Genomic DNA, 245,707 nt, shown 5'->3' with positions numbered 1-245,707 from the left:
GCCCAATGCCTGTTAGCCAGTTTCCGAATGCGGAATTTATGCGCGAGAAACCTATCGAGGCTAATTTAATATTTTTTATGCAACTACGCGGATCCAGCAGTGATGCAGCTGGTCAATACATGCTGCTTCTGCAGTGCACAGGCTTGAAGCAGCCGCCGGTAGCTGCGGCAGCTGCGGTAGGCACGGGCAAGCGGAACCTGTTTTGCCTATGGACCTCCTTCACCCCGCGACGTCACGAAGATGCGGTGGCCCTGATGTTAGCAGCGACTTTCGCATGGTAGGCAAAACAGGTTCCGCTTGCCCGTGCCTACCGCAGCTGCCGCAGCTACCGGCGGCTGCTTCAAGCCTGTGCACTGCAGAAGCAGCATGTATTGACCAGCTGCGTCACTGCTGGATCCGCGTAGTAGCATAAAAAAAATATTAAATTAGCCTCGATAGGTTTCTCGCGCATAAATGTCGCATTCGGAAACTGGCTAACAGGCATTGGGCCACGGTAGTAAAGCGCGAAGTCTGGGAGTCGATAGGCACTGCCACTCAATGCACTTAATAGCATGCAAGTTACTGCGTTCATTCACCTGAACTTCAGGATAGTAGGCTGATAATTGCTCAAGGAAAAAAAAAGACATATGTAGCTGCACACGTACTTATCACCTTGAGCCGGAGTGCACGGGGCGCCGACAGTTCACTCGCCCCCAAGGAATGCGTTTTTTTTTTTTGTTAATAGCACACCATGGTTAAATGGCGCGTTTTGTGACATTTAATAGTTACTTGAAACTGTTTCTTGATATGACGACGTAATTATTTCATTCGAGTAGAAAGAAGTCTGGTAAGTTGTGTCAATCTAGCGCGGTCGCGTTGGTGTGCTTAGAATAGTGTACCTTAAGTGTGCTAAACGCCATATGCTTTTTCATTGCATCATGCATGTGTCATGTTTCATGAGGTAATACATGATCAGAAGCTTGTTTGGAAAGAAGCAGCCGCAGGCGTGCTACTAACAGACACGTGGCGAGATTGAGAGGGGACGCGGCATGAAAAGTGTTTTCGTTATTCATGCATGCGATATGTAACTAAACTTGGTGCAAATATGAAATTCCTACGCTAGTTTCAGTCATTAATTTTATTTATAGCTATACCTGGTGCAGTTCTGGGTAATTATAATTAACACCGTCGTCAAGTCCCCCCAAGCTAGGTCTCAAATAATTGAGTAGATAGTGCGCAGTTTTTTTATGCCAGCATGTGCATAAAGCCCTGTTCTGTATGATGACGCGATTAGTTCTTTTTCTATATGATCAGTACTTATGCATGCATAGCTACATGAAAACGTTTCTTACAAAAAATAACTAACACAATACTGTGATGTCCGAGCCCCGCGCGTTGCGGGCGAGCGCCAGAGAACGAACAGCCAACACAGAGTCCGGTGAACGACTGACTTTATTCATGTTCGTGCGCTCCGCGAACTGTGCAGTTAAGCACAGCAATGGGGCGGTGCCGCCATCTGTTGGACTCTTGGCCAAATACGACACCCCTCCCCACCCACACAAAGAAGGTAACGTGAACAGGCCTCACGGCGAATAGCGTACATTGGGCCGTCTTGCTCTTGAGCTTCTTCGCAACGGTGGTGTTTGCGGCTCACACTTGGGAAGCTCTGGATCAACCGGCACACCCAGTGCTGAATTATCCCTTGGTGGAGCCTCGTGCTGTACAGATCCGTCCTCGCTGCCAGCATTCAGGTGTGATTGCATGGCAGAGGTCTGTTGGTCATCTGCACTCACATCACGTGTACCGACTTGATGTTTTGCTGCAGCCGGCGGAGACACTTCGGTTGCGGAGAAATCGTGTCGCAGATGTTCTTGATGTCGCCTCCAGGACCGACCATCAGGCAATGTGACATCGGCGATGTGGTCGCCCGATGTAGCAGTCACCATTGCAGGAAACCAGGGTGGACCATCTCGAAAGTTTCGTGCATATACAGAATCCCCTGGCTGCACAAGCGGCGTCCGATGGGCATGCTGCTCGTGCGCAACTTTCTGCTTTAGCTGCCTTGTAAGAACTGTGGACCTCATGTCAGGCCGCAGTAGGGTCAAAGCTGTCTTCAGCTTGCGCCCCATCATCAACTCAGCCGGGGAGCACCCAGTAGTCTCGTGCGGCGTTGACCTGTAGTTCAGCAGGACGCGGGCTAGCTGACAGTCGAAGCTTCCACCCACTGCTTTCTTCAGCTTTGCCTTGATAGTTTGCACTGCACGCTCCGCAGCACCATTTGATGCCGGGTGATACGGTGGCGTCAGCACATGCTTTATGCCATTGCGCTGAAGGAATTCCCTGAACGAGGCACTCACGAATGCTGGCCCATTATCCGACACAATCACGTCTGGCAAACCATATGGGCAGCAAACATAGTCCGTAGGCATGGAATCGTGGCATCTGCTGATGGTGTGGTCACAGGAACAACTTCTATCCATTTTGAAAAAGCATCCGTCACGATCAGCAAGTAGCGATTCTTGAGAGGTCCAGCAAAGTCGATGTGAATTCGTGACCACGGCTTCTCGGGATACGGCCATGGCGTCATAGCTACTGGCCGCGCAGTTCTCTGGTTCTCCTGACACACACGGCATCCACGCACCGTATTCGTAATGTCTTCATCCAGGGTCGACCACCACACATGGCTTCGAGCAACTGCCTTCATTTTTGAAATTCCAGGGTGGCCTTCATGGAGTAGACGCAGCACTTGAGGTTGCAGTGTACTAGGAATAACCACTCGCGAACCCAGCAGGATGCAATTTTCTTGGACGCTCATTTGCGTTGTGCGATTGGCATATGGCTTTAGCACAGGATCCCGCAGCTCTGTTCCAGCCCACAGTGCCTCGCGAACCTTTGCTAACACAGGGTCTTTGGAAGTGGCTTCCGCCACAACAGACGCCACCAAAACCCTGGGGTAAACAGCCTCAAGCATGAATACTTCAGCTGGCCGCTCAACAGTGTGTTCCGAAGTAGGCAGCGGCAGCCGACTCAAGCAGTCAGCGCTGGCGATGCTGGCTCCGGGTCTGTACTTAAGCTTGTAGTTATAAGCGGCCAGCATCAGTGACCAGCGCAGCACTCGAGGAGAGCACGTCTCTGGCACGGGTTTGTCAGCGGAGAGCAGGCCTAGCAAAGGCTTGTGGTCGGTGACCGCCTCAAACTCTCTGCCCCAGACATATTGCCGAAACTTGGTCACTCCAAACACCAGGGCAAGTGCCTCTTTATCCAAGTGACTATAGTTGCGCTCAGCTGATGTGAGACTTCTTGATGCAAAAGCGATCGGACGCTCAGCGCCCGTGTCCTCACGGTGAGCCAGCACAGCCCCCACTCCATACGGTGATGCATCGCAAATCAGCACCAATGTTTTCCTAGGGTCGTAGTGTGCCAAAACCGCAGCAGACACCAGCAACTCCTTGCTTTCCCTAAACGCGCGTTCCTGGTCAGCACCCCACATCCACGGTGTCTTGGCTCCAAGTAATTGATTCAGTGGATGAAGAACAGCAGACAGATTTGGCAGGAATCGCCGGTAGAAATTTACCAGTCCCAAATAACTTTGCAGTGACTTCACATCGCTAGGCTTGGGGGCCTTCAGCACAGCCTCAGTCTTTTCAGGGTTAGGATGGAAACCAGCCGACGTGACAACGTGGCCCAGGTATTCCACTTTTGGACCCATGAAGGTGCACTTGTCAAGCTTCAGCTTCAGACCGGCTTCCTTCAAGCGATGCAGTACTCGGCACAAGTTCTGAAGGTGATCCTTATCATTGCGCCCAGTCACCAGGATGTCATCGAAGTACACGACCACGTGTGGTAGACCGCGCATCAAGTTGTCCATCTCCCTCTGGAAAATCGACGGTGCTGAGGTTACGCCGAAAGGCAGGCGTGTGTATTGGTACAGCCCCCTTGGCGTGTTGACGGTCAGCAGTTTCGAGGACGCCTCGTCCAGCTCCACTTGCAAGTAGGCATCCTTGAGGTCGAGCTTGGAGAACTTCTCACCCCCACTCAGTCTGGCGAATAGATCCTCAACACGCGGTATCGGATAGTTCTCCGGCACAGTCACAGGATTCACCGTGACCTTGAAGTCACCACAGATTCGAATCTGTCCGTTGCGCTTGAGAATAGGCACAATGCGTGCAGCCCATTCTGATGATCTTACCGGTTGCAGCACTCCAGCGCGTTCCATACGGAGCAGCTCCTCGTTAACACGATCGATCATCGCGAACGGTACAGATCGAGGCTTGAAAAACCTTGGCTTGGCATTGTCTTGAATGGTGATCTTGGCAGCCACGCCCTTGAGAGTTCCAAGTTTGCCATCAAAAACAGTGGAGTACGCAGCCAGTACATCCTCAAGCGACGACACAGCATTGAGCTCTCTCGCATTGCATAATTCCAAACCAAGACCCTTCATCCAACCGCGCCCCATGAGGGACGGGCAATCACCAGAAACAACGTACAACACCTCCTCGCACTTCCGGTTCCCCAGCTGAACAGTCACAGGCAAACTTCCTAGTACAGGAGACAGTTCACCTGAGTAGCTCTTCAACACAACAGTTGAAGGCTTCAGACGTGCCGACGGAAACTTTCGGTGAAATGTGTCCCCAGATACGACGGATACACTTGCTCCCGTGTCAACTTCCATTAGCAGCGAAGTTCCGTTCACCGCGACTTCCACGCGGTATGGCTGAGTAACTCCTGCAGTGCCTTGCAGACTCCACAATTCGTATACCTGAAGCGCATCCGGTCGCTCATTGGCTTCATCACACCTGGCATCGTTCACGACATGCACAGATTTGTTCACAGACGGCGGCGCCGCTTTCCTGGTATTTGCTACATCTTTCGCTCTCCTGGTGTTTGTCGCATTTTTTCTCCCCTTGCACACACGAGAGAGATGGCCCTTAATCCCACAGTTGTGGCAGACACTGTTTAGATGTCGGCACTGCGTCGCCAGATGCCCGCCACCACAGCGAAAGCACAAAATGGCCGTTTCTTCTCGCCTCGGCTTCGTAGAGTCACGTGACACAGCGTTGGTCGGCGCGACAAAGGGCGCGGGCGCCGTTGAAAGCACTTGCGAATCCTTGTTTGCCGCTTCCATCGCGATAACCGTTTTCTTCGCCATGTCAAGCGTCAAGTCCGGCAGCTCCAACAGTCGTCTCTGCATCGATTCATCGTTAATTCCCGCCACTATACGGTCGTGCAGCATTCTCTCACGAAAGGTGCCAAACCCGCATTCATCGGCCAGCTTGTTCAGGGCTGCGAAGTAGTCAGCAGCCGCTTCACCCGCCTGTCGTGTTCTGGAGTTGAACTTGAATGAGGCAACAACTTCCGACGGCTGTGGCGAGAAATGCCTCCCGAGGACATCAAAAATGGTAGTCAAACTTGCCTCGCACGGCTTCACGGGCGCCAGCAGATTCCGCAGCAAGGTGTATGTGGCCGGGCCACAACACGTGAGCAAGACAGCTCGTTTCTTGTCATCCGGCACATCGTTGGCAATAAAGTACTGAACAGCTCTCTCTCGGTACTCGTCCCAGTTCGTCTGCGTGTCGAACGGCTCTAGCTTGCCGACGCCTGGCATTTCCGAAGTACAGGAACGCTTCAAACAGTTCAACACGTGTTCCTCGTCGCCATTGTGATGTCCGAGCCCCGCGCGTTGCGGGCGAGCGCCAGAGAACGAACAGCCAACACAGAGTCCGGTGAACGACTGACTTTATTCATGTTCGCGCGCTCCGCGAACTGTGCAGTTAAGCACAGCAATGGGGCGGTGCCGCCATCTGTTGGACTCTTGGCCAAATACGACAAATACTGCACGTGTAGGGAAAAAAATCGAGAGATTTATTACGCTCCTCAACGTCTCAGGAATAGTTTGCGACAAATGGAATCATTTGATTTTCATCCGAATTACGAAGGTGCACTGTGATCCAGTCGCAGAAAATGTGAGAGGTCAGAAGAGAGAGAGAGAATGAAAAGGAAACGCAGGGAGGTTAAAAGAAAACGAACCTTAAAGTATATTCCCTCGTTTATGGCATCTTCGCTTTCGCTTTGGTCAAAATGCGGCACTGAAATCAAAGAAATTACCTCACAATTTTTGACGACCACACTTCTAAAAAGCGTAATTTATAAATTTGTACTCAATATTTTGCTATAATTTTTCGTCACGAAACTAGACTTCAGGGCTAGGAAAGAAAATAATTCTAGAAATCAAAAATTTTCACCAAATCGACCAGCTTAACAAGAGGACAAGTCAGCCTGGCTGGTGCGTGGTCATGCGGCTAAAAACAGCGCTAAGCGAGACAGGAGGTCGGGGACACGACGCTGTCCCCACTTTTCGCGCAGCGCGACACGTACGTATGTCAGCAGACGATAAGCGCATGTCTGCTCCGACGAAACAACGCCAGCACTTCCCCTCACTACTGTCCCGAAGTAAAATCATTCCGGCTAGTGCAGAGTGTCAAAACTTGTTTTATTCAATGCCTAGCGCATAAATAAACGGCAGGAACGCTTTCTACATGCTTACTACTAACCATATATACAATACACAGTGGCAAACTATTTCTCTTTATAGGCCGCACGTGGACAACCCGAGCTCGTGTACTTCGACAAATTACTAAGTTGGAAGCATCGACCATTGCTATGATTCGCAGAAACTGGAAACGCTCCTACAAGCCTTGAAAACCTGCGCACAACACCTATCCGCGACGCCACTCCCCGACCTTTTGCCTACCACGAGCTCGCTAGCGACTGCAGCGCCACCTCGTTTGTTTACAAACATGCAGGAGGTCCATACCATGCGAAAGTCGTTGCGAACATCAGCGCCACCGCATCTTCGTGACGTCGCGGGGTGAAGGAGGTCCATAGAAATAACATACTTCCTCAAGTTCACACGCTGAAGTATCTCGGAGTGATTTACGACCCTACTCTTTCCTGGCGGCAACACATTGAGCGAGTTTCTGCAAAAGGAGTTCGGGCCATTGGCATATTGCGCAGGCTATGTAGTGCTAGGTCGGCATGAGAAGGCATACGCTTCTGATGATTCATAAAATGTACGTCCGCCCAATTTTGGAGTTCGGCTGTGTTTCATTCTCAGGAGCTCCTGCAGGTCTATAAACTTCGCCCTCTTGTGCTCTTGGAGCGTGAGGCGTTGCGCCTCTGTCTGGGGCTTCCAAAATATGTCGCCAATGCTGTCCTGCACCTTGAGGCGCGAATCCCATCGTTATCAGCTAGGTTTCGCCTTTTAACAGTTCAAACATTTTTAAAATTGTGCGACTCACCTCTTCATGCCTCGAGTAAAATATTTCTAAGTCAACCTTCCGCCTTTTTTAGTGCTGCCTGGTCTCGTTTTCATACCCCGCAGATATGTTACGTGCAGTCCCTCCTTGATCGCATAAATATTCATTTCACAGATGTCCGCCAAATGTATAACAACTCCTCATCTGTCCAGATTGAATTCGATGACATCTTCCCATCGAATGCAAAGCTGCAGCCCTTCCCGCTTCTTCAAGGTTTGTTGCAGGATCACCTAAGCTCCTTTCCCTTTCATGTTGTTATTGCTACCGATGCCTTGCAGGATCGCGAAAAGGCAGGCGTGGGAATTTTTTTGCCTTCACTGGGTTGGTCTTTTTCTCTCCGTCTTCCTGACTTCACTCCAATTTATCTGACTGAATTATTAGCCATAATCTTAGCCTTACGAAAATTAGAAACTACCGTTTCCCAGGTCGTGGTTATGATGGACTCTCTATCCATTTGCTCTTAATTATCCTCATCCACTGAGTCTCGGGCATTACGCTTCTTTAAGTTCCTGATTCCGCCCCATCTAATTTCGGTAAGGTTGCTTTGGGTACCAGGTCACATGGGCTTTCACTTAATGAGGTTGCAGATTCCTTAGCAAGGGCCTCTCTCTGCGGCCCAATTATTGCTGTCCTGCCAACCTGTGCATACACAGTGGCGGTGAGGTTTCGCAGCTACACAATATTTCAGGAACTTGATGCCTCGGCTCTTACATCATCTCCTGAATATCAGCATCTTCTTCATCCTTGGAGTAGCAAAGACTGGCACTCGTGCAGACTAGAGGTCTCTTTCATGCGTTTGCGTTGCCGAATTCCCCTTCTAAATTTCTACCTTCACAGATCTGGCCTGGCTGTTTCCCCATTGTGCCCTTTTTGTGCCGAACCTGAGACAATAGATCACTTCCTGCTGCCCTGCCGCCGTTTCTCTCAATTGAGGAAGCGTCTTCTGCAAATTCAATTTCATCATCTGGGTTTGCCTGTGTCCTCCGCGGTTGTTCTTTCCATTGGCGCTTCTTTGCTTGGACAAAGCGACAGGAGTGTGTGCTCTACTGCGCAAAATTTCCTTCAAGAAACGCAGCGACTCCCATTCTAATTTCTGTTTCCCGCTCTCAGTCAGTACGACATTGAAACATTACAGGTATTGTATACTATTATGCACATTAAGCCATTGTCCCGTCTTCGACCTCCAAGTTAACAGGACCCCTGTCCTTGCGACTTCCAATCAATCAGTCTACATGCTATTGCCACTTCTTTTCCCGTCAAAACTTTCCTGTATCCAGCAATTAACCGCCTGTGTCGTGGCCACTCCCCCGCAGTGGGTATGTGTCAGCATTGTTTGAGGCCTACCTACCTACCTAGGTTACCTAGTCTAGTAATGTTGAGCCGCCCTGCCGACGTCATTGCCTCGGAGGGTGACGGGGAAAAGCCGCTGCGTTCTTCAGTTATAACCGACCGTAGGCTTTTATTGTGAGCAGGATTGCTTACAAAGCACCATATCTGAAATGGTAGAAAAGTGGGAACAAGTTGTATGTTCTATTACGCAAGGCATATAAAAGAACATTAAATTTGGTATCCCGGCCAGCGCGGGAACAGAAAGAATAGAAAACATGGGCCTTCACAACACGGTAGAGGATATTATTGAAGGCCATTCGATTTCGCACAGTATACAGCTGTCAAGAAGCAGGACGGGAAGGGACGTATGTTGGGTAGACTAGGCATCCCATGCATTCGGTCTATGGAGCACATTGACGGTGTGGGAGATATCAGTATAGAAGCAAGATGGAGGTGCGGTCCATTGCGAGAAATATGCACCCGAAATTTCATAAGGACAGAAGGAAGGCTAGGGCGAAGGCCACCAGGAGAACCTGGGGTGGGATGGCAGAGACAATCTACGTGCACGCGGCGGGACTGGTCAACGGGATATAGCCATAACATATATCCACGGATGCGGAAGGCAAATTAGTTCATTGAACATCAATTCGATGCCATACAATCGCCCAGGCGGAGGAGGAGGCGGTTGCTTTGGCGATATTGGGCGTTTTTAGCGTACCGGAGACGTATACCGGTTTACCGGAGGTCGGCTGCGCACGCGCAGTGGCTCCTCCTCGCCCCAACAATTGCCTCTGCGCATGCGCGAGAGGGGTCCGGTAAGCCGGTATACGTCTCCGGTACGCTAAAAACGTTCTCGTGAGTAATAATGGATTCCCAGACTCCATGTCGGAACTAAACCAGAGGGAGGATTGGTAAAAGTAGGTAAACTCTTTTATTGCGCCCAAAAACAGGGGACCAGTCAAAGGACCGGTTGCGCTGACTTAGAGGAGGTGGGCGGGGATCCTTTGGGATGCCGCGGCCTCCACCGCGCGCTGGATAAGCCAGCGTTGGTTTGCTGGCTTGGAAGTACACAGGAGAGACTCCCACGTCTCTGGGGTGTTTGCGTTGTCTGTGTTGTAATGTGTACAAGTCCACACCATGTGTATGAGTGTGGCCGGAGTTGAGCAGTGTTTACACATGGGGGCTATCTGTTCCGGAAAGATGATTGGTAAACACGCAGGAAGAATACTCCAAAGTAGAGGAAACAAAGACTTTGAGCCCATTGTGATACGGACCCCAGGACACTCTATATTGGAAACGAAGACGTTCACGCCCGAGTCCTGCCTCAGAATATATATTTATTCCGAGCCGTTATTAAAGAGCCACAGAAAAGGGTATTCGAGCTTGGCTTGAAAATCCTTGCATTATGTGAAGTACAGGCCACCTAGCATTCATGCCGCGTACGAGACCTCAAAAGCGAAGGGGAAATTTACAGTACATTTTATATGGTCTTGGGTGGTGTGCGTCGGATCCCGTCACTGCAGTGCGGGCATGCAGGGTCATATTCACCGTTTGTGATTAAACATAATCGGTAGGGGCTAAGAATGGCCTTTGTTTGTAGGCGTCTGAGTGTCGTGGCTTGCGCCCTGTCCAGGTCGGGGTGAGGGTCGGGATACGTGCATCTTAGCTTCCGATAAACGTTTGTAATTTCCGCATACGAGCGAGGCGCCTAGGCGGGGGCGTCCGTTCACGAGAGGCCTCCCGTCCCCCGGTTGGTTAAACCTCGGGCTATACGGTCGACCCCCTCGTTTCCGGAGTTACCCGCGTGAGCCGAAACCCATACGAGATTGATGTTGTGATCGAGAGTTCGGTCGCGCAGAATTCGCATTGTGAGCGCGCTTACCGAGCTTTTAACGAAATTATGGGAATGTGCAATACTCGCGGACAGCTTTTTGTGTCTATGCAGTGGAAGCTACGGGGGCGCGCCGAGTTATGAGAGAGCGCTTGTGAAAGCCTTGCGCCTCGCCCGCGTAGCTTCCACTGCATAGCCAGAAAAAGTCCGCGAGAGCAAACCCTCCTTCCTCCATGCTCTTGCCAGTTCCAGAAAAACAACGTAACTGGCCCTCACCGTGCAAGCTCAAGAGGTCGGCCCCGACTGGAGGTCACCCTGGACTCGCCCCAGCCCCAACTAATCCCTTCCATTTTGTGCCAATAAAGTTGTAACCACGACCACCACATGCAGTAGACTTTTAAAATTTTTCCGCTTTCGCATCTCGCAGCGACGTGCCGTCATGTCGTGCAAGTGACGTCAGCAGCCGGGGGCTGTCATTGGTTCGCCCCGCCAAATTCTTGCAGACGTTACTGCCATATCCGCGGCTAGAGACGGGTCGCTCAGGAGTGAGCCGGATCTTTTTAAAGAGCGAATGAGCCGTGGTTCAGTAAAAGTGAGCGGCGGTTCTTTTGGAGAGCCCGTTCTCTCTAGTTCCGTGAGCCGTGCCGAACCGTTCCGTCAGAGCCGGTCTTCAGCCGGGTTAGGGTGCCTCAATGCCAGGGCCAGCGCCGCTGACATTGAGGCAACCTAAGTCGCGTTAAAGCTCCTTGATCAAGGGGCTTTAAGCCGGGTGCGATTTGCGTGCCATCTATTAGCAGTGCGAGAAAGCAACCGCATTCCCGCTCTTCCTAGCAAGAGTCGCAGTCAGCAACTCGGTCCCTCGGCTGTCTACGGTACAATGTGGCCCCCCTTGTCCCCTGCAAACATTGACAAAGGCGAAGGAGTCACTGTCTGCTTGACAGCATGGTTGTGACGGCCGAAGGCTCCTAGCTTTGTTAAGCGCGCATATCCGCCAGCGCACCAAGAAAGCAAGCGTGGTGCACGCAATGAGCACGTGGCGCCGCTCGTTCCGGTGCTCTAGGGTTCTTCGATGCCCGCTCGCCTCCGCTTTCAGGGTGAGGACACTGCCCGCGACGGCAACATGTTGGGTAACACTCGCCGCTCGTTCCGGTGCTCTAGGGTTCCTCGATGCCCGCTCGCCTCCGCTTTCAGGGTGAGGACACTGCCCGCGACGGCAACATGTTGGGTAACACTCTCCCGTTCGGCTGCATAGAGCAAAATAAGGAGGCGGGCCGTTCGGAAGACAAAACTGCCACTACCGCGTGAAAATCCGCAAACCTGGTGTTTTAACAAGAAAGGGTGGTGCCAGAGACGTTTCAAACAGTGAATCGAAGTTAGTTAAGCTAAAATATGTCATGTTTCGCAGCTCATCTGCTGACAAATTCGGCGCCTTGCGAACATTCGTTACATTCTAACAGCGGTTGTAACATTTCCAGCACTATCTGTACACCCGGATACTCTACATCTCGATTGCTTTTCCAACAGTCAGAATTGCTTTTTTAGAGCTGGAGTTTCATAATCTCCAAACACTGCCACTTGGGCAGTTCTAATGAGAATATCAAGCTTTCCTGTCAACGACAGTTTCGAGGATGGGCATTAACTTGCTCTTCTGTTGCTACTGCGACAAAGCAATTGCAGTATATAAGAGATAAATATATGAAAGCATAACATCTGTCAGAAGATTTTGACATACACTGCTCACCTCCTGTTTGGCGTGTTGTTGAAACAGACCAGTGAACTGTGTAGGAGTCTCACTGTTTAATGGTAGCACAAAATTGACTCACATTTTTTATAATTTGTCTTGCTTTCAGGAAATGTGTGAAACGGTCACCTTTGTTGAATGTGCTACTGCGTGGTTTTCTTTCGTAGTCTACAAATAACTTGTGCGTGTGTATGATTCACTTTGCACAAGAGAGTGATAGCCATAACCACTGCTTATTCGCCGTGAAAATTTTGACTCCAGTTTTGGGAAGGTTCAAGGCAATGCCAGCTCGTAATGACCAGCCTGTCCACTTCAACAAAACCAAAAAGATATATTTTGTCTGTCGCTACTCCAAGCCTCCGCACTTTTCGCCACCGGAATACGGCGGACATCAAATGCACTGACCATAGGAGTCGGTGTTGCTGAGTGAAACACAGCACGTAAATATCAGAACAGCCAAGAAAACGGCGACCGACTACTCGCAAATAATTATCGCCCAATTTCCCTGACAAGTATAAGCTGTAAACTATTGGAACATATCATAAGTAAACATATACTAACTTTCCTCGAGGATAACGCGTTCTTTTATCAGCATCAGCACGGGTTCCGAAGAGGGCTATCTACCATAACACAGCTCATAGAAACGATACATGATTTTAGTTCAGCCATAGATGCCCAAGAACAAAAAGATGTCATTTGCGTAGATTTTGCAAAAGCATTTGACAAGGTTCCACACAGTAAATTACTTTTCAAGTTACACAAAGCAGGAATTAGCGAAACCATTCTTAAGTGGATTAAAGCCTATTTGAATAATCGCAGGCAGGTTGTGCATGTGGATGATTGTTTTTCTTCTACATTAGAAGTATTTTCTGGCATTCCTCAAGGGTCGGTTTTAGCTCCATTACTGTTCCTAATTTATATTAATGATGTTAACGAGGTTACCGAGTCTCCCGTAGAATTGAAGCTTTTTGCAGACGACTGTTTAATTTATTCTAGAATAACACAAGCTGCCGACCAAATTAGAATAAACCGTGTCCTTAATTCCTTGCATCTTTGGTGCGAAAAATGGGGCATGGAAATTAAATACACAAAATCAACTTTTACGCATATAACTAATAAGAAGACTTTGCAGTTATTTTCTTATAATGTTGGAAAAAATAATCTAAAAAATGTTGATACCTTCAAGTATTTAGGCATCACAATTGCACATAATCTGCAGTGGCATAAACATATTAATAATGTGTGCTCGACAGCTTCCCAAAAACTTTACTTTCTGAGGAAGAAATTGGAACATGCAACAAAAGATGTCAAACTGATAGCTTACAAAACATTCATCCGCCCATCCTTGGAGTACGCTTGTGTCGTCTGGAGCCCGCACCAAAAAGTTCTAAAAGATAAACTGGAACGAATCCAAAGAATGGCTGCTCGGTTTATATCGTCAAGATACAGAAGAAGGGACTCAGTGACGGAAATGCTGAACTCATGTGGGCTCGAGTCACTGGAAAATCGAAGGAAAAAATCAAGACTAAAACTTTTCTTTCAAATAATTCAAGGGCACTTCAGGATAAAATCAGATAGATATGTTCAGCCTCCGGGAAGACGGAGCGCGAGAACAAGCCACACTCGATCGATCAAGCCTTACGACTCACGTATTGATGTTTTTCGTTACTCTTTTTTTCCTGATGTCATCGAAATTTGGAATGCTTTGCCTGTTGAAGTTGTCGAACAATCGGAAGTGCACAAGTTCGAACGTTCTATCGATATTTTGTGTCGGGGGCACCCAACTTGATGTTATGAGACATGAATTTTTTCTGTTGTACATTGCATTGTATTCCCTCCCTGTAACGACCCTCAAGCGAGGGTCAACAGTATCAATAAATAAATAAAATAATCCATTTATTTACGATATACATGATATTGAATGTACACATTCCGCTCTGCGTTCTAAAACAAAAGCCAACTTGTATTCACTGAAGGCCTGCGCTTGCTACTGTTTTGCTTCCATAGGATCGATCAGGAAGTTCAGGTGTGTTCAGCCATCGTGCGAAAATACGAAGCCTAAGGGGCACACAACGGTCAACAAGTTTCTGGAAAATTTCTGAGTGCTGTGTGCACGAAACTTGTGGGAGGGCCACACTGCTGATAATCATTTGTCTTAGTGTCTTCATTGACTTTTTGACACGACTAATATCCCTTGTTTCAGAAAAAAAAATTAAATGTCCTTTCGCACTGCTCAACAATTTTCAGAACTTCTTGGCTTGTGTAAGTTATACCCCTGTCACACGGACACAGTAAAGGTACTTTGAACTAATGCTCCATTACTCTAAGGACGAACGCGCGCTGCCACACGGAGGCGCCAAAGGACACCTAGCTCAAAGGAGCTTCGAAACAAGGCAGCTCGAGTTCGTCCTTTGAGGCTTCAAGGGAGTACTCTCTCTCCCAGCGAGTTAACAGCATAAATAAATTGAGAAAAGAAACGTTCAATTTTAATTTTATAAATTCACTTCATAAGATTAGTGGTGTTTTAAAATATAAAATCATTTGTTTTGTGGCAGTCTCACCACGCCATACTCTCGTTCCAGATATACGAGCGTCACGGTAGAGTGTACTAGAATGTTTTGAGTGGCGCGGCCAGCCGCCGCGGAGAGGGCCGGTGAGCGTGGAAGTTGGCGGTGGCGCTGCAGTCAACCGCACTTGAATGCGTCTTCGCTGTCAGCCTGCCGTTTGCTGCCGCGCACGGAAGTCGCTGCGTAATGCCCGCGTGATGTTCAAATTAATGCATCGATCCTCTTTAGTAAAATTAATTATGCAAATGTTCTATGACCTCACGCACCCCATAAAAAACTCCAAAAAAATGCATAGCAGTAAGTGAAATTTACACAGGAGCTTCCTCCCCCGTGTACATCCACGATCTTGTTTAGTTTGCACGACAGTCCGACACGGAATTCCGTAAGAGCCCATAGCGGAATGCAGTGACTGCGATGTTGTTGCGTTAATGATATGGCACACACCCACGACGGGGAATAAGCCAGGGTTGGGCGAGGAGCGTGCCGCGGTTACATGAAACACTTTCGTTGTCGTCGTTTAAAGCACGTAGTTTTTTAGAAGGGCGAGCTAGTGGACTTACTCGCAGCATCAGTGCAAGTAGAGCCTTTGTAAAAAATTTAGAGCCGACGGAGTTCACTTCCGAGCCACACTGCATAGCTCGTAATTAATGCATTTCCAGCGTTCCATATCTCCGGAAGGTAAGATTTTTGTCCCGTTACCTCCAATGGGCTGAACGCCCAAATGTGCTACAGGAGCCCCACTATACACACCCTAGAAGCAAACCCCGTGAGCTCTGAGCTCTTGACAAAGGCTGTACCAAGTAAAAGTGCAGTTCAATTTCATGTATCTAAATCCAACTTTCCAGGAACTTGAAAGAAGCGCCAAAAATTGTTCCGGAACTCTTTGTGCACGGCGACCCAGTCTTACGGCAACAGTAGCCGCACCCCCCACTTAGAAAAAAAATACACGAATATGCATGACACAACTAATTTTATTTACATATACTGTGCCCCACTCAGTCCTCAACAAAATCTTCCATCTCAATTTGCTACACACGGTTAAACTTTATAAATGCTGCTGTGCTTTCCTTCGGGCGAAGTCACAAGACATGTTGAGACCTTTGACAAAAAAAATGTATTCTGGTTACAAGATAAAACCCAGTCACATTTGAGGCGAGCTCCTTGAAGTGCTGATCGCATTCAATACGGTTCATGCCCGTCGTGTTCAGAAGAGCAAGCACAATCATGATGCTGTCGTGATGCAGTTCTCCATAGCTAAAACAACCTGTGAAAACGTCCTCAAGCTGACTCATGAACTTGAACAGGCTCAGTGCGGGGTTGAGCAAGCCACCAAAATCGCATGCTTTTGTAAATGTGGCAGCATTCAAATTTTTGCCACCGGGAGCTGGTAAAAGAAGCTGATTCATGCACACACGACATTTTGTTTTCAAGATACACCTTCTTTCAACACACCCCGCAATGTAGTAAGTGAGCCTTGGGTCACTCCTCTGATTGTTATAAGAATTTTCTGTCATAGCTTCTTTGTTGTTAAGAGCTCTTTCTGCTTCATCAAGATTACCCGTGTGGGTCAGCATATCAAGAAGTTTCTGCTGCTTGTGAGAACCTGCCGCCGGGTCCTTGCATGATAGAAGCGAGCTAACCACGACCTCAGGAACATTTTACACAGCCAGGCTCTTTACCAGATTGTAATAATTGAGGAACTTGAAGTTATTAGGAATTGCTGTGGGCTTGGGTGGGCCAGTTCGAGCATATCCCGTCTTGCACCCTGGCGCGTAGCAGTGATTAAGCCGTCGCTTGGCAGGCATCACAGGCGAAGAGCAGGCCAGCAGAGATTTCAAGGTGAAAAACGTAGCGCAAAGAAGCGAGGACACAGAAAGACGGACAACACACGGCGCTTACACATAAAAGGGCCCGTTGTACTAGAAATATATTTCAGAAGGGTATATGCTTGGGCTTGTTGGTTCATAACTTCAAGGTGAAAAACGTAGCGCAAAGAAGCGAGGACACAGAAAGACGGACAACACACAAGCGCCGTGTGTTGTCCGTCTTTCTGTGTCCTCGCTTCTTTGCGCTACGTTTTTCACCTTGAAGTTATGAACCAAGCCCAAGCATATACCCTTCTGCAGCCGAGATTTCTCGATAGCAAGAACTTCCAGAAGAAAGCACGACGACCGTTCCCAGCAAGCAAGGCTCTTCAAGTGCGGGCGACGACAGCGCCGCCGCAACTTTGTACACAAGCGGGGCCGCGGCTAACAATAGAACCGGTCTCCGCTCCTTCCACTCAAAACATTCTAGTACACTCTAGTCACGGTAGCCACGGCTCAGTGTGGCCAGCACTGTGATGTTATGCTCTGTACTTGGAAAATCATGTCATTATTGCAGTTAAAATTGCGTTGCTTTAACATAATACGGTTATAAAACTAATTTACTAAAAAAAATGCGACATTTCTGTATTTACATGTACAGTGAGGTTTGCAATTTCAATAACGCTTTTCGCCGATGAGGGCGCTAAAAACTTCTTGCGAATAGGAACCTACATACATGCCGCCTGCCGCCTGGCTTAGGGTGGTGACATCTCTCCCAGTGTTGCCGAAAACGGCCGCTAAACATGACGGGCAGCCATGTTGTTCCCCTTGAAGAGAGCATCCCCGGCTTTCAGTGGCGTGGTCGCTGGGGCGATCTACAACATTAGTTTATATTCTAGTTTATCGGCGTTTCTTTCGAAGTTAGTACCAACAGATGGCGCCGTTCCGACGACATAGAGCAGTTCTCAGCGACGGTGCATTACACTCCGAACGGGTCTCTCCTCTGCGCGCGTCATCGCGCCAAAAGGCAGCGCTTATCAATTACGTAAAAAGGGTTCCTCCTCACGATGAGCACTAACCGAGCTTAGGTGTTGGGCGTTCAGAATTTAATGTTATGACGGTAATCAAAAGATTACGCAGGCCCACTTTTTAATGCTTATCAATTACTTGGTTCATGCGCGGCCTGTACAGAATGTGGCCGTAGTGGCTGTGTAGCTTATGTCGGGCATAATCGCCGCAAGTGTTCTATCGTTGGATAGCTTATGTCGAGTATAATTGCACCGGACTAATTGTAGGTCTCAATTAATTACCGGTAATTAGTTAATTGTAATGTAATTGAAATTTACGCTACATCACTAAGTCGCTGGATAGCTTATGTTGAGTACAATTGCACTGAACTAATCTTGTCTTACCGACCATTAATTAGATAACCGTGATTAAAAATCAATCGTTATGCTCCATCATCAAGCTATATATCGTTGGATAGCTTATGTCGAGTATAATTCCACCGGAGTAATCGCAGGTCTTAATTACCATTAATTATTTATTTGATTTAAAATTGAACCTAATGCTATAGCATCGTCATATATCGTTGAAAGGTCTCGATGAGTAGAATCGAAAATGTAACGGTAAACCGAGCTAACGCTGGTCTATGTAGGCTCAAAATAAAACCACGCAACAGAAGCAAAACAGTAGCACCTAATGCTTATGCATTCACAGCACGGGAAGAGACTTAAGTGCCCCAGTAGTTCTATTACCGACATCACATTGGCATTTGCGTGTGCAATGTACCATTAGTTTGTGCATTTTGCTCTTCTGTGAGCAATTACACATGCTCTACGCAATGAGCTATGCAACCCCATACTAGCACACTAGCTTCAGCAAAAGGTATAAACATACTTAAAAAAATTTAGGGAATCTTGAGGCTGATGTTAACAAATTAAGATCGAGTGTTGTAAGCGTCTTAGTTTTGTACAGATTGTCATTGAGTTAACATTAAAGCAGTGCTTCATTTCACATTGCCTACCATTTTTCCACGTGTGCTGAGAAACTAACTTACACAGGGTGTTCAGTAGGAGGCTCAAATGTTCAGAGTGTAACATGAGACTTGCTGGAATGGAATCAGAGAAAGAGGAGCAATACAAACAATGGGACAAGTGAGAAAACCTAAAATCAAGAAACCAAATGACATTTTCAGACGCCTTCGTGTAAACATTCAAGAAGCTTCTTTTATTGCCGACACACTTCTGGCAACTGTCAATTAAAGGGGAGGTGCTCATATTCTTTCTCAAGCAAACTGACAGAATATATAAGCATCCGCAGCCAGCTAAAGTGCATATGAAATTACATTCTTCCATTATCAGCATCTGTGAAACCAGTGAAATTTTTGTACACATATCAGTCACTCCTGTAAAACATACCTGGTGCGCACACTGATGGTGTAATTGCAAACAGGCTTATTATTTTTAAACACTGACCGAAGTAAAGCAGCTTCGTTGCTCAATGAACACTTCTACATAAAACAAAATATACTGATAGCCATGAACAAATTGCATGAGTGCAGTACAGAGGACACAATAAATGGGCTAAATTAGCAGGACTAGTAATGCAAACAACTCAAATGATAATGAGAAACACCACGGCAACTCTGTGGGAGCGCATGTTTTACAGCCCCTAAATAATGCAAGGCATGGTAGTGATGCTCCAGCCACAAAAATAAGACTGTTACGCACTTCACAAAAGACTTGAAACAGTGGTTTACACATTTGCATCTAGTTCCAACACTTGCTCCTAAAAACTTCACCTTTGATGAACACACTAGTGGCACGCACTGTAAATCAGTTTGCTATTTCCAAATGCTGACTGAAGCAAAGCAGCTTCATTGGTTAGTGCACACAATCTGCAAGCAACAGCTTGCTACAGAGAGGTGACATAAAAATATGCTGAAAGACGTGAACAATTTACAGGCGAGCAAAGTACACACGACATACACAGTGAAAGTGTCAGAGTGCTATATTCGGGTACAACCCAAGGAAGTAGTGGCAGATGCCCCCCGACCGTTTCCCTCCAGCCAATAGCGGTGACCGATTTTCATGACAACGCGGTCAATCCGATTAAGCCACGGTTAACTGCTGTTCATCTGCCACTCCCAGCGATGCAACTTCCCAGCATTAAACATGGTGTCATGAAAATCGGTTGGCGCCATTGGCTGGATAGAATTCTTTAAGGACATCTCCCCTATTTTCTTGAGTTGTGTCAAACTATAGAAAAACAACGAAAGCAAGGCCAAATCATTACCTAGCTGACTGCAAGCATCTAAGCATATGATGTTACCATCCTTCTCAGAGTTCAGACCAGGTTTGTTGCGGCACATGTTTTGCTAGACATTCCATCCACCCTCTGTGCATGCTGCTGTCGTAGATGGATCCTCAGTCTTGTCCTCACATATTTTGTCAGGAGGACCTTCCCTGCCTGAGCATGATGTGTTTCACAGCAACCTAAGTTCAACTTGACAGCCTTGCACAGGGCATTCAGAATGCTAGCAAATGGGGTTTTGAGCACCATGATTTCCTTCATATCTGCAAAAGTCTTAAACTGCTCCTCACATTCTATAAGGACATTAATCACTGCTTGCGTTGGATAAATGAGGTTCTCAGAATTTTTCACGTACTCTTTAAGCTTAATAAGATTGCTATACTGATTTGTAGCATCTCCAACAAGGGCATTTTTGCAGTCACTACAGTTACCAATGGACTTCATGACAGACTTGACCAGGAATCCTCCTAGATAAGCAAGAATGTCACATTCTGCTTCTGTGAGAGCACACACAAACAGGTTTTCTAGCTCTTCAGGCTCTTGGTTTTGTCCTTCATGTCTCTGGATAGTTGGGTCAAGGAGGTCAGCTAGATGCAAGCTGTCATCAACCTCGTAGCTAGAATTTGTAGGTGTGTGCATGAACTGTCCAACACAAATCAGCTTCAGTGCACACTTAACGTCGTATGCACTAGGGACCGGCTTCTTGAGTCTCAACACAGAGAATATGTTTTCGAGACAATCTTGTACGAGCCGGCCAAGAAGCACATACTTGTAGCTTTGGTTGTCCAAGAGGTCTTGCGACAGGCTGAGAGCAACAGTGGTCGATGCCAGAAGGCCAGCTTGTGAAGGCTTCCAATGTGCCGTTGCTCCCATTTTCATTTGACGGAAAGTGCTGCACGTCAGTTCCAAAAGCGCAGTGGCCTCTTTATGCTTTGAAGGATCTATATCGCTCAGAGCAACAACCGGATGTCTGGCCGACATAAGGGTGTACCACCTGCTCACAAGGTTAAAAAACCACGCTGTAGCCTCTGCTTCGGGGGGCAAAATTTTTTGTTGGATTAAATATCGGATAGCAGCAGGAGCCTCACGGAACAATTGCACAGCAATGTTCACTTTCATGGTAGTGAAATGTCCACTGCTGATGTGGATTTCCGACAGCCTATTTGCAATCTTCAGCTCACTTTGACAGTCGTACTTCAACACTGCTTCAACATGCTCCACCTTGACAGTGCCAGAAGGAAGACTTTGTTCCTTAACAGTTTCTTCACCCAGAGTGAATTCTCCCACTCGGAGTAGTTGGGCACGGATGTTCTTCAAGACGTGGGCGGGGTCAGCCATAAAGAATAGTTGCCTGCCACGGAGGTGCGGGTGCGGAATACAGCAGACAGTCTGTGAGTTTCTGTGGTTGGACAAGCCAAGCAGGCGCCAAACTGCACGGTTGGCAGCTCCCATGTCACTTGTGACAACAAGCACTCTAAGCGAGATTTGAAAACAAAGCTCAATCAAGTGGAACACAATGTCCTTCAAAATAGAGCCATCTATCGACCTTCCAGTGAAGTGATAGGCGATAACCTGTTTCCATCTCGTGTTCACGCCACCAACCATGAACACAAGAGCATGGTTGGCAACATCTGTAGCGGACTCCGGCAATGTAGTGCTCCCAAAAAAGCAATCAAGCGAGCGATCGTGGTCAAATCCTTGGGAGATTTCCATCTCATCCATGAAGAGCACACAGTCTTTTTCTATGTCTTGCATTGTGGCTATTTTGGATTTCAGGACATTAAAAACTTCATGAAGAACTCCAGGCAAAAATTTAATATTTTGAAGCCTTCGTATTAATGTCCTATTGCATGGCAGTGGATATGATAATGATCTTAATAATTCATAGCCTGCTGTTCCACATGCGTGCTTTATTTGAAGGGCCTCTCGAATAGTCTTCTCAGACCACTTAAGGCCCTTCGTAGTTTTCACCGTCAAAGCCCTTCTCTGGTCGTGTTTGAGGAACGGTAATTGTTCCAAGGTTATCATTTTTTCTTGTGGCGACTGTGACTTCTTTACAAGACTGCGCAGTTTTCTCTTTGTTTGCTCGTGAAGCCTCTGTAGGTTTCTGTACTTTTGGGCCAAGTCCTTATTTCTCTTTCTCAGCTCAGCATTCTGTCTTTGAAGAGACAAGTCAGTTGAAGCCGTACTTGAACCAAGTGTGAATGCAGCTTGAGGTATTTCTTTACTTGATCGCTCATTACTATGCTGTGACCTTTCAGCGCTTAAGGATTCGGCCTCCATGGGTGAAGCTGCGGGCAGAGGAAGTCGACTTGCATCAGTGGAATCTTCCCCACTGGCTTTATCTGTTCTCAGAAAGGAATGGGCAACGCTGTCTGCATAGATAACAGTGTCGACAGCTTTGGGCGGCAGCAAGGTGGTTGTTAAAGGTAGATCATACCCTGGTACCTGAGCACATTGTAGTGGACTGACAGTGTCCTGGGAACTCATGCTGTCACTCACAGCCGAGTCTTGTGTTTGTTCGGCTGTTGATGCGAAGACAGGCTCTAGAGCAGCACTACCACATGGTTCATTTCCGGTGGGGTCAAGTACTGGGCTTTGCGTTGGCGTGACCGGACGAAAGCAAGACCGCTTCTTCGGAGGCTTCCGGTGTTTCGGGATGGCTGAAATAAAAAATTCAGTCAATAGGGTAGCACTACACTCAAGAACTGCAGAAATTCTGCATTTACAGAAGAGCAACCTAGTACCTGCATAAAACTTCCAAATAAACTTCAGGAGTAGTAATATCAGTTGGGTTTTAAGATCCCAAAGCTGTACTGGGGGGGCTTTAGATTTCTTACCGCCAGTGCATATTTAACAGCGTCGGAAAGCATGCTACAACTGGCAATGATTCAGTCGTGCAAAATTGTGCTCAACAGCAGGTTGTGTTAGCAGCTGAGGTACCATTGATGCAACTAGAATTACTAATCGTCCTGAATTTTGCCATTTTAGCTTCTGTGCCAGGTGACATAGAACAAATGAGACAGCACAGTATGCAGTCTGCTTTAGGATATTTGTTTGATTCTAGACGCCCCCTTTCTCGCAGGCGTCGGGTGAATTATAAAGAAAAAACGATGCTATACAAAGTATAAACACACTATAGGTGGCCTTGTGCTCTTTGAATACAAGGCTATATCTGTGTGTTACGTTTTGGATCTTAGTATCATATATATGAGTGCATTCAATGTGTAGAGAAGATAAACAGTAGTCCCTTAGGGAAGCAGTGGGTGTTCAAGAAAAGCAAATATAGTAGGGGTAGGCAGAGAGTTAGGTGGCAAAAGTTTTGTTTAGTGCCATACTTTATACCTTTATGGCTTACACGGAAGATTTCAATTGTCATTCATTCATTTTTTTTTCAATCTACAGTGAAAAATGAGCCAGAGGTAATGCAGAAGCCGTTAAAACACGGCTTAAGGTGATTTTATGTTTGAAGGTGCTGTTCGAATGCATGATCCTACAATAACGTGCAATATACATATTTTTTTATGCCCGCGATTTAGTTTTACAAGAAATGAATTGCATGGATCCCAACAAATTTCTAGCTAGGGATCTAGATGCTGATGCAAACATGCACTGTAGGAATGCTTGGATATAAAAGCCATATCAATAGACCAAGAAGTTTGTGTGGATAATGTGGCCACAGATGGCACAGGAACCGGTTAAAGGGAAGTCAGTAGGATAGGCTTCGTCCTGCTATGGACCTTGAAATGCTGATGGTGATGAACCTTTCTTTGCAGCCTTCTAAAAGCAGATGAGCGCACATTTTTGAGCTTGCACAAAGCAACCACAGCACTACCGTATACGTGTAGACAAATTTCTTTGCAAACATTTCATATGAATGAGGCAGAGTTGTATTTAAGAGATGGATCAAAATTAGAAGCTTACCTCGATAAGTAAAAAGTGTGGGAACCGCATCTGGCCTTAGCTTCTTTAAGCCATCCTGTCTGTTTTGCTCGAAACTTGTTTCTTCAAAATGTGCCTGAAATGAATGGCAGCAAGTACTTCATAAGCATCAAGAAGTATATTCATACCTGCACATAACTGTGACAAATGCTGCAAACCGGAACATGACTAGCGTTACAACTACAGAGCTGTTTCTACCTGCTGTAATGTTTTCACATGCTGTCTTTTACCAGGCTATAGTGCCAAGCTAAAAAAACTGGATAAGGGCTTCCTAAAGGCTTCATATGCATGCCAGTAACCGGGCATATACAAAATGTGTTCTTTTAGTCTGATCTTGGGTTTCCAATCTTTTTCTACCGAATAGCGTCGTACAGCAGAACGGTGCCTAGATAACCAGACCTGACTGAAAATAAGTTCCTCCGACCACAGCGCTCACGAAACAGCGAACGCGTACAATGTCAGAGAGATGTAGAAATTTATTTTCACTACCTCAGTCATGTTCTCTGACATGAGTCTTGGCGCATGTATTACAGCGCAAACAAGGAAGCGGGCGCCAATATATCGTGAGTGCACTCGCGTGAGAATTACAGTCAGCGAGGGCGAATGCGAACCGTTGCTTCTCGCCCTTGGTGCTCGAGACACGCCGCCAGCGCATCTAAAAACTAACGAGAAGATTGCACCCACGCCCGCAATGCGTAGCCTGTTATCAAACCCACGCCGCGCACGCCGTTCGAGGCGGCCGTGGTTTAATTATCGTAAACGTGAAGCACAGTACACCAAACATAACAAGCGAGCAGGTAACAAAAGAGAAAAAGGTACGGTACTCACAGAACATATGCGAGAAGCAGCAGTGGGTTCCCAGCAGTCTCGCTTTACTTGTGCCAGCCAACGTTTTCTTCGGTTGGAGTCAGCCGGGAAACGAAACATCCGTGTGCCCTTCCTGCAGTCGTTCGAGCACTGCGGAACGCAACACCCGGGCATTGCTGCTGCGTAAGCTTCCTGGCGCACTTAGTGCAACAACCGACAACATATGACTGTCCCACTCAACGATGAACGGCGATGAAGACGCAACTGCTGCAGCAGCTAATGCGCGCCTATGCACGGCGGGGAACAAGATGGCGCGGCGTCTTCCCGTAACCATGACAACACACGCGCTGGCAACATGGGTCTTAGCGGGAGGCGGCATGTGCTGTGTCAAAGGAAGTCACCACCCTAAGCCGGGAGGGGGCGCGACATGTAGGCTCCCTACTTGCGAAGGTCGTTCCGCGACCGTGTAGCACGGACGAACTCCCTTGAAGTAGTGCTCCTTTGGGAGCGTAAAGGAGCATTAGTTCAAAGTGCCTTTAGCGTGCCCGTGTGACCGGGGTATTAAATTTTTTTCACCTTGTACAAACTCTTTCAGCTGAACGAGTTTGTGCTGTTCTCCGGGCTCTTCCGCGGTCAGCATGCGCATGCTGACCAAGCAATGTTCCACAGAAGGCGAAATTGGCCTAACTAAGAATCCTGCTAAATGAGAAAGTATGTCGCCCTCGATAGAAGACATTGGGTGCAGATCGACATCAATGACTTCCTCATTTTCGTCAGATTCGCACTGCCTCGCATGCTGTATTTCTGGAGAGAGAAAATAAACTAGATAATCACTGTCGTCAATTTCGTAGCCACATTTTTCTGGAACTTTTAGAAACTGGCTCACTGACACAATTTTAAGGGCATTTTTTAGATCATATGAGCTGGGCACAGGCGCCAGCATTCGGATTACGGAAAATAAATTCTCCAAGCAGTATTGGACAAGCCAGCCAGTCAGGACAAATTTGGACCCGCAGTCTTTCAGGAGGTAAAGGTGTAGCTTCAGCACATCTGTCGACATGACTACGCCTGACTGGCAGGGCTTCCAGATTTTTCGCACGCCAATGCTGAGTTCCGAGACAACTTCTGACGCAAGGTTCAAAACTGAAACTGCTCGCTCATACTTTTCTTTGTCAATCATGCTTAAGGCGACCAACGGATGGCGAGATGTCATTATCGTGTACCACTTGGATAAAAGTTCAAAAAACCAAGCAGTGGTTTCAGCTTCCGATGGTAACGCTCCTTGATCTACAAGGTACCTAATTCCTGCAGGGGCTTCTCTGAATAGCTGCACAGCGATTCTGACCTTCATTTTTGTGAAGTGACCATCTGAAAAGTGAATTTCACCGAGGTTTGAAGCAACCTTGAGCTGTTCGTCGTGCTGATGCTCAATCAAATTCTCAACATGCCCTATCAAAATTTCAGTGCTCGGCATATTAAATCTTGGCACAATCTTTTCACTAAGATGCATGACATCCTTCCTCACAAGATTTCCTCTAATATTCTTAAGTACATGAGCAGGGTCGGGCATAAAGTAAAGCTCTCTTGCATCACAAGGGTGGGGAACACTGCACACAGTCACCGAGTTACGTACGTGAGCTCGACAGACTTAAAGACCTCCACATGGCTCGGTTGGAGGCACCCATGTCACAGGTCACACAGAATACGTGAAGAGAGATCTCCGAGCAGAGTCGTATGAGATGAAACACAAAATCTCTTAACGTGTCACCAGAAACCTAAGCACCTGTAAAATGATAAGCTATCACTTGCTTCCAACGGCTGTTCATGCCTCCAACCATGAACACAAGAGCATGATTAGCTGGTTGATCAGACTCCGGCTGAGTCGTCGTTCCAAGAAAAACATCAGAACTGCGATCTAGCTCTAGCCTTTTTCTGATCTCCATTTCGTCTAGGAACAATATGCAGTCTTTTTCAATATCGGCCACCATGGATACCTTGGTCTTCATTATTTCAAATATTTCAGTGAGCACGCCTGGTTGGAACGGAAGATGCTGTAGCCTTCTGCAGAGTGTTCTCCTTGACGGCAGCGGATTGCCTTGTTCAAGCAGAGCATCGTATCCTGTAGAGCCACAAGCAAACTTCAGCTCCAAAGCCTTCTTTACTGTCGCTGGGCTCCATGAACAGCCCTATCTGTTGTGCTTCTGCAGGGCGACTTTTTGATCTTCGTTCAGGAAGCTGAGATTTGAGGTCAAAGTAGACATCTCTTTCTGAAGGCGTTTTGTAGTTCTAATTTTTCATTTTTCTTTCCAGTTTTTTTTTTTGTCAGGGAGCATCATTCCCTCAAAATCGAGTTCTTATTCAGAAGGTCCTGTACTTGTTTCACGAGCTCAGTTGCCGACATAGAAAACACATCTGCTGTTCGTGCTCCACTCTCCCTTGCATCTTGATGCTCTTCAGCTCACATCACTGTCAGCGCTCTCAGAACAGCATTCTTCTGCGGCTGATATGAGCTCTGGTCACTATCACTGACAATGGTAGCTGGGAACGTTCGTTGACGAGGCGGCTTTCTGTATTTAGGTCGAGCTGAAAATGTTAAAAAAACAGAAACAAATTACATTGAGGACACGAAGCACTGAACTTGTCTTGAATTTCGCATATGCTTTTAAATGGTTCTCTTCATCGGATTTCGACCGACATGCATAAGCTAGCAAACACACACCCGTGATCAGGACCCGACATGCTTAATTCCGCCATCTGAACTGGAGGAACTATCGGGCAGATCAGCGAGAAAATGTCACTATTATTTATTCCGACTTTTTTATGCCATCAGCATTTCGTAATATAATCCTCTCGCAGTACATAAAGACACTGCTTGGAGAGTATTTAAATAGCATCGGCATAAGTAGAGGTTAGTGACCCGACGTTTCTGAGTCGAAATGCTCACTTTCGAGAAAGTATATATTTCCTTACGCCTGAATTCAAAAATCGTCGGCACAGCTGTTAATTTAAGCAGGGGCCGTCCATCCTGCCGATTGGCTTCATATTGGTCTTGGTCAAAATATAGCTGAAATAAAGCAATGCATGGTAATACGAGAAACTGGAGCCTTTCATCAGTCAGATGTAAGGCTCGTGGCGTCATCAGCTAGACAAAAAGGAGTGATACCCAGCAGCAGTTGTGATAAATATAAATAATCTTAGGGTATCGTGCCAAAACGCATGCAATAGTAAATTCATAAGCAGTTCGTTCACTATTACCCAGATATATTATGCACCACCTTGACATGCTCGCAATGTGTGTGTGTGTGTGCGCGCGCGCGCGCGCGCGCGCGCGTGTGTGTGTGTGTGTGTGTGTGTGTGTGTGTGTGTGTGTGTGTGTGTGTGTGTGTGTGTGAGAGAGAGAGAGAGAGAGAGACTCCATCCCCTGTTCTTTTGCTTCGTTCGCCAAGAAATGAAGACCGGCAAGTCGCCTTTGACGACTGCTTATTTCAGTAATTATGAAGGTGCAACTTATCAGTTGTGCATTATGCCTCGATCCGCCCCAGCAAGTATTGTTCTGAAATAAAAGCGTTTCGCATGCCTTACCTCGCATACTTTGGAGTTGTCTGTTGGCTTCAAGCCGTCTCGTTTGACCTGCGTTTCCCACTTTTTTCTGCGCGCACCGACTCGAGGAAAGCGAAATAGCCGCTGTCCTTTTCTAGTGCTGGCAGAACACCCGGGAACACAACAGCCCGTCATAGCTTGATATGCTGCTGCTTCATCACACACACAACACGAGCTCACTTCAAGCAGCCGAATCGGTAGTGCCACGAACAGAGTAAGACCCCATCCGCTGACTCTTAATAGACGTCTCCCGATTGTAAATTACGTGGCGCCAAAGGGGCGCGACATGACGCGCAAAATTTTTCACTACCGCGTTGGCTTAGCATGTTTCCAGCATTCCCCGCCGCCTTTATCCTCCCGATTAGAGACGCCTCGGTACAAAATGCACCTTCTATCCCACTTTTTCGGAACCCCCTCTCCCCCTCTCGTCCCATCTACTTGTTGGCGCCAGTTCACCCCGAATATCCCGGCGCCGAACCTACCTTAAGCGCGTCAGTAAGCAAGAGAGCATGCGTGACGAATTACACTGTCGTCAAGAAGAGGCGCCTTATTTTTGGTATCGCTTTTCAGTAAATGCCTACTGGGGAAAATATGCTACTTTGGTTGCCGTCACGTATATCCACGAGATAAGTAAAATTCGTCACGCGTGCTTCTGGGCAGACATGTCCTGGAGCTTTTTTTTTTCTCTTTCTTGACGACAGCAGCGGGGATGAGAGCTTGCCTGCCGCGCGTCTTTCTGCTCAACATGAGTCAAATCCTCTCCTCCTGTCCCCTCACCTCTTTCATTTCATTTCCCCATTCTGTCTGCTGTCCTTTATTTCCGCTGCCCCAGCTCAGGTGCTTCCGTATCGATGGCAGATGCCGGGGCTAGCAGAAATGTTTTCCTACCTTTTTTATCATTTTAATAAAACCACTTACTACCCGGACCAGTACCTAATGAGAGGTATACTGCCTTGGCCAGCGACTTTTGGCAACTGAAGCGAGAAAGGCGGCCTGTATTGCTCCGACTCCCCTTAGTTGAGTTTGGCGTGAATAGCGGCATTGAAATGAAGCCGTAATCTAGAGTTGAATTTTTCAGGTTTCTTTGTGAATCGGTCGCTTTTATTGTTTTTCCTTCATGCTTTGAACAGAAGGAAAAACTAACGTTTTTGTATACTTAGCAACTGAAATTTGTTGTTGCTATGTTGCGTTATTCAATTACAAATTTCACTGAACCGTTTATTTTTAATTCTTTCCAAGAAAAACCAATAAAAGGACAGATGTCTTGCTGAATAATCAGCAAGGTGTCGCATCGTACTATCAATCAACGTCTATTCAACACTATTCAGAGCAAAAACTAACCATGTGCATAATTTTTTTTTTTTTTGCGGAACAAGCCTTCAGCAAACGAGAAAATATGAACGTATTGTTTCAGACATGTCCTCAGTTGTCCGCCTAAGAAAAGTGTGGCGACGGATCGTTTGGAAAAGAAATTTCCTATTATTGCTTGGAATACTTTACATATGGCAGAGTAATAATATAGAGTCATCCCAGTTAATGTTGGACAAGCGGGTGTTAACCACGCAAAAAAAATAGTTATGTTCGGCAGATCATCCTCCGCGCTGCTGGCATGCATGAGAAACTTGGGATCTAGTGAACAGTTTTTACGTTATAACGAAAAATGTAGCATAATCCAACAGCATTGGGCGACCCATATACTGTAAATCATGACTACGAAGGAGGCGCCAATAACCGCAGGCTCTTTTTCAGTGTAGCCAGTGAGTGGGGAATGCAGCGGCCAGTCATAACTTTTCGATCGGCGTGCATTCGCAGCGACTGCATCATGTAAAAAACATTCAAAACTGGCAGAAAATTGCTGCCACGAGCGAAACAACCACGTAGCGTCAATCTCCAGTTTATTTGCATCATTGCAGTCGCCACGCAACCGCACAAAAGCGACGCCACATGCATAGCGCGCAGACCGGCGCGTGTGACCCAACATGCCGCTGCGAGGGGGAAACGGCGGCGCGGGGTGCTACATAGGTTGTCCTCACCCTGGAAGCGGAGGCGAGGCGAGCGGGCATCGAGGCACCCTACGTTGCTCCATTCCCACGCAGCGGATCTCGAGGCACCCTACGTTGCTCCATTCCCACGCAGCGGATCTCGAGGCACCCTGCGTTGCTCCATTCCCACGCAGCGGATCTCGGTGCCGCTTCTGCGGAAATATGCGAGCTGCCACGTGTTCCGCGAAGGGCCCTTTCATTTGCTGGCATCTTGACACCGCGCAAAAAAATACAAGGGACGAGGAAGAAACCAACTGGACAGAGCGCGTCCCTTGTCTTTTTTTGCGCGGTTTCAAGATGCACTCTATACTAACAGTCACCAACTAGCCCGTCTCTCTCTATTATCCTTGATGGCGCCGAAGCGTCGTGGGCCTCCGCCATCTGACATTTCCACGACGAGCCAGTGGGTTAGTGGCCCTGCCAGTTAGCTGAAAAAATCTCGTCATCCTTGGAGAGGTGACGCGCACGAGCGGCGGGGAAGGAAAAGAGCATCACGCGATAGGGGCCTCCGTAAGGAGAGGGCTTTCGGAATGTTTTCGTTATGTGTTTGGTGTAGGAACAGCGCTAAGAACAGGACAGAAGTCAAACATGGAAGCACAGGGACGGGCGCTGACTATCAACTGAATCTTTATTTCGGAGCACAAACATATATAAGGTGGCAGCAAGGGGGCACAATCAGGAATGCGCGGTCACATGGAAACAGTGAATAGTCACGTCAAATAATGAATTTAGACACCCGAGGCTGAGAAGGACGGAAGGGAAGAGGCGATATAACAGACTAAAACCGATAAAAAACTGCACGGTGTAGAGGGCCGTCACGTGAACTAAGAAAAAATGGATGAAGGATTAAACAGGAAGGGGGAGTATGGCGAAAAAAATGGGTTCATAAAAGTTTAAAGGCAGCTGGGCATACCTTTTGAGAGGTGACTTAACTCAGGGTATTTGTGTTCTACAAGACATTTTCCCCCCCTCTCTCTTGTTCTTTGGGGTTCATGGTGCTTTAGTTTTTGGCGTTTTTCGTTGACTGCCTTCAAAAAACTTTTTAGTCTTTTTAACTTTTGGCCCCTGTTAAACTTGAGAAATGTTGAACGCCCTCTTTACATGTGTTTAGCCGAACACAGCAATTTTTAATGTTTTTAATGTTTTTATTCTTTCACTATCGTTTCCACGAGTTTTAAACTTTTATAAACCCATTTCTTTCGCCATACTTCCCCATCCTGTTTAATCCTTCATCTATTTTTTTCTTAGTTCGTGTGACGGCCCTCTACACTGTGCAGTTTTTTATCGGTTTTAGTCTGTTATATCGCCTCTTCCCTTCCGTCCTTCTCAGCCTCAGTGTCCAAATTCATTATTTGACGTGACTATTCACTGTTTCCATGTGACCGCGCATTCCTGATTGTACCCCCTTGCTGCCACCTTATATATGTTTGGGCTCCGAAATAAAGATTCAGTTGATAGTCAGCGCCCGTCCCTGTGCTTCTATGTTTGACTTCTGTCCTGTTCTTAGCGCTGTTCCTACACCATGCAATACCAACTAGCCCGTCAACTCGCTCTCCTAAACCTTATGTGTTTGTTTTTCCTTTAGCCATGCCCTGGACTCGAGGTTGTGGCAAACTTCAGGGGCTGCGGCTACCTTCATTGGTTATGGAAGCTTAGGGTGGGCCTCGAAATATGACCGCCCTAACTTCTTTGTTTTTACAACTTACAAAAACGCAAGCTAATGCATTAGAAGTCACAAGTCAGTCTTGTCTAGTTTAGCTAGAGGCTGCTTGCAGTGGCTTGTAATTCTACAAGTACCTGGGCTTTAACCCGTGGATCGACAAGTAAGGTCTTGTAGAGTGTGTTCTCTGTATGAGAATTTCCTTTTTTTGTTAGTTAGTTCGACCGTCTGTGTGGCTCTGCTTCTGTAACTCGGCTCGCCCTTGTACATTTATGTAAATATAATTCCTCTCTATCGTGATCTACATTCTTCAATCGTCCCCATCTTCAACCACTGCCTGGAGAGGTCCTGTGCCCCTCCTAAGAAAAGGAAAATATACTATGCCTAAATTTACTACATGGCTATTTTACTAATGCATATATATCGTTTTATTTCAAAGCCAAATAACTAGACAGCATAGCACAGGTTACACTGTAACCTCTGTTATGCAGTCTAGTTTTTTGGCTTTGAAAAAAAACGATATATATGCATTAGTAGAAAAACCGTGTTATAGAGTATTGTTACTAATACCTTCGAAGCGTTGCACCAGCTCACAATGCACGATCGGTGGAAGTCGTGAGACATCGCTCGAACAGCGGCTGTTAACGAACGGCGCCATCCTTTGCCAATGATTTGCCAGGAGACACGTTCTGAGCGAAACAGCGCTCGCAGACAACGGACGAGAACAAGGAAGACACAACAGCACAGGACAATCCAAAGCGAGGACAGCACATACAGCATTCTGCGAGCGCTGTTTTGCTCAGAATGTATTTCAACCAACTCGCCCAGCAATGCGCACTTTGCCAGAAGACCCGGCTCTGACTGAACGGTTCGGCACGGCTCACTGAACGAGAGAGAACCGGCTCTCCAAAAGAGCTGGCTCTCAACCCACTCGCCCAGCAATGCGCTCTTTGCCGGAAGACCCGGCTCTGACTGAACGATTCGGCACGGCTCACTGAACGAGAGAGAACCGGCTCTCCAAAAGAGCTGGCTATCAACCAACTCGCCCAGCAATAAGAACTTTGCCGGAAGACCCGGCTCTGACTGAACGGTTCGGCACGGCTCACTGAACGAGAGAGAATCGGCTCTCCAAAAGAGCTGGCTATCAACCAACTCGCCCAGCAATAAGCACTTTGCCGGAAGACCCGGCTCTGACTGAACGGTTCGGCACGGCTCACTGAACGAGAGAGAATAGGCTCTCCAAAAGAGCTGGCTATCAACCAACTCGCCCAGCAATAAGCACTTTGCCGGAAGACCCGGCTCTGACTGAACGGTTCGGCACGGCTCACTGAACGAGAGAGAATCGGCTCTCCAAAAGAACTGGCTATCAACCAACTCGCCCAGCAATAAGCACTTTGCCGGAAGACCCGGCTCTGACTGAACGGTTCGGCATGGCTCACTGAACGAGAGAGAATCGGCTCTCCAAAAGAGCTTGTTGTGTGCCAAAAGCAGCGGCGTACCATGTGTGTGTTGGCAACTGTGGACACAAGCTGCATGGTGTGTATTGACGCTGTGTGTGTGTGTGGTGCCGGCGGCATGGCTTCAATGTTGTGTGTCAGTATTGTACCATGTTCTTAGTTGTGCAATAAATGAAGTGCAGACACAACAAATGGCGACGAGGACGGGATCAAGAACGCTCCAAGAACGGCCTGAAGATCACCACATCAAGCGACAGTAACTGGCAGCCGCAAGAAGAGCATTGACAAACACGAAGTGTCAGGCCTAACTCTGCGAGCCCTACGTTGGGCGGGAGAACAATGGCGGCTCAAGCAGCGCTAATCGGTAAGCTCGACAGTTTCGATGACACTGTTGAAGACTGGTCGTCGTATATAGAAAGGGCGGACGAATACTTCGCGCTCAACAGCTTACCGGAAGAGAAGAAGGTAGCGGCTATAATTACAAGCATGGGAGCGAAAACTTACGCTATCCTTCGCAAGCTGACCACGCCGAACAAACCCTCAGAGAAAACGTACGCAGACATTAAAAAGTACCTGGGAGACTACTTTTCACCTGTGCCTCTTGAAATGTCTGAGCGACATCGGTTCTACAAGAGACTTCAGAGAGAAGGTGAGTCTGCTAACGAATATATGGCAGAACTGCGGCGGCTTTCACAGAACTGAAACTTTGGGTCATTTTTGGACCAGGCACTGCGGGATAAATTTGTGTGCGGTCTTCGCTACGTGCAAGTCCAGCAGAGATTGCTAACCGCAAAAAAGGTTACGCTAGAGCACGCCCTTGACGAAGCAGTAGCACATGAACTTGCCGTGAAGGACATCGCCGAATTCAAAAGCAGGGAAGAAGTGCCGGCTTCCGTGGCTCATGTCGAGAAGGAAGCACGACGATGTTACAGGTGTGACCGCAAGGGGCATCCACCGTCGAAATGCAAGTTTCTCACAAGTGTTTGCCACAAGTGCAATAAAGTTGGCCACATTAGTACCGCGTGTAAAAGCAAGTCAAGCGACGCCAATAGAGCACCACGCCGGTCAAGCCTTACTTACAAGAATAGGCAGGCTTCAAAAAGTCAAGTGCATGCCATTGAACAAGACAGTGATGCATTTGAACTTCTGGCACATGTCGACGATGGGAACAAAAGCAGTCCGATCTGGCTGAAGCCACAGATCGAAGGGCACACATTGGAAATGGAGATGGACACTGGATCCAAGTATTCTCTTGTGCCAAGAACCACGTACGAAGCGCATCTCTCTCATCTGCCTCTGGAGGGAACTTCAGTACGGTTCAAGACGCTGACTGGTCAAGCCTTCAGACCTAACGGTGTGGCAACAGCCAATGTCACGTTTGGGAAGTCAACGCAACGCGTGCAGTTCTTTGTAGTCGACACTCCAGGACCTCCGCTCTTTGGAAGAGACTGGATTAATCGTTTCAACCTTCTCGAGCTGAGCAGTGTATTGAGGATCGACAACCAACTGGGGCCACGTGCAGATCAACTGAACAAGATCCTCGCAGAACACAGGGACGTCTTCGATGATAGCATTGGAAAACTCAAGCACATCAAACTGAAACTGCGTCTTCAAAGTGGTGCGCAACCGAAGTTCTGCAGGCCACGACAGGTGCCTTATGCCTTGAAGGAGAAAGTGAACACTGAGCTTGAACGGTTGGAAACAGTCGGCATCCTGACAAAAGTGAATCACAGTGATTGGGCCACGCCCATAGTGCCTGTAGTGAAAGCAAATGGAACTGTCCGCATATGTGGAGACTTCAAAACCACAATCAACCCTCACTTGGTGGTGGACCAGTATCCCTTACCCCGCATTGAGGACATCTTTGCAAAGTTAGCAGGAGGACAGAAGTTTTCAAAGATAGATCTGAGACAAGCCTACCTACAAATGGAAGTAGACGATGAGTCCAAGCCGCTCTTGACCATCAACACAGAAAAAGGGCTGTATCAGTACAACAGAATGATTTTTGGCATCTCTTCTGCGCCAGCTGTGTGGCAGAGAACAATAGATCAAATCCTGCAGGGAATCCCAATGTGCCATGCTACTCAAGATGACATTCTTGTCACTGGTGAGTCAGAAGATTCTCATCTCAAGAACCTAGAGCTAGTGCTCAGAAGACTGCAAGAGTATGGGCTCAGAGCTAACCTCCAGAAATGTTCGTTCTTTGAAGACTCCGTAACATACTGTGGTTACAAGCTCGATGGAACCGGGTTACACAAGACAGAGGACAAGATCAAGGCAGTGATACGTGCCCCTACACCCAAGTCCACGTCTGAGTTGAGGTCATTCCTTGGCCTTGTGAACTATTACGGGAAGTTTATTCCAGACAGTGCTAATCTTCTCAGACCACTGCATGCACTTCTGGAGAAATCATCACCATGGAAGTGGACAAAAGAATGTGAGGTGGCATTTCAGCAAGCAAAGAAGATTATAGCCTCAGAAACTGTCCTTGTGTACTACAACCCGAACCTGGAAGTACGTCTAGCATGTGATGCTGGCCCCCACGGACTCGGAGCAGTCCTTTCGCACAAAATGCCTAATGGGAGTGAAAGACCCATCGCATTTGCATCTCGAACCTTGAAGGCTTCGGAAAAGCAGTACTCTCAGATAGATAAAGAAGCACTAGCCATTGTCTGGGGTGTACAAAAGTTCTATGCATACCTGTATGGAAGACACTTCAAGCTGATCACAGATCATCAGCCTCTGACACATATCTTTGGCCCAACCATCAGTGTTCCTGCGATGCAAGCTGCACGCATTCAACGTTATGCCTTGTTTCTAGCTGGGCTCGACTACGAGATACAGTACCGCAAGTCATCGGATAATGCCAATGCAGATACATTGTCACGCCTTCCTCTTCCAGACAGTCCTGAAGATAAACCAGATGAAGCTGAACTTTTCTACCTGAACCAAATGGAGCAACTACCTGTAACAGCTCATCAAGTCAGACAAGCCACAGAGCGTGACCGTCTGCTATCGAGAGTCCGCTACCATGTTTTGAACGGGTGGGACTCGTGCAAGCGAGACAACGAAATCCTTCCATTCTACAGGCGTAGAGATGAACTCTCTTTACACCACGGCATCATTGTTTGGGGCATAAGAACTGTCATTCCAGCTGTATTGCGAGAAACAGTCCTCAACGACCTGCACTCTGGACATCAAGGCACTGTGAAAATGAAAGCGCTTGCACGTTCGTTTGTGTGGTGGCCATCTGTTGACACCGATATCGAAGCCATCACTAAGAAATGTGCAGGGTGCTCCAGCGAGAGCAACATGCCACCAAAGGTCTCTCTGCACCCGTGGGAAGTGCCGAGTGGACCATGGCGCCGAGTTCATTTAGACTTTGCAGGGCCATTCCTGGGCAAAATGTTTCTTATCGCTGTTGACTCATTCTCAAAATGGCCTGAAATACATGTGATGAGTTCAACTACGGCAGAGTGCACCGTGGATGCACTGCGCGTTATGTTTGCATCTCACGGCATTCCAGAACGCATTGTCACGGACAATGGTCCTCAATTCACATCGGAAGAGCTTCGGACCTTTCTCATGCAGAATGGTGTGCGACACACATTTAGCGCGCCATATCACCCGGCGACGAACGGTCTCGCAGAAAGGTTCGTGCAGTCCTTCAAGCACAGTATGAAGGCCATGAAAGGAGAGGGATCCATCATCAAGAAGTTGACAAACTTCCTTTTGGCATACCGTACGACACCCCACTGTGCTACTGGTGAGACACCAGCAAACCTTTATCTCGGGCGCGAGCTACGCACTCGACTGGCACTATTACGCCCACAACCCGGTGGACGTACGTATGAGAAACAAGGGTCATCTCAACCAAGTAAGCCTCAGCGCTCCTTTTCTGAGGGGGAAGAAGTTTCTGTGCGCTCCTATAGGGGTACAAGTAAATGGGTGCCCGGAACAATCGCAACCAGAACAGGGCCTCTATCATATGAAGTGGAAGTTGGGGGAACAACCTGGAAACGTCACACTGATCAACTGCGCAAGGGTCACACCGACGACAAATGCCATCTGGATCCGGAACCTGAATTCTTACCCAGTATGCAAACCTCCCCGGACAACGAGACATCACCTGCTTGTGTTCCAGATGAAAACAAATCTGCATCACCTCGACGTGATCCATGTGTGAGTGCACCAGAAGACAAACTTAATACTCCTCGGGTAGCAGTTCCCGTGAGCCTCCCTGATCCTATCACAGGTCGCCCAGTGAGGGTACGTCGACCACCATCGAAACTGGACTTGTAAAAAAAATTACAAGGGAGGAAGTGTTGTGTGCCAAAAGCAGCGGCGTACCATGTGTGTGTTGGCAACTGTGGACACAAGCTGCATGGTGTATATTGACGCTGTGTGTGTGTGTGGTGCCGGCGGCATGGCTTCAATGTTGTGTGTCAGTATTGTACCATGTTCTTAGTTGTGCAATAAATGAAGTGCAGACACAACAGAGCTGGCTATCAACCAACTCGCCCAGCAATAAGCACTTTGCCGGAAGACCCGGCTCTGACCGAACGGTTCGGCACGGCTCACTGAACGGGAGAGAATCGGCTCTCCAAAAGAGCTGGCTATCAACCAACTCGCCCAGCAATAAGCACTTTGCCGGAAGACCCGGCTCTGACTGAACGGTTCGGCACGGCTCACTGAACGAGAGAGAATCGGCTCTCTAAAAGAGCTGGCTATCAACCAACTCGCCCAGCAATAAGCACTTTGCCGGAAGACCCGGCTCTGACTGAACGGTTCGGCACGGCTCACTGAACGGGAGAGAATCGGCTCTCCAAAAGAGCTGGCTATCAACCAACTCGCCCAGCAATAAGCACTTTGCCGGAAGACCCGGCTCTGACTGAACGGTTCGGCACGGCTCACTGAACGAGAGGGAATCGGCTCTCCAAAAGAGCTGGCTATCAACCAACTCGCCCAGCAATAAGCACTTTGCCGGAAGACCCGGCTCTGACTGAACGGTTCGGCACGGCTCACTGAACGAGAGAGAATCGGCTCTCCAAAAGAGCTGGCTATCAACCAACTCGCCCAGCAATAAGCACTTTGCCGGAAGACCCGGCTCTGACTGAACGGTTCGGCACGGCTCACTGAACGAGAGAGAATCGGCTCTCCAAAAGAGCTGGCTATCAACCAACTCGCCCAGCAATAAGCACTTTGCCGGAAGACCCGGCTCTGACTGAACGGTTCGGCACGGCTCACTGAACGAGAGAGAATCGGCTCTCCAAAGGAGCTGGCTATCAACCAACTCGCCCAGCAATAAGCACTTTGCCGGAAGACCCGGCTCTGACTGAACGGTTCGGCACGGCTCACTGAACGAGAGAGAACCGGCTCTCCAAAAGAGCTGGCTATCAACCAACTCGCCCAGCAATAAGCACTTTGCCGGAAGACCCGGCTCTGACTGAACGGTTCGGCACGGCTCACTGAACGAGAGAGAATCGGCTCTCCAAAAGAGCTGGCTATCAACCAACTCGCCCAGCAATAAGCACTTTGCCGGAAGACCCGGCTCTGACTGAACGGTTCGGAACGGCTCACTGAACGAGAGAGAATCGGCTCTCCAAAAGAGCTGGCTATCAACCAACTCGCCCAGCAATAAGCACTTTGCCGGAAGACCCGGCTCTGACTGAACGGTTCGGCACGGCTCACTGAACGAGAGAGAACCGGCTCTCCAAAAGAGCTGGCTATCAACCAACTCGCCCAGCAATAAGCACTTTGCCGGAAGACCCGGCTCTGACTGAACGGTTCGGCACGGCTCACAGAACGAGAGAGAATCGGCTCTCCAAAAGAGCTGGCTATCAACCAACTCGCCCAGCAATAAGCACTTTGCCGGAAGACCCGGCTCAGACTGAACGGTTCGGCACGGCTCACTGAACGAGAGAGAATCGGCTCTCCAAAAGAGCTGGCTATCAACCAACTCGCCCAGCAATAAGCACTTTGCCGGAAGACCCGGCTCTGACTGAACGGTTCGGCACGGCTCACTGAACGAGAGAGAATCGGCTCTCCAAAAGAGCTGGCTATCAACCAACTCGCCCAGCAATAAGCACTTTGCCGGAAGACCCGGCTCTGACTGAACGGTTCGGCACGGCTCACTGAACGAGAGAGAATCGGCTCTCCAAAAGAGCTGGCTATCAACCAACTCGCCCAGCAATAAGCACTTTGCCGGAAGACCCGGCTCTGACTGAACGGTTCGGCACGGCTCACTGAACGAGAGAGAATCGGCTCTCCAAAAGAGCTGGCTATCAAAAAACTCGCCCAGCAATAAGCACTTTGCCGGAAGACCCGGCTCTGACTGAACGGTTCGGCACGGCTCACTGAACGAGAGAGAACCGGCTCTCCAAAAGAGTCGACTCTCGACCAACTCGCCAAGCAATAAGCACTTTGCCGGAAGACCCGGCTCTGACTGAACGATTCGGCACGGCTCACTGAACGAGAGAGAACCGGCTCTCAACCAACTCGCCCAGCAATGCGCACTTTGCCGGAAGACCCGGCTCTGACTGAACGGTTCGGCACGGCTCACTGGGCGAGAGAGAACCGGCTTTCAAAAAGAACCGGCTCTCAAAAAGAACCGCCGCACACTTTTAGTCGAGTGGGTGGGGCCGGTGGAGAAGCGCCGACGTTTTGGCGTGCGAAAAGTGACGAGAGGGGAGGCGCCAAGACGCGGAAGTTCAAATCTTGACTGCATATAATTCCTCAAAATTCCACGTCCACCGGGGTGTAGATATCTCGGGCGAGACTGTTAGCAGCCTCATTGCCTGGAATCCCATCGGCCTCGTGAGCGGGGACCCATATGATGGAGCTCTCTCTATCCAGTACCTATTGTCCGAATATCTTAACCGCTTCTTTCGAAGCGATCCCCTTATTAATACTGCGATCTTGCTGTCGCAAAGTATGAATTTGGCATCGGTGCTCCTACAGGCTAACGCCAGAGCGGCCTCTTCCGCTATGAGCGAGTCTCTAGGGTTGAGGGATCCGGTGACCACCGTTTCGTAGTCCCCACTGATTACTGCTATTACCGCCGCCTCTTCTAGGTCGCAGTACGCAATTTCACTAGAGTCTACCCCTCGTAGTCTTTCTCTTATAACTTTGGCTCTATTCGCTCCTTGTTGTGTGTCGGGTGCATATCCTTCGGAATTGGAGCCATCTTCAGTCTCTTTTCAACCTGAAGACCCATTTCCGCTGCCACGTATGGCCGCTCCTTCTGGTTCTCCCCTATGCTGGCCAGGATCTGTCTCCCTGCTCGCGTGGAGTTGAGTCTCCAGGGTTGCGCCTCCCTCACCGCTGTAGCGATTTCACGCCACGTAATATGTACCCCAGCTTTCAACAGCTTCTCAGTTGAGACGCTGGTAGGAATGCCTAGTCGGGGACACGAAGGACCTGCTCATCACGTACGCGGAAATCACAGCTGAATACAGGGATGACAGACTACACCTCCAGATCAGTACCTCACACCTAGGATTGCAGAGACTGGAGAAGATTGCAAACCAACCGATTATTTCCCCCTTATCTATACGGGGAGGGAGGGGAACCCCCAAAGTTCTGCACCCAATGCGGGATAACAGCTAATCATGATCATCTCATCTGGAAATGCTCCGGTTCTCCCGGGCATATTGATGAGTCACAGAGGAAGAAAGCTGGGATGCTCTCCTCCGGAGCCGGGCTTCGGATCAAGAAGCTCGAGCAATCCGTCTGGCACGGGATGCATTGCGAAAGGCGTACCCCTGCGAGGCTCCCTCTCCCTTAGAGGCTCCCTAGGGTCTCATTGAGGGATCGGAGGGAGTTATCTTGAACTTCCTCAAATAGCCTTCAAAAAATTCTTGCGGGAGGATATTTGTACTGCAACTTTATTGGGAGCTCCTTTCTGAAGCCTTTTAAAGGAGCCATGACAGCCTATTTTCACGCATATCCTGCTTATCGCATTTAATTCTCGACACCTTAACTTAAAATTCCCCCAAGTTTCACTTGATTCTTGGCGGTAAATATTTTTAAAACGAATTTATTCTGTTTCTTCTTGCTGGTCTAGCAACCTCTGATCGCTGACGTCACAAGGGCATACCCGTCCCGCGTCGTCTGCTTTGCGCTGTTGAAGTGCTTGCATGCACACCGTAGACGGCGGTCGCTCGAAAAGTTTTCTTTTTTAGCTTATCGAAATAAAATGCATTTTCAGTGTTTTCTGCATATCCTTTTAAACGAACACTCGCCAAAGTCATAAAGGAAAAAAATAACCGTAAGAGAATTGACGTTTCGGCACCACTACGGGTGCCTTGTTCACAATGGGATGAAAAACGAGACGGGCTGCTGCTTATGTAGGGAAAACGTTGCGTATCGTGCGGATGTATATCTCGGGTAGATTGCCCTGCGTCCTTTTAATCGCTTGGCTTGTCATTTGTATGTGAAGGGATTTCTTGAGCAGACGAGTAGATAATGATTTTTCTTTCTCAAGTATGCGCGTGGAATCCCAGTCAATCAAGTGGCCCGTGTTTTGCTGGTGTTCGGCGAGAGCGTTAGAAGTCACTTTTTTGTTTTTGACGTCACGCTGGTGTTCTTTGAATCGTCTCCTGAAGTCCCCAGTTTCGCCTATATAGGCTGCACCGCATTCTTTGCAAGGAATTTTGTAAACTACCCCAGGGTAGCTGGTCTTTTCAAGCGGGTCCTTTGCTCGTACCAAATGGTTTCTGAGCTTGCTGGATGGGACATGGGCAACTTGGATGTCGTAGTCAGCAAGTATCCGGCATAACGTCTCGCCTTCAGCTTAGTACGCGAGCTGAGTGATCGAAGCCCACTCGGCTCCTTCATCAGGGGTGACGAGGGCACTAGCTAGCGTCGTTTAAGTATGGAAGGGGGGGGGGGGGGGTGAAAAGAACGACAGCTGTGTCGCGAAAGGCGTGGGGGAGGGGGTTTAGGCTGTTAGTCACGCTGGCGCAGTGCAGGGAGATGCTGAATGGCGACTTTCTTTTTTTCGTTGAGTTGAAGAGCGAAGTCCCTGGGCATATACTGGGGGCAGGTTTCCTTTTGTGCGGTTGATATTGTCCGGGGTGGTTTGGATATGCCAGGATTCCAGAAGGAGCCTTTTGTGGTAATTTCTTCGGTTCCGAGGATGCGGGTTTCTTCGATTTGATTCTATGGTCGGAGTCCTCGGAATGTTCGGCTACTGGATTGCGCTCTCTTGCAAATTTGCGGACGTCGTTTTTATGTTGCCGAATTCTTTCTTTGAAATTTTTGGTTTAGCCGATGTTGCTTGCGTCGCAGTCGGCGCGTGGAATTTGGTAGACAATGGCTTGGGCTCTTTCTCTCGGCGGCCGGTCTTTGAGAACAGGTAGGCAAGGCGCAACAGCGCAACAGGTAGGCCAAGCACAAACACTGTTGCGCTTTGCCTACTTGCCTATCCCTCCTCTACGGCACCTCTTTTTTCCTTTTTTCTTTCACTCCCTCCTGCGCCATTTCCTTTCCCCCAAAACCAATTTTTTTGCAGGACTGGCATCTATCCTGCGGAAAATGTTCTGCCGCTCGTGGGCACTCAAAACACTCAGCGCAGTGCTGAGGAAGATGTGCACCACTTAGGGATTTCAGTGAGCGCATGTGCTCACCTGCCCTTTCATTGATGCACCACCCTGTTTGGCCCACATAGACCTTCCCGCATGACAGCGGTATCTGGTAAACCACACCGATGCTGCAATTCGTGAACTTCTTTGCATGTCTGACGCGGCAACCACTCAATAGGCGTGTAGCAGGAAAGACTTCTGAAGAAAACAAAGCAAGATGCCTACTGGATGGAGCGATGCGTTAACAAGATCTACGCGCAACAGTGGTAGAAGGGCTAACAAGCATTCCATGACGAAAGTAGTGTCCTACTTCAGGGAAAACAACCTCCAGCTTCTCTAAGCCTACAAGGAGGGCGGATTTGTAGTGTTCACCGATGAAGAGTTTGGTTTTAGAGCTGGTGAAGCTATTGCCAAGAACTTTATTCTTGTGAAAGCCAGTGCCACGAGAGTGAAAGGCAAGGCAGCCCAGATGTGCAAGGACTTGAAATTGGAAAGACTAGCGAGCAGCATCACGAACAGTAAAAAGAATGCGCTTACAGTGTTTTTTTACTGCGAAAATGCATAAACCGTCAGTGCCTTTTAGATCTATGGTTAGCGAGACGGACACTTGGCAGCTTAATCTAAGCAGGTACCTCCAAAAGCACCTCAGTCATCTTCCTGTATTTGATCCTTTTCATACTAAGAGCTCGAAAGATGTTATTAGTTTCCTTGAAGGAAATGCTTCCATTGGTTGTGTTTTCTGTCGATGTAGAAGGTTTATTTTATTCTGTGCCCCACAGTGAGTTGTTTTCAGCTGTAAGAGTTGCTATATATAGAAGAGAGCGGTGCTGTTCAATTTCAGAACTCCTCGGGGGTTTCAATAGATAACTTTATGAGGATACTTGAACTTCACCTCAGTGTGACGTTTGTCTCTTACGGCAACAAATTTTATCGCCAAAGACAAGGGATCTGTACTGGATCCTGCGTAGCGCCTGTACTTACTAACATTTTTCTAACATCTATGGGCCGCGCCCTTGAACAAAGATAAAGGGGAACGGGTTCTGAAAGTTTTAGGTATGTTGACAATTTCCTGGTAGTTTTTAAAAACAATGAGTTGACGTACACAGATGCTGTGAGCACTGTGTTAAATATCTTTAAAGATATGGGAGGGGGACTGAGGTTCACGCATGAACTGCCTGTGTGGGATTCTTTACAGTTTTTAGACATAAACATCACTGTGGGTGAGTGTCTTGCATGTTGGTAATATGCACCGCGAGCACAGAAGGAGCTACTACTGTATGCTTCGGCTCAGTCGAAAACTGTGAAACGCTCCATTGCCAAGCTTTGCCTTGAATCGGCTCTCATGAAATCGTGCTGTCATACTATGCAAGGGAGCTATGACAAGCAGGTTGACAGATTACTTTCGGCAGGGTTCTCAGGCACAGTCATCACAGCGGTTGCTGAAGCCCTCTTACAGAAGATGAAAACCATCAAGTTGCAGCAGCCATGTATCAGCAGAGAAACGGCTGTCAAACCGGAGGTAGTGCCGTATGTGCACAAGGTAGCCCACCACTTGAAAAAAGTGGCCAAAAAATATGGCGTGCCGGTTGCTTTCTCGGCCCCGCGCAAGCTGGCACAGCTCTGCGCGCGCATTGCAAGCAGAGACAAGCGTTGTTGCCGCGTCAGACATGCAAAAAAGTTCACGAATGGCTGCATCGGGGTGGTTTACCAGATACCGCTGTCATGCGGGAAGGTCTATGGGGGCCAAACAGGGCGGTGCATCAATGAAAGGGCAGGTGAGCACGCACGCTCACGGAAAGACCTATGTAGTGCACATCTTCCTCAGGACTGCGCTGAGTGCCCTCGAGCGGCAGAACATTTGCCGCAGGCTAGATGCCAGTCCTGCAAAAAGTGCCAACCACGGTTTCATGAGATAAACATTTTAGGTAAAAGCAAAAATACTAGGGCAAGGGAACTACTGGAGGCATTTCATATAAGGAAGAGAGGTGTATATTGTATTAGCGATACGTCTGTGAATCTATACAAATCGGAGATGGTACGTCTTGAACGGTTCTGTTGATAGTGGTGTGTGTGAACTGGTATGTGCACGTGCTCTAGTTCTTTCCCCGTATATTTGCTGCGCTGCCAGTGAATAAAGTTATATGAAGTTTAGCGCTAGTGCTGTGTGCCCTTTCTTGTGTTCTTCTTGGTTGCGCTACAGTTCTTTGTAGTGGAGGGCTCCGGAATAATTCCAACCCCCTGGGGATCTTTAACGTGCACTGACATAGCACACCTTTTGCGCTTCGCCTCTATCGAAACGCGGCCGCTGGGGTCGGGTTCGAACCCGGGTACTTGACATTCGGTCAAGTTCGAATTTCGTGCAATGCCGCAGGCGCCAAATGCCTCGCGCGACAGCGCACGCCGGATCGCGTTTTCACCACTTGCACAACAGCCAACATGGCGGCCCTCGCTGCCTCTTCTGTTGCGGCTGAAGCCGCATCGGCCGTCGAGCTGATTTCTCTACCAAGGAGCTGTCCCTAGTATGTACCCGTGCTGGTCCTTTTCGAAGCGAACGCCGGCATGCCCGACCTTTTCACTGACGCAGACCCGCGGTGTGGTTCGGGCGGCGGAGCGAGGCAGAAAACGTTGCTAGCAGCAGCCCGTACCGCTTTACTTCCTGGCGCCCGCGCGCTTGCTGCGTTGTGTGTGAGCGGCTTTTTCTTTCTCTTCTCTTAGCCCGGGGTTTCCTCTGGCGTGGGTGGTCGAAACCAGCGGTCCGAACAGCGCGTCAAGTGCAGCGTGCTTGCGGAGAAAGCCACCCATTGTTGTTGAGAGCGCGACGCGCGAACGCTGCAAAAGTCGCCTAGTCGCGACGACGCGAGCGATGTGCGGTTTCTGCTCCGCACTCCGAACGGCGGCCGCCGCTTTTGTGTGTGTTTGTTCTGAATCCGGTCTGTCAAAAGGCCTCTTCTTGCGTATCCCCGATTTTTGCGACTCCCCGTCTACGTTTCGATTGTTCGCGTTTTATTCGTTTTTTTTTTTACTCGCCTGGCCCCGTGGCAGGGTTACTGCGGCACTGCGATGCGAAATTTTTGAATGAACCAATTCCGAGCGCTCCGTCGCGTTCACGCCGGCCGTTTGGTTCACTCGCTTGCCTCCGCGACGTTGTATTGCGCCCTCCGCGTTTCGTTGACGGAACGCTGCCGACCGTGCCTTCTCCGGCGCGAGACGAACGAGCAGGGAAGGCGTGAGTGCGCAAGCGCCGCTGAGCGCTTCCTTTTGTTTTGGGCTGCTGCACTACGGGACTACGGTGCGGCCGCGCGGCTGTTTTGCGCGGAGCGATCTGTGGACAGCGCCGGCGGACTGGCGCGCCCCTACGAGTCGTTTCGGAGAGCTGACAGGCCCGCTGGCCGGTTCGATTTGCAATGTGCCGCCAGGAGCATGGTTTAAGCCAGTGAGCCCCAGCAAAGGGTTGTCCAGTCCGGAGCACGTTGCACGCCGCGTCCGTTGCTGGCCGCGTGTTGGCGTCTGCCTCGTTTTGAAGAAGGCAAGGTTCCATCTTCGGGCTGCCGTTTGAGGTTGTGCGTTTGGTAGGGAGGCCGTTTTGCATTTCATTTGGTGTTCGGACGGTTAGTTTTTCTTTGTGCCGTCCGTGGTAATTACACCTGCTGTGAATGCAATTCTGATAGGGTTGAATGTTCTGCGAAGAGCACAGTGAGGGCATGTGCGCTGCCGCCAAAAAGGTGTTTCAGCTAACACCTTCATTCACTTTGCATATTGAACACAGTGACAGAGGAAACCACAGTAGTAGTGCCATATTTGCACAAAACCAGCAAAACGCTTTGTGCCAGACGTGTATGCTGTGGGTCTGGTTTGAAGCATCATTCTTGGTGCATTCACAACTAGAGTTGGAAAGATCCTCACTGTGTGTTTTACTGGCAAAGACTGCATGAGATGATAACCTGCACCAACAGCTACTGCATTGTTGGGGTGAAGCAGCACCATGTCAGCAGTTGCAGGATAAACCAGGAAGCATTATCTGTGTAGGAGAGCAGTTTAACTGGCACTTATATTTTTGTTGCTTTGCATTTGTGTGTGATATTTTTTCTTTATGTGGTGACGTCAGGTGTTGAGCGAAAACTGTCTTGTTCGAGACGTTTGTTATAAACAGTATAAGAAATAAATGCTAACCATGAAAGATATTTCAGTCGTTTTCATTGGGAGCGAGACTTTGATATGAGGTTGGAATATAAAACCTTATTTTGTGGTCGGTGTTTGTTCTTTTAGCTTGTGCCAAATTTTGTTTTCGTATTTGTGTTTGTCTAGCCTTAGCTGAACAGTTAACAAGTACACCAAGCATGTTTGTCACTTATTGCAGGGCTAACTTTTATTTGCACTGTATATTTTAACCTTGTTTTTGATTGTATCTTTACTGATGCCTAAACTTCCTCCTGGGAAGAAAGTGGGAGGATTTTTTCGGGTAGGAATCAGCAACAGTAGCTGAAAAGGCAAACAACGGCTATCTTTGTGCAGAGTTGGGTTCTTCCCCTTTGTTCTTTTTGTCGCTTGTTGCTTAGGTCGCAGGAAGAAAACTGCGGGCCTTCCCAACAGGCACTGCTGAGGGAGGACAAAAATCTCTGTTTTCGTTTCCCACACTTTGACAAGGGCTATCAAGCACTGACTTGACGGTGGAATAAGTTATTGAATTAGTATGCCGGTTTGGTGTTAGTTTTTTTTTTTTGGTATTGTAAAAGGCACCATAGAATGATGCATCGCAAATTGCTGTCAGCAGTTCTGCACCAGTGTAGTGTGGAAGAATGAAAGCCACAATTGAACCCTTTGTAAGGCACAAGCTGTGTGCATGTCTCGTGTGCATGCAGATGGTATAATTGCATGCAGAATGACTCTAGGAATCGAATGACGGCTTTCAAGCCTTTTCGACTGCTGTTTTTGTAGAAAAAAGGGACACAGACTTAAACCAATGACTTCGTAAAAAGGTCTCAAATGTGATGCGTATCCTTAGCTCAGTCTTTTGAATGTATTGGACAACTTGTATTTGCATTGACAATTGCCTAAATTTTTTTTTTCTTTTTGAAGTTTACACATGTGCTTGTAAAAACATACAGAACACCAGCGAAACATTAAAATACATTGAACGGCTTGTGTGATAGTTTGGTAGCATTCCGCATGAAAAAAAAAAAAATGTACATAGGTACATAATTTTCCATTTGCTAGCACTTGAAGCAATTGGGACACATGTCCAGCTAATTCACAAAGCTGTTAACATTTGTAGGTTGCAAAGTAATCCAGTGCATCATTTCTATTTATATGCTTTTAGGACTTGGTTGTAAAAGTGAAAGTGGGCACCTTGTGTAGGCAAGCATTGTTAGGTGGAAGTAGTTGTGAGCTACAAGGAAGGAGGTTTGGTTTGGTTTATGGAGGTTTAACGTCCCAAAGCAACTCGGGCTATGAGGGACACCGTAGTGAAGGGCTCCGGAAATTTCGACCACCTGGGGTTCTTCAACATGCACTGACACCGCACATTGAAATTCGACCACCGTGGCCGGGATCGAACCTGCGTCTTTCGACAAGGAAGGAGGATTATTAGTGCTAACTTTGTTTGGAACAATAATGCATTCCACACATTGCTTGTGAGTACTTTCCTAGGGAACTCTTAGTCTTCTGTATTATCTTCGTTTAAGTATTATCTTCGTTTAAGGGGCCAGTGGAATTGGGCCTGTGCCTATAAGGCTGTGGCATCCTGATGACAGAGAGGCCATCTTCACTGTACATAGGGGTTTTATAAGTACCAAAACAAAAACTGTAATGCAGGTGTTGCCATCACTGGCTGGTTTAGCAAGTAAGTTGCGTGTGTTGCTGATCCCAGGGGTTGCACCATAGCGCCACTCACTGGAAGGCGGTGGCAATCAGTCCTTGGGTGTACACGTTGTAAGGTTCAATACTGGAGTGTTGGCAAAATGTCAAAATTCAATTTGTCAGTCATAGATGCGTCTTTAGTGCTGGACAAAACGTCGGCATACCCAGAAAGAGCCAGGTTATCAGTTTTTCCTGGGAATGACAGTACATGGTGTCCTTCATCGGTGTCCCTTTAAATGGCAACTCCCGGGATTTTTTTATTGAAGGTTCCCATATCTTGATAAAACTTATTAAGTGGGCCAGCAGTAAAGCTCCCAATCTCTAAAAAACCTGTTGTCTGTTTGTCTGAAGCTAGCTAGACCTGCAGAAATAAACCTGGGCTGCGCCGCACCTGGGTTTCAAACCAGCAGCAGTGCAAACTGGTCAGCTTTGCTGGCCACTGCACGTGAGCATTATGCTATTGCCAGAACCTGCCACCTCTCGTGTTTTACTGTCACTCTTTCGCGCTGTGCATTGCATATCATCGTCATCAACTTTCATCCATGTGCAATGGATTCAGAACACACTGCCATCGTTGGGCCCTCATAAGGTGCGTTAAGTGGTCCCAAAATTTTATAATGCGGTACCACAAAGGTCCCCAGCCACTTATATCACCGAGCTTTGCCTGAAGCCTGTCCTTGGAACCCTAGCCTTGAACCAAAAGCGAAATGAAACACGATGTGCTAGCGTACATACTTTGCATTTGGCCAAGTAAGCTAAATCACCGGTAATTTTTTCTGTAGGTGCTTTGTCCTGACAATTCTGCCAAATTAGGCAGGTGTGCAGTTTTCCTTGTTGCACAAATTAATTTTGAAGTTTGCTTTTCGGTTTCACTTCCTCAGTTCAGGCCATCTCTGCGGGGAACACTGTTCTTGATGTCATAGGTATTACTTGCGTGTTGATACTTGGCCCCTCACACTGAGCAAACAATTTCACGCTTGTATTTAGTGAGCAAACAATTTCACACTTGTGTTTAATCCCTTCAGACATTTCGTGAACACAGTCATCGCTTGCAGTTTCTATTTTAGATGTTCAATGTGCATTTGTGTGCTACAAAGCTTTTCTTGTAATGTTTGGTGTCATAGCAGCATCATGCAAATTACTTTGTTGTTTCAAAACTATTTGACTATGTGTTTTGGAGAATAGTTTGTACTGAAATGAGCATTCTCCTAGGAATACAATGTGCTATCATCAACCACAATAACGCTGAATAGGTCGGTGAACACCTAGCGTTTGGCCATCCTAGTGCACAGACTGCATAGCTGCACAAGCTATTGAAATTACTTATTAACCGCTATTGTTCTTCAGCAAAATGAGCCTATTTCTGAATGTTCTGAAACAACATGATATCCTGTGGTGCAGCCACCATCAGGAGTCTATGGAATGTGATTCTGGCAAAAAAAATTTAATTTATTTACGTTCAGATCATGTTTGGTGGATGATTGCCTTAGCTGCTTACGCACCATAAATCCCAACACACCATGCACATTCAGGGCACACTTCGCAAAGCTTATTGGGGCACTGTGTAATTCGCATACTCAGAATTCGGCTGCATCTTTCTGCTCTAGGCTGTGTGTAAAGATGGCGGACAGATTAACTTTCTTTATTGATGTCATGTTGATGCGATATAGTGAACTTATGACTGTGAGTGTACATGTAGCATGTAACCTTCGGATGCCAGAATTGTGCAGTGTTGCATTGTTTCACTGCAGGTGCTAGCTTTTGTAGAAGATATCTCTGAGCAGGGCGTTAGTTCCTGACAGTGTGCATTATTTTGTGCATTCCAGGCAGACTAAATGGCCATACTACTGTGTCTTATAGTAGGATCCTATCACACATAATTAGTGAAACATTACTCAAGGTGCGTTCAGTTTATGACATCTCTGGTACCTTTCTGCACAACAGAAATGGGGGTGATCTCGTAGACTGTTTTAAAAGATGTGGCCACCCACTTAGCACGCATGTCTGACTGAGGAGTGAAAATGAAGAGGAAAAAAAAAAAATCCTTGCTTTGTTCTGCGATATTGGGGCGATAATTTTACTCCTGTTACATTCCTTGATGTCAAGAGAAACTAATGGTATGTATCTTAGCAAATTTCCTCTAGTAAAATTTCTCTCAGAGGGGCAACAATCTCAGAGGGCCCGCACAGCATGGATTTTCTCTGTATAATTTGGTGATATGTTATTGATTTGTAACACAGTTGCCTTAACAAAGGCAACTGTGTAATTAAAGCAGTTTCTGTGCGCTTGGGTTAACTTGCTTTTAAGGCTTCATCTTCACCGTTGCTATTGCGGCTTTTGCAGGAACTGGGTGTTTTCATAGTTGTGCGCATTCGTCATTGCATGTTTTCCACGTACTGTGTGCAAGATCACTTTCCTTTAACCGTAATGTGTATAGCCAGTGCTAGTAAGGTATCTGCGACATAATTGTGTTCAGCAGGGCCAAATATTTGTATAGTTACGTCCTATGGAAAGGAGTTTTTTCCTTATGCATCGAGGCATGTGCAGTGACATTCTTTTACTGATGACTGCCTTATTTTTGGTTCATCGTGCCTTGTTTCAGGGGCTACCATTAGGCATATTTCTTGGCAGTCGGTAACTGGCTGACTAACTGAACCCACTGGCTTGCTGTGTAAAAGTAAACCTAGTCCTCTTTGCCATTGTTTGTTACATCTTCGTCTTGAAGCTCGAAGTTGAAGGGGGAGAATGTGTGAAAGGTCGGCCAATGTTGTTAGGGTACCATTTTTGTCCTTTGCAGCTTAGTTTTATGCTGTCTGTGACTTAATCACGTGTGCGTACTGACATTGCTAACAATAACATGTGCAGGAAGATTGTCTGACGCACTGAGTGTAGGTATTTTAGTGTGTTAGCACTAGATGGGTCACTAGCGATAAAGCTGTTACATCAGGATGAAGCCTCCACCTGCCAACCGTGGCAGGTGTTTAAGGTGATTTCCCCCTCTCTCCACCTGCCCTGTTAGAGAGAGGGAAATCGCCCTCTTCACTTGTAGTAAAGAGGACGGAGAGGCCAGATTAAGAATGACTCCGCAAAAATGAATATGGCTCGGAATGGCTCAGCAAGATAAATGGTGTCTGAAACAGGCAGCTGAAATTGCTGAAGAGAAGCAATGACTTGTGGCAGTAGGCAGTGAAGTGGATGCTATCGCATTTACTCTGCATAAGTCCAACTGATTGCCCCTAAACAAGGGCAAATGCGCCGGCACACCTAAGCCATGCTTAGCTTAACCAGTTAAGTTCAGGGCCAATTTTTCGGCAGACCTTCGCACCATGTGTGCTGTTAACGTTGCAAGGTTTGTGATTCTTACTGTCGTAATTAAAACTAAGAACGGCAGCATCTTCTGCACAACTGGGTGGCACAGTACGTTGCTTGCTTTGCTGGAATTAATTGGAGCACACCCACAGGCAAACAAAGTTGCGCGTGAGCAGGCGGGGCAAGCCCTCACTCAGTCTCCCGTGCAGGAAGGGCAGGCACGCCAGCTACAGGATGCCCAAGCGGGCGCGCGTCAAGACCAACAACAGTGAGCCACCACGCGCCTCTCCCCGGGTGGCCAAGCGCCTCCTGCTGAGCGAGCAGCCGGCTGACGGGAACCATGTGGTGGTGCGCAAGTGTGAGAAGGTCAGCTGCCAGGAGACGCGACCCAGCTGCTTTGCACGCACCTCCAAGAGGTCAGTCGCTTCGCTGCTTGTCGCCAGTTGCCACATCTTCACTCCACAGTGCATGTGCCCCACCGCGAGTGGCGGTTATGGTTCTTGGCTGCTGACCTGAAAGACGCTGGTTTAATCCTGGCCATGGCGGTGGAATTTTGATGGAGGCGAAGTGCTAGAAACCCGTGTACTGTGCGATGTCAGTGCGCATTAAACAGCACCACCTGGTTGAAATTATCAGGAGCCCACCAATATAACGTCTCTGATAGCCTGAGTCGCTTTGGGACATTAAACCCACTTAACCTTCCCTAGTGCATGTTTTTTTACCGCATGAAAATGGCTGCCATAGCTCTCAAGTAATTTTATTTTTGGCCACAAAGTGTGCGCTAATACTGTGTGCTCATTGCATTCTTGAAAGGAATTTCCCCCTCCCAAGGAGAGGAGCATATTTTCAGTACTACTTTTTTTCTAAGAAACACTGATGCCAATAAACCTGCCATGATGGCTCGTTGGCTTTGGTGCTCAGCTGCTGAGCACAAGGTTGTGGGATCAAACCCTGGCTGTGGTGGCTGCATTTCAGCGGAGGCTTAAGCTGTTGCTGTCACCGCTGTGCAGTCGGTACTCAGTGTTTAGAGCTGCCCAGTCTGGCGCCCATGTGTCCTCTGCTTGCCCTAATCCACTCAACTCTTGCAGTGCCTTGTCTTTCTTAAAGTGACACTGAGGAGATATTGAAGTTGGCTTGTATCAATATAATACCAGCACCTAAACACAAAAATACTGCTCTACAAACACCACTCTTACTGAAAACAAAGCTCCTGTAATGTAGAAAAGAGCAAGAACTAAATTACAGGTATTGCATCCCCAGGCCAGTCTCGCAAGTACAAGCTTGATGATGAAATAGGAGAAAAGACAACACAGATCCCTGGGGCTGACAAACGGGGATGAAGGCTACTTGTTTATCAGTATTGAAGTATATAAGTTTTGTGTTGAAACCAGCAGATCACTTTTATCACACGAGGAAGACAGGGAAAAGACAACCTGCATGTTGGAAGTCAAAGAAAACATTCAATTGGCGGCGCATCAGGTGGCTAGCTGAGTTTCAGTATGTTTTGGGGTGCCTCGCGGTTGTGTGTTTTGCATGCCCGCATGTTTTCGTTATGCACCTTGATTCACATGGGCAGAGCAGCAGAGGACCTCCAAGTGTCTCTCTAAGTGCTCCTCGGACAAAGTTCGTGCAACGACACACAGCTGCGACAAGGAAAAAGAGCTGTGTATAGCCAGTGTTCAATGCGCCTTCACGTGAGCAAACGCACCGCTTGGCGAGTTCGCTTCGTCAATGTACCAAGGTGCTGGGCTGCATAACCAGCCCTACGAGGACTATATTATTACAGAATTTAAATATGCCCGCACGTACCAGGCGCTACACATCAGTCGTGACTGTGGCTCAGCAATGACAGTGGTGCTGGGAATTTCTTGCCAGACCGAAGTGGTGTGGTGTGCAGAAAAGGCAGTGAAATCTAGCGGCCACCCATGGGGGGAGGATTTGAAGTGTAGTGTTCATATTTCAATCAATCATCTGTTGGTGCGGGTGCACATGAGTCATCTTTGGGGGTCCACGAGCTGTGGCCCAACACCCCCTTGTTTTGTCTACAGCCCACCACTTGCGTGCTGCGTGGTGAAAAGTGATGTGCCACCATGCACCATTTTTAGAGCGATAGCTGTACTCGATGCACCAACCTCCCTCAACTCCACATGACCTGTCAGCTGTCTGAAATTGACCTTCAGCCTAGACAAGGTCAAAATATGCCTAGACAGAAAAAGAGGCAGAAAAAGAAGTCAGTCTATGACTGTGAGTTGAACCTGTGGCAGCGCTGACAGACCAGGTTCACAGGCTGTCGCCACAGCCGAACACGCCTCGTGTTAAACTGCACCACGCTCTCGCGCTGTGCATTGTAGAGCATAGTTTTCATCGACTTCCACCTGCTCCATCCGGCGGCACTGCCCACTCATCGTCGTCTTCTACGTAGCACAAATCTATGCTTTCGCACTGATTGCCCCACCAAAATTAGACCCAACCCCCAAAATGTCACCTTGGCCGATTTGGACCAAAATCGATGTCCAGCCATAATTAACCGTGCCCGACACGATGGCGACCTCCAAGTTTTGCCCAGGCCATTGCCAAAATGCTATTGCTCGACCTTTGTGTATAACCGTGTTTAAACATTGCCTGACTTTTTTTTTTCCATGCCCAGTCACTGTGTTTAAAAAGAAAATTGATAGGTAACGTATAAAAAACTCAGCCAAGTTATTATAAATTATTATCCTATGGATAAAATTGCAAGCTCACCACCAGCAAACTGGTCTTGTGCGTTCGTGGAAGCTTACTGCAGGTGCCGGACAGTGCTCACCTTTACGGCACTTGTAATTCAACCGCATTAAGAAGCAGCAGCGAAATCGAACCCGGAGACGCAGTGGGAAAGCCGGCTGCCCTCCGGAAGCACCACTTTCCAGCCACCACCACTCAACCCACCTGGGGCCACCTTGACTCTCCGCTAAAAATGTTTCGCACGTGTGATGCCTCGGTTTGGAGTAAAAGCATCAAACTAATCATTGAGGGTAAATTGAACTGCTATCACAGCTTTCTTACATCAGGTTTCATGATCGTCTTGTCAGTTTTTTTTCTTTGGTCATTCTTGCCTGTGCCCTGACAACCACTCTGTGTGTGCAGGTGCTGTGGTGATGGCTACACGTCTCGCTGGTACCACCTGTCCTCTGGCGAACACTTCTGCAACGAGTGCTTCGACTACTACTATCGCAGGTGAGCACCGAGCTGTGCCTGTGTGCCCATGCTGTGCGGGCAGTTTTTTTTTTTTTTGTCACTTGCCCGCAGCACTGGCCCCACAGCTGTGTTGTTCAGATCCTACTCATAGCATGATGGGCCCTGCAAGAGCACACTTGTGCTCGGGTGTTGTCGCATGTTAGAGATTCCCAGGTGGCCAGAATAAACCACAGCTGTTTAATAGAGGGATTATTTGACAACAGGGGCCACATTTATTTGGTGGTTGTCATGCGGGCGCCTCAGAGGCCGCATCCGCTGACACCGGTAGCCTGATGGGTACTACAGAGCACGTGCGTGCCACCACCCTTTCTTCATCTCCGCGAGTCTCAGCGGTGGCACTACAGTTGCGTTGAGAGTTGAAATTTGCACTGAGGCGCAAAGGGACAAAGTGTTGCCTGCAGACTTTCCAAATTGACTCCTTGCAGTCAGGCATCACCAAAACAAACAAGTAAAGACGTTGTAAAATCGATGTAGCCGAAATTTGTAATATAAAATTTTATGAACAAGCGACGCATGAGAAGAGCAGTTTAGTCAGTAAAAGGGTGGCAGCTCAAGCTATCCTTCCTAGAGAATCTGGGATACCTTTCCTAAAGTTTTGGTGCCGTTTCAAGGCCACTTGGGGCGATTCCGAAGACCGCAAAAAAAAAAACAAGTGCCAGGTACAAGTTCCCAAGTGCCAGCTGGGGTGACTTTCCTGCATTACAGTCGTTTTGCATGGAAAATGGTATGCCAAAGCAAAAGCTAGGGCTGTTTTCACTACTTCTATGACAGCCAACATGAGAATGGGATGGTTAATGCAAGGCTACAACTGTCCATGCCACTGCTTCTAAGGCACTGTCAATGGGTGCAAGAGGCACGAACGCATGCTGGCCCCCTGACTGCCAACCCTCCATGGCGCTGATAAAGTGCAAACATTGGCGCAAATGCTTGACGCGCCTCCACCAGTCTCTTGTGCAGTGCGAAGGAGCCTGCCACCTGTTATCCAAGCTGGCACTGCTTGGTGCTGGCGAGTTCGATACGTCCGTTTTATGGCCAACAGCAGTGCAAATATAGGGTAAAAATTGTATGTGTTTGTTTAGCGAGTAGTTCTTAATATCTGTGTTCATTAAATCAAGATTCGACTTTGCTAATGTGAGCTAGATGTTGGCCCAATGGATGAGTTTAGCATGGGTGCCCTGGGGGAGAAAGTGTACCAGTGGCAAACTCATATGCCGCCACTGGACGATGGAAGCTGCACTGAAACCTCCAATTTCCAATGTATCGAACAGTAAGATGAGAACTCCGTGTAGAAACCAAGAAGAAATGGGCATGCACCAGGCATGTAATGCGAAGGCGAGATAGCTGACTGCTGTTGAGGGCAACAGCCTGGATTCCAGAGAGGCAAGCTTAGCAGGGGGTGTCAGAAAGTTAGGCGGATGGACAAGATTACGAAGTTTAATTGGAGAGGTATGTGAAAGGCCTTTGCCCTGCAGTAGGCATAGTAACGCTGATGATGAGACCGGAACTTGGTTACGTAAGTCCTTTTGTGTTTCTGAACATACTGGCCATTGTTTTTAGATTCTGGAATACCATGTCTGAACCAGTATGTATGCCAGTGCTTAACACCGTCAAGGTTTGGAATCGCGTGTCAGAAAAGCACGTGTGAGTTAAAGTGTGTGTTCCTTTTTAAGGGGGGACGCGGGTCTTTGCGATCAAAAAATGATGAAAAAATCGATTTTTCAGTTTTGTCACAGTTGGACGCACGGCATCATTTTCTATCTTATTGCCAAGTTTGGTGGCCCGCAACCGCATATTTTTCGCAAAATCGCTGATTAAAGATGAAATCTCGACAGAACTGCTTGCGAAAAAACATCGCAAAATGCCCATTTTGCGGCGCCTGTCGCATGAGAAGCACCCTTTGCAGCGCTGCAATCTTAGTCTTGTTTGAAAGAGTAACGCCTGAGCTTTCTTTTCTCGCCAAAACGAAAGACCGATCACGATTCGCAGGCAAGAACAAGACTGAAAACAAAGAAATTCAGCCATACTGTTGGCTATATGCAGTCACGTGGCAAAATCGACGTCTCCTATTGACCGGCACCATTTTCTTCGGACGCTCGGTGCTTGCATGGGTGACGCCATTTTGAAAATACCACCACGGAGATACCATACCGGAAATTCCACAGCATGCACAAATTCGGCAAGAAACGAAGAAAACGTCGCAGAAAGAATGCCGAAGCCGCGAGTTCGTCGCCAGCGATGCCGACCAGCCGCAGCGGTGAGCCAGAACATCAACCGGTGGATGAACCGACCTTTGGAACCGTTCCGCCGTTCGCCTCGGGTGCGGTGCTCGTCGTAGCGACATTGGAAAGCGGCGAAGAGCTGGATGATGGTCTCATCGCACAAGCAGCGATTTCAAGAAAAGAGAGTGACGTGCCGGAGCGCGAATCGACGGTAGTGACGGATGCTTTCACGCCGAGTGCGGCGTGTGCCTTTGACACGGAGCAACCCTCGGACTCGGGCGAGATCGGCAATCGGCGGCAGCGGGTTCGACTCGACACTACGTTTTTGACCCGTGCTGATCACGAGCAGTTACAGAAGGATTCCGATGATAAAATCGCGAGCCTAACAGCGATTTCTACTAGCCAGAGGAAGATGCGGACGCTTGGGACAGAATGCACAGCTGACGACCCGCCGGCGTCTGCAGCTACCTACACTATCGTTGATTTGGCGGCGATCAACAAACTGCTCCAATATACTGTGTGCCGTACTTGTGGTGGGGACGTTGCCATCACGAAAAACGGCACGGAGTATGGGATTGCTGTGAAATTGTGCACGGGGTGCCGCAATTGTGGAAGTATCGCCAGTGAATGGAGCTCTCGGTGGGCAGACGGCAATGCGAAGTGCAGGCCGTTTGAAGTGAATATTCTCGCAGCTCGTGTTATGCAGAGCACTGGTAACGGCCAGACTGCCCTCAATGACATTTTTGCAGCAATGGGTGTGTCCCATAGGGGTCTACACCGTAAAGAGTTATCAGGGCTTTTTGTAAAATAAGTTGAACCCAGCAGCAACAAGGGCTGCAGAAAAGATGCTTGCCAGCTGTGCCTTATCAGTGAAGGGCCTATACAAGGAGCTGTGCTTTGACAGCCCTGGAAATGTGGCCGTCTGTTTTGATGGCACGTGGCTGACCAGGGGTCACGCATCCCATATAGGTGTGGGCACAGTGATTGAACTCTTTTCTGGTTATGTTTTAGATTATGTGGTTCTGTCCAACATTTGTGCAGGCTGCACATGTGCACCACCAAAGGAAGACCCAGAGTATGAAATCTGGTTGTCTAATCATGAATGCCAGAAAAATACTGACAGTAAATTGGGTCACATGGAAGTCGAAGCTGCCGTCACTCTTTTTGAGCATTCGCTTTCACGTCATGGCCTGCGCTACACAGTCATGCTTTGTGACAGTGACAGCCGGTCATTCAGCGCTATTCAAAAAGCTAACGTATATAGATACATACCAGTCAGAAAAGAAGACTGTGTTAACCATGTTAAGAAGCGCATGGGGACTGCATTGCGCAACATCGTGAACAAGCACAAAGGCAGAGGTGAATCGCTTAGTGGAAGAGGCCGCCTGACAGGGGACCCCATTGAGAAGCTTTCAAAACATTATAGCTGGGCCCTAAAGTCCAATGTAGGTGATGTGGATAGCATGCAGCAGGCGGTAATGGCTACCTATTACCATGTTACTTCTACAGACATGCTGTCTGATCATAGTCTGTGTCCAAGTGGCCCCGACTCTTGGTGTAAGCACAACGCTGCTGCCGCCAGAGGAGAAACACTGCCTAGCCACACTTACAATCTCCCTGACAATGTAAAAAAGCACTGCGTCCGGTGTATGAGTGCCTATCTGATAAGGATCTGCTGAAACGCTGCCAAAGGGCAAAACTCAAAATGCGAATGAGTCCTTACGCTCTGTTATTTGGTCACTCATTCCTAAGGACACACATTCCTCATTGTTTGCCGTAGAGTCTGCAGTGGCTGAAGCAGTGATGCGCTTTAATTCTAGAATAAAGCAGGCATCTACACACATCCTTCAAGAATTGCACTTAGTGGAGAACTGCGCCAGCTCTAAGAGAGCAAAAGAGAAGGACTCTCGAAGATTGACAAGCGCCGAGAGAAAACGTGAAGCCTCGGACACATTTTTGCAGTCGGCAAAGTGACGTCAGTGACAAAAGCATGATGAAGATTACTCGCCAGGTGCCGTCTAGGCTATTTGTTTTCAAGAATAAAGCATGTTAATGTGTTTACTGTGCTTCAGTGTGTTGCAGTTAGTTTTTTGTTTTTTTTAGTCACCGTACCAACTTCTGACAAGGCTTTCTTGGCTTCCATTCAACCGATTTTGACCATGTTTGCGTGGTTTGGAAGCTGATTGTTTGCTGTTTGCAATAAAACCATCAAACATAAGCTTAGGTAGCTGTGAAGTTTTGGAAAACAGTTAGAATATAGCATTGTTTTCTAAGCTTTCCGTATGTGAAATTCAAAGAGCTGTAACTTCGGTTCTAAAAGAGATAAAACAGTAAAACTACTCTTATTGCAAACCTTTATGAGAGTAGAATCTACTGGAATAAAGCTTGGTTAGAAGGATGCAGCCAATTTTTTCCTAATGTTGTCAGAAAACTTTGATATTTTTTAATTACCAAATAATGGCAGTATTTACAAAAAATTTGAGACCATATTTAAAATCAGGACACTGAAATGCATCAGCCCTTAAGTTTTCGTTTGGCTAAGATTAATAAAAAAAAAATTTTTCAAAGACCCTCTTCCCCCCTTAAGTTGTAATTACGGTGAAGTGGCCTTTTGAGTACACAACAAACCAGCCACTGTTGAGGAGTACAAAAGTCGCCTTGTGGCACAACTGCTTGTGTACTTTAGGCCAACGGCCGTGCTAATGCACAGACTTGGAAAGCTAGGCATCCAGACTGTTCAGCTACATAATGTTTTATCTGACCTGGAAGCAACTTGTAACCAGTGCATACGGCATAGCTGATTGTTGTGACATATGAGCATGCTCCAGCAGGGATGTGATCATGTTTATTTTCATGGTTTGTTTAAGGTGCGATACAATCCTTTTCTTTACAAGATGAAAGTCATTTTGACCACTCGTGAGTGCTGCACTGCTCCTGTTCGCCGCAGTGTCGTTTCTGTGAGTGGGCAGTCATCTCATTGACTGCAGAGTGCATGCACACCAAATGTAGAGGCCATTTTTTTGTGGCCATGGTGAAGACTGTGGCAGTGTGGCACATTCTTGCACCGATATTTGTGATGTACGTATGCTAACTGCAACCAAGTCCTGCATCTAGCGTTTGTCGCATCTGTGGTTCAGTGCCATGGCCCTAAAAGTCCTCTGTGATGGCGATGTTGCCTTGCTAAAGAAAAGTGTTTGTTATGCTCAACTACATAATTGTAATCATGGCCGAGGTGCAGTTAGGATTGCAGGGTCTGCCTCGCTTGTACATTGGTGGTTGTCTTAAACCCTGTGCTGACTGCTCACTGGCTGTATTCATTCCACGTTTTGTGTGGTGTGACTTGCAGTGCCAAGCCGGGCTATGTGGAGTTTGGCAGGTGGCGGGAGCACTGGGCACGCAATGCCCGCTCGGAGGCCTCCCTGCGGCGCTTCATGGCCGACCAGGTGCTGCCCTTCTGGACGCAGTGCGGCCGCTGCCACAAGTGGCGCCGCCTGCCCAAGGGCGACGAGCTCACGCCAGACTTTGTTGACTCCTTCACCTGCAGCGACATCCCCTCCTACGACGACAGCACGGTGAGGGAATGGGCCATCCAGGCTAGTGTGCACCTCAAAGTGTGGTGGTGGCGTGCTTCATAACTGGATTGATGTGATTGCATGCAAGTGTGTCAAAACAGGCCTAAAACTGTCAATCACATTTCTTACAATGCATCTTGGCTTGCGAGCCTCATTGTTGTCGTAACCAGCAGAGCTATAGGCAAGAAGAGGATGAAGAGGTGGAGAAGGGGGCAGCGGTGGAAGAGAGAAGGCTGGGTGCAGTGGGGTAGGAGGGGTCACTCTCAGTTTGCACCAGCTGTTGCTTAATGACTCCCTAAGCGCATTTACAGTTAGCCGTCATGCTTGGAATGTGCACCACCACCGCGCCTGCGCAAAAGTGACTGTGCGTGATGCGGTAGCAGCTGCTAATAGAGTGTGAAAGTTATGCAGGCAACGCTTGCAGGGAGTGCCGATACCTGAGGAAAAACTAAAAACAGCGCCATAACGACAGACAAGAAGATGGGCGAGTGCTGTTTTTGGTTCTTCAATGATGCACCAGCTCACTCTGTTGTTGGTTTTTCTGCAGCTGACAAAAGAGCCGATGCCACGCACACAGTTTCTCTGTGGCTCTGTTTGATGCATGTAACGTCTCCTGGCCACATATTTTACCAGCTTGTAATGCGGCGCTTCATCAGTTGTGCTCAGGGAAAGCTATCAAATCTGATAGATTTCTCGAAATAAACTTTGCTCGTAATCATACACTGTCTATTGAGTACATTCTGTAGCTCTTCTGGGCTCAGTTCACGACAAAGTTCTGCTCGCGAAACATATTTTTCCTCAAATCGTGAATTTTGTTGCAGTGGGATTAGCTACAGCAGACTCCCTTTAATAAAAACTTGAAGGGACCATGAAAATGGGTTCGTTTTATCAGAAAACAAAAAAAAAGATACCGTAGGTGAGCATGCCAGGTGTGTCTAAATACAGTAGACTCTCATTAATTCAAACTTCAAGAAACCAGAGATTTTTGCCTGAATTATCAAGAAGTTTGAATTATCGGAAGTGCACCTTGATGTGATCCAAGACTGAATGCAATTTGCTGTATAAATATCTATATATACAAATATTATTTTGGATCTATTTCTGTATGCAATTGTAGCTAAATGGTTTAGCACAACATAAAACATGGGTGAAAGGCAGTGATAAGTTGGATTTGTCAAGCGTGGTCGAAAAAAGTTATTAATGTGCTCAGTTCGCAATCCTCAAGGGATGAAAAAACGTCGGAATCATTTGAAGGTTGATGAGTTGAATGTCTAAAAGAAACGTCGCTGAAACTGTTTCGCTCTGCAGTAAATTTAATTGATGAAAAAAATAGGTTGTGGTCATCTCCTTTCAAGTGAAAAACTGCGCAGCAGTGATGGTTTTTGGCCATTCCGTCATTTTTTAGTGCATGCCCACTGTCGGGAATATCAAAGCAGAACTACTGCAGTAAGGCTTTCCGAGGCCTTCTTCACATGTGCGACACAGTAGCAGTAAAGCCTCCTCGCACACAGCGGTGTTCACATAAGGAGGCTTCACCACACAACGAGCAGATCGTAATGAGCGCACATTATCGACGCACAGGGCCGCGCGAACAGACGCGAGGGGAATGCACATTTGCACCGGAACAACGAGATGACTTCTTCTAAAAGAGAAAAAAAAAACTTGGAGGACGCTGAAGCTTCGCCTTTAAGAGCAGAACGCGACAGCGTTTTCTGGCTGCTGCTGCTTATAGGGGCCCCAACCTTATAGGGGCGCGCAACGACAGCACCATGCTCCTCTTGGAGCGGCGGAATTCTGAGGCATTGATCGGGTGCGACGGCGCCGTGGCGCTCTGACTGGCCGTGTTCGCATGCTGCGCACGCTTTCTCTCTCCGCGAGCTGCTCGCTCCAGTGCGCTCGTCTCCTGGCGGGCGTGGCGGATGTGAGCACAGCCTGAAGACTGCACAGTGCGCCAATTATGCCCATCAGTGGGCAGTTTTTATGCGGTGATCGAAGTGGCACGCGGCACCGTGGTTGCCTAAAGGCGGGGAAGCGTCTTGCTTGACTTGCGGGCTTCCCTGGAATGATGCATTTGCTTACTGCCGTGTGTGCTGTCAACAGAAATTACCCAGGTGGCAGGGATCGTTCAATGCGAAGTACCGGTGCATTATCGAGCGCTGCAGTATTGATTAAAAAATAGTACTAATGACCCATGACCTGCGGCAACAGGAGAGAGCGCTGGCGGGCAGTTAATACATGTGCACTTACTCGGCCGAACCAATGTAAACTGGCAGCGCATACAACTGCAAAGGCGAAGATGGCAGACACCATTCGACATGTGAACTAACCTTGTGTCGGACACACGCAGTAGCAGTGTGGCTCTGCAGATTACAGACCACGGACTACTGACCTTATGCGGCCGCGCAATAGTGTTACGTGCCCCGTCAACGCGCGTCAGAACTGAGTCGTGCCAGTGGTTTGCGAGTTTAACATCCCAAGGCTGTACCTAGATTGTGCGCAAAGCCGTTTTTGAAGGGCTCCGGATTAACATATTCTTTTTGGCTATCAGTATCGTAAATATGCCATCTGCGATAACTACGACTATACGTCAGAAGCGCCCAGGCAAGCGCGACAACTGTAGGAATGGCAATGTGTTACCATATTCAAATCAAATCACGAAACACAGTACATGCCCACGAGATGAGGCAAAAGGAGGCTAATAGCATACTTCCTGATGAGGCCTAACACCGGATTACACATCAATGGCAGAAGGATGTACAAATCCATTTTTCTCAAAAAAGAAAAAATGAAATAACAAGATATATAAAAAACCAAATCAAATACCATCAATTTATGTTTTGACATGGTTAGATATTAAGACAGATGGCATTATAAACACAGAAAAATACAGCAGTAACGCTACAATTCATGACACAAAAGGAAAGATGATGGGGCTAGGGAAAACTGCATGTCATAAATATTTGCTGCATCAGGAACAAGTGAAATTAGCAACTTCATTTCTTTTTTAAATTGAGAAATAGCTTTGCTGGTTAAAGCGTCATGGATTATTGAAGGGTAGGCATTACATGCTGTAGTAATTGGGTTATCTGTGTGTTGGGTGCCGTAATTAGTCCGATCGCGAGTGGAGATAAGAGAAGTAACACGTCGATTGTAGTCTATATTTCTGCCCACTTATGTTTGTCTGAAAGATGTGATATCCTGCTTAATTATCAGAAAAATATGTACAGTACTCACGGATTGAAATAGGACATTCGGAGCGCTAGCCTTGCAGTGCCACGCAGGCATGTGGTAAACCACAGGCCGGCTGATTGGCTACTGGAAGGAACAATTCTGCTTTGTAGATCTTCTCCCTCTCACGCCATACCACAATGCACCACCTTGGTTCCATGAGCGTCTACGGGCGGCGCTCCATGAAGCGACGGCCACGCGCTCCGAATGTCCTATTTCAATCCGTGAGTACTGTACAACAGAATACTTACGACGCAGTGGGAATGGAGGAATATGGAAGGCCTGAAATAAGTGGTCACCCGCAGAAGGGTCTGGGGAACATAAGCGCAAAGCTCTTTTTTGTAAAGCAAATAATCTGAGTCAGATTTGATGCATGTACCCCAGATTAAATTGCAGTATACCAGTTTAGAATAAATTAGAGAAAAATACAACTGCCTTTTAGTCTGCATGGGCAACAGGTGCCTGATTCGATTGAGCACACCACTAGATCGAGCTACATACAAACGAACATAATTTACCTGGTCATATCAGCAGTACGCCCATGCTAGAAGTCTCCAACTTCAACAGAATGGGATTCATTAATACGCACCGAGATCGCAAAATGCGGTTTCATATTTCGCACAAATCTAAATGCGGCACGATTCGACCTGTGATACTGGGGTGAGCAGCCTAGCACCAAAGCCATTGAAACACCGCGGAAAGAGAAAAGGTAGCAGAAACGTGTGACCAGCACGCACGGCGCAAGCAAGCAGATAGAGCTGAGCAGCCACAATTTGAAGGTACAAAGATAAAAATTAACACGAAACGCATTCGTGCTGCAGTTTCGTTGGAATGTAGGCTTTAATTTGAGCTTTCACTTCGTACACCACGTGGTAATGCATTGTGGGTACAACACTAGGCGTGACGAAAACAGCGCCCTTTTGGCTGCTTGCTTGACGCCGCGCACATGAGCTGCTCCATCTCTAAAGCACGAGAGCGCGCGCAAAATTTTCGCAATACTGTAGCCGACAGGTAAATCGGACTCCATTAATTCGGACTTGTAGGATATTTCGGACCTCGATGAGGCACCGTCAGTCACCCCATAGAAGCGCATATATATTCGCGACGGATATTTCGGACTTCAGAAGTCCTAAAGTTTGATTTTTCAGACTAATTTCAGTCGCCTGCGGGCCAAAATCGGCCATCTTGTCGGCTTTTCGCCAGCGCAAAAGGCGCCATCTTGGATTGAGATGGATTTTCGCTGCAGTTGGATTGGCTTGACATACTTTCGGTACCTCATTGTTGCCAGTAAAGGTCCCTGCGATCTCCGACACTTCGAGGTGGCAGCCGGATTGTCATCGCCGTCAACTTGCTTTTGTCGCCGACGTTGTCACGGGCAGTTATCGCTTGTCCCATACGTTGAAAATTGGTTGTTGGGGGAAGGAAATTGTGCACGAGCTATCTCACATCTCGGCGGGAAGGGATAAAGGACAGACTGAGAAGACAGAGGTGCCGTAATGGAGGGCTCCGGAATAATTTCGACCGCCTGGGGATCTTTAATGTGCACTGACATCGCACAGCACATGAGCGCCTTTGCATTTCGCCTCCATCGAAACGCGGCCACCGCGGTCGGGTTCCAACGCGGGTACTCCGGATCAGTAGCTGAGCTCCCTAACTACTGAGCCACCGCGGTGGGTCCCATACGTTCGCCATTCGCCGTTTCGTCACTCGGGTTTATCTGACCGCATCGACCGAGTGGCGCTCAGTCTTCACGAAGTTGCATCTGTTCGCCGTTTTGTGATTACGTCCGCCGGTTCCGCCGCTTTGAAAGGAAAGTGCCTTATCTTTGCGTGTGTTTGACAAGCGGTGTGGTGTACACTCGGTTTGTGGACAACATGGCCCTGCCGGGTCCGTCAAAGAAGCGTGGGAAGTATTCCAACTAAATGTGGCGACCTTTCTGTCTAGCGTGTACAGTGAAAGCACATTTTTGGCGCAAATACAGGCGCAAATCATCACCAGCAAGAGAAATTTTCCGCAAGGTAAAATCAGTGACATTTTTAAGCCGATATCATCTGAATAAAGTGATTTTTTTTGTACTTCACGGATTTTTCGGACTGTTCAATTATTCGGACCATTTTTCGGGTCCCTTCGAGTCCGAAAAATCGGTCGGCGACTATTGTCAAAGTGCGAGGAACACCCCCGAGCGGGCGCGCTCTTTTCTCACAACAACGTCTATGCACGAGTGAAGAGAGCATAGCATGCCCGTAGCAAGCTCCTCTCACAACGGCGTTGAAGCACGAGCCAGAAAGAACGAGCGTGCATGCCAAACTTTAGCTTCCTTTGCATGCGAGCGACGCAGACGCACACAAGTCATTGGCGAAGCTCGCCGTCTTGCCTGATCAATTAGAGGAGTCGCTCGCAGACGGCGCTGTTCACTGGTGTCGGCAGCGCCCTCTGGCCCAGGTTGTATCCCCTATCAGCAGCCGCTATCAGCAGCCACGCGTGGACATAGGGGAGGGGGGGGTGCTGGTTCTGCACGTTGATGGTACAGCGACGAGCAGCTGCTCAATGTCAGTACGAAGAGCAATGTGGCGGAGCTGCGGCAGTGTCACGGATCTCTCCGGAGAACACTCGGACCGAAAGAATGGACTAGGCGACGGGTGTACCCACACAAACGCACATTTAATACACCCTACGTGGCACACACACTAGAATACAACTAACAAAACTGACACAAAACACAGACTATAAATACACACGACCCGGGCACACTGCTACTAGCATCTACTACTAGTGTTCTACTATTAGCGGACGGCGTTCGTGCTCACGGTTCGTTCGGTGTGGCTGCGGCGTTGTATGGATCCAGTAGGCGGCGTCGAGGCGGCGTTCGCCGTGCTTGGGCTGGCGTCGCTGGCGGTGCTCGACGTGCTCGGGCTGGCGTCGTTGGCTGCGTCGTACAAGCTCCAGGTGCAAGCGCCCGTGGAGGTGATGCCGGTGTTGTTGGCGTTGGGGGCACCACCCGGGTGGGTTGCAACAGCGCTGGAGACACCCCTGGCCGTAGCAGGTGGTAGCGTCCTCTGTTGACTCCCCAGAACGGGCTCAGGCACGGCAGGAAGTCCACGATGCGTAGTCGTAGAACGCGAGCTCACCGGAGCAGTAGCCAATGTCGCTCTCTTCCAGCCAAAGTGTCCCTGACCCGCCGGAGCCTCCGCTTCTCTGCTGTTCCCCCCCCGTGCCTCGCTCTCGCTCGCCATTTTATAGCCTCGGTGTTAGTCCACGTAAGCCTTGTCGTCGTCGTCTTCTCTTCTCCACCAATCATCTCTCTCCACGTCACCATATGCTTCTCCACCAATCATCTCTCTCCACCTCAACGAATGCTTCTTCTTCCTCTTCTTTATTCTTCGGTTAATTCACGTCGTCTTCTTCACACCTTTTTCCTTTAAAATTTAATTTAGGCTCCTTAATATATGTGACAGGCAGCCAGGCAGCAGAATGTGGCAATGCCGTCGACAACGACACTGGCTTTTCCGCCTCACAAGCTCCTTAACTCTCTCGCGTTAAAAAGACCAGCAACACACTAATTGGCGTTAGAAACAGCACGCAGTAAAGCGTGGGCATGGATCAGGCTATGCGTGAACTGCTGATATGAGATCTGGTGCACAGGTGGGCAGGCACTGTGGTTCCCTGCCTTATCTGCACCGGCAAGAAAGCTTTCCCCCTATAAGTCACATTCCTGGTAGCCAGCTTTCCGGCATGTTCCCGCAAAAGTGTGTGAAAGCTGTCTTGTGAGGGTGTACAGTCGAGCCCACGTATAACGGCCCCTCTTAAGACGAACTTTCGCTTATAACGAACGAGACCTGCGCGACCGTCAAAATATACATTTTTTCAATGGCACAAAATCACACGTATAACGAACGCCATTAAGCCCTGCTGATCGGTTACAGCAAATGGACGGCGTAAACCCGGCGCCGCGATGCGAGATAACCTGCTTCCGACCCCTTTGTGCGCCCGGCGCGCGTCATGTTTTGCCGAGCCTCATAGCATGCGAACTGCCCGCCCTGTTTCGTGCCGCTCTCGAGCGAGCTACCTTTTCCCCGCCGATGCGTCTTCCAAGATCGCCCTCCCGCCCCTCCTCGCAACTCCGCTCCCCTCTCCTCACTCTCTTGCAAATCCATGTGTGGCCTCCGCGATCAACCGCGGCACTGCTGGTGCCGATCGTGGAGGCCACGCTCCGTGAAGCAGGCCTTCCTTGGGAGCCAAGCGGTGGCTGCACTGACGCTCATGGACGCCCCTCATTGGTTTCTCCGCTGACGCTGTGCGTCTGTATCTTTAGCTTGATTGGCTTGATTGCCGCTTGTGCACGTTGCACGTCTACCCCATCATGCGCTTTTGTCACTCTTGTTGCGGTGCAGACATTTCGTTCACTTCGTTCAAATCTCGGGGGCCCTACGGGAACGCCGTGCCCATTTACATTGTATTCAGCGGTAGAGATGATTTAAGCGGCCTGGGTGGAGGTGACGGCCACTGGTGAGCGGAACTGCTTCCGCAAGGTCGGCTTCGTCGACGCAGTGTCTGATGCCGAGCCTGATGCTTTTGAAGACGATCAGTCCAGCGGCGATTTATGGCAGCGCGTCATCGACTCCGACATGGGGGTCATGACATTGGTTGGAATGATTTTATTTCTGTCGGTAACGACGCCGAGACCGCGGAACCGTGCATGGACGAGGGCATCGTTTCTGAAGTGCGGGACGAGAGTGACACGGAGGGATCGGATGATGATGCAACTTCGGAGCCAGCACCCATAAGCGCACCTGTAGCAATGAGCTACATAGAGAGCCTCAGACAACTTGTCTATGCCAAGGGCCTCGGCGATAGCACGCTTCTGCTTTAAATAAACCAGAGACCTCCCTCATTGGATCTGCGCTGTAAAAACAGACGTCCATCACGGACTTTTTCGCAAAGAAAAAATTTTGTGTTTTGACAAGCAACTGTCTTTAAAGCTGTAGTCCACTTACTACGAACTTTGGGATATAACGAACAGACGCCGCGTGATGCTCATGTTCGTTATTAGCGGGCCCGACTGTACTTTCATGCATAAAACCATATCGTAGCTTTTGTTCCCTTGACAGAGCCGTGCTGATGCCTTGTGAGCGCCATTGCACGGGGTTGCCGTGGTCTACATTTGCTGTGAAAGTTCATCTTAACGGAAGCACACGTGAAACAGCTAGCCTTAAGCTGATGTTTTTTACATTGACCCATAAGGGAAACTGACTAAATGATCTCACATTGTTCATTTTATGTGACAGTGTGTCTTTAACTGAGTTCGTCTTTACGGAAGTCTACTGTGTATAGTGTTAAACCTGGAGTCATTGTTCCTTTTGTGGGCCTTATGTCTTATGATTTATGGTCTGTAATGTCAATAATGAAAGAGTCCCCTTTGAACCTTTCACCTGAATAAAAGTATGGTCGGTGTGCCCCCTAGCAGTGGCAGGGACCTTCTTTTGTTCATTGCTTTCAGTATGGTCCGTATTCTGAGTTTGTGTCACAGTCAGAACCGTTGTAATTGGCCTCACCTGATTGGTCGAAACGCCGGAAGTGGATGTCAGTACGGTTGCACCTGTGAGCGGCAGCAGGATGTTTTGCATTGCGGTTGCCGCAGCAAAAAATCCAGCAGTGCTTTTGTCCTTTGCCAAGAAATGGAATGCGTCCAATGTGGCAGAAGAAAAATTCAGCCACAATTTTAGTTGCGCATTGGATTCCACTGTAAAGGGGTAATCAAAAGCTGCCTCATTTACCTAGTGGACTTCAATAAATAGAAGTACTAGTTCAGGTACCCTTTTCGGCACCGTAAAGACCGGACGTGTACTTAAAAAAGAAAATAATGTACGCAACTACGCATGGCTTTGCAGTGACAGAAGGTGGCTGCTGCAACCGCCAATCGCCGATGGGAAATAAAAGTCAGCTAGCTTGTTCGCATAACACGGCATTTTACATTTATCTTGAGGGGAAAAAGGAGCAGGAAATTCGTGGCATGCACTCACTCGCTGCATAATGCACGCTCGCTGCTGTGCTGAACCATCCAAATGCTGCGACGACTTTCCGTCTGCAACATCACTGAATAGAAGTTGGTGCTGTGATCGGACTGTTGTGCAGACGGTAATTTGTGTTTTTCATTCCTCTTGTGCAGGCACTGCAACAATCGCGAAGTGCCGCTGTTAGGTCGAGCTGTTAGAAAGGGATGAGCTAAAAAAAAAACAAAAACCTCTTGCTGTGTTTCTCATCATGAAAACTAACTTTCCAGGTAACTCGCGGGCTCAGTGCAAAGCCACACCACCACGGCTGTCGAGAACCACAATGGACACCAAAAAACCGCCTTTGGCATGTCAAACGTGTCGGTGTAGTGGCACGTCGCTGGCTACTGACCATCCATGCACATGATGAGCAGTTTCACGCTGCCAGACATAGCACATGATCATGATGCAGGAAGATTCAACAGCTAATAGAGAGTTCTAGAATAGCGAATGCACATTTGCGTGCAGTAAACACAAGCATTTTTCGGGACATTACGCTTTATATTAAATCATTCAGCGTGCGCAGATGAGACGATAACTTGGGTGATAGTGGTGCCATCCGGTTTATATAAAGTGAACAATTCAGATCGGTGCTCGTTAGGCCTAGGAGCTACTGAATCGTCCAACGAAATAGCATACAGGCCAGATATACCGTCCATGCAGTTTGTGTAGGCAAAATGAAACGAAGCGAAAGCGCCGTACCCAATTTATAGCCAGTTCACATGCTGAAAAACACAGTAACACAGACGAGTTCACTTCAGAGCGAGAGGCTCCACTTGAGAGCATGCTGCCATGTTGGCTGTTATCTCATTGGGGTCCTGAAACATCTGTTACAGAGCGTGCACTATTCGTGACGTCTCCATCCCGTTTCTTTGACCGTTTTCACTGCATCTGAAACACCGCATCCACTTCCGGCATTCCGACCAATCGGGCGCGACTGCTGTGGCCGATTGTGATGGTTTCAATTATGACAGAAGCTTGGAATACGGACCCAGTGACATTTAGGTTTTCGCACCCCTTTTGCCTTGTGCCTCTCTCGTCCTGACCACCTTCTCCCTGTCTTGCAGGAGGACACCAAAACGGACGAATGCTCTGTGCCAGAAGACCCGGTGAGTGGCAGGGCAGCATCAGTTCGCAGCCTGACATGCTGAAATTATCTGTGTGTTGCCTACTTTGCATTCATTTTGCTCTTTCCTTTTTCTGGCAGTTATTTGTATCCTTCGTTGCAGTGACCACCGAAGACGGGGCCGTCATGTAGGCTTAACATCTCCTCTTTTTTACTCCTCACCTTGCATTGTCTTGTTTGAGCCAGCCATTATGGATGGATTATTATGTGCTATACTCTATCTCAGTAGTTCCTTACAACACTACCAAAGCTGCAATGAGTGCGGAGGCGACAGCATGCCTAAATGTGTGGATGCGCCAAATGCTATTTCAAATCGAGCCTTAAAGTACGCTCATATAATGTAGGCTAGCTCTCGAGTCCAGTGTATGCAACTCTTGTGTAAGCTTAAACAGTGTTTCCAACAACCCGGCATGCTTCAAAGTGGATTAGTCTTTTCACTGGGCTTTTCAATGCGTTCACCAGTCATAAATAGGGCATCGGGCTTTTGTTCTGTCTCATCCCACCCACAGCAAAAACCACGTGCGATAAATCTGCTTTATTTTTTATTTTAAGTGACGGTTCTGTCACTTCTAGGTTTAAAAATGTGATGGTTTGTTGACAGAATGTTTTCGATTCTAAAAGCCAGATGGCACCACTAGGTTGAACTTATCGTTGTCTCCATTTGCATATATGGCATACAGTGGAACGCACTGCAAAATTCTTGCGTTTAGTGTACGTGAGCTTGCGTATGTTATTTTAAAACTGCCTAATGTTCCTTTGGTGTTAGGTACGTAGGCAGCATCTATTTGTACTCTTATACCTGCATACACCGTGAGCAGATGACAAGGAGCCGACACGAGGCAGAGGAACACGTTTCACACACTCACCTGATTGGCTTCCATAATGCTGCAAGGAACTTATGGAATCTTTCGTAACATGCAGGTTTTCATTACATGCAGTTTCTGCATGAAGACCTGAGTGAAAAATGCAGAATGGAAACCGAAAAGAAAAATACAGAAATGAAATCATGGGGAAACATTTGCTCTAAACCTCAGTTATTCAAAGTCGTAAACATGAAAAAACATTGCACTATTGTGTTAATAACGAGGCAGTGGCAGCAGCCACCACCATCTCCGCTGCAGCTCGCATGATGCTGCTATGCGTGGGGTAGGGAAGTGGGAGGCACCTGCCTTTTCCCACACGTCCCTTGCTTCAATCTTCCCGGCCGCCGTTGTCCTAGGAAATGTGCTCTTGTCTTTCCCTTGTGTTGCTGGCCCTCTCCACCATCTCCACTCCGCTGCTGTCAACACCGGAATCACGCAGCAACCGAGTGGCGGGGATCGGCATGCACTGCTCATCTGGTGCCTTCTTTGCTAGTACTGTTTCACGTTGCTTTTCAACTTAAACTGATGCAGCAGTGCTTGGTGTGATATCACAGAAGTGAAAGCTGCGGAGATTGCTGCGTTTGCCATGTAGAGGCACTGATAGCACTGGAGCACGACACATTGTGTCTTTGACATTGCTGTCGCGGCAGTTTGTGTTTTACCATTACATGTTGCGCTGCTGAGTTCTACTGCTGAAAGTGGTCTGTGTGGAGCTGGGTGGGTGTGAATTACAGTCTTGAGAAGGGTTTTTGGTGTGTATCTGCTGCATGGTCCGCAATCTGCCGCTTGCCTGCATGTGGCAGCAGCCCAAAAGGTGGAGCCGACTGGGCAGGCAATGCATAGCATTCAAACTTATCAAATCATTGCTGCTAGTTGATTCACAACCATGCGCAGTAGCTTTGCTTTTGGTGCTGCCCCTAATGTGCACTCACCATGCTTCTGCTTCCATCTGGGATGCTTTGCACAGCCAGTGAACATGCAGGTGGTGATTGACCTCGTAGACCATCAATGCGCACTTGTATGGAGGTTACTTACTGTTTCATTGCCACCTTTTTATTGCTTTTTGGGTCAACGTGCTCTTTTTGGGTCGGTGTCACAGGGGCTGAGGGATGCTGTTCAACCTCTGTGCTTGTTGGAAGGACGAGTTCTTCAACATTCTGTGGAGGGGGGGGGGGGTCAAGTTAATGGCATCTCCTCATTCGCTAAAACCAGGTGGTGCAGCCAGAGTTGCCATTGCCCTAATGCATATTTTGACGGCAGCACCGCACTCGTTGATGATAAATGAGTAGTCATTATATCTGTAGCCTTTATAAGCGGGCTTGACTGTACATTTCTTGCAAAGCAGGTGATGTGGCTCTGGCCACCGCATGGCCGCATAAGTGGTGCTGATTTGGGTGGCTGTGTGGTCTTTTCCCCGTGCAGAATGCAGCAGCAGCCTTGCAGCCAGAGTGGATCTGCACGCTCACACAAGCACCATTGCTGATAAGTTCACCGGCACAGCAGTTCCTGGGTGACTACTATGCGGATGGTGTTGGAATTAGTCCTTCATCAGAACACCCTGAAGGTAAGGCTTCTTTCACTGTTTAATTTAAAAGGCATTTTACTGTTGCTTTTCAGATGCCAAATTCAACCTTGCCACAGCTGTGCCTACTGTAGACTTTCCCAGCATTACCTAGGAGGGAAAGTGGCACCATGATCTGTGCGAGTTTCTTAAAGAAGCGCTTCATATACTGAGAAGGGCATACAGGGCATTGCTAGTATTGGGCAAAAACATGAATTCTACTGTACTGGAAACAGCGCAAAGAAACGCGGACCATGAAGAAACGACACACACGAGCGCTGGATTCTGCCACGAAATCGTGGCTGCAACACGATGATGTGGCTTCATCTACACTCAGCGACAGCTTTTCTTGGTAATGAAGGGTAAGCGACAGCGGTGGAACATCAGTAACTGTGTCAATCCGCCATACAGTTCAGCTGCACAACAGTGTGACTCGTTTCCTGGCATGTTGCTCTACCTGCAGTAACTTCAGTCTCTGGAAAAGCTGGTGCCATCTGTGGAACCCTCTTGTAACTAGATGTGCCTAGCAAATTTGTTGTAATCAAGAAGAATGTTTTTTTCTTGGCTTTCGATGTTGAAAATTGGCAGCTATGTTAGAAATAATGTTGTCAATATAGTACTATGTTTTAAGAGAAAACTACCTAATGTCTGCAAGTGGGGACTGTATTATGCTGCATAGGAAGAGAGGACGTGTTTTGGCTCTGTGGCTTTTGCTTCACTGCCAGAGAAGATGTCGCAGAGGATAGCCACTACAGCCGCGATGCTCTCCACAGCATGTAGAGTGAATGTTTGATATTTCGTTTGTGTGGAAATTAGTAAGGCATTCCTTTGGGGCTTGCCGCGAGAAAAGCTATACAGAAGAATCTCGGTGATACGAATCTCACAGGGTTGTGAAAAAATTCGTATCATCCCAACGAACAAAATTCTTATGCAGAAGCATGATAAATGCATATACACAGATGTGTTTACGGCTGAAGGGATTTATTCAGGGCTGTGCAGCCACAGCTTGCTACTTGCAGTGCGTACCACGCGATTGCAACCGCAACTTTGGTGATGTGCGAGCCGCGCACCGCCGCTCACTGCGAGTGATGCGTACCGCATGATTAGCGACTGCGACGTCGGCGATCTACGGGCCGTGCACCGCCGCTCACTGCGCGCGGTGAGCGCCGCGCTTAATGCTCGGTGGTGCGGTCGCGACTCGCATGTTCGTATCATCCATAGAGGCGAGGAAAAGAGTTCGGAACATTTGAAATTCTGCACATTGTACACAATGGACTCTGGCCGGGGAATTTCGCGAATTCGTATCATCGTGAAATTCGTATCAACCGGATTCGTATCACTGAGATTCTACTGTATTGTTACGACTGAATCCACGTTTTTGCCCAACACTAGCCAAGCCAAGTATGAAGCCTCGTCTTCTCAGCATGAAGTGCAGCGAAATGAGTCTCCCCTCAAGGGATGTGCAGGAAACTACAGTCAAATTTCGTTACTACGAACACCACATTAATGAATTTTTCAAATTAACGAATTTTTTAAAAATCCCCACCAAATTGCCAATGTTTTCAGTGTAAAGATATTTGAGAACTATGAATTTCTAGTTCATATTTTAGAATAACATACGTAAGTTATTCTCCCCAGTATAATCAAGGGACATCAGTATTACGAATTTGGCTAAAATTAACAGCGTCGCAAACACCGTTTGTGTGTGTAGGCTCCGAGGGCAGTAGCTATCATCATCATGGTGTCTAGCGCCAACTGCTGGCATTGTGGTTTAATGTTCAGTAGACTAGCAGGCCTAGCCGCCTTTTTCTCTTTTCTCTCTTTGTGTTGGGTGTTGATGGCCGTCCAGTCGTTGTTCGTCCAAGTGTTCTTCTCGTTGTGCTGACCTTACTGCGAAGTTCATGCGTGATTCAACGATGAATGCAGCTAGCGACGGCGCCAAGAAGAGCAGTTTTCAATGCAGTAAAAAGTGGATACACTGCAAGAAATCGATGCAGGGAAAAAGCAAATTGACCTCTGCAGACAGCGTGGCATTGCCCCATCGACAGTCGCGACCATTTTGAATGACCGAGACAAGATCCGCAAAGTTCACCGGGAGTAGCAACTTGCTCCTACGAGGAAATGGCTGCGACTGGGAAACTTTCAAAATGTGAATGAAGCTGTTCTCACATGGTTTAAAGATGCCAGACTGCAAAACATTCCCGTGCCTGGCTCAATGCTGCAAGAATAAGCGCATGAATTCGCTGATGCACTTGAAATAACTGGTTCTGACTCAAGTGTGAGTTGGCTTTTTCATTTCCGTCAAAGAAACGGAATAACCTGGCAGGTAGCCTCGGGCGAGGAAAAGGCTGCCGAGAGAGAAGGTGCGGATTCCTTGCGAAATGACCATTTTCGAGAGGTAGCTGAATCTTACTCTGAAGACGATATTTTCAGTGTGAACGAGACCTCATGTTTTTATCAGCTACTGCCAGATCGGACGATGCACTTCAGAGGAGAGCAGTGCAAAGGAGGGAAGAAGTCACATCTTCGCGTGACTGGCCTGGTCTGCTACATTGCAACAGGCACGAAAAAAATCAAGCCGCTCGTCATATGCGAGTACGCGAAGCCTCGCTGCATGACGAACGTGATGCCGGCAGCATGCGACTACCGTGTGAACATGCAGGTGTGCATGACAAGAGGCTGATGAAACTGGACAGCCAAATGAGGAAGGATTCTTTTGGTTGTTGACAACTGCTCAGCTCACATTGTTCGCTTGACGCATGGAGTTACTGCCCTCAAACAGCACGCCTTTGCTGCAACCAAGGCTGAATCATAGAGAGTGTGAAGGCAGAGTTTCACAAGCATCTTGTGCAGTGGTTGCTTATGAACCTCTGCCTAAAGCAGCTGACTGCAATAAGTATTCATCAGGCAGCGGAAGTGCCCACAGGAGCTTGGTGGAACTTGAAGGTGGCCACCATTAGCAACTGCTGGCAAAGTGCAGGGCTCCTCAAAGCGTCTGTGCAGCCTGAAAGCAACCTGGGAGGCCTGTGGGCCGAGGTTTCAAAACTGCTGCCCACCGTCTCTTCGTTCGACGACTACGTGGAGAGCGATAGCGCAGCACTAACCTCGGCTGACTTGACAACCGAGGAACTCAGTCACAGCGTTCGCGACATCTTCAGTGGCGATGACGACCCGAAGGAAGGCGACTGTGGGTCACCGAACACTGAGGAAGAGGAGGTCATATCAAACTCTGACGTTTTAGTGCACATGAACAAAGTCCGCACTTCCATAGCATGCTGCAATGATGTACCCGATGAGGTGCTGCGCAAAATGGAAGGTGTAGAGGCATTCCTAGTCGACCGTGTGTGCTGCATGTGCGAGAAGAAAATAACTGATTTCTTATAATAAGGCAGCTTTGAAGTGAGTGCAACATGTTAATTTGAGAGTTTGCTTGTCTGCTGTCAAGGTAGGTAATTTTCGTTCCTAGGTTTGACGACTGGCTTATAACTGCGTGTTTTATCACGATATTTCAAAATAACAAACGATTTTTGGTGGTCCCGCGTGATTCATCATATTGAGATTTGACTGTGGTGCCAACCACTTCTGCTGTGATTGCTGAGCGTGGGGATTGGTCTGAGGTGAACAGCTGGTGAGTGCCAGCAGTCCCAGGTGGAGGGCTCTCTAGAAATTGCCCCTGCCATCTAGCCAGGCACTGCTCTTTGTAGGGCAGGAGAAGTGTGGTGCAGCTGTCGCTTGATTTAGTTCATCTCAGAAGAGTGATCAGCACGGTGCACCTGGCAGAAAGGTGCCTGTTTGAGGCAGTGTGCTGGATGTGATTGTTTTAGGGTAAGAACGCATGGCTGCTATGGCCACCGAGGTGTTGAATGTCGCATGTAATGAACCCTTGCCCTCCTTGCAGTTCCCGAGAAGCCAGCACGGCAACAGAACGGCGTCACCAGTGACTGTTTCCTAGAGTCAGGTGAGACCCCATTCTTATCAGGAGCTATCATTTTGAAACGTTAATCGGCATCAGTTTTTGCAGGATTACTTTTCTGTTTCTCTTGTTTGTTTTGCTTAACCTGAGGTCTTTCATCTTACAAACAGCTTTGCTGGTGCCACTTCCCCATCACAAACACCACAGCACTGGCCTACTGGTCTGAGCCTCGCATGTGGGAGGTGCTGGGTGCTTAAAAGCAACAGCCACGCAGTAATACAATCACAGTTAAGAAGACCAGCACTCGGAGTTCCCAAAAATAGGTCGTCTGCGCATGTAGTTCGATTCCCCCTATTTTCTATGGCCATGTTTGCAAAAAGTTGACATAGCACCAATGAGCATGACAAAGCATCATTTAGCTAGCTAGTTCTTTTTCTCATTTCATAGCGTTGCTTATTAGAAAATATGTGATTTTGAAAATACCTACAGTGCAATCCACTTACAACGGTATTGAGAAAACAAGAGAAACCAATCGTTATAACCGATTATAACGATTTGATTTGATCGGATTGACTGGAGCCACCGCCACTGGTGCTCCAGTCAAGGGCGCACAGCGTGTTGGCGACCTTTTAAGTTTGTCAAGTTTGAGCCCCCCCCCCCCGCCTCCTTCGGTGCTTCCATCAAAAGATAAACATGCTGCAATATTATTGGAAAATTGCTTTTGAGGAAAGGAAATGATACAGTAACTGCCTCACATATCTAAGCGAAGGGAGGAAGGAGGGAGTGAAAGAAGAAAGGAAGAAAGAGTTGCCGTTGTGGAGGGCTCCCCAGAATAATTTCGACCACTTGGGGATCTTTAACCTGCACTGGCATCGCCCAGCACACGGGTGCCTTTTGCGTTTCTGAAATGCGGCCGCCGCGGTCGGGTTCGAACCCAGGTACTCGGCTCAGTAGACAAGCGCCTTAAGGGGGGATGAGGGTCTTGAAAACTTTTTTTTTATTTCTTAACATATCTTCCTGAAAATTGGCATGCAGATATATCTTTGAGTGCTAATCCCAAATATATATACAGATTTTATATATCTCATCTAGAAATGAAGATATGGCAAAATAATTTATGCCACTTAGGTCTTTTCTTACGGGCCATTATGGTGATTTCTTAATTAAAAAAACTAGTTTTAAAGTAATGCTGTCATTCTTAAGGGCCCATTGCACATCCTAAAGCTAAAGAAATTTTTAAAAAGTCATCACATAGGTCATGAATGAATAACAAAGTAGGAAAAAAAAAACAATGTGGGAGTAATTAGCTTACATCTGACCTAATTGCTAGTCTATTGGGTTTAATGAAAATTGGAAAGCTTTAGGATGTAGCTGAGGTGTTGCTGAAAAAAATGATACCTGCTTCAATAAAATCAGTCGATGCAAACATTATGAAAAGTTCCGTAAGGCAAAGGCATTTGATCGAAAAAGCAAAGCTGAGAAAATTGCATTCAAAGTTTTGCTCACTCTCCCATTTTTGTTTACTGATCATATGGAAAAATTTAATGCTTTAGCATGCCGCCCAGTCATTGCTGAACACAATAACACCAAATTTACAGAAATCTGTTCATGTAAAGATTATGAAAACCTCTGTATTGCATTGGCACCTGACAAAAAAAAAAGCTCAGAAATTCACTTGCTATTTTCTTTGAATCTGCCACACATTCACAAAAGTCCTGGGCAGTAGTCCTGGGTGCTGTCAGGCTTGTGCTTCTTGGCCATCCTCTTCTTCACCTTTTCAGCATTGGTGTGACCCTTATCAGACCTGCACAGCCTCTGTTTATCTTTTTCAAGGCTCCTACCAATGAGGCAGCTCCCAGGCCTGTAACCAAGCTGTGCTGCAACAGCTCTGCTGGTTGTTGCCATTCCCTGGTTGAAGCGAGAAACTGCTTCTTGCCAGGTTAAAAACAGGACAGTGAGGAGTGTCTAATGCGAATGTTCAAGCTTCAGCTTAGAGCGCACAACGTCTTGGCGCTCTGCCAAGTTCGCCGAGCCCCCCCCCCCCCCCCCCCCCCCCCCCAGGAGCTCTCCTCAAAATATATATAAAAAAACAAATGATGTTATCAGCGGCGGCAGCGGCTTGGCGCGCTGCCAAGGTCTGCGCTGCGCGTGCTTGTCGAACAGTTGAGCACGCGAGCTCGGTTCAGCCGCGTCCGTCTGCACGAAGCGGCGTGCGCAAACGCCGAAGTCGATGTTAGGCTTAGGTCAGCGGCTCGGCCGCTTCAGACGACACGGAATTCGAAGCGGCTTGCAGCGTATCAAAAGTCGATATTTTCCACGGCACATCCACCGGCACTGCAGAGACTTGCGGTAACACCGAAGTTGACGGCGATCGGCATTGTCCAGCCGCGTCCACCGGCGATGCTGGCGTCAACAGGGTTTGTTCAGCCGCGTCCACCGGCGAAGCTGTTGTTGGCGAGCTCAGTCCAGCCGCATCCACCGAGGGTACAGCAGCTTGCGGCATCACCGAAGCTGCAGTTCTCGACGATGCAGCGCTCTACTGATTCCATGCGCGTCTCTTTTTGCCGACTGCTTTTCGCGTGCTTAATTTCAAGCGCGCGTCTCGGGCCATCGTGACACACGGAACAAAGACACCAGGCAGGCAAATACACGCAACAGCACGAAATTCGAGGCTAAAAGAAGCGATTCAAGAGCCAAAATATCTACAATAACGATAAGGAAAACGGCAGAACGAAAACTACTAGGAAACAAAGAGGAGCACGAAAAATGACGGGCGTGCAGGCGAAAGCAGACGACGGGAAGGAGCCGTACAACGCGGCCGCGGGGGGCAAAGCATGCGTCACGGCCAATCAGAGGGCTGCGCCTCGAGGAGCGCCCGTTTTACCCAATCGGCGGCTGTCTCGCGACGCTTTCCCCCTTGCGAACGGGTGATGATAGCTCCGCTGTGCGAGGGTCTACAGCTTGCCGAGAGGCGCGAAATTGGAGAGCGGGAAACCAGCTTTCAAACGAGACCAAGATGGCGCCGATCGGTTAGCGTCGCGCGGAGCTACGGCAGCTTGAAAATGGGGCAAACCTTCGCGCTTGGCGTTCAATTTCAGCTCACCGACGTTTCTAAATTGCCGTTTTTTTCATACTTTGAGTTGGAATTCAGCTAAAATATTTTGTAGAGGCATAGTTGGGACATTAAAGACTTCAAAATCGCAATTTTTGAAAATTGCCATTTTTGACCATTTTTCGCGATTTCAAGACCCGCGTCCCCCCTTAACTATGGAGCCACCTTGGCAGGTTGCTATGGTATCTATGCTTAGCGTCTTGGCATGCTGCCAAGGTCTGCGCTGCGGACAGAGGGAGCGAAAGAGAGGAATGCGCAAGTAAAGTGAACGCTTTAAAAAAAAAAGTAAATTCTTAACCCTCTCGGGCGAAAACTATGTTTGTGTAAGACAGCGTTGCTGCGGTGGTTGTGGGGCTGCAGCCAAGCAGCTCTTCCCCCCAGCAATTGTGACAGTGATAGTTTCCAAGGCCGTAGGCAACGCTCCCTTACGGATTTCACCACGCCGGTCCAGTCGAGTTTTTACGTCATTCGCTTCAAAGTATTTTATTTTTCATCAAACTGTATGACAAATTTTGGTGGTAAACACTATCCGGGTGGCCAGAATCTCGTGTCCATTATTTCGCCGATAAATGTATCATTATACATCGCCTCCTTTTCCTTATGCACCGCGAAGAAACCTCAGCGTTTCTGCTCTTCGTATCGCGTCCCCGCAGAAGCGGCCGTCGCGGATGCTAGCGCGCCGTTCTTTTTTTCTTGGTGGTGGCGCTTCGCCTCATTGCATCGAGGCATTGCAGAGAAGCCACCACGTCGGTTGACTGTCGCAAAAAACATGCCGCGTGCCCTCTCGTTCGGCCTACTTGTGTGTTTGCACACGTGCGGTTGGTCAATAAGCGTATTATACGATCACAATTTGTCGAAATTTTAACCGTAGTAGGCTGGAAGTTGCGTTTTCCGGGAACATATTAACCAGGAAAAATATAGTGTAGTGTAACTCTATGGGATATTTTTAATGTGCACAATTTAGAGCGTACGAACCAGGAAATCGTATGAACCAGGAACGTAACAACGAGGTTTTACTGTATACGGTTTATTTTTACGTAGGGGCAATGGGAGAATTGACAACTCTATAGAATTTGATCGTTATAAGTGATATAGCGTTATATCTGGTATCGTTATAAGTGGATTACACTGTATTGTGCTGTGTGACATTTTTTTTGTGTGCCAGAAGTATTTGAAATATTCTCTCCTACATAATTTGTAGAAAGTTACTGTTCATGTAATTACTGTTCACTTCGAAACAAAACCCACTATATATGCACAAGCCAGTTTAATTGTTTTCTGCCAAGGAAACTCCATTCTCTGGTTGTTAGACTTGCTGGAGGTGCTATTTAATTTAAACAGTTGCAAAATTCCAGGGAGTACCTGGAGGCTGAGCACAATAGTAGGACATGTTTGAATTGTGCCTGCAGTGTGAACTATGCGAATGGCTGTCTGCGCCAGATGTGAAAAGAGCTGGTCCTCTTCTGGTGCAGGGCACCTCACACAACTGCTGCAGCCTTTCTACCGACCGGGGGAGCAGGGCAAGGCACTCTGCTTCCATCCGGACATCATGGAGACGTACGAGATGGACGCCTTCCCCGAGTATTCCCGCGAACAGGCAAGGCAACTCACGTGATCGTGCCACACAATAGGGGAGTGTACTTGCGCTGCTTGCGCGACCGCAAGCATAGAGGTAGATTTACCTGTCATGCTTGTTTCAGGGCTATCAGTTACAGACTGCTTGGTCATGGTTTTTTATTGCCCAGCTGTTGGGCGCCCGTTCCTGCGTTGAGCGTCTCCATCAGCCCCGGGGTAACCGAGGAAATGAGCCCATTGGAGGATGAAAGCGAGGGAATACAATGCGCAGCGGAGGATTAAAGGTGGCGATAGCAAAGAGAGAAGCGTAATCTTCGGCCAATTTTTTGTGTCTTGTGCCTTCCATGGCTCTCTTGTTATTGCTGCTTGGGACTTGCAGCATCTTGGCACTGAGCACAGTCATCACCCCAACCAGTTTAATCATGCAAAATGGGATGTGATGTGATTTCCAGGCGACATGTCACGATAAGTGATGTTGCATTTGGATGTAGGATGTTTGTGCGGGGCGAGAAAACTTGCTTGGACAAAGAGTGGTTGTGCCTTTAAATTTGTGAGGCTTCTCAGCTCGCTAGCATCTGTACAAAGTGAGTGATCGAAGTTTCGCTGGGGGCAGGGTATGCATGTGCTAGACAGATGTGTGCGTGCCATCTTTACAAACCCGAGCAGGTGATGTACCTGGGTGTGCGCAACGTGGTCCTGGCCCTGTGGGCCCTGCGGCCACAGGCGTGGCTGGACATGGCGTGGGTGTCGCGCCACCTTCTCTGCCGGGGCCTAGTGCGCATCCGCTGCCTTCTGGAGGCCCACCGGGTGCTGCGCTTCTTCACTGCCCGGGGCCTCATCAACCATGGGGCGCTACCCATCGACCGGCCATGCCCGCCGCTGCCACCCACCTGCCGACAGGTGGGTGGCACTTAGAGCTTTACAGTCAAACCCACTTATAGCGGAATTTGTTCAATATGTCAAATATTTCGATATACCTAAACTCACTTTTAACGAAGTTCAGTACAGTTAAACCTGGATATAAGGAAATAAAGAAAAGACCACGATTTTTCTTTTTTTCTTTACATCCAGGTTGTCTTCACATCCAGTTTTCGCCTGAAGACCCAGGAGGACAATGCAAAACATGGAGCTTGCAAGCACACATGCTTCAATTAAGGGCTTTGTTGGGGATCTGAGGAATTCGCTGCATGGAGGTTCATTACGTCTAACTGTAACGGTACAGCCCCTAAATAGTAAGGTCACTCGGACAAACAAAAATCTTTACTATATTGGAGTCTTTGTTATATCAGTTGTTGGTGATGGCATGGCTCTAAGGATGCGGCCTGGTAATTTAGTGACTGTTTACTGAACACACAGTGGTGGTTTAGGAAAGATACACTTAGGAATTACCTTCCATCCTACTCTAATCATCCCAGTATGTGCTAATGATCTAGTATATTTACTTGCATAATTAACCCACTTTTGAAATTTTGGGGGGAGGGTTCATTACAGAGGGGCGAAAAAAGTTGAGAGAAATTTTTGTTTTGCTACAGTTTAAATCCCGTATCATACGCCTGCCCATCTCTCCATACGTTCATCATCAACAAAAGCACGTGCTCAGCTGTGTTCGTGTTCCCGGTGTTCTGCATCATTTGCTTTGGAAGGTGTTTGCTTTGTCACTGTGTGACAGGTGCCCGCTTTTACACAAAGTTAAAAAACTAGCAGGGTGATTAGGAGTGTGTAATGTGTACGTTTAGGTGGGAAAACTGGTCTTAGAAAAAAAAAAAAAGTTTTATTCATGAAGTCACAGTACAGTAAAACCTCGATAATTCGAACTCGGTTAATTCGAAATCGCGGATAATTCGAAGGTTTTCTGCAGTCCCGTATCTTCCAATGTAAATTTGGCCGGATAATTCGAACAGGCGGCCTGTGCCAGCCCGGTTAATTCGAAAATTAGGCAATGCCTGATCCATGCTTCGCCGCAAACCCGGCTAATCGACGGCTCTACGGAGTCGCGAGGCAAAGCCACATAGCAATGGCGATGATTTATGGGTGAAGCGCCCCAGCCGGAGCACTCTCGGCACGAAAATTGGTCCACAGTGCGCCCGCGGACCGCCGAAACGCGCGCCTGCAGAGGAGAAGACGTGCTTTACTGCAACATGCAATCTCGCCCCCCCTCCATCCCATGGCGTGCTTCACCCTCTCTTCGCACAGCATCAGCGGGAGCACGTGTTCCGTACCGCAACCGTTCTTCCCTGGTGCCTCCGACACTTCAAGTACAGTATGCCGCCATCACCGCCACGCAGGTCTCGCCTGCGCCATTTCTTTGTGTTGCGCGCGGTGGTTAGGGGTCGGCTACTGTGCCGTTGTTTTTTTGGGGGGCCGTGCAGAAGTGGTAGCTTTACGACCGTACAAGCGAACGGCATGCCGAAGAACAAGACTTTAATGCTACAGCAGAAGTTCTGCTTGATCCAAGAAGCAGGCAAGAATGCTTGTTCCAAGACAGAGTTGGCTAAAAGGCACGGCGTGCCCCTCTAGACGTCCACAATACTGAGCAACAAGTCGAAAATACTAGAGGCTTAAGCTGAGACATATTCTTCGAAACGGTCACGAGTGCGGGCTCCCATGTATCAAGATGTGGAATCTGCTCTGCTTCGCTGGCTGCTGAAAGCAAACGCAGCCCACCTTCCCGTCAATGGAACACTACTGCGGGAGAAGGCCAACGACCTAGCTCTACAACTTGGGCACGAAGAATTCAGGTGCAGTAACAGATGGTTTTGCTGTTTTAAAGAACGCAATAATTTGACATTTCTCACCCTCTGTGGTGAGAGTGGCAGCACTAACGAGAGCGTTGTCGAGGATTGGAAGAAACAGACTTCGGCGCCGCTGCTTAGCGAGTATGGTGCAGACGACGTTTACAACCTTGACGAGGCTGCACTTTTTATAAGATGTTGCCAACAAAAACATTCGCAGTGAAGAACACCGTAATAAAGGGTAGAAAACAGGCCAAGGACAGGATTGCTGTGCTCTTCGGCGCGAATATTTGCGGTAAACACAAGCTGCCGCTACTGGTTGTCGGGAAGACGGGGAAGCCTCGCTGCTTCAAAAAGGCGCGGCTGCCGCCAAAGGATAAACTCGTCTACAGGCACAGTAAGAAAGCCTGGGTGACAGGTGCAATATTTGAGGACTACGTGTGGCAACTTGACTGCAAGTTCGCAGCCACAGGCAGGAATGTCCTATTTGTCGTAGACAACTGCCCGGCACGTGGCGACATCCCACATCTCCAGGTAATCAGGATGGTACTTTTACCTCCGAACACCACTTTGATCTCACAGCCGATGGACCAAGGCATCATTCACCACACAAGGAAGATTTATCGGCACCACCTGCTCAAGCGCGTGCTCCTTTGCTATGACAATGGCAAGGAGTACTCCATGGACCTCCTCGGAGCCATATGCCTTGTGTTGTACGCTTGGAAACAAGTGGAGCCCACATTGATCAGGCGATGTTTTGAACACGCTGGTTTTTCCAGTGAAAGCACTGTTGATGCCGATGCAGACTACCCATGTACGCTTGACGAAGAAGGAGCAGAGTATTGCGACTGCATCAATGCACTCTAAGCAGAGGAGGGTGAGTCTAACGCAGTCGGTTTCGCCGAGTATCTGAACTTTGAGAGTGATGAGCAGGCAGGACTCGGACTTGGAGAGTGAGATTACTGCTGTTGCGAACATGCGCGATGACAGCGACGATAGCGACGACGACACTGACGAGCCTCCCCGAGTACCTGCTCTCGGTGAAGTTATCGGATCGCTGAACATTATTCGCAGTTTTGTTGAGTGCCACGGTGGAAGTTCTGAAATGTTTCACCTAGTTGACCAACTCGAGAACACGACCTTCGGCGCCGCAAACTACCGGATGCGGCAAACCAGCATCTCTGATTACTTTCAGTAATTCAAAATATGCCGAATAAGGGTAGCGCGTTCCTGCAACGAATTTTTTTGCATGAGTCGTATTTCTTGGTGTGTTCGGTTAAGTCGAAAACCCGCTTAATTCGAAGATTTCTCGCGGTCCCGATGACTTCAAATTATCAAGGTTGTACTGTAATGAAATCATCAGGGAACATGTATTTTTGCATGCGGATTCCAAATATGTCATTTAATTTTATGTACAACAATCAGTTGTGCACTGCTGCAGGGAACTTGCTAGAACGTATGCCATTGGCTTTTCTTGGCATCAAGGTTTGCAATAAGGGTAAAATTATTATCCTGCATATCATAGAAGCTGAGTTACAGGGTTTTGAAGTTCCCACTTCACAAACTCGAAGAAAAATTTGTATCCCTGTTTCTGCCCCCAATTTTTATTTAAGATGTCTTTACTATTCAGCAAAACGTTGAGCTGGGCGAGTATGGATTCATAATAAAACAGCGCAAAAGACAACGGGCCAGAGAAAGGAGAACACAGGACAAGCGCTGACTCGCAACTAAAGGTTTTATTCTTGAAACCTTCATATATATAGGAATACACAAAAAGCATGAAACCAAAAAACAAAAAGAAAACAGAACCCCCCCCCTTCCCTTCAAGCACTATCGAAAAATGCAACCTCCTTGTCGCGCACAAAAACTGACCGGTTTGCTTATGCTGTTGCGAGTCAGCACTTATCCTGTGTTCTCCTTTCTCTGGTCCGTCGTCTTTTGCGCTGTTTTATTATGAGTTTTTACTATAAATGAAGAAATATATACAGTTCTTTATGGAAGGCAAAATGGAACCGCAGTCTGACTATCTATACTGCATGCGAGTTTACTATAGCGGGGTTCTACTCTCTTTCTCGCATGGATGTTCATAAACCACTTATGGAGAGAGGGCTTGCTCGAGTTTGTCATAGGCCGGCTTCCAGATGCACCGGCCGTCGGCATTCAGTTGTTCCTGCGCATTTTCTTGAATGGCCGCTTTGTATTTCAGCATCGTGCTCAACGTGGCAGAGAATGTCCACTTTGTCAGAAAGTGGCAGGGCTTGCTGCTGCTTCATTGTCACCTTCCACAGTGCACGCACAGCAGTGCTTATGTGACAGAGTGCGCCAAAAGCAGCAGGTATGGCAACATAGGAACGGTCGTTCGGAGTCGTGGTAGCACCAGCACAACACCAGTAGGCAACGTGAACAAAGAAAGTATGGAGAAAAAAAAAATGTAGGTGTGCAATTGGTGAAATGCGCCACTGACTTCCCCATATCCTTTACAAACCACGTTTCTGTCCTGTCGTGTCACTTGACACCAGTTCTGTTTGTTCCTCCTCGTTCCTAAGGCATGATCGTCCCGGAGCTGCGCACATGTAGCGTAATCACATTGCAATGCACCAGGATGAAGATAGAGTTCCAAGGGGCTGTTTCCTCTTCTTGCACATTTCTTGGAAGCTGTAAAGTTAACGACTGAGCAGAGCGGCGCCGTCCAGCCTGGCCGTCAGGAGGCACTTTGCTGGCGCACATGGACGTCGATTGAATGCATGCACTTGTAGTTTGATATGTGCGTTGTACAGCTCATTGCATTTCATTACATGAAAAATGCTAAAGCAGCTTTGAGTGTTTTATATTTATTTAGTTATGGTGCTCGGCTGCTAACCTGAAAGATGTGGGTACAATCCCTGCCGCGGTGGTCGCATTTTGATGGAGGCGAAATCATAGAAGCCCGTGTACTGTGCGATGTCAGTGCACATTAAATAACCAACCTCTCTGCCTTTCAAGTCAGTAAACCCTCTCTCCAAGGGATCGAAATTACGTGGAGCTCTTCTCTAGAACATCCGGCACAGCCTAAGTTGCTCTGGGACGTTAAAGCCCACAAACGAAACCAAGTCTATTCATTAGTTTTAAAGCCTAATTTGCTCTATTCTGGTTCGTCATGATCGGGTGGGATTATAGTGGGCCATGGAAATCCCCAGTTGTTGGAGGGTTTTGAAGCAATGGTAGAGAGTGTTTATCAGGCTAAGAGAATCCTTAATGAAGCCCATGTTTATGTATGTAATGTTCCTACTCGACTGCAGGACCGCAACCTGTGCAGCGATTGCTATGCCTGTCCTTTGTCTTCCAATTTTTTTGTGTGTTTGCACGTTCACTGATTCAACTGTGATTCGATTCCTGCGTTTACAGGCACGTGCTGCACATGTATCAGATGTGGACTTTAGCAGCTCCCAGCAACCATGGCTAAAGTTTAGAATAGGAGCGTGTCGACTCATCGAGTGTTCACAGGGCAACTGTTAAGTCTCACTGCACATTGTGTGTGTGTGTGTGCAGCGGCACGTGCTGGTGGTGGGCGCCGGTCCAGCGGGTCTCTCAGCTGCACGCCACCTGCAGCGGCTTGGCCTGCGGGTGACCGTGCTGGAGGCCTCGGACCGTTTCGGTGGCCGGGTGCGGGACGACAGCACGCTTGGCGTCTGCCTCGGCATGGGTGCCCACATTGTCACAGGGGTCACCAACAGGTGGGTGCCGCACACATGCCGCCCTGTCTGTCACGGAAATTTGATAGAAAGCATTGGAGTCCTCAAAATAAAAGTGCTTCCACTCTGGTGGTAGGATGACAACTGGAGGGGACATTTAAACTCTGCCTTAAAGGTATGGCGCGATAGCGTTAATGAGTAAATGGCCATATGTGTGGAATTGGCTGTTCTCTACGGTCATAGGTCGCGGGAGGTCCTCATACCACTCCTGGTGCAATGGTGCAGTGAAGCACCACTGCCCCTGCAGGTGGCTGTTTCTAGGACAGCCACTGATGGGGCTTTTGTGACCCAGGTTGCTCTCCCCTAGCAACCTATCACGGCCAGTCATTAACTCTTTCTTTACCGCGCCCATAGAACATCGTTAGCCCGCTAACGATGAATGCATGCGCCGATTTCGGACTGCTCCGCATTGTTGATGGGCACTTTGCGCCATCTGTCCTGTAGTCTAACAACTAGAGTTTCGTTTTCAATGAGCTTTCCTTTTTTACCACGAGGTGGCTATTTTTTGACGCTCCGAAAACGGGGGAGCGTCTGCGGCGAAAGCGAGAATGGACGCCTCTGCAAACACGTTGCGCGGTCCAAAACGCCGCAAATCTCGCGACTCTGCTTTGTCCGAGATTGATGTTACCAACGACACAAGTAGGAGTGAGCCTGAAGATGCTTCATTTTCATCAGAATTTAGTTCCGACAGCGACGACGATGCACACCGGCCTGGAACATCAGCTCCTTCACTCCGGTTAGCTTTGGTTTGTTTCATGTGGCCCGTTTTGCATGTCTGCATTTTCTCCGGGTGTTTTATTTCTGTTGTCGGTGCCACTTGTCTAATTCTCAGGGTGTCCACGTCATTTGGGCAAGATTCCTTGCCTCCTGCGCAGCAGAGTGACGTTCTGCCCAAGAGGAGAACCAGGCATTCATTTTGGCTTGACGCTCCGCAGCGGCCCTCGTCGACTGCTCCGGGCTATTGATGTCTTCCGCCTGTTTTTTACCGCGGAAGTGATTGGAAAGATATGCGAAAACACTAACAAATATGCCTGGTTGATGATCCTAGAGAAGCCAGCTACAGTGGAGCGGATGGGTCCTGGAAAGAGGTCACGCCAGCAGAGATGATGATGTTCATCAGTCTTCTCTTCTATGTGGAGATTGTTGAATTACCGCGGCTCCATCTTTATTGGAACACATCAAGAATTTTTGCTGGAATGGTTCCACCACAGGTCATGCCCCGAAAGCGTTTCTGGGCTTTGTTGGGAATGCTGCACGTGTCTGACCCTGATTTGGAAATCACATCAAAATTGGACAGAGTTTCGTGGCTGCTGCAGCACATCAATGAACATTCGGCCAGTTTTCTTCAACCGCACCACGAACTTTCTGTTGATGAAAGAATGGTTAAATCAAAAGGGCACTCCGGAATTCGGCAATACATTCGAGATAAGGTTGTCAAATGGGGATACAAATTGTGGGTTCTCGCAGACCCACGATAGGGATACACCATACAATTCATAGTTAACACAGGCAAGCAAGAAAAGCCAAGTGCCCATGGCTTAGCGTATGATGTTGTAACCCGCCTGTGCGATCAATATTTGGACCAGGGCTACTGTATATACAGTAAAACCTCGTTAATTCGAAATCGCTTAATTCGAACTTCCGGTTAATTCGAACTGACGACCGGGTCCCGGCAAAGCCCTGTGTATTTCAATGGGTCAAAACTCCCGATAATTAGAATATGCCGGTATCCACGTCGGTTAATTCGAACTAGGCGCCGATGGCTGGCATTGCTCCTCGCATATAGAAGTCACCTCGTAGCAAATACAATGCGCTGAAAATTAAAAAAAATGCAGAATGATGAGAACAAAAATAAGCCAGCACGCATGTCAGCACGCACGAGGTGAGACGTGAATTTCGTTGCCCGAACCAACCCTCCGGTGCATGCCGTAGCAGGTTTTCGCTGCCGGAGCGTCGAAGCATTGGCTTGTCTATTTTTGGCTGACGCGCGGTCACGCGGGTAGCCACCCTACCGCGGGCGCCGCCTATGCTCCGGCCACGGTGGCTCCGGCGCAAGCCGTTGCAGCAGGTCAACTAAAGGACTACCTTGCCGATTACTCGCTCAGCGATGTGTTCAATGCAGATGAAACCGCGCTTTATTTTAAGTTGCTGCCGAACAAGACTGTCAGTTACAAAGGCGACACGTGTTCAGGCGGGAAGAGAAGCAAGGAAAGAGTGACGGTGTTGGTGTGCGCAAACGCGACTGGCACGGAACGGTGCCGCTTGCTAGTTATAGGCAAAGCAGCGAAGCCTCACTGCTTTAAAGGGCTAAAAACTCTCCCTGTTGATTATACTTTCAACAGAAAGTCGTGGATGACGCGAGCAATTTTCACGGATTGGCTGCGCACACTCGACAGGAAGTTCGCGGCACAGAACAGGAATGTTCTGTTGTTCGTCGACAACTGTTCAGCCCATTGCGACATCAGCGGACTGAAGGCGATCCGTCTGGCATTTCTGCCGAAAAACACTACGGCTGTGCTGCAGCCTATGGACCTTGGGGTTATTAAAAACCTCAAAACACTGTACAGGCGCCACCTCCTAGAGCGGATTCTTGTGTGTATGGACAGCGGCAAATCGTACGACGTCAATCTCCTCGGAGCCTGCCACATGTTGGCAACATCGTGGAATGCTGTCAAGGCGGACACAGTCGCGAACTGTTATCGAAAGTGCGGCTTCATTGAAGGCCCGGAAGCCTGCAGCACGGCAGAGCTGGCTGCTCAGTGTGATGACTCCGTCGCGCTGCACCCTGCCTACGCTGCTTTATCGGAGGGTGTTGACTTCCAGAGCTTCGTAGACGTTGACAGCGGCGTGGAGACATCGGGGCCGTTAAGCGATGCCGAGATTATTGAAGCGGCCTGCGGTGACCAGATGCCGCACAACTCGGGCGCGGCGAGCACAGCTGACAGCGACGACGAGTCCGACGGAGGCGACGATCCATTGCCACCCCCGAGTGCATGTGAAACAGTTTCAGCACTCGATCTGGCTGCGCGCTACTTCTCCTCTGATGATAATTCGGACGCTGCGTTGGAGCTGTTGGGCAAGTTGCAGACGATGCTTGTCGAGTCACGGCAAAGAAAACGAAAACAAATGCGCATCACCGATTATTTTTCTCTTTGATATGCTTTGCCAATCTGCTGTTAATAAACATGTTTTTGAAGCATAGTGTCATATTTAATCATTAAGCTTGCTGCTTACGCGAATGCATTTTGATGTTAGCTCCAACCGCATAAACAAATTAACTTTATTTCCTTCGACATTCGGGCTCTATGATTTTAATTCGCGCAATCGCCCGCCGCAAATGTGTAGTAGCGCGTAGTAAGAGATAACGATCTCAGATATGCCTGTTTTAGCTTCGGCCCGTGCTGCCGGGTGTGATGGCCGCTTTTTTTAGCGCCCGCTCGTTAATTCAAACTCCGCTTAATTCGAACAATTTTCCGGTCCCCCTCGAGTTCGAATTAACGAGGTTTTACTGTATATGGATAATTTCTACACATCAACCAACCTATTTCAGAGCTTGCTTGAAAGGACGACACTGCCGCGAATTAAATATCTAAAAAGCGGCTGCCGCGGCTTGTTGGATATTTAATTCGAAGTACTTTCACGACGAATTAGGCGTTGATATTTACAGAAAAGGTAGTTTATGACACATACTGTCGGAATATGCACTTTTCCAAAAATTGACTTTTTCGCAATTTTTCGGTTTTCAACGGTCGCGTCCCCCTTTAAGGTACCGCAGTGTTGGTAAAAAATATGGTAAAAAATATACAGCCCATCATGCTAGCTTTCCATTCATGTAGTGTAGCCTGTTTTACATTCATCGTCATCATCATCATCAACAGACCGCAGCGGTGGCCAAGTGGTTGAGCATCCGCCTCGTATGCGGGAGGTGCGGGTTTCAATCCCCAGTGCCGCCGGGTACCCACCGGTGATACAATGGGTACAAGCTTTCCCCTGGTCTGGTGCTCGGCTTATTTAGGGTGAAGTGCTTGTGAAATGGGTCTCTGACCCCACCTTGAGAAAACGAAAAAATACCTTGTGACATGGCGCTCTTTGGCCATAGCTGCCCTTGCGCCATAAAAATCCATAATCATCATCATCATCATCAGCCTGACCGCACACACTGCAGGGCAACGGCCTTTCTACTATTTCTACAATTAACCCTGTCGATTGCCAGCTGCGGCCACCGTGTCCCTGCACTCACCACTCCGAAGCTCCACGGTGTGTTGTAAGAGCCCCCTCTACGTTGCTCAGATGCAAAACTTTAGGCTGTATGCCGTATTTACACGATTTTAAGTCGACGTATTTTTCAAAATTTGAAAATCCGAAGTGTGGGGGGGGGGGGGGTCGACTTACAATCGAAACCAAAGCATGACACCATAAATAAATGTGAGACAAACGAGGTATCAGGTATGCTACAGTGTGGTTGCATTTCTGCTGCCAGCTCCGTTGCATCACTCTTGGTGCTGGCCTTGAGCAGCTGCTGTGTCAACAAGCAAAACCGGCATCCCCTACCCGCGCACGGCCACCAATGGCGGCTGTCAATAAGTATCATACCTGCACCAGCCCGCTCCCCACACGTGGCTGCAGATTGTGGCTCCTGATAAGTGGCGGTGGCGGTCCGATAACGCATTCGTGTTCTATTCTTAATAGCCGTCCTCCAAGTTTTTTTTTTCTTTTTAAACTGCACACACTGGGCTCAACGGACCGTCGATAGTTGATGGAAGGGCCGCTGTTCCGCGGCGGCACCCCCATTCCAAACGGCAGCGGTGCCAGGGAGTGTCGAAAGCCGATGGAAGAGCCGATGCCGCTGACGCGTAGTTTCTCATTGGCTCTCACACATTTGACTACTGCCGGCCGCGTTTCACAAGTATTTAGTGTAGTGCTTCGTCATTTGTCATTCGTGCTCCAGGTCTGGTAAGCAATCTGCGCTTGTTCACGGCTACATTCAAGATGGTTATCATTCTTTACGCCGAAGAAATGAACAGCTGTGCACCAGGCCGCAAGTTCAACGTTCGCAACAGGTGACGCAGGTGTGGCAGCTGCAGCGAGGCAAAATTTTCAGCTGTTCCACGCGATGTCATGATGTGGCTGTTTGCGAAGTGCGAGATTTCGCTGCACGACGATATTAGAACGAAGAGCTGTGGGACCGCAGCAGCGATCACGACGGCAGCACTGGTGAGGACGATGGCGCAAGTGTGGATGAGTAGTCCAGTGATTAATACATTTTCGTTTTGAATGTGCCCACGAGCACGCTCGCGCGCGGCAGCTGATAGCGGCTGGCGATAAGCGGAGGCTACAGGATAATGGTATCGCATTCTATTATTAAAGGCCAAGCTTAAACGAGCTCGAAGTTTTTTTTGTTTTCTTTTTCCCGAATGTGATGTTGGGGGGGTCGACTTACTTACAATCGTGTAAATACGGTATTTTGGACAAAGGCAGTACTTTTGTTAACTACAAAATCTGTTTCAAAATGCTGATGCTGATTTCCACCACTGACATTGCTCAGGTCTCATACAGTTGAGTCTCATATAGCGCACAGATTAAAAAATCTTAAAATAGGTCGGTGTTGCCAAAATTTGTTAATAGTAGTTTTTGAGAACAGGAAAAGGCACAGTAACTGTTCCAGTTTTTGGTGGGCACTTCAGCGAGGGAAGGGAGGAATGTGGGAGTGAAAGAAGAATGAGGTGCCATTGTGGAGGGCTCTGGAATACTTTCGGCTGCCTGGGGATCTTTAATGTGTACTGACCCCTCAAAATGCAGCCGCTGCGGTCGGGTCCTTTCCACCTCGGTAGTCCCGCTTAGTAGCCGAGCGCCTTAACCACTGAGCCACCGCAGGAGGTTGTAATATAAAATTTCATCAAAAATGTGCGCGAGCAGTGCAAATTAGCCGTTAAAGGGATGGCCCACTTAAGCAATTCTTGCTAGAGAAACGGGGAGACCTTTTCTGAAGCTTCAGCGCCATTTTGAAGGCCCGCTCTAATTCCGAAAACTGCAAAAAAAAAAAAGCGTCAGTTAGGCTAGCTTCGTTCCCCCCCCCCCCCCCCCCCCCCCCCCACACACACACACACACACACACACACCATTCCCTGCTGTGCCATTCACCCCCACAGCACTGCCAGCACGCAACGGCGGTAGGTCAAGTGCCAGCAGCTGGTGCAGCTCCCTACTTGAGAGTTGTGTCACAGAGAAAATGATATATCATATAAACGTGAGTAAGGCCCGTACCCTTGTATGGGCCACATCGTTTTCCCGAAGGAAATATTAAAAAAAAAAAAGATCCGTGTAAGTGTCGCACTCAAACTTTCCTCGACCCATGTGGGAACAGCCTTAGAAATGTACATGCCGTGGCCTCCTCCATGATCAGCTCCGGAGCAACGGTGTGCTTTGATCACAGAGGCCACCCACGCGCCTAGCCGGTCTGGAGAGAAGTGCGCGCACAGCGTCGGCGCTGCTCCTCGAGCCTGGCCGTGCGCCTAGGTGGCTTGAGCCACCACCCGATTTGAAGGGTTCAGCCTTATTCATCCATCCATCCATCTATCCATCATCGTCATCGTGAACTTTATACTCTGCCATGAGCTCCTGCTATCCATATCGGCATCAGTGTCACCAGTTCCAGCCTTTTATTACTGTCAAAGGCATGGGAGTTGTGGTAGCATGTTATTTCACCGTAGTTTTGTCTTTCACGTGCTGCTGCCGAGCGTTGCAGTTTTACCACGATGGCCAAGCACCTTAATAGCTACCCAGCTGGGAGTTTGCTCTCGAATATGCAAATATGCGGCGGGCACGAAATTCGACGTGGCCGAGAAGTGCCTCTTGCGATGGTGCAACGGAAGGGATGCATTGAGGAACACAGGCTGCTAAAAGCATGCTTTCTGAGGCAAGCCATGCGAGTTTCCCGAAATTGAAGAAACCGCTACGCATTGACAACGGACATGCTGCGTGAGATATTGTGGGATGAGCATGCACCAGAGTCCAGCACCAATCTGAAGATTTTGCGAGTGACGATTGAACGTAGAATAAATGCCGCTCATTCCCCGATTGGTGTGTTTTTACTCTAAAAAAAATTTTTTACAAACGTTATGCGTATGGGCCGCACCCCTAAAATTGGCTGTCGAATATGGAAAAAAAAGTGCGGCCCTTACGCTCGTTTATACGGTATTGGAGCTACCATCATTTTAATCCTTTGAGGGTCGATTTTTTTTTAAAGAAACTTTCCCAGATGGTCAAATTACTTTATTGCCGATTTTGAATGTTCAAAATGTGTAAAGTCTGGAAGAAATGGCAAAAAAAAAAAAAATGGGAACAGTATTTCGGTGTCAGCATTACTCAGAACTGCAAAATGTTTTATAGTACTTCAAAGTGCTGTTCTCTTCTGAAGAAAAACTGTCTTCCGATTCGGACTCGGTGAAGGGAGCAAAATCAGAGTTGGAAGTGTCATTGTCGTCAGTGTCAAGAAAACTTGCAATCCATTTGGCCATGTCGCCACTTTGTGGTGCATCTGAAGAACTGGAAACTCTGTAAACAAGGAGAGCCAGGATACCTCCTGAGCATTGGTGATAAAAAGCTAAGAACAGCGCCAATAAAGATGGAAATCAACTTCCTGGGACCCTGCATGGGAGTGCCAGTAAAGATAAAAATCAAGTTTTGTTGGGCTCCATTGGGAACACTGGGGAGCCATTGGGACCACGTGGCAAAACTGAAACCAAGAAAGGGTGTTGCACAGATCACGCAGCAAAACTGAAACCATAAAGGGTGTTGCACAGACCACGCGACTCACTGCAGCTAGAAATCAGTTCTCTTTATCTCTGCAAGAAGGTAGCGCAATCAAATTTCAAACGCTTCTTGTACGTCCTAGGAGGTGGCAGCACCTTTCAGTGAGCATGCATCATCATTATGGCGCGAAATTTCAAACAGAGGGTTAAAACCGTTCCCATGCGGCTAAGACTTTAGGGGACGCAAAACCACCATCGTATATTTGCTCAAACGGTTAACCATTTCAGTGACAGCTGACGTGTTTGCAGGATGGTTACTGCGAGGTTACTGCAAGGCTTTGAAGGCGATATTGACAAGTGCGAGAGGCATGACTGCAAGCTTGACTACCATGCTGCAAACCTTGGCATGAATGCTTGCTGCACCACCATAACTCATGTGTGAAGTGCGGTGCGAAGTCTGCCGCCTGTCATCTGAGTGGGCAGCGCTTGGTGCTGGGGAGTTTGATACGTTCATTTTAGAGCCAACTGCATTTGGTATATGGAGTAAAAATTGCATGCATTTGTTAAAGATATTTAAGGAAAGTTTGACATGATCAGTATTTTTCAATACCCACATTCGTTATGTTGAGGTTTGACTGTGTAAAAGAACTGCCAATATTGTCACAAATAAATGTTACATTATCCACGGGAGTGAGATGGATGTGAGTTGTGGCATGCGTACCGTTTCTTTCTCTCTCTCTCTCTCTCTCTTTTCGAGCATTTCTTGAGACAGGGATAAAGCTGAAGTGCAATATGAGATCATGGGCATGCCAGGGCAACACGAAGGAAAAGAAAAGATTTTCTCCTGTGCCAAGGCAGAGGAAAAAGTGGGGGGTCTCTTTCAGTAGAGCAGTCCATTGCTTTGGGGTGCGCCTCTCGTAGAAAACGCGCTGGTGCAATTTTTTTTGCATTCTGTGCGGGGACTGGCCGCGAAAACTCAAGCGCTGCCCCATCCTCTTTTCCTGATTTCTCGATGCCAGCGCCGTCGACGGCGCACGCTACATCAAGGCTCCTTATACTCTATCACCCCGCTGCAGCAAGCAGTGTGTGTGCAGTTGCTCGACTGTGCGGTCAACCCCGAGGAACTCACCAGCCAGCTTTGCCTCGAGCAGTCCCAGATGATGGACATCCGACACTTCTTCAAGCGTCAGCGAATGTCTGGTGGAGTTTTACCCAGATGCCCGGCCGAAGATTCTAGTGCATCACTTGACAACGCTGCAGCATTTGACCAGACTGATGCAAACTTTCATCAGCGGACAGCAGCTGATGTCTTCGACAGCGAGCTCCAGTGACGTAGTAAGCCGTAATGATTCCCTTTCTCCTTGCTTGGGAATAAATTGCGGTGACAACAGCGAGAAAGCAACTAACCTGTCTCAAGAATGTGACTTGGGAGGGTTTCTAGGCAAAGCTAAACTCACTGGCATCCAGGACTGTTTGAAGTTGCGCCTTTATACTAACCCATGGTCTCCAAGTGTGACTTAAGACTTTAAGAAAGGTGTAACACCTGACAAGAGAACTTTTCGCTACCAGTGGCTGGCAGATTATGCTCCTTGGCTTACGTACTCAGCGAAAGGCGGCCTTTGTTGTTTTTGCTTTACTTTCCCTCCAAACGTTACCGGGATACTCAAGGCAGTTGCACGCTTTCAGTAACTACAAAAAAATGCACGAGGCATGCAGGTATCGCATAAAATCCAAATGGCACCAGGAGGCAATGGCTGCATCGCAGAACTTTATGGATGTGATGACTGGCAAGCAACTACCCTTTGTACAGCAGCTGAGCAGAGCACCACACGAGCAAGTTGAAAGGAACCGCGAGAAACTATTTCGTATAGTTTCCACCATTTTCTTTTGCTTAACGCATGACTTGCCAATTTTGCTGGAAGCAGTCTGACATTGAAGTCTTCAATGATCTCGTTGACTTTCGGTTAGAAGCTGGAGATACTAGACTTCGCTTCTTCTGCTGGCAGTACAAGTACACTTGCGTGCGCATTCAGAATGAGATCGTCACAATCTGTGGCAACATCCTGAGAGAGCAAATAGTAGCTGAAGCTAACACAGCGTTTGCTTTTTCCGTCCTTGCGGATGAAACTGCAGATATTGCAGGAACAGAGCAGGTGTCTATAGGCATTCACTTCATTAACAAGGCAGGAACTGAGGTTTGCTTTCATCGCTGCTGCGACCTTGAAGTTTTTAACTGATGCCAGGCTGACCCTTTCAAACCTCGTTGGACAGGGGTACGATAGGGGCTCTACAATGGCTGGAAAAGAAGCTGGAGGGAACAGAATAATACAGAAAGGGCTTCCAAAGGCACTGTTGTGCCACTGTGCAAGTCACAAACTGAATCTCATGATCAACGATTTCAGCGAGGTCTCTGAAATTCGAAACACAATAGGAATCATCAAACAAACCATAAGCTTCTTCCATGAGAGCATGCTCTGAAGGAAATTGGTGCCCAACATTTCGATGCTGTGTGAAGCGAGATGGTCTGTAAAACACAAGTCGATTGGGATCTTCTGTCAGCATTACGTGGCCGTAGTCGAATCACTCAAGGAGCTCGCGTCAATGGAATCGAGCTCGAATGCTGCAACTAAGCAATGAGCTCAGATCCTATATTATGCAGCAACAATTTCATCTTTCATCATTTGCTTGCACATTGTGGCGAAGTACAGCACACGACTGGAACCAGGTGTGCACGTTCTGCAAACTATATCCATTGTTTTTCTTTCTTTACTTGACCACATCACTGAGTTGCAAAATATTTTTCGTGGCCACCAGACTAATGCTGAAGAGCAGTTCTCTGACATCATGAGCACAGCAAGTGAAGCAGCCAATCGCTTAACGTGTTGATATCTGTACCAAGACAAGTCTCTTGTCAGGCCCACCGAGACAACTACGGGATTCATTCGCCGGAGGCATAATATTGCGTGGCAATGTACATGCCCTACTTGGGCTCTTTCACTGCCTCTTTGGCTAGCCGCTTTTCTGAAAGCAATGCGAAGAGCTTTAAACTTTCTCCAGCTGCAACCGAGATATCTGCAGCTGCTATTCAAGGAAGACGGACGGACTGCAGTTACATGCTGGTGAACATATTGTGTTGTGTGCTGGTCTCCAGTTCACATGAGTCGAGAACCCGTTTGCAGTGAGACTGACCATTCTTCTTCACGAAGTGATAGTAACTTTTCGCATTTATCTTATTAAGTTTAATTCTTTGTTCATTAATAAAATCCAATGGATGTTCTCTAAACCTAGTACTTATTTGCTGTTGTAATTTTTGTTTCATGTGTGTAGTTTAGACCGCAGATACTGCCTTTTTTGTGCTAACCTACTGCCTCCCCAATCCCCGTCCATCTGGTGCCCGTGCCCTGCAAAAAACTCTGCGGATGCTCTTGTACAAGATATGGCCACCAAACTAAGTCATGATAGGTGCCGCAGGGCTGCACATGTGAGCACCCCCTTTCTCAACTGCTGTTGTGCTGTATCTCTGTGTGCTCACTGCGCATTGGGGATAGACATGGCTGGGGGCTGCAAGGTGTGCTCCGATTCATGGTTGATGTGTCTCGTGCAGCCCGCTGACGACGCTGTGCCTGCAGACTGGCCACGGCATGCGGCTGATCCGCGACCACTGCGACCTCTACACGACCCAGGGACACATGGTGTCGTCAGAGCGCGACCACCGAGTGGAGTTCCACTTCAACGCCATGCTGGATGCCGTGGCTCAGTGGCGCGTTGGGCAGACTGAGGACCGATGCCTCTTCGGTGAGGATCTGCAGGCACACCAGCCAGTCTGTCTTAATGGCGCCGTTTCCCACTGTGGCAGGTGAAATGAATGTAAGATTGAGACATTCATGACTGTGGCATTTGCAGGAGTGAATGTACCAACTCGCCGCCAACCAAGAGCACTAGGCGATTGTGGTGGTCCCACTCAGTGCTCCCACCTCAAGGCTGATGTCTGTTGCGTGCAAAACATAAGAGGGGCTCTTTTCATGGGTCAGTTGCAGCTTGGAGGTGTGCAGACACGCAAATTTCAGCAGCTTGCTGTGGTCAGTGTCGATCTTTTCCCCATCTTATTTAACAGTTCTGTTAGGGTATGTGGAGGGTGCCCTTAAAATATGTTTTAGAATTTAAAGGGTGAAGCTTAGGAAAGGGATCAAACGTGTGAAATATTGCAGGTAAAGAATGCGATGGCTAGCACTTGAAATGGTGACATTATCGTCAAATGAGGCTGCATAGGCATTCACTCTTCTCCTGAGGGCACAGCTCTGGGCTGGGACAGCATTGACAACGTCATGTATGGTGGCTCTGCATTGCTGCATTTAGAGCGAAGAAATGGTTGCTTGAAGGAAGAAAACCAACTCCACCGAAGGCAAAGCCCACCAAGCTTTGTTTGGTGGCGGCAGAGGACGCACGGCAGCGTGTGGGCAAAGGCAGCGGAAACCTGAAATTTCAGCAACAATAACGTCATTACGAGTTCTCCACAGTTCTCTGACACAGTGAAGAGAACTTGAATATTGTTGCAGTTGTAATCGGCAATTACAGCACCATTTTTAATGCCAGCGCAAAACTACTTGACATGCATCACCTAGAAGAAGCTTCATGCATTCGGTTCCTTGAATCATCTCGAATTCTCAGAAAGCCATTTCAATTGTCCTTTAATTACAGAATTTTGAATATTAATGTAGAAGTGTGTGCATTTTTGCGATAATGTGGTGGTCACTATGGTCCATTACACAATTATTACAGAAAAAAAGATCCTTGTTGATTTCAGGTTAATAATAATTTTAAGTTTAATAAGTTTAATAATTTTGAGCCACCTTTGCTGAAACAGTTTGGTATTGGTACGAAACACGACGAGAACAGTTTAGTCTGAGAAAGGAGGAAGTTGTGCTTTGAGCACGAAATTCTTGGTCCCTGTCGCATCTTGCTGTCTTCTCATGGGGCTGTTTTTCTTTCTCTTGCAGACAAGCTGATGGAAATGCACGAGAACTTCCTGCAGGAGACGAAGATGGAGTTCAGTGAGGTAAGCTGTGAGGTGGTTCTTCTTTGCACACCAAGTTTCTCTTGTGTCATTGAGGAGAACTTTTCTCTCTTCCCACCCCAACCGCGCACGCGCACACACAAAGCTTGTTGCAGACACACCTGATGTAGGTTTATTGGTTTGAAGAGAGTAATAAAATCGGTGCATTATTTTTGTTATTATTGTTTTGTTAATTTGCGTGAAAATGTTGATACGTTGTGGAATGAATAATTGATTGGAAAGGGCTGTTGGGCATCACAATAAAAGCATTTGTTGGGTACATATCTTTTCTGAGACCCATGGTAATGCAGTATTCTTGAGGCAGTTCAGATTACTTCAGGATTTGTACAGCCGTCGAGCTCAGTTGAAATATTTGGAACCAGGAATTCTTGCTAAATGGCGTTAAAGTAGCTGGCTGCACGCTTGTGTCGGCAGCAGACAAGAGGGAAAAAATTACTGCCCCTGTATTCTTGCTTTGCGTTTGGAAGCACCCACTTGTTGCCCTGTTCGTCGTTGACAGCACAAAAGCCGACATTGTGGTGGTGGCTGCAGTTGGAGGTGGCACAGGCGGTGGAGAAAGTGCCTGCGCAGTGAGTGACAGCTGTGTGCACGCTACTGGTGCTGTGCGCAGGAGGAGTGCAATGTGCTGCAGTTCCACATTGGGAACCTGGAGTATGCATGTGGGGCCCCCCTGCGGGAGGTGTCGGCCCTGCAGTGGGACCAGAACGAACGCTTCCCCCAGTTCAGCGGACAGCATGCCCTGGTGCCCGATGGCTTTGGGTGCCTCCTGCAGGCCCTGGCCGAGGGACTGGACATCCGCTACGGACAGCACGTCAGTCCCCCTCCTCTCTCTCTTCTTTGGCATGCTTGGGTGCATCTCATGCTCACTGCTTCAGCAGCAAAGTGCGAAGGGTGTGCTGTGCAGTGTCAGCTCATGTAGGCTAAAAAATAGCCTGGCTACATAGTTTCGGTTTCCGAGCTTCGCTGCTCGCACTCAACAACTGCAGCTGTCGGCCCGCACATTCGCCAGTAGCCCAATCGTAGCTCCGCACCACTTTCGAATGCCAACTGGCATGTCATTGTCCCTTTTTTTTTTTTTCCTTCTTGCCATTCCAACAACGATGTGTTTTTCCCGGGCCTTTGCTTTCGTTCGCGTTGTTCTTCCAGCGCACCGGAACTGGACGCTCGTCACGGGCTTCCAGATGTCGCGTGACGTAGCTGTCTCATAAGGCTTTACCACATCATTCGCAGTTTTATTTTTTTCTGAGGCCCGCAGGGCATTGTATAAATCGACCTTTAGATGACATGGGCATTTCTTCCGGTTTCATGAACTCCGAATTAATGAGGTTTTACTTGCCATCATGTTAATTTTTGTTGTCAGCCTTGTCATTTCATGGATTTCATTTTGCATGATCACGTTGCTGATTGGATACTGTTGTGCTGTCTTATAAAGTAGTGTACATTTCTGTGTGCATCGTGTTTTTTTATGTAGTACTTAGGCAGTCTAGTTCTGTTTATTTCAGTTGCAAAGACCATACACTATTTAAAAAAAAAAAAAAATAAGGGCAACAACATTTGCTTGTTTATCTTTTCTGAATTTTGTTTTTGTACTCAACAGATATTCAATATTCGATTTGATATTCAAAGCCATTTTTTCTTCATATTCGTATCCAATTCGTATTAGAAAATTTTAATATTCGCACACCCCTACACATTTGCAATAGTGCAGGGATGATATCTCCGGTTCTAGGCGGGCTAGCTTCATAATTTTTTTTTTTTGGTTCGGTAGATAAACTGACAGAAAGTGCATTAAGCCTAAACAAGAGCAATTGCCATTTAGTACAATTTTAAAACAGTACTTTTTGTCTGAGCCGCCATATTGAATTTTTCCTGGTAAAGTGTAACGTGTTGTAACCTCTGTTCAAATTGGTCTGGAATATCCATTGTACAGGCGTGGGCAGAAGTAAACGGAGCGCGCCGCACAAAAAAAAACTGTCAGCGCCGCCTAGCTGAACCAGATGAAAGCTCGAAATCGCCACGCACGTGTGCAGGTCCCCTACCGGCTTGACACTCTCATTGCTCCTCTTGCCTCGCATTCGGCTGGCATTAGGGTCACGCTGTTGATGATTTTGGTCGGATGGTTGCGCCGTTTGTAGCGAGCGGGCATTACGAATGCACAGACCAATGCCGTAATGCCGGAAATCCCGCGTGGGCAACGCTACCATTATGCCGTTTCATCTGAGACAGCTGTAGGCGCGTTTCCATTGCAAATAGCGCGCGTCCTTCGAACTTTAATTGCCTCTGGGATTCATTTCCGTCTCGCTATCGACCAAATATACTCAAAACACTCGATCTACAGCCGCAGTTTCGGGTTCTTTTAATACAGTTATCGTTGATTTTCTGCTCGCTCCTACGAGGAGCCGATGCAGCGGCAAAGCATGCGCCCTGCGTGTCTGTCCTCCAGCACATTGCTCGTGCATTGGAACCTGGCCTAGGAGGTCAGCATAAAATAAGACGAAACCGCCGCTCTTGGTGCTTTTTGCAGCGCGATCCAGCGTCGCAAGGATATATTGAAAGCTTCCAAAGGTGCTGGATGCTGCTGCTGAGTTGCCACGCCTACATTGTCAAACAGTCCGATGTCTATGAAACCGGTAGCAATGAAGTAATACAGCTCGCACTGAAGAGTTCGGATCGCTGGACGGTGTCTGCCTTGGTTCCTTCTCTGATTGGTGGGCGCACACGGGTACTTATATGCCGAATTTCGCACGCGCGGCACGCAACAGTGATGCACCGCTGCCGGGGCATTCACGTGGGTGAGCCAGCGACTGCTTGCAGTCATCCTAAGATCCGAAGGTGGACGCAAGGTTATTACCTCTGCTCTGCTCAGCATGTGACAGCGCGATATGCAGCGCGCTGACTCGGTGGCGATAAGAACAGGTTCCAGTGTGGGGAGAGTGTGCTTCGCGAGAGACTGGCAGGGTGCATGCACTGGTGCTGCGTCGGCACTTAGCAGGGACAAGGCAAATCATCAGTGATAACTGTAGAAAATGAACCCAAAACCTTTCTGTTAATGGCAAACCGTTTAGGAAGTCGACGCCAGATCCCAACTTTGCTGTGTGCATGTTTTTACGCCTTCTGTACGACGTGTGCGCGAGCTGTTCAGGATACATAGGTTTGTTTCAAAGAAAGCTTTTGCTTGCGGGAGACGTAGAGCAAAACCCTGGGCCTCTGTCTGCTGAGCAGGAAAAGCAGATGTTCGATACTATCATGACAATACCTCTGATACAACAGCAACAGACCGAAATATTGGACGAACTACGTTCCATTCGGCTTGAGCAAAAGAATCTCGAAGAAAAACTAACAAAACTCGCAGAAAAAGTCAAGAGCGTTGAAGATAATGTGTCACTGGTGCTCCCGCTAAAGCCTTAAGTAGAAAGATTATCTCAAAGTTCCCAGAAACTTGCTGTCGCGTGCACGGCCCTCGAGTCATCGCATGATGACCTGGAGAACCAATCACGAAGAAACAACTTAATATTCTACGGCATCCATGACAAAGAAACCGAATCGTGGGAACAGTCTGAGACTAAAATTATCTCTTTTAGCGCTGAAAAGTTAAAATTTTCCGTTGACGCCGCTGCCATTGAAAGAGCGCACAGACTAGGAAGATATGCGCCCGACAAGCACAGACCCCTGATCGTTAAATTTTTGTCCTTTAAAGAAAAGAATCGTGTTCTTTCAAATGCTGCCAAACTAAAAGATACTGACTGGGCGATAAGCGAGGACTATTCGGCCAAAGTACGGCAGCAAAGAAAAAAGCTCATGCAGTTTGCTAAGGCACGCGGCGGAAAGTTGAAACTGCGGTTTAATAAGCTAAACCTGGACAACAAAACCTATATGTACAACATTGAAACAGACGATATCACTTGTGTAAACCAATAGCCATCACCGAGGCTTTTAGCTAGCCCACAAACTGCTATTAAAAATGAACTTGTCTGTATTGTTGTTAATTGCCGCAGTCTAAAAAACAAAACTGACCAATTCCTCTCACTCTTACAAATGACGAGCGCACATGTGGTAATTGGAACCGAGTCATGGCTGGACAGCAACATAAGTGATGGTGAAATATTTCCTCCATCCTATACCACGTATAGGAAGGATCGCAATGTACGCGGTGGTGGTGTGTTCATCCTCGTTCATAGCAGTTTGAGAAGCGTGTCTGTTAACTTAGACAACGATTCCTCTGAAGCTGTCTGGTGCAGGGTACGGCTGGGCGATGGTATTTCTTTGGCAATTGGCTCTTTTTATAGGACGCCCGGTTCAACCTGCGCACAGCCTTTTTTTGAACTTAGCAACACATTATTAGCCTTAGACGCAACACATATTATCCTTGCCGGTGATTTTAATATGCCCAGCGTAGAATGGTCTTGTTTTAAACTAGTAATTCGCACTGCATCCCTCTTGTATACCGCTTTCCGTGAAGTAATTGGTGCTCACTCATTATTTCAGTTTGTTCAAACCCCTACCAGACTCGGCCTTACCAGTGCTAATGTGCTAGACTTGTTTTTCTGCAATGACCCTAGCCTAGTCTCGTCTGTCATAACGCTGCCAGGCATAAGCGACCATGATGTAGTTTTAGCAAAAGTATCCTGTAATGCTATGAAGACCCACCACACCCAACCACGCAAAGTGTCTTTTTATGAAAAAGGGGATTATGCTTCGCTATCACAGGAACTCGACGCATTTTTTCCTGAGTTTCTTTCACATCAGCTATCCCTGAATATTGATTCCTTCTGGAACTTGTTTAAAACTAAAATTTTGTCACTGACGCAGACTTTCATCCCATCCCGCTTGATTTCAGCCAAGCGTCGTGACGATATGCATTGGATGAATAGACAGTTGCGGGCAATGATCAACCGGCGGAAACGGCTCTTTCGCAGATATTGTGATACGCCCGCACTAACTTTGTACTCCGAGATGGAAAAGCAAACTAAGAACTTATCGAAAGAAATCCGTAAAGCGAAAAGGGCATACTTTAGCACACTAGGCCAACAACTAAATACAAACCCAAAGGCAGTCTGGAAATATGTTAAAAATAAGAGAAACAGCAGGGTCTCTGCGCCTGATATACTAGACGCAACTGATTTTGGAAGGGATTCAAAAGGTAAAACGAGAAGTTTCAATCTTTATTTCCAATCGGTGTTTTCCGATCCCATTAATACACATACTGACTTTCAATCTTCCAGCACCCTGGCCAGAATGAATGACGTAGAAATTTCTGAACGGGGGATCATGCTTTTATTACAGAAAATTAAAGTTACATCAGCACCAGGGCCTGACAACATTTCCAATTACGTTTTGAAAAATTGTGCAGCTTCAGTTGCCCCGTATCTCGTTGCATTATTTCAGAAATCGTTAGAGAATTCTTCTTTGCCCCTTGACTGGAGAAGTGCCAATGTCGTTCCAATTCATAAGAGTGGTGATAAAACTAAAACATGTAACTATAGGCCCATATCGCTGACGAGCGTGTCGTGCAAAACTCTGGAACATGTCATTTATACTCAGTTAATTAGCCATCTACAAAACAGTAGTTTTTTCTGTTCGACACAACATGGATTTAGGTCCGGCTTCTCATGTGAAACACTGCTCGTGGAATTCACACATGACATTTCTGTTTCCTTAAACTCCGCTGGTCAGGTAGATTGTATATTTTTAGATTTTCGAAAAGCGTTCGATTTAGTTGCTCACAACCTATTGTTACAGAAGCTTTCAAAATTAAATATTCCTACCTCACTCTTATCCTGGATTGAGGCGTATCTTGCGGAAAGGAGGCAGTGCGTGGTTATCGACGGTGTCAGCTCGGAAAGTGTGGGTGTAACTTCAGGTGTTCCGCAGGGGTCGGTTTTGGGCCCTCTTCTATTTCTCATTTTTATAAATAACCTCACTAGTAACATTTCAAGTATAATCAGACTTTATGCTGATGACTGTTGTATCTACCGCAATATTTCTTTTGAAGCAGATGCAATTTCACTACAGCATGACCTCAACTCTGTATTCTCTTGGTGCAACAACTGGAATATGGCGCTAAACATCTCCAAATGTAATCGGGTCCGGTTTACAAAAAAGAAACAATTCCTCCAAACAGACTATTTCCTTGGTAGCACTGAATTATCCGCAGTTTCAACTTATAAGTACTTGGGAGTCTTTTTTTCTACTGACCTATCATGGAATACACACGTAAATTACATATCTGCTAAAGCCAGTCGCACATTAAACTTTCTCAGACGTAACTTTAAGGACGCTCCCCTTACGCTGAAGGAGACATTATACATGTCTACTGTACGTCCGATACTTGAGTATGCTTGCGCGGTTTGGGACCCGCATACAAAACTGAATATATTGAGGAGCTGGAGCGCGTCCAGAAACGGGCTGCTAGGTTTGTGTCCGCCGATTACAATTTCCAAAAAAGTTCTTCTGGTTTGCGCGAGAAGTTGGGATGGCCATTACTTGAAAACAGGCGCAAATATTTGAGACTCTCTTTCTTTTATAATGTGCTTAATAATAAAACTGGAATTCCAAAAGAGAAATACATTAGTGAACCCAGCTACATTTCCGCCCGCACTGACCACCCACTTAAGGTGCGCGAGTACAATTGCCGTATAAACATATTCAAATATAGTTTTTTCCCACGAACAGTGCATGATTGGAACTGTCTCCCTTCACGGGTCGCTACCGCTCCTCCTACATCGTTTCTGACCGATTTGCAAAGCCACCTGTCAATATAAGTGCAATAATTCTTGTCCGAGTGTATTATGTTTTAAGCAGTGCTGTATTTTAAAATGTATCTTTTTTTGTGTGTGTATGTGTGTGTTTAGGGTATGTTTGCCTTTCTACAATGGTTTTCATTTTGTTTGTTTGTTTGTTTTTGCTTCCGTGTGCATGGGTTTATTGTATTTTCTGTGTAGACCGCATCATTTGCCTAATTTATTATGTACTAGATGTTTGTTCTTATTTATGATGTTTCCCCCCCACAATAATGCCCCAAAGAGGGCGCTGTAGGTACTGTGTATAAATAAATAAATAAATAAATAAATAAATAAAAATAAATAGTGCATCGAGTGTTTTGAGCGCGTTTGGTTGTGAGCGAGGTGCAGAAGAGTCCCAGCGGCAGCAAAAGTTCAAAATGCGGGGGATTTGCGGCGTAAACGTGCCTCCAGCAGTCTCACATGAAGCGGCTTAATGATAGAGCCATCCCCGCTCAATCTGCCTTATCAAGGGAGCGGTCTGTGGTATTCCGAAATGCTCGCTAGCTACAAAGAGCGCGACCATCCGATCATGATCATCATCAGCATAACCCTGACGCCAGCCGAATGCGAGGCAAGCGGAGCAATGAGAGGGTCGCGCTGGTAGGGGGCCTGCACATGCGCGTGGCGATTTCGAGCTTTCGTCTATTTCGGCTGGGCGGCGCTGACACGCAGTTCCTTCTTGTGCGGCGCGCTCTGTTTACTTCTTACTTCTGTCTGCGCCTGTACCTTATTGCACTCCGGGGACATTCTAGGCCATGTCTGCATGCTAAACTTCACTATGGCCTTTACTGTAACAAAATTAAATTACCTGCTTGTTTCAAACAAATATTACATAATACTTTGAGAACAACTTTCACAAGAAAAGTAGATACATATTTGAAATCAGCATATTTAGGTGCATAAACAGGGTAAGTTTTAACAGGGGTGTCCCCCCTTAACGGGCTAATGGTGGTAATTGGGCGCACCACAGAAAGAGTTAAAGGGGCTAAGGGGCTCTCAATAATGCTGCGGTACGCCTGGGATGTTAAAGGGTGCCACTTTAGGAATGTTCTCCAGCAAGAATTTTTTAATGTGTCTGTGAGAAGCTAAATTATCTGTAGTGAAGTAATGAATTTCAGTGTCTTAGTGCCTTTCCCTCTGCTCTCGTCAGTTTCTGCACACTGACGCTCCTCCGCCGGCTCCACCCACTCGGCCGGAGCGGCACGGCTGACTTGCTGTGGCCATGGTAGCTGCGTCATGTCTGAAAGACTCTGCGAGCCATCTCTTAATTACCCCTCCAGTATTTTCTCACACTGAACATGAGCTGTATTCTTGCTTATGTATTTTCTCCCATGACTTTGCACTGCTAGCTAAGTGAGTGCAATCAAGAGGAGTCAAGCGGATGACTTGCATCACAAATCAGAACATGCCCCTCATGGTTAAGACAGCCCGAATGGTTCTGCAGGCGGTGTCAGGCCGCTAAGATACAAATAGCCGTGAGAGAAATGTGTGGCAACAGATCAAGTACAGTGAGCATGGCCTTGGCCATCTTAGCTTGGTTTTTGAAGCAGGTGGACAGTGAGTAAAATAGCTATAAAGGACCCATTAAACAGAACTTGGTTTATAATAAATTTTACTGACACAAAGGAACAAAGTCTCTTCCTGTGGTCATTCCTTTGCGCCATTCAAATCCACCATAAAACAGTCTTGAAAGAGTCTGTAAAATGCGTGCATTGTGTAAAGGCTATTGAGTGAGTGCTCGTGCTAGGAAAACAGCCATGAGTTAATGGTAATGAATGCTTCAGGATATTTCACAGCCACTTTCCTCACCCAGCGTCCACACTTCCTCGGCTGCTGCAGGTGACAGCGATCGAGTACGGTTTGGAGGCGGGAGACGTGCGGGTCTTTGCGGAGCGAGCGACCGGCATCAACAAGAAGAAGGGCGAGGAGGACGAAGAAGAGAGCAAATTCTCGGCCGACTACGTGCTGGTGACGGTGCCGCTGTCCCTGCTGCAGCGGGAGGAGATCCGCTTCTCGCCACCTCTGCCCAGCAGCAAGCTGAATGCCCTCCGGCAGTTGGGGGCAGGTGTCATCGAGAAGGTAGGCCTCCCACCGAGTCCTTGTGTGACACACCATGCCAGCTGTTTCACCTAAGATGTTCTGCAGTTTTTAAAAATAGGCTTTGTGAAATAGAAGAGTACTTTTTTGGCATAGCATTGTCAGCATTGTTGCGCTGTTAGATTTATTCATGCATCGTACTCGTATAACATCAGCGTTTCATCTCTAAAAACAGAATCAGGTTTATCAACGCTTTTGTGTCGACGTCGCATTTCCAGCCTTTCACTGTACCACAAGCTCTTTTTCTCATCCCTTAATCAAGCGCCATACATCACAACAGCAGCACGCATATTTTATCGAACCAGCCATCCACTTCAAGTTGCGCGCCCACGCGCTCTGACTACCACCTTCACTGCCTCATTTTTCTTCCGAACCGCCACCGACTGGAACGGCCTTCCCCACGAAATCGTTGCTACTACCTGCCCATCTTCGTTTTTGCAACTTTTGTACGACCATTTTTGTCAATAATTATTTATCGTGTATTACTATATGTATAAAACCCACCCCTTATGTAATGCCCCACCGGGGGACTTTTAAGGTAATAAACTGAACTGAACTGAGCAGTGTAGGGCATCAAGGTGCAATTAGGTGCTAGTTAGTAGGCTGGTTAACTAATAATGACTAAACTTTTTAACTACCGTGTAAACGTGTGTAAGGGCCGCACTTTTCCAGATTTGAAGGGCAACTTTCAGGGTGCGGCCCGTACACGTGATGTGCGGAAAAAAAAATTTAAAGTAAGAACTTACCAATCAGGGAGTGAGCGGCATTTATTTTACGTTCAATCGTCACTCGCAGACTCTTCCGACTGGTGCTGGGCTTTGGTGCATGCTCATCACACAAGAATTCGCGCAGCATGTCCGCTGTCAATGCGTAACCGTTTCTTCCATTTCGGGAAACTTGCATGGCTTGCCTCAGAGAGCACGCTTTTAGCAGCTTCTGTTCCTCAATGCCTCCTTTTGTTTGCACCATCGTCGGACGCACTTCTCGGCCCTGTCGAATTTCATATCCGCCAAACGCTTGCCCTGTTCGAGAGCTAACTCCCAGCCATGTAGCTATTAACCCTTTCGCTGTCGGGCCTTTCTGGCCGTGACGCACCCCCAGTGTCGGCTTGGTTTCAGGGAACGAGCATAAAAGGGAATGAGCATAGCAATTTATTTTTGATTATTATTGGTATACAAATAAAATAGTCAATGGAATATGCACATTTCAGTGTTCTGCAGCTGTTGGTAAACATCATCATCATCATCAGCCTGACTATAAATGAGATAAATGGGGATAAAAAAAAACACTGCTCAATACTTCTTGAGAGTGTGGTAGATCTTGAAGCATGGGTCCAGGCACAAGCCTTTGTCGCACTCAGCGCACATCACACGGGTGTCTTTCCTTTTCTTTTGCCCTCGAACAGTGTTCGCACACACGTGACACCTCCGTTGGGTGCGGCTCCCTTTGGCTTCGCTCGGAGGAACCATCTGGGGAAAGTGTCGTGCCGTGAGCCTCGTCGGGTCATCACCGCTCCGTTTTCCACCTCTCCTCCTAGCAGTGTGGAACTCTTGTATTAATTGGTACACGACATTCAAACGAAATTCGCCGAATGTTTTTCGCCCACCATTTTCACGCCACAAGGTGAAGGCATTCAGAAGGCACATGTCCATAATATGAAAAAAAAACTTTTTGTACCACTTGAGGCTCTTCCTAATGCTTTCAGCGAAACTCATCATCATGTCCGTCTTGTCCACTAATCCCATCTTCATATTGTATTCGAGAACACATGCGGGCTTTTGCCTGTTCTCGCCTGTTACCCTATCCATCTTCCCTGTGTCTTCCAGACGTGCATTATGCATCGACGTTAGTACATGTACATCTCTCTTGTCATGCCATTTGAGCGCAAGAAGAGTCTCGGTATGATATGACTCCACTTCCCCTTTTTTCATCTTTTTTGAGAAATTTGGAAGCCCCTTCCTGTTCGTCCGAACAGTTCCACATGTGTTGGTTTTTTTATATTGAAGGCAGTTGAATAATGCTGGGCTAGTGTACCAATTATCTACAAATAGCGAATGTCCTTTGCCGAGGTAGTCTTCAAGTAGCTCTAGAACGATGGAGCCAGAAAATCCCAAATCCTTGACCATGGCCATGTTTGTCGTCGCTCCAGTGTACACAACAAATTTCAAAATGTAGCCGGTTTTGACATCACAAAGAACTTGACACCAAAGCGGTGCCTCTTCGAAGGAATGTATTGCCGAAATGACAGCCGCCCTTTCCATGGCATCATAGACTCGTCTATGCACAGGTCTTGGTGAGGAATTAGCAGGCTACTCATCTTGCTCTGAATTGCTTCCATAAATGGCCGCACTGTTCTCAGCCGATCTGCGATATCAGTGGAGTCGCTCAGATGGAGAAGCCGCAGGAGGAGCAGGAAGCGGTTCAACGAAAAAATGGTTGCAAAAAATGGTGTGTTCAACATAGGGTTCGTGCTCCAGTAGTCTTGCAAGGCATTCTTTCTTATCAGGCCCATCAGCAGAACGACCGCAAGGAAACAGTACATTTCTGCTACATCTGTCTCCACCCAAGCTCTCAGCCGCGACTTGCGCGCAACTCCTTGCGCGCTTGTCTTCACTCGCGCGAACCGATTTGTTTCACTCACGATGTGTGAAACGATTGGCTCATCAAAAAAAAGCTTGAAATAGTCACCTTCTTGCGCATCCAGTTGAAGAGTTGCACTCGCGGACGGTCCTGAACGTGACGCGTCGAAAGGAAACAACGTTGGTGAGAAATCGCCTTTCTTCCACATAGTTTCCGTTTGCCGCGCACGCTTCCGGGATGATGGTCCCACCGTTTCAACATCAGAATCTGACGATGCGGAACTCACCTCTTCCTCGGATGAGACGCTGTCGGAGTCCAAATCCGAGCTCGGCTCGTATTCAGAATCGGAAGAGCCACCGCTCCAATGAGCAGACGAAGGTCCCGCACACTCAGCCATCCGAAAGTAACCACGCGCAGGGAGGATGCGCTTTCAATCGCCCGCACAACGGAGAGAAATGGGACGTTGTGTGATCAAGAGGTAGATGGAAAAAGGCTAAAACAAAGTTTGAGGGGCTTTACGTCTACTGCTGGAAGCCGGAAGCGAGGGTACGGCGAGAGAGCGAAAGCAGCAATCGAGTCATGTGTCGGTCTCTTTTTGGAGAGGCAACGGCGCGTGCCCCTGAACTTGACGCGCCGTAGCAGACACGCCAACAGAAGAAAAATAAAAACCTTCAAACCAGCGGAGATGGCAGAACAACCCTTGAACCCATAAACACAAGTTGCGCCGCGCATGATCTAGCGAACGCGGAGCGACCGCGCCACTCAGCAAAGAGAGAGGGGGGAGTGGCAATCGCACCGTACTCTTCAATACATGCACCAACACAGTGCGGGGCGAAAATATGAACTTGTAGAAAGATTCAACAGATGGCGTGGCCAGTCCAGGAGCGCCAGCTTTGCGCTCAGGCGCGAAATTTTAAACGCACGATAGAGAACGTACCGGTACGTCGGTGACACTGTGGGGGGGGGGGGAGCGCGAAGACGTACCGGTACGTCCGCGACAGCGAAAAAGGGTTAAGGTGCTTGCCCATCGTTCTAATACTGCAATGCTCGGCGGCAGCGCACTAAAGCCACAACTACAGTGAACTACCACGCTACCGCAACTCCCGTGCCTTTGACAGCCACAAAAGGCTGGAGCTGATGATACTAATGCTGATTTGGATAGTGGGAGCTCGTGGCGGAGGAAAAAGTTGACGGTGATAATGATGAGCCACGGCCTTGGGCGCCATTCGTGGGTGGCACCTGGAAGCACCTGTGCGCATGCGTCACCTCTGCGATCAAGTGCACCGTTTTTCTTGTACCTGGAGCTCATCGCGGAGGCCGCGGCTCGTGCATTTAGAAGACTGTTCCTGTGTGGGTTGTGGAAAGTTTGGATGCGGCCCTGACACGGATATTATTTTTTAAAATACAGTAAAATCTCGTTACTACGAACATCAGATTAATGAAATTTTCAGATTTACGAATTTTTTTTAAATCCCCGCCAAAATGCCTATACTTTCAATGTAAAAAACTTTCAGTACTACGAATTTCAAATTACCGAATATTTCAGAATAACATATGTAATTTAATCTCGCATTCGTCGCAAGACGCTTCGTTATTACGAAGTTCCGTCGAAGTTCCTTACCAAATCCCTGAAGCTGACACCTGTCATCATAATCCAAAGCATCAGCTCTGCCCTGGGGAACTCGTTGCAACGGATACAGCCCCAGCGGTATCGCCATCACGCGAGTGTCGCGTTGAATGAATATAGGCTAGGCGGTGCAAGCTGCCGCCCGATACAAAGGGTAAGGCCATTATCATCCATCCAGCGTGTGGTCACATACTGCGCAGTAGTCTTAAGCCTATTCAGCGCAGTGTCACCACGTCGACACCGAACGTTAGGATCTGCAAAGTTATCGGCGCTGTGATTTTGTTGTGCATTAGCTTTGCTGACAATGAGTTCTCCTGGCCCCCGCGTTAAAAAGAAGCGACGCCGGTTTTTCGCTTAAGGAAAAAGCGGACATTCTGTCGCAGCTGCTGGAAAAAAGCAAGCGGACTTGTGCAGGGAGCTTGACATTACACCGTCAACAATGGCAACGATGCTCAAAGATCGGGACAAGATCATAAAACTACATCGAGAGTCGCAGCTGGCTCCCTCAACAAAACGTCTGCGGCTGGGCAACTACCGTGGACAGCGACTTATGTGGACAGCGACTTTCGAATTATGTGGATAGCGACAGCGCGGCGGCTACATGCGCGGCGGCTACTGTGAACGTTATCGTATTTGCATCTGCCTATGCCCTCTAAATCTGAAAGCTGGGCGGCATCCGCTATTGCGTACTGCTCTGTTACACAATGCCACACACTCAGTTCAACCACTTGCGCCTGCGACGCACTTTTTCCTCGGGTTTGTTTTTAGCCATAAATAAAATTTTATTACATTAAAACTGTGGCAAACTCAACTTCGTTATACACGCAAAGTTATGAAAACTGAAATGCTTCATTATATCGAGGATTTCGTTACATTGAAGTTCTTTACGTCAAGATTTAACTGTACATGTGATTTTGAGAAGCTTGCAGGTAAAGCAACCGCTTCAGTGCACGTAGCTTGACGAAATAGCCAAAATTTGTTGGCCCACAGTGCCGACGGTAACTGCTGTGCAAAATTGTGAAAACTGATATGGATATTACTTACGGTGGGCTACATTCTTCTCAATAATATAAGAAGACTAATGATAACAGTTAGAAAGTTAATTACTCAGTATTAGTTAACCAGCCGACTAGTTAGCATGTCTTGGCTGTATTCTGAAGCGCTACATCTCTAAAGTGCTATGCTGAAAAAAGCACTCTTCTAACTCAAAAAGTTCATTTGTAAAAATTGCAGAACATTCTAAGCGAAACACCCGGTGCAATGGAGAATAGAGATGTTTAGGAGAATGCCTTAGCACTGTCGAGTCCCGCTACAGTGACATTTGTGGGAGTAGTGAAAAATTTCGCTGAAGTGAAATTAGACTAGAACCTGGTAATACCGGATAACTCATGCACAGTATTTATTTCCAAAATTTAGTTAGCTTTGGTCTTTCGTCGTTTCAAAATCAGTGCCCTTTTGCGATTATTGGGGCACCCCGAAAATTTTGATTGACGGACACATTTGCCTCATAAACGCACTGTCTACACTGGCCACCGAAATGCATGTTTGTTTTTTTCCGCACGCGTTATAAAAACGCCCATTTTCAACCCGAGAGAATTCATACGGAGACCTCGCTGCCTGTACGTATTTCGAGGTCGAGGAGGAGGGCGTGCGCTCACGTCACGTGCACACCAATATCAATGCTTTGTACACCGGTTTTTGGACACCAGTGCTTTTGGCGCTGACGACTTTGAGCAGCCAGCTCGTAATCTGCAAACACATGCCGACCACCGGCATGCAGGGTGACAGCAGATTGGTTGCTTCTCTGGCGCAGTGCCCCAGCTTGGGTCACAAATGCCTTCTTGGATGAGGAGATCGTGTACACCCTTCTATTTCCGCCCTCTCCAGGTGGCACTGAAGTTTTCCCGGCCCTTCTGGGCCAACCGGGTGACGTCTGCGGACTTCTTCGGGCACGTGCCGGCATCACCAGAGCAGCGTGGTCTTTTCAGCGTCTTCTTCGACCTGAGTCCTCGCACGCAACCAAAGAAGGTGTGTGGGCTGTTCCTGCAGTGCACTACGTGTCGATGCAGCCTGAACGCTGATGGGACCCCGGAGTAATATCCCTGGAGCAGCACCCCAAAGGTGCTTGGAGTGCAATGGAAAGGTTAAATCCATGGGTTAAATTCAGTGACACATTAGGCCACGGCTCTTCAACCACACCTTTAAACACAGTGCGAAGAAAAAAAAAATGCAAATGCACAACACACATTCAAGTACTGTCTCGCAGCTGACAGTTTTACAAACAAAAGTGAAAAGAGCAAAATTGAAACAAGATCAAAAAGCAGGACCATGTGTGGTGCTCAAAACCAGTATATGTACGTTGCACTCACACGGAAGTGCAGTAGCAGAAGCAACCGCTAATTGCAGGAGATCTAATTTTCCTATGAACATGACCGATGCATTGCTAACTACACTCCCATTTTTTGCACCCTCCGTGGTAAGCTTGCCCTTATGCCTAAACGCCACATCTGTTCCTCGGACATTCCCCAGGTGCATTTGCAGGTGCTACAGTTCGAGTCAGTGTGCAACTGCAGTTTGATACAATCCTGGTAGTCGGAGAAGGCCGTTGTAGCTTGGTTTGTATTTGAAAAGACATGCCACAGTTCCTGGACTTAGGCCCTCATTTTGAAGCCAATCACGTTAGGCGGCTGTATTTTGTGAGCTCAGGCCAGCAACTTTTGAATTGCATTGCCAAAACCTTGTTCCGAAGTAACTGGAGAAAGTTGTCCGAACCAGGTACTTGTACTGAAACGGCAGGCTGTCCAGACCATCTCATGAAGGTGCGTTAGAGGCAGATTAAGCGAGTCAAGTTACTGGCCACGCCCACAGTGACAGGAAGAAACAGTTGATCAGAATGCACAAAAAGTAGTGTGTGATAGATACCCTATTCATTCCGTTTTCCGCTTTGCCTATAAACTGTGGGCGGACAGTTTGGTTAAGAAGTCGTGTTTTCTGCTCCCGGAAGACTGAAGGATGTCTGTCTCTAGTCCAGAAAGAACTACAGTAAAAGCTCGTTAATTCGGTAATTCGAACTGCCAGCTTGGTCCCAACGAACGCCCATGTAAGTACGTATGTGGCGTAACACGCTTGCTAATTTGAACACTGCGAGTCACGTAATTTGAATACGCTCCTGAAGGGAGGCTGCGCCCAGGTATGACTGGCGCAGCAAGAGGCCAACAAAATTGTGCTGCAGAGTTGCGCGCGCCTCTGACAATGGCAGCTGCAGTGATGAATGGACGGCCTCATCTCCGGGAACAGTCCAACCGCTTAGTTTTGGTTTAGCTTTTCTGACCTTCGTGTCAGCCTGTGGCAACAGCAGCTCAACCACCCAGCATCAGCCAGCCAACAGATATTTTCGCACGCTGGCATTTTGTTTCCCCTCCCCTTAGTGTGCTAGCACTCAACACCGCATTCATGGGCTTCGCCTTTGTCATACTGGTTCTGTCAGGTGGCCCATCGGGTTATGAGTAACCTGCCCAAATGTTTATATATACAGTTAAATCTGAATATAACGAAATCAAGAAAAGCCCACAATTTTTCATTATATGCAGATTTTTGTTGCTTCCAGTTTTGCGCTCTGCAGAAAGGGCTCTGCAGAGAGGTAGTCAAAATGAAATATAAATGTAGACAAAATGGCCTAGAACTGCTGACAGTTTACTCGAAGTGATAAACATAGAGAGTTGTTTTTAGGTTTCATTGATAACACAAGTGCGGCAGCAGCCACCACCGTTTCAGCCGTGGCTCGTACGACGAAGGCACCCCGCCACTATGCGTGGGGCAGGGATGATGGGGAAGAAGGTGGGAGCCGGAAGCACCCACCTCTTTCCGCATGCTTGGTACAGTTGAACCCCGCAATAACGAAATTGCCGTGGGCGAGATAATTTTTTGTTCTTTCGAGAGTTTTGTTATTGCGAAAACGGGACTGTACAGATGAATAAGTACGAACCTGAGCCAGCGGAAGCAAAATTTTATTTGAAAAAATTTGTGATCGTCGTTTGCCTTTTCTTGCTTTGCATCAGCGTCAAAATCCTGCTCTCGCAACTTAGCAGGCTTTCCATTGCAACATCATCGTCGTGAGCGCCGATGAACGAACGTATGGTGTCGAGAGCATCGAACACATCCCGCGGACATGCCTCCTTTTTCTCGAGCTGATGGTCGCCGCCTTCGTCATCGCTCTCCTTGGTCATGCCACACACATTCTTGACGATGGCGTCATCTGTCAATTCCTCATGGACAATTACATCTTCATCCACAAAGAGGAAGTCATCCAATGCCTCCGGCACAGTCTCGTCAACACTGCGCAGCTCCTGCCATGCGCTGACCAGTGCGGCCTCTTCTGGCAGCTGCGACCCTGGTGATGCGGCGAGCTGCTCCCAGCACGCGAACTGGCGTTACCGCGTGCTGGGACAAGTTCCGAATAATGGTTGCTCTTGTTGCTATCTACACCACGGCCACCATTTCCAGGGCCATAAACAAATCCACTTCTAACGGGCGCTTCATCTCGATGTTCAATAGCAGCCGTTGAAGAAGCCTCCCTCGGTATGTACACTTCACACTACGTATCACACCTTGGTCTAAAGGCTGAATCACAGAGGTACAGTTCGGGGGGAAAAATATCAGGCGGACGTTTGTCAGAGTCATGTCATCAACGTGATGCGCACTGCAGTTATCTAAGAACAGGCACACAAACCTTCCTGCTTTTCGCATGTCACCATCGAATGCGTCCAGCCAACTCCCAAAGATGGCACGGGTCATCCATGACTTATGGTTGGCTGTGTAATGCACTGGCAGCCTGCGATTGCCCTTAAAGCAACGAGGCTTTTTGCTTCGGCCGATGACGAGGAGCAGACGCTTATCAGAGCCATCCATGTTGGAGCACAGCAAAATCGTAATGCGTTTCTTGCTGTGCTTCCTGCCATGGCATTGTTGCCCTTTCATTTCCAGTGTCTTTGATGGCAGCATCTGGTAGAACAAGCCAGTTTCGTCGATGTTGTGAATGTCGCAGGGCTTGTATGCGGTTTCGATGTCTTCGTACGTTTTTCACATCCAAGTTGATGCTGATTCTCTGTCGACGCTTGCCGATTCACCCGAGAGTACTTTGGCAACAATGTTATGCCGTGCCTTGAAACGGCTCAGCCATCCGGCACTCGCCTTAAAAGTGTCGTGCCCTAGTTAGCACTCGAAACCGAGGGCTTTTTGCTGCACTAAGATTCTGGACAGTGGCACCTTGTTAGGTCTCTGTTCCAAGAACCAGGCATACAAAGCCTTGTCGACATCTTCAGAAGTTGGCGTTGTCACCGTCTTGTGCTGCGCACGTGCTCCATTCTCCAGAGCAGCCAAGATGCTGCCTCTGCACTTCAATATCGTCGACAGTGAACTGCACGGAATTTCAAACTCTAGCGCAATATTCATTTTCTTCCTTCCTTTAGCAGCTTGAGCGATGAGTTCCGCCTTTTCCTGAAGCATCAAAAACTTCCGCTTTTTGGTCGGAGGAGGAATCTCCTTAGCACGTCGACACGCCAGACAAAAAGAAAAATTTGGATGTGTGGCCTGCTGCAACCAACACAAACATCCGCGATGACGGTGCGGCTGGGCCCTTTTGAACCGATCCGCAACAAATCAGAGCCCACCAATAATGGCTTTTTTTTTTTTTTTTTTCAAACGACAGGTGCACAGTCATTATCATCAGCAACTTGTAAACAAACATGGCCGCGTCCGTAAATGTGCTTGTTGGTAGCGTGGAAGCGCCGCAAATGTTTAAAGCGGTGTACTAAAACGCGTTCCAGCGCTTTATTTTCATGTTATGGCTTACGACTGAAGAAAACGTGTGGACTGCTACTTCAGAAACCTTCGTTGTTGTGAGATGGAAGTCGGAAAGCGTTTCGTTGTTGAGAGAAATGAAATTCATTGAATCTTATGAACGCCGGCTGGGGCCACGAAAATATTTCGTTCGGTCGAAAAATTCGTACTTGCGGTTTTCGTTATTGCGGGGTTCAACTGTACTGGTAAAAAAAAATGGAAGAGAGTGAGAGATTCTTGGTCTGTTTGCCCACCTTTGCCTTCTAAAACTGACTCTTCACCTCGCATTGCTGGCGCTCTCCACTGTTCCCGCTCGTGCCGCACGTCAGCTGTGAATGGTGCAAGCAAACGAGCGCAGTAGTGATGGGCACGCACTGCTCATTCCATGCATTCTTTGCAACATCCAGTTTTTTTCGTGCTGCTTTTGGACATGCAGTTCAACCCCACTATAGGAAACTCGGAAATAGTAAAAGTGAAACTGCAGTCCCCTTTTGCCTTCCATAGACTGTACTTTTTTTTTTTTGGTTATAGTAAGGACACACTTCCCGTGGAACGATGACAGTGTGCCACGTGCAAGGCCATCGTCCGGAGACAAATGGATACCAAAGATCATAAATTGTGCTCTCTGAGATAGCTTCACAATCAAGCTCGAAAGCTCTGAGGAAAAACCAACCTCTGCAAGGCCTTAAGGCAAAGCGTGCAGTGTGCACGGGGGGAAAAAAAATAAAGTTGGCTGTGAATGCAGAAAGAAGGTGGCACGGGTCGCTGTGAAAGGAAACACTGTAAAAATGCAGTGAAGAGTAGGGCAGGGAAGGAAAGGGTGAACATTATTAGCATGGCAGCCAAAGTACAGGGAAGCAGCAGCAAGAAATGTAGGCGCATGTGTGGTACCACCGCACATTTCATGTGTCATGCGTGTTTCCTAACTGTCGCCTCTTAAACGATATTAAGGCTGTGAAAAATGACACCATATTCATGCAAAACTTTGGTTTTTCACTTGAAATCAGACTCGCGTTATATTCATAGCCACATTGCATTTGTGGAAACGCGGCACTTCCACAAGACGTACACAAAATTGAAAACGTGATAGCATGAAATGCGATATCTAAAAATGAATAATTATCACATAGTGGGACAATAAGAGCGGGATTGAAAGTGTTTCTTTTATAAACAAGCACGGTGTGTAGTAAGTAGCCAATTAATTACCAGAGAGCATCCTCAGAGCCTTGCCATCACCAACAACTGGTGTAGTAAAGGAAGGTTTTTGCTGGTCCGAGTCACTTTACTATAGAGGTGTTCTACTGTAGCTGTTGTAGTGCCACTTTGTGTGACGCTGCAAAAGCAAAAGCATCGCAGACTGCTGCTCTTTCCGCGCAAATCACGCTGGAGCGTGGCGCATTGCGTCAGCTGCGTTCGCTCATTGCGGGAGACGTTCCTGTCATGGCAGTTCATGTTCTATCTCCTGAGACTTTCGCCGGTGTCCGTACTTGTCATGGAAAAGCAGTTGGCTAACCTGCCCATCATGGCAGGTAGCAATGAAATTAATTCAAGTGTATCAGCTGTGTATCAGCTGATACACTTGGCACTGTGTATCAGCTCAGTGGTCACAAGAAAGATAGACAGCGTCCTGAACGACTATCTGTGCAAACATTAGCCTTATGGGAGTTTGGGACTCACAAGCCCCACCACTGGCAGTGTTTCAGTGGCACATACCTTAACTGCTACTCCACTGTGCTGGTAGTCGTATGGAGAAAGAATACTTTGTCGAGAGGGATGTCTGATGCTATTGCATCCTACTCTTGGGGATAGGTTAAACTTCATAATTTTTCTTTTTTTTAATGCAACACCGCTATGATGTGTAGAAGCCATCCTGGCACATATTTGACCTGCCGTTGCCATGTGCCGGCAGTGCCGTGCCGGGAAACCAACCTAACTGCCGTTTGACACTGTATTTTTTTTTAAATTGTACTTGCCTCCACCCTTTAACTGCCAAATTAATTCCAGAAAGACATACCAGAATCACCAGTTTATTTGATTTTGACAAAAATGACTATTGTCAGGCTTAAAACACATGCTGAAGGCTCAAAATGCATTTCACAGGCTACTGCCCTCTGGTGTTGATAATTGCAGTTAGTGCGAAATTGGTGACCATCACTCATCTTTGATGGTAGGAACAGTGCAGCGTCAGGCTGGACGAGTTTGACTGGTCATTGGCGATATTGGTACAATGTCCCATGACAAGTACAGCTCGGGTGGTTAAAGGGCTAAGCTGCTGAAACGCTGTGTGCTGCTGTGAGCATTGTCCTGAATTGTGCCCCTCCGCCTTGGTGCACATATGCAGAACCCAACTTACGTGCTGATGACCTACGTGAGTGGTGATGCCATTGACCTGATTACTGACAAGACAGATGACGAGGTGGTGGCCATGTGCATGGAAGTGCTGCGCGGGATCTTCTGTGAACAGGTGGGTGGCCCACAGGCTCATCCCCCTGACAAGCAGGTGTGGAGAGGGAACACCTGCTTCTTGCATGACATCACACCCTTTGAATACCTGTGGCGTACAAAAAAGGTTGAACATCACATAAGGGATTTAAAGATCATGTATTTTTCCGAATATACAAGGCCATTAAATAAAAAAAACAACGGGAGAATGCATTAAAGCTTTGTCACACACATTGAAGCTGTGTCAACTTTCTTCAAAAATGGCCATCGGAAATTGGGGGAGCCACTTTGCTGATGCCAACTGCCGTTTCTAATGTGAATTGCATGGTTGCGCAGCTGCTGCTTTTAAGGCTGCTCCATGCCACCGGCATTGGAAAGGGGCACCCATCTTCATGCATCTCGTGCTAGCTCCCCTTCGTCGATTGAGCTGCACTTGAGGAAGAGCGGCTGCAGTCAGCTCGGACTCATTCTGCGGATGTCAGGGAGCTGTGATTTAGAGAGACTAGGCATAGCACGATCCGCTTCTGCGAGAAGCCGTCGTGCATGTGCACATCACTCGAGGACGCCACAAGGCTTCCAGCTGTATGCACACCTGCCTCGCCGGGACCAATCAGCACACACCCACTGGTGGCGCGCGGAAGTGGATCGCACTATGCTTAATTTCTCTATTAATGCACGCCGCCTTGTTGGTTACGACGCATATGCATCGTGGGTAGCACAGCCGCAGACACCTGGCAGGTACAGATCTGGGCGTCACGCTTCTCCCTGTTTGTTTGTTTATTTATTTAAATACCCTAAAGGCCCTCCGGGGAGGGTATTACATAGGGTGGACACACGAAGCACTTTGACAACACTTTGCTCGAAACAGAAAAGAGAGGAAAAAAACACATCATTTTTCAGTACAGTAATAAACAATAACAACAACGCTCTAGCGCAAATAGAAAGGGACTAAGCTTACCACAATACCTAGCCGTTAGCAGGGCAAGGTCAAATGGATTAACAGATTGAAGTGGGAAAATTAATGGTGTTAGTCCATTGCGTTTAGGGGAATCCCCTAAGGTGTAGAATATTTGACAAATCTGGTGGGGGGACACTTAAGGTGCGATAGCGTTAATGGGTCAATGCCCATATATGCAGAATTGGTCATTCTCTGCTTTACAGTCATAGATCACTGAGACTCATCTTGCCACTTCTGGTGCAGTGGTTAAGCGAAGCGCCACTGCTCTGCTACGGCCGGAGCTGCCGCCAGTAGGGCTTGTGACACCGAGCTTGCTCTTCCCGAGCAACCAATCATTAATTTAACTGCCAGCTGCCACGATGGGAAGTTCGCTCGCAATCCGGTGGGCAGGCTGTGATGGCGTCACAAGGTCATGTGACCTGGGTGGCCAACCTGCCACTAGGAGCAGGGCGGCCTGCCTCAGCCCATTTTTCGCTCAGAACGCCGCTGGATTTTATGCAGAATGGGAGCATTAATGCTGTCGCATTAATAAGGGAGTAATTATTCGTTAGCATCCACCCGGACACACCCAATTGATTGGTGCAATGTTTGGCGCTCTTGTGGCACAAGCTCGACACTGGCTGGGTTGGCGTTGCGTGTGGTGCTTTGTGTGAATGAGTGGCTGTGTGTAATGCAGGAGGTTCCTGATCCAAAGGGCTACTCGGTCACCCACTGGCGGGACAGCCCGTACTCACGCATGGTGTACAGCTACGTGCGGTGCGGGGGCACAGGCGACGCATACACTGCCCTTGCCGAGCCCATCGCTGACCGCGTCTTCTTTGCTGGCGAGGTGGGTGCTTACCTATATGCTCTGCAAGGGGCCCCAAGTTTCAAAAATACCCAGCTAGGCACCTTCAGAATGCTTGGAGCCTCGAAAATCAAGTCGGGAACAAAAAAACAAACAAAACTGGACCAATGCAGTTTATAAGTAGGATAAAGTGACTGTTCAATTCACTTCATGCATAGTGCCATACATGTTTCATTTGCAATTATCCTCTAGCTGCAGGGTCATTTTATTCGCAGTTTTCATATAATGCATATTTGGACATGCATAATATGCTCACATAGTATCTGTTTTGGGGACACTTGTGTTAACGTCAACTTCTGATAGGACAGATAGATTTTCTGGTCCCTTCAAGTTCGTCTTAAAGGGAGTGTACTGTAGTTGGCCAAGCACGTCACACAATCCTGGACAAGCTTATCACCGTACTTACTCGTTGTTTTTTTTTCTACTCAATTAGAAGTGAAAAGTCGCCCCTTGTGTTGTAATTCCATATTATGCAGATACAAAGGCACACTTATTGTATGCACTTGCATGTTGCTTGATGCGTTGCGTAGGTTAGCCCCCATATTTGGGGAAATGGGAGGAAGTAACAAAAGAAGAACTTGGGATGTGGGATTGGTCAACCAGCACGGTGCATCACGTATCAGAGCAGTGGCGATGCGCTTATAAACTAGTCATTGGAGACGATGCACTTGATTGCTGAGTGCTCAAGTGCACCCCTCTCCCCTTAAATCTGCCCCTGGCAGTGAGCACCTTGCAGCATTGAATGCAGTCCTGCCATAGTCTAGTTTAGCATTAGCGAGGATGTAAATGCAAGTTTTTATTAATGCGACACATTAAATGGCTCATCGCCACGAAAACACGGCATCGCCCAAAAAGTGGCGGCATCATGAAGGTGGGAAAATACAAAATGTTAGCCACTAATAGTCAGTACTAGTGCTTGCAACTGGGTGAAATACAAAGGAATGGAATAGAATTAGAGTGGAATTGGGATCAAATTGGAATGGAATTGAATTAGAATGGAATTGGATTAGAACTAGATCAAAATTGGAATAGAATTGCAGTCGTTTCTCATTAACGCGCCATAAGTTCCTTAAGTGCCCCCGATAATTTTTTTCTTTTGCGAAAGGTTTCCCTCAACCACTCTGTCCAATTTTCCTCGTCACCAGGGCACCAGCCGGATGTTCCCTCAGACCGTGAGTGGCGCCTACATGAGTGGGCTGCGGGAGGCCTGGAACATCCTGCGCCGCCTGCCGCTGGGAAACGAGCCCGACCTGCTGCTGGAAATCTGAGCCGGCTGCCGAGCCGACTTGCAAGCCGACTAAGCGCGGTTGTCGAGGCACCTTTCTCAAGTCTGCATCCAAGCCTGTCAGTTTTGCGCCGACTGGCGGCAAGACGCCTGCAGAATCCAAAGGCCACAGAGCAAATTTTGAAACGCAGCGTCTCGTGTGCTGCCAATCCTTTTTTTTTTTCCTCTCTTCTCCATTTTTCAACGATTTTTCTGAGAGCTTGCTGGACAACAATAGCGAACTGGCTGGTGCAAGATTGGCATGAGAACAGATGGAATGTTGACCCCTGGACAAGTTTGGAGGAAAGTGCAGTTGACAAGCAGAATATGCAAGAGCTAGATGAAATGGCTGAACTTCCTTGGACATTTTGAGCTCCCCAAATTTTTGCTTGTCTTCACATTAGCATGTGTACAAAGCCCACGCTTCCAGTGCCCTTTGGCTTGGCATCATTGGCTCCTTCATTTGTGTCACTTTTTGTGAAGTCAGTGAATTGTGGAGTGTGGTGCGTCACAGACATTGTGACCCACAGCAGTGAACACATCGAGTGGCTTCATACTTAGGAAGTGCTGTTTATCCTATGGCGGAGCCCAGCGAAATCACAGCATTGCAAGGTGGGATGACAGCACTGGCTGAAAGGGAGTTGACGCTTATGGTTTTAGTCTACCCCCCCCCCGAAAAAAATACGAATGAAATGGCAGCTGACATTGCATGTGTCATTTTGTCATCTGTCACCTTGTACCTCGTGCTCCACGTTATTTCATCATGACTTGGGCTCCCTGTTCTGGCAACCCCTTTTGCATTGTGTTCTGTACATTCACTGCCATCACTTTTTTTTTATTGTTTTACGTGTTAGGTCCGTATGCCAGCTCGAGTGGGACGCACGGCAATATCTTGCGGCAGAGCTGTCTGGTTGGAATACCACCAGTGATGCTAGTGGTAACAGAATCGTAATGTTGAAATTTTTGCTACGAAAGATTTAGTGTTGACTTGTGCATGGTGATGAAATTTTTGCTATGAAAGATTTAATGTTGACTTGTGTTATTAAAAGGGGAACAATCAGAGTGATTGAGTAGCTAAAAAGCACCTTTCATAGGCAGTTCCACTTGGCACTGATCTGTGACAGTTGTGCTGGTCATGACTTCACATGAGGCTGGCGACATCAATTATTGGAGCATGGGAAGTCACCAATGCCTCACACCCTTGCTGTGCCATGCTTTGGCATAACGCTTCGTTGCACTGAATTTAAAAATCTGCATGCTGCTTTCCTTCATTCCTTGCTTTTCTTTTTTAAGTGAGGCCAGGTTTGATTACAAGTGCATCTCTGGCGTGGTGGTGCATGTATTTGGGTCGTTTAAAGAAAAGTCAGCATGTCACTTCTATTGTATGACCTGTAGTCAGGCATTCATTTCATGTTGTGCCCAGCTGCCTTTTTTTTTCTTCTTTTCTTTTCACACGACAACTGTTCTGCGCATAGCTGGGGTAAAAGAACTGGAGCTTCCATTGGTTGGGCCAAGTGCTGAGTGTGAGCAGACGACTGATGAGCGGCTGCCTGCCGTCTTTAGCTGTACTTCTCGAAAGGCTGTGCTGTGCAGTATCTGCCAGTTCACCAGACATTGGGGCCGATGATGAGACACATCAGAGACTGCACATGGGTTGCTGTATGTTTCACAACTGAAGAGTTGCAGTTGCTGCCTTGGTAAACAGTTGTCATCGCAATTCAGTTTAACGCGATTGTTTTTTTTTTTTTGTTTTTTAGCGATAGCTACACAATGCCACCTCTTCGACCCTTCAGCGTGGCATCACTTGAGCTCCGTGACGGCGCCGTTGGTCACATGGGTTGATCACATGGTGCGGCCGTTGGTCACATGGTTGGTCACGTGATGTGGAGCAGCTGCTGCTGCCGGCGGCGCGCCGCAAACCGAGCTGCAACAGCTGTGCGCGTGCACAGTGTCAAGTGGGACGAAGATGAAGAAGGAACGCCCAGCGAAACGGAGCGGCGAAAGACTGACTTTGCAATTCGACTGAGCTAGTTCAACTTGGCCAATCGTGTCGCTCCAGGTTTAACCAGAGCTAAACCACAGCAATTTTTTTTCAGCAACTTCTTTTGTCACGATTGTGTTGCTAAAAGGTCTCTTGCCTGCTGTTGAAAATTGCATTCTTTGCTGATGATTTTTGTGAATTCGGCTTGTTGCATCTTCCGCAAGTGTCTAGTTAACCCATTGATGTGACTATTCTTGTCTTACACAGGCGTCCCAGCCTTGTCGGCATGCATCACAGGGGTCAGTATGAGCAGCCATCGGTGCTGCATAGGGAGAGGGGGCTTGGCACAACTCCAAAGAAAGTATAAAATTCCTTCTTAGCAAAGATGGAGGGAAGGCTGGCCTCTGAAAAGAAAGGGCCGTCTTGATGGCTTTGGTCTTGCTTTTCCCCATAAGATCATACCGCGTTGGCTCAGCTGCTGTCCTCTGTTTGCCAGTTTTGCTCCATTCCAGATCTCTCCCTCCGTGTGGTCGTTTGTACAGGTGAGGGATGTTGTGCTTCCTCGTGTCTTTTCTTCTTTCTTTCTTCTTTTTCGTCTGTCATACTTGCTGCTTCACTGGGTTGTGCGAAAGCTGCCCTGGAGCTCTGAAGGCAGGTGACCTCACCCACCTGTCTGCTGCCATCTGTCCAGCTCATGTTGCATCCCGTGTTGCACAGAACCTTCAACTGTGAGTGGTTGCATGTGGATTGCCTGTCATTGTGTGCTTGTCGAAGCGCTCCTTCATTCCATCAGAGTGTTTTATGAATGGCAAAGGATTATAATACTCTCATGTAGATTCCGTGTGGCCAGCCAGCTATGTACATAAGGCCCGCATTGCAGAAGCATTTTCGCGACCAGTGGAAGACATAAAGCCATGAGCAGTATGGTAGCATCCTCCAGTGTGTGTGTGTGTGTCTGATCATGCAAACACTCGGTACAGAGAATTTCTGGCCCCAGAATCTGCTGCTGGTGGACCAACTCGGAGCACCTCTCCTGCATGTTGCCATTCCACGCAGCCTTCGTTCACAAGTTGGAAAACTTGCAGCTGGGTTCTGTCTGTGACCAGGTGAGATGACGGTTTTGTACACATGGGTAAACTTGGGCTGCCCAAGCTCTTGACAAATGGCTAGCAGCCTGAAAAAAAAAAAAACACCCTCAAGGTAGATGTTTTACAGTTCGCTCTTCTGTAGAGCATTCCCGCATCTTCATTAGAGAATAATTGCATTGTGGCCCGAATGTGCTTCTCAATTAGCGGCTGTAAGTCTGGCAAACAGCAGCATATAGAGTTTCATTACACTCTTGAGGGTTTCAAGACTTGGCATGCTGTAAAAAAAAACGTCCGAAGACTGTTGAAAGAGAACAGAAGAACTGCTCCCCAGAGAAGTTGTTCCTGCTTCTGAGGTTTCTTGCGATTGGCTTGCATTGTGTCAAGCCTTTTCCTGGTTTGATTCACTCTCTCGCAGGCAGCATGGTTTTGTTGAGCATGCACACCATGCACCAACCAACGGTGCTGCGTGCAGTGGTAGCTTAATCTAGCGCTATTTCCGTCACCATGCAGCTGCTGTGAAGGAGGGTTGCGCTCAAGCCATCGCACTCTGATTCCCTCTATTTGTTATTGTTCACTACACATGGTTCGTCCTGATTGTGCTGTCAGCAGTGGTAAGGACTGGCATTAAACTTGGCTGAGCTTGTCACTGGAGTATTAGCAGCAACAGCAATTCATGGACGTGGTGCATCTTGTATCCTTCATGCAGCCTTGAATGCCCTCCTGGCGCATGTGAAAGAAAGCAGTGATAGTAATGTTGTGAAAACAGGGAACTTGATCTGGAGTAACAGGGGACGCACTGCGGCCTTGGAGGTTGAACTACTACAGATCACTCTTTGCAGAAAGCCCATTGCTGTCACAATCGAGGGATGGATCCTAGAGATTATAGTTTGCTACGTGCATGAAGAGGAGGATGCTTACTGAATGTGCCACTGGCTGTTTTACGTGTTTGTTTCTTGGCAGCTTTCATGTGAATTGTGATTCTCCTTCCAAAACCTTGAGTACCGCTGTGTGCTCTGCATCCAACAAAGCAAACTGCGCCAGCTCTTGTAGCTATCATTTCCTAGTTATAAGAATGGTTATGAAAACAAGAATGTGCAAGTTGTGTGCACCTCTAGGCGTAATTTTTATTATTTTTTTTTATCAGAAGGTTACTGTTGGCTTTTTTATGTGGGCATCATAAGTCTGAAGTGCAGACATTGATCGTTTTCTTTTGATGTAGCCATTTTGGATTTCTCTGTCTCCTCAGTTTCGATTCTTTTTTTTTTTTTTTGTCATGAGTTGCGTACAAAGAATGACGTCATAGTTTCATTGTAAATAAACCCTTGCTGAATTACTCTGCCTCTTCTGTTTCTTACTGCAGTTTTCCCAGGGGTTTACAGCATCTGTGTAGTGGAAAAGTCTCGGTTGATCAGAAAACAAAGTGATGTCATGATCAACTTCCGATCAGTTAGTGTGTGTCACCTGTGATCGCATGATGCAGGTACATGGCCTGAGCCCTTTTGGGAAAGGCTGAGGGAGAAGCGACTGTCATTGTCATTCTATCACCGAGCTCATAAAGAAAGACTGGAGAAACTCCCACTCGAAATAAAGCCTGTCCACCTTTTGGGGTGAAATGTCTAATTTACTAAAAGGCCCCGAACATCGCCCACCCCTTGAAATTCTTTTGCTTCAATGCCTTCGAAAGGCCGGGATGGTGATCCCTCCGCGAAAATGTCCAATGGGCCCAGACAACCTGTCTGCAAGCACTGCCGGTGACTCATTTTGAACAAGAGAGTTGATACCATCACCTTTGCTACTAGTCCGATTTCAATGGTAAGATGGGGCAGTTGGTTTCTTTTTTAAAAATGGGAGGAAAGTTTACTGGGCAATAACTGTCTCGGCATACAGTTACTAAGGAAAGTCTGGATAAAGGAGGAGGATTAGTCGGCAGGGAGATAAGAGGAAAATAAGGACAGACATGGCATCCAGGTCCCATAAAAATATTGAGAAAGATGTAAATGACTTGCAAACAACCATTTCTCTACCTTCCACACAACTGTTCATCCTTTCCAGTGTCGACCATGAGAAGTGACCACACTTTTCAGAGAAAGGTGGAAGTTGTTCAGTAGCACATGAGGAATGGAGATGTCGGCAATACATTCCCAGTTAGACTGGAAACATGTTTGCGAATGGAACAACTACCAGTTCCTCCTGCAACAGCTCCATGGCAAAAACAAATTCAAGGGAGCCACGAACAATGGACGGCTGGTCTTCAGCAGAGTTTCACAAAGCGCTCATGGACTTCAGGCCACATTTTTGTAGTTTTTGGCACTTGACCAGAAAGTTCGCCCAGCACATATTTTTTTCCTCCGTATCTATGTAGGTTGGGCGGGCTTTACCTCGGAACCTTAAGACATACGTTTATGCACTGAAGGTAAATCTGAGGCATGTGTATACTATATTCACGAAATTGAGAGAGCTGTTACTGTTGGCATCACTAAGGTGCAAGAGGAGTGTGATTGAAATTTGATGCAGGGGGTGGCAAAGGCAGGTTGTTTATGGCACTGTCATCTGCCGCCAACCTCTGCACCTACATGCTTCAGATGCTGGTGGATGCCTTTACCCTCATGTGCCTTTGTTTTCTCTGCATGTGTTCTGGGAGGAAATATTGTGGCATTGCATTGGACAATAGCTTCGTGCTGCAGAAACTGCATGTAGTCTTTCTTGAACGCACTCTATTTCAAAACCTCTATGGCGCCCAAGACTCCTGTGTTTTTTTCATGGAGTTTGCAAGCACCAATACTTGACTTTGACTCCAGATAAACTTGGGGGCCATGCAAGGCTGAATATGGACAAACGCAATGCAATTTCAAAGGGCCACAGAAAGGGGTGTTTGAGCTTGGCTTTAAAATGCTTTCACTACGTAGAGTACAGGCCACCGAGCGTCCATGCCACGTACGAGACCTCGAAAGCGAGTGGGGAATTTACAATACATTTTAAAAAATTCCCGCTTTCGCACCTCGCGGTGACATGCGGTGCCAGCCTTTCGTGCGAAAACCTGGCATACAACGTCACGTCGGGCAAATGACGTCAGCAGCCGGGGGTTATCATTGGGTCACAGCGCCAAATTCTTTCGGATGTCACGTGCTACCGCGGCCACTCCGCACGTGCCACAGCCGGCGGAGGTAGGGAGTGGCCGGCGGAGGAGAACGGACGTTTTTGCGTACGAGAGGAGAGAGAAAGGCGCAAAGACGCAGAAGTTCAAATTTTGTCTGCATATAACTCAGCTTCCACAAAACGCATTAAAATAATTCTTGTTGGAGGCTAATTATGAAGCACTGTCTTTTAACATCCCAGACATATCGCAACTTTATTGAAAGCCCCTTTCTGGATCCCTTTAAATGTAATTTGTCAGCCGAAATAGAGGATGTTCACCTCCTGTGAGCTTTTTCAACAGCTATGTGAAAAAAATTCGTGTGACTGAGTAGTTGACTCAGTTTTAGTCATGCGAAGGCCTTTAATCAGCTTCACTGGTAGTCTTATTGCTGAAAGCAGGCCTAGCATGAAATGTCTTTGCTGCAGTATTAAACTGCACTGAACTGCTCTGCAAGAGTCAACCCTTTCGTAGGGCAGTGAGACGTGTGCCCCACTTGCAAGTTCCAGCAAACAGAAAATGGTGCCTCTACATAGCACGTTTTTTTTCCTCCTGAATACTATTGAACTATCAAACAAACCAGTATGTTTTTACCTTTCTCTAATAGACCTCCTTGGTGTTGTGTGTTTTTACAAGTGTGGGTGTACATACAGTTTGACGAAGCCCAGTTTGGTGGGGAAAAAAATTGTGAAGAAATTCTGCTTCTGAGCTTTTCTATCAGTGAACTGCCTCATTATACTTCTTGAAGAAGTTTTCAATTCTAAAGGAGGAGGAAAACTTTATTGCAGGAAAAAGAAGGGATTGGGTGAGTAACGAGCAGTTTGGTTAGTCCCCCCGTCCAGTGCTCCGTGGGGCTGTTTCATCAGACTTCACAGGCATGTGAAAGACTGAGGCACGAATACGTACCACATTTGAGGTCCTTTTACGAAGTCTGTACAAATATGGCCCCCTTATTCTGCAAAACCTGTGGTCGAAACAGCTTACAAGTGATGTAATTCAAATTTTAGAGTCACTATAAGTGCAATTTTACCATTTGTATGCATCTGAGACATGCGCACAGCCTGCATCTTATGAATGGTTAAAAGATCGAGCAGAATAGCAATGGCGAGAGTGTAATTTCGGATTGGGCCTCGAAGGCCCCAGATATCGGGTATTACATGACGTATAATGTTAATACATCACTACACGATTTTCTTCTATAGTAGTCGAAATTTTAGGGGTTGGAGTGGACTACGGCTTCGGTGGAAAGACCATTCACAGTCTGGATGATAAACGAGGTGTGCAGTTGCTTGGGCATGCGGCACATGAACATTTGATGCAGCTTAAACACTGCAAAGGCTAGTGCAACACAAAGGATAATGGGGTTGAATAGCTGTGAATGATAAAATTTATGAAGGCAAACTTACACCAAAGAACGAGAACAGGCAGGTAAGCTGGAGACTTCAGGTTAGATACGCTAGCGTAGTTTCTGTAGTTGGAGTAAATAAACCTAGCTGTGCAATTCTGTGCTCATTCAAGTGTTAGAAAAGAATGACTAATGCAGGTCCCAAATCGTGCATATGTATTCCAGTTTTGGTTGAACAAGAGTTAAATAGGCAGTCAGTTTAACAGGTGAAGCTAGTTTTAAGTGACGGGGCAAAGAATGCCAAGGTATCAATTGGTGTCATTAGCAGCTGAAGATATGTGATCTAACCAAGAATGGTTGCAGGTCATGTTAATGTCAAGATATTTGCGAGAGATAACAGACGTGATAACATAGCCAAAAATGGTGCAATTGGGTGGCTGGCAAGAGTGTATTCAGTGGAAAGGTACTTGTGTTTTGATAGTGCTGATAGTCTTGAGCAGCTTATCGCACCAGTATTCAGCATGATGTAAATGATTCTGAAAATGCAGCAGTGCAAGTAATGCTATTGATACGGTGATAGAGTATGCAGTGATCCGTGAGCAAATGAATGTTAGAAGATAAGTTATGCGACAGATCATTATTGCAAAATAGGAAAAGTAAGGGTTTGAAAACAATGCCTTCAGGCACTCTGCATACGATAGGGGGCATTTGGGATGAACACTTGTCGGCATAGACGAATTGTTGTCGGTCGCAGAGACAGGAATGTTCCTAAGCAAAAACTGAAGGGTTAATAATTGAGTACGAAAGTTTCGAAACAAGATGACGGTGAAATACTTTATCAAATGCCTTTTCGAAGTCAACGAAGACTGCTTCTACAGATTTGTTAATGTCAAGGAAGAAACTTCGTCTCTTAATAATCATCATCATCAGCCTTACTACACCCACTGCAGGGCAAAGGCCTCTCCCATGTCTCTCCAATTAACCCTCTCCTTTGCCAGCTGCATCCACCCTTTGCCTGCAAACTTCTTAGTCTCTTAATAATTTGTTATTTGGGTTTAACAACATAGTCCTCTTAGAAAACCATGCCAACTAAGATGAAACTGAAAGAAACTGAGTGACGACTAGAATTTAATTACGTTTCAAGTAGCAGAAGGCGGCATAAAGTTAGGTGGGCGGATGAGATTAAGCACTCTGCAAGGATATGGTGTGGCTGCAGCTGGCAAAGGACAGGGTTAATTGGAGAGACGTGGGTGGGGCCTTTGCCCTGCAATAGGCATACTCAGGCTGATGACGATATTACGTTTTCCATAAACTTGACAGATAGAGATGCGACAGTAACTGTTGTGAAGGTTATGTACTTTTTTAGGAAATAAAGAGTATACACTTTCCAATATGCCAGCGCCACTCCAGTTGACAGAGACTGCTGAAATGTGCAAAACAAAATGACATTTGTAGCATATTTTGTATTTTTTAGTATTTCAGAATTAATGCGAGGCAATGATGTGGGCTTCAGCGATTCAGTTAGCATCATAATATTGTGAGGCTCAAATGTAATGTCCGGTATAGTGGATTTGTTAAGGTAGCCAATAGCAGGTACAATGTCACCCTGTTCTTTTGAGAATGCTGCTAAGAAAGAGTTTAACGCACATTTTTGCGACACAAAATAGATTTCTTTTTTGAAGTCAAGCATAAAAGTCATAAAAGGACTTCTGTGAGGCACTAAAGTGAGCTTAGCATGTTATTCTGACCATTTCTCAATGGAAGTGAAATGAAAAAAGCACCCGTGTACAGTGATGTCAGCACTTGCTCAAAGATTCCAAAGTGGTCAAAACTATTCTGAAGCTCCACACTAGGGTGCCTCTTTCTCTCCTGTCACTCCTTCTATCCCTTCCCTGACTGGTGCAGGTGAGCTGTACAGGGAGAAGAGAGAGAGTTAATGTGCCATTTCCTTTCGTCAAAGCCAACTGTAAAGTGTGTTAGCTTATGTAAATTATGTTCAATACATGTAGCAGGTAGTAAAAAATTATCGGCTAAACTAGGCTAGCGCTTAGAAAAGATTTGGCAAGAGCTGGTTGCAAGCGGCGCATGGAGGCGGCAGCTGCTTATCGCCAATTATCGCCAATGCTTTCTACATTCTCACTGCTGCATAGCCTTCCTAGCACGAACCTAGGCCATGATGGCAGTTCAAGGTCTGTCCACTTAGCTTTGTCGCTGGCGACACTCTCACTGCTGCAAGACCTTTATTGCTTGTGGTTTCTCGGAGGCGGTCGCCACAAGTCTTCCTTATTTCTTGCTTTGTTTACATTCCACACAGCTTCAGATTCAACTTTTTGCTGCATCAACAGTAGTCATACTTCGACGCTGTGTGTGTGTGTGTGTGTGTGTGTGTGTGTGTGTGTGTGTGTGTGTGTGTGTGTGTGTGTGTGTGTGTGTGTGTGTGAGTGAGAGAGAGAGAGAGAGAGAGAGTAGCCTCCGCACAATGCCCCCAGTGAATGGAAGGTCTGGAGCTACCTTTGGAAGCACATCATCTGCCCATTGTTATGAACGGGATCCACAACAGCGGTTAAAGCAAAGATTCAGCGACCGGGATGACCACGTGGAAGCTGCAATTTCGACAGATCGTTGACCCACGAGGACCCCCGCGAAAAAAGATGCCTCCCGGGGAAGCAGCCACGGGAATCTTTCCCACGCACACGAAGAGGGGGAGATGACCTTCCCTTTGTCTGCAGTTCCTCGCAAGACACGACCGACGGTGTGATTGACAGCTTCGGACGAAGTAGCACCGGACCTCCGAATCCTCCTCGCCCATTCCCACGGGGCTCTGCGGGCTTTGTGCGGTGACTCTTCCGACCTGTGTCTCGTGTGGTGAAAGAGGCAGAGCCTCAGTGTATTTAACAGCATCCCGAGTACGAACGATCACTCTGGGCCTTAGCGAGAAGGCTCATCCAGTGGCTGTGGGCCTCGGCGACAAGACTCATCCAGTCGCTCGACGCAATGAACTTTTTATTCTTGACAGTTTGCTCTTTCTGTTTCCTTCTAAATTATGCAATCAAGTTTCTTGAAAAGTGCCAGTAAACCCGTTTGTTTTTCGTTTTCCCAAGCTTCAAGTTCCATATTTCTTCAACCCGAAGGCTCGGACATGTTACCCAATAGAGCCTGGGTTCGAGTGAACCCCTGCACCTCGACAACATGAGCTGTTTAAGTAAGTGCCATATTCTACAAACCTCAGTTACGCAGACGCTCAAGGTAGCTCCGAATAACGGCTCATGCTCTGAAAGGCGGACCCCCTGGTGAAGACTTTGCTCACAACTTATGCAAGCTGGTCTGTACCAAATGGTTTGGGAAGGTTCAGGAACTCGCTTCCAAAGATGCAATTGATCTGGACCACACCTGTGCAACCCACGGAACCCTGCGGCACCACCCAGCAATACCTTCGTGCCAAAACGACAAGTGCACAAAGCGCCATTTGCACTAGCATTTGTAGTAACAATGGATAATTCTTAGCATAAGTTACAAGTTTCGCTTCAGGTTGCACCTTCAGCGTCTCAATACGTGATCCATGAATGTTTTTCTGTTTTTATCTTATTTATCTCGCAAGGTTCCAGCCACACAGTTCCATAGATGTGACCAGTACTTCCAAAAATTGTTGTGAACTATCCAGTAGGTACTGGGTTAAAAAAAAGGCAAAAATGAGACAGGTGCTGTTTGGAGAAGAGAGACTTCCAGGGGTGTGGTGCGCCATTTGATGTGTTGAATGCTCCTTTGAATGCGAGCTCATATATTGTGAGCAATAGTTCTATACCTTTGCATGGGATTTTAAAGGGGATGTTCTAACTGTTCGATATAAACAATATGAACTCGACTTGTACAACTGTATGAACTTGACTTGTGACCATTTCATTTTGTTTCTTGTGGACTTTTCAATCATCTCCCCTTCTGTTCAGCATGCAGAGCTGTTGTTTAGAGAAAAGAACTCCAACAAATGAACTTGGGTGGAGGCTAGCTGCTCAGACACCTGTCATTCAGTTCTTGTGCTTGTGTGAATTACACACAAGGCAGAACAACATACACACTCCTCTAAAATAACCACAAGACACAAACCATCTTTTCTTAATACACACTAAATGATGCTTTTTTCAGAAACGATCTATGAGGCACAGCCAATGAAGGTGCTTGTCACAAATGTCATATTTTGCTTTCACTCACAAGAAGAAAAGTATGCACAAACAGAGTTTCCCATCTCTTCCTGAGAGCACAGTTCATCACGAAAGAAAATGTATCTACTAGAGAAGGCTTCCACATGGCAATGGCACAGCATCTGAGGTAGTTTATATGTGTGTGCCCGGCTGAAAAAATAAAAATGTAATGCACGAACTCAGTGTAGCTGCAGCACTGGCCAATATGCCCAACGCCACAGGCTTCATGCAGGGGGTCATGGGATGTCTTCAGCCTTGGAGAGTGCGAAGTTCAGTAGAGACTTGGCGGAAGACGATCAGTGTGGACCCAAGAGATGCACTAAACAGACACTAAAAATATGCTTTTGGGCTTGTTGGTGCACGTGAGCAATATAAAATTTAACAGGGCAAACCAAACAGAACACACAACGGCCACCCTGTCTACTGTGCATGTTTGGTTCTCGCTGTAGCAAATTTTACATAACTTGAGAGAGAGCTGCCGCACTGGCTTCCGATAGTCCATGCTTTTCCTTCTCCACAGTGTGGCGGCTACTGGTCACTTTTCTGAGCGGGGGGCTGCAGCTTCTCGCGGATGCGGCGGTAGTGGTCGATGATCTCACGCTCCTTGTCCTCGAAGGCCTGGTCCATCCTGGCAACCTTGTCCTGGACGTCCTGCTCAAACTGGTTCCATTCACAACGACGTCGCTCACGCCTCTCCGACAGGTCATCCGCCTGTGGCAAGATACGGGCAAGTTAAAGTGCAAGTTCGGTGCGCACATGCAGTGAAAATTAGCCAACAGAAATACAATGAAATAAGGGAGAGGGACCTTCTGCGAAATTGAAGGATGCAAATTAGAGCTACCTGCAACTTACACATGGAGAGCCAAGTGCGTGGAGTTTACGCAACCACCCGTCTTTTTATCTCGCTACATTAAGCCTCACAACATACAGCAATGTGCATACGTATAGAAGAGATTAGTTTTATGTGATATCAATACATTAAAATGACGAGGGCACAGAACATCACAAGACAAGCGCATTGTTGGAACAACGCTTGTCTTGTAGTCTTATTCTGTGTGCCTGTACTTTTTTTGCTCTGATATCAATTAAAGGGGCTCTAAAAGGGGCTCTCAATAAAGGTGCAGTATGCCTGTGATGTTGATTCTTCATAGGCTGTGCGCTAAAAAGATACAGGAAAAAAGGAAACACCTTTAAACTTCAAAAATATCCTCCAGCAAGAAATTTTTAAATGCATCTTGTAGAAGCTGAGTTATTTGTTGTCAAAATTTGAATTTCAGCATTTTTACGCCTTTCTCTCTCCTCTAGTCAGTTTTTGCACGCAGAAAGCTCCTCCACTGGTTCATGTAGAAGTGTATTATTTAGCTCAGGCATTCATGACGACACACTATAGTGATTTAGTGATTTTATTTACTCTCCTCAGAAGGTGTTTCAGAGCCCCTTTAAAATAAATACTTTTGTAGAACTAGCCAAACTTTCCATTCATTTGTACAGAAGTGACTTCTTTAGGACAGCTGCAGTTTAAGCTCAACTTGCCCCTCAGTTATACATTTTTACAATGTGCACTCAAATCTGGTTAGAATACTTATACTCATGGGTCCTGGCAAGAAGGCTCACCATACTGGGAGCATACAGAACAGTGACTAAGACTGATGGACTTAGCCAAGAGACAGTCTTCAGAAATGAAAGTCACCATAAACAGTTTCTCGTTGTTTTGGAAAACAAGGCTATGAAGTACTGTTGGGCTGTGCGTTGGACAAAGCTGCAACTGTGCGCCAATGCATTCCAAATGGCTAAATGATTTCAATGAAGTGAATCTGCGGTCCTCTAGCTCCCAGACAGAAGCTTCCTCAGGATGATGTTTCACAGCAAGCTCGTCACTTTCCACAGTCTTAGAGTCGGACCAAGGCACTGAATGGCCCCTCACCAAAGCCTGAATCTGCCCATCAGTAATTTTCACCTCATGTTTCACAAATCATAAAGGCTGCCACTCCTAACACTTCTCTGAAAAAGAGTTCACTGCGGTAATGACCTCAAGTTCCTCAGCGATGGCGATCTCATTTCTTTGTTCCTGCTGTCTTTCTTGATATTGCACTGGTTGGTAGCATTTACACAGGTATACGAAACAAAAGTGATGAAAGTGAAACTCAGTGGCATGGCTTGTTAGAGGTCTGCCCAGGGAATAATTACTTATTAGCATCCACCTGAGTGCAGGCACACAGCAACAAGTAAAGTCATGAGATAACAATTTCTCTCAGAAATGAAATATGACTGAATCCACCAACTAAAGCTGCACGAAAATCCACTTACAAGAGACTTATTATACACTGTGTTCACATAAGACTTTCTGAAATTTCTAAAAATAGGCTTTTTGAATTAGAAGAGCGGTTTTTTGGCACAGCATTGTCAGAGGTATAGTACATCAGAATACAGCTAATACATGTTAACTAGCAGGCTGGTTAACTAATAATGAATAGTTAACTGTTGAGCTATTACTGTTAGGATCCTTAATTACTGAGAAGTGTGTAGTCCACCGTAAGTAATATCCATATCAGTTTTTAGAATTTCGAAAACGCAGTTACCCCTTGCGCTGTGGTTAAACAAATTTTGCCCATGTCGCGCCAAACTACACGGGCTTTCGAGCAGCTTGCAGGCAACGCACCCTCTCCAATGCATGTAACTCGTCAAAACTGCCAAAATTTGTTGGGCCACAGCACCGAGCTCTAGGTAACTACATTTTCGAGATTATAAAAACTGCTACATATGTAACATACGGTGGGCTACATGCCTCTCAATAATGAACGAGCTTAGCAGCAATAGCTAAAAAGTTAACCATTCAATATTAGCTAACCAGCCTGCTAGTTAGTACATCAGAGCTGTACTGTGATGTATTACACTGTTTACAATGCTATGCCAAAAAAGCGCTTTTCTAACTCAAAAAGCCAGAAAGTCTTAGATGAAACACCTGTATAGTTTTTTTCCTGTTTTAGTCAACCTTTCATTGTAACAGGTCGGCTCAAGACAAATTTTTCTTAGGTATTAAGGGCTGGCCTAACAGCATTGAACATGTTAGTCAGCCTCAAAAGTCTGTTGCACTGGACCCACTTTGCCAGGTGAAGACGGGATGGGCGTATGTAAGGAATGAGCAAAATCATCAAATGCCCATGATGGAAAATGTGAAAGTTGCAGCACTTTAAAATGATGACTCGCAGATGGCAGCAACATGGCATGGAAGCTATTCAGATCCACTCTGCAGCTGTTCAAAAAGCAAACAAATAGAAATGTGGGTGCATGTAGATGTGCAACTTGAACAGGATATGGCCACTGCGGCGAGACATGCTTTCGAAAAATAAGTGAGACATATCTATGCTCCAGCTGAGTTATGAAGTACATTCTAGTGGAAGGCCCATTTATTGCTATTGTATACCTGGGCATTTCACAGCTGCTGAAGTCTAGGTACAAAAGTGTTTCACCCCCATCAATATGCAGCCGGAAAATGAACTTCCGAACTCATCCTGGGCAGCAGAACACCTAATCCATTAGGACACTATGAAAGCTCTACAAAATGCACATTGGAAGGGGGCTATAACTAGGATGTTTCATTGCAGAGCTACTCCTTTTGAAACCCAGAGGGCAAAACTCGCGGTTCATTTTTTGAGTTCAAAGATGGGTTACTCCAGAAATTGCTCTAATACTTGTGTTCTTTAGATTGTTTTTATGAATAGAAACAATCAGCACAAGAGCACAGTTTTTAACATTGTTTGCTATTTAATGGTAATCAGTAAAAAAATTGATGGCCAATTTGCACAATTAGGCCAAATGCGAATTAAAATAACACTTTGGTTTTCACTTCGGTTCCAGTGTTCAGATCCAGTGTTCACAGAAGGCAGATGTTCGGAGAGTGATAATGGGTTAACGCTCACATTTGCAGAATCAGTAATTCTCGACTTTACATTCATAGATCACTGGGAGTCCACGTACGATTCCTGGTGCAATGCTGCAGCAGTTGAGCAATGCACCACTGCCCTGCAATGGCAGGTTCTGCTATTGGTGGGGCTTGTGAGACCCAGATGTGCTCTTCTCAAGCATGCAACCTCTCATGACCAATCATTAATTGAACTGCCACGGTGGGCTGCCGGGCATCCTACCACAAAAAAGGCTTCAGACAAACAAGCATATATAGACAGACAAACACACAATGGCTATAGATGTGGGGGATGGCCACTAATAGCACTAAAAAGCCTTTTACATCTGTACTGCCACGCCCGCCCTTGCACAGAGTCAACAAAGACACCACAACTGTGATATGGAACAGCCCTACAGAGAAACACAGCCCTTGATGTGATTGCAATGAGAATGTCAGGTCAGTGCCTGCGTCTGAAGGCTTGCTTTAAGAGTTCCATTTAAAATTCGCCCAGTTTAAACCAAGCCTTGGAAGGCAGGAGTTGATGAGATTTATACTCCATCTCATAACTAACCTGCAGCACTACCAAACGCAGAGACCTCCTTAGCCAATCAGAGCGCGTTCGACATGTTCCTCTGCACCCAGCCATCTATGTGTCGTCTGCTCATATAGCAAACAGATATGGTTAGAAATGAGTATAAATCGACATTGTCTACGTACCATCTCCCGATGCATGCTTACGTACACTAAATGCAAGCATTTTGCATGATGTTTTGCCATTTGTCACATTCGCACCTTTAATTCAGCACATGCAAAGTAGACGGAACGCTAAGGTCAGCCTAGTGGTGCTATCTGGTGGCTAGAACGGGAAGCATTTTTGTCAACAAATCGATGCTTCCCTTTAGGACTAACAAGTGGCAGAATCGTCACTCTAATTAAAAAATAAAGCAAATTAATCACTCATACGCTTTATTACAGGCGAGATGAGATGAAGCGAAAGCCCGATGCCCCATTTATGGCCAGTGAACATACTAAAAACGGCAGTAAGAATGACAAATTCAGTCAGAGGCGAGGGGTCCTGCTTCGAAGGGAGCCTTGATTTTGGAAATGTTTTAGAGCATGCAGGAGTTGCGCGTGCTACACTCGCGGAACAACGCATGTAACGCGAACGAACGTTAAAACTCTTTTCAAAATAGCGTTTGGCGCACGTGCACTTTAAAGCATGCTATCGAATATGCCTGTATGCTTATTTTATTCTGGCACAACATTCTGCAGCGTCAGAACGTTGCCTGTGCACTCATTGCAGCTTTGGTAGGAACTAATGACGTGGGGCATATGTCGCATACCCAGGCAATGACGACTCGGGAATGACCTCTGTTCTGGTTGCTCTCAATCTATTATGCACCTGCCATTTAAGTGCACACACAAAACTACATGGTGACACCTCAACGCTGCTGATCGTATACTGCGTAAGCTCAACATTCCAACAGTCCCAGCATACTTCTTCTGACATGGCCTAGAGCCTGGCCAGCACAGCACTGCTGAAATATTCCAAACGCCACAGTTCACAAGCAACAACAACAAAATAACTGAGGAGGCCTGTCTTTAGTTCCCACGCGCTGTTTTCAGCTATGCACCTTTCCAAATTTACCCTCCTGGGGACAGCAATATACTGCCATTGGGCTGTGGCAGCAGCTCTCCAGTCGGCAGGTTTCACACAGGCACATGATGGAAAGAACATTACTGCATTGGAAACTGGCTCATGTTATTCCCATCTTTAAATCTGGAGATAAAAACTCACTTAACAATTACAGGCCCATCTCGCTCACTTGCGTTTCTTGTAAACTCCTTGAACATATTATATCACCCCAAATCATGCAGCACCAGGTGAATTCTGAGCTAATCTTTTCCAATCAACAAGGTTTTCAACATGGGCATTCATGTGAATCACGGCTGTTTGAGTTGATTACTGATTTTCACGAATCTGTTAATTAGTCTCAATGCATCGATGCCATCTTTATTGATTTCGCTAAAGAATTCGGCAGTGTTCCTCACAAATGATTAATCTATAAACTTAACTCCTGGAGTCGTCAACTGGATCAAGGATTTTTTAAATACTCATTTTCAATCGGCTGTCATTAAAAAAAATATGTCTCTGCTTCTGTCTCAGTGAAATCAGGAGTACCCCAGGGCTCCGTCTTAGGACCGATTCTTTTCCTAGCTCATGTACATAAATTACTTGCATTATAACATCACCTCTAGTATTCGTTAGTTCATAGATGACTATCATTTATCATCCCATCAAAGTCCCTCGTAATCACAGTATCTTGCAGCATGACTTGAAAGTGATTTCTGGTTGGTGCACTATGTGGCAAATGCAAACAAATACTGATAAAGTAAAAGCACATACTGATAAAGCAAAAGCACTGATGCTTACTAAAAAGTGACAAGTTGTACTTCATACCCACTTTATTAGAGACGATGCCACTGAACATGTATCATCAATCAAACATCTACGAGTACATTTATCTTCCGACCTTACTTGGAATATTCACACTGAGCACATTATTAACAAGGCCACTAAAACATTATCGGGTTCCTGAAGCGCACCCCAAATCAAGCCAATCAACAAATAAAAGTTTTGTCTATACATCTCTTGTGAGGTCTTAAATTGAATATGCATCCATCATCTGGCACCGTCATCAAGCTTACTTAGCAAGCTCCATTGAATCACTTCAGTGAAATGCAGCCAGGTTTATTGCCCAAAATTATTCCCACATAGCCAGCGTAAATAGCCTTAAACAACGGTTAAGCTTACTGCCCCTTCAAACCAGAAGGCGAAATGCCCGTCTATCTTTCATGCATAAATTATATCATGGTTCAGCTCACTTTTTAAACATGTTTCTTTGCCTTGCTCCCCATATATCTTCTCGTTTAGACCATCCATATAAAATTAGACCCATATTTGCATGCACAAATCTGTTTAAATATTTACCTCTGCTACTTGCTATCTCTCACTGGAACAATTTGCCTGCAGATGTCGCCTCTATACTTGACCACGCGTCCTTCCTCAAGGATTTGGACAGAACAAAATATTAAGCTGAGATGGTTGGTTGGTTGTTAATACTTTACAGAGTTTCTTTTATCCCACTTTATGTATATATGAATGTATTCCTTGATGCATTATGCACGCACATAGTTCAATTGTTAAGACAGTGCAACGCTGTTGAATGCCATATAACTATTGTATAAATAACGTAGCTTTCTGAAAATTTTTTACTTTGTTCTTGCATTTTTGCTGGCAAACCACTCTGTGTATTGGTGAAGTGCGATTTTTACTTACGTGCTTTTTATTTTATAATCAACACTGTTTAATTGACTCCCCCCCTCCCCTTACGTAGTGCCCAAAAGGGCCCTTAGGATACATAAAAGAAGACAGGACATGCACAGCCAACGCTATAAGTAGACCAACTTACTGCTTTGCTTCGCACAGGCAGCCTACTGTGCAAGCACAGCACAGCCCAGAACACAAGTGCACTCAGTGAAGTTGTCAAAGGTGTACATACACTGGCAAAGTACATTTTTAATGCAATAGCGCTAAGGACCCCGCTGTCCAAAAAATCTGGTGTCGGCAATGTCGACGTTGTAAGCGAAAAATCACAGACAATGGTCTGGAAGGTGATCCCTATCAAGCAACCTAGGAAGCAGGTGGGCCACCTAGGTCACATGGCCCTGCGGCGCCATCACAACCTGCCCACCGGATAGTAGGCAGACTGCCCACTGTGTCAGGCGGCAGTTAAATTAACGATTGGTTGCTCGGGAGGAGCAACGTGGGCTACACGAGGCCCACCACTGAAGCACCTGCCGTCGCAAGGCAGTGGCGCATTGCTTAACTACTGCACCACGGGGCGTATGAGGACTCCCGGGGATCTATGAGTGTAAAGTAGAGAATGACCACTTCCGCATGTATGGGAAGAAACCCATTACGCTATCGCGCCGTACTGTTAAGGCAGAGCTTAAGTGTCCCATCCAATTTTGAGAGACGTACCTGGATCACACAGTCACGCGTGGTATACTCTTGAGAGTGCCCACCCACCAGCTCACCTCGATAATAAGCTGACATTCACGCTGGCCGGCAGTGGACTTAGCTGTTTTCAGCTACAACATGCTATGCAAACGCCAACGCTGTTTACCCTACAGGCAATCCCACGTACAGCCACAGACGAGAGATGGGCAAATGCCCTCATTTTTGCTTTCCCTCCCTTACCCTCACTTTCGAATTGATGGCCCTCCCTCACCCTCGCCCTTATTTTGAAAAGTCATCCCGCCCTCCCTCACCCTCACTACGAAAAATTTGCTGGCCCTCCCTCACCCTCACTAACAGTTGTTTTAAAACTCGAGTTGTTTTCTGTAGTCGGCAACTTCTGGCAATATTACTGAGTATTAAACATATAAGACAAGCCTTCAAGGCACCATTGGACAGGTGCTAGATGCTTATATTGTTGCGTGTGTGCGTGTACGTGTGTGTGAGTTGTTTGAGCTAATACGTGAGACGAAACTGAGACAGTTACGAGTGGAGCCCCAAAATATCACTCTGCCTTTATTTCTGGCATGCAATGCATGCATACATGTTCCCTGCACTTATAAAATTTCAATGTTATCTAATCCACTGCTGAAAGGAGTCAGCGCGTTGTTGTGTCTTTGTACAAAAACTCATAGTACACCAAAAATGTCAAGAAAACAATGCAGTAGCATTTACCACGACAATTACAATAAGTCCTAAACTTCTGATGACACTTCCACACGCACGGATGGAAGATGACGAAGACTAGGCCTTCGAACTACAGCGTGAGAGACCGGCAGTTTAACATGCATGAAAGCGGGTGTGTGGCAAAGACGACGACACTGCAAGCACAGCTCGGGAGCCTGGCAGTTTGTACAGGCAGGATGTTAAAATTTCTCCCAACCGATTGTTCATCTGAGGAAAATGTATGAACCGACCGAATTTAAACCGGAGTCGCACTCCCTCTTGGTGATGTGCTCAGCCTTACCTCGTATCTAGTGCTCTGTTGCTCTTGTCTTTTTGCGATTTGTTTCGTGGTGTTTCTTAAAAGCTCTGTAAATAATTTAGTTCATATATATATTATAGTTTCAATGTAATAAATACCATGCTTAAAAAATGCTGTGGCGATGACGTAGCAGTCTGAAGCAGCGACCAGCGGAACTGATTTTTTAGCGCCGCCACGGGTTCGGATCTTGCTCGCCCAGCTATGAAGTCTTTTTTTCTTTTAGTATCTTCCCCTAGTGCGATGCTGGCTTTCTGCAGCAGTGAGGCTCTTATGCTGTCGCTTAAAATAAAATATTATTCAGGTCACTTGACAATCAAACGAATCGCTAAATGCAGCATTTGGGCTGAATAATGGGAAACACTAACTCACCGAGTCTGCTGCGAACGAGTCCCGGGGTTGCCATTTTAGTGCTTTAGCGCTCCACTCCGCCGAAAAGCGATTGTCTGTCAGAAGCCTGCTTCTAGCACGTTGGCCACCTTGGTCACGTGACGTCGTGATGTCATCACAAACTGCCCACCGTGGCAGTTCAATTAATGATTAGTCACGAGAGATGCCTCAAGAAAGACATGGGTCTCACAAGCCCCACCGATGGCAGCACCTGCCGTCACAATGCAGTGGCGCGTAGTTTAACCGCTGCACCTCCGCTCCAGGAGCGGAATCAGGACTACCAGGTATCTGTAGATGTAGAGAATGACCAATTCTACCGCAGTACGAGTCTAAAACGATGCAGTATCACAGAAACATTTATCATATGATATATCAACCAAAGTAAGTCAGTCCAGGTCAAGCAAAAGCATTGAAAATGAAGATAAACCATGCAAAACTAGGGCCAATGGTGCTAGCGCACGATAATTCGGGGTTAACCGCAAGCTAAACCGCCCGTGATTTTTTTACTTGCACATCTACGCATTATCCAAATGCTGAGTGTCAATTCCCTACCATGCCTGCAAGAAATTTGGTTCATAAAATCAGGCGCGCGATTACGTGGTCACACGTATCGCCAGGAACAGAAATAAACCAAGAGATGTTCGTGCTATTTGAAGAGCAGTACAACTTTGTCTTTTAGCGCCTCAGTACAATGGAAGGCGGAACGAGCGATGATTCGGACCAAGGTGGTTACGGTGCTGCTTTATTTCCATGGTAAGACTACAGTGCTTGACTTTAGCCACCGCATTGCGGCACCGCTTTCCTATACTGCAATTCCTGCGAAAATAGAAAATATGAAGATGATACGTCTGTACGGAACTACTTACAGTGTGAATGAAAAAATTTTATGCCAATGCCGCCAACAGGCTTTCATTTGACAGTGGAATTTTGTAGAGGCATTTTTTGTGCTGCTGCCAGTTCTGTGAAACCTCACTGAGCTGAAATCTGACTTCGTTCTGGGGAAACAAGGCTTAGAACTTGGGAATTAAACAGCCTTACTAAGCATAATTTCTACACGTTTTACTCTCCACTCTGATCATCTGACAGACTCGGGGCACATAATGAAAATGTTGACTGCGGTAGCATGGTTCCTGTTGGACCGGCAGCCAACAGCGCAGCCCGGCCAGTGCCCGCTTTTTTGAGCATAGCATTGTCAGTGGTGTCGAAGATAGCGGCAACAGAGAAGGCGTGCGGCTCCCCGCCTTTCACGTTCGCCTTGTGTACCTCTAGACTGCGGAAATTACGTCTTCCCGTGAACCTTCACCCTAAGAACCAGTGCTTTAAAACATGAATTCATTACGGTCTGCACAGACGAAATACGCTAGCCCGGAGCACTGTTCGATCGGGCCACAATCCTCACCCTTGACAGTGCAACTTGCCCTCCCTCACTGTCACCTCATCATATCTTCCCTCCCTCGCCCTCACCTCACCATGTCTTTCCTCCGTCGTCCTCGTCCTCACGAATTTTCATGCGCCCATCCTCCCTCACCCTCACCTCACTGAGTGAAATCCTCATGAAGTGAGGGTGAGGACGCCCTCATGAGGGCTCGCCCTTGTAAAGATGCCCATCTCTGCTACAGACATATCGTTCTACAAGGAACCACATACAGCTGGGAAGAGTGCAAAAGTGATGAAACGGTTGCACTGACCGAGTTCACCTTGTCCTCGGCCTCGAGGATGCGGTGGCACATGCTGAGTGCCACCTCGAGGTTGCCTGCCAGGCTGCAGAGCCCCTGGTCTGCGGCACGACATGCCCGATCAATCTGCGTTTCTCGGATTTCGGTCACATCCTCCAGAACTTCAAACAGCTGCTGCACCTCGCGGTCACCACGTTTCTCCTGTATGCACACAACGCAACGACTATGAACCCTGCTACAAAGATCACATCCACATTAATCGCACCAGGCACATGATACTCCACACAGAACGTTGGGCATTTCCTGCAACTAGTTCCTGAAGGCCGGCAGGTAAAAGTGCCGTCTATCTGTTGCGTACAGAAAGAAAGAGCATGCAGCATGCTTACTTAGCAAACTCCATTGAATCACTTCATAATAAATCAGCCAGGTTTATTGCCCGCAATCATTCCCACACAGCTAGCGTAAGTAGCCTTAAACAACGGTTTAGCTTACTGCCCCCTCAAACCAGAAGGCGAAATGCCCATCTTTCATGCATAAATTATTGAACTCCCGATCTTAAACCAATCAGAAAGGCAAATTTTGAAACATATTGTAATTTATGAATACTTCCACTGCACTCCACACAATGTGCAACCATTTTGCACTCATTCCATGTGACAACACAAAGCCATGGAACTGTGCATGCTGGTAAATAAATGGCAGCTGAATGGGTCGAAATCTGTATGTGGGTGAGCTTTTAAGTAACACTGCAAAGAAAAAAATGAAGGCGAATAGCAGACCACTTTATTAACCTTTCCTAGTTATCCCCAGCATGTTCCGCGCAAATTACGCTGGTGTCAACAGGGAAGTTTGCAAAGGTTGTAAGAAATTCGTCATTCCTTTCACGGTGCCGCTATATGCAGGGAATTCAGATCCAGGTGAGCCTCCTCCAACGATCGATATATCACGCAAGCATGCGCTCATGTGAGAAGCTCTCCAAGCGCATCAGCTTGCGCCTGAAGCATGCATGATTCACAAGCGCGAGTGAATTTGGCCGTGCTGCAAGCGCGGCGCAGCATCCGAACTGCTGCCTCGCGCGCGCTGCATGCCCATTCCAGTTTCGCTTTCACCGGAGTTCCCGGGCTCGAACCCGACCGCGGCGGCTGCGTTTTTATGGAGGAAAAACGCTAAGGCGCCCGTGTGCTGTGCGATGTCAGCGCACGTTAAAGATCCCCAGGTGGTCGAAATTAATCCGGAGCCCTCCACTACGGCAACTCTCTTCCTTTCTTCTTTCACTCCCTCCCTTATCCCTTCCCTTACGGCGCGGTTCAGGTGTCCAACGATATATGAGACAGATACTGCGCCATTTCCTTTCCCCCAAAATCAATTATTATTATTATTAAGTGCGCCGCTGTCTCCGGCTGCAGCCTGGAGTTTTTACAGCCGGCGTCTAGCTAATGTACGATGCTAGGGTACGAATGTGTGCAGTAACTCGCAGGTGACGGCGTTAACTCAACTGCAGCTTCGCCCGAAACCATCATTCGATCGATATTGCTGCAGTAGTACACAGCTAGTCGGCATCACAAAGCAAGAGCTCAAAAGGATGAGCGTTTGCTCACCTCAAACTCCTTTACGAAGAACTTCATTTCCCCTTGCAGGAACGGCTTGTGATCGAAAAGGCGCGAATATATCTCGGCCACATCTGCGAGTAATCAAAAACATCGACACAAAACTGCAGCTTTCGGTCCCCGCCGCAGAGTTACGTCAAAACGAACGCGGAGCTTAGCGTCCGCGCCTTGCCTTCAGCCGATGACAGATTGAAAGAAAAGAAAACTCAGAGTTTCGTGAACAGTTAAGGAACAGAAGGGACAAGAAAGCAATTAAATTCATGATTATTTTACCTTTAACAACGTTTGCGGTCAGAGCAGCCGACGGGGAAACTTCCGCCATGTTTACCGTAGACGGCGCTGACGGCGCTACCTGACATTCGTCGAGGTAGAGTGAACTAGAAGGTAGTCGGGGTATGGGTAAACGAAGGGCAGATGTACACGGAAAAGCACGAACATCCTAAGCAGTCCTAAGTGCACTGACATCGCACAGCACACGGGCGCCTTAGCGTTTTTCCTCCATAAAAACGTAGCCGCCGCGGTCGGGCCGGGAACTCGACTACTGATCCGGAGTTCCCGGGTTCGAACCCGACCGCGGCGAGCTGCGTTTTTATGGAGGAAAAACGCTAAGGCGCCCGTGTGCTGTGCGATGTCAGTGCACGTTAAAGATCCCCAGGTGGTCGAAATTATTCCGGAGCCCTCCACTACGGCACCTCCTTCTTCCCTTCTTCTTTCACTCCCTCCCTTGTCCCTTCCCTTACGGCGCGGTTCTGGTGTCCAACGATATATGAGACAGATACTGCGCCATTTCCTTTCCCCAAAAACCAATTATTATTATTATTATTACTCTCATAGCAAAATGGCGAAGAGATGCCGTAATAATGAAACATGTGGGGGTACAACAGGTATGAAGTACTCAGAAGTATTTGGAAAGGAATAATGGTGCCGGGGCTTACTTTCGGAAATGCGGTTATATGCTTAAGAGCTGAAGTTCAGTCGCGATTGGAAGTAAATCAGAACTGTTGGAAGATTAGCACTAGGTGCCCACGGGAAAACCACAAACGAGGCAGTACAGGGGATATGGGCTGGGCAACGTTCAAAGCACGGAAGCTCAGAGCTAGTAAAGTACTATACGAAGAACGCCTGATGAAATCGGACGATAACAGGTGGGCAGCTAAGGTATTTAAATACCTATATACAGAAAGAGCGTTGACTCACAGTGGCGCAAACGAACTAGAAAGCTGACCAGTAAGTTTGCCAGACCCGAGGAAGGAGAAAGAAAGAGCATTACACGACAGGTTAAAAACGTCTAAGGTAAAAGTTGGATAGATTCAATGGAAAAGAAGCATAGTGTGGACGTGGAAGGAAACGTTGTATGATAACTCAAGAGGCAGTGCCCTCCTCCTTGAAGCTAGGTCAGGGTGTCTTAGAAAGCGCACCTACAAAAAGAAATTTGACGAAGAAAATGACACATGTGCTGTGTGGTAAATCTGTAGAAACAATAGAACACCTCATTCTAAAATGTGACGGTATCCATCCCGATGTCGATGCAGGCACAGTCACTCTTCCTGAGGCCCTAGAGATAACAATTTAGCCAGAGTTTAGATATAACAATAGCCATGTAAATAAATCTGAGGTGGAAATTAAGAAAAAGCGATTGGAGGATTGGTGGCTCAAAAGCAGAGAGGTGACATAAGTGTAAAAGTGTAGGATGACGTTTTTTAAAGAAAATGCGAATTTTATTAACAACTTACAGCAGAGTTAAACAAAAATAAAGTAAAAAAGCTGAGCATAGTGGCAACTACCCCCGCCCGTTTCAAAGGGGGACGCTCCTACCTTCCATCCATCCATCCGACGCGCGATCTGCAGTACTGCTGTGTTTCTGTGCCTGGGAAAAGGAGAGGCGAACAATGGGAGCCGGCCGTCGGGGCTAGTACGGCCTTTCGCCGCCACGCGCCGCCACCGGAGTAGGACGCCCGTCGCATCACCGTCGCTCATAAAAACGCAGACCGTTCGCAGCTGTTCTGTCGTTGACCTTTCGACTGCGTTCATGTTGTTTCAAGTATGTACAATCAAACCCTTTTAAAAGGGAGCTCGGAAGCTCTTGTCGCTAAGGGTAACCGGCCCATTTCAATCGTGTCGCTTGCGGCTATTGCTGTGCAATGCGCTAACGCGTCGTCTGCTGCGCTGATGTGACGGCGCACGCCTGGTTGAATCCAATTCGTGAAAAATTGTTCTGTTACCTTTAAGTTCGCTTGTCCGAGGGTCCTTATTTGAAAGCAGAATTTAGCAGCAGCTAATACTGAAAGCTTGGGCGCTGTCGCGTGCTGTTTACTCATGTAACAGACGACGCAAGCCGGAAGGGCATGCATGCGCTAAGTAGCACGTAAAGCCGTTAGACTGCTTCCAAAGCGATACCTGATCCCGCGTTTCCTTCGTGAAGTTTTTGAGAGTTACTATTGTCGCCACCGAAGCCACAGTTGGCGCCAGAAAATGCGGAGCTCTGCCATATGTGGTATCATTTGATCGGCCGCGCACTTCCTTGCAGCACCGTTTCTTGAGTCGCAGCGTTGACGCTCAACTTTTGAGTGGTACGCGCGAAAAATGCCCCCTGCTGTCAGTGAAATCAGTTATGTAACGTGGCGCTGCACCATCTGCCTGAAGATAGCACTGCGCGGACTACCTCAGCGCAACGAGTCTTCAATCCTTCTTTTAAATTTCTATCTCCCGCCTTCCTTCCCCTTTTTCAACTTATGCCTCATGGAACACTTTTCGAATAATAAAAAAAAAGATGTACGGGTTCATGTATTCAATAACGGTGCGTTGTGACTCAAAACTTACTCCAAATCCTAAAAAAAAAAACACATTTATTGTGGTGTCCAACTAGCTCCCGTATGGCAGGTTCGCGTACTTTCGCGAAAGGGGCTTTTCTGCTTGTCAGTAACATTGAATGCGTAGTTGCAGAGGAGCGCCCTCAGGAAACGAATCGGTTCATGAGTTTAATTAAGCCTGTGCTCGTTGCTGCCATCGCTGATCTTGCACTTAGCAACTCTGGGGTACAAAGAGCTGGGACAGCGTGCTCTACTAATGTGGTGAGAGGATTTTGCAAGGTCTGATCTACCTGCAGGGGGCGGTCAGCAAAAGCTCTTATTGTGTCGAGAACGAAGAGAAGTTGATCTGACGGGTAGAGCACCCCGGCCATCTAGGTCTTGGCTGCGGGTGAACTGAAGGAGTGGCTGGTTGCTAACCGTCTTCGAACACAAAATAAGGTTCTCGCATTTTATATGCTCGCCGACAACTCGTGCAATGTAACCGCCCACATAAGCGGTAGCCGAGTTCTGAAGCGATGGCAGATGCTGCAAAATTGTGGCAAAATGCTGTGGCAAAATTGTGATAGTAAGCCACTGAAGCATCTTTTTCTCAACAGCCTCGGCGCTGCTTGCACAGTCGACGTCAGGGTAGGCTTTGGAGCTGAAGTAGAAGTTGGTTGCGCAGAAGAGAGGCGATCAGCGGGTATGAACCTTGACATCGAAGCACGTTCTTTGTGGGCAATATTGGGTGCTGAATTAGACGCAGCGGTCATGGTCTTCAGTAGCTGTCCGAGACCTGACAGTGCAGCCCGAACATATCCAACATGTCGTTACACCCGGATGACATTCGCAAATTGCCAAACAGGGATTCAATTGGATCGCTGTTGAATTTTCGGGTGGGGACGAAAAAGAACTCTTCTGTCAGCAGATATTTGACACACGTACGCCACTGTAGAAAAGGTATAGTGAGCAGAATCGCCTGATAACGTCTCGTCTGTGAGAAACTCACGGGTATGCCCACATCTTTTTCTTTTTAGCGCTTCAAAATACATAGGGACCGATTGCATGCGGAAAACGAACTTGAAAAGGCCCCAGGAAAGCATTAATGCAATTAAACACGCATGCAAACGCGAAAGCAAGAATCGTACTGCGCGCGGCCGATCAGCGCCAGCCTAGCTTCTCGTATTCTCGAACAGAGCGGAGACACGCGACGCGCCAGACGCAGAGCCGTATATGAAGGGAATACACGGCTCTGGCCAGACGTTTTATTTAGTTTTATAAAGTTTTATTTAGTGACTCTAACCAGACGTATTCTACCGATGGATGGATGGATACGGCTGAACCCTTTAAATCGGACGGTGGCTCAAGCCACCTAGCCATGACTTATGAAATTTTACTTTTCTCTTGATTTTAGCCACAAATCAGATAACCTTCGCTTGGCTACTTCTACCTGCTTAAAATCTACTTTCCCTTCACTGTCTTTAAACCCCAATGCCTTGGATAAATCATAGAGTCACAAAGTTTTCCCAGTGACTCTAGATAAATCAGCTCACACAGCGCCGCCATGTGGCAGCCGCGAGCGGCGGCGGAGCCGGCGCCCGACGGCCTGAGGAGGAGGAGAGCGTTCGCCCAGACATCGAAAAGGCACTGGCTGTGTGCATGCGCAGTACAGAAGATCGCGCGCCGGTGCTTGGACTTCCGGACAGCGATCCCGTCGTGCTCCGCGGGTTTGCCAGCCTCTTTCCGGCCCATTCGCCAGCATGGGTAAGTGTCTCCTGCATTACTCGTGTGGAATCCTTTGTAATCTAGGCGATGAATGCGTTTAGCGACTTTATGTTTAGATTTTATTACGCTGGAATGTTCCTTTTATTAGTAATATAAAGTAGTTTTTGCCGTCTACGTTTGGAAATTTAGGATGCCCCATCAAGTACCGCGTCTCTTAGTGCCGATAACATGGACGGTCACCCGGCCACACGTGTGAGTCCTTCAGCGGATTACTTTTATTCGTTCTTAAGAACCTTGTATTGCCACTGAAAAATTCTTCTTATTGCGCGGGTCCTCAAGCATCGTGCGAACTAGACGTGCCTTGTCGCGCCAGATTACGTGCTCCATGGCGGCATCTGTGCCGGCATTGCTATCTTGTCGAAGGATGCTGTGAAGGCTTTCGTGTGATGAACGAACTAATACCATCTTTCGGCTGAATGCCCTGATGTGAAAACTGTTCCTGAGGCCTTCACGTGTCATTCGGGGAGCGGTGGCGGTTGAAGTGTATGCTCCGAGTGTGTTAGTTATGCAGTGTTGTGACTCGTGCCTTTGATGCAGGTATCTCCCGTGACCATTGGCACAAGCGTAGGAAGACAGGAGGCAAGCGCAAGCCCCTGCGAAAGAAGAGGAAGTTTGAGCTCGGCCGGCCCGCGGCGAACACTAAGGTGAGCAGTTCGTGGCTTCGCGGCTGTCCACGGCGTGCAGCGTTCTGCGTAGGCCTCTACATTCCGGAGTTGCCGGGCATGTCTCGCTTTGTGTGGTGAGGTAGCAGCTAGTGCTGTTCCGCGGTGCCTCTTCGTCTTGCCGCACGCTTGATCGTGCGCGACTCTGTGGCCTCTGCTCGGGCATGTTTGTCGCCATTTCTGTTCAGTGAGCTTCGGGGCTACCCGAGATGTTCTCGCGGTGCAGTCGCTCCCGTCGTATTCGTTTGCAAGTCGCGTCACCGTTACCTGTGCTTTTTTTTTTCGTTAGTAGGTAGCAGTGCATGTCGGAGCTCGGCAACACTGCTAGCGTAGCGCCATCAAGTGCATGACTTCTTTATTGGCTCTTAGCCTCAGTCCCCCGACGACAGTTAACCTAACCAATCTAGCACCTGGCGGTGGGCAGAACAGTACGCTGGCAACAGTTGGCATTATTTAACTCCTTGAGACAGAAAAGAATCGCTCTCTGCAGCAAACTATAATTCACTTCAAGGCAGCATGCACAGACGTGAGCAGGCTTGTTATCTAGGGCTGAATAGGTGCGCTGTAGAATAAGGGTATCTGAGCACATCTGTGCTGTTAGTGACCTGATGCTCGCGCCTTTGTCACTTTGCGTACCTGTGCTGCTGCACCAGAGTACTTTTAGCACTCGTGGAACCTGTTGCCTGCTTATAAATTCCATGTTTGCTCTGCAGAGAACCTCTCAAGCGCTCTAGACAAGTCTGCTCACAACTGTACTGATACAGGTCTGATTTGAAATTTTATTGCCCTTATTTATGGCTTACAAAATGGACACATGGCACTCTGCTTATTTTATGGTTGGAATGCTAGATGTTGTGCTCTTTACTAGCACAAGCTGGGAGAATGCATTTAATTTTTTTGGGGCACTGCTTGAAGTGTTCCGGTCTCAAATGGATACTTAATCATTTAGCTCTGCGGCGGTGGCTCAGTGGTTATGGTGTTCGGCTGCTAAACCGAAGGTGCAGTTTTGTCTAGGCGAAATCCTAGATGTGTGTACTGTGCAATGTTGGCACACGTTAAAGAACCCCAGGTGGTCGAAATTATCCACAGCGCTCTGCTACAGGGTCTCTTGTGGCCAGAATCGATTTGAGACTCAAGCCATATAAACCAGACTAAATTAAGTTGTGAGGCCTAGAGAGCAGCTACTAATTTTAAGTCCGTAGCCCCCATTCTCATAAGATGAGTGCAGTGCTCCACAGAGCGTGCAGCTTTTGAGCTGAGAATTTCGTGCCCACGTTGTTGTGTGGGATGCGCCACTTCCCCTGTGCTCTACGCTAGTCCTCTCTGACCAGGAGGCCTCGCCTTATAAGCAGGGAACAGTAAGAATGTCGGTTGGACCACTTGCTGGCCCGTGTGCCTTGTGGGGCTCGGGCTGCTGTGGATGAATCGCACACTACTTGTTAACCAGTGCATGCTATCGTAGCATAGACACATTGCCTGCAGAATATGCTCTAACAGTTTTTTACTGGTGTTTTAGGCTGCATTGTTGTCCAGTAGACTTGTCTGCAGTTAGGTGACTTGGAAAGGTTGCAGGTAGCCCTTGTTTCCTGGCACCGTTTCTGCTGTTCTCGAGGGTTTTCTTGCTCTGCTGAGCGGGGGTAATTTGTACTAGGGAGAGGTGAATTTTTGATTCTCACTGTGCAGTAACTGTCCTCTGCATTTTCCGTGGTACTGCATAGAGGATTGGGGGGGGGGGGTTACAGGCCGAAAATGTGTTGCTCAGGGCAGGGACCACAAGTAGAAAGGAAGACGGCTCAGCAGAGTTATTAGTTTTAGTATTGGGTCACCGAGCATAGGGTACCCTATCTGCACACACATAGCGTTAGCGGAATGAGTCTCCATTCACGGCATATAGAATAGGGTTGTAAGTGGTCGCGTAGCGTCGTTTGCATGCAGTGCCATGACGGCAAAAAAGAAAAGGTAGTAGAAGAATATATTTTATGCGAAAGTTTTTTCTTTACAAAACAGTAAAAATCATAGCAATAAAGTGTTTTTAAACTGCCTTTCTGGTGTTTTAAAGTCGATGTGAAATCTGCCATCCAAGTCATCTCTACTGGCGACCAAACAATGCGTAGTGGCCAAGCCTAACAGCTCTGTAAACATGGAAGCAATCCGAAAATCTGGCGCATTTCATCGCCAAAATTTTGTGGTGCAGCCATTTTCAGACAAAGCGAAAGCTTCTTGTGCCTTTCATTTGCCGTGACCTTAATACAGAGTAGCGGAGACAACGAATCGGTGAAGCGAGAGGCCCCGCTTTGACGGGTGCCGCCATGTTGCCTGAACGTAGAGCCGCGTTGGGGCACATGCCTGTTTGAACCTCTCGCGCTTTCTGACGTCAATCGACGCGTACTCGCTAAGCCTAGCAGCTCTGTATAAAGCAATCTGAAAATTTGACTTATTTTATCGCTAAGATTTTGTGATTCAGGGAAGTTCAGACAAAGCGAAAGCTTCGTGAACCTTTATTTGGCCGTGAACGTGAGATACAGCTTAGGCAACGACGAATCGGTGGTGAAGTGAGAGGCCCCGCTTCAACGGGCGCCGCCATGTTTCCTACACTATCCTGTGTTAGGGGGCCACGCTATTTCGCCGATTTAGCGGTAGCGTCTGCCGCTCACCCAAGGGCCGTTACGTTCTGCGCATTCGCAGTAGCGTCCCTACGACCCAAAGCGATAGGGTGACCCTAGACCAAAACTCTCTATTAAAGTCCCTGGAAGCATATTACTTATATGGAGCAGTGTTGTGCGAAAGTGTGCGAGGAGCAGCAAATCCTCATGTGAAACCAGTGGGAATTTACCTTTAAAAAGTGCACATGCCTTAGATTTGTTGCTGCCTGTGTGAATGAAGGATGTCTTTTTAACTGTGTTAGCTGGTGATCTGTGCTCACCACTTAAGCCTTTGTGTGGCAGCAGGTATTTGCAAAACTGATGCAAAAATTTGTTTTATTGCACGAGCAGATAGTGCATGAAACCGGTTCTCAGCAAATAAGCAATTTTAGTATGGATAGTCAGGTGGAAAAAAGTGGGACATTTTTGCCCCATTAGTCTACATGGGTTTCCTCACTCAGTTTTTTTCTAACCTCTTCATGAACTTGTTCACTACTTTTCCTGTCATGGAGCACTGCTGGAATCTGCGCCTTTGTTCAACTTTCAAAAGGTTGTGTTCTTTGCCGATTAGCCAAACTTCACCCAAGGAGCCAACTATTCAGTTATATTTTTACCCTCCATGTTCATTTGGAAGGGCTTCTTGCTGCTGGCGGTTCTGAATGTTTGGCTATTGATAATTTGGTGCCCAAGAACGCTACTTGGAATGTTTGTAAAATGACCACTCAGTATTCAGTCAATAAATGGCCGCATATTTTCAGCATGGTAAAACAAGTGCTTTCCTCATAAGCACCTGTTGTAATTGAGTTGTTCCTCTCTCTGCAGAAAAAGGAATCGCTCACTGGGCATTTTTATTGTTTTTTGCCACGTCTAATGTAGCTGAGAATGACAACTTTATTGTGCGTAAGCACAGGGGATTAAGCAAGTTGCCTAGCGTGCCTCACGCAGGCAGGCCGTGGAGACGTTTGTTTGGCCCATTCGACGGCCCTGGACTGAATGTGGGGGCCATCGCTGGACCTTAGCTTATCCCATGCTTCTTTGGAGTGGTCAGGCAAGAGTTCTGGGGCAGGCTTAAAAAATTCGCAACAAACCCGGAAAAAAAAAGGAAGTTTCAAGGTTAAATAATTTTTAATCATTGAAGCACAGCATAAGTGGGACTACTCTGTCCCACTGTCTTGTGAGCCCTTTAGTGCGGAGAACAAGGTGGGACATACGTGTCCCATTGTGCCACAAAGGGTTAAGTTGTGGTGGCTTACTGTAAATCTTGTGTTCCCTGCAGCTTGGCCCCAAGCGCATCCACACGGTACGGACGCGAGGAGGCAACAAGAAGTACCGTGCCCTCCGCCTTGATTGCGGAAACTTCTCCTGGGCGTCTGAGCGTGAGGATCTTTTTGTTCTCTCAACACGTGACTTCTCGTGCGCAGACGGACAGTTTCACAGATGTAGTGCTAGTGTGCGGGCCTAGAAAACTGGCCCAGCAAAATATGGTTTCAGGTTAAGGGGGGATGAGGGTCTTGAAAACTTTTTTTTTATTTCTTAACATATCTTCCTGAAAATTGGCATGCAGATATATCTTTGAATGCTAATCCCAAATATATATTCAGATTTTATATATCTCATCTAGAAATGAAGATATGGCAAAATAATTTATGCCACTTAGGTCTTTTCTTACGGGCCATTATGGTGATTTCTTAATTAAAAAAAAACTAGTTATAAAGTAATGCTGTCATTTTTAAGGGCCCATTGCACATCCTAAAGCTAATGAAATTTTTAAAAAGTCATCACATAGGTCATGAATGAATAACAAAGTAGGAAAAAAAAACACTGGGAGTAATTAGCTTACATCTGACCTAATTGCTAGTCTATTGGGTTTAATGAAAATTGGAAAGCTTTAGGGTGTAGCTGAGGTGTTGCTGAAAAAAATACCTACTTCAATAAAATCAGTCGATGCAAATATTATGAAAAGTTCCGTAACGCGAAGGCATTTGATCGAAAAAGCAAAGCTGAGAAAATTGCATTCAAAGTTTTGCTTACTCTGCCATTTTTGTTTACTGATCATATGGAAAAATTTAATGCTTTAGCATGCAGCCCAGTCATCGCTGAACACACCAAATTTACAGAAATCTGTTCATGTAAAGATTGTGAAAACCTCTGTATTGCATTGGCACTTGACAAAAAAAACTCAGAAAATCACTTGCTATTTTCTTTGAATCTGCCACACATTCACAAAAGTCCTGGGCAGTAGTCCTGGGTGCTGTCTGGCTTGTGCTTCTTGGCCATCCTCTTCCTCACCTTTTCAGCATTGGTGTGACCCTTATCAGACCTGCACAGCCTCTGTTTATCTTTATCAAGGCTCCTACCAATGAGGCAGCTCCCAGGCCTGTAACCAAGCTGTGCTGCAACAGCTCTGCTGGTTGCTGCCATTCCTTGGTTAAAGCGAGAAACTGCCTCTTGCGAGGTTAAAAACAGGACAGTGAGGAGTGTCTAATGGGAATGTTCAAGCTTCAGTTCAGAGCGCAGGCCTTGGCGCGAGCCCCCCCCCTGCAGGAGCTCTCCTCAAAATATATAAAAGAAACAAATGATGTTATCAGCGGCTTGGCGCGCTGCGCGTGCCTGTCGAAGCAGCTTTGAGCACGCGAGCCGAAGCAAGGAAGCGGTGTGCGCAAACGCCGAAGCAGACATTAGCCGCGTCCACCGGTGATGCTGGCGTCAACAGGGTTTGTTCAGCCGCGTCCACCGGCGAAGCTGTTGGCGAGCTCAGTCCAGCCACATGCAGCGAGGGTACAGCAGCTTGCGGCATCACCGAAGCTGCAGTTCTCGACGTTTGCAGCGCTCTACTTATTCCATGCGAGTCTCTTTTTGCCGACTGCTTTTCGCGTGCTTGCTTTCAAGCGCGCGTCTCGGGCCATCGTGACACACGGAACAAAGACACCAGGCAGGCAAATACACGCAAAAGCACGAAATTCGAGGCTAAAAGAAGCGATTCAATAGCCAAAATATCTACAATAACGATAAGGAAAAAGGCAGAACCAAAAATATAGGAAACAAAGAGGAGCGCGAAAAATGATGGGCGTGCAGGCGAAAGCAGACGGGAAGGAGCCGGACAACACGGCCGCAAGGGTTAAAGCATGCGTCACGGCCAATCAGAAGGCTGCGCCTCGAAGAGGCGCCCGTTTTACCCAATCGGCGGCTGTCTCGCGACGCTTTCTCTCCTTGCGAACGGTTGCTGATAGCTCCGCTGTGCGAGTGTCTACAGCTTGCCGAGAGGCGCCAAATTGGAGAGCGGGAAACCAGCTTTCAAATGAGACCAAGATGGCGCCGATCGGTTTGAGTCGCGCGGAGCTACGGCAGCTTGAAAATGGGGCAAACCTTCGCGCTTGGCGTTCAATTTCGGCTCACTGACGTTTCTAAATTGCCGTTTTTTTTCATACTTTGAGTTGGAATTCAGCTATAATATTTTGTAGAGGCATAGTTGGGACATTAAAGACTTCAAAATCTCAATTTTTGAAAATTGCTATTTTTCGCGATTTCAAGACCCGCGTCCCCCCTTAAGAACTGGACACCTGTTAGTGGGGTGCTTCTCTGATTCTGGGTTGGGTGCAGGCGTGCCCCTGCTGTGATGAACGTCATTTCACCATCTTTCGGCAGATGCCGAGAGCAGTGTTGACACTTCTTTTGTTCTGATGATGGGGCACACCGCATTACCTGCAATCCTTTGTGGCCAGGGGAATTCGAATAGTGTGGTTTTAAGAGCGTCAGCTCTTACTAGCATTTGTCAAGGACACGTCTGTCTTAACAGTAACCACGTGACCACACTATCACATAGTGGATGCGTACGCCTCAGTTGATATCTACTTTCGATCCGTTGTATACAGTAAAACCTCGTTGATACGTTCCCGGTTCGTAAGCTCAAAATCGCGGGCATTAAAAATGTCTCGTAAAGTTGCACTACATTTTTCCTGTTTAATATGTTCCTGGAAAACACGGTTTATAGGCTACTATGTTTAAAATTTTGACAAATTGTGGTCGTATAATACGTTTATTGACCAATCGCGCATGTGCAAACGTTACAAGTGGGCCGAACGAGAGGGCACGCGACATGTTTTTTGCGGCAGTCACCCGCCATGATGGCTTCTCTGCAGTGCCTTGATGCTACGAGGCGAAGCACCACCACCAAGAACAAAATAAAAACTGCGTGCATAGCATTTGCGATGGCCGTTTCTGAGGGGACGCGATATGAAGAACGCTGAGGTTTCGTCACGGTGCATACGGGTAAGGAGGCGAAGCTTCTACGAACTACAGCGATGCGCTTATATAGGAACGGCCGGCTTTGGGAAACTCGGCTTAAGGGGAGATGCGAGTCGAAAAATCACGTTTCTTTTTCCAAAATTTTTGATTTCGAATGTTTTGAAATGTTTGAACATTCTGCTTCCTTGTCTAGAAAAATCAAACTGAAATCTGAACGAGAAGTTAATAAAAAATGCTTCCAAATGAGTTGCGGTAGCTTGAGAGTCCGCAGAAATGTGCGAAAGTTGCCCATCTTTGAGCCTGGATATCTCGAGGATGCTTCACCGCACGCCATTGCAATTGCTTGTGGAGGTAAGCCTAGCCCCAAGCTCGCTCCTACGACAGCCGGCAGTTTCGTATCAGGGAGAGAAAATTAAAAAAAACGCGTTTTTCAAGCCCTTCCAAGCGTCTGCACTGTCACGTGGTACAATCGCGAGGCTGCCATTGGTCGCCGCGGTGCGGGGCTTGTGGTGGAGCCTGCTGACAGGTCAGCATCTCGCAGACCGCAAACCCGTCGCTCGCCGTTGCATCTGTGCCGCTCGTTCAGTATGACCAGTCCAAAGAAGCGCGATTTCCGCGGTCGGAAATACAGCACGAAAAACAAGTTCAAAGGTGGGCGCAAGGCGAAGCGGAGAACGACTTTTGCGGGAAGCGTCCCCGACCTGCTAGGCCTAACGACGACTGCCCCCCTGACCAGATCGACGCAGCGCTCAGCTTTGTCAGCGCTTCCGAAAAGATCGCATTCTTCGAAAAAGATGAAAGGCCAAGCTACCACGGCTCTGCAAACGTTGTGGTGTGCTACATTGGTGCGTTGACAGCACTAGTGAACGGTGCACCGTGCCCAACATGTGGGAAGTACCGACTCGCTGTCCGGGAACTGGTCAGCAAACGAAAGGGACTGGCATCCTTCCTTGAACTGCACTGCGAGAACGTCGCATGCCCTGCGACTGTTCTCCAACTTACACGTCGAAGCGAGCTACAAGAAGCGGCAAGGCTTTGACGGCGGGAGCTCGCGCGACGGTTTTGCCTCAAACGTGAAGGCAGTGGTAGCTGCTCACGCAATAGGAGTTGGGTATGAGCAGCTCGTACGTTTCTGCATGATTATGGGCCTCCCGAAGCCGATGCACCATAAGACATTTAATGCTATAACCAAGAAGGTCCATGCAGCTGCCATGAGTGCTGTTGTCAGAAATCTGGAGAAGGCCCGGGAGGTAACGAAAAAAGAAGTTGGTGGCAGGGATACAGCAGTCATATTTGACGGTACATGGCAGAAAAGAGACCATAAAAGCCACAATGGAGTGGGCACCGTAGTTTCTTTAGACACAGGACTCTGCCTTGATTTTGAGGTATTGGCAAACTATTGTCATGGATATAGTCGACACAAGGAGCTGCCCAGCGAGGAAGAAATCTGGCAGGCTTTCCATGGCCCTGTGTGTGAAAAGAACGTTGACTGTTCCTCACATGCTATGGAAGCAGAAGCGGCACGTAGGATTTGGCAACGAACTCTCTCCTATGAGACGCCCCTCCGCTTCACGAAGTTCCTCAGCGACGGAGACAGTAAAGCGTACATTGCCGTTTGCGATGCACGGGTGAATGGTCCTCTGAACATCGAAAAGGAGGACTGCACAAACCATGTTGCTAAACGTTTAGGAAGCGCTCTCCGCCAGTTCAAAACACCACTGCCACGTGGACAAAAGCTGTAAGAATCAGCTGTGACAAAGTTAGACTTACTACCAGATAGCTGTGACTAGCAATCGAGGCAGCATTCAAAAGATGTATTCTGCCATATGGGCAAGTTATTTCCACTCTTGCTCTAGTGATGGGGCTAGCAGCCACAAGTTTTGCCCCGAGGGACCAGAGTCTTGGTGCAAACACAGGCGAGCTGAAGCCCTCTGCCAGCCTGCACCCAACCACACGCCCCTCCTCACTAAAGCCCAAGGGAAGGCAGTCCTTCCTATATATAAGCGGCTGACAGACGAGAAGCTCTTGGCCCGCTGCATCCAAGGCAACACACAGAATGCGGCAGAATCTCTGAATAGTAGAATCTGGCTGCTTTGCCCAAAGACCAAGTTCGCGCCACGGACGGTCGTCGAGATGGCCACAGCACTTGCAGTGCTATGGTTCAATGAAGGGCATGCAAGCTTTAAACGGGTGTTAGAGGAGCTTGGTGTGCTCCCAGGTCACCAGCTGCTAATACTTACTGCCTCTCGAAATGAGAGGCGGATCAAAAGAATGTCTGCCTGCCAGACTGCTGAGGCAGGAGCCCACCGTCGCAGTATGGCAAAAAGGGCTCGTGTTGAAGACTCGAGTCCGGGAGGGTCTTACGTACAGTGCTGGCCAGTTTTAGTGATGGTGAATATTTGCAGGACAGCCAATTTCTCATTTTGGGAAAGTTTCATGCATACCCAATTGATTTTCAGTAAATACACGTCTTTCAAACTTTCAATTGCTGTTTTCTCCTTTCGCAATTTTTGGCAGTTTTCAAAGTTTGTGCACACATTTTTCCACACTTCTATCAGACTTATTTTAACGAAACTTGGCACACTTGTTCTTTAATATGTACAGCACACCGGTATCTATAATAACAATATACTTATGATATATGCTAATTGGAACTAACTTATTAGACGCATAGAGAATAGAAGCATTGCAAATTTGCAAATTTTTTTTCACTACTGGCTCCTCCCAAAAGAAAGTTGTGGCTAGTTTTCAGTGTTCTACAGTTATTATGGAATAGAATAAGCCGTTTTACCATGTTCCTTGTGAAAAATTAATATGTAAGAAAGTGTGCACAAAAGTCCCTTTGTTTTCCACTTTCGGAGAACATTGAACAAACTCTAGTGAAGCTACAGAACAACTAATTAGTGTTTTGGAAAGGGCAGAAAAAACTCCATAAGCACACAAAATTTCATTGCTCTATAGCACACAAAATTTCATTGCTGTATAGCACTTATTAAAAAAAAAGTGTCTTCGAGTAGCATCTCCCCTTAAAAAGCAGAAACACTGCAACAATCAGCTGCCGTGGTGGCTTTCCCACGGTGCTTGGGAGCAAAGGGACGAAGTGTCTGAAAATGACAAGGAAGAGATTTTGGTTACTTTCGTCACTGCCGTCGACGGGCCGGATGCGTTGCAAATTTCCTTCTGCGTTAAAGAAAGCGCGAACGCGGACTGAATTCAGCGAGCACTGGAATAGGATCTGTTCAGTTCTTGTGCCAAGAAATGCCAGTCGACATTTTTATAAACTGAAATTGCCAATAAATGTCTTTACCTCATTCAACAATCTCATTTCTTAAAATCGTACGTTTCCTTGGATTATGCGTTTTTTCCTGCAATTGAAAAAACTTATCAACGCGGTTTTACTAGCTGCATTCGATTCAGTTCTGGTTCACGGCACCAATTCTGAAAAAGTGCCACTGTTGCCAGCGCGGCACCAGTTTCATGGTGCAGTGAGTCAGCAGGGCCTCACCTCATTGGTGCGACAATTTTCACCCGAGTGCGTGCAGGCAGGTTTTGTCGCCTGCCCGCCGTGGAGTTGTCTCAACTCGCATGTATTTTTTGTGTGCGGTCGCCTCCGTGCCTAACGAGACATGAGTCTGCCATGGAAGTTACCCATGGTTGACAACGACATCGCGTACTGTATTTACTCGAATCTAACGCGCCCTCTATTGTAACACGCACCCGTTTTTCGTGACCCCCCCGCCCAGAAAAAAAGCTCCTTGATTGTAACGCGCACCCATTTTCCTTCGCAAAAAAAAAGTACCACGCACCTCACGCTTTCATACACTAATACAACTTTGTCTCGTTTGGAAAAACAAAGGTTTAATCTCGATGCGCTAAAGTTGCGATGATAAAACACACACACGAACAAAAGGAAACGGCTTATCTTGCCAAGATTGTTTTCACTCGTCCTCGCTGTCAGAGGACTCCTTATCACTGTCGACCGACCAAAGCATTTCATGCTCGGTGCCGTCCATGGCATTCGATATACATTTTTTAAAGGCCTTGGTGACCATGGCAGACGGTATCGTGCACCACGCATCTTTCGCCCATCCAGTGAAGTCATGCAGCGAGGGACGCTTAATTCTGTTGCTGGGAGTGAATTCATGGCAGCCATTCACAAGCCATTCAGTGTAGAGCGCCCGAATCCTGTCTTTAACCGGCTTGTTTAAACAAACATCGAGCGGCTGGAGCTGCGATGTCATGCCGCCGGGTATCACGACAAGGTCGGTGTTGCATGCAGCGAGCTTGTCCTTGATGCGTTCGTCGAGATGGCACCTGAACACGTCAAGCACAAGCATCGCACGCAGGCCCAAACTGCCGCCGGGTCTCATGCACCAGACGTGATCGATCCAGTCGGCGACCAAGTTTGTCGTCATCCAACCTTTTTCATTTGCGCGCACAATCACCCCACTCGGAAACAAGATTCCTTTCGGGAGCGTCTTGCGTCTTAATATAAGATACGGGGGCAGCTTGTGTCCATCCGCGGTGCAACAAAGCATTGCGGTGACGCGTGTTTTTTCGCCTCCTTCTTTTCAACAGTTGTGGTGGCAGGCATGTCGAAGTAGAGCGGTGTCTGATCGGCATTTCCAATCTGGCCGAGATGGTAGCCGTTCCTGCGGCGCAAATTCAAAACGTACCGCTGAAAACTGCACCGCTGAAAACTGCAGCTTTTCTTCATACTCCTCGGGCAACTTCTGGCATATCCCGTCCGCCTTCGAAGAGAAAACCCTTTTCTCTTCATAAAATTTGACAGCCAGCACCTGCTCGCTTTGAAGTCGCTCCGCGTGAGCCCCGTTTGTAGGGCTAACTGCATCGCCCGGACTTTGAGCAGATCAGTCGTCTTTGGCCGCTCGCTGCTCTTGCACGTATTCTGCGAGCCGCTCTTCTATTTTGGCGTAACGGCCCTGCTTCGGTCCACTGAAACCCTTTCGTGTAGCCTTGCTGGCGAAAATCTTTTCCTTCTGCTTGCACCAGTCCCGCACGCATGTTTCTGGAACTCCGAATGCGTGTGATGCGGCCCGATTTCCGTCCGTCTCTGCACGCATGATGACTTTCCTTTTAAATGCGGCATCATGATGAACTCGACGTATCTTCGCTGTCTGCACGTCCATGACGTGCGAGCCATGGTGGTCACAGATGCAGACCTAACTTAGGACTTCGAAGAGTTGCGGGGTCTGTTTTAGTTGGAATTCAGAGTCCGAGTTATTAGTCGTGAATGTCTTGATGTGATTGTTCCGCATTAAAGTTCTGAATTATCGAAGTCTAAAGAATTGGTTGGCTACTGTATGGTGTTGGAGGTGGGGTTCGAGTGCTGCCTGATGGATCCACAGTCAAGTCTGAGATACCTTCGTCGAGTAAAACGGAGGGCGCACTGAACCACATGCTTGTACCGAGGAGTAAAAGGTGTGCTGGCTACCTCCAGGGGAGACATGCTGTTGCTGTTCCCATTAACATAAAGCATTATCTCTGATAGCTGCCATCTTGCTAGATTAACTGGTTAGCTTCAAAGAAACTTGATTTGGCCATACAGCTGGCTTTTATAATACATGTGAACCTCGATAGAACGAAGTTCGCGATTGAACAAACTTTTTTTTGTTTCAGTTTCTTGCTTCCATTGAAATGCATGTGTTTTTTCCTCGATTTAACGAAGTGGTTTCACGCTGCAGTTTCGATGCAACGAAATTTTTAGGAGCACAGAATAACTATTTTGGAAAAACTCCGCCATTTTATGAAGTATATTCAAATTTTATTTTGTAAGAAACATGTTTGTAGAGGAAACTGTTACCCCACTACGGCGCCCCGGGCACACAGACGTGTAAATAGTGCCCTCTCCGACGTTTTGACGTCTAGAGCAACGTTGTCAATCCAATCCGATCCAAGCCTAGTGCGTCTCTCGTTCGTTGGCACAGGAAGGCATGCTGCCACAAGAAGTCATTTCTTTCTCTGATCGTGGTGCTCTTTTGTGCAACAATGAGTGGTGCGCCCCGGAAGAGAGAAGTGCTTTCTCTTGATCTGAAAGCGAAAATGATCAAAGAAGTAGCCGCCGGCGAGAAGAAGAAAGTGGCGGACAGGTACGAAATAACGCTGAGTACCCTTTCGACCATTTTAAAGGCGAAGGACAATATATTGTGCGCTGTCAGCGACAGCGGCCTGAGTGGGACAAGGAAGAGGGTGAAAGCGGCCACGTACGGCGACGTGGAGAAAGCCACATTCACGTGGTTCATGGAAATGCGCGCAAAGAACATGCCTCTGAGTGGCGCCATACTTCAGCAGAAAGCCCTGGACTTCGCAACTGTGCTTGGGTGTGACGAATTCAAGGCTAGCAGCGGGTGGCTACGTTTTAAAGAGCGCCACAATGTCATTGGCAAAGCAATCAGCGGTGAAAGCGCGGAGGCGAATGCCATTGGAGCTGCTGATTGGCTTCGTGACCGCGTTCCAGATATCCTCGCCCGCTATGACATCGCGGACATTTATAACTCCGATGAAACGGCATTATTCTATCGCCTTTTGCCAAAGAGGACCCTGGCTCTCTTGCCATGGCGGCAAGCAGAGCAAGCAACGTCTGTGTTGCTATGTGCGAACATGGATGGAACGGATAAATGCAAGCTGCTGGTCATCGGAGTTAGTGGAAGACCACGTTGTTTCATTGGAAGGTCGATGCCCGTCAAGTACGTCAGCAACGCAAGGCTTGGATGACACGAGCCTTGTTCAGCGACTGGCTTAAAGAGCTGGATGAGGAAATGGGGCAGCAGAAGAGAAAAATCTGCCTTCTCCTGGACAACAGTTCAGCGCACCACGTTGACGCGAAGCTGTCAAACGTCGAGCTGGAATTTCTTCCCGCAAGTTGCACATCCCTGATCCAGCCATTGGATCAAGGTGTAATCAACAGCGTGAAGTGTGCTTACAAGAAGCGCATGATCGAGAGAATTTTGCTCAACATGCGCCTTAAACGCGACACCAAGATTGACGTGTTTATGGGCATAGAAATGCTATCTGCGTCCTGGCAGTCTACGAGCAAGGAAACTATTGTAAACTGCTTTAGAAAGGCTGTCATAAAAGCTGTGTGCGACTCATTGGATGCGGCAGACAACGATGAAGCGAGCGAGGGAGAGGCGCCTGCACTGTCGGATTTCGCTGATGCGTGGCAGCAGCTGAGCGAGGAAGGCTGCGTTCCCGAGGATGTAAGCCTTACAGACTTCATCACCAGTGATGAGTATGCCGTCACAACAGAAGAATTGGACGACACCGCAATAATTGAAAGCGTTCAAGAGAAAACCATTGTAGAGGACGGTGACGACACCGAGGAGGCAACGCAGACGCCCACAGCAACAGAAGTGCTCAATTCCATTGACATTTTGCGGAGTTATGCCGGCGCGCAAGAACATGAACAAGCATTAGTAGCGGTAGCCACCTACGAACCCCTCATTACGCCGACGCTCATGAGCAAACGTCAGGCAAAAATAACTGACTTCATGACTGCATCAACTCGCACTGCATCATGAAGTGATTTGATGTGGTCACTTGCCTTTTGCAAACATTTGAGAATAAAGGTTCTTCGTTTTTGAAGTATGCTTAGTTATTGAACTCGCGTCAATCTCGCCCGGTCGCGGCGCTGGACTGCTGATCCAGACGAAGCGGCGGCTGCGTTTCGATGGAGGCGAAATGCAAGGCGCCCGTGTACTGCGTGACGTAGCGCCGGTTAAACCCCATGTGGTCGTAAATTTCGGAGACCTCCGCTACACCCTGTCCTGTGAAGTTTCAGTTGACAGTCAGTAAATCGCGCCCCGGCCCGCATGCGGTGCACAAAGCCAGCCTAACTATTTTGCGGGGCCTCCTATTTGCACGTCCCATTCCCATCAGCCCGTGAGCGCAAGTGACGGAGCGCAGTGTTGCTTGACGCCATTAATGGATTTCCGCGCTGCTTGGTTTCGTTTTCGGTGATGCCGCATGCTTCGTGGCACGTCTTCGCAGCTACACGGGAAGCTCGCTTTAATTTTTCACTTGCGGCATTATCTCCATTTCTTATTCAAGATTTTGAGATACCCGCAGTTCGCTGAGAAAATACTGTAAGGTAATGGGCAGCAAAATTCACGGCGCCGCGGGGAGCAGCTCGACTCTACAGAAAATTTCAACTAAAGCAATAATTTGAAATGTGCCATTCCGAGGTAACGAAGCTTGACTGAACTACTCTTGCAGCTCTATTTGCTTGTCGTTTCTTCTAAAATCGGTTGCAATATCGTCACGAACGCACGTGAGCGGAATAAAACAGAAAAACGAATGTTGTTTGAATGTACAATTTCATTAACGGCACTTGGAAGACAAAAACCTTGTTGCAACGAAGTTCGCGATATAACGAAGTTTTTCTCCGAAAAGTACTACTTCGTTATATCGAGGTTCAACTGTAGTTGCATTGTAAATTTCTTTATAGCAGTGGAAAAAATGAATCATTAAATTTTCATTAGTTGGAAATTAGGTTGCTAATGGTGTGTATACAGATGCCATGAAGCCCTGGCTATTGTAGCACGATGCTTGTATTGGCTGTTTGTGCACTTGCTTGCCAGTCGTTGGGTCCTGTTGAGATTGTGTTTTTTATCCTGGTGTGTTGCAGACTGCACGCGCAAGACCCGTATCATCGATGTGGTCTACAATGCCAGCAACAATGAGCTGGTCCGCACCAAGACTCTGGTGAAGAACGCCATTGTGCTCATCGATGCAACGCCCTTCCGGCAGTGGTACGAGGCCCACTATGCACTGCCCCTGGGGCGCAAGAAGGGCGCTAAGCTGGTGAGTTCTTCCCATGTATGGTGCACAATTGACGAAACTGTTTTCCCTCCACAGCACTTAGTTTTGAGAGGTGGCTTTCAATACCGGCCAAGGACTTTTGTAACGCAGTGGTATAAAACAGAATCTCGCGAGGTCGCAAACAAAATAGTTGTCTGAAATTTTGTTCCTCCCAAACAAACAAAATTCGTATGCAAAAGCATAGAAAATGCATTCACGCAGGTCTGTTTACGGCTGATGGGATTTATTCATGGCGCTACTTGCGGTGTGGACAGTGCACCACCGGTGACTGCTCACTATGCGTATTGCACGATTAGCGATCGCGGCGTTGGCGATGAGCAGGCAGCGCTTAGTGCTCTAAAGTGCGGTTGCGGCTTGTGCATTCGTATAATCTGTGGCGGCCCGGGAGATAGTTCGGAACATCCAGAATTCCGCGCTTTGTGCACAGTGCACTCCAGACGAGGAATTCTAAGAGCTCATGTTGTTGAAAAATTCATAACTGTGTTCATATCGGCGAGATTCTAATCTTCAACAGGTGGCATCACCTACATTTGTTCTCTGCCACTTGAAACTTGTTTGCTGAAAATGAGGCTCGCAGTTGAATGAGTTCAGGGGCCACATAGCTTTTAGGATAATTGTGTTCTTGGAGTGCTTTGCATTAGGTGCCAGGCTTTGAGGAGTCTCATTTGATGAACCAGTTTTTCTAGGCAAACGTGCACTTGTTTCTTGGGCAGAAATGGCAGATATTTGTCATGTTGATGTGCTGCTTAGGAAACTGGCAATAATGGGAGGCTTGTGTTTAGCCTTTAAAGGTGTACTAAAGAGGAATCTGAACTTGTCTTTTTACCGCAGCAACTCTGATCTACACATTCTGAGCATTCTTATACTTGCAGACAGCTTTCTGTGGCTATGGTGTGGAAGCTACAGATGTACGCCACCAGCTTACTCTCTCCCTCATGAGTGTGATAAGAGCGCACTTGTGAAAGCCTTGTGCCTCACCCTCGTAGCTTGCACTGCATAGCTACAAAAAGCTGTTCGTGAGTATAGAAACTTCGAATCATTGTCCTGTGCGGCTGATTTCCCTAATTTAAATCTGATTAACCTCCTGGCTCCCATTTTTTTTTTTTTTTGAGCCTGTCGCTGAAGGTAGGAGTCAACCAACACGTGGAGTGCCTTTCAGCCAGTCCCATGGCGGCTTGCCGCTCTGCTATCGGCGGAGTGATTCGTAAATCAGTCCATGCGTATTTTTATTTCTGTGGGCCTAATTTACGGCTATGTTGTCTGCAACAGACTATTCACAAAAACCTGAAACGAGTAGGCCGCCGCAGTGGCTGAGTGGTTATGGCGCCTGGCTGCTGGCCCGAAAGACCCGGGTTCGATCCCGGCCGCGGCGGTCGAATTTCGCCTCCCATCGAAATTCTAGAGGCCTGTGTACTGTGCGATGTCAGTGCACGTTAAAGAACTCCAGGTGGTCGAAATTTCCGAAGCCCTTCACTACGGCGTCTCATAGCCTGAGTCGCTTTGGGACATTAAACCGCCATAAACCAAACCATAAAAGAAAGTGAAAGCGAAGCCGCCACAGGACGGGATCAAAGGCAGTCCACGTGTTGGTTGACTCCTCCTACCTTCAGCGTTGAGTTTTAAAAAAAGACGGGAGCCGGACCATTTAATTCGATTCATATTGGGAAAGTCAGCCCCACAGGACAATCGTTTGAAGTTTCCGAAAATGCAGAACATGTAGATAGTTCCCGCGGTAAAGAGTTCAGATTCCTCTTTAGTGCACCTCTAGGCCTGGATTGGGTGCAGCTGGGCATTTTAGTTGGCACCTAAAAGTTCACACTGCGCCTAGATGTTTGCGCGGTAATGGCATGTCCCTGTTATGATGAATGTCATTTCACCATCTTTCGGCAGACGCCGAAGAGCAGTGTTGACACTTTCGTTCTGATAAGGGGCATGCCTCGCAGCTCTCTGCCATCTGGAGAGGCTATGCAGCAGACTGCTCCGAGATTGCTCAATCCAAGTTTTGTTGTTTTTGGCTGCATTGCAAACACGGTTGAATACTGCAAATTGTGTGTGGTTCACTTTTGTCTAGTGGTGGGTGTTGTTTGTGAAGTCATATTTCTGTTCCACATCCTTAGTGCTCACCTCAAACTTGTTATTTTGGTCAGTTTTGACTGCTGTTAGGCAAGATAGTAGTTTTTTAGCTTGCCATTGAACTGAATGGCTGTTGGTTGGTTGCAGGACAGATTTCCTGAACACCAAAACCTCTTGGGAGATGTGATGGTGTCTCACGTGCCTCATTAAGAAGCCAAATTCACTAGCATTTTGATTTTTAAAACATATTTCATCGCTATGTCAATTTCTTTAGAAGCTTGGTGCTTTGCACATGGCTGAACATTGCACAGGTCTGAGGCAGTATAGTGTAGACGTATTTGATTGCAGTTTCGTGTCTGTAAGTCAGCGCTATTGTTTAGGAAATGTGGCAGCTAGGAAAGCAATCTTTCATGTAATTTGACTATTGCGATCTCAGCTGATGACTCCCGCTCAGTTCACTGCCGTCCTGTTGCTGGCCCTTTTGAGCAAGGACCCTCGACATTAGCCACTTTGACTGAGCAGCTGTTAATAACTCGGCATCAGTTGATGTTGCTGCATGCCTCCCTCCAGTGAGTACAACTGGCTGTAAGCTATTGTTGCTGGAAAAAAATGTAACACAGAAGTAGCCTGGCATTGTTGCTGTTTTGCAGGAATGTGGGATCTCTTTTGTGGTGTCTGCTGACAGCTGCAGCTTGTATGGTGGGCATCGTTTGGGAATCTAGTCTGTATGTGTGCAGTGCTTATGGAGGAGGCATGCATTGGGTGGGTTGGCTAGGCTCACCTCCTGTGGCTGGTGTGCAGGCGGACATTGAGGGCGGTGCTTTGGTGAAGAAGCGCAGCAAAAAGATGGAGAAGAAAATCAAGGAGCGCCAGAAGCTGGCCAAGGTGGACCCCCTGCTCGAGGAGCAGTTCATGACCGGCAGGGTCAAAGGTGGGTATCTGTTGCCTGGGACAGTGGGTACATTTTATTGCGCAGTGAGGGTGTACAACAAGGTTTCTGAGTGTACAGTGCTTGGTGCAAAAGCATTCTTGGTTAGTTGCGATCCCACTGTGGAGCTTCTCATATTGAAAGTTCAGAGCAGTGGTGACAGGGAGGGGAGCAGCCGGTGATGATTTGCCAGAACCTGAGAGGGTGCACCAGTGCCGTCCTGGTGTCTGGTGCTACCTGCCTTCCTGAGGGTTTCTGTTGTCATAGTTAATCTGAGGTGTGCTCCACGTATTATTGCCGCTTTTTGAGTGCAGTGTTGAGGGCAGCGCTTGCTTTGCGAAGGCTCTACAGTTAAACCTGATGTAACGAATTCCACTGTATTACAAAGTTTTTCAATTCCCCAATGCTGGCTCCATTGAAGAGTGTGTATTTGTGAGCTCCATGTAACAAAGGTGTTGCAGCGGTCGACATTGATATAACGAACTTGCCACGCAAGCTATCCATTAACTAGTGCTGAGTTACTTGAAAGTATGCCGAATCGCGCAAAACCTTCATGAAGATAAAACGCAAACTGGCATGAGAGGAACGTCTGCAGTCGCAACAAGAGAAAACAGTTGACACAACGCGCGTGCTCCAGTGCAATCGGCGCCTCTCCATGACAAACGCAGCAGTCCTTACAGCTTTGGCATTTGTAGTGTCGCGCTGAGTGGCACTGTCTTTTTTTTTTTTTTAATGAGTGACGAGCACCCATGAAGAGGCAGGTACATCATTCACTTCCTGCCCCACACTCACCATTTGGAGTGTAAGGGCGTCGTGCTTTCGTCATGTGATCTATGGTGCTGACAATCTTGAAATGTCTTTTGGAGCTTTTAATGTGAACCTCTGCTAGGTCATCTCTTGTATTTTCATTCTGGCTTCTGTTCTGCACAGTCCTATTGAAGTTTTCACGTGAAAACTGTAACAAAGAATTCTGGACTTCCCTCAATTTCGTTATATCGAGGTTTAACTGTAGAAGGGGCTAGTTTGAGCTAAGTGTAGTTCTCAGACTAGCTTCCATATGGGGCTGTATGTCCCTGTGCAGGGAAGTTTAACTTGCAAGAGCGCACAAAACTATCGATCATATGATCGATGCCTATAGGCGTGGTCCTGAAAAATTTACAGCAGTGGCCATTGCAGGTCATGTTTTATGGTCTCCTGTATTGCAGGAACGGTGTCTACTTTTGTGCCCTGAGCAGTGTCAGCTGTGTTTTTAGTGCGGTAGCACTGTTGCATGCATTTTCCAATTTTGGGCATATATGCGTATGCACGTCCGTGAAGCCTGGTTGTGGGCATCCCGGCAAGTAATTGCCTGGTAAAGGCTTTTAGGGTCAAATGCCATTAGCACATGAGGATTTTAAGGGGGGATGAGGGTCTTGAAAACTTTTTTTTTTATTTCTTAACATATCTTCCTGAATATCGGCATGCAGATATATCTTTGAATGCTAATCCCAAATATATATTCAGATTTTATATATCTCATCTAGAAATGAAGACATGGCAAAATAATTTATGCCACTTAGGTCTTTTCTTATGGGCCATTATGCTGATTTCTTAATTAAAAAACTGGTTTTAAAGTAATGCTGTCATTCTTAAGGGCCCATTGCACATCCTAAAGCTAAAGAAATTTTTAAAAAGTCATCACATAGGTCATGAATGAATAACAAAGTAGGAAAAAAAACAATGTGGGAGTAATTAGCTTACATCTGACCTAATTGATAGTCTATTGGGTTTAATGAAAATTGGAAAGCTTTAGGATGTAGCTGCGGTGTTGCTGAAAAAAATACCTACTTCAATAAAATCAGTCGATGCAAACATTATGAAAAGTTCCGTAAGGTAAAGGCATTTGATCGAAAAAGCAAAGCTGAGAAAATTGCATTCAAAGTTTTGCTTACTCTGCCATTTTTGTTTACTGATCATATGGAAAAATTTAATGCTTTAGCATGCCGCCCAGTCATTGCTGAACACAATAACACCAAATTTACAGAAATCTGTTCATGTAAAGATTGTGCAAACCTCTGTATTGCATTGGCACTTGACAAAAAAAAAGCTCAGAAAATCACTTGCTATTTTCTTTGAATCTGCCACACCTTCACAAAAGTCCTGGGCAGTAGCCCTGGGCAGTAGTCCTGGGTGCTGTCTGGCTTGTGCTTCTTGGCCATCCTCTTCCTCACCTTTTCAGCATTGGTGTGACCCTTATCAGATCTGCACAACCTCTGTTTATCTTTATCAAGGCTCCTACCAATGAGGCGGCTCCCAGGCCTGTAACCAAGCTGTGCTGCAACAGCTCTGCTGGTTGCTGCCATTCCTTGGTTAAAGCGAGAAATTGCTTCTTGCAAGGTTAAAGACAGGACAGTGAGGAGTGTCTAATGCGAATGTTCAAGCTTCAGCTTAGAGCGCACGTCTTGGCGCTCTGCCAAATTCGCCGAGCCCCCCCCCCCCCCCCCCCCCCACCCCAGGAGCTCTCCTCAAAATATATATATATATATACATAAAAACAAATGATGTTATCAGCAGCGGCTTGGCGTGCTGCCAAGGTCCGCGCTGCGCGTGCTTGTCGAAGCGTTGAGCACGCGAGCTCGGTTCAGCCGCGTCCGTCTGCACGAAGCGGCGTGGGCAAACGCCGAAGTCGATGTTAGGCTTAGGTCAGCGGCTCGGCCGCTTCCGACACGGAATTCGAAGCGGCTTGCAGCGTATCAAAAGTCGACATTTTCCACGGGCTTAGTCCAGGCACATCCACCGGCACTACAGAGACTTGCGGTAACACCGAAGTTGACGGCGATCGGCATTGTCCAGCCGCGTCCACCGGCGATGCTGGCGTCAACAGGGTTTGTTCAGCCGCGTCCACCGGCGAAGCTGTTGTTGGCGAGCTCAGTCCAGCCGCATCCACCGAGGGTACAGCAGCTTGCGGCATCACCGAAGCTGCAGTTCTCGACGATGCAGCGCTCTACTTATTCCATGCGAGTCTCTTTTTGCCGACTGCTTTTCGCGTGCTTAATTTCAAGCGCGCGTCTCGGGCCATCGTGACACACGGAACAAAGACACCAGGCAGGCAAATACACGCAAAAGCACGAAATTCGAGGCTAAAAGAAGCGATTCAATAGCCAAAATATCTACAATAACGATAAGGAAAACGGCAGAACGAAAAATACTAGGAAACAAAGAGGAGCGCGAAAAATGACGGGCGTGCAGGCGAAAGCAGACGATGGGAAGGAGCCGTACAACGCGGCCGCGGGGGGCAAAGCATGCGTCACGGCCAGTCAGAGGGCTGCGCTTCGAGGAGGCGCCCGTTTTACCCAATCGGCGGCTGTCTCTCGACGCTTTCCCCCTTGCGAACGGGTGCTGATAGCTCCGCTGTGCGAGGGTCTACAGCTTGCTGAAAGGCGCCAAATTGGAGAGCGGGAAACCAGCTTTCAAATGAGACCAAGATGGCACCGATCGCTTCGTGTCGCGCGGAGCTACGGCAGCTTGAAAATGGGGCAAACCTTCGCGCTTGGCGTTCAATTTCAGCTCACCGACGTTTCTAAATTGCCGTTTTTTTTTTCATACTTTGAGTTCAAATTCAGCTAAAATATTTTGTAGAGGCATAGTTGGGACATTAAAGACTTCAAAATCGCAATTTTTGAAAATTGCCATTTTTGACCATTTTTCGCGATTTCAAGACCCGCGTCCCCCCTTAATGCCCACTGTAACTGGTGCTACTGCACAAAATTCCGCGCTTAGCCATGCTAGTTTGTTTGCGCGTGTGTGTGTCTTTTATGCATATATATTTTCAGCATTGAGAGTGCAATATTTATGTGCAAACTGCAATTCTGAGAAAACAGCAGTACCCACAAATCATTGTGTATGCATGTCCCAGTACTTTTTGTTACAGTGCTACATCTGGAAAGTGATACACCAATTCGTGTCTGAAACGGTACTCAGCTAGGTTAGGTTTGGCTGGCTGGCCGGGTTGGCGGGAAGCTTAGAAACTCAAAACAAACTAGTCTGACCGTTCTGAGACAGGGCCGTCCAACTGTGCAGCACTGAAGTCTGGTTTTGAACAGGTGTACTGCTGTGATCTCGTGCTGCTCCATTCATACCTGGTTGTGACCACCATTCGGGAGCCCATTCAAATTATCCGGATTTCTAAATGGAGGTCGTAGTAACTAGCTCTTACTGTGTGAGGTTACTCATGTTGCTATCAACTGTGCAGAGCTCTGTTGGGGATGTGGTTTTCTTCTGTTTTTCTGAGCGGCTCTGTAACCTGTGCCCAGCTGTTTATTCTTGCATCTACTGCATGAATTCAGCCATAAAGCTGGGGAGCTTCCACCAAAGCTTAGCAAGTGTAGTCTCCATTGGCTGTTGTAAATGAAAGGCGGTTGTGCGTATGTGCTCAAGAGAGGCATTGGTCAAACGATTTGGAACCACTGTGCCTAGCAGTACTTGCATTTATTTTTAAGCACAAATTGAGCCTTTGGTATATTAGCACTGTGCTTCAGACTTTGCGTGAAAGATGTGTGGCAGTGTTTTGCGCTGCTCATGTGTTGTTTTCTGCGGTGCAGCCTGCATCTCGTCAAGGCCTGGCCAGTGCGGACGTTGTGATGGCTACGTCTTGGAGGGCAAGGAACTTGAGTTCTACACCAAGAAGATCAAGTCCAAGAAAGGCAAATAAGTGGGCCACCCATGTGAATAAACTAGTGAGAGGATGAACGTCTTGTGTGCTTGGTTGGTTCCTGTGCTCTGCTGGCTGTGTACAGTGAAAGGTTTGTTTGTGGTTGTAGTGGATTCGTGTAGTCGCAAAATATTCCACTGCTGAGGTCATTGTGTCGTAACACTCAAAAAGCGCAGGCAGCTATGAGCTAAACATTGTTAATTTCAGAATTTGTACAGAATAAAACATTGCCTTTAGTGTGAAGCTGAGGCTGGAGTGTTGTACTTCATGAAACGCAGAAAGGATCAGATATAATTAAGTTCTGATGCTTGGGTTAATACTATTTAGAGACGTCAAAAGCCTTATGTAAGTTTAGGCCCAGAACAGCTCTGGTATATTTGTCTGTCGATGTCCCTCTTGACACTGATCGTGACATCCTGGGAGGATAACTTTGCCCTGAAAGCAATCATTGTGTCTGGGATGAGTGCGTTGTACTGGAGTCTATAAGGACGTGCTCCAGTAGTGGCATTACGCCTTCCTCGCTACACATCCACAAAACGATTTCTCGCTCTGCATTCACAACACGAACTCTGTGCAGCCGACATCACATGGATGGCGCGCCTCACAAAAAGAAGTATCCTCGCTACATCAGACCTAAACACAGAGCCAGAAATATTGAACCAAGAGACCTACTCACACCAATTAGGAAAAGGCTCACTATTAAACCTGTTCCCAAAAACATACACCACGAGGGTAGGATGATGGCCAGGGCTCTGGCTCAATCTGAATTTTAGCAGCAACCTGGTGTTACGTGCGTTGATGTGGCTGAGTATCCATCTCCCAACTGAGCATTTTGCAGTGCAGGGGTTACGGGCACAGATGCCACAGTCCTGTCGGTCTCCATCCGCAATGGATGAGGAGGCAGTCATCACTTTAGCCATTACATTCACAGGCAGACGTTATCATCAGTGACTCCAGGACTGCATACACAATTCACCCAGGGTAGAATTCCACAGTCCACTCTCAATATTCTTAACCAGATCCCTCCAGATAGACATTGAATAGACCTCTCTCTGCTTGCAAACAGTGTGACGTCAAGGGGGTGTGCCAAAAGGAAACTGGCTTCATTGGCAAAAGCAGGCTCTCCTGTGCGGAGTATCGTGAGCTGTCTGACAATTTGTATTTGCTGCCCGCAATTGTGCATTAAATAAAGCCCTAAGTATGCGTCACTGCAGTATCCGGACAAATGTGCACTTCAGCGATATTTGTGCGCTTAGTTGAAAAAATTGCAGTGTGCAGCCACTGAAAGCCTACCAACCACCTCAAAAGTATGACTGCGCGATGGAAGGACATGTTATCAAGGGGGTTATTTCAGACCGGCACCAGTTACTGCATCCTTAACGACCTTCAAGAGTGCAGAGCCTTATGAAGTGCAAATGGGTGCTCGTGAGTGAGAACTGCAGCGTATGCACGTGCACAGTGCTTAGCCCGTCAATTTTTTTCTCAAGTATGGAAGTTCCCAATTTGTCTCGATTAGATGACTGACGAAAATGTGATATTGCTAGAACGTACGTCATCCAGGCGAAGTGCAGTGTGGAACCAATGCGCATCTCGTTAACCAGCTGCACGCAAAATAGCGGGGTAATTAAGTGCATTTTTAAACTGCATAATGATGCAGAACGTATTAATGCTCAGAATCTCACTGCTTAGATACGCAAGCGAAACCCCGACTGACACGACACCGCTTGATCGACTGCGGTATGATAGCTTACAATTCCTGGTTGAAATGCTGGCGTACCCTTTCGAGCAGTCTCGTGATAGACTTCCTAGTTTCTTGTACAAGTTCTGCTGCACTGGAATAAACTAAAAATGCTTATCCATAAACTAAAAATGCTTGTCACATGCCATCCGGGCCTTTGAGCGCTCGATAAGACATGATTTCAGTACAACTAGTTAGGGATGACAAAAAAATCATTATGGCTACCCGCATTGGAATATGAAAGCATTGTCTCCTTTCAGATTTGGCGCCATGGTTATTTTCTCGTCCATTTGATTGATCGGTTATCGAATAACTGATTATACCCCTGGCTTTACACGAAGTGCAGGTGGCGCTGGCTACACTAACAAATCGAGTATGCGAGTGTAGCACTCCCTACACTAGTGTAGAAAGTGTAGCCAAATCGAGACCTCCTGTTTCATCCCAACCATTTCGAGTTTTCAAATTTTCCGCCACGCTTCGTTTCCGCCCACTCACTATATGCCTGTCCATCACCTTTTGCTTCTCATTAATTACCCGATTGCCTCTAATTTAACATTACTTCCCTATCTCCTGGTTACCTATCGATCACTGGTGACGTGATCGAGTTTTCAAACTTGGCGCTACGCTGTAGCTCCGCCTACTTCCGGCGTTTTCAAATCTTGTGACACTTTTGCTCTGTCCGTGCCTTTTTTTTTTACATTTTTGGCTCTAATTATTCATCCGATTTCTAATTTTTTTTTTCTGGGCAGCATTCTCACATCATCCTCTTTCGATTACAACCACTCGCTTGACGCTACCTCGTCTGAGTTACCCGCAACTGCTGCCAGCACATTTTGCGGACACGATCCCCGCCGACCATAGAGTTTCTTACTATTAACTAGAGGGAAAGCTGGCGGCGCTGCACCTGTACCTCCATGGGCGCACAAAGCATCATGGGGCGATGAGCTACTTGGTGCAGGACATTAGGTGTTTTTCAGGAACACAGAGTGGCGCTACAGAGATGTCCCATTCCGAATCGACGGCGCCCTCCGCGCGAAGACGACTTCAACGTAGAAGTGTGCAAAAACCATGGTGTCTAAAACGCAACAGGACACGACGCCAATAAAATGTTTTTGTTTTCCGAAATGCTGTGGAAAAACCTTTTAAGATGTTGAAAGGACAACATTTTTTTCAGAAACATTTCTTTTTAAAAGTGCGCCTGGTAAGCACGAAATATTGGCTTTTGTAGTCTGCAATGCTTGGCCAATAGGAGAGCAAGCCATCGCTCATTTTGGGCAAACTTTGCATGTCAGGACATTCTTGATTATTGAACGTTTGTTTTTTTATTTTTTGGCCAAAAGTTGTAGTCCTGCATTCGGCCATGATGCTTAGAGCGCCCATGATGGTACAGGTGGTCTCGAGGAAGCTACATGCAAACTCCCATAGACGGGGCGCCAGCTCTCGGCGGTTGCTTGCCATGACAATAAGACAATGACTTTGCTGTCAACATTCGCTGGAAGTGAACCAGCAGGCGAAGTGAAGCGCTACTTTGCTAAAGAAAAGACTCGCAAAATGGTGCCTTGCCCGAAGGTTTTATTGATATATAACACACATATGGGCGGTGTAGATCTGCTGGACTCAATTTTGGACTACTATCGGATCAAAATACGGTCCAAGAAGTGGTACCATTGGATCTTTCACTTGATGGACCTGACCGTGGTGAATGCCTGGCTGCTGTGGCGAAGACAAGTAAGCACCAGAACTCCCCTTCTCGAATTCAAGTCTTCCGTCGCAGAAGGACTCTGCAAGGCAGGTAAGCCACACGAGAGAGAGCGCGCAAGGCGACCAAGGTCGGAAAATGAGATGCCCATTCACCCAAAGAAGAGGGCTCCGGTCGTGCCGCTGCCTACTGCTGACGTCTGCCTGGACAAAACGGACCATATGCCTAATCGGCTTCACAAGTGAGTGCGCTGCCGGCTGCCCTCATGCAACCGCCTCACAAATGTTTCATGCAAGAAGTGCAATGCTGCTCTTTTTCAACAGGGAGCGAAACTGCTTTGCTTCGTTCCATTAGGATAATCATAAGCATGAGAGGTACAAAGTCAGTGACGTCACCACACTACAGGGGCTTCACTGTTAAAGTTTAACAGATTTTCACTTTTCTGCAATAAAAATTATTTCACTTACTCTGCATATTTGTCATTCTTTTCTTTTTCTTCATATCCTATGTCTTTTGTGTATATCCACAAAACATACCCGTAACTGCATGGTGTATCATATGTGATATGCAAAGAAAATACCTTTGTAAATTGCAACTGCGTTTTTTTTTAAATGCATGACGAGTGTTGCTGTCACAAATCCAGGCCAGTAAAATTTTTTTGAGCAAAAATAAAAATTCATGCGGTAAGGGGTTAATGTTTGACTTTGTTAAACAAGCCAGATATAAAAATTGTAGAGCTTACATTTTTTTTCTTGTGGTTATAGCTTCTTTTTAGGCAACCAGAAAAGTTATAACAACGAAATACTTTTTTGTCGTGGAGGAATTCTGTGCGGCGGTCCTGAATGTGGGCGGAACTTCACGGTAGACTTAAGTTGTATCCGACTATAGTAAAGCTTTCGATTAAGCTAAGTTCTTGCTTGTTCACACAAAAATATAGCGCACGAGTACATCTGATTACAATCAAATGCTCGTCGCAGGTCCTGACGGCGCTTGACGTCGGTAACTTTTGCGCTTTGCACAGTTCCAAAACTTATTTTTCGCTATTCGAAAACTGGAAGGAATATATGCGGCTGGTCTTGGATCGATTAGCGCATTCCAACGCGCAACAACTTGACGGCATTCAGAAAAACAGCCAACTCGCTACGCGCGACTATGGTGGCTAGAACTAGCCACCCTAACGCGACCAATACACTGCACCACACCGCCAGCAGCGGAATGTTTTGCCAACCACTCCAAGCCACGCCCTCCTTCGAAACGTCATCGATGACGTAGGCCGGCAGAGAGGTCTATTTATTTGGGTGCAGGCACACACTGGCAACCCTGAAAACGAGGCCCGAGAATGGTAGGAGAATGGACACCTCAGCTAGTCTAGCCACCCTACCTCAGCTCTGGGTCGAAGATACAAGGCGGAAGAGTAGACAGGACGAACACTGTCTACTCTTGCGCCACGCTTCAGTCACGCACCAACTCGCCCAACAGTCGGTTCTTCTGAACTCCGCTCTGGGGACAGCCAAGAATAGCCTAATCTCAGTTCATGATCTAACCCATCACTTCCGCCTTGAACGAAAGAAGTTTCCGCCCCCGCACAAAAGGCTCAATAAGGAGCAGGAAATCACCTGGAGAAAGACTACAAATTCCTTGTCTTATCCGGTAGTTCACTCCCATATGTTCCCTAGTCATTTTTCTCCCGCATGCACACAGTTCGATGAGAGCTACTCAACCATATACCCTTGGGATGCAAGGAGGACCCCCACCTACAAAATTGGGGCAACTCCTGCTTCCAGACGACTGGGAGACCCTGCTACGCAGCTCGGACACGAACATACAAGACCGCGGATCCTCAAGCGCGCCTATGAGGTCGTTAGTAGGCTTAACCTGCTGGCCATCTATCCAGTAGGGCAATGTAACGCGGCACTATGTAACTATTCGGCCAAATAAAGCTTTCTTCTATTCCTGGGGAGAGGAATTGGCGCAGTGAGTGTCATGCATCTCCGTGGACACTTGAACCGCACCGTAAGGCAAGGAATAAAGGAGGGAGTGAGAAAAGAAAGAGGTGCCGTAGAAAGCTGCGGCAGAATTTTCGTCACGCCGAGCCCTGGCGAATTGCAACACGCGCAACCAATGTCCCTGCACGGATATGATCGAGGGACATTACAGCAGCGTCTCAAATCGGTTGCTCCGCTCGCCTGCAGTTTTTCGCCGATTCCGGACAATCCAGGCAAGTTTTGTAGTTAAACTACATATAAGAAAAATGGATACCATCATAAACTACATTGTCGTCAGTTTTTCAGACAGACCGGTAGTTTGAACGGGAGAATTTTTTAAACCCCGGACCAATAGCGAACACGCTGTACTTATCGTGAACAAAGCTACTTTTTTTTTCACCTGTTTCATGCTATTTTGAAGGTGCGCAAACTATATTATCTTTTTAGCTCCTTAAAAAGTAGTGGTGGTGGTAAAACTTTATTGGATGCACCGGGCGGGCTTTAGAGGTGAGTGGAGGGTTTCACCGCTCCTTTGCCTGGGTGGTAGTCATCATTCCGGGACACCATTGGCGGTAGCCGCTGCCCGCGATGTTTGAACCAGAGCCCTCTGGGACTCCAGGTCCAAGCAGCCTGTTGAAATGGTAGGTTATAGACCGCGTCTTAGCGCACAGGACGTTGTGTTAAGGCTTAAACATGATATACTCGATTATCCCGACGGATCTAAAGGGGGAAGGGCAATCTTGGGGCTGGATCTTAGAAAAGCCTTCGATAATGCGGAGCATAGAGTGGTCCTTGAAGGCCTCAGTGAGGCCGGAGTAGGAATCAAGTGCTTTAACTATGTCAAAAGATTCTTAAGCAATCGAAAGACCACTATAAGCTTTGTAGGGCTCTCCTCAAAGAAGATTGGGCTCGGCAATAAGGGGCCCCTCAAGGTTCAGTCCTCTCTCCAATGCTCCTCAATTTTGCCATGAGAGGGCTGTCCCACAGGCTAAATAAAATTGAGGGGCTAAAGCACAGCATTTGTGCCGATGATATAACCATTTGGACAGCAGGGGGAACGAACGCTGATATCTCATACCGGCTGCAGGCAGCGGCAGAGGTAGTTGAAAACTATGCTCTGGAGATAGGGCTTTCCTGCTCCCCTAAAAAATCTGAGATCTTCTCGCTCAATACCAAAGACCAGATGAAGAAAGAGACTCGCTTCCCTCAGCTATGCGGCCCGATAGAGGTTGTTGTTGAGGGTAGGTTAGTACCTAGGGTTGACACTATAAGAGTCCTAGGATACTTTCTCCAGACGAACGAACGTAAAACAGCCACTATCAAGAAGCTTAGCACCTATGTCAACCAAGTTATATGTATCTTTAGGCGGATCTCCCTCAGAAACAAATCCTGCGAGAGCACTTTTTCCTGAGATTAGTACAAGCATTCATAGTGAGTAGGATTGCATACGCGACTCCATTTCTGAACCTTAGCAAGGGGAGGAGATAATAGATGAGTTAATACGAAATGTATACAAAAGAGCTCTCGGCATCCCACCTAACTCCTCAACGGAGAAACTGCTTAATATGGGAGTCCACAATACCTGTGCAGAGATCACCAGGGCAGTAAGAGAATCGCGAATTTGGAAGCTTAGCTCCTCAACAGCAGGCAGGCAGATCCTCAATGACATAGGGGAGAGCGAGAGGAAACCCCCGTATACTGCAGAGCTAATCCCCTTAGACATATGGAAGCATCTCAAAATTGCCAATATACCTAACAACATGCACCCGGAGGATGATAAAGAAAGGAGAAGACATTAAGCTCGAACAATAATGAACAATCTTGCCCGGGAGCCGCTGGGTAACATAGCCTTCTGCGATGCAGCCTGTGGGTCCGATTGTGCCTCCGTCATTGCCGCCGTTGATGGGAATGGGGAGAAAGTGACTGTAGCATCGATTAACCCTAGGAATGCGTTAGTGGCAGAGGAGGCTGCTATTGCCCTATAGCGTGCGTCGGTATACCAAATCCAAGATAATCTTGTCTGACTGTAAGGCAGCTGTTCACAACTTTTGTAAGGGCGTGGTCTCCAGTCAAGCCGCCAAATTACTAAGAAGATACCCATCAAGCAGAGAGGTCTCCCTCATATGGGTTCCTGCTCATGAGGGCATTCCGGGGAATGAAGCTGCTCACAGCTTCGCTCGAGAATTATACATCCGAGCTGCTCTGGAAGGGCCCCTGGGTGGGAATAAAGACTCTCTCATAACGTATAAAGAAATAACCGAAACACCTAGACTAAATTGGAGAAAACTCTCACTTCCGGATAGGTCACTCACTCCAAAGAGCGCAGGGCCTGTAGGAGGCTTTAGGTCAACAGATTCTTTCCGTACTCTATACTACACGATGAAGACACTGGTGAGCCTGAGCTCTGCAGTAGATGCCACAGAATGAATTCGCAAAATTACTTAATTTGGGTGTGTCAGGATTCTCCTGGGGCTAAATCACAAAAGCATCCCAGACCTTGCCACCTGGGAAGAGCTGATCCGGAGCCACAACCCGGATCAGCAAAGACTCCTCATCCGTCAGGCGGAGACAGCTTACTACAAGACTCTCTCCGCAGTCTCCGGTGCTGAGAGTCGGCCGAGAGGCACCCCCTCCTAATTGCTGCGCCCCGACCGTGAGGCCCCATGATGACGGGAATAAAGTTCATTCATTCATTCATTCATTCATTCATTCATTCATTCATTCATTCATTCATTCAGGTCCAATCAGCCGGACAAGGTCGCCTCCCAGCCCTCTCACTGGCTGATTTACTCCCTTTATTTGCGGATTTTTCTGGCAGGCCCTTATATATATATATATATATATATATATATATATATATATATATATATATATATATATATATATATATATATATATATATATATATATATATATATATATATATATATATATATATATATATATATATATATATATATATATATATATATATATATATATATATATATATATATATATATATATATATATATATATATATATATATATATATATATATTGTGATGACCCCCATAATGCGCAGGTCCACACGGGACGGAGAGGCAAAGAGACACCGTATGGCTCAGTTTAAACAAACAGGTATATTCAATAATTACACATGATTAAGGTTATACATCAGAGGCTGGGGCGTCCGAGCTTACGTGCCGACGACTTCATGGGGGCGATGGAGTGGCTCCGGAGTTGGGCTCGAGCGGTTGCTGGCAGAAGCTGCACGCCGTCGGGCTTCGGCGCTGAAGGCCCTCTTGGCGAACGATGTCGTCCTGAGCGTTCTTCTTCCGTTTCTTCGAGGATGGTTCACAAACCCTTCCTCTAGTGTCGTTCGGCTTGGAAGATGAACAGGAGGCGAGCTTGTAGATGATGACAGCAGAGCATAATTTTACAACATACATATACAGAGAGTTAAACTGGAAAAAAGCAGAACTGAATTTTCAAAAGAACAAACTTTGCACTACTTTACTCATCGACCGGGCAGGTTAGTGCCTAAGTAGCATCACATTACATGCTAAGCATGGAGCCCCAGCTCAGACTGGACTGCATCCGTTTACATGCGCTTTTAAGCACTTGATTAACAAAGGACTAAGGGCGGTCATTTCCAGTGGCCCGCCCAAAGCATCAATTCTCCAATCCAAAATAACATGCGAGATGGGGACAACCCCCTTGGGTTGGGCTTAGCCTCGAACCCAGAGTCTGTTAACAATACAAACTAAATAAACAACAAAAACGCCACCACTCTCTCTCAAGTGAGAGTATACACAGGCTCTCTCTCTTCGGAGCTAATTCACTAGCGCCTGTCTTTCCACATTCTTGGCGAGTACTGCCTGTCCGCCATGACAGGTGTCCGTCACGGCCCTTCTGGGAATGCGCTTTTGTTCACGAGGCACGGCGGGAAGCTGTGGGTGCCTTCCCGGCGATAGCCCACGTCGAAAGGGGAAGGAGGGAAAGAATGTTGTCTTCGCGGTAGCGCATAGCGTCGGCTGTGGTACGGCGCGCTCTGGCCCGCTGACAGCTCCCTTGTCCTGGAATGTGCCCGGAAATTGGGGAGGATAAAGCCTGTTTCCCCGCGGCGGCGGCGGCGGGTCCGGTTGTTCTGGTCGTCACTCAAAGAGCATGGCTGGGTAATTGATGCCGCTGTCACGGCGGCGGGTCCCTTCGTCGACGCCGCGCCGTCGAACGTGGATCCTCGTAGCACACACAAAGAAATACCTGGGTTTCCGTCTACGCCGCGCCGTCGAACAATGTACCTCGTAGCACACAAGGAATGTCACACTCGCTCACCCTCCAGAAGAATGTTCTCCGAACATTTGAGTCCCTGCAGCTCCCCTTGTCTTTCAGAATCGCCTCGCACAGTGCGTCCGACAAAACACTTTTCGCTGCACTCAACACCACTGCACAACACCAATGCCTCCGCTGTCATAACTGGCGTCTCCAGGGGCAGCACTGATCTTCTTTTACAGATAAACATGAAACTCAGCACCCAAGCCTCTCCTTTCTAGTCCAAACTGGACGAAATAAATTTACCACAGTTACAAAGGAGCTCCCACTTCTAGCACGATCACGGCACAGACAAAAATAAAGATAACGAAAGGAAGTAGGGCAGGTTCTGCATGCGCTCCGCATGCTCTCCTGTGAAGGTGTTACTTAATGACAGAGAGGTTTAACTACCAACTCCGATAACTTAACACATAAGCACATAGCAATGTTATGAGCTGTGGCATTACACAATTCTAACCAGTTCACAACTCCGCTCTGTTTACGCCATTAGTCCGACTTAGCTTTCCGATTTCGCAGCGGATATCGGCCTTCATGAGTCATACTAAGTAAGTCTGTGCCCCTTTGTCTGCTTTGGGACTCGCGAGGGCTCGTGGCAGGAGCCTCTCCTGGCGTTATCTGCGCGGCAACCTCGCGCGCTTCTTCTTCTAGCAATGCATGAAGTAAATCCGGTGGCATTCCGGCCGTCACCTCGGGCGCCTGCCGAACAAATGCAGGAGAGGGCGTTTCTTGCGAACTATCTGCGCGCTCCGCTTCACTTCTGTCCCCATCAAAATCCGCGCTTTCCCTTTCCTCATTTCGTGAATACTGAACCGGTGCCGACTTGAGGCGATTTGCGTGTATCCTTATCAAACGCCGGTTCACGTCTCGAACTCTGAAGTTTACCGGAGAAAGCTTCTCGACAACCTCGCACGGTCCTCTCCACTTCGTCTGGAACTTACGAGCTAGCCCAATCTGCCTTTGGCAGTTTTCAATGTACACGCTGTCCCCCACATCAAACGGCGCGTCTCTAGCACTGCGATCGTGCACCTCCTTCCTGCGCTTCGCCGCTTTCTTTAAGGACTCCTTTGCGATGTCCCTCGCCACTTGCAAGCGCGATTCTAGCTCAACCTTATAGTCGTCCAGTGAAGCGTATGGGACACGACGGGGGCCCTCTGGCACTTCACTAGGCTGGTCCGGGTCTCGGCCGTAGAGAAGAAAGAATGGCGATTCGCCCGTGCTCTCGTGTGCTGCGGAATTGTAGGCAAACATTGCATACGGGAGCCACAAGTCCCAGTCCCGCTGGTCGCGCGAAACAAAATGCGACAGGAACCCGGCCACGGTTTGGTTCAGTCGCTCCACCGCGCCGTTGCAAGCCGGATGGTACGGTGTTGTCTGCTTCTTAGCGATCTTAAGCAGCTCGCAAACTCTCCTCATTAGCTGCGACACGAAGTTCGTTCCCCGATCTGTCAAGAGTTGCCTCGGGGGTCCATGTCGGAGCACGATCTGTTCGACAAATGCTCTTGCAACCGTGTCTGCCTTCTGATCTGGGAGTGCTACCGCTTCCGCGTATTTTGAAAGGTGGTCGACAAATACTAAAATGTACTTGTTTCCGGAAGTGGTCGTGGGCAATGGGCCCATTATGTCCATACCTGTCCGCTCGAAGGGAGCCGAAACCTCAGGGAACGGCTGAATTGGAGCTGGTCTTCGTCCCTTGGGTGTTTTTCTTTCGAGACAGGAATGACACTTCGCACAGTAGTCTCTAACATCCTGTCGCATGCCACTCCAAAAGTACAAACGCTCCACACGCCTGCGTGTCTTCGCTACGCCAAAATGACCGGCGCATGGCGCATCGTGAAACGCGCGAAGAACCCTTTCTGTCCACGACCGAGGTATGACGACTCTCTCCCAAGCGGTTTTCTCTGGTCTCCCTTTCCTGGTTGGCCTCGTGCGCCGACACAGGGTGCCGTCTTTGTCAATGAAATAACCTAGCTGTTCGGGGTGAGACGGTGCGCCCTCTAAGCTTTCGATTATTCGCTTCAGGTCAGGATCTTTGCCCTGCTCTGTGCGTAATTCGGCGGGGTCGACTACGGGGACAAACTCATCTATAGCTGCCACGGCAGCTGTGCGGCTGAGTGCATCAGCATTCAGATGTGTCTTTCCTGACTTGTGCTCAACTTCAAAGCAGTATTCCTGCAGGTGTAGATTCCATCTAGCGAGTCGCGAGCTAGGGTCCCTGACACTCATCACCCATTTCAGAGGATGGCAGTCTGTGACTAGCTTGAATTTGCGGCCGTAAAGGTAGCATCTGAAGTGCTTTACTGCCCAGACAACGGCGAGGCACTCCCTTTCTGTAGCTCCGTACTTTTGCTCTGTGGGGCTCAGCTGTCGGCTAGCAAAAGCAACGGGATGTTCTTTGCCCTCGATAACCTGAGATAGCACGGCACCCACTGCGAACTTTGACGCATCTGTGGCCATAACGAAGGGCAAATTAAAATCCGGGTGGCGCAACAGCGGTGCACTCATTAGCTTCCTTTTCAGGGCCCCAAAAGCATTCTCCGCGTTTTCGTCCCAGCGAAAGGCGACATTTTTGGCTGTTAAGGCGGTGAGCGGCTTAGCGAGCTTGGCGAACTCCTCTATGTGCCTTCGGTAGTAACCGATCAGGCCGAGAAACTGCCGGACCTGGCGGACGCTAGTCGGGGATGGAAAATCCGAGACACACCTTAGTTTCTCAGGGTCCGGTCGCACGCCGTCAGCTGAAACAACGTGCCCGAGGTATTTTCACCTCGTTTTTGAGGAATTGGCACTTAGAGGGCTTCAGCTTGAGACCCGCTCCTCTTAGTCGCACCAAAACCTGCTCAATATCGCGCAAATGGTTCTCAAAACTGTCACTGTATATGATAATGTCATCCATATACACGAAGCACAGCCTCCCCAGAAGACCTGCCAGGATAACATCAGCGGTTCTCTGCCAGACAGCAGGGCTGTTGGCCAGACCCATCGGCATTCTTTTCCATTCATAGTGCCCTGAGGGCGTGTTGAATGCCGTTTTCTCGGCATCTGCCGGATCCATTGCTATCTGCCAGAATCCCGCCGCCATGTCCACTACCGTGAAGTACCTGGCAGAGCCCAGCTGAGAAAGCGTCTCCTGTATATTGGGGATGGGGTATGGATCGATGCGAGTTACGGCATTTAGTTTGCGGTAGTCCACTACCAATCGATACGAGCCATCTGGCTTTTCCACCAATAGTGCTGGTGCTCCCCAGGGTGACTTTGAGTGTTCGACAATGCCGCGATCAATCAGGTCCTGCACCTGCCGCTCCATCTCCTCACGTTGGGAGTAAGGAATCCTGTACGCACGCTGGTAAACGGGCGATGAAGTGCCGGTTTCTATCCTGTGCTTTATAACGCCACAGCAGCCCAAATCCAGGTTGGACGCGGCGAATACCTCCGAGTAGTCGTTCAGCAAACCAGCCAGAGCCTCCCTCTCCCTGGATTTTACGTGAGAAAGATCGAACGACACCTTTGGAGCAGCCGAAGGACTAGCATGCTCTACAGTTGCGAGTACCGTATCGGTGGGCTCACGTTGCTCTATCGCAGAGGTGAAGAAAGCCAATGTTTTGTTCTTGGGAAGGCTCAGTGGCTGCTGGCTACAGTTAACCACCCGTAGGGGCACTCTGTGGGCGTCATTAACTGTCACGAGGCACGCGGCTGCCTTCAGGCCATTGCTGAGAGAGTCGACCGGCTCAAGCACTCCCACGGCGCCGCTCTCTACATCTGAAGGCACAAACGCGTACAAAATGTGCTCCGACCAAGGAAGGACGACCGCCTCCTCGACCAGCCGGACGGCAACCCGCGAATATACCTTCTCCAATGATCCCACTGTTTGATGGGTGTCAATATCGGTAATGCGAATCTCAGCCCCTCTCCTGTTCAAAAACGGAACTTTTGAGCCGCCCGCATTAACCTCTTCCTCAGAGAATGAGACTACTACCTTCCCTTTTCTCAAAAAATCCTGCCCTAATATACCTGACACTCCGTTTGGCAGAGACACCGTGTCCGGGCATACGTAGCAGGGGTGCTCCAATGCAATTCCGCCGAGAGAGAAGTGTAACCGGTAGAGTCCACTTATGCCAAGAGGATCCCCCGTTATGCCTACAAATTTGGTTGCCATGCCACCAGACGCTTCCAACACCTCGCGGTCCCCCTTCCTTCGAAGCGTGTTAAAACTGCTCTCCTTAAGCAATGTCACCTTTGACCCCGTATCTATCAAGAATTCCATACAACAACCATTTAACTTGCAACGCACAACAGGGCATGCCTCGTCGGCCACACAAACTACCACCACCTCATCATCTACTGCTCCCTCCCCACGCTCCTCAGGCTGGGGAGGACTAACTAGTTTTTTGACTCGGTATCTGGAGCCCCGCTGTAGGCTTGCTTAGGGCGTGTCTCGCCTGCTTCTCTTTTTGGCTCCCCACGGCGCACGTTTTGGCAGAACCTGGCGATGTGTCCGCGACCCTGGCAAGCGAAGCATACGATTTCTTCAAAATCTCGCATACCGCGCCTGTAGCTTTGTGGCGGTCTCCGGTTTCCAGCGAATGGGCGCTGTTGAGCGCGCGCTTCAACCTGGCATTCTACCTGCTGAGATAGCAGCTGTTCTAAGCGATCTAACCGCTCTGTCAAGAGAGCAACCTCAGGGTTGAGCACCGCTCTCTCTATGACGCGTACTCTCGCTGCGGCTGTCGTTAACGCCTCATTTCGTTCCTCATCCAATGCGGCCTCCACGGCTTGGTCGAAATTGCTCGGCTTGCGCGAGAGCACGAACCGGCGCACGGGGTCTTGCAGACCAGCCACGAACAAAGCGGTCATTTCCTCTTTAAGTATATCCTCCGCGTATTTCTTCCTTAGCTGGTCTCCTTCCTCCTCCCTGCTTAACGTATCGCGTGCTAGGCGCTGAAGCCGCGACGCAAATGTTCGCACGTCCTCCCCTACCATCTGTCCGGCGTCACGGAACCTCTGTACCCGCACGTGACGTGGTTCAGTGTCGAAATGCTCAAACGCGAGCTTCTTAAATTCCGCAAATGATTTTGTGGATTTTACTTTTTCGTCTCGCCAGGCAAAATCATGAGCAGCTCCTGCCATCTTACACCTCGCCATTCCAAGCATTTGAGCATCGGACCATCCCCCCATTTTCCCAATCTCTTCTAGCATGGAAAAGAAATCGCAGATTGGAACCCCTGTCTTATCTCCCGTAAACGTCGGAATGACGCTTCCTAATGCCAGCATGCTTGCTCCGAGCGACGGCTGTGGAGTGGGAGCTCCCTCAGATAGTCATTTTTTTTTTCAAGCCCTCCAGTGCCTCAAGCCTCTCAAATGGGGGTAAAAGTCCCACAATCAGTCCCGTGATTCCCTTTTGATTACAATTTTGAAGTCATGAATGTCACAGCATTCAGAGGACATTTGCTTTTGAGACCCCACTTCTGACACCAGTGTGATGACCCCCATAATGCGCAGGTCCACACGGGACGGAGAGGCAAAGAGACACCGTATGGCTCAGTTTAAACAAACAGGTATATTCAATAATTACACATGATTAAGGTTATACATCAGAGGCTGGGGCGTCCGAGCTTACGTGCCGACGACTTCATGGGGGCGATGGAGTGGCTCCGGAGTTGGGCTCGAGCGGTTGCTGGCAGAAGCTGCACGCCGTCGGGCTTCGGCGCTGAAGGCCCTCTTGGCGAACGATGTCGTCCTGAGCGTTCTTCTTCCGTTTCTTCGAGGATGGTTCACAAACCCTTCCTCTAGTGTCGTTCGGCTTGGAAGATGAACAGGAGGCGAGCTTGTAGATGATGACAGCAGAGCATAATTTTACAACATACATATACAGAGAGTTAAACTGGAAAAAGCAGAACTGAATTTACAAAAGAACAAACTTTGCACTACTTTACTCATCGACCGGGCAGGTTAGTGCCTAAGTAGCATCACATTACATGCTAAGCATGGAGCCCCAGCTCAGACTGGACTGCATCCGTTTACATGCGCTTTTAAGCACTTGATTAACAAAGGACTAAGGGCGGTCATTTTCAGTGGTCCGCCCAAAGCATCAATTCTCCAATGAAAAATAACATGCGAGATGGGGACCACCCCTTGGGTTGGGCTTAGCCTCGAACCCAGAGTCTGTTAACAATACAAACTAAATAAACAACAAAAACGCCACCACTCTCTCTCAAGTGAGAGTATACACAGGCTCTCTCTCTTCGGAGCTAATTCACTAGCGCCTGTCTTTCCACATTCTTGGCGAGTACTGCCTGTCCGCCATGACAGGTGTCCGTCACGGCCCTTCTGGGAATGCGCTTTTGTTCACGAGGCACGGCGGGAAGCTGTGGGTGCCTTCCCGGCGATAGCCCACGTCGAAAGGGGAAGGAGGGAAAGAATGTTGTCTTCGCGGTAGCGCATAGCGTCGGCTGTGGTACGGCGCGCTCTGGCCCGCTGACAGCTCCCTTGTCCTGGAATGTGCCCGGAAATTGGGGAGGATAAAGCCTGTTTCCCCGCGGCGGCGGCGGCGGGTCCGGTTGTTCTGGTCGTCACTCAAAGAGCATGGCTGGGTAATTGATGATGCCGCTGTCACGGCGGCGGGTCCCTTCGTCTACGCCGCGCCGTCGAACGTGGATCCTCGTAGCACACACAAAGAAATACCTGGGTTTCCGTCTACGCCGCGCCGTCGAACAATGTACCTCGTAGCACACAAGGAATGTCATAATATATACATACTATATGCGTCTGCCCACATCTCACAAAATTAACAGTACCAACCCCGAAAAAGTTGGGTCTATGTGTTATAGAATCGCAGGGCTTAGAAACGACCCCCTTTGCAGCCTTCTGAGGTGTCGTTCCTAAGTTTTATTCAGGCCCTTGGCGTGCTCTAGGAACGTGTGCCTACTGAGGCGCAGATATGCTGTAATGTCCGCATATGCGGTAAGCGGATTTGGTACAGGAGTCCCGACAGAGTCCGGGAATTCAGTGGAACTCCGGTGTAGAGATGTCCGGGCGGCTGTGTGAGCAGCCTCGTTCCCTTTTATTCCCTGGTGTCCGGGCACCTATATCAATTGTTTTGTTCTCTGCATTGAGCTATGTTGCGCGTTTGCTAAAATCTTGCTGGAAAGCGGCGCTATTCTTCCCCTTATATAATTTCGACAGGCGTGTTGAGAGTAAGAAATTATGTGCGTGGCGTCGGAGTGAGTGGCTGCCAGCGCTATCGCCACTTCCTCGGCTAACGCAACTTTACTAGTTTTCACCGATAGTCCATCCACCTGCTTTCCCTCGTGTATGACCGCGACGGTGCAGATGCCCTTTTGCGTAGGGCCCACCGCGTCTACATAATACGTGCCATTTTTGCTGCCGTAATACTTCTCTATAGCTCTAGCTTTGGCTTCTCTCCTACCTTGATTGTGCTCGGGATGCATGTTTTTTTGGTATTGATTTAACTAGTAGCTTATCTCTCCAGTCGTTGGGAATTTTCCCTTTGTATTCTGTTCTTGGTGGCAGCGCTATGTGCAGATCCTCGAGGACTCGTCTACCAACTTTGGTCGTTGATAATCGCATTATTTGGCTTGTTTGGTGAGCTTCGAGTAGTTATTCCAGCGTGTTATGCATTCCTAGTTGGAGAAGGCGTTCAGTGCACGTCTTGGAGGGGAGTCCAAGCGCCCTCTTGATGGCCGTTCTGACTATTACGTCTAATTTCTTCTTGTCGCTCTGCCGCAATTTGAGGTAGGGCACATCATATGTTATTCGGCTAATGACGAAAGCCTGCACCACGCGTAAAATCTCTTTTTCCATGAGTCCACCGTGCTTCGATAGCTTTGTCGCTGAGGTTTTCCAGCAAACTGACCGTTATGCGGTCATCTTCCGGTGCCGTGCCTCTCTTCTTACTTGCTAACGCCGCTTTGACCTCCCATTTAGTGAATTTCACATTGTAAGGATTCCGGCGACAGCCCGTCTTGTTCAGCTGCGTAGTCGGCCCGGGACACCTGCAGCCGGGGTCCCTGCACGGCGATAGGCATCTTCGCTCCCACGGCCTGTCCCCGCTTGGGTTATTGGATTCGAGACGGACGACTCTGCCGCCGTTTGTAAACAACATTGCTACGGAGGCAGTTAGCGACCGCCAACCCCAGCAGGAGTGGCTCACCCCTTCGACTGTGCCGGCTCGCTGGCGCCTCGCCCATTCGGACTTCCCGGAAGACGTGTTCGGCTTGACAGCGTGAGAACTGTCGTTCGGACGCGAAGACAACGCTCTCTCTGGTGGGGGCGATGGTCCAGCGGCACCCTCTCTCTCCGGCGAGACATGTGACGGGGCGTGTGCCTATGTGAAGTGGTGTGTGTGTGTACGACAGCGCAAGTTAGGCCACGCCCAAACTGGCGAAGACCTCCTCGAACCTGGGGAATCCTAGGGACCGGACCCTTTTAAAACCGGACGACGAGTGCCATGAGAAGGAATCCTCGATCATCCTCAGATGTTCTCAGATCCTCCGACCTTCCCCCATCACCCTCCAATGGGTTCCTAAATCTTGTAAATAATGTAAAATAAACCCCCTGTACAGTTTCCTTCATAAACCAAGTCCGACAACGTCATTCGGAGAAGGGACCTGCGGCGCTGAAAGATTCAGCTCACTCAAGGACCCCTCATCTCCAACAACTAGTTGGCAGCAGCTGGGATGGACCGTGCGACATCGTGCTTTCTCAACCGGTAAGCGGTTCGGCATTTCGCTATAGTATTCGCCAGGCTTCAGATTTTGAGAGAATAGTCTAGAATCACTGGGAAGTGTATGTCAATTGAGAAAGAGTAATCTCACGACATTTTGCAGATAGCATTGCCAAAGCGGAGAAAGCATTGTCATGGACCTTATGAAATTGTCAAAGTCGGACTTGCTGTTGTTATGCGAGAAACTGTCACTAGAAGTACAGGGCAAAATTACAAAACCTGAAATATGCAAGACAATTCAAAAACACTTAGAGGACGATCAGCTGGTAGATACGTGGAATTTGGTACAGGAGGAAGAAAGAAAAAGGGAAGCGGAATGGGAAAAAGAGAAAACGGCAAAAGTGGGAAGCTGAAAAAGAAGAAATAAATCTAAAGCGATTGCAGCTTGAAAGCGAAAATCGAAAAAAAAGGTGACAGTACGAGAGCCGGGTATCCTGAAAGAGCATGCGATGTACAATAATATAGATTGAACAGATTCACGCAGCCCTATGAAAGTGGAAGGGACATAGGATTGTACCTGAGAAACTTTGAGAGAACTTGCGAAAGGGAGAACTTTGCTCGCAGTACATGGCCGCAACGGCTTCTGACATTCTTGCCATGTGGAGTAGCTGAAGTCATAGCGAGACTTAGCACACAAGACGCAGCTGACTACGAAAAAGTCAAAGCCAGCCTGCTAAAAAGGTACCGGCTGTCAGCCGAAGCTTTCCGACAGCGCTTCAGGAACACAATGAAAAACGATAGCGAGGGCTATCCGGATTTCGCATATGGCCTAAAGACGAATCTGCTAGAGTGGCTGAAAGGAGCCGAGGTTTATGAAAGCCGAGACAAAATCATCGAGTGTTTTTGCCTTGAGCAATTTTACCGAAGCATTCCCCAAGTGGTGAAACTGTGGGTTCAAGACAGGAAAAAGTCGACACAGTTGAAAGGGCCGCTGAGCTAGCAGAGGAGTACGTTTCGCGCAGAAGGTTGAGCACTGAAGAGGGTGCGTCACACGCTCGAAACGCGATGCGAGATAAAGGGCCTAGCAGAAAGACGCGAAGTGCTAGAAGCTCGGAGCAATCGGAGGCAACGAAGGTAGCGCCAGAAAAGCGTGAACAGGCAAAGAGATAGGGAGCAGACAAAGCCGCTAAAAAAAAAATAGTTTGAGGCTAGTAGGCCATTTCGTTGCTACAACTGCAATGGTGTCGGGCACTTTGCAGCCAGGTGTACAAAGCAACGTTTGGTGTTCTCGTGCGTCGAGGATAACGCCGAGAATCTAGAGCTCCTTAAGCCATACCTGCACGAGCTGCACGTTAACGGGAAACCGTGCGGGGTGCTTCGTGATAGAGCCGCGACGATGGACGTTGTCTCATCCGTCTTACGTTTTCGCGGACGATTTTACGGGAGAAGTCTCGTGGATAAAACAGGCAGTAGAACACAGTGTATGCCTTCCCATAGCTAGAGTGAAAATTTGTGGACCGTTTGGAGAGCTAATCACTGAGGCCGCAGTTTCGAAGGCCGTGTCACTTCAAGATCCTTACCTCTTCTCGAATCTATCAGACCAATTGCTACGCGAGAGAGGCCAAAAGCTCGGAAGCGGGGTGATAGCTTGCAGAGCAGAAGCTCTGACAAGGTCGAAAACTCGTCAGCTTCCCGAACCTCAGGTAGCCAGAGACGCACCAGCCAGCATATCGTTGCAAACAAATGAGGAGGAAAGGGAACCAACGAGGAATGAAAGCCAGACAGCTGACCGAGCGGATGAGCGACCAGGGACTTCAACCACTAAGTCGGTAGAGGAGGCAGAAAACGCTGAAGGATCCGTTTTATCTCCAACATCGCGTAGTTTTGATCGCCTTCTGCAGGTGAACAGGGAGTCCCTAATAAAAGAACAGAAGCAGGATCCCACTTTGGAAAGACTGCACCTTACAGCTAAAGAGGGCATCGCGAGCGAAGCGTCTAGACAGAGCCCAAAACCGGCCTTTTTCTTTGTTTACTTCAGTCCGTCCCCAGCAGTCCCTAGCTCTGGTTCCTCCCTAGAATTCTCTGTCCCTAGCAACATTTGTTTGTTTTTGTTTCTCATTTAAATAAAAATTTTGGATATGATTGCAGTACAAAGCTTATGAATTTTATAAACACATTTTTTATGTTCTGTTTCTATGCGGATTGAATTTGTTGGTACATTGTTATTAGTTACCGTACTTTACAAAAAAGGTGACCGAAATAACTTTGGCAATTACAGACCCGTGTCTATCTTGCCTGTGTTCTCAAAGGCCTTCGAAAAAATTCTGCACACTCGATTTTCAAGTTTCATTGATAAATATAATTTATTTACACCTAACCAATTTGGTTTAATTTCGGAAAAATAAATCAGTTGAACTGGCGCTCCTGGAGCAAAAAGAGTATATTCTTAAACAATTTGAAAATAAGGCACTCGTTCTCGGTATTTTTATTGATTTTTCAAAGGCCTTTGATTTAGTAAACCATAAAATATTGTTGAAGAAATTACATTGCTATGGTATTCGTGGACAAGCCCTAACGCTTATCGACTCTTATTTATCGAACAGACAGCAGGTCGTTCAGATAAGGGACTCTATTTCCGGAGTGAAACCTTTGCTGTGTGGAGTACCACAGGGCAGTATTCTAGGCCCACTATTATTTAATATCTATCTTAATGACATTGTAAATATAAATTGTGAGGCGAAATACATAATATATGCTGATGATACCAGCATACTTTTTTCAGGGCATGACATTAATGAGCTTATCAGAACTTGTAATAACACAATGAAAACACTAGAGAGATGGTCAGCGGCAAATGCTATGCATATTAACGAAAATAAAACAAAAGCTGTTATATTCCGACCAAAAAATAAAATTATTCCACCTCATGAAAACATAGTACTGAGTACTCACACTATTGAAATAGTTGACCATTTTAAATGTCTGGGCATATTTTTTTTCCGCGAATATGAGTTGGGATTACCAGGTAAGACACGTTCTGCAAAAATTAGCTCAGGTGACAGGTGTAATTTGTCGCCTTCGATACTTACTTCCAAAAGGAATCAAGCTTCTACTCTATCATTCGCTTTTTAGCTCTCATTTAAATTATTGCCACCTAGTATGGGGTACAACGTACGACGGCCACAAATCTAAATCAAATATACTTGGTTCAGAAAAAATGTATTAGGAATATTTTCAATGCACCTTTTGCAGCATCTACTAATGTTTTATTCTGCATTTCAGGAATAGTTAAAATACACCAGACATACAATTATACGTTAAGCAGAAAATTCAAATTAGAAACTTGTAAGAACATAACAAATTTGCGTGTTCTGGCCAATTTAAGAATTAGGCATTTAAATTATCCCACGTGTCATGGAGAAAAGTGGGAAGTAGACACAGTACGATTAAACTCCGGAAAAGAGCGCTTGTCTTACACTCTTCCGTCCCTCCTCAATCACTATGACCTTAACAATTTTGATTTATTTGATTGTTCATATCAGGATATCCGCAAGGTATACACAGTGATGTATAGCTGTGATATTTCCACTACTTAACACTGGTTATACTACAAACTTTGTCTCGTTTATCAAATCCATAACCGTATTGAATTGTTTCATCTGGCTGTATGTAATTATCTGTAACAAATTGATTTCTATATTGTATTTTCCTGTACATTCAGTGTATTTATTCTACACATTTTGTAATTTGATAGCATTTCAGATATTCATTTTTCTAAGAAACTGTTTTGTATTCATTTTTGACGACTGTAAAAACTGCCTTCTGTATTACCTTAGCATTTCCTTTACTTAGTGTGTGCCCTATAGTCTGTTAAGTTTCAATTTTTGATTTATTTTACGGTAGTGCTGTTACCGCTCCGAAATTTTTCCATGGGGCTGTGGCGTAGTCAAGCTGTTCTGAAAAACAGCTTTTTGTCACAGTCCTTCTTTCTGTATCACTGACAGAATGAAAATAAAGATTGATTGAAATCACGTGACTACTTTCATTTCGCAGGCACAGATTTGAATCTGTCGGACCGCAGAGACACGCCGACTGCCGTTACGCGGCCAGGTTACTTACCTCGCCTAGGTTAGGACAATGGGCTAGGACATCGCCGTTAATTGCGCTTAAGGTGCACCGGGATTCTTTGATAGTTGTTACGCCAATTGCGTTTGGGTCACATTCTCTCGTTCTATACTCGCCAGTTTGCGCAGTTGCGCGTACTTTGTTGTCTTGTTTTCAGTGCTCTTGTCCACTCGAGAGTTCGCGCAGTAGCGCGTCTTTTGTTTTACGCTTTGTTTTCAGTGCAGTCGCGCCCCTTTGTTTTACGTTTTGTTGTCAGTGCAGTTGCGCGTCCTTTGTTTAAAGTTTTCTTTTCAGTGCTGTGAGCATTGTGCCTGCCGCCTCGTGGCCTCATTGGAATGGAAGGACCAAATTCACCACCTGCTGAGTCACCAGCGCGAGATAAGTATCTGTGCCCTGTGCACAAAGCTGAATTTGCTTTTCTGAAATCCCAAAGTAGCCATGTGCGAAATAAGCACCCCGAAGCTGCGAGCTCATCAGCTCGTGAGAAAACTTTCGCATGTGACCTCTGTTGTAATGCTTTTCTCAACCGTCGTGAACTGTTGCAGCACCACGAGCAGGAGCATGGCTTTATGGCGAGACGCAGCACGGTTCAGTTCTCTTCCATTGCAGGTGAGAAAGAATCACATGTTCTTAGGTTTTGTTTGTGTATGCACGCATGAAGGAATATGTTAGCTTGTGTACAGGGAAGGTTTATCTGAAGCCCTCGTGCTGTGTTGTGCAGAGCGCGTGCTGTGTCCCTTATCCTCCATCCTCTAGATGCTGTTGTCACCAGTATATCATGCATCAACTAGCCCCACTGTTCACCTTATATCGGAAGTGGTCTTTCTGGTGCAAGAAATGAAAGACAAGTGAAATTGAAATAAATGCATGCAGTGTAAACACATTGAAGACTGGGCATGGTAATATTCAAGATTTTTACACAGCGGTAGGTGGTATACCGTAATAATGTGCCCTTTCAGGATTAGTGTTGATCTTTCGTAGGCTATTTACAGGTTGCTGGATTTGTAAAATGCATGACGCCTGCTTTAAAAAGTGCACTGAACCGTTTTTAAAGCTTAGGCTGGCGACAGTAGTGAAGTGTAAGTGTTGGTAGTGTTTTGGGTTTTACGTTCATGGAGGTTTACCATCTCAAAGTGACTCGGACTATGAGGGACACTCTGGGGTCCTTTGACGTGCACCGACGTCGGACATAGTAGACTGGCCTCTAGAAAATGCGACAGCCGCGGCTGGGATTGAACCCGCGTCCTTCGGGTCAGCAGCCAAGCGCCATAACTATCGAGCCATCGTGGCGATGTGCTGTCTTCAAAGTAGTCTGAGCAGTCATTTAGTAGCTGTGTCGTGTAGAGAGTGATTAACTTCCGCTTTTTGGTCAAAGCCTACAGCTGGCTGCCTTAAGGCTTGAAGAATGTCATGTAAATGGTTGTGAACATAGCAGATCAAATGCACTCGTGTGGTCTCTGCATAAATGTATATATTTTTTTCTTTTTGCAGAATTTCAAGCCTGGAAGGAAAACACTGAAAGGAAGGAGCAAGCGCACTTCATCGCAAAGAGAGGGGTGACGCGTTTGTCCTCTGGAGCGACAAAGAGGTACCTAGAGTGCCACCGTACCGGAGTAGCTGTGCAGTCTGGACAAGGTAAATGGCAGCCAAAGGCAGTGGGCAGTGTGAAATGCAACAAACATTGTTTTGTTGGTATGGTTGTCACTCAGGATGGTGAAAAGGTAACCGTTGAGTACCAGGCCGAGCACTATGGCCATGAGAAGAGTGTGACACACCTGCGCTTGTCCGCCACTGAAGTGGCTGCTATAGCACAAAAGCTCGGTATAGGAGTCCCCATTAGAAGGATTCTTGCAGAGGCACACTCATTTGCTGAAGTTGCATTGGACAGGCCCCATACTTTGACTACGAAAGATATATATAACAAAGTACAAGTTCCAGATTGGAAATGAGGAGCAAAGAGATCCCGATGACTGTCAGTATGCAGATGTGGATCCATGATCTAAAGGAAAGCACAGATTCGGCTCTGTTGTATGCTGATAACGAGTTGCTCTCACGAAAAGACATCAAGGAGTTTAACATGGCCCTTATGACTTGCACTCAAAGGGAAATACTTCTGCAGTATGGTACCAAGGCTGTATGTGTTAACACGACGCATGGTACGAATTCTTATGGGCTTCTGCTCATGACTGTGCTCGTAATTGCGGCTGACTGGTAAGGCATACCTTGTGCTTATCTCCTCTCTCAAAGCACATCGGAGGAAACTATGGTTCGGTTTTTTCAGGCAATGAAAGATAGTATTGGTCAGGCACTTTGCTGTGAGGCCTTCATGTCTGACGATGCAGCAGCATATTGCAATGCTTGGCAAAAGGTAATGGGGATCCCTCAGAGACGCTTGCTCTGCACCTGGCACATAAGACGAAGTTGGACCTCCAAACTTAGCAAAGTTAGTGGCGATGAAAATAAAAAACTGGTCAGACACTCTGCGCACTTTGATGGCTTGCCCAAGCGTACCAGAATTTCAGGCTCTTCTTCAAAAATTTCTGGTGGCTAAGTCTATGGGGGAGTGCAAAGACTTTGTGGAGTATTTCGAAAAGTCTTATGCAAAACGTCATGAGCAGTGGGCGCATTGCTATAGGCAAGGTACTGGCCTCACGACAAACAATCACATAGAGTCTATGCACAATGAGCTAAAGGCTGTTTATTTGCGAAGAAAGCAATGCCAGCGCCTGGACAAATTGCTGCATACTTTACTGGAATTTACGAATGATCGGCTCATCAAGCAGCTCATTTCACATGTGAGGCCCATGGCAAGCCACCGGACAGCAGACTGCTATAAGAAGCACTGCGCAGGTGTCGAGCTCGCTAAATCTGGCGCGAGTGAATCACCTAATGGATGGTGGCTGGTGCAGTCGCAATCTTTGCAAGAGTTTAAGCACACTGTAGTAAAGGGCAGCATACCATGATAAGGGTGCAGCTACAGTTGCAAACAATGCAACATATGTATCCACACCTTGCAATGTGTATTCTTGGATTACAAGCAGCACTTGAGTTTGTGTAAGCATATGCATGCAGTTGCTCAATGGGAGCGTGAAAAAAACAATTCGAGCGCTCAGGGATCGACTGAAAAAGGCGCAGCTCTTCCTTCGACTTCAACAGAGAATGATTCATTCGCTCTAGATGAGCCCCAGGCACTTCTCGACAGCATCCAGGCTGATGCAATCCCTGAGCCGCAAAGTCGTGGTATTGAAAACATCCGTACTTTGCTTGGAGCTGCTTTACAAGACTTAGCGAACAAGGAATCAGGCGATGCAGCTTAAGAAGAGCTCGTGATAAAGAAAGTCCATGAGATAAGACAGGCGCTAAAGCAATTTCTGGATAAGCAGCCATCTGCAGCAAAGCGCACTGCTACAAACAAAAATCTGGAAAAGCAGCCAGATTATTGGCCCAAAAGGCAGCGCACCTCTGCGAGCACACAGTTTCCAGCATTTTGTGTTCATATGTAGTTTTTATTTTATGCCTATGTGTACACCGTTTCATCAGGAGAAATCCCTGCAAATGTATTGAAGTTTTGACTGCTCCGAACTAAAGATGGGAGTCGAGGCCTTGTCAGGCTCCATGCCTTTTGCCTCGTCTTCCACTTTCAACTGAAAGGAAATAAAATGGTCTGAATCTGAAATAAAAAGCCTCAGCCTTCTCAGGAATGAGAAAGCGGCTGAGGTGCATCATGTATTAAAGCAAACCAGTGGTTCAAGATTTAGTTTTTCAAGCACCGCTGCTTCTTTTAAAATGCTAAAAACAGAATGTACGTTAACAATGGCATTATCATCTAAGAGCTGTGCTGGATGAAAAGGAATGCATTTATTATAAAATTGAGTTAAATACTTTTTTTTCAGTGTTTCCAGTTGCACACATGAAAATAAAATGCGATTGACCGTAAGATCATCTCCGCATTCGCAAATAGGTTTGCCTTGCTTTGTTAGCAGGAAGTTACGCGTAAGGTGCGTGTGACCTATCCGGAGACGGCATAAAATCACTTCCTTAAAACGTTCCTGGTGCACACGATTTAAATTCACCTAAAACTGGCTTCACCAAGTGTAGTTTATTATTCACTTCGCCGTTCCATTCCGACTGCCATTTTTCTCTTAATTTACGCTGTGCCAAGTTTATGCAATGCTTAAAAGGTATATTTAGTTTTTTTATTTCCTTCCCACGAGCTTTAGCAGTGCAGTAATTGCCCTCTCGTTGCCTCTTATTCCGACATGACTGGGAACCCAGCAGAACTTTGTTTTGTCCTCGAGCTGCGGCTGTTGCTATCTTGTGCATGATGTCGCCAAGAATCGGAGTGACTGCATTTCTAGAGTGAAAAGCTGTAAGTGTACAGAGAGAATCTGTGTAAATAATACTGTTGGCGAGGTTTTCGTTTTCTATTTTTTTGCGGCCACACAGACTGCGTAACATTCTGCAGTGAAGATGGATGAGCACTGTGGAAGTCGTACTGTTTTCTCCGACTTCCCTCGGATCACTGCGCTTCCTAAGTAAACGTCCGTTTTTGAACCATCTGTATAAAACTACTGTACTTTTCTTCCAGTGCAAGGAATTCTTGTACTATATGTTGTTGCGGAGTTTGTTTCTTATGAAACTGTGTAAGAGTGAGATCACAGATTGCAGGAAAATTGTACCATGCAGGCAGTGGATCTCGCCTCCGAGCAATGTTAGGTAATGTATCTAGTACGCCGAGGTTTTGGCACATCTCTTCAATACGCAGAATGAGTGGCCTGATAGCGAGCGGTTTGTTGTGAAACAGTGTTCTAGATGGGCACTTTGCGGCTACTGGGCAACATAGGTGTTTGGGCAGTGAACGGATGTTTAAAATGTATGAGCATGTGAGCATGGTGCTTCTATCTGTAAGCGATGGTTTGTTGATTTCTACATGAAGACTAGTTATGTTTGATGTTCTGTAAGCACCAGAGTAAAGACGCAAACCTAAATTATGTATTGGATCTAGTCGTTTTAGGTATGAAGGCCTCGCTGACCCATAAACTATACATCCGTAGTCTAAGGTGGAGCGTACCATGCAGCGATAAATTTGTAAAAGACGTCCTGTCAGCACCCCAACGTTTACGTGACAGTACTTTGAGTATATTTAGGGATCCGGAGGCTTTATTTTTCAGTGCGTTTATATGAGGCAGGAAATTGAGTTTTTTGTCAAAAGTTGTACCCAGAAATTTGTGATCTTTTTTGACAGGTATCCGTGTTCCGTTCAGGTGTATAAAAGGGTCAGCTTGCATGCTTCGTTTAAGCGAGAAAAGGATGGCTACTGTTTTCTGTGTGGAAAACTGGAAACCGTAGTGATCTGCCCATGTCACTAGTTTATTCATTGTCAACTGTATTTGTCTCTCGCATGTTGCTACGTTTGAGGATGTGCAAGCTATTTGAAGATCATCAACGTACACTGAATACAGGATGGACTTTGGGATTATTTTACTTATGGCATTCATTTTTATGCTAAACAATGTCGTGCTTAAAATACATCCCTGAGGAACCCCATTCTCTTGAACGAAGCTCCTGGACAGAGTTGATCCCAGGCGTACTTGAAATGAGCGGTCGGAAAGGAAGTCAGTTTAACATCCTACCGCGGATACCTAGGTCGCGGACGATACCAAACTTCCAGGTTGTATCATACGCTTCCTCCATATCAAAGAAAACGGCAAGACAGTGCTGTTTGTGTATAAAAGCTTCTCTTATTGTTTTCGAGGCGAACTAAATGGTCTGTTGTTGAGCATCCCTTTTTATAACCGCATTGATGGGCATCAAGTTTGCGGGGTTCAAGGACAAATGTTAATCTCATTTTTTTGTTATTTGACAGCTTACAGATTAAATGTAACTCTGCCATGAGGCTTTCTCAGCACTGTGACTGACGTACTGAGCTTGAGGTTCTATGTGTAGGGTATCTGCGAAATTTGCCTCAAGCTCTATTTTGTTGTTTTTTGCTTCCTTGCATTCCTTTGTCCACCACACTGTGTTTTTGCCGCACCACTCCTGAAGACTGAGGAACAGCTAAGTGTACGGCAGTAATTATGCGATTCGGGAACATTTCGTTGATGCTGAGGTTTTCTAAAGCTATATTTTCTAAATTGGCCTGTGCTCAAATTTCCCAGTCTGCTAAATGCAGCTTCCAATGTCGCGGTTTAGTTGGGATGATTTCTAGTGCTGATGTCAAACTATTATACAGGAAGGTGATCGCTGCCATATGGGTTGTCAGTAACGTCCCATTTAAAATCGTTAAAAACAGATAGAGAACTAAAAGACAAACTAACCAGCTCACAGTGCCTGAAGTTGGAGAGCAGTATGTGGCCCTTTCCGTGTTTAAAAGACATATTGTTTCTGAGAATAAAATCTTGGATGGTTTGCCCCCTAGAGTCGCAGCGCTCGCTTCCCCAAAAAGGGGAGTAGGCGTTAAAATCCCCAACTACCAGATATGGCTCTGGAAGTTCATCTATCAGTTCTTGTAGATCATGGGCTATTAATGCATATTGTGGAGGAATGTATACTGAACAGATTGTTAGTGTTTTATAGGTGATGATGCTGACTGCAACCGCCTCAAGTTTTGTATTGAGCTTGATTTCTCGAGCAGGGACGCCGCTTTGGACGACAATCGCGACGCCTCCCAAGAGCCGATTTGCCTGCTCTTGATCGCGTCTAAAAGTTTGATAATGTTTCAGGATATGCACATGTTGTGGACCAAGGTTGGTCTCCTGAAAACATAAAACTATGGGTAACTTTCACCCTAAAATATGTGTTATGTCACTGTAATTCCGCATTCCCCTACAATTCCACTGAATTCAAAAAAGGCATGTTTGTGTTTTTGAGAGGAAATGAAAGGGGATTTACTTAGATATGGGCCCGTTATGAGGGGCCTGTCTTTTTTTCGCTCAAGAGAGCTGTTCCGCCGCTGCAAAGCAGGCGGACTGGGAGTTATATCCATCACCTTGCCAGAACTGCTGGAGGACCACGCAGCTGCGGTTGTGTTAGTTTCAGGCCTCCCCTGACAGGGGAAGTCCTGCAGGATGCCGATCCATGGACCGGCGCTCCCTGCTTTGGCAATGACAGGGCAGTTTTCGCTGACCCTGCCTGGGGCGTCGATGGCCCTGCCATAGGCTCTGTGAAAGCGGCCTTGGCAGGTGCCGGATTGCTGTGTGGTGCTACGCCCCTGCGCACCACATCAGCAAAGTTTTGTTTTGCTGTGAAAAAGAATGTGTTTGTAAGCGCAAAACGCCTTCTCGCTTCTTTAAATGAAATATTTTCCTTTGTTTTTATGGTGATTATCTTTTTCTTTCTTCCAGGACGGACACGCCCTGGAGTATGCAGCATGGTCTCCTTCACAGTTTGCACAGTGCGGGGCTGCGTGACATCCATCAGACTGGTGATCATTCGAAGCACATTTTGCGCAAGTTTTGCGACCGTGGCAGCTCTGTGAGCCATGGCCGAACCTTTGACAATTGAAACATCTGCGAGGGTTGGGTATGTATGGTCTTACATTAACTTTCAAATACCCCACGTCAGTTGTGTCGGGCAATGTGCTGGTGTTGAACGTAAGGATCAAGTGTTTGGTGTCTATTTCCTTATTGTCCTGGATTTTGATTCGGTGGACATCTATGACGTCTTGGTCGGTGAGCCCTTTGAGCATTTCTTTTTCGGTGATGTGAACAAAATCATTTTCGGATATTACGCCTCGGGCAGTGTTAAGTGAGCGATGAGAAGTCACGGAGACAGGGATTTCCGCTATGGACGTTAGGTTGGAGAACTTAAAGTGTTGGACATTGTCGCACAGTTCAAGCAATAAATCGCCGCTGGCCATTTTTGAGAGCTTATAGCCAATGCCTAATGTTTCTGTCAAGCAGATTGACACAAGGAAAGGGGATATTATTCTTGCCTGCTTATCTTCTTCTTCACTGTGGATCAAGTGATATTTTGGAAAAGTTACTCTTCTTTTTTGAAAAAAGTCGTCTTCCTCGTCCTGCCCTCTTTTGAGAAAGCGATCTTGTTTTTAAAGTTGGGGAGCCACAAAAAATTAAGTTTTTCGGTCATGGTGCCAGTCACCTACCATGGAGCCCAACTAAGCGACGAGACAGGAATTTGCAAGGAAGGCCTGCCCACGCCACCTGTACACCTTAACTATAATCAAATATGGCGCAACTCACGGTGGTTGGTCACACAAGGTTTAACCCTCGCTGCCAGGAAAAACGAATAAGTGAGTAGGAGGAAGGATAGTTGTGCGAAAGGGGTAGGAAAGTAAAAGATAGAGGAGAGGATAGGAAAAGGCGACTACAGATTTCCCCCAGTCGGGTCAGGCCGGAGGTGCCGTCTACAGGAAGCTGGGGCCAAAGTGGTGTATTGCCTTCGCCGAGGGGCCTTACAGGTCCAAACACTCGGCATCGGCTCAACCACCAGGAACCCCTTTTCCCCGGACACGGCGATGCCACGCACGGCGAAGCGCGGGTGCTCGGGTCCGTGGTGAAGCACTGTTCACCATCATCCCCCTGCGGGAATGTCCCTGCGGATTCTCGGGAACCCGTGGTGTTGCAGAGCTGTGAAGGGAGACAGCGCAGCGGAGGTCGGGTGATCCAATCATGGAGGTGGCAGCCATCGGACACTAGGTCCGTGCTGTCGTGGACCTCCCTTGAACCACCGATGCAAGCCTACTGCGCCCCATTCAATCGTGGAGGTGGCAGCCGATGGACATAAATTATGGTGAGGAATGAAAAAGAATAAAAATGAAAGAGCCTCTGCCTGTGGACCGATGGGCAGAGGGATCGTGCTGCCGAGAGGCTCCCTTGGATTGGCTGCATTAAAAGGTTCCTGAAAAGCGTATTTGAGCTTGCTTATAAAAGCGCCTTGCGTTATGTAGAGTACAGGCCACCGAGTGTTCATGCCGCGTACAGTACTTCAAAAGCGGACCAATCATTTACAATATATTTAAAATTCGCGGCGACCTGCAGTGCCGCGTGTTCGCCCGAAACCCAAGCTCGTTACGTCAGCAGCAAAGGTCTTTTATTGGTTTGCCATGACGTCACGCACCTCCCATGGCCGCGGCCGGAATCTCCGGCCCCTCTCCCACCGAGTGGGTGGGACCGACAGAGGCGTGCCAACATTTCAGCGCGCAAAAAAGTGACGAGAGAAAGAAGAAAGGTGCAAAGATGCGTAAATTCAAATTTTGTCTAGAGATAACTCAGCTTCCTCAAAACGCATTAAAAAAATTCTAGCCGGAGGATATTTGTGACCAGCGCCCTTTAACATCGTAGGCATGCCAAAACTTTATTCGGAGCCCCTTTAAGCCTACGGCATTTCAGGATGTCGTCGACGGGTCCTGGCTATGGCTTTTCCTGCTGCTGCCAAGTTCCTGGGGCTGTTGACAGAAGTGCACCGGTGTCTTCCTGTGGTCCTCTCTGTTCCTACTACCACTTGCCTCCCTTACACCGATTCCTTCGACGCAATGCCAGCGACACGTCGCAGTTCATCCACCCGTGTCCGCCCTGTCCCTTGGACATCCAGCAAAATGGTGGCCCTTTGTTTTCGTATCCCCCCCCCCCCCCCCCGCCCAGAATTCGGAGGATAAAAAAATTAGGTCGTGATCATTATTTTACCCTTAAAGGCCTCTATTGAGGCATTACGTAAGTTTGAACATGGAATGTTCAAGTTTTATAGCTAGGAATGTTGTGTTGTTACCAACAATGATAAATTACCTTTATCTAGTGCATGTTTTTCTTTCCTAGCAACAAACAACAGGATGCACAGGACACTGCTTGCTTTTGTTTTGTTAAACCTTTATTAAATGCCGCAAGAAATGTAGCAGCCATGGAGAACCTGCTGGCCTTTCCTCTTCCTTTGGCTCCTTCTTTGTTCCAGCTTTTGGCTCAACATGTTATTAGCATTGGTAGTGGTCATACAATGACGCTGGACACTACCTTGTCTAGGCCTCTCGCTTTGAAAATGTACTGTTCGAACTTACCATCAGGTCACGCCATGCACTAAAAATGCAGTTCTATAACAAGTACAAGGCATCCACTAATACCCGTGCAGTGCTCTTGGCGTTGTGTTGTGGCAAGTTATATTTTCCAGAAGCTGCAGTTTTGGGAAGAAATGAGGCTTAACCCGATTTCTGAGAAATCTGCTAGAACAGAGTTCCAACTGAAAACACATGGTGTTGAAAGAGTAATTTGAGTTGTTTTCTCACTTTCAAATGATGCGCAGCACACTGAAAAATGGCCATGCAGACGGACTTCGCCAACAAGCGGTGCATAATTTATAACTGCCTTTTTTTCGCTTTTCTGGTTTCAAGTGCTAAACGACCGCTGTGATGTACACAAGGCGGTCAGGTTGCGCAAGGCATGAAAAAAACTGCAGTATGGTCAGCGCTTTATTCGTTTCACCTCACATCAACTGTTATGCAAGCCTGTCCAATAGTTGAACGATTATTTTTTGCATGCCTTCTGTGAACTGGACACATCATGTATGTGCGTATGTCACTGCTGCCATGCAGCGTTCACATCGAAACGGCATGAGGAAAAAATCGTAAATTATCAGCAGCCTTAAGCGAATGCCATGTCCTCGTATATACAATTTTATTTACATAGTATCGTACCAAATGAAAAAAACATGCGGCCAAAAATTCGTTGCCTCTATGCCAGTGTTTTGCTAAGCGGTCACAAAGTCTGATACACTATTGACAAGGTTGCACTACAGCTTATTTTATTTCATGCGATTTTTAATGCGGAATTGAAATTGGACCCAAGATGTTTTCATTTCTACCATAGTCTTGACAAGTTTTGCTCATTGCCGATTTTTTCATTCATGGTAAAAATTTAATTTATGGACCATTCTGGCTTTGTTGGTGATGGTTCTGCAACAGAATCATCCACTGCTGCAAAATTTGCATTTCAAAGTTTTCCCAGCCACTCTATTCAAGCTCATAATTCGCACACACATAAAGAACCCTGTTGAAAGTGAATGGCGGTGTAGTCTAATCTCAAGAAACTTTTCAAACCTTGCAGTTTACTTGCAGAAATCAGCTGGTGATAGGAACATGTGCATTTCATTTTTGGCCTTAAAAGCTTATGTTATGAGGTTGCTTTGAAAACTGCATATTAATGCAATAGCCTTAAAGGTGCAATTTCTTCAGAAAAAGTGGCATCTCTCTGTGTCATAAAAATCCCTGGTTGGTAGAGACAGGTCATGTGACCTTGTGACATCGCAATCTAATTACTGATTGGTCGAGTGAGATCGCGTGAATTTGTTATCGCAACTTGCCTACTGTGGGGGGCGAAAATTAATTGGTCATTAGAGGTCACATGATCATGCGGCGTCCTTATAACCTGCCTACCATGCCAGGTGGCACTACGGAACTGCTTCTGCAACACTCCTGCATGTCACACAGTAACAAAAAGGCCATTTGGGCTTGTGAGCAAAAAACCTAGGGAAAAAAAAGCACGAGAGGGATCTCTAATGCTATTGCATTGTACACCCAAGGGTAGAAGCGCCCCATCACATTTTTGGAAAAGAATTTTTCAAACTTTATTGAAATATTAATTTTTCTTGCAACTCATTCAGAAATCATGTTCCCATTACACCGTTCCAAACATGAAGGCAAAGTTGGAGCATTAAGAGTGTCTCGCGAAACCAAAGCTAACTGTTTCAGTTTGATACACAGGAAAATAAATGGAAGATTTTTGTGACATTTACTTTTTCAGTTTACATCCTACCAACACTGAGGTTTGGTTTCTATGGTGCCATGTGTCATCTCAACAATAGCAAGGGAAGGATGCTAGAATTCTTGAACCACAATGGGATCAAGTTATATGTGTAAACATTGAAGGCTTGCCTCACATGGGACTATAACTGGAAATCTTCCTGTCAGCGTATGGATTTGGCAGATAGGAACCCTCTCGACTGCTTTATGCATTCATAGATGTTTCAAATCATTTTAGCTGTTTTTCTTGAAAAACCTTTTTTGCTACTTATTTTTCCTATATATTTGCCTGTGCAATGAACTAGAATAAGTAACTTTTTTATGCTGCAGTTCTAAAAAGATGCCTGCATAAAGACAGTTTTTTTTTACAGTCATTCCAACATACTTGACAATTGGTAATTACACACCTCACCTTTATGTACATGAACAGTTATTTCCCTCTTAGTGAACTATTTTAAAGTTTCACTGCTGGCCTTGCATGTATATTTAGCAAAATTAAAAATTCAATCTGTTTTAACACTTTCATTAGGGCCCACTTTCAGGGCCGTCACACGGAATTCGTACTCGATGAAAAAGTAGTTCGTTCTTCGAGCAATAAAAGGCTAAATTGAAAGCCGAAATTACAATGTCACGAATTTTGCTGCCTGTGGTTTGTTTGAGATAGTGAGACTTTAAATAGCTAATTTTCTTGACTGTTGATTCGTCAGCGGAGCAATGCAAGATGCTGCAGACCATGGCCCATTGTTACTAAGTGCGATTTTTTAAAGTTTTATCGTGCTGTAATATTCTATTCTTATCTGCTGTTTTTTCTGGAAAAGTCTCGTGGGATGCAGAGGAGAATTTTAAGTTGGCTAGTATTGATAGAATGCCAGCTCCTAATCACAAAAAGACCAGTCTCGCTGAAAAAACACCTTTTGGAACGTAGAAAAAAGCTAGAACTGAAATAAAGGTATTGTTGCTACAGGCCAACTTCGCAAGTGCAGGTGAGATGACATCGCCAAAATAACACTATCTATGAAGCTGACAAATGCCCATGAAGGTTACGCATCTGAGTATTGAAGCAAGCGTCATTTCCAAATGCTAGTGCACTTTCATCACACAACGAAGAGTGAAAAAGGCAGCATCTGAATTTTGCAAGTTAGACAGCTTTTACTTGGTGGCGCCAGAGGCAGGCAGATCGTTTCAGTATCCTTGGTCTGGCGATTCGTGTCTGTGTGGTTTCATTTTTGATGTGCCATGATTTACAAGTATGGAGCAGCAGTTAACCCAAACGCTTTCCAAGTGTTCCTCGGACGAAGTTTGTCAGTACAGTAGAACCTCGTTGATATATTCCCGGTTCGTACACTCAAAATCATGGACATAATTGTCTTATTTTTTCCGGTTAATATGTTCCCAGAAACGCGATTTCCCGTCTACTACGCTTAAATATTTTGACAAATTGTGGTCGTATAATACGTTTATTGACCAAGCGCACATGTGCAAACATACAAGTGGGCCGAATGAGAGGGCACATGACGTGTTTTTGCGGCAGTCACACATTGTGGTGGCTTCTTTGCGGTGTCTCAATGCGACGAGGCGAAGCACCACCGCCGCCATCAAGAACAAAAAATAAAAACTGCGTGCTAGCGTTCGCAATGGGTATTTCTGCAGGGTCCCAATATGAAGAGAAACGCTGAGGTTTCTTTGCGGTGCATAAGGGAAACGAGGCGAAGCTTCTATCAACTACAGGGTCTGGGACATGCAGCTTAAAAAGCAGCACTGCGACAGCTAGCTGCCGCAGTGGCTTTTTCACAGTACTGGAGAGCGAAGGGGTGAAGCATCCGAAAATTGCAAGGCAGAGATTTTGGTTACTTTCGTCACTGCCATCGACGGACCGTACGCATCACGAATTTCCTTCCGCGCTAAAGAAAGCGCGAACGCGCGAACGCAGACTGAATTCAGAGAGCTCTGGAATTGGATCTGTTCAGCTCTTGTGCCAAGAAATGCCAATCGGCATTTTTATAAAGTGAAATTGTCAATAAATGTTTTTTTCCCTCAATTCAGCAGTTACATTTCTCAAAATGAGGTGGTTTGAATAATGTTTCTTCCCGCAAGTGAGGTTTTACTGTATTCCTGTCAATAAACAGTGCAGACACATCACAGCCGCCACTTAACGCACCTGCGCAGTGCTCACAAGAAGTCTCTCTTCAGATTCTTTCCACGGAGCGCATGGTTAGCGGCACTAGGGACGGCACATGCAACGACATCCATCTATCTACTGAACACGAGGGTTCCAAGGTTCGAGCGACACTGTCCAGAGACTCGGCAGTAACATACGACCGCACTCTGCAGGTCGAGGCAATAGCTCGTTTGCTGCCAACTCGTCAGTGCCCAATACTCTTGGTATCCAGGTAGTCCAGTTTTCTAAGTCCTCAAAACCCTTCTTGTTAGCCTCTATGTTTCTGGCCCATAGTAGCTATGTTGCTGAGTGCTATCATGAGTTGAAGTTTCTCATGTGTGTAGACTATGTGGTATACTTCAGTCCTTCCTCGTGCAGCAATTAAGCAGTTAGCATGCTTGCAATCCCAATGAACCACGGATATCCGTCGTACGTCCGTTTAAGATCCGAATCTCCAGTGCCAGAGGGGGATGTCCGTAGGGCATCCGTGAGGATGTCCGTATTCGGATATCCGCATCGGAGATTTGGTGTATGTCCGATGGACATCCGTTATCGGATGTCCGATGGATATACGATTCTGTATAGCCATGGAATATCCGTTTTCATCCTTTCGTGGATATTTTGATGAGCCTGCAGCTGTGCATTGCAAATTTCAACATGCATTTTAATTTCTACAGTGGAATGCTTAATGAAACAATTGCTTAAACCTTCTAATGGCTTTGCCTCTGCATGCAAATGTAAAAAAGCTAAAACCACTGATGCTTCCTATAATTGGCTGCATTTTTTAGCTCAATTTGCGTGAGGTGTTATTTACTTCAAACTGGCCACACATTTTCATGCATGTAATCTGAAATACCTGCACAATAACTTTCGTATGTGAGCTGCACAATATAACCGCTCTCAACAACATATCATTCCACTCTCGGCATGAATCTGTTATGGAAGCATTATATTGAAATTAAAAGCAATCATAACCTCTGGAGAAATACAAACACCTAGTAAATATTCAGCAGCAAACAAACGCAGGGCCCACAAAAGCTTTGAGGATACCAAAGGCTTGGCTATGAACGGATGGGGTGCAGACTAGTGCAGCCTCAAGCGGTGTCATTGCGATAGAAAAAATATAAAAGCAATATTAAATTTTATTACATAGACAGATAAAACTACTGTAGGTAACAATTTTAAAAATAAAATGTTTCATTTTTAAAACTGCTGTAGAAAGTTGAAATGTTGCTACTATTTTTATTGCTTTTTTGTTCGTCTGGCAACTACATTTTAGGGTACGCCAGCTACACACGCACCGCGGCTACCGCTAGCCACTCCACCAACCCCACCATCGCGTCAACCGCGCTACCGTGCTCGCGACCGTGCTTGGTACCCAGGGACAGGTGTGCACGTGTGTCGTTGCGTGATTTCATTTTGTCGAGGTGAACTGAGCCACCCAGTTAGTCTTGCTCTTCGATGCACGTAGTTTCAAGTCTCAATTGTGCTTTCCGAAACGCCTAAAATCAAGATCGAGGAAAAGGCTTATGCAAGGGCAAAAGCCTCGCGCGAGACTAAGGTGCTCTTCGAGAACTTTGGGCGATGCAGTCGCCAAAGAACGGTGCCCGTGCCTGCAGCTTCTGTTGCGTCGTCTGCCGCTTCTACTGTGTCGTCTGCCGCATCCAGTGATGGTGCCACTACAATATCAGACGCATTCTTTGACAGCCGCGCTCTCCAGAATGAACAAGTGACTGCCGTGAGCGACATAGCAGCAACACCAGGCCTCCCAGAAGTAGCGCCAGCTGTTTCTTCAGGCTTCCCTTGTTCATCGGCTTCAAGTTGCGACACAGCTTCCGAGGACCCTGCTGATTGCCTCAACCCAAAGCCAGCCACCGAGTCTCGCGATCTGGTGACAGCACTGCGGGCTTGGGCCCTAAAAGAAAACATTTCGCACTCGGCATTATCATCCCTACTCAAGCTTCTGAAGGCACACCCTTTCGATACAACTTGCCTTCCGCCTGACGCTCGCACATTGCTCCGCACACCGCGAGAGACTGAATATTTCAGCGCTGACCGCCATGCCACCCGGGGAATACTGTCATTATGGTCTCGAGCACCAGCTCAGAAACATGCTGTCACATAAAAGTCTCGAAGGCAGGTCTGTTAGTCTTTCTTTTAATATTGATGGACTCCCAAATTCTAAAAGCTCTAGAATGCAGTTATGGATAATTCAGTGCCAGGTTCTTGAATGTCGCAGCGCTGCACCTTTTGTTGTAGGTGTATTTGCTGGAATATCAAAGCCAAACTGGCCAATGAGTTCCTATCTCCTTTCGTCACTGAACTGGGGCAGCTTATTTCATGCGGGATTAACGTGCAAGGTCAAATTTTTCAGGTTTCAGTGAGGAGCCTTATTTGCGATGCTCCAGCGTGGTCTTTCATCTTCTCTATCAAAGGCCACATGGGGTATTCAGGTTGCCCAAAATGCTCTGTAGAAGGAATGTATGTTAACAACAGGGTTGTCTTCCCTTCAAAAAGCTCGACACTAAGGACAGACGATTCTTTCAGACGCCAGACTGACCCAAATCACCACAATGACGTGTCAGTTCTTACGTAACTACCCATTGACTGCATCACAAGTGCGCCTCTTGACTATATGCACTTGATGTGCCTTGGTGTCATGAAAAAGTTGTTAAAGCTATGGTTGGGTGGGCCACTGAGCACACGTCTGGGGCCAGCAGAGCGCAAGAAGTTGTGCGATGCGAACATCTCCTTAGCTGCACACGTGTCCAGTGAGTTTGTGCGAAAACCACGAAGCATTGTGGAGTTTGACCGCTGGAAGGCAACCGAATTCAGTCTTTTTTTGTTGTATACAGGTCCAGTAGTACTCAAATCTGTTCTTCCTACTGCTGTGTACTCTAACTTCCTCGCCTTACACTGTGGTGCTTTTCTTCTTGCTCATCCTGCACTGTGCCACAAGTATGTGGAGTATGCAGAGGCACTTCTTCAGCATTTCGTGAAGACATTTCCAAGTCTATATGGAGACGAACATATTTCTTATAATGTTCATTGTCTTCTACATATAGCTAATGATGTGCGCAACCATGGGCTGCTTGATTCATTCAGTGCATTTCCATTTGAAAACATCATGCAGTTTTTGAACCGCCTTCTCAAAAGGCACAGTGCTCCACTCGCCCAACTGTGCAATCGTCTAAAGGAGCGGGAAAACATGGAACCTATTGATAGGTCATCACCATCCACTGTCAAACTTGAAAGGCAGCACACAGATGCACCTCTATTTTTTGGTTGCAGTCCTCCATTGTATAAGTGCAAAGTTTGAAAATTTCAAGCTTGTTTCAGGGACAGCCAACAATTGCTGTATGATAAAGGGCTCTGTAATCCTTGTGGAGAGCTTTGCACGCTTGACTACAACACTAGCACCTTGTATAATTGGCAGAGAATTTACAGTGAAAGATCGAGAACTTTTACAGCAAACCATTTATCTCTGGTCAAATTGGGGTTTTCGTTGTCTCTAGGCCATCTGGTATAAAATTCTGGCCAGTTGATGGTGTCCGTAAGCTCGTCAGGTTTCCTTTTTCTGAGAAGTCAATTGTTATTCCACAGCTACATACATGTTAGCTGTCAGAGGCAAACTTTTTAGTATCAGGTTTAACATTTCAAAAAAACATGGACTATGAAAGAGACTATAGTGAATGGGTTTGGTTTGGTTTATGCGGCTTAACATTCCAAAGTGACTAGGCTATGAGGGACACTGTAGTGGAGGGCTCTAGATAATTTCGACTACCTGGGGTTTCTTAACGTGCACTGACAAAACGCAGTACTCGCGCCTCTAGAATTTTGCTTCCATCGAAGTGCAGCCGCCGTCTTTCAGGTCAGTAGCCGAGCACTAACCACTGAGCCACCACGGTGGCCAGTGAATGGGTTCCAGATCAATCTCGGTCACCTGCAATTCTATATGTGTACTGACACCACACAGTACATCATACTGCCGCCATAGAAATGCAGTCAAGATTACTGAACCCATCTTCTCAGACTCGGCAGTCGAGTGCCCTAAACACAGAGCCACTGTGGTGGAGCTTGGGAAGTACTACTGAGTGACAGCATTACAGATTTTGATGATCCACTATTGCCAAGACAAGCCATTCCTGCTGTAACCCTGTCTCGGCTACAGTTGCGGCTCTTGCAGGTCTGCTCAATCTTGCACATCATGAAGAAAACACAAGTAAGTACAGCCATCTGCCTTTTAAGTTTTCTAATCACATACAGAATTTTTCTAGCCCCTAGAACTGCGGACTGCATCAATGCTCATGGGATGCATTATCTCTTACTCTGCCTCTGTGTTCAGTGGTAAGTTACAGTTGCTTGGCAAATGTTGCCTACTCTCACACTCTGTTAACTTGTTTTCTCACGGATGGTGCATAGATGTGAACAGCCTGTTCTGGTATAGGAGGTTTCAGTACGGACCAGCAGTCCACATGTAAGTTTGTAGTGCGTTGTTAAAATTGCCAACTCCCCAAATGCATATCTCGCTGTTTCCTTTGCAGCATGCTTGTGGAGGCTCGTGCAGCTGATTGTAGCAAATGTGCCACATCGTACAGTCAACAGGTATGTAGTAACACCAGCATAAGTGTTGACCACTCTTACAGCCTGTCCACTTATTCCCTCAGGATTGCTGCGTGGATGTGACCAGCCCATTCAGAGCAACTGTGTAGTAGCTTGCGCTGCAGAGGAGCAGTCTACATGTGTAAGTTCGAAGTCTTGTTGAAAGTGCCAACTTCCCTCATGCATTTTCCAGTATTTCTTTTTGAGCATGCATGTGGACGGCTCGTGCAGATCATTGTAGCAAATGTGCTACATCGTAGAGTCAACAGGTTTGTATACTAGTATCAGCTAGCAGAAGTGTTGCCAACTCTCGCAAATTATCCACTTGTTCCCTCAGGGTTCCTGCATGGATTTGACCAGCCCATTCAAAGCAACCATATGCTACTGAGGAGCAGTGTGCACGTAAGTTCAAAATATGTTGAAATTGTCAACTGCCCTTATGCATTTTTCATATTTTCCTTTGCATCATTTGTATGAATGGCTCATGCAATTGACTGTTGCAAATGTGTGACATAATAGAATCAATAGGTAGACGTTCTATCTCTAGTATCTTTCATGATGATCTTCAGTGGCAGTATCTTGAATTGAAAAATCATGTACCCTTTCAGTGACACTATTTTTGCATTTGTTGTTTTCTTGGGAAAAAACTTCTTTCACAACAGATTCAACTGAGAATACAACCTGCACACAGTCACCCCTTCCTATTGCGTGGGACTTCTTCCTGCATCAAGCGTGAAGAATGCTTCTTGAAAGCTGAATGCATGTATTAATGCCTTTAATAAAATTATTTTGAGTTTAAGACAACTTGCTTTGGGTTTATTTGCTTCCTATAGGGACATGCATTTGCCATACGGTGAGGCCCGATTTTGGGGCTTGTACAGCTATATTAGTGGCTGCAGTCACCAAGGCCTGCTTCATAAAAGCACAGCATGCCCAACATGCCAATGGCCTCATTAGATCTGTGGGGGATATCCTCGGATATTTGGATCGGACGTCCATCGGAGATCGTTCCAGTTACATATGTACGTCCTTGGAACGTCCGACGGAGATCCGTCGGACATCGGCGGATCTCCCACGGATATCCGTATATCCGAAAACGGACATACGTAGTACGTCCGCTGGACGTACAGCATTGTGCTCTCTCTGGGGCTAAGTTTGGGGAAATGCAGGACGAAGCTAACAGAGTTGATTGCGAAAACTTTGTTATTGGGAACGGGATCCATACCAGCTGCTGGTGTCAACGAAGAGACAAAAGACGCCTTCAACGTCTGGCCGGCGGTTGCTTTTACTCCGGCTGCTGCAAGCCCCGCTTGCAGTCAACAACCACAGAGTCCGCATTTACGTCATGGTTCACGTCACTTTTTGGAGGTGATATCATCAGAGAGTCCAGAGTTTGAGTCAGAGAGGTGGAAAAATAGTTCTGAACTCAGAATCTTAATCTCTCTGCAATAAATTAGTCTTTTGCTGCTGGACAAACAACTCTTTGAAATGCCCACATATTGGATTTTGCTAACAATAGAGTTGTTCTCGGTGTCCCTTTAAGCTGAGTCAGGTGAAAATAGTGACTCTGTCATTAAAATGCAGTTAGCAATACAGGCCAGCTTTGAAGGATAGAGATAGAAAGGGCACATACATAACCAGTGCATTCGTCTTTGCACTGTGGTTTTGCAAGGAAAGGAACCTCTCTTACAGCTAAACTAATTGTGCGTGTTTGTTTGGCTCTCTCTTACATGTGCGCACCAAAGACCTGCAGCATGGCGTCAGCAGTGGTTCGTCTGCTGCAAGGAAGCAACTTCTTTAATATTCAGCATTCAATGTGTTGCAAGTGCAATACGTGAAAGCTGCTGTCCAACTGTGGATGAAAACAGCCTAAAAATTCCTGTGGGTTAACTGCTTCATTATGAGAGTTCATGGTACTGGAGGGCACTGGCCCACAGAATAAATTGCTGTTCCCTAGTACATTTCTTTTGTCACTTTTATTGCAGTTTTATGTGTCGACCTATACTGTTGGGGAGAGAGTGCCTTCGTGTGCTTCTTAAATGACTGCATTACAAAAGCCTGAATATTGACAAAGTAGACCTGTGTGCCTGGAGTGTGAAAACTTACCACAGCGCTTGAGTGTGCTTAATAAACCTGCAATTGTGGTCTTGCCGTCTTATTGACTGGGGCATTCCTGTAGCATGCAACCTTGCAAAATTGCAGTCTGCCAAAAGAAAAAAAAAGCATTAGGCATAACTCCACGACTTTGGGGATGACTTTCCATTTATTTCCATGGACTAAGAGCACTTGCTGCTGGGCTAGTTGGTTTTGGTTCATAATTACATAGTTTTAGGCGCAAAAAAGGACAAGACACATAGGGTAGGAGACAGGACGAAGCGCCAACTTCCAACTGATTTTATTGCATGCGTGAAACGTACTTAAATAGCTTGTCGTCACATGTGCAGATGGGTCACCTAAAGCTCAAGTACGACTTGATAAGGCGCGCTCCAGGAATTTCTTTTCACAGTTGTACAATACTATCGATGTGTCGCTTACGCACAGGTCGCCTTTCGTTTTGATAAAAAACGCTTCTATCAACTCCCTAGCATTAGTATTCCAGCTTTTGCCCAGAATGCGCACATCAGTGAAGCAAGGCTCACAATTGCGGGACGGGCACTTACTAAGGTGCTTAGTTAGATGTGTGCCTTCCTTTTTCTGCTCTACGTTTCTCTCATGTTCCCTCGTTCGCTCATTCAGGCACCTGCCAGTCTGGCCTATGTAGGAGTGCCCGCAAGACAGGGGGATTTCGTAGACCACCCCTTCAGCACATTTTACGAACGGTCTCCTGTGCTTTGTTCCGCAGCCTCGTTCCTTGCTGTTCTCTTTATCAGTACGGGAGCAAAGGCCACCTAGCTTTCTCGGTGCCGAAAAGGCGAGCCGTACACCATGGCGGCTGGCAACGTTTTTCAAATTATGGGCCACACGATGCACGCATGGCACCACCACTGGTCTTACCTCTTCTCGAGGGACCTCTGGTCTAGCTCTACCAGTACCATTCTTTGTCTTGTTTAGGAGACACTCAACCACCGCAGTCACGAGCGAACGGGGGAACCCGGCTGCAAAAAGCCTAGCCAATTGGTTATAAAAACTGTCCCGCATTTTGTGAGGGCATGACTTTTTGAGAGCGGATTCAAGGCAAAGCGAAGCAATCCCGCGTTTAACAAGTTTGGAATGGCAGGAGTCAAAAGGTAGCAGCTGCTTCTTTGCACGCGGAAAGTAAGACCAACAGACCCGATCACCACAGAACTCAATTTTCAAGTCTAAAAACTGTAATGAATCATGAGCAGGTAGTTCGTGTGTGAACTCTAGACCTTTTCCATGCTCTCTAAAGGCAGATAAAACACAGTCCACCGTTTTCTTAAGATTGTAAAGACCTTCTTTAGTTAAAACAATCATAAAATCATCAACATACCTAAATACTTTAAAAACCTTGTCAATGGGTAAACCTTGCTGCAGAGCTTGGTCAATATGAGATAGAAAGATGTGACATAGCGCCGGTGCCACACAGGACCCAATGCATATGCCTGATTTCTGCAGAAAAAACTGCTGGTCAAAGGTGATAAAAGTAGATTCCAGGTAAAACTGTAATAAGGTTAAAAAGTCATCTATGGAAATACCGGCTGAGTTCTGAAAAGAAATCGGGTCATTTCCCTCAATACATTCCCTAACAGCAGAAAACAAGGGGCCGTGAGGGACTGAATAGAACAAATCTACAACATCCACTGAAAAAGCACTCCCAACATCAGGGTTGGTTTCAAAAAATTCACAAATATGATTTGACAGTTTTGTTCAAAAAGGATCATTTACATGCAGCTTGGACAGGTGCTTAGTCAAATACATGCTAAGATTTTTCTGCCACGTGCCTTTTTCGGATACGATAGTTCTAAACGGCATGCTTTGCTTGTGAGTTTTGACAGAAAAGAAAACTTTGAGCGCGCTCTTTTTGCTATCTCTAATCTGGTTAGTAAGGGTGCTCAACCCCAGACCATCACACAAGGCCATCGCGGCCGATTTCACTTTTGTAGATTTTTTAGATATTGGAACGAAATTCTTTCTAACCGCTTGAGTTGCTCTCGCTGAGTAGTCATCGTCCGAGATAACTACAAATCCGCCCTCCTTATCAGCTTGTAGTAGACGCAGTTGATTTCTTCTGCAGTACGACACAATGGCTTCCGTCAACATTCCCTTGTTTCTTGTGTTGTCCGGATAACCCGACTTTGTGGCCTTTGCTCCCGTACTGATAAAGAGAACAGCAAGGAACGAGGCTGCGGAACAAAGCACAGGAGACCGTTCGTAAAATGTGCTGAAGGGGTGGTCTACGAAATCCCCCTGTCTTGCGGGCACTCCTACATAGGCCAGACTGGCAGGTGCCTGAATGAGCGAACGAGGGAACATGAGAGAAACGTAGAGCAGAAAAAGGAAGGCACACATCTAACTAAGCACCTTAGTAAGTGCCCGTCCCGCAATTGTGAGCCTTGCTTCACTGATGTGCGCATTCTGGGCAAAAGCTGGAATACTAATGCTAGGGAGTTGATAGAAGCGTTTTTTTATCAAAAAGAAAGGCGACCTGTGCGTAAGCGACACATCGATAGTATTGTACGACTGTGAAAAGAAATTCCTGGAGCGCGCCTTATCAAGTCGTACTTGAGCTTTAGGTGACCCATCTGCACATGTGACGACAAGCTATTTAAGTACGTTTCACGCATGCAATAAAATCAGTTGGAAGTTGGCGCTTCGTCCTGTCTCCTACCCTATGTGTCTTGTCCTTTTTTGCGCCTAAAACTATTTAATTATGAACCAAAACCAACTAGCCCAGCAGCAAGTGCTCTTAGACCATATTTCTAGTACAGTGGGCCCTTCCTTTTGTGTGTCATCTCCACGTTTCATTGATGATTGTATCACATGTGTCGTCGCCAACACCTGTCGTGCAAGGACAGTCGCCTTTTGCATCAAGAACGGCTTGGTCCCCGTTGAAGTAAGTGCGCTTTTTCGCCCTGTGCTTCCTTCATGGGGTCACGTAAAGCGAATTAGCAAGATCCTCAGGTCGGAGTTTTGGCGCCAGAATCGCCTTTTTTATGACCTTCTGCGTGCTGCCTGCTTCGCACAAAGTCCTGCATGTGTAGCTGAGACCGCTTTTCGATCCATCACCAAGTTGGCCTCAAGGATGACTGAGCAACAGTGGACGTGCATGCTCAACTGTTTGCTGAGGGAAGTAAGAAAGGACAAGAAGATGAAAGGTGGAGAAGGATTGGTGATAATGGGTGATGTACATCTGCCAGAGAAGATGAAATCTGTTTTGGAAAAAGGACCGAAGTACGCAGTGGAGCCAAAAGTGCCGTCTCAAAATCTATTAGCCATCAACCGACAAATTGCAAGAAAAGCCACAGCAGAGGTGCGAGAAAAATGCCTGCTGGAAGGCGTTGAATCCCTTCTAAAGTCGGGTTATCCGGACACCACAAGAAACAAGGGAATGTCGACGGAAGCCATTGTGTCGTACTGCAGAAGAAATCAACTGCGTCTACTACAAGCTGATAAGGAGGGCGGATTTGTAGTTATCTCGGACGATGACTACTCAGCGAGAGCAACTCAAGCGGTTAGAAAGAATTTCGTTCCAATATCTAAAAAATCTACAAAAGTGAAATCGGCCGCGATGGCCTTGTGTGATGGTCTCGGGTTGAGCACCCTTACTAACCAGATTAGAGATAGCAAAAAGAGCGCGCTCAAAGTTTTCTTTTCTGTCAAAACTCACAAGCAAAGCATGCCGTTTAGAACTATCGTATCCGAAAAAGGCAGGTGGCAGAAAAATCTTAGCATGTATTTGACTAAGCACCTGTCCAAGCTGCATGTAAATGATCCTTTTTTGACAAAACGGTCAAATGATATTTGTGAATTTTTTGAAACCAACCCTGATGTTGGGAGTGCTTTTTCAGTGGATGTTGTAGATTTGTTCTATTCAGTCCCTCATGGCCCCTTGTTTTCTGCTGTTAGGGAATGTATTGAGGGAAATGACCCGATTTCTTTTCAGAACTCAGCCGGTATTTCCATAGATGACTTTTTAACCTTATTACAGTTTTACCTGGAATCTACTTTTATCACCTTTGGCCAGCAGTTTTTTCTGCAGAAATCAGGCATATGCATTGGGTCCTGTGTGGCACCGGTGCTATGTCACATCTTTCTATCTCATATTGACCAAGCTCTGCAGCAAGGTTTACCCATTGACAAGGTTTTTAAAGTATTTAGGTATGTTGAGGATTTTATGATTGTTTTAACTAAAGAAGGTCTTTACAACCTTAAGAAAACGGTGGACTGTGTTTTATCTGCCTTTAGAGAGCATGGAAAAGGTCTGGAGTTCACACACGAACTACCTGCTTATGATTCATTACAGTTTTTAGACTTGAAAATTGAGTTCTGTGGTGATCGAGTCTGTTGGTTTTAATTTCCGCGTGCAAAGAAGCAGCTGCTACCTTTTGACTCCTGCCATTCCAAACTTGTTAAACGCGGGATTGCTTCGCTTTGCCTTGAATCCGCTCTCAAAAAGTCATGCCCTCACAAAATGCGGGACAGTTTTTATAACCAATTGGCTAGGCTTTTTGCAGCCGGGTTCCCCCGTTCGCTCGTGACTGCGGTGGTTGAGTGTCTCCTAAACAAGACAAAGAATGGTACTGGTAGAGCTAGACCAGAGGTCCCTCGAGAAGAGGTAAGACAAGTGGTGGTGCCATACGTGCATCGTGTGGCCCATAATTTGAAAAAAGTTGCCAGCCGCCATGGTGTGCGGCTCGCCTTTTCGGCACCGAGAAAGCTAGGTGGCCTTTGCTCCCGTACTGATAAAGAGAACAGCAAGGAACGAGGCTGCGGAACAAAGCACAGGAGACCGTTCGTAAAATGTGCTGAAGGGGTGGTCTACGAAATCCCCCTGTCTTGCGGGCACTCCTACATAGGCCAGACTGGCAGGTGCCTGAATGAGCGAACGAGGGAACATGAGAGAAACGTAGAGCAGAAAAAGGAAGGCACACATCTAACTAAGCACCTTAGTAAGTGCCCGTCCCGCAATTGTGAGCCTTGCTTCACTGATGTGCGCATTCTGGGCAAAAGCTGGAATACTAATGCTAGGGAGTTGATAGAAGCGTTTTTTATCAAAACGAAAGGCGACCTGTGCGTAAGCGACACATCGATAGTATTGTACAACTGTGAAAAGAAATTCCTGGAGCGCGCCTTATCAAGTCGTACTTGAGCTTTAGGTGACCCATCTGCACATGTGACGACAAGCTATTTAAGTACGTTTCACGCATGCAATAAAATCAGTTGGAAGTTGGCGCTTCGTCCTGTCTCCTACCCTATGTGTCTTGTCCTTTTGTGCGCCTAAAACTATTTAATTATTTCCGTGGACTAGATTTACACATGTATAACTGCACCATACTACATTAATAGCAAAGGCAGCACCATGCTTGCAACGAGCAGATTTGAGGAAATAGAAGCAAACATAAAAAACAAGATCAGGGCAACACATTAGCAGAAAAGTAAAAGTCCTTGCAAATGCAACCAACAAGCTACTATAACAACATGGAGCCACAGTAGCTCAGCTGGACACTAATTCGACCCTGGCTGCAGTGGTCACATTTCAACGCAGGTGAAATGGTAGAGGCCTGTGTACTGTGCATATTAACCACTCCCCCTGCTTGGTCTCCTTCCTACTTCTTGCCTGCCCTGGTATTGGAGTTGCCCATCAGCTACTCAATTAGCCTTACGTCATCCCACAGCACAGCCCATATTCTTCCCTAAAACCAATTATGGAGCAGGGCTTGGTGGAGATATGGCAATGGAACTGTAGGAACTTTGCAGAAAACGGGAGAACCTACAGCTCCACATTGAAACCCTCTCAAAAGAAAAAAGCCTACAAGAAACAAAGGTAAAAAATGATTAGGATATAACAGTGAAACCGATCAAGACGTGCGAAAGCGGGTCGACTCAATTCTCGATTTGGGCAAAGTTAATTTTGAGGGGTGGGCCAAGCATATAACCTGCGATTCCGACATACTGAGACATCCTAGATTATTACAGGGGCTGATGGAAGTGCTACTCAGGCCTGCACAAAAAGCTAACCAAAAGAGGTGGTAGATTAGAGAAGGCTGCTGACAGGCACCTGCTCACACCTGCATGAGCTCCAAAAGATGTGCCCTGCACAATACACTTGACAAATGCCCGTGGTGCAAGCTAACCGACAGTCATACATGTAATATGGACCTGCCCGCATGTAGAGTTGGATCTGAAAAAAGACAACTCAAGCGTGACACAGTGGGAACACCCGCTGCCCAGCGAGGAAGGAGATGTACAGAGGTTTCTCGTACGTCAAGCCAATACGGCAGCAATCAGGTGTGGCATCCTAGACCAAGGGTCAACCACAGCACGTGGCAGCCTGTAAGGGCTACCGACGTCTCTAAAAATGTAGAAATAGAATTTGTCTAATACTTAACTCCAAGTCAATGTACATAATGCCCTAATCCGATTTTGGGTATGGGGCAAGCAAATTTTCACCTCACGGCAACTCTGATAATAAATGGCAGTTACCAGTATCCCTCGAGGGAAATAAGTTGTGGCTTTATAGTCCCCTCGGGTTTTTTGGGATTGCTCGTGCAGCAGTGCTTCCACGCTAAAAAGTAAAAGTTCACGACCGTAAAACGTGAAAATGCTAAGGAACGAAGACCACTCACGGCTGTCTTGGTCCACAGAAATATGACGACAATACAGCACGCCACAGAATGAAACGGTGCACGCTACCCCCTGATTGAGCTCATTGCACAAAAAAAGAAGCGAGGCCCCATACTCCATTCTAGATATATATATAGCAACCCCAAAAGCGGAGTCCTATATTAATGAAAGCCATGAATGAAGCCAGAAAAATAAGCAAAACGAATCCCCTGATAGTATCAACGCAAAACGCATGGCATGGGGTTACAGAACAATTTTAAATAAAGGAATGAGCCTCTGGCAACACATTCGAGGCAATGGCTACACATGTGATGGATCTGCTAGTGCCAACTAGGATAGGAAATAGTGCGCAAGCCAACACATGCCCAGACTTGACCCTATGCTAAAACATCATACATGCACAATGCAGAAACATAAATGAGAACCTAGGAAGCGACCATTACTTAGCAGCACACTCAAGAAGGGAGACACGAGTGGTTAACTGGGATAAGAAAGAACGCAAGGCAATGCAGATGGCGAGAAGATTGAACAAAAAGAGTGCACTGACTCTTGAAGGATGCAGAGTACACCACAAAGACTATAGGGATAGAAGCAGAAAACAAAGGCACTGATAGTATGTTATTACACGTGTCAGACACATAACAGCTTACAAAAGAGATGGCTGAAACAAACACAACAAGAACTAACGGTTAGAACAGCCAAACTAGAGAGACAAATCAAAAGCCATGCTCGAGAAACAATAATGACAACAAATCTAAGATACATTTTAGACCCAGATAACAGTAACACAAACAGTGCATGGAAGCCCACCCAACGACGAAGAGATGATCAAGGAAATGCAGAAACGACACCTATGCAAAATTAAAAAAAAACCCTTCGCAACTACAGCAGCAATCCCAATCCAAAAATGATAAAAGACAAAACAATACCATAGGTAATAGCATCCATGCAGAAAACTACAACATCCTCTGCACCAGGAGCGGATGAGCTTACCAACAAAATACTCCGAAACCTAGACAAGGACTCTATTCAGGAGATCACAGAGTACAACTGCTGGAAAGATGGATGGCTGCCAGACACCCGGAAACACACCAAGGTACTTCTCTTAGTCATACCCAAGCCTGGCAAGAAACTCACTAACCAACCTCACGCCCATGTTCCTAACCTCATGCTTACGGAAGTTTTTGGAGCGTGTGGCGCTTTCTAGTTTACAGGACCACATGGACAAGCACAATCTCTTCCCGCACATGATGACAGGCTTCCAAGCCAACCTATGTATGCAAGCTATAATGCTCAAGCTTTCTGAACATGTAATACACACACTGACTAACGCCAACACTAAAGCTATACTGGCACTCGACCTCACGAAAGACTGATAATGTCACCCACACTGCCATCACGAATGCCGTAAAGGCAGAAATCACTTCTGTAAGCATCAAGTCAGATAGACTACAGCTAAGAATCAAAGGCACACTGGAAGGGTTGGTTTCTTTTCAACACAAACCTCATACCCACGGCTAAGCTTCTTGTCGCCATACCAAACCCATCGTTGCCACTCTACGCGGCAACATTGGCCTCTGGACAACCCGTCAGACAACTCCTAAAAGAGCAATATCTTAACACAAAACCCATTAGAAACATATGGGTTCGAGCCCACATGTTGTACCCCGGGAATGAGGTGGCCTGCAACTTAGCCCGACGTTTCGCTAACCTGGCAATGCAAGAGCCGGTCCTGCGGTCGGCCAGAGACACCCTGACCACCTACCACGAAATTACACATTATAGAAACAACAGAAGGATGCTCCCACCGACTGAAAAAAGCCTTAGCATACATCAACAGGTGGCATGGCGGAAACTGCAAATAGACACATTTCCAAACCACCATATTCCAGGGCTTCCCCAGGGGTCAACACCCCCTATTGTAAGCTCTGCGGAGCCACAAAAGCAGATTTAAAGCACATTTCATTCGAATGCAACAATTTGAAACTGAAGAAAGGTTGGCAACTCTTAAACGAGCAAGAGTGGGAGGATGCCGCGTCCAGCCTGGACCCACCGTCTCAACTGCAGGCCGTCAACTGGGCTTTGGAACTGGGAATGGAAAGACCGGACCCCACAACTAGAGCATGCACCGGAGGGCCTGATTGAACAGCCACCTCATGTACTCTGGAAGCCCACTAGAATCAACCAAATCCGTTCTGACGACGAAATATAGTTACCACCACGTGCAAATGACACTCTACAGACAAAAGCACAGCTATAGTTTTTTCCCCAACCAATCCAACAAGTCATGCACACAACTGTCACAATTTTTACGCACAAGCAACAATAGCGCGCACAGCGACAACCGACCGCAGCACGCGAGGAACAGATACACGGAAGACCAACGCCAAGGACAAAAGATGCGTCATCTTGCTCCATTTTAGAAGGCAGACTCCTCATTGGTGAACAGCATAGCGCAGAGGTTTTCGGAACACAGAAATACGATAAAGCCCGACCGCTATGCAGTACAAGTAAGTGGTCACGAACTCAAGGATAAGCTTTGTACTTCCCTGTGCCACCTGCAAAATGCACAGTCTGCGTCACCCCTGTGCAGAGCGCTCGAGCAATGTGCACCGTGCAATAAAAACAAGTTGGAAAGCAGCCCAAGGTTTCCGGGAAAGGTGCTTGTGCCCATCTAGCTTGCAGGCAGTACTATCAATACCTGGCTGGGCCTCTGGGCGATGTGGAATTGCACGTTTTTCGTGTTTTTAGTGTTCCGAAAACTTTTAAGGCTCATGCACAGGAGCGGCCGAAAGAGTAAGGTCCACGCTTCAAAGTGTAACTTTTCTCGCGGCGACTGTAGAGAAGATAAGCTTTTTTCTTGTGCTTGTATTTAGGCGATCGCACCACAAGCAATAGCTGGTCTGTGTATAACGCGTGCTCCATATTATGACCGCACCTGTACGAAAGCATAGCCCGCCTCAGGTAAGCAATGAAAACAAACACCGCACATTGAGTACCGGCATGCTAATTAAGAAGTGTTATTTGCGTTCTAAACAACTCACTTCAATAACGCCGCTGCCACCAATCACTCGCATTCGATCCTCTTGGCACCCTAATTCTCTCGAATCGGTAGCTAAATGTCATTTATCGCTCTCGCTTACTATTCTACACGTTAGCGATGGCTTTGCCTGTTAAGCAGCAGGTCGGAGTACACTCCGCGATTCATGAACGCACTCCGCCATATTTGTTTGTTTTTCGGATTTGTGCTAGGCTACAGGCTCGTTTTGATTTGCAATGGATACGGACTCGTGAAGTAGGAACTGATGCGGAAGTGTATTTTTGCTTACAAAATGATACAGAAGCAGCCTTATATTAATTAACAACACAAATTAAGACAAACTGAGCGTTCTTACTCGCACAGCGAGGACCAAATTTCTTCTGCACAGCCCCTTTCCAGATAAGTCCAAAGGCGCTGCCATAGTCAACACTGGTCTGTGGTGGTAGCGCAAGAAAGAGATGACGTTAATGAGGATTAAACTCCACCCATGCCCACTCCACAACTGCCACCCCCCCCCCCCCCCCCCAAAAAAAAAAAAACAAAACATGGAGAGGCCACTTAAGCTGCGCCTTACGGGTATGACGCAATAGCACTGTGGGTTAGGCTTCCCACTCTGAGGGGTTAGACAGGTTTGCAAGCATTTTTCATTGTTTAAACTGTTTCAATTCTTGAAATGAACAGCTACACATTCTACATTTTCTTAATTATCATCATCAAGCAGTGCCTTTTCACTCGGAGCAATCTGACACCTATGAACCCCCTTTCCCAATTTTTCCTTTCTTTAATTAATCAATTATAATGATTTCATCAACTTATCACCTGTCACACACTGATCGCTCACTAGAACCACAAATTACCATGATAAACTTTTTTTTACGCAGGCCCCCGGTAATAGGTCGTCTGTTCGAACCTCTGCCGCAAGCTAGGGTCTAACTTATATGCCTAGAAAGTTTATGCTGCACGAAACGCTGAATTGCATGACACCATCCAAAGCACTGTGTGACAATGTTACATTTTTTGTTACTCAACCCCCAATTATTTACGGCGCACGGTGCGGACATGTAGCTTTCCGACCGAACGAGCTGCATACGCTGTCACGAAGAAGGTTTTGTTGAAAGTCGTGCAAAAGGTCTACGCAGTATACACAAGTTGCACAGGTCTTAGCCCAGCAAAACTGTTGTGCAGCTTTGCTTCTGCAAGTAGTACCATAAGCTCCGACTGCGAGGGGGCTTAAGGGCTGAAGCCCCCCTCCTTTTTTTTCGTCTGTCCCCCTCGAAGGTTGAATGATGTGGTTAGGGGGAAGCATATCTTGTTTCGTACGGTTCTGGACAAATTAATTTAAAAATTACATTCTGAATTAATTAGGGCGCAAGGACAGGACGAAGGCCGAAAAACACAGGACGTCCTTGCACCCTAAATAATTCAGAATGAACCAAAACCAACTAGCCCAGAAAAAAATTCTCTAAAAGAATTACAGCTGCCTAATCACACTGCAAGAACAGCATGACCTTAAACTGCCACGGATACATATAGACTTGTTTCCCACTTACGAAGGGCGACAATAGTAAGTTATAGATCCAGTTCATCATCAAGGATCTGACTGGCAACAGGAGCTCACCAAACGTCTCCCGTTCCAAGTCTCTATGCGGAATCAAATGACTGGCCACTTGGCTTTGTGCTTGAACATAGTCTTTTTGAAGACTTCGAACTGTCCCCAAGCATTGGGATCATGTTTTGATCCGAAATATCAACTATGAGCGCACCTTTCAAAATAGCTCTTCTTTAACTCTGCTTTTCCCTTTTCGCATAGAAAGCGCGCAACACTAGTTTTAATATATGGGCATGGATAACCTTTCTACGCAACAAGATAACAAGCGGGTGCTTCCAAGAAGTGATGGAATTCAGAGGCAACAGAAACCTGAGAGTGTGTTGTGGATTTCATTAAATCACATTCACATAGCGCTTTTCCATGGGCACACAGAGTTGACTTGCAAAATAAATCTCAGTGGCATCGCGGACAACTTTATTTGGAGATCAACTGTGCAAAGAAACAATCTTGATTTTATGCTAGCCTTTGTATGAAACAAACGACAGTGAACTTCATCAAAGTATGCCAGCTTTCTTCAAACTGTGACAGTTCAAATTACCCCTTCCCATAAAATCAGCATTCAATTCCTCGTGTTTCCGCTTCCCCATTACAACCTTTGCTCTTTGATTCCAATTTCTGTCTTTTGTTTTGTATAGAGTTCGGCAGTTGGTTTACAGTTTTGATAGACAAGCAGTTTTTTAATCCATGTTTACATTTTGGATTGTTGCCATACTATGGCAACGTTTGTAGAGCCCAGTGTTCCTTAGACATGAAGGGTTTAAAATCTTTTTAGTTTTTGTATTGTTAGCTTATTGTGGAAATGTTTGCATTGCCCAGTGGTTTTTACAAATGAATAATTTGTAATGAGTCTGTGATATATGAATTGTTAGCATGTTGTGGAAATGCTTGTGTTGCCCAGTGTTTCCTTTCACTTCGACTATGGACATTATGGACGTCTACCTAGAGGTTAGTATTTTTCAGATATTTTTGTTAATTTATTTAGTATTTTAAGAACCATGGGGTCATTCTGTATAGCATATTCGCTCAACTCAAGCCAAAACTGATGTTTACTGTATATCCGCATATATATCGCTTGCCAAGGAGCATGCATGGGGGGGGGGGACAGAGAGAGAGGGGGGAAACAATTAAAAAGAGAGAGGGTGCTAATTGGAGCCCACGCCTCTCCTTTTGGCAGACTGAAAACTTGCCGCCTATGAGTAGTACATTGACTCCCAAGTCATCTCAGTATAACGAAGCGAAACTGAACACTAAGATACAGTAGATACATAACCCAATGCAATACATTTTATGCGTATGAAAAAATTTTGCATGTAACAATATTTCTCAGGGCAAAGTGTACTTGAGCAGCTTGAATGCGGTTTATGGGGGTTTCATGTCTCAAAGCGACTCAGGCTATGAGGGACGCCGCAGAGAAGGGCTACAGAAATTTCAACCACCTGGGGTTCTTTAACATGCACTGATATCACACAGTAGAAGGGCCTCTAGAATTTCGCCTCCATCGATATTCGACCGCCGCGACCGGGATTGAATCCGAGTCTTTCGGGTCAGCAGCCGAGCGTCATAACCACTGCGCCACTGCGGCGGCCTAGGACAGCTTGAAAGTGTCCACTGTCAATGTCAACCTGACAGGCTGCAGCCAGAGAGCAACTAAGAAAGGAAAGGAAATAGTATTCCAGCATAAAGACTGGGTCCATTATAAATGTAGTTTGAGAACAAGTGTTTAAGGACCACGCATTGTTTTGCAACTATGGTCGTCACACAAGAAAGTGAGCAAGATAACTATGGAGTACCAGGCTAAGCACTGTGACCACAAGAAGAGTATGAAGCACCAGCGCTTGTCAGCCACTCAGATGGAAGCCATAGAAGCAAAGCTGAGTGTATGAGTCTCTGTTAAAAGGATCATTGCAGATGCATATCTACCTGTGGAGATGGACTGAACATGCTCTGAGTGGAAAAGACATATGCAACATAAAAAAAAATTTCTTGTTGGAAACGCACATTCCCCCTGTAGTGATGGATTGGACACTACTTGACTGGAGCAGAGATCTGCAACATGAAGTACAAGATCCATGTTGAAAATAAGGGCCCTTCCAAATGCACAGTGACAGACTGGAGATACCTTGACTGCAAAAAAGACAGGTGCAGTCAAACATGACTATAACAAAATGGTTTGCAATGAAATAATGGTTAGAATGAAGGAGTTGGCTATTCCCCTTGGAAGCTCCCATATAACTGACAGCTCGTTTTTACAAAGTAAAATTTTTGTGCAGTGGCATATAACGAACATCCAATGAACCGCATTGGACATTTGACGCTAAGTGTAATGCTTTTTCACAATGCCCAATGCTTCCATGCCAATTTTGTGCACAAAACTGTAATTGCCGCGCATTACCTGCCTTGCCGAGCAGTGCATAAAATATGCGGAAAATTTATCCTGCCTCAAGCAAGGACCCGCATGCAGCCTTTTTATGGACAGTTTGTTAGCTTTCACGTGCGGTTTGATGCTGACACACCTTTCAAAGGCCATCGCCCTCCATGAACTGCTTCGGGATCTCGCGGCAGCACGGACAGCTTCCCGAGGTTTTTTTGCTTCGCTTTACAGGTGGGTGAATTTCATAACTAGGTGCTATAGAAGCGATTATAGATTTCTAGTGCTGTTGGTAGACCCCACTGTGTTTGTTGTGCTTGCTGAAACTAGCAGTTGTTTGTTATCAGGGATTGCAAAAAGTTTGCTTCTTCTTTCTGGTGATGCTGAGGCTAACCCTGGACCACCCTTGAACATGATGTTGAGTCAGGATCAGAAAATATGTTGGGTGAATTACTGGCTAGTCAAGCCCACATTAGCCAAGAACTCGCTGCCCTCACTGCTAAGATTGCCCTGTTTGACGATCGTTTCACAAAACTAGAAGCGGCTTCTGCTGCTACAAATGACGCCGCCTTGCGTGTTGAAGAATTGGAAGAAACTCTCACTGGCATAAAGGGCATTATGCATAGCATTGACCAAAACAACGATAATCTTGACAATCGGTCCCGCAAGAACAACTTAATCATACACGGCTTGGCGGAACTTCCAGACGAGACCCCTGGCACGCTACTCAAATCAGCTAACCACAATGGTAGGTGTGGCATGCAATAACATCCAGCGTTGGCAACTATTAGGCGTTAAAAGAGATGGAAAAGTAAGGCCTGTGATTTTTAAGGTGTTAGATTTTCAAACTAAGTCTGCTATATGCGCAACGTTAGCAAATTAAAGAGATCCAAGGAATACATAACTGAGGATTTTTCGGCGCACATGCATTCTGTGCGTAAATTGCTAAGGAATAATTCCATAGGAAGAATGCCACCAAATCTCATCTACAGTTTGACCACCTATTCATAGACAATCTTCGGTAATCGTGGGACAATGTCAAGTTCTTTGTTAAAGCGCCTGCCAGTACAATTGCACAAAGCGATCCTTGCCTCCCCTGAAACACAACCTAACACTTTTGATCGTGAATGCCTGCAGTTTAGTAAATGACTATGTTAACTTCAACTGCCTTGTAGAATGCCATGAGCCATCAGTAATATGCGTCACTGAAACTTGGTTGAATAGATCAATTTCTGATAAAGAATTCTTGCCACCAGATTACTCAGTTATTAGGAAAGATAGCCTCTCTGGTCAGGGTGGTGGTGTAGCACTTTTTATAAAAATTATACCGAATACGTGATGCTGCCTGATCTCTCTGAAACAGAGTCTGCCTGGCGCAGGATTAGGATATGGAATTTATTTGTAGGAATTGATGCTGTATATCGACTTCCAGATGACGGTGGCAACACCATTTTGGCTCTCACTGATTATACCGTAAAGCACAAACTTCATGACAGTAAACTGATTGTCTGTGGGGATCTGAACAGACCTCAAGTCGACTGGAATTCCTCGATAGCAACTGGCCACGACAAGGCTCTCTGTAATACACTGACTGACTTGGCCGTCTGATTTGATTGAACTCAGGTTGTTGATTGCACCACTAGAGAGTGCTCCATCCTGGATCTTGTCTTCATCACAGCGAAGACAAGATAACTGCTTCCTGATCAGCCTGCCGTTCCTGCCACGGCAGACATATTTCCCCATAGCCCACCAGCTACTCACCACTAAGCCACGTCATATACTCCCTGTTGAAGTGATGTAGATGTGAGCAACCAGCATGCCCATGCTGGACTCGAGCAAGCATTTTCTGAGCCCTGGGGCAAACAGGCAGCTGGACAGAAGATGGAACGCCATGCACGTCTCCAGGCTGGGCCCTCGCCTAGTAGTCAGACATAGTGCAACATTACCACCGTGCTACCCAGAGGTTACTACCACTGCATAAGTGCCTCTCATGAGAGGAGGCCATCATGTTGTTGCAGCTACCAACGAGCACATATGACCACGTCCTTACCCGAATGCACAGGCGGTACTGCATTACCCAATATTCAAATAAATGTCTCTTTTGCGATGCCTACCGTACCTTCTAGCATATCTACTGGGAACAGAAGACTGGCCCAGCCTTTCTGGCATTCATGTGTATGCATATGCCACATTTGGTGCAGGAAGCGTTAATAGAGCAACGCAATCAATGCCCTAATGTGCATTGAAAGCTCTGAAGCTAGCCTGATAAATGCAAAATTCAGAGCTGAGAAGTGCGAAATCGCAGTTAAAGAGGAGGAGTTTTCCTGTAATAAAATTTCTGACTTCCTTACGGCATCTACTGTGAAAACGTCAAGTACACAATAAAAGTGCTGACTCATTCTGACATGTTCTGTGATACGACAATCTGCAATGTGAGCTGCATCTTTTCCACTCTGCATAGGGCATGCCCTCTTTCTCTTTTCCACTTCCCGGTTATGCTGTCCTAGCTACATAAGGAAGCACCTAACAGAGCTCGATAGATCTGTTTTCTATGATGCCAGGCCATCAATACCTCATTCACACAACACCGATACAGTTCTGCAGTCCAAAGAAATGTTCACTTATGAATATTTCAGACTACATATAGCATGTAACACAGAATTCATGTTTATGCCGTGGAGCGACAACAGATGGAATTTAAACATTGACTATTAGTGCCAGAATGGCCTCTGGAGCTGTTTAGAACTCTCTTGGCAAAACAGATTCAGAGAGCAGTCTCCCAAAAAGCACCGCAATTGCACAAATACAGCACGAGTTTGTTCCTCACTTCAGTGGTTTCAGAATGCATATCGCGTTATATTCGAAAGCAAGGACAAATATAACGTGATTTTCTTTTCCTCGCTGCTCCTGAAGCTAGCTACAGCAAGCTTCACCGCAAGACTACCAAGCTCCTAGAAAAAGCGAGCTTTGCGACGACCTTGGGGCCATGCTGAGCGCATAGGGTGAAAATTTGAAGGTAGAAATAAAGCTGCGCAGGCCGCCATGAAAGAGAGGGCACTGAAATAGATGGGTGGAGTAGCGAAAAGAAAGAAGGGCGAAAGGACACAGGACTGGGCGGCATAAAACATGCTGCAATGGTGGCACGGTGCTGATGGCGTCTGCTACTGTGTGGGGGACTGCATTTAACTCATAGGAGACATTGCTGCGCTCGACAACATTGTACGCTCTTCTGGGGTGTTGCCTCTGAAATAATGTTTATGTAATATTCATGTGAAGACAATACATCGCTTTCATATTTTTGCGTGCCGTCTCCATTTTTCCAAGCTCTCGGTTGTAGTTGGCATGAGCAGGCTGGGATCGCGTTATAATTAGAATTTTTTTTTTCATTTTCGTTAGGTCTCAAACTCCACACTCTCATTATAAGTACAGTCGCTTTATTTATGTGTAAATACGGTACCTCCAGAAAGCACGGGCAGTGCCCAGGGCCGTTCTGCTGCAGTTGCACTGACAGGCACCATGTGATTTGAAAATGACTGCAATGAGAGCATGTCAGAATGTGGGCAGGTAAAAACAAGAGCAGTCATTTCCATGGCATAATTAGTCATGATTGCAGTATAAGTATAATTGCAAAAGCAATTGTGATGCAATACCTGCCACTTAAAAGGTGATTCACTGCAAAGCTGAAAGAAGCCTGCAGAAATACATAAGTGTATGAAAGTGTGACAATGATTAGCAGATGATGCCATGCTCCAGTCCCTTGTCCCCCAGTAACCAATGGCATTTCTCAGAAGTCAGCAAAACCAGAATAGAGGATGGTACAAGAGGCACACCAAAGTTAACAGCATAGAAGCTTACTAGACTGTTTACATTGTAAGCAGAATTTTGTAATCCAGAAATGCAAGGCGGTAAGGCATCAAGAAACACCTCTGTGAGTCATGCGGTTACTCTAAATGCTAACCATAAGCATGCTCAGCTCTCTCCATATGGGGGGACAAAATTTGTGCCCTCTCCATCATGCCACTTGGGGGTGCATACTACCTCTTTGTGCACGGATCTGCTGCTAATGCACAGCAATTAAGTATGTAGACATTCCAATGCAGTTTCCTTTTAAGAACGCACAGGCAGAGCTAGGAATGTGACAAGGCTGTCCACTGGACAAAGAATGGTTGCATGTGATAACAACCTTCCTCAGCACTATCTTGTGATGGCACTCTGCAAGGAACGGGAGCAGAACAGAGACAGAACCAATATATGCAGTAACCAATTACAGTCGCTTCTTTCGGTGAACAGACACGAGCATGCAGCCACAACAGGTAGGACCATTAAACCAACACTACCCATATTGCCATCCCGTAAGCACCACTTGTACCGAGCTAATTTACTGTTCCTATCTCTGCACTACAAAAAAAGACACGAGCGGAGGACAAAGAAACAAATGTGCAGAGCTGAAATGTTTTGTACAAATGGTAACAGCTGCATACCACAGCACTTGTACTCTTTAAGCCTTATCCAAATTTACAACGCACGCACAACACTAGGAACTGTCAAATAGAAAATTCAATTAGCACACAAATGCACTCAGTACACATCATATCATAATATGTCACATTAGCACGTCAGAATGAGTGAAGTGATCCACCTCTCCTTTCAACAAAGTGCAATCAACAGCTGCACAACCAGCCTCCTATAAGAGCAGCTCCAGCTTCATCCAGGCAGTGACATGCGAGTCACTACAGCAGAATGTGCATGTGACAATGCTTTTGAACTTGATTCATTTTGAGCTCTAGAAATTCTTCTATCTCGTCTCCCCATCCGAATGTGGCCCAGGTTTTACAGACACAGACCCCTAGTTTCCCAACACAGCTGGGTACCAAGGTAACAGTACTGACTATCCGGCAGCTTGACACCTAAAATATTCTGTGCATCAATTACTGTCAATTATGTGCCCGGAGCAAGTAGTAACCACAAATCCGGACTACGAAACTGAAGTAACTAGAGGAATAAGAATGGGATGGAGTGCATTTGGCAAGCATTTTCAGATCATGAAGGGCTGTTTGCCAGTACCCCTCAAGAGAAAAATATACAATAGCTGTATTCCAGTTGTACTAACGTATGGGGCAGAAACTTGGAGGCCAATGAAAGGGGTTCAACTTAAATTGAGGGTGATGCAGAGAGCTATCCAAAGGAAAGTGATAAGTGTGACATTGAGAGATAAGAAGAAAGTGGGTCACGGAACAATGCAAGTTAATGTCATCCTAGTCGAAATGAAGAAGAAATGGGCATGGGCTGGGAATATAATAACAAAGCAAGATAACCGATGGTCATTAAGGGTAACGGAATGGATTCTAAGAGAAGGTAAGCGTAGCAGGAGGTGACAGAGAGTAAGGTGGGCAGATGAGATTAGGAAGTTTGCAGGGATAACATGACCGCGACTAGTGCAGGACTGGGTTAATAGGGGAAATTAGGGAGAGGCCTTTGTCATGCAGTGGGTATAGTCAGGCTGATGATGATGATGTACCTGGAAGGTCCTGGGTGGAGGTTTCAGACAAAAACTGCCTCATGTGGCCACGAAGGAGGAACCAGACATGTCACATGTCATCACTTGTTTCTGCAGGACAAACGAAACAAGATCCGGGTGCAGCACAATGAATTCTACCTTCAATTTCCAGTCCACCAGCAGCTGTGCACATAAAGACCCTGTTGCGTCAAAGACTTGCCGCATATTTCACCGGTATCTGACTGAGCTAGCTGATTTTTATCAGTGACTTTCCTGAGTGTGGACTGAGGTATTTGGACCAAATCTGCAGCAACACCATTATGCAGGAAGACATGATGCAGTGGTCCATTGTGGTGCAGAAATATCTTCAAACCAGCAGTAAATGCTGCACCACAGTGAGAGGCAATGAATTCAGGCAAGCCATGACTAGAGAACATGAAATAGACTCAAAATTATGGCTTCTGATGAGCAAATGTGTGCTTGAAAATATTTAAACCTTTTTGCAAAACCATTCACTATGACTATGTGATATCAACCTGTAAGAAGTGCTGCAAATTCTACAAGAAGGCACAAGTGCAGCTACTAAGGAAATGGCTAAGGGAATGTCGGCCTGCGATGGTCCTGACATATTAGCCAGTGATAGACTGTGACTGTGGTATGTTCATCGACAGAAGAGCACTCAATATGCCTTGGGCTGCAAGATTAATTTTAATGGCACTACATTGTCTTTTGCGACTCAACTGCAGGATGGCATGCTGTACAAACGGAGCAATTTTGACTCTAGCACACAGTAATATGCAGTTCTCATGAACACAGCTACCTTGCCCTTGCATGCTGTTTCAAAGCTGATTCAAATGAGTCACTGCATAGGCACAAATCATCCAAAAGCTTCACTAGGGTTTGCATGTTTACAGTTCTCTCAACCAGAGCACAGGCAGGCAACATCCTTGGGTAGGACTCCTCTAGCATGAACCCTTCTGCAGGACAGACTCCAGAGTTGGAGACGACGTCACCAGTAAATGACTGAGTACATCAGCGTTCACAATGCAAGCAGCAGGCCTCTACTTCAGAATGTCTTTGTATGTTCAGAGCACCCACATGGCCAACACAGTAGAACATGTTTTCCGGGACCAGTCTGTCGTTGTGCAATGTTTCATTAGGCACCAAGATGCTAGGCAACCCTCTCCATGGCACCTGATGCAAACAGTCTCAGTCAATCAAGACTGGCCTGGACAAAATGCATGTGCACCATACACTGGGAAATGGCTAAGCAGCAAACTTCCTTCATAGCACGACGCACATTCACTGTGCTGAGGCAATTTGGTGGACTAGAGAAGTGCAGCAGAGGTACATGGCTATGTCTGCTATTTGCAGGGACGCAGCTTACAGAGGAGTAAAGGTCCACACACTGCATGTCCTTCACAATTATTCTTCCCGCCCAAGATTTCTAACTTGCCATTGGTAGAAATTCTGAAGGAGGAGAGCACAATATCAGTCAATGTGAATCCTTGTAACATGGGCTGTAACGTCCCAAAGGTCCACATGAGCTACATGCGATACCGAGTGGGGAGCTCTGGATTGATTTTGGCCACAAATGCCGGCAGGTATACCGAATGCAAAAATGCCTGTGTGCTGTATGATGCCACTGCATGTTAAAGAACCCTTGGCAACACAGTGATGGCACTGCTAAAAGGACTGCCTGGCTGGCGAAGGTACAAGAATGCCTGTTATGTACAGGCCTCTGATGAGGGTCTTGGCTGGCTCCTCAATTCCTTTGCCTGCCGATAGGTCGTACCCGTCACCAGCAAAAAATTGCCTCTTCTGCGCTTTTGCTGCACCCAAGAAACGAAGCTGAAAAAAAAAGAATTTTGCTCAGAAATAGGCCAAATTCAGGGAACATGCCAAATATGATTTGGCCTATGGTGTCGTCGTCTTTCCTGTGTGTGTTGCTTTGGCGCAAAAATCTGTTTAGTATGTATGATCACCAACTAGCCCAGCAGTTAACTCTTCTAATTATATGGCCATCAACGCCATCAGCCTGACTATGTCCACTTCAAGACAAGGGCTTCTCCCACACCTCTCCAATTAACCCTGTCCTGTGCCAGCTGCGGCCACCGTTTCCCCGCAGACTTCCGAATCTCATCAGCGTACCTAACTTTCTGCCACTCCTTGCTGTGCTTCCCTTCCCTTGGAATCCTATCTTTTACCCTTAAGGACCAGTGGTTATCTTGCCTTCACATTACATGCGCTGCCCAAGACCATTTCTTCTTGTTTTCAACTAGTATGCTGTTACCCAGTGTTTGCTCCCTGACCCACTCTACTTTCTTCCTGTCTCTTAATGTAACATTTATCACTTTCATTTCCATAGTTCACTGCGTTGTCCTGAATTTAAGTTGAACCCTTCTTGTTAGCCTCTATGTTTCTGGCCCATAGAAGCTATGTTGCTGAGTGCTATCATGAATTGAAGTTTCTCATGTGTGTAGACTATGTGGGATACTTCAGTCCTTCCTCGTGCAGCAATTAAGCAGTTAGCATGCTTGCAAGAGTAGCCACTCTGTTATGAAATGTTGAGTATGAGTGCCGTCATGGTGAAAACTGGCCTCGAAGGGCAACTGCATTGTATTACCTGTGGACGCACACATGAATTCGTGGGTTGTTCCGCCCTCCGAAACTAAGATGACCAGACGCAGGGAAGTAAGGAAGCTGAGGTGTCTGCAGAAGAAGGCGAAGACTGTATCAACGAAAACCCGTCTGGTCAGCAAAATTCATGACGGAAAAGTATCACGCGGCGACCAGCCGTTCAAACAAAAGAGCCGTTCGGTTCCGCTGGGCAAGGCCGAGGTGGCCGAGAGCACGCCAGTTCGCGCCAACAGGCCTTATAACCTACTCTTCCTTGACTGTTAATTGATTTCCATGCACAAATGTCGATTACCAAATGTTGTTGTAAGCCAGTGCTGTGTTCTTCTGGTCTTCCTTTTAGAAGTGCTTGCTGTTGGGCTAGTTGGGACTTGCCTTTTTGTGCTCTGTTCACTCGAAAGGCGTACAGAAAGACAAGCATGGGTCGGGTACTTACGTCCGGATCGTAGCCGTCAACTTGAGGTTGAACAAGCTACAGCGGCCGAGCCAGCGACGGCTCGCCTCAACGTCTGCCGTGGCAAACCACCGAGAAAGTTGGCAAGATCCTGAAGACAAGCCCCGCAGGGGGGCCACGCAGCAGATGCAAGACGGCGGCCTGTGATTAAAAATTATAAATAACAATTCATTACAGACATTTGCCGAGGTTCAGCGCATTGTACCCACGTACCTTGATGCTGTCGCTGGTAAACTGCGCACTCGCATTGGACCACGACAGGTCGTTGCCCCCCACATACAAAATAACGAAATCTGCAGGGTGCAGGCTGATGCGCACGACATCGTAGCCACCAAAGCTGAATCTGCACGTCTCCACCGACGGGAAACACCGAAGACGGCACCTGCACAATCACTTCAGTTGGATGTCGCTGACGCGTGCCCCGCGCAACGCCGCTGCAAATCGGCACTAAGAAACGCTGGAAGCGACAGCTAGCACATCGAGAGGAAAAGAACCGCCAATTTGGTCGCACGGTCGAAGTTCGCGGGGTTAACTCGCGTGAAAGGAAAGCGAGATGACCAGGTACTTTTTGACATGTAAATATCGCAACCTAGGGATTTCTGAAACGCCTAAAATGCCTAGGGGCCTTAAGGCGCTAGGTTCCTGCGCTAGAGGGCTGGTGTCCCTATCGGTTCCTGCTCCATTTAGACGCGCCCGCCCATCGCGAGACGCAACATAACGATGGATGAGAAGGGAGGCTTACTATACCGATACTGCCAGGACAGAAAAGGCAAAACATTTGATCAGCTGGTCGTGCCCGAAAAATACAGAGCGGACATTCTGAGTCTCTGCCACGGAAATGGCTGGGCAGGACATCTGGGAATCAATAAAACAAAGGAACGGCTATTAATGGAATATTATTGGCCGGGTTGTTTCAAAGATGCAGAACGCTACGTAAAATCATGCGATGCGTGCCAGCG

At 47.1% G+C, this 245,707-nt stretch overlaps 5 protein-coding genes and 1 pseudogene across 14 annotated transcripts; 5 read left to right on the top strand and 1 right to left on the bottom strand.

The window, feature by feature from the left end:
* The first annotated feature begins 45,393 nt into the window (after window positions 1–45,393).
* On the top strand, window positions 45,394–130,719 carry LOC144127995 (lysine-specific histone demethylase 2-like). 5 transcript variants are annotated; one of them, XR_013313654.1, is made up of 19 exons: window positions 45,398–45,494; window positions 52,350–52,556; window positions 55,264–55,353; window positions 60,940–61,165; window positions 71,511–71,552; window positions 73,855–73,996; window positions 77,892–77,951; window positions 82,491–82,615; window positions 83,260–83,493; window positions 88,854–89,038; window positions 100,412–100,602; window positions 101,805–101,863; window positions 102,492–102,692; window positions 110,503–110,742; window positions 116,855–116,995; window positions 123,147–123,269; window positions 124,882–125,034; window positions 126,198–126,928; window positions 128,074–130,719. XR_013313654.1 is itself a non-coding variant. In XM_077661038.1 (18 exons), the coding sequence occupies exons 2-18, from the start codon at window positions 52,375–52,377 to the stop codon at window positions 126,318–126,320; spliced, it is 2,517 nt and encodes an 838-aa protein (XP_077517164.1). In that variant the 5' UTR covers window positions 45,394–45,494; window positions 52,350–52,374; the 3' UTR covers window positions 126,321–130,719. The 5 variants fall into 5 exon arrangements, 4 of the variants coding, with proteins under 4 accessions (XP_077517164.1, XP_077517166.1, XP_077517167.1 ...); XM_077661038.1 differs by having other exon boundaries at window positions 45,394–45,494; window positions 126,198–130,719; XM_077661040.1 differs by lacking the exon at window positions 45,398–45,494 and adding an exon at window positions 45,526–45,660 and having other exon boundaries at window positions 126,198–130,719.
* A 7,308-nt stretch (window positions 130,720–138,027) lies between these two features.
* Muted (biogenesis of lysosome-related organelles complex 1 subunit 5) lies at window positions 138,028–154,698 on the bottom strand. Its single transcript, XM_077661047.1, has 5 exons — window positions 154,569–154,698; window positions 150,973–151,121; window positions 150,691–150,773; window positions 149,105–149,293; window positions 138,028–138,770 (listed from the first exon to the last, which is right to left on the bottom strand). Exons 1-5 carry the CDS (start codon window positions 154,589–154,591, stop codon window positions 138,588–138,590), a joined length of 627 nt encoding a protein of 208 aa, XP_077517173.1. The 5' UTR covers window positions 154,592–154,698; the 3' UTR covers window positions 138,028–138,587.
* A 34-nt stretch (window positions 154,699–154,732) lies between these two features.
* RpS8 (ribosomal protein S8) lies at window positions 154,733–179,392 on the top strand. The gene is made up of 6 exons (XM_077661046.1): window positions 154,733–155,252; window positions 155,811–155,917; window positions 159,854–159,953; window positions 171,470–171,645; window positions 174,538–174,667; window positions 179,245–179,392. Exons 1-6 carry the CDS (start codon window positions 155,249–155,251, stop codon window positions 179,352–179,354), a joined length of 627 nt encoding a protein of 208 aa, XP_077517172.1. The 5' UTR covers window positions 154,733–155,248; the 3' UTR covers window positions 179,355–179,392.
* Window positions 163,410–164,564, top strand: LOC144127656 (uncharacterized; annotated as a pseudogene).
* A 22,459-nt stretch (window positions 179,393–201,851) lies between the features above and the next one.
* Window positions 201,852–209,403, top strand: LOC144127991 (uncharacterized). Of its 2 annotated transcripts, none has more exons than XR_013313646.1 (3): window positions 201,852–202,501; window positions 203,384–203,527; window positions 206,339–206,827. XR_013313646.1 is itself a non-coding variant. In XM_077661033.1 (3 exons), the coding sequence occupies exons 1-3, from the start codon at window positions 202,228–202,230 to the stop codon at window positions 209,393–209,395; spliced, it is 531 nt and encodes a 176-aa protein (XP_077517159.1). In that variant the 5' UTR covers window positions 201,852–202,227; the 3' UTR covers window positions 209,396–209,403. The 2 variants fall into 2 exon arrangements, 1 of the variants encoding a protein (XP_077517159.1); XM_077661033.1 differs by lacking the exon at window positions 206,339–206,827 and adding an exon at window positions 209,236–209,403 and having other exon boundaries at window positions 203,384–203,480.
* A 9,710-nt stretch (window positions 209,404–219,113) lies between these two features.
* On the top strand, window positions 219,114–221,447 carry LOC144127990 (uncharacterized). 5 transcript variants are annotated; one of them, XM_077661032.1, is made up of 7 exons: window positions 219,114–220,018; window positions 220,074–220,143; window positions 220,219–220,273; window positions 220,341–220,401; window positions 220,464–220,540; window positions 220,736–220,800; window positions 221,061–221,447. In XM_077661032.1, the coding sequence occupies exons 1-5, from the start codon at window positions 220,004–220,006 to the stop codon at window positions 220,506–220,508; spliced, it is 246 nt and encodes an 81-aa protein (XP_077517158.1). In that variant the 5' UTR covers window positions 219,114–220,003; the 3' UTR covers window positions 220,509–220,540; window positions 220,736–220,800; window positions 221,061–221,447. The 5 variants fall into 5 exon arrangements, with proteins under 5 accessions (XP_077517158.1, XP_077517156.1, XP_077517154.1 ...); XM_077661030.1 differs by adding an exon at window positions 220,592–220,667 and having other exon boundaries at window positions 220,074–220,273; XM_077661028.1 differs by having other exon boundaries at window positions 220,074–220,273.
* Window positions 221,448–245,707: the final 24,260 nt, after the last annotated feature.

The sequence above is a fragment of the Amblyomma americanum genome, chromosome 4 (genome assembly GCF_052857255.1).
Source record: "Amblyomma americanum isolate KBUSLIRL-KWMA chromosome 4, ASM5285725v1, whole genome shotgun sequence".
Lineage (NCBI taxonomy): Eukaryota > Metazoa > Arthropoda > Arachnida > Ixodida > Ixodidae > Amblyomma > Amblyomma americanum.
Note: the sequence above shows the minus strand (reverse complement) of the source record. Positions and strands in the feature narration are given on the sequence as shown.

Excerpts from the sequence above, each read along its gene's own strand:
- Muted (XM_077661047.1), bottom strand. The coding sequence starts at position 154,591 with ATGCTTTCCTGGGGCCTTTTCAA. Across the intron at positions 151,122-154,568 it reads CTTTCCTGGGGCCTTTTCAA|GTGTACATCTGCCCTTCGTT; the intron begins GTTCGTTTTCCG and ends TCGTGCTTTTCC. Across the intron at positions 149,294-150,690 it reads TCTTCGTAAAGGAGTTTGAG|GAGAAACGTGGTGACCGCGA; the intron begins GTGAGCAAACGC and ends GTGTGCATACAG.
- RpS8 (XM_077661046.1), top strand. Across the intron at positions 159,954-171,469 it reads CTTCTCCTGGGCGTCTGAGC|ACTGCACGCGCAAGACCCGT; the intron begins GTGAGGATCTTT and ends GGTGTGTTGCAG. Across the intron at positions 174,668-179,244 it reads CATGACCGGCAGGGTCAAAG|CCTGCATCTCGTCAAGGCCT; the intron begins GTGGGTATCTGT and ends TCTGCGGTGCAG.
- LOC144127990 (XM_077661028.1), top strand. Across the intron at positions 220,274-220,340 it reads TACGGACCAGCAGTCCACAT|CATGCTTGTGGAGGCTCGTG; the intron begins GTAAGTTTGTAG and ends TTTCCTTTGCAG. Across the intron at positions 220,402-220,463 it reads CCACATCGTACAGTCAACAG|GATTGCTGCGTGGATGTGAC; the intron begins GTATGTAGTAAC and ends TTATTCCCTCAG.
- LOC144127995 (XM_077661038.1), top strand. The coding sequence starts at position 52,375 with ATGCCCAAGCGGGCGCGCGTCAAGACCAACAACAGTGAGCCACCACGC. Across the intron at positions 82,616-83,259 it reads CCGAGTATTCCCGCGAACAG|GTGATGTACCTGGGTGTGCG; the intron begins GCAAGGCAACTC and ends AAACCCGAGCAG. Across the intron at positions 89,039-100,411 it reads GTCACAGGGGTCACCAACAG|CCCGCTGACGACGCTGTGCC; the intron begins GTGGGTGCCGCA and ends TGTCTCGTGCAG.
- LOC144127991 (XM_077661033.1), top strand. The coding sequence starts at position 202,228 with ATGGAAGGACCAAATTCACCACCTGCTGAGTCACCAGCGCGAGATAAG. Across the intron at positions 202,502-203,383 it reads TCAGTTCTCTTCCATTGCAG|AATTTCAAGCCTGGAAGGAA; the intron begins GTGAGAAAGAAT and ends TTCTTTTTGCAG. Across the intron at positions 203,481-209,235 it reads TCCTCTGGAGCGACAAAGAG|GACGGACACGCCCTGGAGTA; the intron begins GTACCTAGAGTG and ends TCTTTCTTCCAG.